The 288,358-nt window shown below is 36.6% G+C and overlaps 2 protein-coding genes across 2 annotated transcripts; one reads left to right on the top strand and one right to left on the bottom strand.

Annotated features, from left to right (window-relative positions):
- The first annotated feature begins 60,024 nt into the window (after window positions 1-60,024).
- On the top strand, window positions 60,025-61,671 carry LOC5577937 (angiopoietin-related protein 1). The gene is made up of 3 exons (XM_001663558.2): window positions 60,025-60,043; window positions 60,151-61,069; window positions 61,125-61,671. The coding sequence occupies exons 2-3, from the start codon at window positions 60,168-60,170 to the stop codon at window positions 61,231-61,233; spliced, it is 1,011 nt and encodes a 336-aa protein (XP_001663608.2). The 5' UTR covers window positions 60,025-60,043; window positions 60,151-60,167; the 3' UTR covers window positions 61,234-61,671.
- Window positions 61,672-105,270: 43,599 nt separating this feature from the next.
- LOC110677175 (protein sickie-like) lies at window positions 105,271-227,740 on the bottom strand. The gene is made up of 7 exons (XM_021848046.1): window positions 227,666-227,740; window positions 226,755-227,267; window positions 173,794-175,065; window positions 107,510-107,593; window positions 107,321-107,443; window positions 106,916-107,258; window positions 105,271-106,854 (listed from the first exon to the last, which is right to left on the bottom strand). Exons 3-7 carry the CDS (start codon window positions 174,973-174,975, stop codon window positions 105,848-105,850), a joined length of 2,739 nt encoding a protein of 912 aa, XP_021703738.1. The 5' UTR covers window positions 174,976-175,065; window positions 226,755-227,267; window positions 227,666-227,740; the 3' UTR covers window positions 105,271-105,847.
- Window positions 227,741-288,358: the final 60,618 nt, after the last annotated feature.

The raw sequence follows: 288,358 nt of genomic DNA, 5'->3' as shown, positions 1-288,358 counted from the left end.
GAGTTTCCGCTTACTCTCGAAGTGCAATTTTAGCAGATCTAATATTATTGATCAATAACGGCGCCGGCCAAGTCCTTACAGTCAGTTGGGATGGGGAAGGAATGTTAGGGTATAATGATTGTTGCTTCTAGAGACCGAGAATACCTCTGCATCTCCACAATCACCACGGGAAGGGTGTTTATTAGTGGAACAGGAAAAGATCGGGGAGTCACCTCTGGTCGGTGATGCGATCCATGGACATGGGGGAAATATACGACTTATATTTAAAGCTAGTTTTGTATTTTGGTCTCGAGAAGTTTTTGGTAGAAGCTTTAAAAAATACGTCAACATCTATAATGTCAAACAATACAAAAGACTTTTTTAATAATGACGAAAACTGAAAATTACATGTATATATTTTAAATTAAATGAAACAGGAATAATGCCGACACTTGTAGTGACGAACCATACATAGTTTGTTTGAAAATTCCATATGAGTATTACTGTGCATTTTGTCTCGATATGGTAGGTTTAAAAAAATACGTCAACATTCACAATGTCGAACAATTCAAAAGATAATTTTTAATAATGTCAAAAAGAGAAATATATATGTATATTGAAATTGTATGAGAAAAGAGCATAAAGTCAACACTTATAGTGACGAACCATACAAAGTTTGTTTTAATATTACATAAAAGTTACGCTTTCAAGAAAAAATGTGTTATCATAAGCATGAAACGAACTCACCAGTTGGTAATCCATCCTGGACTGAACACAAAACTGACACTGACAGCAAAACTTCTTGGCGTCCCGAAAACAAACTGTCTTGCTTGGGCCTTCCCAAATACCTACCCAGCAAGACGCTCCAAAACAGGAGAAAAAAAATTCTCCGGCGACGAAAACATGCGCGAACCCGGGAGCAAAATCTATCGGACGACGCAAAACCGAACTGTCCTGCTTGGGCTTCACGAAGCACTACCCAGCAAGACGCTCCAAAACAGGAGAAAAAAAAAAATTCTCCGGCGACGAAAACACGCGCGAATCCGGGAGCAAAATCTATCGGACGACGCAAAACCGAACTGTCCTGCTTGGGCTTCACGAAGCACTCAACATCCGGTGAACTAAGAGAGAAACACAAATAAAGTAAAACTGGACATGTGACTACTCAAACTTAAAGGAATTATCCTCATTGTTTCTGTAAGAACATGTTTCTTGCATGTAAACTTCAGCCAAATGTCCGGATTTTGAGATCCGTTCTGCTAAATCAGGCAACAAATATGAAAAAAAAAACGATTCTCTTTTATCAAAAAATATGGTACAAAATTCTTACAATTGCAAAAGCAGAGCTTAGACGATTCCATGAAGTGGAGATCCATGAAGCACCTCTTTTTATACTTTATTCATGTGTGTCTTCTGGTTCACCAAAAATTCACCTACAGGAAAAGATCATGTTCTAACAGCAATGCTGAGGTTATTTCATAAAGTTCAAGCAGTCGCAATCCTAGTTTTGAGCTTCATTCATGCTTGTTTCCTGATTCACCGGAAGTGGCCTCAGAATCCGGTCTTTGCCTGTCCGATTCGACGAAAAGTCAATCCAGACATGAAGCATGTCTCAGCAGCTACGCTGAGATTATTTCATAAAGTTTGAGCAGTCGCACGTCTGGTCTTACATATTATATATGTTTATCTTCTGGTTCACCAGAAGTGACCTCAAAATCCATTCATATTCTGTTTATCTGACCGAAGTATCGATTGAGGCAAGAAGTATGCTCTTACAACAACGTTGTGGTTATTTCATGAAGTTTCAGTAGTCGTATTTCTAGTTTTACCTATTATCAAACAAAAGCATGATCTTATAGCAACGCTGAGGTTATTTTATGAAATTTGAGCGGTCACATGCCTAGTTTTGCCAATTATATATGTTTGTTTCTGATTCAACGGAAGTGACTTCAAAATCCGGTAATTGTCTGATCATCTGACCGAAGTATCCATACAGGAGAGAAGCATGATCTTACAGCTATGCTAGGGTTATTTCATCAGGTCTGAGCGGTCGCATGTCTAGTTTTGCCTGTTATTTATTTTTGTCTTCAGATTCACAGGAAGTGACCTCAGAATCCGAACAACGTTTGACAATCTGGTCGAAGTGTCCATATAGGAAAGAAGTATGTTCTTACAGCAACGCGGAGGCTATTCCATGAAGTTTGAGCAGTCGTTTGCCTAGTTTTGAGCTTCATCCCTGTTTGTCTCCTGATTCACCGGAAGTGACCCTACAACCCAGCCATGGCCATATTGTAGAATTGACAATATTGAGAGTTGATGTCTTGCATTGGCTTTTTGAGTTGATTTCATGACGTTCAAGTAGACGCATATGTTGCTTCGGGTCAAATTTATATGGGTTCCTTGGCCTCGGCTTCTACCCGCAAAATACTTCCGGAACCTGGTTCCGGCTTTCGTCCCAAGCAAGAAAATAAATCAAATGGTGTATTCTAGCCTTGTTCCGTTACATAATGTCTAAAAATGACTCAAACTTATCGTTAAACATTAGTTTCGTGGTTAAAGTTGTAAAAAATGTGACTAGGGAACACTTATTTCTGGTTGAAAAACATGTCCAAACCTGAACTTCCGGTTTGAAAACCCCACTCGCAGTAAGCCTAACTCATCCCATCGATCATAGTGAAAACCGCATTTCGTTAAACTTATTTGTTTCTGAGCACCAGTCGATTGAAAATAAAAGGTCTGTCCCGGGGCTTTGAGGGTTAAACAGAAATTTTGTTACATTAGACTCATTAGAGGATTTTTTATAATTATTCGTGGTTAAGAAACAGATTTCTGTGAATATGATCCTCTTTCGCTGAATTACCGTGTGATTGAGAAAACTGAATGATAAGACAATTTCAAAACAAAAAATTCGGCGTGTCTGAAATTTTGACACAAGAAAGCAATGATTTTCCCCTTCCATTTGCGACCAACACGAAAATTATCGGTCGGGGGGTCTAGATCAATTTTTTTTTTTCATTATTTTACGGAGTTTGAGATATAACTTAACCTTAGTAAGGACCTTGGGTTGTTTTCGACCAATTTCAAAATTCAAATCATAATAACTTTTGATTAAAATAACCTAGCAATTTGACGTTTCCTGACAATTAGGTATTTTTTGTGGGAACATTTATTTTTTGCGGATACAAAAGTTTTCAATGGCCCCTTAGGGAGCTTCCATAAAATAAAAGTATCAAATTGTGACTTAGGGTCGACCCAAAAATTCAAACAGCACGAAAAAATCAGTGTGTTGACCGAATTTAGTTCTGTTGGGCTGAAATGGAAGGTACACATGTCGATTGAGAAACCCATCCGGAGATCCGGAATTGCGTCACTGTGGCCACCGGGAACCTGCTACATCTGATAAAAGTCCCTTTAGCGACCCTTACCCTGACGACCTGTAGTTTCGTAACTAAACAAGTAATCTGTACCGTCCTCATACTAAAGCCTGTCCACGATAAATTTCGGACACTGATGGCGGGTGTACCACAGAAAGTTCGAGAATTTTACAGAAAGAAGGATTAACATCCTTGTCAACTGTTTATTTTGTAGATATAACTCTTTTATTCTGAAATAAACAATTGTTTTTGTTGAATTATGAGTAACTTTTTTTTGCTGCCATTATTTGGGTGTCCGAAATTTAACGTGGACAGGCTTTATTGAATAGGTATTCACGTGGACTGTGAATATAGATTTTCAAATCATTTAGTTATTCATACCCGGTTCCCGTAACCCGGAATATCTGAAAAGTATGTTTCTATTGCAGTTTTGTGTATGTAATTCACATCGGTACTATTCGGTTGATGGATATTTTGTCATAAAATGTCTCTGTAATAAGGAACCAATTACCGGTGCACATCCCATGAAAAACTCGGTCCAGTATGGTCCATGCAGAACCGGTTCCTGGAGACGCGTAAGGTAGCCCATCTTGACAATTCGATGAAATTACTTGTGTCCAACTCATAACGATTTATTATGTTTGAATATATTTTGCCAGAAGAATGAATTGATGGTTATTCTGGTCATTTTTGGCACCAAAACTAGGCATGCGACGGCTCAAATCCCTGTGACTCTGCTAATTCAATTGGAGACTTTTATGATTCACCTGATATTTTTGTTAAAGCTTCGTATGATTACGTTATTAAGCTAACAAAATCGTAAAGCTACTGAGTAACATTTTCAAAGCTGATCGAATTTATTTGTTTTATGAACTACTATAGAATTCCGTACAACTCTAATAAAACTATGCTAAAACTGAACATTGCAGCACTTATTGAGATCTTTTAGCAAAATGTTACGATCACACGATCAATCTTTCACAGGTAGATTTGTTATGAATGAAACCTTTCGATGTTTGTATGAATTCATTTGCACTTTTTCTACCATCAATTTAAAAAGGAAGTGGATATTAATCAGCATTATTATTAATATTCTTATCTTTATTTAAGAGATGTTCAGCCCTAGACTGGCTGCTAATCTGAGAATATTTGTCAGCAATTCTGTTTGTTTTACCATCGCAAACAAAAACAATGTTCTGTCAATGCTCACAACAAACACATGGACAGTAGTGTAAACACTGCATTGCTATTGCAATTGGGTCTGTCATTGGCACAAATGTGAACTTGTCAATTTTCTAGAATCTATGACATAAGGTCGAAAGGGCAAAAGATCGAAGAGGAATAAAGAAGGGATAAAAGGTCAAAAATCTTCTTTCAAAAATGATTTAATTTCCCATAATGCAAATCACCTTCACCATTTGGTCCTTTTGATCTTTTGCATTTTCGACCATTTGTCTTGTATTCCTTTTGTATTTCGACTTATTGTCCTTTCAACCTTTTGCCTTTCGATCGCTTGTTCTTAAACCAAGTCAGATAGATAAATATTGCTGTTGAGTTACAAATAAAAATTGAAATAAGGTTGTTCGACATACTTAGTTTTAAAAGCAATGCAAATTTCAACAATGGATGAAAGCAAAGAGAGGCAACTAGAAAATTTAAATTTCGGCCTTATAAAAAAGTATTAATTTACGGTGCATATAAAATGATATTACAAACAACAAAATTAAAAAAAAAGTGCACTAGACCCCCCGTAGGATTATTTTCATTTAAGCAGCAAATGAAAGAGGAAGGTCTTGTCTTTCATTGGTCCAAATTTGAGACATGCCGAATTTTTTGTTATAAAGTTACATGAAAAAGACACCGTGTATCCAGGCTGTTCCATCAAGAGCATTGATATATCAAGACAAACCGATGAGTTGACTGATTGGAGATCTCCTGCAATATTGAACGCACTTAATCAATATTTTGTTTCACTAGAATAACGTTAATATTTGCCCAAATGAGCATATTGTATTTTTCTGAAGAATTAAAGCTTGAACAGAAAATATGAATAAAACTAAAACGGCTAATTTTATGTCTTGTAAGCAAAAGGAAAAACAATAATTTCCAAGTCGATAAGGCATTGATTTTTATTTAACTTATCAATCTTTTAATTTGGTCATTTATACATTAAATAGTTTAGACACGGCAAAAATATAATATTCACATAACTATTCGAAGCTTAATAATATTTGTTCAATTGTATTTATCCGGAAAATTTAAAATTTCTTAGAAAACTATTATTCTTATCATATTAACATTTTAAAGCTGAATTATTTTATAACCCAAGTTTAATAAGTCAGACAAAGAAGTTTGATAAAATACTATTTGTCGTTTTTTTCAGCGCAACTATTTTTTATCAAAATTATTCAAAATGCTACGACCACTAGGTGGGACCCCTCCCTCCCCCTCGTCAAACATTAGTATTAGCATTAAGCAACAAATTCGTAGGTGGTACAGTCCTAGACCATTGTATGAGGGTTGCTTCCTTCACGTCCTAATCTAATCTAATCTAATCTAAGCGCTTGCACAGCCAATGTTGAAAAGCATCCTGGAAATACCGAAATTTCTTCCAGTATTTTCTTGTCAGCATTAATGTTTGCAGCATATCAATGATTTGATACAAATAATAAAATGGCCAGGCCCACTGTGCAGACTTGGGGTTTGAAGAGAATTCAAAAATTAACGTCGATCAGGTTATTCACGAATGAATAACATGATCGACGAAAAAGTTTGAAGTATAGTGAAAGAAGAAACGGGGACAACCGTACCAACCGTTCCATTTAGGATGATAAGCCTCCTTCACGTCCGTTACCAAAGTCAGAAATTTAGGACTAACCTCTACTGCCCATAACTGCATATCTGTAACATTCGACAAAAGTAGGCATTGAGTAAATTGAATACCAAGTGTGCATTTTATGGCAGTTTGGGAGGAAACTCAAATTTCTAAAAATTACCAGGAACTCAAAAGTGCTTATTTAAGGCTGATATTTTGTACAACTCATATCGCATACTAGGTGAATTGACAGGAAATAATTCTGATAGAAATTTTATTGCTATCACATTATGAGGCTCATTTATAATCTCAATGTGACTGTTATGCGGTTATAATTACCAATGTGACAAAACAACTTGGTATTTTTTTCGAATTTTCTAGAACAATCTCACTGATTTCAGTTAGTAGATCGAAAGTATTGATCATTTGATGACTCTCCATGGTATTAACTCCAATTTGTCAAAAATGTCGAATGTGACTGTTATGCAGTTATGGGCAGTCTAACTCTTAGACAAGATTGACGCATCCTCCAACAGTCGAGAGCTGTCCTGGCCATGTCCTTGCGAAAGCTGGGGAATGGGAAAGGTTGATTAAGGCCGGAAACTCGAAATTTTACTTTTGTCACCCCTCCTCCAAAGTTTTCAAAAAGTCAGAGGGTGAAATAAATAAAATGTCTTATTTTTTGTGTTGGTTTTCATTGTTTTTTTTGTATTTTTAGATTCAGATGAGATAACAAGAGTTATTGGATTAAGAGTCCTAAATCTGTTCGTTAATGCTTATAGGTGCGGGATTTTTATTGAACATTTTTCTTTTAAAATCAAGTTTACGCCACTTTCACTGTGACAGTGTAGCCTTTGGAAAAAGAATATTTTAGTGATTTCGATGAATGATTATTTATAAAAACTTTCAATGAACAATCAGTTTGTAAAATCAATTCAGCAATTGGATCTTAAAATTTATTTTTATTTGAATACATGTTTTCCTAGTTTTTCTTCTGGATGTATAATTATTGATAGCGTGATCATCATCTTCAAGCTGCATATCAAATGTCCTTGTCCTTGTCTTCATTGTATTCGTGTAAACGTTATGATTCTATTTTTTCGTTAAAGAATATAAGCTCTATAAGTAAAAAGCCGTAAATAGAAAGAGTGCCAACAAAGCTGCTTTTCAGGGCACGTACAACTAGAGACAATAGAAATTCACGATTTCGCGGAAGCCGTGAAATTAGGCCTTCGACGCAAAATTCGTTTGTTTGTTTTAATTCATATGAAAAACGCAATAATTTTCAGTTTATTTCCTTTTAAAATGGTTTATTTATTTTAAAGTTAAGGTTCCTCCACCAATTTTCGTATCATTTAGTTTATCTTGGACTTCTTCTGATAGCTTGTTTCGTTTTAAATTTTCAATTGCTACTCTGAAAATAAACTTATTACCTTGATTTGTAAAATACAAATTACAATTATTAACACATTGCTGAGTTAACACATTTGAAATATATTTTCACTTGAGTGCAAAATTTGACCAAAAGTACCAAAAGTAATCTAGTGAAATATTTTTCCAAAAAAAATGTTATATATTAAATCAAATTAAAATAATCTAAATTTATTTTAAAGTTGCATCCAAGTGCAACATATCTGCAGTGTTCATAAAATTGTAAATAGCTTAAATACAATTTGAAAGCTTAATATTGTCTCTCATCAAAACTCAAAAAAAAGGAAGGAAAAAAACCCTCGTCACATATCGTCACAAATTTGCGAAAACCCCCCTCCCCTCTAAAATGCTACGTCATTTATGAACGACCCCTTACACCAAACAGGTGCATTCGTGTCAGTTGAAATGATTTGAAAACAAATTTGTTGGCGATAAAATCCTAACTGTCATGAGCCTTGATAGGGAATTTGCAGCGTGCGGTTTTACAATAAAAATGTTCCTGTTCAATCAAATAAAAGCGCATTTTTTTAAAGTCTGAAGAGATCGCACGAATAATTATGCTTTCTCTCAAGTTCATTTCTATAGATGTTCCAAACACTAGGTCACGACAAAAATTATCAACTGGTTCGGCACTGTGTCGGCATAAACTCTTATTCATAAATTATTCATGTTTTACATTTTTTCAAAACACCTTTTTCGTTTTACTTTATTTTAGTAATTTAAAAAAAGCTTTGAATGGTGACACTGTAAGTGTAGACTTACAAATGGTTCACTTTAGTCAATAAACTTTTAATGGTTCGCTACTGTAAGTTTCGGCATAAGAGTGTTTATGATAGTCCAGCCAATCGAGTTTTTTCTTTTCATAAAATATGATAACACATGCTTTTGTCCTGACAGCTGTAGGAATATTACGTTTAATATGTCTTTGGTTTAACTGTTTGTTCAATAAACTTTGAATGGCTCGTCCCTTTAAGTGTCGACATTATTGTCTTCTACTTGGAGATTCTTCATAACAATTGAAAATATTATATTTATAAGCATGTTTATATCTCACAAACAATTGTTTATTATGGTCTAATCGCTTATGAAAGTGAATCCTGTGTCCCAACGATCCTCCCCATTAACGAACATCTCTCCCAGTAATCTTTGTGGAGATGCAGAGGAGATCACGGTCTCCGAATAGAAAAAAAATACACAACATTCCTTCCTCCAATCCTACCTGACTACAAGAAAGTGGTGGCCGCCGTTATTGACCGTGTTTGAATAGAGGCACTGAAGAAGATTATGGCCAATCCCAGCCGAACTTTTAGTTGATTCTTTGTGCATCTTCACTGACTTCGGTCAATCACGGAATAGCAACCATTGATATGTGTAGTCAGCCTGAGCTATGTTAAACTACGCCAATAGTAGGTCACAGTAGGTTTGTCACTTACACTCCTTTGTTTCTAACCCCCTCAAGTATAAAAGTTTGGGCCGGTCTCATCGTGAATTACTCATATTCGACATTCCTCCCCTTTTCTCTGATGCAAGCGCCCACCCCTGATTCAGATAGAAGAAATGTTTCTTTCCGTTTATTTTTGTCTAACTGTTTTTGAATCATTACCCTAGAGCATAATTGTATGACATAAGCCTATTTTACAAATCGAGCAGATTCATGCTACTCTTCATCAAATGTCGATCAAATTAAGCATACCTTTTTTTCAAAAGTCACTCATCGACTGCCATAGTAATGATATCATATAGATAAGCAACTGTAAAAAAAAGTGACAGAGTCGTGTCGAGTGATTTTTTCAATCAACAGTGATTCCAATCGAGTCTTTTGGATCAACTTGACTTATAAAATAGGGCCTCAATTAATTAGATTATGATTATTTTTATTACATACACTCTGGTTATTGTTGAAGAATAATGACTGCAGTGGTTCGGTTCAGAATAGTTTTGATCACGGCATAAAAATTAACAAAACAGGCTCTTTACTGATGTAAATATCAAGTTTGATAGTAAACATGTGACGTCACTCCTATCGTACCATATACCTTCCGGACCACTACATCATTTTTTTCGCAAATTTGTTCGAGGTGGATAGGAATGGCGTCGTCAAGTAGCAACTGTAAAAAATATCACCTTCTTAATATAGTACACCGTGGTTTTGATTTTCCTAATTTCATAATCCCTACGCCTACTTTATTGAAAACGGAAATAAATTACATACTAGATCAATGAACATTCACGCTACTACATTATTATGTCTTCTTATTTATGCAGTCTCTTTATTCTATGAATTCATATAAGTTCAAACTATATAATACCTTTCAGAAAGAATATGCCAAGGGCGACGGTTCCGGTCTGATAGAGAATTATATTGGAAAATTTGTAGATTTATGTACCAAGAATATCCTTGTGCTTGGTACAGAATATATGCAAATAAAACATCTTTTGATACCAATGCATTAACTTAATAAATATGAATATCTATAGAAGTAAAAGATGAGAAGCTGGTTTTATTCCTGTAATGACGTGATGCCAGAATATAATAGATTATAAGGGCTATTAATTTTGTTTGTAGGATGAATCCAAACATTTATTATTCAAAGCTTTTGACAGGATTTGAATTTTAAATTTGATACTCAATTCAATTCGTTATTTAATGAAAACACTTTTTGTGATTTTGAGCTTCTCTTAAATAACATTGTCATGCTGAATGCCTTACATATGCTAATATAAATTGTTTTCAATTTTAAGCCCAAATTTAAAAACTGAACAATACATAAATCCCTTTGATGCACATTTAAAGTACATTGGAATTCGAACTGAACATATGTCAATGCATTAATAGTACTCTTGTATTGGAAAGTTTATTAAATTATTCGGAAACATATCTTCGAAGGCGCCCTCACAAACGCCTGGGTGTAGAAGCGCCCCTTGGACTAGTAACGCCCTCCTCCCCAAAAAGACGACTAAGTAGCTCAAACTTTACGACGACAGGGCTGGTTTCACCCGTTGTTACACCTGACTCGGAAGTTGCCGCCGCCGAAGAAAGGAACAACTTTTGCGCCTGGGTGTAAATAAATTAGAACCCAACATGCAAACTTACATCTACGGCGATGACGATCAGTGTAAGAAAAAGGGGGAAACACTTTTCCTGAAGGGGGTTTGGGACTCAAGTGTTGGAATGGATGCCGAGTTGGGTCGAGTGGTTTGTGGGCCTGGCAAACTGCCATTTCCGGACGAGAGTGTGTGTTTATATTTTTGTGGCTTTGCGGGTGTCGTCGGAGACCGGGAAGTAGGGGAAATTGGTGAAGCTGGATGCTTGATTGAGGGAGGAATCGTACGCAGAAGGCTCAAAGGGACGGGCAGTCAGTCAATGAAACGACGATTGTCTGCCTGGTGGTGCTAGATGAATTAGTAATTAGGCATGTGATCCGAATGAGGGATAATTTGTTAATGCCATTACCTCATCAATGATGTAACATATATATTTGTTTCGTTTGAGTGTATCGATAGTCTAATAATACAGAGTAGAAGTAGGAAAATAGGGGATGGCTTTCTGAATAGATGATTCATTGTTATGCACTTACCAAAATAATTATCACAAATGTTCTCTGTAAATAATCAAAGTTGACTCAAAAAATTTAATTTTATTTTGACAATAAAGATATTATTAATTTAGATAGGCACCATTGTTTTTAACCACAAACCTTACCTTGATATCTTGGTGGCTACAGAGTAACGTCATGCTATTGCCGGGCGTATTGTAGAGCTCCATTTTCGTCGGTCTTGGGCGATACTTCTCCAGCTGCCCCGAACTTCTAGGGTCGCCTGGTCCTCTACCATTGCGTACAGCCAGCGTATTATTTTATCTTCCACGAAATCGCCAATCTCTACCTGGTCCCCTACTGTATATTATTTGCGCAATTCTTTCTTCTGACATTCGCAATATGTGACCAGCCAACTGAAGTCTGCCGTATTTCACATGCTTGCACTTGATATAACTAGTGATTCATGCATCTGTGCCACACACTATTTTAGAGTTTCCCACCGAGTATTGTCCGCAACACTTTACGTTCGAAAACACCGAAAGCTTCCCGGTCTGGCTCTTTCAACGTCCACGCTTTGTGCCCGTAAAAAGACACAGGAAGAATCAATGTGTTCCAAGGTAAACAAATTCTTCAACAACCTCAAACATTTCCCCTTCAAACACTACCTCAACACCTACACCATCAAGTCTGCCTCCATCCCTACCTGCAACCATGTACTTCGTCTTGGCAGTATTAATAGTCAGGCCTATTCTCGCTGTCTCCCTCTTTAGAGGCACGAAGCCAATGTTCTGTGATCTTCTAAAAGCATGTTTCTGTGATCTTCTAAAAGCACCCTCGAGTACAATGTTGAACTGTAAATTCGAAAGTGCGTCTCCCTGCTTCAGCCCGTCTAACGTCACGAACGAAGTTGACACCTCGTCTGCGATCCGAATACTTGATTTCGAACCATCCAGCGTGTCAGCCTAATTGGTTTCGCCGGAAAACAATGTTCAGACATTATCTGCCATAGCCCATTTCTTTTCACTGAATCGTACCCAGACAACCAAATGTACGCATAACGAAATTACCTGGAGGCTTTGTACGTGCAAAATTTCACTTATAAGATGTCGCGAAAAGGCCTTCTACGTACAAAAGTGGAGGCGATATGCGTGCATATATCATGTGATGATTAATAACATGCAATGCGAGTGTATAAATATTCTCCCGAACTAACCTGTTATCTTATGCGACTTAACTTATGATAAAAAATGCTGATTTGACAGCTGCTACGAATTGATTCGACTTAATTTGTACAAGTCAGGACGGGACGAAACAGAATGTACAAATGAACTCAGAAAAAAAGTCTTTTATGCGAGGAAACTCATCAATTTGACGAGTTTATCTACGGTGCTATGCGGGTTTGATGTAATTAGTATGAATAAACGAGTTTTAACGTGAACTTTCATGCGATTCCGCCTTGAAATCAATGAACAGATGTTGAGTCTTCAAGTTATACTCCCGGAATATATTTATTTATTTGACACCGTCTTGGATTCCTTTAATGTCCCACAGACTGTTCTTATTATCTAATATTCTTAATTCTACGTTTAAAAATTGTCTTGGACACGTTGAAATCAAATTGATCGTTTACATCATTGAAGCACTGGATGCAACTAGTGAAGGGACTGTTTTGACCGTAACTGGTGCGGTGTGCACCCGTCGTTAAGAGATATCTTCCACGTAAATTTCGGCTCGGTGCAAAGAACATTACATCGTTGAGAAGAGCAGAGCAGTCAATGTTTCCGGTTATGAGGTCAAATACGAACATTTGTTTCAACTTAGTTCGTCTTCGTGATAGTGTTTCGAGATCGATCAGTTTGCAGCGGCTCTCATAATGAGGAAGATTTTGCGGATCATTCCATGGAAGCGATCTGAGGGCGTAACGAATAAAGCTTCGCTGTACTTTCTCAATGCGAATTTCCAGTGTTGTATGGTAAGGCGACCAAACACATGCAGCATGTTCCAGAATGCTCCGAACCAAAGAGCAATACAAAGTTTTCAACGTGTACACGTCGTGAAATAATTGTGAATTACGCCGTACAAAACCAAGAACTGACAACGCTATGGCTGTTATGATGTTGATATGTTCGTTGAATTTCAGCTTATTGTCAATGATGACACCCAAGTCGTTAATCGTATTGACACGGTCTAAGCAAATACCATTGATTTTGTATTCAAATGGAAAGCAGGATAGGCGACGTGTGAAAGTGATGGTTTTACATTTGCTAATGTTAAGCTGCATACCATTTTCCAAACACCAGAGATGAAGTTCGTCGATGTCAGCTTGGAGCTCGCAGCAGTCCAAGGTCGAGGAAATTATCCTATACATCTTAAGATCGTCAGCGTACAATAACATCGTTGATTTTAGACGAACGGACAGGTCGTTGATGAAAAGCACGAAAATCAACGGTCCTAGAACACTGCCCTGCGGGACTCCAGAGGTTGTGTCGAAAACGCGTGATTGTGAGTTGCCAAATTTGACGAAAGCTTTGCGATCAGATAAATACGAGCGAAGCCACTCGGTGATCCAGACAGGAAGCCCCATGTGCTCAAGTTTCTCGATTGCAAGACTATGCGGGACTTTGTCAAAAGCCTTTCTAAAGTCGAAATACACTGTGTCTACTTGTTTGCGGTTTTCGATTTCTCTTGAAAGGAAGTTGGTGTAACACATCAAGCTGGACACTGTTGAACGCTTCTTCATGAACCCGTGTTGTCGGTCCGAAATCAAGTGCCGGGTAGCGTTGTACAAAACGGAATGTATTATCTTCTCAAATACCTTGGCGACACAGCATATTATGGAGATACCGCGATAGTTTTCCACGGAGGTGTAGTTTCCAGATTTGTGGATGGGAGTTATCGATGAAGTTTTCCAAACAGTAGGGAATTTCTTCTCATTGAGAGATCGATTGAAGATTATGCTGATGGGTGTTTTCAGAGACTCTGCACATTCTTTCAAGACTATCGGAGGGAGACGGTCCGTCCCAGCGCCTTTGTCAGCATCAAGCTTTATGAGCTCCGCCCTGACATCTTGTTCCGTTACACTATGGAGAGGTAAGTTCACATCATGTGTACGAATACATTGTCGAGTCGCTGCAGAGAGTGTTCGGCAATTTGTACTGTATACGCTGCTGAAAAAGTTCGCGAAAAGGTCAGCCGATTCATTGCCATTTGCAGCGGACGATCCACAGTAACACATTTGTTCGGGTAGATGATTGCGCGATTTACGAGTTTTTACATAAGACCAAAAACTGGACGGGTTGTGTTTCAAATTTGATTCCACTCGATTTATGTAGTTTTGAAAATACAAGTTTTGACACTCGTTATAGCGCGCTTCAAGAAACTTGAGATTTTCACGATCTTCGTTGGACCTTGAACGGAAAAATCGCTTTCGGGCCTTACGCAAAACGTTTCGGAGATGCCGGAGCTCAGGTGACCACCACGGCAGTTTGGGTGCTAGATTAAGACGCTTGCGTTTGTATGGAAGAGCATCGCGAAAAACGTCAAACAGTTTGGTGTAGAAAAGTGCCACTGCTTCGTCAGATGATTCATTACTAAGCAAATCATACCAATTGATCGATGATAAAATTTGATTCAATGTTACGAAATCACAGCGGTTAAAATCAAAACTGAGTTCGCTGTTGCTCTCTGGACGCGTCAGGTGACGGTTGTTTGTAACTTCAATTCGAAGTAAGTGTGCATCCAGACGTAACAGATTCGTTGGAGGATCAAGCACTTCTACTTCGCCAGCATCACTTACAAAAGCCAAATCGAGGAGGCGATCGTTTGTATTGAGCAAGGAATTGACTTGATGGAGTCCCGTAGAAATCATCATTTCGGCAAATGTTGTCTCTGCTTCGGATGAAGCGTTGGAAGGTAGATAGCTATTCAGATCGTCGTCGAGAAACCAGGATAGCCCTGGCAGATTATAGTCTCCAACAACCACAATCGTGTCAGATACACAAGAAAGATCGCAAATTTTTTTAACAGCTGATGCGTGCGTTGTGTAAACTTCAGGAGGAGAAGTGGGTCGTATGTAAATACCACAGAGATGAATCGTTGTCTCCGGTAGTATTACAGAGACAGCGACTTGTTCCAAGGAATTACAGTCAGTTAAAGTAATAGATGAACAACGAAGAGCAGATTTCACTGCAATTAGCACGCCACCGCCACGTTGAAGAGAGCTGGTTTGCTTGTTGCGATCGCACCGGAAAATTGTATAATTTGAAGTCAGCTCGGAGTTTTGTATGTCGGGGTGCAGCCAGGTTTCCGTAAGTATAATAATGTCGTAGTCGCAAGTTGCCGTGATCAGGAAAAAGTCAGTGGTTTTTGTGCGCATGCCTCGAACATTTTGATAATAAACGGTCACGTGCTGTAGATATCTAAGATCATTCGTGAGGTAACCATCTGGTCCGTTGTCAAGCGGCCCTCACGAAAACCAGTTTGGTATTCACCGGCGAAGGACTCCTCGAGCGGTCTTAGTCTGTTAAACAGGATGCGCGGCAAAACTTTGTACGCCGAATTCAGCAGGGTAATTCCTCTGTAATTGACACACTCCAGGCCTTGAGGTTATCCAACCAGCTGGAGGATATTTCTTCGTCCTCCCATACGTTAATAAGTACTCGGTATATCGACTGGTAAAGCTGCTCACTTCCGTGCATGAGAAGCTCGCACGGGATCTCGACCTTTGCAACAGCCTTACAGTTCTTCAGTTCACTGTTAGCTTTTTAACTTCTCCTATGGTCGGTGGGTTCACAACTAGGCCGCCATCATTAATGTTCATCCTGTTTCCGGTCCATACTGTCTTGCGCTTCACCTACCACACTTTCTTCGTGCCTTTTCTTTCTGTGGTGGATTTGTTGTTCTTCGGCTCTCGCTGTCCTGTACCGCTCTCTGTTCTGTCCGGTACCGGACACAAGCATACGGCTTCTGGTGACATTCTTCATGCCTGTCACTCTCTGGCACTCTTCATCGAACCAGTTGTTTCGTCTTCGTCATTGACCAGTGAAAATCACTTCCCGCGCCGTTGCTGTCATAGCTTCGTAGATAGGTTCCCACAGGGTGTCGACATCTCCAGGAACGTTGATTTTTCCCAACTGCTCGTCTAGCTGCTGGCGGTACTGTGTAGCTACCTCATCAGTCGACAGGTGTTGGATATTGAACCCCAGCGTTTTGTTTGTTCTGGAACTCGGGACGCTGGATAACCGTGCCCGAATTTCAGCTACAATGAGATAATGATCCGAGTCGATATTAGGGCCTCGGAAAATCGCAATATCCATGACATTTGAGGAATGTCGCCCATCAACCAGCACGTTGTCTATTTGGGAGCAGGCGTCACCAGTCGAGTGTCACCAGGTGTGTTTGCGGATATTCTTTCGTGCAAGGTACTTACCAGGTCCGTCCCACTCGTCGCTCAGATTGAGTACCACTTCTAGTACTGCATTCGGTCCCTCGGTAGTGCAAAAGGTACCCAAGTTTGACAGATCGCAGTGCACTTTTCACGGCATACTAGATTACCTTATGAGCCATAAAATTTTGGGCAACTGCAAGGGACATGGGGGTCTTTAATTTGTCTTTGTACTTACTGCTGATTGTCATCCCTCTAGCAGAAGCGAATGTTTCTAGCCGCAGATAACGGAATGGAGGCTTTCAGTTCCAATGACGGTTTGTAAGATATCTTCTTTCGCTATCTGCGCATCTTGTTTTGAGTACTCTCCATAGGCCTTATTTGGGCTCTCATAGAATCCTTCATGCCATCGGGCTTAACCGGACAGTTAAAGATTTTGGACGGATTGTAAAAAAGTATATTGACTGCAGAGCTACTTGGGCACTTCCAAGATTCACTTTGGCATGGGGGGTTTTTCTCGGCCGAATTGTCTAAAACTTAGCAATAAGAAGCACTTTAACACAACGCATATTGTAGCCAAATGACAGCTCAGTACCTTTCAAAAAACCCCACTTCCGAAATGAATCAAAAGTGCCAAGAATAGGATCCGGCTCCCTATTTGATTGGCTAAGGCCACATTCAATGGATCGCCCAAAATTTCGATAAGGAAATCTGCAGAAGAAATTCATCTAGCGTTCAGTAATAACTACATAGCCTGAAGGCTGCTTGAGTACGTCAGGAGCTAATCACCAATATTAACCTCCTTTTCCCGAGGAAGAGAAGCGCAGTAGGCCGCGCTGCGAGCGGTTGTGTTTTCAACTGCCTGTCACGTATTTTTTTTTTTTGCGTTCTGCGTGATGGATATTTACGCGATTTCGCTGGTGATTCGGCCGGTGCTACACCATCCGAATAGTTTTTCATTCGTTTGTGATAAGTGTGATTCTGATGAGAAATTATAGCAGTATTATACAAAGTGTAGAGGCGATTTTTTTAATACAAAATCAATTGTACAGTGTTACTCATTTCGTCTATTTTCGATGACGGCAAAGATGAATACTGCAGCCATGCCGTTGAGTTTTAAGAAAACACGGAATCGAACACAAAACTATCTAAAGAAACTCGACTCCAACTCCCGATTCCAACAGCAACGATCAATCTTTTCAGACTAATGCAAAATGGTACAGCCCAAGTGGTGCTAGTTCGTTCTAGAACCTTACTTTAGTGAGGGAAACTTCTACCTAAATAACCTTGTGAATCCAGTTTTTGTTACTTTCAGTAAACATAAAATGGCGAACTCGCGTGTCATGCCTCGTCTATGCGAGCTTGTAATAAAACATTCGTTGCGACAATAATGTCTACAGGGTGATTATTATTCCCTGTCAGTAAAATAAGTAATAACAGAAAAAAGATGTTAATATGAATTTTAATTACCAGTGCATATCCAGTTTTGGACATCTATAACATTTATCATCACTATACATACACAGTTCGAACGAAACGTGTAAATTTCTGAGACATATACTGCCGTGAATCGCAAGTCAGTCCCATCTGCATTTTCGTCAAAATTGAGTTGAGTTCAGTTTCCAACATATTTTTCAATGCTCTTTTAGCTGCCCTATTGAGATAATGAGATTTGTTCGGAAAAAGTAGAAAAAAACAGCAAGTCAAATTGTCCCATAATGAAAAGTAATCGCATATCAGTCCCACTACAGATTTCCGTACCGTGTAACACAAAAATGAACCATGTTTTGATCATCTTTATATTTTTCTCAGAAAGATATCATAGTGAAAATCCAGCAAACCAGAGATTATATAAGGATGTTCATTTCAAATTGTATAAATGTACAATTTTCGTTAGAATTGGATATGATGCAAAATTTAATTGATTGAAATCGTTAATGGAGCCATAAATTTCATCTGACTTCAATTTGCATCTTATAGAATTCCGATTTAATCTGACCAAATATGTAACTTCATACTGCCATTCCATTACGATTTCTTTTTTACTTGGTATGACTCTATTATAATCATCAATGTGAGATTACATATGAGTTCATCTGATGTAGAAATAAAGTTATACAAGGCAAGAACCCAACGTAAACAGAAAAGGTTTAATTCATCAACATAGGTATTGACCGGTTAAAAGAACATCACTGTTCAACAGAAAAACGATGAAATCACTTTGCATCAGTATTTTCGTACGATGTCTATAACAAATTGCTGCACTTCGTTCCAATTGCAAACGTTAACATGAAACCTTCAGTGTTGCACTGATTTGGTCTTTGCCAAATGACAATTAAGATTGGTAACATTCACATACGATGCTCTACAGTGTTTCATTTATATTTGCTTAAAGACCAACTTCTGTAACAACAACTGTGCGGTATAGTGGTAGTGTATCAGGTTAGTAATCTAACGGTCAGTGGTTCGAGGCTTGTAACGTACTATTTTATTTGTTTTTATTTTATTTGTTTGTAAAAATTAAGTCATATAAACTGCAATACACAATCATAAATGAAATTATAGTGATCGCCAAACCAAATTGTCTGGAGTTGTGTTGACCATGATAAATTCTCTGAAATGTACGTATATGGCCTCCAAATTTGTGCAAATAGAAGGAATGTGTGCATTTTATACAATTTGTTTTTACCGAATAAGTGTTCACTTTATTCGCTTGAAGTCTCAGTTATGTGAACATATTTGTTGGCTGGGAAGCAAATAATGAAAGTTTCATTTAGATTGGAACATGTTACAATCCTCTAGAATTTTTTGAATATTCGTATGGAAAACGAGTTTGGAAACTTCACACCCCATTTTCTCAATGCCTACATTTACAGATGAGACTGACTTGCGGCAGTATAATGCACATAATTGAAGCGTGGAATATCATGGATATTTACATGATAAATCATGTAAATTTCAACTATCTGTTATGTAATCCAGCCGGATCCTGTGTGATTACATGACATATAACACATCTATACATGATTTCAGACTTAAATTTACATAACGTCATGTTAACATCGCATAAATGAAGTTTACATGACGTGTAGTCCTCATTATTTTTAACTGTGTAGATAACATATTCATTTTATTACCTTAATTTACAGCCACATACGTTGTTTCAAAAGTATTACAGTTAACACGCTCGTTATTCAAAAGCATATATTTTATAAAAAAAAATACAATTTTTTTTCGCTAAAATTTTCCATAATCAGTCGTATGGAATTTTCTAGTAAGTCTAAAAATAGTGGTAACATGCTGTTCGAATCAGGAAAATATTTCAGCGGAGTTAAGTTAAAAATGCATATCTGTGGGAAATGTGCGTGCCAGGTGTAATATCTTTAGAACAATACATATGGCTTTTTAAGGTAAATGTAAAAATATTTAATCTTTACTTTGTCAAAGCAAACGTTATAGATGTAATGTAATTAAAATTCATCCATAAATCTTTTATCTATGATTATTTACTTAACTGACAGGAAATAGTAATCACCCTGTAAGTTTACAACCGGAGATGTATGTGCTGTCACAGTTGATGTTGCTGTTGGATTCTGTCCCAATAGGAAATACGTCTATTGTTCGGTATATTTACCACATGATGAACCATCCCCAACGGATGATTTCAAACGAGTAGTCGTAAAATGTGTAGTGAAAGGCCTTCCGCTGATATTGAGCAGTGATGCAAATGAATTGGTTGTGATCAAATTCCATGGATACTCTCCGCCCATTGAAAAAAGCAGGATCAAAGTCATTCAAGTCGGGTCGCAAGGCTTACAAGAAGGCTAGAGAAATTTAGCTGTCCGAAATCGTTGACGTGCCTCTCCAATTAAAACGTCAAACGGTTTATAGCGCACATGAATATGAGCATGAGCATGAGCATGATTGACCGCCCGCAGTTGCTACTCCGTTATTGCAAGAACAGCTACTTACACAGGGAACCAACAGATGCTACTCAGGAGCAGTAGCATCTTCAATGTGTAAGTACTGGTGCTCTCATTATTATAACAAACAATACCGGCGCCAGCTGCGTCCGAATACAGGTCAATTTGGGGATGGGAGGGAAATGTTGACGTGTCACTTGCTTTCTGAGAGCTGAGGAGTCCTCTGCACTTCCACAAGAAAACACTGGGAGTTTGGAAATAGGATAGGATTAGTTTTGGTAAACGATAAAGATATAATTTGATATGAATACGTAAGCACGGCTGACCGATACCGATAGTGTGACTACTATGCGAACCGGACACGATCCTGATTTCATTGCACGCTTCCGCGCAACGAGAACCGGACACAATTGATCCGGATTCCATCGCTCGCCCACAGAGAAGCAAGCAACAGATTCAACAGATCTGACACTACTGACGCGTTTTGTTTTTTCTTCCGCACACTTTGTTTTTCTTCCGCGCAACGAGAACCGAACACAATTGATCCGGACTCCGTCGCTCGCCCACAGAGGAGCAAGCAACAGATTCAACAGATTTGACACTACTCGGTTTATAGCTACTAGACACTACTCGGTTTGGAGCCCGTAGAAATCCAGGACCCGGTGTGGAGCACTCGCTATTGCTTCCATTGTTACTCTAGAATCATGAATTGTATAAGGTGTATTAAGAAGCGAATGTTCTTAAAGGATCAAATACGGCAGACTTCAGTGGGCTGGTTACTTATTGGTGGAGGAAAGCATCAGCAGGCATACGCTGGCTGAATGCAGTGGAGGAGGTCCTGGGAACCTTAAAGGTTCAGGGAAACTAAAAAAGTATCGCCCGAAATCTACGAAGATGGAGCTCTAGAATACGTTTGGCACTGACTTGATGCTACGCTTTAGCTGTCCAGATCAAGGTAGGATGATCATCCAGTGGAATGTTTGCTTTGAAAGAGCCATGTCCTGCAACTTAATGCAGTCAAATTCACTTCTTTCCGGTGTGGAAATTTATAGCACAACTATGCAAACAAGCAGCGATTCCGCAACAGCCCGGTGTTGAAATGTCTGACGTATCTTTGGATAAGCCTTTACTGTAGTTCTCCTTATGTAGCAAATGTTTTCACACTCGTACGAAATAAAGGAATACCCACTGAAATTAATAACCATATATCATCCTTACATACCCTCGTGGCTTTCTTTCTGCGGTGGCAAAAGGCTGGCAGTGCGCATTGTGAACTTTGCTCGTAAAAAAAAAGTTGATGCGATAATAAAATAATTGTACAGGCGTGTAGAGTACCTATCTACGCCTTTACTCTATTTCACGCTTAGCTGATACACCCATACAACACCACCCACTCTCCTTCGCCGTACCAATTTTCCTGTTCAGTTTTTCCAACGCATCACTATGCCGGAAAACAACAGACCAGCAGAGAAAGTTAGGGGAATCAGGCTAGGTGTTTTCTCGCAACTGAGGGTTGACGTTGCGGTGGGTGTTCATTAGATGGATGGTAAATGCCTGTTGAGGCTTGTTCGTCCAAAGGGCCCCGGAAGTGAACGGATGATGCTGCCTGAGTTCCATTTATTTAGTGCCATCGAGTGGAAAAGAGTAAGCAGAGCATGGGTTTTTCCGTTATGGCGTTCCTCAGTGAACCACCGGTTTTTGCACTGCATCTGGCCTTCGTTTGCGGGTGGAAACTTGTCTCTGTGCAAAATTGTGTTTACACATTGTGATAAATTTAATTTCATAGACTTTACTCGCTTATTGAAAAGTTGTTGGTTTTCACTTTTCATCGCTTAAATCAGCAGACAGCAGCTGCACTTCATTTATTTCCAACGGCAATTACTGTAAGAGGCACAGCCCCACAATAAATTACCCTGATTAGCATTAATTTGTTTTCTTAATCAAAATCTTACTTACCTTCAGCATTTTTTTTTTTCTTTGCTCTCTTCTGTATCCTTTTCCTCGCTCCATTTCAGAAAGTCACTTTTCATCAGCACCAGCTGGTGACATCCTGCAGCACTTCCTGCTACTTTTTGCCACTTTGTGATCCTTTTTTTTTTTTGTTTCTTTTCCTACGCCCTCCAACTCCTAACTGAGCTGAAGTGTTGGGGAGATCTGTGGTCGTGTTTGACCAGGTTCCTTTTTTTTTCGCTTTCTCGCCTTGGGTTGCAAATGAAGGGGATGCTGCATAATTCATGCTTGGAAGGCAGTCTGACAACCTGGAGCTTGTAACTACAACAGCATGCGACAAAGAAACACTGTGGAAGAAAGTGGAAAACTTTTCTCATTTGCTCGGCTGGATGGCCGCTGGGAAAGTGGCGTTATCGATATGAAATACTGGCAATCGATTAGTGACAAATGTCAAGCTTTTGGAACTATGTACAATCAGTTAAAGAATCTTTGTTGTTAAGTGTGCCTAACCGACTAAAGCGATTGAACTTTCAAACAATTCGATTTCATTTTACGACCATCCAATGGTAATAGTTAAATGATTAAAGTTCGAGATTTGTTGTAAAAAGCTAGATACTAGCTAGATACGAGTTAGATACTGAACAATAGATTGCACAAAAATGGATATTTTTATCTGTATAACCTAAATTTTAAGCCTTGGGTTCTTCATCTCGAGAACAAGTGTTCTTTCCTTCCGCAGAAAGCAGTCATTTTTCGCTTCATAAGCGGAAGGTCATGGATTCAATTCCCAGCCCCTCCAAAAAACCCGTCCAGCCACCAGAAGACGCCGCACGGAGGACCGTGCCTAGGGGAACACATCCATCCTCCGTCAGTATCAGATGGTGACTGAGACAAACTGACCCACTTCGCAGGCAGCTAGCCTCAAACGACTCAGGAACACGGCAAAACGAACCACCGCAAGAGCAATGGATTATGGCTTATGGAAATCGATTGGACCAAAAGCAGAGCACTCTCCTACCTCCTCGGTGTGAGAGCAAAAGAGCAGAAGAGAGTGAATGCAGATGTAAATATAGATTAGCTAAAAATAGAACTGTATCGGTAAGGAAGATACAGATAAAACTGATTCCGGCACAGTAGTGGCCACGACCACGGAGTGCCTTAAAAAAAAATAAGGTTATAAGGTTATAAGGTTTCCCAGGGCCTCACATCCGGGTTAAATGGGATCTTTCGTCATAGCTCATTTAGGAAAAGTGTTTCAAAGGGGTATTCTTCTAGTACAAAAAATATTGTTGTTCATATTACCATGTGCTGCATGCAACAGTTGTCAATTTAGCGCCATTTGCAACTTGCATAATTTGTTACACGATTTACGTTTTGCATTGGCTCGCAAAAAATAATTGTTTTATTATTCTAATTGCCATCAGTAAGCTACAATTTAAGGATTTATTACAAGCTGCTTTCGATTAACAGTTAACAGTCAACGATTAACATGTTATAATTTCATTTCATATGAAATTATCTATGGTCTAACATACCCCAAAATATCTTTATAACCGGGGTAAGTAGAACCTATAAAATTAAACACAAGAATCAAAACTATGTCTATACGATTCGAACATTTTACTAAAATAACGTTATTGTGTAAGAGGGAGAGAATGTCTAACTTTTCTACATATATATATTTTTTAAATACGTATTCAAAATTGAACAGACAGAGACAAAATTTTAAATGCATCATGAGAACGATGACTTTTCTATTTTTATTGATATTTATATGCAATATTTACCAAATTCAGTAGTTTCGGAAAATAACTCCATCCCATTAAGCGGTTTTCTGCCATGCGTAACAATAAAAACAAAACATATTTACAATTTCATCAATAATTGAAAGTTTATGCGTTACTTGTTAATAAATAACCTATAAATGATATATTTTGAACATGTTTTATTACTCTTTACGCTTTTAGTGAGTAGTTTTCAGTTAATATTAAATGCGATGTGACATATTATTAAATGTACGTTTTCTTCCTAAAGCGTAACGTATTTTATGATTATCCCTTTATGTACATCAAATATAGCAGAGCATAGCATTAACGACTGTACAAATCGTGGGTGGCTGTACAATGCTCAGCAAATGTCGCAAAAAACCGTTTGGGATGAACTTTTTTTTCTACATAATAGAAATGAATAAAACAAGCATCCCATTGTACACCTGGCCACGTCCTTACAATCGTTAGGAGAAGGGAAGGAATGTTAGTTCAACGTTTACTTAAGAAGATACAGGGAACCCAAACTATCTTCATAGACGTCACGGGATACGGAGATTGTTCTAGTAGGGTAGGGTGTATAGGAGGATGAACTCAATTCGACAATTTAGAGCATTATTGGTAACATACGACAATGAGTACATAAATATAAATTTAGAATTTACCTGATATATCCGAACCATACATTACTACCTGTATTAACAGCGATAACACTCCCTCACTGCACTTCGCGGATAAGACGCGTAACACGATCGATCTCTTATGTACATCAAATATGTACCCAAAATCAAAAATCTATGATTTATCAATTCTATTATTGCAATGGTTGACTTAGTGATGTAAATTGACGCATGAAACTGGATGTCAAATGGCTTATTTTACGACTTTCATCTAAGATTTTCACAATTTCGAAATTATACAACCAAATTCAATAGCATGTACATCAGAAAGTATGTTGCTAAAATGTGATCGTGTTGTTGGATTTGCAATATATTGACATTTGAAAATTGTATTGAACAATTTGTTTGAACTTGCCCCGGGGTACATTAATCTTATGTCGTAATGGATATTGCTATGTAGGGAATGAGATTTGACCCCAGGTCCTGGGCGTATAAGGTATTATGTATTCAGAAGAGTTAACTGGTTCGAGATATCTTCAGAAATACTATGAACGACTTCTCATTCTAGATTGAAAAGGCAATTGGTCTATTACTAAAACTCTTGATTACCTTCATTGGCGTAGATGGGATTTTTTTCTGGAGAGAGCCAACCAAATTGTTTTACACAAGTAATGTTGGTCACAATAATCAATATTTTCACAAATTTCGTAGTTGAAATAAATTATATTGATTTTATTTGTTTGTGATTTTATCTCATATCGCTGCATTTTGGATGTAGTTGTAAATTTCAATTACTACGGAAAATATCCATTCTTTTAATTAATTAACTCATTACGCGGGGTAAAGATGGATAAATTATTGGTGAAGTTATGAAAAAATCAACATGCTTGGCTGGGATTTGAACCCAGGACTCTTGTATGCCAGATGAGCGCTTTACCAACTAAGCTACCGAGCCACTTGGTGGCCCAATAACTTAGATGGTTACAAGTTTCGAATTCAAATCCCCACAGATCACGCAGATCCCTTCCATATCCCATATCCATCCATCTCATGTATACTACACACGCGCGCAGAGCGAGTTCGATTTATTTTGTGTTGAAACTGTTTTTGTTTTCATAATTTCACCCATAATTTATCCATCTTTACCACGCGTATTGAGTTAATTAATTTAATAACCATACGGATTGGATTACCGAAAATGCTCAATATATGTGAAATATCCCTTGTGATTCTTCCACATATTCAACCATGTGCTTCCTTCTCTGATAATTCACACGAGATTTCTTTATGAATTATTTCCTTACTTTCCAGTGCTTTCTCTTAGACCACCTTTAGAAGCTTTCATTGAGTTGCATTTGAAATTCCCAGCGATCAATTTGTTCCTACAGTTGTTTAGACTTCCTAATTGAACCAGAAAATTTTACGGAGAATCTCTGTCAAATTGTAAAGAAATCTCCTGAAGAATTTTGCCAAAGAATGTTTAAGAAAGCCTTGAACATTTCTCCATAAAGGTCCTCTACGTACTTATTACACATAAATTCCATTTGTGAGATGAAATATCATCCAGTTGTTCCTTAATAATATGCCCAGGATGTTACGGAATCACTAAAGACTCCTCCAATAAATAAAACCAGAAATTCTAAGAGTCTCACCAAAATTGTCCTCAAGATAATCTAGCAAAGATTCTTTCTAAAAATTCTTCAAAGTTTACAGTTTTTCCAACTTTGTCTTTGAGCTTTTTCTCTAAAGTTTCTCTTCAAATCTTTATGAAAATCTCTCGGAACTTCTTCAAGGATTGCCTGAAAATATCTCAGCAAAAGCCTTACATGATTTTCCAGGTGTTACTCTTAAGATTCTTTCTAATATCCCACAAGAGTTTCATAGGCAATAAAGCCGGATTCAATCGGCAAAATTTTCTTAGCGGTTTCTCATAGAACTTCTTAGCAGATATATACTCTTTTATTCACGGAAAATTCCCTAAGTGTTTCTCTGGATTTCTCTAGAAATCAATAATGTTGCTTCCTGTATTTCTTCAAACCTATCTTAAAATGATATGTTAAAAATTAAATGTCCACCAAAGAGAATGTTTAAAAATTCTAACATTTTCATAAAGTTTCCAGCTAAAAAGTTTCAACTGCTCTTTCAAAAACTCTTCAACAAAAGTACTCAAACATTTCCTGAGCGATTTGTCAAGGATTTCTTCTAACAATTATATTATTGTTTCCCTTGGGATAGCCTAGGCTTCTAGGAATCTTCAGAAATATCACCACAGATTCATGCAAGTATTTTCCAGAGTTTTTTTTTCTTCAAACAGCACTAGCAATTTTTTTAGAGATTTCAAATGAAATTTTTCAACAGATTTACCAAATGAGCTAACAATTCATTCTAGAACTTCTAAAACAATCTCCAATAATTTCATCAGGTATTCTTCCAGTTTGTAGAAATAACTCCATGTTTTTTAAGGAAAACCTCAATAATGTTATGCTTTTCTTCACTAAATACTCCACAAGTCTCTCCATATCCATTTCTAGAGCAATAGGATAGTTATTAGCGAACTCCTTGAGACATTTGATAGTTAATTTTAGTTTAAATTGAATTCGGAAAATTGACTTAATTCCTGTCGGAAAATTCAAAAACTAAGCGAAAAATTTCTGAAATTTCTTGACGAAATTTATTACGGTATACCTGACAGAAAAGCTTAAGTTGTATTTATAAGATTTACTACGAAAAATCTTGTTTTTCTCTTCGTCTTTTGAAATGGACCATGATGTGTATTAAAAGAGTTGGGAATTTTACTGTATATGTTTGAATCTTACATCTTAGAAAATGTTTTGAATGAACTCTGATGTTTCATGATACTATTGCGAACAGAAACCATTTTTTTCTACTTTTCAGAGAGACTATTAACAACTTTTTTTTGTAGGAACTGTAGAAATTAAACGTGAGGATGCTAGCTGTATTTTTATTTTGAATATTTAACACGTGTTTTGTCGTGCACATGTAAATTTCAAAACGTTAAAACCTTATAATAGCAAGTTTCCTTAGGCAGGAATTGCCTACAATCTACATGCTCATTGATTAACTGTGCAGGTATTTTTAAGAATATTATCTAATCGTAACATTCGTTATGTAAGATTTTACTGATATAAAATCATGGTGGAACAGTTTGCATTACTTTGAAATTTTGTTGAGGAATTCCTGATAGAATTCAATAGGTATGAGAATTCTGCAATTTTTCAAAACTCTTTGAGTTCACCCTTTTTTCTCAGATTGTTTCAGAGATACAATATGGAAAGATTTTTGTACGAATTTTCCGATGAAACGAACGAAAAACGAAAGATAAATAATCACAATAATCTTTTCTCTAGATAATTCATCTAATAAATAAAAAAATACCCAAAAATCAGAATCTAAAAGAATCCTTGACTTCTGAATTTTTCAGTACTCTGCCAGAAATCCTCTAGGAATTTCACAAGTTTTCAATCCCGTAACATGGATTCTGCCAAAACATGATTAAACTATTTTTCAATAAATGCACACTGGTCCAGGAAGCTAATTTAGGCGGACATGAGGTTTTCGTCAAGATTTATTGATTTAAGAGCCATAGTTTCTTCTGAGAATATGTTCAGAATTTTCAGTACTACAAAATGTACGTATCAAAAAAAAAATTACAGTTTTAACGAATCGTAAGTTGGTATGTTCAAATTGTAGCAAATGATCATAGAAAAAACTTTGCCGAACAAACTTTTTCTCGGTTTTGCTTCAGAGCCAAGATAATTAAGTTTTTTTAATAAAAAAATATGTTTTGCTCTTAAGTGTTTTATCTTTTAGTTTTATTGGCCTACTATGTTCAACAAAGTTTTTATACTTATCATTTGCTGCAACTTTGCTGAACATACAAAAGATGTATTTCTTATGGTTTTCATGTTACTTGAGTTTTTCATCTTAAAATAAGCTATTTTGTTCCTGAACCAGTGTTAAATGTTTTAAGGAAGATCCTTACAAATATCTTAATGAATATCTTAAGAAAGCCCTTCCCAGTTATTTTGTTAAACGTTTCTTCGCAAATTCTTTCACTGCTATGCTAATTTCGAAAGTAGTTTTCCTGTGGTTTTTCAAAAAGTTTCTTCTGTAGATTCAAACGCAAGAGTCATCTTATATACACTTATCGTAGATAATTCTTGCATACTCCGTGCATTTAAATTTCTTTCAAAACAAACCATACAAGAAGAATTTCTGACGTAGTTATGTATTTTGGAAATATTTCTGAAGGACTTTGTTTGAATTTCGTAAAAGAATTTGTACCGTAAGGACGGCATTCACCGCCCATTGAATTCTTTTTCTTTTCAAATTTTTGCAATATAAGTTATCAGCATGTGTTAGTATACCAAAATGAATTGTATCAAAATGAGATTCGTATGATTCTATATTACATTTATAAAAACTCATTTTAGGCTGCTGAAGGCGGTAAACATGAATTAAGCAATGATATTACTATGGCAGATCGATAAAAGCTGCCACGGTTTTATTTTGGAATTTTGATAGAATTTAACATGCTGAAATGCTGTCCTTACGAAAGTAATTTATTTAGAAAAAAAAAACTATTTGAAGATTAATTTCTAATATTACTTTCAGTGAAATATCTTAGTGTAATTAGTTCGATTATTTTAGGCTTAAACGCGTTTAATGCTTTACTGAGCCGAAATTCATTTTTGCTAGAATCAGAGATTTTTTGGAGGAAATACAAGGGAAAACTTTGAATTTTTGAGAAGTATTTCTTAGTTGAATCCAGAATCTATTTGTGGATAAAAAGTAGACATTAAAGGAATGGTTGTCCTGGAGGAATTCATGGTGAAAGGATGAACTAATTTTACAATATTATTTGAGATATTTCCAAGAGCTCATGTAGCAAAAGTTCTAAAGCCACCATAATATATTCCTCGAGGAAATAGATTATAGTGAAATTCTCCATGGGATATCCAAAAATGGCTTCGAATCTGTTGAAAATTTTTCAAATTATTTTTGAAATTTCTCATTAGTTCTCAATTAGTTTTCTTGAAAATATGAAGTTTAGAGTTAAAGCAATATGTTTATTTATGCGAAGTTACTTTAAAAAATAGAAGCAAAATCATAGAAAGAATTAATTGCTAGAATGAAAATATACTTTAGTCGATTTTTCACACCAGGTTGAACTTCTGCCATCTATCTGGAGAAAACCCAGCTAGCTATGTTGAAATTCCTTGAAGAGATCTGTAGCCTTAGTTTTCTCCTGGAATTTTCGCTATCGATTGTATAAGTTATCTATTGTATTTTTTTCAATAAATTTTGTCGGATGATATACGAGTTGTAGATAATGTATAAATTTGTTTTCAGAATTGTTATAAGGGAAATCATCATCATCGGACACCTCGAGCATCCTTCAAAAACATAGGAAATCATAATGCAGTGTATATGCTACTTTATAATAACTCATTTAAAACGGCATTCTTTAGGAAAATATAACAATTTATCAACATCTCCGTTATAAAACGCACACAAAAGCAGGCTGGTTCTAGCGATTACCAACCTAGTGAAAGTCGGACAATTAATATTTTGGTAGTCGAGCGATATTCCGAAGTCAGAATCGCCACGCTGATGCTATGTACGACATTGAACATTCAACATTGAAAAAAGTCTTCCGAAGCACAACTATTTAGAGAGATGACAACAATTATTAAGTAGAATTCTTTTAAGCTAAATGCCTCAAATTAACATGAAAAATAGCAAAGTTGCCACATTGAAAGTGTATATTGTTTGATAGACACTAAGATATTTCATGCTCTCTGAATTCAAGGGGATTTTGATTACGGTCACTAGGGTCCAAGGTTCACTACGGGTTTCACTAAGAGTTTTGATGACCCGTGAGTGGAACACAAACATCTGCAGCATGGCTTTGTTAATAACCACGGGTTTTATCACATGACGATTTCAAGGAATTTCAAGAATATCTCAAAGAGGTTTCAAATTTTTTCATGAGATTCAGAGGGGTTTTAGGGTCTCCGGGAGATTTCAGCATACCTCAAACTTCTTGTAATGCTCTTGAAAACTCCTGACAACCTTTATAAGCTGCGTGGAATCTTAATAGCCGCAGCCATATACGTAGCAATATACGCGTAGCGATATATGAAGACCAGGCTGAATCGCATCGATCGAAAATTTTTTCGTAATGGCCATTTCTCGACTTCCCAGGACAAAGAGTTTCATCGTACCGGCCAAACCATATGCACCTGCAAAAATGGTCAATTGGTTTCATTTTATAACTGAGGAAATGCTCATAAGAACAATAAGCTCCAGAAGCAGAAGGGATCCTCCAAAAAAACCCTGGAAACTTATTGAGAAATGATTAATAGTTAGGAATATCTTAAAACTCATGTAAACAACTTCAAAGCACCCCTCAAAAACGCCTTGGGAACCATCAGGGTAAACATGGTAAAACCATTGGGGTAAACATAGTAAACCTCTTAAAAACGTCATCATGGAACATTTTGGAAGCATACCTAAAAGATAATTTCAGAATAAATTACTAAATAATTATTTAAATGGTCGTTAATTCGAATTTTGATCGTAAAATGTAGCGAAATCGATGTAAGAAGACGGTTGTAAAATGATTGAAATGTGAACTGACAGTGCAAAGGAACTTTTATTTTCAAATGCCCAGTCACTATAGAATTTAACTTTGAAAACTGCTTATACATCATCTGATGATTGTTAGTGCTATCTGTTGACATTCCTAAGCTAAGCATGCATAGAAATCGCTTCATCTTAATTGAGTTATAAATTCAAGTCCATTAACTTCAGCTTCAACTCATCTCCAGAAGAATCCTTCTTCCCCATTATCCAATCCTCTATCAATTCATGCCTTCATTCAAAATCCTCCCCCGTCAGCAAGTGTAACGGACAGATCGGAAAATCCTAATGACTAAAGCTCACAAGTAAATCTGACCGGTTTAAATAAACAAATGTGGCATAACACCATATTGACAGACACAAATTACTCATCTCCAGCAAACCGTTCCCTAAATACATACTCGAACCATGAAGGCAGCTAGAAACAGGCCCAAGGTTTGCGTTGGAGGTCGGAACCAGTAACTATCACAAGCAGCATTAGCAAGGGAACAACGTCACAATCAAACAACTAAACCCCATCCGAAGCACAACTTGAGTAGTGGTGAATAACAAAATAGTGCTTAAAAAGGAACAAATTTTGCAGTATTATTTAGTTAAGTCATTATAATGTAATTAAAGGAGGATATTCAATATTAAAAAAATAGCAAAACTTACCATCATTGCACAAATTGTTATTGATAAATTAACCTTGAAAACTTGTTAATAACAAAATATACTTTAATGGGCAAATTAATCGTTTAGGCAAACACACTAAAAGACATGAATTGTAATTATAATAACTTTGAAGAGAATTTCGATACTATTTTAATAGTACAATTTGATATTTATTTGCCACTTTCCTCAATCCGGGAACCCATCTGCAATGAAATTTAAAGCCACCACCATACCGTGTCGACGGTTTCAAGTGTTGGAAAACAAATATGTACAAACGATATACCTCTATCCGAGCAACCAACGTTTCGTCTCAATTTCCCCATATCAATACTCGCAAGTATGGGAATCCGGAAGAGAAAGGGATCCTTTGGGGATTTCCAGGAACGAAATAGAGAGTGTTGCCACAACAGCATCCGTATGTGGGCATCGAATGGTTGGAATCCAATCGGTTCGACTTGCCAGCTTTTCAACTGTACAACATGCAGCAGCACAATCTGAATTAATTGAATTTACAAACTTGAATGGATAATGTTTCCGAGTGGGAACGGAATGGTTCCGGGTTTGTAACTTATTTGGAGTACTCGAAATTGGTAGGGCAGGGTTGCAAAACTAATGTACGGTTACATCTATCGAACTTTTCGGGAATGTCTACCCCTCTAGCAAATATGTTGGTTTTTAACACACAAAAATAAATTGCGGCGGCTTATTTTGGTTTTCAAATTAAAATTGAAAATTTCAATATTTTTGAACCATTTTTTGTTAACCATCTGTTTTTAGAATCTGTGTCTATTTTGAAGATATTATGTTCTTTGAGAAACCGAAATTTTTCAAATAATATTTCTTTGACGGTCATTTTGTTTAAAGTCAAAATATCAACAAAAAAAGGTGGGTCAAATGTGTGCTTTTAGCTAGGTCTGTTAAATTTGTCTTGATGCAGTCAAAACCAATACAAGTAACGAAAGGTATTTATGAACATTTAAGAATACAGTGTAATGGTAATTTATTGAAGTTTGTAGCGTCGAAAAAACAACATGTGCGTGAGAAGATTTTGCAGAAAAACGTGGAGAATTCGTGCATGTAGCATCGAGACGTAGCAAAGTTGCTTAAAACTCCTTGTAGTAACCCGAGTAGAAGGGAATTGCTACTGAATATAAAACTGAGGTATTCCATACCAGATAATATCTAATACTCATATCCTGAATGAGGTATAAATAAACCCTGCATAAGAGGTAAACTACCTCAAGCTTATTCTACAAACACCTAACTGATAATTAGATCAGCCAGATAATACCTTAATATTACATGATCAATTTTTATATAAAAGTGTAGTTCAAATTGTAGCTCAATACCTCCAGCAGTCTCGAAAGCTATCGAATACCTAAATGAAGTATTTCTAATTGTTTTAAATAGAGGGGTTCAATACGACAAAAAATTACTGGAATTCAACCATGGCTGTGACCAGTAACGGCAATTTGTCGAACACAGGACTTTTCAATGCCCATGTCGTCTATGCAATCCAGTAGCTCCACTTCGGCCATCCAAAAGAGAGCACGTTACAATATAATCTGCTTAATGAATATCAATATTTTGGCGTTGTTGGTCGAATGCATGGCACAAACCACCCGAGGAGCAGGGACGCGATGGAATGTTTTCCACCCGGCAAATTAGATTTCCGTTTACGGGAAAAAAATTGTCGGCACTTTCATCAGCACAGGACCACCACATTTTTGGTAGCAGTAGAGGAGTGGATGAATCATCATCCGAATTGCTTCAAACGAATCTATCTTAATGAACTCTCATCACTAATTCATTCAATCAATCGTGACATTTACCGCTGGTAAGATGCTCGGCGGAGACCTGGGGAATTGTAATTCGGACTTTCATCATCGCAGAATTGATTTTGGAACTTTGTCGTCTGGTTGGGACTTTTGGTCTTCTTTTGCTTCATTTAGTTTTTCTTGTATATCCAATTTCCTGTTGACGGAATTTGGAACGGCATAGCTACCAATTCAAATGTGCAGCTATGATTCAGGTTTCAGAAGACCACAGTGATTGCGCTGAGTTGCCCCCCAAGAATTGATCTGAGCTTCAGCCAAAACTTCGAAATTATAATTGCTGGTTCATAACCAATGAACTCATACGATATTCCAGTACGAGTGAACTCATCAGCCATTTTTTTCCAGTGATGGAAGAATGGTAAGTATTGTCAGAATTAAGTACCTTAATTTGAGTTTGACATGCGATAAAAAAACCTCGATCTCAAGTAAAGCGAAGCAAAAGATTACATAGTAGCCTGACTATCAGAAAAGAAAAATATTGCTCAACACATTACGTGCTGGTGAAGTGCAGATTGAACTCAAATATTTCCGTCTGAAAAACAGTGCAGTGTCCACCATGTGAATGAAACTGATTCAGCCTTAGCAATCGAGAATGTACAACAGCACCAGCTCGGCCTTCAAAATGGGGCCATCTGTGTTACATACACATATGGACCTATGCACGGGTTCACTATTTGACGTTTTAGCGGTGCCGTGTTATTTATGTGACCATAGAAACCAGTGAATACGGCACCGCTCAAACGTAAAATTAGTGAACTCGTGCATCGGTCCATTGTTTTACAGTCAACACACCATAACTCGATATTGAAGGAACCATCGAGTTAGGGAGGTATCGAGTTATAGAATACAAAACCAGCACAAATGCGATCCAAGGGACCATCAAGATAGCCAGGAAAGTCAAGTTTTTATATGGTTCTCTAACTCTAACTCGAGATTAGAAAAATCAAGTTAGGAGGAGTTGCTGATAATGTAATACAGTGGGATTCCGTTTTTGCTATCAAAGTCGATATTTTCAGTCGTCAAAAACGAAAACTAGCCAAAATCAGAACCCATTTTTAAATTTTATTTTTCAATAATTGGTTTTGAAAACATCATTAGAATGTTATCACATCATCCTTATGGAACCATGTGACATCGAGACTTCGGTACGGTTCACTACGAAACAGATTTCCTAGGATTGGACTATGCTGTTCTATGAATCTATAATCCTGTAATGTATAATATGACAGACATTCGATATACTTTTTATCGCTTAAATGTCTAAAATGTTTTAAAAAAGTTTAATTTAAACTATTTGTATGTATGAGAGATGAAAAATCAATAATCGCATAAATGACCGACATTCGAGAACTGGACCTTTTTCTTAAAATTGTGTAAAAACAATAATATTTATAACTGTACAATTACACAGGCTCTGGGTATTACAAAACTGCATATTTTTTAATTTCATGAATATTCTTCAAATTTGACAAAGTCCCGTAAGTAAAGAATGATTCTATTGATTTACGTTGCAGTTAACAGGGCAAATATTAACAATTTCATCTCATAATTACGTAGAATGCACAAAAAAGCTTTTTTTCATTTTTTTTAATGAGTTTAAATTGAGCTTGATATAGGATAATTTACGGCTTCGACACCATTCGACTATTATCAAATTTGCATGCAATTTCTATTAGTCTATTTTTCTTAGGAAAGCACTTCCTCAATTCCTCTGGAAAACTTGTCAAAACCACCTAGATTTCGCCAGAAATACTAAAAAATTGCTATAAATTCGCATTATTTGGCTAGGAGTTCACAGGATGCCCAAGAAATCTTAAGAATTAATTCGAAATTGTCACAAGAAACCATGCCAAAAATGGAATCCCACTATATAAAGTGAATATGCTACATTCCAAATATCCAGATAATCAGTTTACCTATAAAGCAAATTGAGCCAAAAATATAATGTAAGAAAAGTGACAAGCAATTGTGGACCTAGGACAGTTTTATCCTAACTCATCAAATTTGGAAACAACGTAGTGTTTGTAAATCTCCCTTTGAGTCGTATTGTTCTCCTGTAAGTCCAGTATAGTTTAGATCTACTACGTCGTAAGCGCAAATACCGTCGTATAAAACTAAAAATGTTCCACAACGGTGGATAATCGAAGTTATCTACAATATATGTTCGGGGACGAACCTGGTGTAGTGCTTAGAGCACACGCCTCTCACGCCGAGGACCTGGGATCGAATCCCATCCCCGAGATAGTCACTAAAAATTTCAGTGACGACTTCCTTCGGAAGGGGAAGTAAAGCCGTTGGTCCCGAGATGAATTAGCCCAGGGCTAAATATCTCGTTAATAAAGAAAAAAAACAATATAGATTCGTTGGGCAGCAAAACGGTGAGTTGACAATCCGGAAAGAGCGACCAACACAGCTCTGGCCCTCACAAGTTCCTACCTCACGCTTCCACGGATCAAACGATGACAAAGACCGCCAGCTAAGGGTTGCGTAGGGTAAAATGGTCCAAAATGCCACTTTACGGATTTGTGTAGTTTTCTCCTAATGAGATGTACATTTTAACGCCATTCGAAGTGTTAACAGTAACTTTACAATATTTGCTAGCTACCATCATGAAAACATTTTCCAAATTTGAGCATTTTCAGGGTTTTAATCGTGTAGAAAAGTTGGTTGAAACATGGGGGTGGTTCAAAATGACCAAATGGTATGATGCCATTTAGTATTGAGAACGAAGAGTCAACAATCAAGTTTCCCCATGGGTTTGCTCCGTGGCATGGAAACGCTTATTTGTTAATTAATCATCGGAAAATCTTAGCATTTGGGCAAAAAGGTGAAAAATGTAGAATTTTACCGGAAAATGAAGGAAAAATCTATGAGTTTATGTCCAAGGGTAGTAGCGGTAACTCTTAAGTAAATATTTCCAAATACCGTTTGGCGAAGAATACAAATTGAAACGTTCTATGAACGATTTAATGAGGCGAGCCATTTTACGGTGGTGGGTCATTTGGCATAAAGTCGTTTGGCATAAGGCCGTTTGGCATAATGGTCATTTGGCATAAACTCGTCTGGCATAATGGTCGTTTGGCATAATAGTCGTTTGGCATAATGAGTCTGAAACCAAGAATTTCTCAATTTTTCGTTTTTACGTTTCTATTGAATCTCTCTGATGACATCTGGCTTGTTTTTCAAATATTAATTCTTCTTTTGAGTTTCGCTATTGGAACAAATTTTTGGACTGAAGATTCCCCGAGTTCCCCGAATGCCAATTCCCCTAATATCCCGTTTCCCCGACTAGTCCTCATCCCCGAAAAGTTTTTAGCACTCATAATTGTCGTAACTTTATACATTTCAGGGTGGTAAACGAACTGACCATATAATATGCACTCTTCTTTACTTAATTGGCGGTTCTTTCGAGTTTTACCATCGTCGGCATTTTTACCAACATGTGTATAGTCGAGAATGACAGAATACTTCCTTCTTCTGACTGTTTATCGTTCTTTCTCGTCACCACTTTTCGGGGAAACCAGTCATTTGGGGAAATGGCATTCGCTTCGATGATTCTGAACGCACTTTTTTATGTCTTTTCGTTTTATTATTCCGCAATATTTTTTGGCGTCCATTCTTCTATTGGTTTAAATATAAATTTTGCCTTCTTTTAAAAATAGTTTTTTTTATATATATATACTGTTTTAAATTCTATTATTTAGTAAAGCTAAATGTTAACCATTTTTATATTATGCTTTTTTATCAATTCTTGCCAGATGTGTTGTTAGAATGATAATTACTTGAATACCTGCCAATATTCAACAGATACTTTTTTGGGGCAAACGCGTGATCTCCTTCCGAGATATGTAGGAAAAATATTATTTCAATCACCAATTTTCGCTTCTCGTGATAATAGACAGTGTTTTCGATGTACACTTCCAAAATTAGAATTTATATTGAATCGTTGAAAAGATTTGCCATAAATATTTTCTTTTAAATTTCGAAAGGAAATCACTCAAAGGAGCTTTTCCCTCTTTCAAAATTATTGAGTTAATAAACAATAATAATAATAATAATAATAATAATAATAATAATTTTCTTTTAAAGATGTATGTTTCATTTGAGCTACGCTGTGAAAAGATTTTTTTGCGTTAGAGCTTTAAACATTTTAAACGAAAAATAATCTGCTCTCGTATATAGACTATTTTTGCATTGTCGCATTGATAGATCTTTGGATTAGATTTTTGATATTTTGCAAAAAAAAATCCATTCTTTTATCAAGTAATTTTCATTGAGTGTTACGTCCAAACTGAGACAGAGCTTGATCTGCAGCGAAATATTCTATGAGCGTTCCCTTGATGAATAACTGCGAACTTTCTTTGCCAATTTACTGTTTTCAAATATGTAATCGCAACAAGCTCAAAGATACTCTATGCTCTGAGATGTAAAGATTCGCCACGAGTTTTATTTAGTAATGCTCTCTAATGTCACAACAATTCTTTGCTTGGAAAATCTCTGAACGAACGCCATGGTTGTTTAGAACCCACCAACTTTTTTTGCTATGGGCTCGGTGGTGTTGATCTCGGTAAAAGCTTAAAAAATGCCGAAATTACTGTAGAAAAATGTTCTATTTCCCGCTGCATTTCCCGCATTTAGAGCCTTCAATGACACTCATGGTTTAGAAAATTCGTGCACCCAACAGAGGCTACTTGATGAGATTCACGTTTTTGAACTACTGTACTGGAAGAGCCACGTGATTTTCGCGATAAGTCAAGCCTACTACTATTACCATTCCCTGCACTGCTTCTTATACACTATAAGTGGTACGGAGAGCCTTCATTCCGTTGCTAACGACAACGGCCTACGTTTAGTGAACTTTGATGCCATCAGGGGGATGGCCACCAGTAGCACCTACTTTAATCGCATGGATATCCGTAAGTACACCTGGCGACACCCAAATGACGAACTTTTCAATCAAACCGACTAGGTTATGGAGGACGGCCGACATAGTTCCGACGTTATAAAATAAATGATAGAATTTTCAGGGGTGATAATAGGACTCAGATCACTATCTCGTTGTAAGACAAGTTCGAGTCCGGTTATCAACCGTTTCGAGTTCTAGAAAGCGGCTATCGTTACGTTTCAATATCCAACGCCTATCAGCAGACATAGTAGCGGACTACCATCAGAAGCTCGACGAGTGACGATTAGTGAAATCAACGAGGACATCAATCTCAGCGATCTGTGGGAATCAGTCCACGGACCGGTCAGCACAGTAGCGCGAGAACTGGTAGGTACTGCTCAATAATGATCAAGGAACGGATGGTTTGACGAGGAGTGCCAGAGAATGACGGAAAAGAAGAGAGTAGCTAGATGCCGGATGTTGGTGTCTGTTACCCGTCAGAGCTGAGAGCGGTACAACGAAGCAGAAAGAAAAAGGAGTATGAAGAGGCAGTAGGGTTACCCGGTATAATATGCCCCCTTAAGAAAACTTGAGATATCTGTCATAAGTACTACCACTGATGGAAAAACCACACCATAAGCTCATTAGCATACTAGCTGTTTAAAAATTGCAAGCTTTTCCGTAAAGTCTACTTAAGTAACTGAAAATAGCATTTTTTACAATCGTATGAATCTCGCACTTCGAAAAGAGCCTGGACAATATGCCCCACAACAAACGGATAGTTCGCCCCATGACAAATGGACAGTATGTCCCACAAGACAGAAGTTATATGCCCCAGTAATGTCAGCTGCTTATGCACGCAAAAAACGGATTAGGAGGTTACTCTAAAATAGATGGCATCAAGAGTGGCTGGCTCGTCTGGCTCGTGGGGCGGCATATTGCCCATAAATAAGAAGTTGTTGGAAAATGAATATTGTTGCTATTTAACTCAAAAAAATGCCTCAACAAACTGCGTGAATAATTAAATCGAACGAAATTTGACTCTTTAGAATTGTATTGGACGTAGAAATCTTTAGTATAGATGGAGCCATTTAGCATTGGGTTGCTTAATATCTAGGAGGAAAAGGTCCAATACAAGGGACCGAAACAAGCCGTTTTAATTTATAAGACTGAAAAAGCTATAAAATTGCAACTATCCTCCCAGTCGCAACACCATCACCAATCATTTTCAATTTTATGTTGAATCTGGTTCGTTAAATATCGAAGAGGGGCGAATTGCCAGAGTGGAGCATATAGCACCGAATTACCCTAACTGTTCAGGCGTAAGAAGCTATGAAACAAACGACATGCGACAGTTCTACAAATCAGTCAATGGTGTGCGGAGAAAAACAGCGCCATCTCCCGGCATGGGCAACGACCTTGCAGGTAAGTTGCTGATGGATAAAACAAATTGAGACCGCATGATTAGTTCTTTGTCGGCAAATACCAAGCTGGTTTTCGAGAGGGCCGATCAACAACGGATTAAATTTTCAAGCTGCGTCAAATCCTAGGTAAATTATGACTGCAAACTCATTATCAGTTTGTAGATTTCGAAACAGCGTATGATTCAGCGAAAAGAAACGAGTTGTGGCAATTTTTTCCGAACATGGCTTTCCGGCGAAGCTGATAAGACTGATTCGTGCGCCGCTCGAAGGGTCGTGGACGAAATTATGTCATCGTTCGTAATCTTAGATGGATTGAAACAGGGTGACGCGCTTTCTAACTTGCTGTTGAACATAGCGCTCGAAGGTGCTATCAGAAAATCCGGTGTGCATAGAACGAATGGTCAAAGTGGGTCCGGTCGTATTAGTGGTAGCCATATTGTACTAGGTGGTGAACATTTCAGTGCAGAGGTGAAATAATTCGTATATCTTGGAAGTCAAGTGACGTGCACATTAAGTGCTGCAAACAATACTCGGTGGCCAATTAGAAAACGGCATCTGGCGGCGTCGCATGAATCACGAGTTGTACCAAGTGTATAAAGAGGTGGATATTGTCAAGCGTATGAAACACGGCAGGTTTCGTTGGGTTGGTCACGTTGTCCGTATGCCGGAAGAACAACAAGCAAAAATAATATTCAACAGAGAACCCGGACGAAGCCACCGACTTCGTGGTTGGCCGCGCACTCAAGGTTTTTTTTGCAGTTAAAGAGGACTTGAGGTCACTACGTACAGGCCGACTGGAAGCGGTTTGCCCAGGAGCGAGCCCAGTGGAGAAGACTCATCCATTCGGCGTAGGTTCATCGTAGTGAATTGTAGCCCATCAAGTATCAAGTAAGTATAGATTCGTTATATATTTAGTGAAAGTTGTTATGGTTCGTCCACTTGTACATCACAAATGTAAAAAAAAAAACTACTGTATTTCGATGAATAACTTTAATTCAATTATCCACTTTGCACATTTTCATCGAAATCGCATTGACGAGGACGTACCTCGGGTGCTGTCAGTTCAATCGAAGACGGCATCGAAACAGCAAGCATGCAGCGAGCGTGTTGTACGGTTTTACGAAACGCCGTATGTGCCGAAAGAAAGCAACCCGACTAATATGCCCCAGTGCCGTCCATTGAGGATTTTTTCGGCTCCCTCAGTGCCCTACAAAATAATTAAGGATACGAAGCCGTTGACCACGAGGATCCGGAAGATGGACGTCAGTGCCGTCCATCGCTCTTGTGAGAGCGTCGTAAATCATGTACGGTTGATCAGAGCCCCGTCTCCAATAATCATTTACTTTTTTTATTGAAGAATAAAAATTTTGTTAAAAAATAATTGAGATTAAGATTCTTCGTTGAAAAAGTTTTTTTCAACTATATTACTGAAAAAAATCTCATTTTTATTGATCATCCGATTGTGAATCCTAAACTGTCAAGTTCTAGTTCTAGAATTTTACTGTTGTAAGGTTTCGAAGTTTACATGTACACGAAGAGCACTTTCTATTCGTTAGATGGGCGTTTCAACCTGTAAGCTGCGGAGCCCCTTGGGAGACCTTGACGCTCGGAGGCGGGTCGATTAAGTGTATTCCACGCTTCGTAAGTCGTTCACGATACGTCGATGATCAGACATAAGAAGTGACTGCAAACGAAAGCCGTTCGCAGTTCTTCTTCCCCTGCCATCTTGAACTGTCCTTAGAACAATGGTTTCTCTCTGCTTACAGAAACGTCAGTCTACTCATTTTGGTAATAAATCTTCGACCTTTTTAGTAAAATACCTATAAGCAAACGAAAAACCGAATATAGTACTTTACCATTTAATTCCGCTAGAGTTGCGGAATTAAAGGGTATAGTTCTAAATTTGGTTTTTCGTTTATTTACGCTTTTTGGATTTCTCTAATCTCCATGCTAGTGAAGGAATGTTGAAACTCTGCTTTCTACTACCCAACCACTACTTATTTAGCAATACTGGAGTAGCTTCCACGGGAGGTCAATCAAGCTCAAGCTTATTAAATGAAATTTGCATAGCTTCCAACTTGATGTATGTTTGCTAATAGTTTATTACCAATTTTATGCTCCGACTTTATTCTAAGATTCAATTAATTATTCTAACACGTAGGCAGACTCTGCTGTACCGTACTACTGATCAAATCCCCATTCCATTCGGTTAGTATGCCAATAACCTCCGCCCACTCAGCTTTCCTGGAAAAGGGACTATAAAGATTTATGACAGAAATAAGGCTAATTTAAATTCAATGAACAAACGAATCGGAAACACGACCGTAGAACAATCCCGGACATCCAACAAGGCCTTCTGCCTTCGAATATTTTACGGCCTACATTGTTGTTGTTGCTGTTGTTTTACGGTAGTGATGTGGAAATTTTGCCTTCTCAGCGCTTTTCCGTTTCCCAGGCGAATCGACTCGCGATTCTTCCCATTGTTTCCGTGAGTATACAAGTCAAAGCTTTGGGCACATTTCGCCACCACCATTTGTTACTTATGAATATTTAGCTCCCGATGGCGCGCTTGCTGGCATGGAAATGTTTTCAACCACTTGTATTGTTTGTATACGGCTCCACTCACCGGAAGTGGGTGACTGACATCTTTTTTTTATGCAGCTGTTGTTGTTTCTCGGTGAATTTGTAGCCCAGATATTTGTTCGGGAGGAAAATTCACGGTTGCATGCATTTTGCTCCGAAGAGGAAAGATGTCTTGGAAATGAGCACGCGGCGGATGATGAATAGTTTGGAGTTTGGGCGGGATAATGACAGTGCACTTACCTGGATGGTCTCCTGAGTGGAGTAGCGTTGCTTATCGGCCATAGTCATCAATCGTTCGTTTACCATCACTGATCATTCTGGAAAAGAAAATAAGTTAGACCTCAATTTAGTGGCTTTGAACTTTAACCAAATTCGTCAAAATATTCAATGCGAAATAGAAAATCAATAATTTCTCAGCAAATTTGGAGTGAACTCCAAACATTACTCTCAAAGGAAGTCGAATGATTTAACTTCAAAATTAACAAAAAGATAATTAAAATACTTTTTTACAAACATTTTGAAGAAACTACCCTTTTTAATTAATTTAAATCAAAATTTGTCATTTCAACTAAGCAACTTCTTCGATATCAAATAATCACGTTTTATTTCTTTTTTGCAAGAACCAAGAATCGAAGGAAGGCCAAGAAAAGTGAAACCACCCCGTGGTACAACAAGAAAGTTCCGAATCGATTGCGTACAACTTTCACGTACACTATTTCACTGTCGCTTTTCGTCACACATTTGCCGCCCAACCGAGGAAGGTGCTCAGCTGCATTCCCAAGCAGGCTCCGGAATCTGGGTCTGGTCCAATTTCCAAATCCCCATCTGATGAAATATGTATCGAGCGGAGAGGATTATTTGCGAAGGAAATGTTTATCCCACTACACCAACAGGAAGCGATGCAATAACAGAGTCTATCTTCAATGATTCACGTTTTTTCAAGGAGACGAGGAAAAATCTCAAATTCAATTCCACTTTTGGGGGGCTTCAAGTGCTAATAGAAATTATGCAAATCAGTATCGATTTTTCCGGTCTAGGATGAATGCGTGTTCAGAGAGCGTTGCATATAGGGGTTCCCTTTTGGGTCGAAATTGCTGACTCGCTGTCGACATTCATCGGTATCGACCCAAATTTAAGCAGGATCGGATGGTTCGAGCCCGGAAGAAAGATTTTTTAGGGAAACAACCAGCCACACTAATACTGTTCGAGAGAAGAATAACATCGTATTACGCCGGTTCTCTGGGGAATAATTTGACCGCTATAAACGCAGAGTAGTCTCGTTACAAGGGATGCTCTTCAAATTACTGCTCCCGGTTTGTCCCTTATCCCCTTTCCCACCGACGACAGTACAATGGGCAGAAACACCAAAAACCTTTTATTTTAGAGCCCAATCCCGAAACCGAATGACACGCCAATGTTGCATATCGGGCGGAAGAAAGTCGATCCTGTTCAAACACCAGTCACACCATGGGATCACAATACTCCCCTCGTCCACAGCGTGAAAGGTTTCAAACAATGACATGCTTCCTACGAACAGGAGTTAACCTTTCACATGGCACTGTACCGAGGGCGCAGAATGGCATTTCCTGGCGGTGCGTTTTGCTCCATCGCATCCGAACATAAGCGCACGTAAGGACTGTGACGAACTGAATTCGGAAAATTGAAACGATGATAACATTAGAATCAATGCACATGCACTTTACCCAACCCAATATGATTCCCATGACAACTGTGGAGATGCAGAGGTATACTCTTTCTCTAGTAAAAAGGTTAGCTCACTAATATTCCTATTTTTCCCAGATGGCAGTAAGGACGTGATAGACGCCGTTATTGACTTAGCTCTCGGTTTGTGAGCATTGAGAATGTGAGGCTAATCCCAAGTCCCATTCATTGAATCATGATCATTGCAATTGGAGCTTGATTGGAGAACGTAGATAAGATTTTGTTCATAAAGTAACAGAATTAAAAAAAAAAATCACATTCAAAAGTGAGAACGGAGTTTAGTACTTTACCATTTAATTCCACTTGAGTTCGAATTGTTTGAAAGATATGCATATTTTGACCTCAACTGTAAGATCGTCTTCAGTGCTGTGTACTACAATAACATATAAATAAAGCTATATGAAAAGAGTTTAGTTCACCACAGTTCTTAAACTACCCCTCATACCCCTGTTGGGGCCCAGATAGCCGTAGCGGTAAACGCGCAGCTATTCAGCAAGACCAAGCTGAGGGTCGTGGGTTCGAATCCCACCGGTCGAGGATCTTTTCGGGTTGGAAATTTTCTCGACTTCCCAGTGCATAAAGTATCATCGTACCTGCCACACGATATACGCATGCAAAAATGGTCATTGGCATAGTAAGCATCTCAGTTAATAACTGTGGAAGTGCTCATAAAAAGAACACTAAGCTGAGAAAGCAGGCTCTGTCCCAGTGGGGACGTAACGCCAGAAAGAAGAAGACCCCTACATAGGGAGCGAGGAGTTGGAAGCGGTGCCGATAACAATGGGTTGGATTGGAGGAGAGGCATGATGCTGCCACACATAATTCGTCCAACATCAACCCAATCAAGCAATCTCGTTGCCGTCGGTACGTCCTTGCAGCGTGCTTTCTAAAACAAACAACGACATCCCTTGAAAAGTTAGGGCACGGCATGGAAAAACTACACAAGGAAGTACAAACTGTTAAGTTAGTTCAGTTTTAAACTTATAGACGACAGAGTTTGGATGCTTACCCATCATTGCTTAAAATGAACGTATATTCCGTAATTTCGGGTGAAATTGATCATTTTTCACGGTTTTTCTTTTGTACTTTCTTTAATGTTGACAATGCCAAACAACTTAATACAGAAAAACAAGTACGACGGTGAGCCTCATTGGCTCATGTACCGACATTTCCTAACAAATGTAATTTTAGTCATAAAAATCAACTTTAAAATAACAAATCGGGGGATCCCTTTTCGGGGTGATATTGATCACTTTTCAATGCGGATATTACTGATTTTTGAAACAACTCTACATACTGAATCCGAATATGCTCGCTAAATTCTTAGCAATACAATATTTATGGCGATAATGAATTAGTTAAATTTCAAGAACTACGCGAAAAACGCCTAAATGTAGGCAATTTCCAAAGGAAGTTCCTGATATCTAACAGGAATTCAATTATTTCAATTCAAATGATCGAATTGTTAAGAGTTTTGATGATGAAACCTGGTAAAGGAATTTTTTAAGCATCCTCACAAATTTTCATGTTGATACCATGTTCAAATCCTTGTTAAGAACTAGAAGTTTATGAATGTTTGTTAAACCTACACCGTGCATGGTATTGCAATTTTACTTTATTTTCAAAGAAATACACATTCTTTAACGAAAAAAAACTTCAAAACACACAATTTGACAATAATTACAACAAACAACGTTCATTCACTGTAGGTTACATTGATATTTGTGCTCCATTAGGAAGAAATAAAATCGTGTGACGCGGTGATCAATTTCACCCTACTGATCAATTTGACCCGAATTTACGGTGCTAGAATAATCGATGGCACTACAAGGAAAATGAAACTATCGAAAGTAAAACAATCGCAGCACTTCGAATTACAAAAAAATAGTTGTACCATTTTGAAGTCGGAATAATGCGTGCTTGTGGGACACACCGCAGTTGCTACTCGGTTTTTACAATAAGAGCTGTACTTACACAGGGAGCCAACCAGAGGCGCGTCCACGTTTGAAATCATGGGTAGGACAAATGTTAGCAAATATTTGAAGCTAAGAGAAAAATTAACCTTGGACTGGAAATTAAAAGTTTGAGAAGCTCAAACGCAAAGGGATGTAAGCAGGCTTCAAATTTATTCCTATCATTTATCATTATCACGTCTATCTTTTGATACTATCAAATGATACTATCCCTATGGGTAGTGATAGGGATACTATCACTTCTTGAAAATGATGGATAGAAGATAGTCTATATTATCTCTATCAATTGATAGACGGATGGAGATACTATCAGCATTTTTCCATCACTGATGGATCAAGCATATCTTTATCATCTATCTTTGGGGAAAAAGATACTATCAGCAAATTTCCATAGCTATCCCTATCTATCCTATCATTGAAACAAACAGCGAAACCAAAATCTTGCGCATAATGGGAAAAAGCTAATAGAAATAACTCAAAGTATGTTCTCATGGGTATTTTCGGAACGGGCACGACGAGGGGATGACGAAAATCGATGTCCGACGCCATTTTGAAATCCAAGATGGCGGCCTCCGGATTAGTGAAATCATTGGAAACCCATGCAATATGGGTATTTTCGGAACGGGCACGACGAGGGGATGACGAAAATCGATGTCCGACGCCATTTTGAAATCCAAGATGGCGGCCTCCGGATTAGTGAAATCATTGCAAACCCATGCAATATGGGTATTTTCGGAACGGGCACGATGAGGGGATGACGAAAATCGATGTCCGGCGCCATTTTGAAATCCAAGATGGCGGCCTGCGGATTAGTGAAATCATTGGAAACCCATGCAATATGGGTATTTTCGGAACGGGCACGACGAGGGGATGACGAAAATCGATGTCCGACGCCATTTTGAAACCCAAGATGGCGGCCTCCGGATTAGTGAAATCATTGGAAACCCATGCAATATGGGTGTTTTCGGAACGGGCACGACGAGGGGATGACGAAAATCGATGTCCGACGCCATTTTGAAATCCAAGATGGCGGCCTCCGGATTAGTGAAATCATTGGAAACCCATGCAATATGGGTATTTTCGGAACGGGCACGATGAGGGGATGACGAAAATCGATGTCCGGCGCCATTTTGAAATCCAAGATGGCGGCCTGCGGATTAGTGAAATCATTGGAAACCCATGCAATATGGGTATTTTCGGAACGGGCACGACGAGGGGATGACGAAAATCGATGTCCGACGCCATTTTGAAATCCAAGATGGCGGCCTCCGGATTAGTGAAATCATTGGAAACCCATGCAATATGGGTATTTTCGGAACGGGCACGATGAGGGGATGACGAAAATCGATGTCCGGCGCCATTTTGAAATCCAAGATGGCGGCCTCCGGATTAGTCAAATCATTGCAAACCCATGCAATATGGGTATTTTCGGAACGGGCACTTTGAGGGGATGACGAAAATCGATGTCCGACGCCATTTTGAAATCCAAGATGGCGGCCTCCGGATTAGTGAAATCATTGGAAACCCATGCAATATGGGTATTTTCGGAACGGGAACGATGAGGGGATGACGAAAATCGATGTCCGGCGCCATTTTGAAATCCAAGATGGCGGCCTCCGGATAAGTAAAATCATCGGAAACCAATGCAATATGGGTATTTTCGGAACGAGCGACGAAAAGATGACGAAAATCGATGTCCGACGCCATTTTGAAATCCAAGATGGCGGCCTGCGGATTAGTGAAATCATTGGAAACCCATGCAATATGGGTATTTTCGGAACGGGCACGATGAGGGGATGACGAAAATCGATGTCCGGCGCCATTTTGAAACCCAAGATGGCGGCCTCCGGATTAGTGAAATCATTGGAAACCCATGCAATATGGGTGTTTTCGGAACGGGCACGACGAGGGGATGACGAAAATCGATGTCCGACGCCATTTTGAAATCCAAGATGGCGGCCTCCGGATTAGTGAAATCATTGGAAACCCATGCAATATGGGTATTTTCGGAACGGGCACGATGAGGGGATGACGAAAATCGATGTCCGGCGCCATTTTGAAATCCAAGATGGCGGCCTGCGGATTAGTGAAATCATTGGAAACCCATGCAATATGGGTATTTTCGGAACGGGCACGACGAGGGGATGACGAAAATCGATGTCCGACGCCATTTTGAAATCCAAGATGGCGGCCTCCGGATTAGTGAAATCATTGGAAACCCATGCAATATGGGTGTTTTCGGAACGGGCACGACGAGGGGATGACGAAAATCGATGTCCGACGCCATTTTGAAATCCAAGATGGCGGCCTCCGGATTAGTGAAATCATTGGAAACCCATGCAATATGGGTTTTTTCGGAACGGGCACGACGAGGGGATGACGAAAATCGATGTCCGGCGCCATTTTGAAATCCAAGATGGCGGCCTGCGGATTAGTGAAATCATTGGAAACCCATGCAATATGGGTGTTTTCGGAACGGGCACGACGAGGGGATGACGAAAATCGATGTCCGACGCCATTTTGAAATCCAAGATGGCGGCCTCCGGATTAGTGAAATCATTGGAAACCCATGCAATATGGGTGTTTTCGGAACGGGCACGACGAGGGGATGACGAAAATCGATGTCCGGCGCCATTTTGAAATCCAAGATGGCGGCCTGCGGATTAGTGAAATCATTGGAAACCCATGCAATATGGGTATTTTCGGAACGGGCACGACGAGGGGATGACGAAAATCGATGTCCTACGCCATTTTGAAATCCAAGATGGCGGCCTCCGGGTTAGTAAAATCATAAGATACCCATGCAATATGGTTATTTTCGGAACCCATGCAATATGGGTATTTTCGGAACGCGCGACGAGGGAATGACGAAAATCGATGTCCGACGATTTTCGTCATCCCTTCGTCGCGCCCGTTCCGAAAGTACAGTGGGATTCCGTTTTTGGCAACGAAGTCGAAATTTTTAGTTGCCTAAAAGGAAACCGTTCCAAAATCGGAACCCATTTTTTTATTTTAGTTTTTAGTTCTTAGTTTTGAAAACATCATTAAAGTGTTATTACATCATCCTTATGGAACCATACGGCATCGAGACTTCGGAACGGTTCACTTCGAAGCATATTTCCGTTGAGAAGGACTATGTAATGAATCCCTGTAATGTTAAATGTGACAAACGTCCTACATACTTTTTACCACGTAAATTTCTTCAATTATTATTTTAGTAGCTTTGTGCACACTATTTGTATGTGAGGGTCATGTAAAATCAATAATCGCATAAATGACCTTTATTCATTAACTGTACATTTCCTTAAAACTGTGTAAGAATACTATAAATGAAATGTATTTTAATATTTTTACAGAGACGTACTTATAAAACAATGGCGCTGACTATTACAAAACTGAATGATTTTTTTATTTAATGAACTTTGAAAAACTGTTCATTTTTTAGGCCCTAGCGTAAAATTTAACAAAATTAGGCATGTCATTTTGCAGAATACACAAACAAGCATATTATCATGTTTATTTGATATAAGTTTTGATTGAGCATGATATATGTTATGAAACTACCATATGAAATCAACGAGAATCCACAGAATCCTGCTATGAAACCTGAAGAGCCTGATAAGAATCTTCGGGTGCTCGTAAGGAATCTACAGGATCACGTTTGAACTCTGAAGCATCTTGCGAGGAATCCGCAAGATTCCGCCTAGAATTCTCAGGATCTCGCTTAAGATTTTAATGCTATATTGCTGAAAATTCTTAAATTCTCTGATTGAAAATTTTGAAAGCTTATAATTTTAGCAATTGCACTGTCCAAATTTCTCTGAAAACCTTTTAAAAATCCTCAAAATTTCGCAATAAATATTCAAAATGCCACTAGAAATCCACATTATCGTACTAGGAATTCACAGGAAGCTTTAGAAATCTTAAGAGTTTGTTAGGAATCACCATATTTTGGACATTATATCCAATAATCATTTATACAATCTACAGATCCTGCAAGAAACCCTCAGTTTCCGATAAGAATTTGCAGAAATCCTCAAGAATACGTTGAAATATCTGAGAAGTCCCCTAAAACCACGAATCTCCGGATTCTTCGGAGTATAGTTACGAAACTTATTGACCCAGCTCGTTAAAACATAATGATTATCTTATGAGGCCCATATCCTTGATCAAAAAAACTTGTATACAATGTTGGATCGTCTTTTAACCAATCTAACGTCTTACAGAATTCCTAACAAAGCGGGAAAGTAGTTCTAGATAGCTGACGCAGAAAGATCAATTTACACACTAATACCACAGACAAAGTTTAAACAATCTCAAGCGTATTTATCGCACGGTTTAGTGATAATACAGTGAAACCTCCATGATTCGATATCTGTAGGGACTATCGACTCATGGAAATATCGAGAAGTAGAAACAAATGCTTTGGAAAGCTGATTGAGGGGACCATCATAGTAACCATGAAATTTTGTTTTCAGTATGGTTCCATGAGTCGATATCGAGTCATGGAGCATCGACTCATGGAGGTTTCACTGTATTCAGAATAAAGTGTTGTTTGTACTGTGGTCGCATTTGTCATCATGGCAATGGTATTGCTGTTTGAATTTGAGATGCAAATCCTGACTAAACGTCCTCCAAATGCGGTAACACGAAACAATCAAAGGACACCCAGCAACGAATGTATAAATCACCACCGCCCAAGCAAGAAAAATATATCTTTGACATCGCATTTCTTGTGAAAAATCTTACCGCATTTGGTGTTCCCGCATTTGATATTTGCATTTCAAACGCACACAGCAATATTAAAAGGCACATTGTAATTCTTGAAAAATGAAATACAATTTAGTAAAATATGTAGACGGTTTTTTGGATTTTATGTTGACACTTTTGCAATTCTTTAGAATAACGCAATTTATTTCATGAAATTCCTTGAAACTTATGATACACGACATTTTGTTTTATTTGTTTCTCTTACAGTGGTGTTTTTATATACGCAATGTATGCAATTCCATAATAATAACAATAGTGAACTAGGAAGGTGAGACGAAATTTATAGCTCTGTATGAGTCATAGACTTTCTGTGGCTCTTTTGTCAGTGCTTGTGCTTTGTTCAAACAAGCTGATCCAAAACTGAAGCAAAGCGGTTTTAATAAGTGTATGACTTACTGGCAGACTCAAGTAGGCTGGTCACTCAGTATAAATGCCTAAGAAAAAATAACTGTTCTCTAGTTGAGATACTTGTGGAGATTTATGGCCTCATAAAACGCTGCGAATACATGACCAATGACCATCCCGAAGTAAATAGGCGCGTACGAGAGCCCTTAGTGGTTAGTAAGATTTGGGGGAATATCGAGAAAATTGAGCTCTGGAATGTAGTCAGTGAGTAGTTGACTTGCTTTTCAAATGACTAAAGCAACAGACACAATGATATTTACAAAAAAATACAAATTTCAGTGGTAATTAAAAATGTTGCCAAAAACGGATCCATTTTGTTGCACAAATCGGGGGGAGCATAAAATGGAGCATGCCAAAAACGGAATCCCACTGTACTCATATTGCATGGGTTTCCAATGATTTCACTTATCCAGAGGCCACCATCTTGGATTTCAAAATGGCGTCGGACATCGATTTTCGTCATCCCCGCGTCGTGCCCGTTCCGAAAATACCCATATTGCATGGGTTTCCAATGATTTCACTTATCCAGAGGCCACCATCTTGGATTTCAAAATGGCGTCGGACATCGATTTTCGTCATCCCCGCGTCGTGCCCGTTCCGAAAATACCCATATTGCATGGGTTTGCAATGATTTCACTAATCCGGAGGCCGCCATCTTGGATTTCAAAATGGCGTCGGACATCGATTTTCGTCATCCCCTCGTCGCGTCCGTTCCGAAAATACCCATATTGCATGGGTTTTCAATGATTTAACTTATCCGGAGGCCGCCATCTTGGATTTCAAAATGGCGTCGGACATCGGTTTTCGTCATCCCCTCGTCGTGTCCGTTCCGAAAATACCCATAATGCATGGGTTTCCAATGATTTCACTAATCCGGAGGCCGCCATCTTGGATTTCAAAATGGCGTCGGACATCGATTTTCGTCATCCCCTCGTCGCGCCCGTTCCGAAAATACCCATATTGCATGGGTTTCCAATGATTTCACTAATCCGCAGGCCGCCATCTTGGATTTCAAAATGGCGTCGGACATCGATTTTCGTCATCCCCTCGTCGTGCCCGTTCCAAAAATACCCATATTGCATGGGTTTCCAATGATTTCACTAATCCGGAGGCCGCCATCTTGTATTTCAAAATGGCGTCGGACATCGGTTTTCGTCATCCCCTCGTCGTGCCCGTTCCGAAAATACCCATATTGCATGGGTTTTCAATGATTTAACTTATCCGGAGGCCGCCATCTTGGATTTCAAAATGGCGTCGGACATCGGTTTTCGTCATCCCCTCGTCGTGTCCGTTCCGAAAATACCCATAATGCATGGGTTTCCAATGATTTCACTAATCCGGAGGCCGCCATCTTGGATTTCAAAATGGCGTCGGACATCGATTTTCGTCATCCCCTCGTCGCGCCCGTTCCGAAAATACCCATATTGCATGGGTTTCCAATGATTTCACTTATCCAGAGGCCACCATCTTGGATTTCAAAATGGCGTCGGACATCGATTTTCGTCATCCCCGCGTCGTGCCCGTTCCGAAAATACCCATATTGCATGGGTTTGCAATGATTTCACTAATCCGGAGGCCGCCATCTTGGATTTCAAAATGGCGTCGGACATCGATTTTCGTCATCCCCGCGTCGTGCCCGTTCCGAAAATACCCATATTGCATGGGTTTCCAATGATTTCACTTATCCAGAGGCCACCATCTTGGATTTCAAAATGGCGTCGGACATCGATTTTCGTCATCCCCGCGTCGTGCCCGTTCCGAAAATACCCATATTGCATGGGTTTGCAATGATTTCACTAATCCGGAGGCCGCCATCTTGGATTTCAAAATGGCGTCGGACATCGATTTTCGTCATCCCCTCGTCGCGTCCGTTCCGAAAATACCCATATTGCATGGGTTTTCAATGATTTAACTTATCCGGAGGCCGCCATCTTGGATTTCAAAATGGCGTCGGACATCGGTTTTCGTCATCCCCTCGTCGTGTCCGTTCCGAAAATACCCATAATGCATGGGTTTCCAATGATTTCACTAATCCGGAGGCCGCCATCTTGGATTTCAAAATGGCGTCGGACATCGATTTTCGTCATCCCCTCGTCGCGCCCGTTCCGAAAATACCCATATTGCATGGGTTTCCAATGATTTCACTAATCCGCAGGCCGCCATCTTGGATTTCAAAATGGCGTCGGACATCGATTTTCGTCATCCCCTCGTCGTGCCCGTTCCGAAAATACCCATATTGCATGGGTTTCCAATGATTTCACTAATCCGGAGGCCGCCATCTTGTATTTCAAAATGGCGTCGGACATCGATTTTCGTCATCCCCTCGTCGTGCCCGTTCCGAAAATACCCATATTGCATGGGTTTCCAATGATTTCACTAATCCGCAGGCCGCCATCTTGGATTTCAAAATGGCGTCGGACATCGATTTTCGTCATCCCCTCGTCGTGCCCGTTCCAAAAATACCCATATTGCATGGGTTTCCAATGATTTCACTAATCCGGAGGCCGCCATCTTGTATTTCAAAATGGCGTCGGACATCGATTTTCGTCATCCCCTCATCGTGCCCGTTCCGAAAATACCCATATTGCATGGGTTTCCAATGATTTCACTAATCCAGAGGCCGCCATCTTGTATTTCAAAATGGCGTCGGACATCGATTTTCGTCATCCCCTCGTCGTGCCCGTTCCGAAAATACCCATATTGCATGGGTTTCCAATGATTTCACTAATCCGGAGGCCGCCATCTTGTATTTCAAAATGGCGTCGGACATCGATTTTCGTCATCCCCTCGTCGTGCCCGTTCCGAAAATACCCATATTGCATGGGTTTCCAATGATTTCACTTATCCAGAGGCCACCATCTTGGATTTCAAAATGGCGTCGGACATCGATTTTCGTCATCCCCGCGTCGTGCCCGTTCCGAAAATACCCATATTGCATGGGTTTCCAATGATTTCACTAATCCGGAGGCCGCCATCTTGGATTTCAAAATGGCGTCGGACATCGGTTTTCGTCATCCCCTCGTCGTGCCCGTTCCAAAAATACCCATATTGCATGGGTTTCCAATGATTTCACTAATCCGCAGGCCGCCATCTTGGATTTCAAAATGGCGTCGGACATCGATTTTCGTCATCCCCTCGTCGTGCCCGTTCCGAAAATACCCATATTGCATGGGTTTCCAATGATTTCACTAATCCGCAGGCCGCCATCTTGGATTTCCAAATGGCGTCGGACATCGATTTTCGTCATCCTCTCGTCGCGCCTGTTCCGAAAATACTCATATTGCATGGGATTCCAACAATTCTTACACTCCTGAAGCCGCTAAATATGGAATTTAGTTAATTTTCTATGCCCATAGTCCAACAATTTTTATTCTATAATATTATCAATTGATAGAGATAGAACCTCTATCATTATTAATTGAGAGATGTTTTACTGATAGTATCATGATGAGAAATTTTTGGGATAGGGATACTATCTCTCTATCCTCTATCTCTGATAGAAACCGTTCTCTCAGTGATACTATCAGAGATAGACAAGAAGTGATAGTATCATCTGGCTGAACTGATAGTATCAGTTGTCTATCAGATAGATGATAGTATCATCGTCTATCTGATAATTTTGATGCCTGGATGTAAGTGGTATTTTGGTCCGTTCTGTGTTGAGTTGAGTTAGGTAAATTCTACTGATTCCAAGCACTCTAACAATATTATCAGGCGATTTTTCCGCTCGTGTTCCGCTTTTACTGACTCCCGAACAAATTGTATAGAATGAAAAATTGCTGAGAAAACTTCAAAATAGTTTTTGTCACGGACACCTATTTTTTTCTAACACCCTCATTTTCATGCTAATTGTTATCACAAGAAAGCTTTTCGTCTTTATAAAGCTAGTAGTGACTAGGAAATTGAAAACGTTGTTTTAGAAAACCCTAAAAAACGTGAAAGAAACCAAAATGAGGCCGAAAAGAGACCACACAGGAGCCAGGAAAACAAGGCGAAATCAAATAGGAGTCAGGAAATAAGAGTTCGACTCATCGTAGTAGCAGAACAGACATTTATCTAAGATCTAAGCCTTTTTCTTCGTGACATTATGACAAGTATTACTGTATATGTTTTTCATGATTTTCTCTAGGAATTACATCAGAAATTGATTCAAGTATTTGCCCAAATGTTCAGATATTTCAAAGATCATTTAGTGTTTATTTCCAAATGAATTTCTCCAAGAATTTTGTTTTGTTTGAATCTTGAGGTATCCAAGATCTTAACCTGGATTTTCCCAAGAAGAACCATAGAAATGGAATTTTTCCAAATATTATTTCAGAAATCATTTTTGAGATTTTCTCAAGTAAGTATTGAAAGTTTTTTTCGGGAATTATTCCACGGATATTGAACTGAAAAATAAATCCGTGAGGTATTTCTAAAAAATCCTAGAGAAACCTCTGGTAAAACCTAATTAACAAGTATCTCTAACATAGCGCCTGGGCTATTGAGGAAGTTTTAGAAGATTTTCTAGAAAATTTGCTTAGATAATCGAAAAAAAAATATCCATCGAATCTCAGGATAGTATTCCGCAGGGTTTACTAAAGAAACTTCTATAATGAAGATTGCATGGGACTTTTTTGCGATACTTTTTGAGAAATATTTGGTAAAACTGCAGGAGTAATAATTGGATTAAATGCTGAAAAAAATCATAGAAAAACTGATTTGTTCGAACCCTTTTCAAGGAATTTTGTATTTCTACGAGGAAACATGGATATTTTTTTGAAGAAACCCACATGAACAAGTGGGGGAATTTTTGCAGGTTCTTTTTGAGAAAAAAAATCCTTTAGATATAAATACTTTGGAATAAACCTTTTGGATTTTTCAGAAGAAATTCTGTAGAAATCTTTAGAAGATCTTCGAGAGTAACAACTGGAGAATTCGGGTAGAAGTAAAAATCTGGATGAGATTCAAGGATAGTCTTGAAAAAAATCAAAGAAATAACTGTGAAAATTACTGGAGGTACCAGCTTTGGAATTCTCAAGAGTTTTTTGGAGCTAATTCTGCAAAAAATCTTTTGAGTATCCTTTGAAAAACCATTGGAAGAATTTTTGGGAAAATTGGTAGAATTTATGAAGCGATCCGTGTAGGACTCTGAAAGTATCCTAAATAAAATACATATGATAAATCCTGAAGCTGATCGAGTTTGTGTGTATATCGATCAGATGATAAATAATTAAGTTTATTTTTCAAGTTTTCTGCTGATTTTATTTTTTGTTGAATCATGGGTAGGACAATCCTTTGACTGTCCTACCCAGGTGTTTTTGTGCGTAGTACATGTCCTACCTGTCCTACCCACTTCCCGCGCCACTGGAGCCAACAGACGCTACTCAGGGTCAGTAGAATGTGTGAGAACTGGTGTTTTCATTATTATAACAAACAATAAAGGCGCAGGATGTGTCCGAATGCAGGTTAATTTAGGGATGGAGGAAAAAAGTTGACGTATTACTTGCTTTATAGCAGCCGAGGAGCACTTCTACAAAAAAACACTGAGAATTTGGATATGGGGAAGGATTGTCGAAGCGATTCGTTTCGGTGAACAATAAAGATATAGATTGATATTTGAAATGAATACATGAGCAAACACATAGGTAACTCTTTTCATAGCCACACAACGCGAACCGAGCACGTTTGATCCGGATCCCGTCACTCGCATCACAGAAACATGCATCAGAATCAACGGATCCAACGATACGCAATATTCGTAAAAATGTTTCTTAAACCTGAAAGCGCTTGGAAAGATAGGATAGTTAGTTCACTTTATGATCACTTCACATCTCCTGTTAAAGAAGTATTAGACTGAGTAACTGACCATCGAATAAAAAGAGAGAAATATTTCCGACTACGATTCTTGTTCCTTATATAAGCATTATCGCTTTTAGTCGTACTGAATGATTATTACAGTTAACTCTCCCTTACTCAATATTGAAGGGATCATCGAGTTAGGGAGGTATCGGATACAGAACACAAAATCAGTGCTATTGCTATCCAAGGGACTATCGAGTTAGGAATGAAAACCAACTTTTACTATGGTTCTCTAACTCGATATCGTGATACCGAATATCGAATAAGGGAGAGATAACTGTATGTTCTAATTAAAATTAGCTGAGGAAATTCATATCGTGCATGCTAATTCTATCACATTTCTGCTAATATCGATGGACCTTTTCTTCAGATTACCACTATGCGGGGAAACTAATAAGCTAAAATAATGATAAAACTAACAACGAACAAAGTTTTCTTGTTAAATTTCTAAACACCATAAAATCTAAGTACAATTACGCAATGTATAAGCGCAGACAGACGTTCAAGTTAGACTCAGCAGCTTGTGTAAAAAACAAAAACAAAACACCACAAATCGCCAAGTGGCAATAAGCTAACAGATAACGAATACCATCCAGAAAGATCCGAAAAAAAAAATAAAAATCGTGCTTGATAATCTTCGATTTGGATTGGAAAAACAAAAACAAAACATCACAAATCGCCAAGTGGCAATAAGCTAACAGATAACGAATACCACCCAGAAAGATCCGAAAAAAAAAAAATAAAAATCGTGCTTGATAATCTTCGATTTGGATTTAATTTCGCACATGTTTCCATGCAACTGATTTGAAAAATTCTATCTCCAAAACTATAGTGAACCGTTTGGACTATAAGAAAAAAATACACTGAAAAAATATTTTTTTTATTTTCATTAAAAATTCAAAAATAAAACATAAATCTCTCGAAAAAGTATTGTTATTGATGGAGAATCGCAAATAACTTATACAAATGGCCTATTTTAATATTTAAATAATGTGTTTTTGCATTAAACTTGATACAATTTGAAAATGGCTATTTCTAGAGAAGTTATCTAGATAATCTTCATGGTTTAGAATCATTTCAAGAGGTTCTCCGACATAACCCGGAATGCAATTTACCGGAAGACCATTCACCAGAAAACTATTTCCGGAATGGATCGTTCGCCAGAAAACCATTACCCGGAAGGACCATTTACCGGAAAATTTTTTTTCTACAATGTTTTTATTTTTTGTTTTTTTCACTCAGGTCAGTATGTGGTCTGAAAAATATTTGGACGAGTAAATGAATGTAGCTTTATCATATGAATGTGATCTACTGAACACAGTAGGTTTCATTCATGTGATCTACTGAACACAGTAGGTTTCATGCAGATTGGCTATGTAAAACGGTGTATAATCCACTATGGCTATAACTGGCGTATGGCCAAAACCGGTGCTTCTACCCCAAATAAAATATCGAATTAAGCATTTGATATACCGTTTAATACCTACTTAGAATTTCAATCTTTTGACATAAACGCATACTTCGTCCTTGATTGTTAGGCCGGCTTCAGTGCCGTGTACTCGACTTGACTGTTATCTTTCAAAGATTACAAATTCTAGATGGTATTATATGGTGTATATGTAGCACTCAATATGATATTTTACATGTGGGCCACTAGTGTTTGGTCCTTTGATCGCGTTGCTTGCTCCTGCGGGGGCGGGTGATGCAGTAAGGATCAATCGTGCTGCGTGTCGGTGGCGTAGCACGGTGGAATAGTCTCGTTGATCGCAAATCGCGTTAGAAGTGTGAGATCATTTGATCGTATCGCTTGCTCTTGCGAGGGCGAACGATGAACACTTCGGCGTACAATGCACTTATCGAATAATATCGCGAATTCGGTTAGGCGTAAATATATTATGGATCGCATCACCAACCAAAAGTGACTCCCAGATTCTTACCTTATCCCACTAACCCAATGGAAAGGATCATGACAACTGTGGGGATGCAGATGATTCTTCGGTCTAAAGTAACATTGGTTGTCTAACTAACATTCCTTTCCTTCCGCGATGACCGTAAGGACGTGGCCGGCGCCGTAATTGACTTATAAAGTTTGAGCTCTTGATTTGTGCACATTGAGAGTGGTAAGCTAATCCTAAGCCCCATTCACTAAATATCTGTGCAACTTCGATTGCTCTGGTCAATCACGGAGTAGCAACTACGAATTGTACGGTCATCTATGCTCATGATCATGTTCATGCTCATTTTATTAACTTACATGTATTCTACCGAACAGCCCTAAAATTCATTATCATCATTTTAAGATTTTAGAATTTGACTTTAATACTGATCTGTGACGGATCGTTATAGCAAGTTCACATATTGTGATAATTAATGTGGAGTATCCTTTTCCTACTCGGGTTGTCCATGTCTTATCGCGTAACGCTTGATCATCAGTAGCTGTCTAACATAATAAACACTTTCTTATCAAGTGTGTTGGGAATGATAATATAGCATCTGTTTTCTGTGAGTTGGCTGTATGGTTTGCAACTAATTTCTCATAGTATTCATCAGACTGTTCCAATTGTGATCAGAAATGTCTTTTAAAATGATAATCTTTATTCCCTTGGCAGTGATATGTAATGCACAAATGTTCTATGGTGTAATCGTGGAAGCAGTCCCTGAAGTCAGCAGCAATGATTGTGGTGGCATTGGATGTAACTTATTGTTCCGGAAGCTCCAATTACTGGAGAACGAGTTCAGAGCAGTGAACGCAGACATGAAAAATCTCATAGAAAGAACAAACAAACAGATTTTGGAGCGTTTAGATAAACTCGAAACAACGATCACGCATCGCTTGGAAAGATTTGAAAATGAAAGGATCAATCAAGAGGACTTTCGCTGCAAAAAACAACCAAATCGAAATAAAGTGAGTGATGTAACACAGGAAATTGAAAAATCAATCAGTCAATTGCAGCAAACAGTAGAAATCAACTTCTCTACAATGAAAAGCGATCTTAAACTGATCAAGACCCTGGTTCCCGACAAATCTTGCAAGCATCTAGTGTCATCAAAATCCGGAAAATTTTGGCTAAGACCATTCAGCAACGAAAACACGATCGAAGTGTATTGCGAACAGGAAAAGTTCGGTGGAGGTTGGTTGGTGTTTCAGCGTCGCTTTGACGGATCGGTGGATTTCTTCCGCAACTGGACACATTACAAGAACGGATTCGGAACAGTGGACGGTGAATTTTGGCTTGGGTTGGAACTATTGCACCGACTAACCAGTGATAGAAGATTCGAGCTGATTGTGGAGCTGGAAGCGAACAATTCGACCGTCAAATTTGCGAGGTATGATGATTTTGCGATAGGCAGTGAGGAGGAAATGTTCGCTTTGAAAAAGCTTGGAAACTTTTACGGGACGGCTGTTGATGCATTGGGTTTCCATAGAGGAAAGAAATTTTCCACAATGGATAGAGAGAATGCGAACTGTCTTTATAGTTATGCAAAAGGCTGCATGAGTGCTTGGTGGTATGGCTGTGGCTATACAAGGTCAGTATATAATTTCAATTTCGTTTGAAAAATATTTATTTAATTCAATTTCTAGTGATCTGAACCAACCATACGTTTTGACGAAAAGAAACATTATACACTGGGAAGGATTTTCTTTGAAGGAAGGACTAAAATCAACTACAATGATGATACGAGAAATTTAGGCCTACATCTATCACAACGCGAATAAAACTAGAACTAGAAGTCGAGTCTAGTACACGACACTGAAGACGGCCTTACAGTTGAGGTCGATATACGCGAATTTATCAAAGGATACATATTATAGTGGAATTGAATGGTACAGTACTAAATTCGGTTTTTCATCTACTTATAGGTATTCCACTAAGAGTTTTAAAGGCTTGATAACGCATAGAAATTATTCATAATGATTTTCTTTGTATGATTTTTGATAAGTTATACTTCACTGAGTCCTAAAGTGTCCGTAGTATGAATCGAAACGGTATGTTGTTGATAAAATGGTCATAATTGTTTGATGATAGATTCACAAAATAATCATTCACATTTGTTGTCCAGAAAAAAACAACTAGATATTGTAAATGAATATTTTTAGTGAAACAAATTAAAGAATATAAAAACTATAATTTGGGAGCTGCTATTCAACATTCGATGCGTATCGCCCTAACTGTCGTCCTTTATTTTCGTCTAGATCGTACCAGGTTTGCACCTTCGGGCGTTCACCGTCATTGATGCTTGTTTTGGCCACATCAGCGGGGGCGTATGTTTTTGTTTACCTTGTACTTCCTCCCATAGCGTCGTCCATGCATGTTGTGTATCTTGTGAGAGTGAGCATTTACTGTGGGTTAACTCGAAAGGTCGATCATTCATACTAGACCCCGTACCGGCGGTAGTGGATGGGGGTGCGTGTCGTAAGGTGGGTCGCCCAACAGCCAAGAAGTCATGGTTCGAATTTTTCTTTTTACCGCTTCAATGCTCACTTCCGCCTTCGTTCGTTGTCGTCGTCGTTATCCTTGTTGCTCCTTTCGAACAGGATTCGGCTCGCCTGATTGGGTGGCAAGGACGAGCATGTTCCTTGTTCGAGAAGGTAAACGTCTATAATGAATGCGTTATTCAAATATTGGTGATGAAGTGTTTATTGAAAAAGGAATGTTTTATGTGTTTGATCGGGAATGCGTGAGTGGTTCGGTTCGGTTATTGCGATGTATGATTTATGGTTTTTCTTCGTCAAACGAACGTGGAGATGGGTCTACTGTGACAATTTTGAAGCAGTTTTTTTTTAAACACGCTAGGTAAGATGAAGGAAAAATAGGATATAAAAATAGTTAGATCCCGTTTATTCTATTAAAATAAATGAGAACAAATTATTTATTTTATATTACATTAAAAGTATATTAAACTATTATGGCCATGTGGATGTTCTTGAAATATGATATACTGTTGGAAATAATTCAATGAAACGGCATTTCTCGTAATAGCAAAACATATTGAATGCAACTTGTTTCAAAACTCGATTTTCCCAGCACTCGTTGTATTTATCCAACGCGGCGAGCCTCGTTGAATAAATGTACAACTCGAGCTGAAAAAATCTTAATTTTGCACCTTGTTGTATAAATAAGTATCTCAACATATTTCAATGAATAAATGAGAAAACAAACAAATTTAGTACTATACCTTTTATTATCCACTAGAATTTGTATCCTTTGATAAATACGCGTATTGCAAACTCTATTGGAATTAAATGGTATAGTACTAAATTCGTAGTTTTTCATTCATTTTAAGGCATTCCGCAAAACAGCTCTTAGGTTTGTTATCATAGTTTTGTTATCATGGTTTTCAACTTTTTTCAACACGGGTAAAAATCAGAATCCAAAAACAAGATTATGACTCATGATATCATGATTCCAGCGTGTTTTCGTCTTATGAAAATACCCCATGATTTGGACTCATGATATCATGAGTCAGATTGCCATTACGCAACACACGCGTTAGATTTTTGTAGCTGATTGCTCGGAATCATGATTCAAATTCCAAAAATGCTGAGTCGCGCATCCGTTTATGATCAACAAAATAAAAAAAAGCTAAAAATAGCATACATTGAGTTTCGAGCCAAGAACCTTTCGATTGTGAGCCACGTACTCTACCACTCAACCGCTTCGTCATCTTGAATTAAGAGTGATCGATACGAATGAGATGAAGCAAAGTCAGTAGCGTAGCTAGGGGGGTGCGGTGGGTGCGGTCCGCACCGGGCCCCAAGTTCATGAGGGCCCCCAAATTGTGGCAAGAATTTAATTTCATATTATGTTATTGATTTTTAGAAAAGTAACAAGTAAACAAGCAGATACTAATTCAGTTCAGAAGAAGACCTTGATCAGCAATGTGTAGGGGCCCCATGATCAATGATATTAGTGATTAGAATAGCCTTAGGTATTATTCAAAATTCATTCTCGATAACTCGGTTAAATTTAGTAATTCAGACAAATCTACCTAAATGTGCGGCATATTTGTATCTGAAACTGATTTGGAGGTATGTTATAGACCATATTCTTAAACTAGCTGATTTTCATTTCAATTTATAGTTGGAAAAATAAATCAGTTACCATCTTCAGGCCATAGTGTGCTCAAATAGACTGGTAGTAGGTCTTATTTTAAAAGCTTAGTCTCTAATTTAATGCAATGTAGATCATGAAAGTCTCTATTGTAGGCGAAATTGTCTTTAAAGTCTCTTATTTTCTTTATTATGCTAGCAGTGAATCTTGCTTCAAGAGGTTCCAAAGAAACCTTCAGAGACTATTACACGGTTTTTTTCACAGGCTCTTCAGGAGTTTTCTTTCAGATTCCTTCAGGAAAACCATAGGAATTCTCCTAGTGATCTATACAAAGATCTACTCAGGTATACTTCTGGGATCTCCTTCAGAAATGTCTCTATTGATTCCACCACCAAGTCTTCCAAAAAAAATTCCATTGTTGTTTCAAGGGATGGTTAAGGGATATTTTTCGTAATTTGCTTCAGGAAATACATAAGCAGTCCAACGCTTTTCTCGGCTATATTAATTTTCCCAGTTGGCACTGTAGAAGATCTTCCAAAGTTCCCTATAGGAGGTACGTTAAAAAAAAACAGTCTACAATTTTTTAAGAAATTCATATGAAGATTTTTTCAGGAAGATCTACGAGAATTCCCAAGTAGCACGCGAAACATCTTTCAAAGAAATGCTTCCCAAAAATGGTTTCAAAGATGTATCAATAAAAGCATCTGTAACTTACCTAGTTCTAGTTCCGTTGCATATTAATCAAAAGCTCATAAGGTTTCATTGTCGTTCCAATGAACTTGCATTTCAATCCCGTGTTTGACGTCTAACATTCTTGAAACGGAGAGATTTGTTACAAATGTCCTCTGCAAGCATCAATGAAGTCAAGTTTATCAAGATGTGTTCTGTAACTTTAAAAACAAACTCTTGCAACTTCTCCAAAAATGCCAATTTGAATGTTATGTTTCAATAAACTTTCATTGAGAGCGTCCGCAACATAACTTCATTCCATGCAAGTTACGTTTTAATATCCACAACTCAAAAAGATTCATCCCAGTTGCGTGAAAGTTGCACTAAACTACGTGTTTGACAGCTAAAAGTTTGTTTGTTTCAATCAAGTTGTAGTATAGTTGAGTTGCACTTTAAGTATGATGTAACAACGAAAACATGTTCTAGCAACAGTTTGTTTGTTTACTTATATGGTGTTTCTCATATGATGCGCGAATGTTTTTACAAGAACTTTAGCTCTGTGGGGCGTGTCCATATTTTGCCAGTAAGTATTCCGAAGGGTGCAGTAAAGTAATAAGCAACAACCCAATGTAGACGCTTATTTTTCGAACAGCTGGTGGACAGTCGGGAGTTCGATTCTCGTTTATATTTTTGTCTGAATTTTTTTTTAAGTATTTTGCAACAAATATGCATTTTCTCTAAAACAAAAACATGTTGCAAACAGGCTTCGCCTTTTGCGCTTTTTGCGTTGCTATTCAGTGCAATTGAAAGTCATTTTTTCATCTTTTTTCAATTCTGATTAGTTTCAAGATATATGTTTATTCTTGAGTTGAAACAAACTGTGTTGCTTGAGTTCCTATCCCTCTCGGGCCGAAGGATCACAATAGTGCTGGGAAAATTGATAAACTCATTGCGCGTGGTAAAGATGGAAAAATTATAGGTGAAATTATGAAAAAAAATCCACGTGCTCGGCTGGGATTTGAACCCAGGATTCTTGTATGCTAGACGAGCGCTTTACCAAACAAGTAAGTTGGTTACTAGTTTCGTTGGTTACAAGTTTCGAATACAAATCCCCACAGATCACGCGGACCCTTTTCATAACCCACATCCATCCATCTCATGTATATTACACACGCGTGCAGATCGAGTGCGATTTAGCATACAAGAGTCCTGGGTTCAAATCCCAGCCGAGGACGTGGATTTTTTTCATAATTTCAACCATAATTTATCCATCTTTACCACGCGCAATGAGTTAATTAATTTAATAACCATGCGGATCTGTTTTTGAAATGGAACGTACGGAGTCAAATTCACATATAATTTCTTTCCGTCTTCAATTATCCATAGCCAATGAGTTACATTAACACCTTATGAAGTGCACAATTCATTCTAAAGCGTTACCACTTAGCAAGAGAAAAATGATTCGAAAAGTGAAAAATCGTCCGTCCCAAAAAGGCTATGCCAGTTCCTCTAGTTATCATTTCAGGAATTATCTGCATTCTATCAAGTATTCATCCACATTTTCCCTAGGAGGTGCTCCTAAAATTCCTCCAGGGATTATTCGAGAATATATACTTAATAATCTTCCAGGAATTCCTCTTCATTGAAGAGTCTTCAATGACCTCAAATTTGACCTGGGATGCCTCATAAAGCACCTTCAGAAATAACTCTAACGATTTCTCCCACATGTCATGCGAAATTAATCCTGCAGTTCCTCCAAAAACTTCTCGTGTATTTTTTATAGTAAAACCTTCATGGCTTATTCAATAGTTGATCTTAGCAATTCACTTACGAAATCCTTCGAAACTTCCTCAAGAGCTCTTTCAGAGAACTTTGTGGTAGTTCATCATGAAGTACTTTAAAAATAAAATAAGTTTCATCAGATGTTACTTTGACATTTCTTTCTGAAATATCTCCCGGATTTTTGAAAAAAAAAACACCAGTAATTTCTGAAAAAAAAAATCCTTGATCACATTCGGGAGATATTCCAGAAAAATGACTGGGGAAATTCTTTGAAGACATCTTTGGGATTTTTTCCTATAATTTCTAGAATCATTCCTGAAGGAGTCTAAGTAACAATCACTGGAGTAATTCCTGAAGGAATTCTCAGGTTGACATCTGAACGATAATTTTGAAGAAAATTCTAGAACATATCAGGAAAAATAATAGTTGAAATCTCGAAGAGGTTGCAAACGAGAATCTTGAAGGAAGTTTTAAGAAAGTGATGGTAAAATCATTGAATACATTCCTTGAACATTTATGATTTTCTTGAAAAATCTCTGTTGGAATCTCTGAGGTACCTTCTATGATTACTCATAGAAAAATTCTACGTTGAGTTTTAGATGGTCTAAAATGAAATCCTTCGGAAGTCCGTGAAAATCAGAAAATGAGCTGCTGAAGAAAACATTGGAGTTCATATGGTAATTTATTTTAAGCAAATGTATCGATCTGAAAGGCATTTTTTTTATCAGGAACAACAAAATCAATCCTGACTCAAAAACACAAAATTGAGGAAACGTCCAAATTTTCTTAGAATAGTTAATTAATCATGAATGAATCATTGCTTTCCAGCGTTACTTCGCCAGCTAAAATTTCCACTTCCATGTCAATTAAATTTTATGTTCCTGAACAAGAATTTAGAAAAAAATAACTGTATGCCCATTAATTGACATTTTTTCCATTAAACTATTACAACAACATATCAACATTAGTTCAATCACTTTAGTCATAATTCTACAAAAGCTTTTTGTTCAATGTTTATTTCAACAGTCGGTTTCACATTAGTGTCTTACATTTAGACGGCGCCGATCCTAATTTTGAGGGCCCCTAAATCGAACTCCGTACCGGGCCCCCAAAAACCCTAGTTACGTCACTGAGCTAAGTGCACCGCTTAGTATTTTCACACTGGATGTTACGCTTATGAGGATTCATGATTATGACTCCAGGAACCATGATTTGTGATCCTGATACTATGACCTAACCAATTTATGAATTTCATGATTTGTAAATCATGGTGTACGGATCAGATTTTTATCCGTGAATGGTTCGCAACAATGGTGACAATTTGAATAATTTTTGAATATGTTCCTATGGAAGCTTACTCGCGTCAGTGGTACAATAAAATAAATACAATTGTAATCAATTTCAGTTGCATTGAAGGTTCAATGCTAGCCTATTTGTTTTCTTTTTGATTTCCCTAGTATAAATATTGATCCATCTTGTTTACGTTTACTCCAAACCATCCATGTCCCTTTTCCAACAACCCACCGAACCTCAAATCCAATTTCGCCCGCTACAAACATCTGCATGATTCACCTCTGTTTACAAATCCAAAGCTTCGTGGATGAAAGAAAAAAAAAATGAAAATGCTTCGCTTTCCTTTGCACTCACTTTCTTTATCGCACCCATAAATTATCCTAAATGATGTAATAAAGTCTATGAGATGACTTTGGACTACGCTCCTTGTGGACCGAAACTATGGTCGAAACAGGCTCCGTTCTCTCAGCGAAGCGCATGTATTCAAATTGGGGAAAACGAAAATTTGCGGCGGCAAGCTTAAAAGGTAGAGAAACAGCGAAATTGCATTCGCCTTACCATCTTTTTTTTCGAGATGTGCTTCTCCTGTCTGGAGGGGTTTCTGATAGGGGACAGTTCCCGCTTTCTTTTGCAACTTTCTCTTTGGTCAAAGTTTTCTAGTTTGCTGCTTTTTCTTCGATAATAAACACAGTGGAAAGTTTTGGTAAAAAATATTTACGATAGTGATAAAGGGTGATCTTGCGCCGAATTTGAACGGCCAAAGGTATTCAGGGGCGCATGTACACTACCCGTCATAGATACGGACTCACTAAAATATGTACCGTAATTTCGGGTGAAATTGATCATTTTTCAGTCTGTTTTCTATAATATTAACAATGCCAAACAACTAAATGCAGGAAAACAAGTATGAAGGTGAGCCTCATCGACTTATGTACCGAAATTGTCTAACAAATATAATTTTAGTGTTAACAAACATCTCTAAAATAAAAAAAATCAGAGGATCTCATTTCGGGGTGAAATTGATTACTTGTCAATACCATTATTATTAATTTTCCAAACAACTCTACATGATAAATTTGAACTCCCTGAATCCGAATATGCTTGTCAAATGCTTAATAATGCAATATTTATATAAATAACAAATAGTTAAATTTCAAGAATTACGCGGAAAACGCCTAAATGTATGCAATTTCCTAAGGAATTCAATGATATCTAGCAGAAATTTAATTATTTCAACCATATGAGCTAATTGGTACGAGTTTTGGTGATGAAATCTGGTTTGGGGATATATCTCAAGCATCCTCACAAACTTTCAGGTTTATACCATGTTCAAATCCTTGCTTATAAATAGAATTTTATAGGTGTTTGTCAATACTGCACCGTGCATGATTTTGAAATTTTACATTATTTTCATAGTAACAAACATTCTTTAACGCAAAAAACTTCACAACACACAATTCGACAATAGTTACGACAAACAACGTTCATTTACCGCAGCTTACATTGATATTTGTGCTCCATTACGAATGAATGAAATCGTGTGATACGATGATCAATTTCACCCTTCACCGGCATTGCAACACTCAGCTGAATAATGAATCACCCCCAAAAAGTTTAGCATCACCTCAAAAAAGGTTAATTCACATTGTCACAGCGATCTTCAGCAAAGTTGTTCAGGGGATCAAGGACATCCGGAAAGCAAACAGTTTGGTTCGCGATTTTGTCGTTAGGTAGCGCTAGTGAGCATGTAAAGCTGAGCATTTTAAACTAGTTATAGCTTGTGATCCATAAGAGATAGAAAGTTCGAGTCTTCGACGAAGTTGTTCAGAAGGTCAAGGACATCCGGAGGACGAACATTTTGGTTGTAGATTTTGCCGCTGGGTGGGGCTAGTGAGCATGCAAAATTGAGCATTTCAAACTAGTTCTAGCTTATGATCCACAATAGATAGAAAGTTTGAGTCTTCGGCAAAGTTGTTCAGAACGTCAAGGGCATCCGGAAGACGAACAGGTTGGTTGTAGATTTCGCCGCTAGGTGGCGCTAGTGAGTATGTAATTTTGAACATTTTAAACAAGTTCTAGCTTGTGATCCACAAGAGATAGAAAGTTCGAGTCTTCGGCAAAGTTGTTCAGAAGGTCAAGGACATCCGGAAGACGAACAGTTTGGTTGTAGATTTCGCCGCTAGGTTGCTCTAGTACGCATATTAATTTAAATATATTAAACAAATTCTATCTTTTGAGCAAGATGAGATAGAAAGTTTGAGTCTTCGGCAAAGTTGTTCGGAAAGTCAAGGACATTCAGGAAACAGTTTACTCTGGAGCAGTGGTTCTCAACCTTTTCGGAGCCGCGACCCCCTTTGAACCTTTACAAACATCTCGGGGACCCCTAACGATGGATGTTCTTAAAACCAATGTTTATGGAAATATCGAATCTCTCAAAAAATATCTTTCCGGTCGTCACATGGTTGATCATCGCCAAAAGCACCACGTTGTCGCTGAGAACAAAGAGAGAAATTTTCTCAACTGTGTTGTACGAAATACACAATATGATTATTGAAGTGTTATCAGGCACTCCTACAAATCATGCCTGTAATCCACAACAGATCTTAAGAAATCGTCAATGCAAGAATCCTGCTGTGATCCTTCGGAGGAGTCCACAAAGAATTGAGCTAAGAATCTACCTAGTATTTTTCCAATAATACGACAATTAACTTCCACAAAAGGTTCTTGATCACATTCAACAATTCATGCAGGGCAAAAAGGATCAACAGAAAGCCGCATTTATGTACGGTTCAGAATAAAGTAAAGAACTTTTGCATTTCCCGGGTCCACTTTGAAGGGAGGAATTGTCTCGGCCGAATCGTATGAGACTTGGAAAAAAGAAGCGCTTGAAAACAACGAATTTGTGACCAATATGAGCTCAACAGTTAAAAAAATCCCTGTCGAAGTGAATCAGAAATGCAAAGAATAAAATACTTCACATGCAAACATTTCTAATTCCACTAATAAATCGTCGAAAATATTCTCAGGAGTTAATTGCAGATTTCGTGGGTTCCTTAGAAGCCAACTATCTGTCGTTGGGAGGATTATTAAAAAAAAAATGTCGGAAAATATCCGAAAACCTTGGATCCCGTCAGTAAGCTGCCAAATCTACCAAGCATTATTCCACAATAATTCCAGAATTTATCTATGGATATCTCTAGGAATTATCATTGATTCAAATTTTCAAGATCTCACTGGATAAAATTTGAATGGATGTTGAGTAATTATAGCTGACGTTCAATTTTTAACTGACAGGATCACATTGAAGATATTTCTCAGTATATTCATAGTTGAAAGAAACAAAATAGATTTAAATCTGAAAATACTCCACAGATCAACAATTTGAAACTCGGTTGTTTTCTTAAAAGTAAATCGGATTTAATATTTCTCACATTTATTCACCAGTCAGGAGAAACGACACTTGCGGTTAATGGCTTCGCGGACCCCCTGAAGACTCTTCACGGCCCCCCAGGGGTCCGCGGACCACCGGTTGAGAACCCCTGCTCTGGAGGGATGACTGTACCTAAACATTATGAATTCCACAGTTGCTGTTGTGCGCTCGTCAACGCCAGACGCGTCTGATATAGCAGTGGACATTGGATAGCTGAAAAGTGCTATCGTAGGTAGTTTTTTTCGGTTCGATCTGGTAGTACGTATTGTTTGATTTCTCGTACCATCAAGCACAAACGGTAAATTGAGATGAGTGGAGAAATGATATCCAACACGGTGAAATTCGATTTCCCATTTGAATCACCGAGACCATCCTGGGTCGAAATTGCTGGTTTCCTTAAGGTCTTGAACACGGACTTAATGAACATGGAAACCGTGTACAAAATGGGAACAGACCGAAGCTTGTGCATCAAATTCAACTCGGAAGCTGCAATGCAGGAAGCACTACGACGGAATCAAGATGCAGTCAAATTCCGTTATGCCAGTGGACAATCAGTGGAGCTACGCATGTTTACTGCGGGAATTGTAATTGATTACGTTCGTGTTTTTGATGTGCCCCCGGAGGTATCGGACAATGACACCATTCTGGCGCTTGGAAAATATGGGAAAATACAACGGATAGAGCGAGAAAAATTTCCAGCAAATCTCGGACTGGACCACCTATATACTGGTGTGCGAGGGGTATATATGGAGATTGAAAAAGATATCCCCCCAGCACTGGACATTGGTAAATGGAGAGCAAAGGTGTATTACGATGGACTCAAGGAAAAGTGCTTCGTATGCCAATTGGAAGGTCATCGCAGGAGCTCTTGTCCAACGAGGAGAAAAGCGGGAAAGCAAAATCAGGCTAAATCTCAGTCAACCTATGCAATCAGAAGGCCTGCTCCAAAGGCACGTTCCCCACCACCGAACGAAACGGACACGATGACGGAAGAAATTATCGAAATTTTGGAAGAAGAAATCACTGGAAGCACAGAAATTGAAGAAGAAGCAGAAAATGAATCAGTGGCAGCAAGAGTGATTGAAGCGGGAACCGAAGTAACCATGGACGAGAATCAATTAAAGCAGTTTGACGAAACTATGGAACAAGTTGGTCTACCCAACTTCAGAGAAAACATAGCGAAAATGTCGGAGTTGGTCGATCAAATTCCTAGTAGCAGCAAAGATCAGGCGAGTCACAGGCGTGCACAATTTGCGACATCAGGATCGATGGTGCGAATGACTCAGTCAGGACTCATATTCATCATATTCAAATTCTTCAAGTCAGATTCTCTTCATAGTTCAAGTTTGATTGACTTCATATCCAAGTTATTGATGTCTGATTCTCTTTATATTCATGTCTTTCGGGTTTGATTCACTCTATATTTAAGAAATTCAGGTTTGACTTGAATATGGAGTAAACAAAAATCATGTCAAATTCAATCCATGTTCAAGTGACTCAAGATTGATTCATTTTATATTCAATAGATTCAAGTTTAGTTTGCTCCATATCCTAGTGATTCTTATCGGATTCACTCATATTCGATTGTTTTAGGTTTGATTCATTGATGTTCAAATGATTTCAAGTGATTTGCTTCATTTACAAATGTTTCAAGTTTGATTTACTTTATATGTACAAGTGATTCCGGTTCTTATTGATTTCATATTCAAGAAATTTAGGATTTATTTCCAGTGATTTATGTTTGATTCGCTTCATATCCAAGTGATTCATGTCCGAATCGGTCCATATTCAAGTGTATCAGGTTTGATTCGCTTTATATTCAATTACTGCAGGTCTGAAGCATTTCATTTCACCTATTTCACGAATAACTTGATATTCAAGTAGTTCAGGTTTGATTCATCTAGAATTTCCCACTTTAACAGGTATGAATTGATGTTCAAGCAGGTAAGGGCTGATTCATTTCATTTTCAAGTGATTCATGCTTGAATCATTTTATGTACGTGTTTCAGGTTTGATTAGTTCAATATCCAAGTGATTGATGCTTGATTTTTGAAGTAAATTTAAGTCATTCAGGTCTCATTCACTTTATATTAAAGTGTTTCAGATTTGATCAGCTCCATATCCAAGAGACTCATATCCAATTCACTTCATATTCAAGTGTTGCAGGTGAGAATCACTTCATGTGATTCATGTCTGATTCACTTCATAGTCAAGTGTTTAAGGTAATATTTACTTCATATACAAGTAATTCAGGACCGATTAACTTCTTGTTCAATTTATGCAGATATGATTCGCTTTTTATTCAAATGATTCATGTCATGTGACACTTCATTTTTGAATAATGCAGTACTGATTCATTTTATATTCAAATGATTCAGGTCCGATTCACTTCTACTTCGGCTTTTGTGGAACTATGTTCAACCCACTGCATCCTGGATTTTGTGATGCTGTGTCTTCTGTCGTTGCTGCTACAGCTGTTATTGTACTTACTCCTGTTGCTACTGTTGCAGCCATTGCGACTGGTTCTACCCTCAGTAAACTACTTCTTGTGAACGGATTCACCACATTCACTACGTTGTTTTGTTGTCTCCTGTCATGCTGTAAGTTCCCCTCTCCAAACCGCTATCTCTACCCGTGATAAGTAGTCGCCTTCGTGATCCCATGGTTGTCTATGCAAGCAGCGAGGCCATGCTACTCAGACAACCAGAAGTCGCATAACAGTTTACCAACAAAGTCGTTTATTTACACACATTTCATCACACTCGCACTACATGGTGGATGATATCGTTTGATCGATGAGTTTCCTCGCATAAAACGCTATTTTATGAGTTCATATGTACATTCGTTTCGTCCCGTATACTCGTACAAAGTAACTCGGATTAATCCTTAGTAGCTGTAAAATCAATTTTGTTATGCTACATTAAGTCGGATAAGAGTACAGACTTATTCGCAAGAAAATTTACAAACTCGCATTGCATGATATTTTTCATCATATAAAATATGCACGTACATCGCCTCCAATTTGGTACGTAATAGGCCTTTTCGAATCATCTTATACGTGAAACTTTGCGCATATAAGCATCGCATACCGCAAAAGGTAATTTCGCTATACGCACATTCTGGTTGTCTGGGTAGGGTTGTCAAGGTCCTTTATGGGGTACCATGTTCAGAGCCGGATCGGTGCTAGTTAGGAGTTTGCATCTGAGCCTACTTCCACCGTCTAAAGTGGCGAGTTTTAAATATGTTTGGAGGCCTGCCAAAGTTTTACCTCATCCATTCTTACTAGGGTAGTGGAATAGCACGGCTGTCAGCTCTGTTTCGCCAAGTTACAATATAGTATCCCGAGATTCAGTCCGAGTACGTATGCAGCTAGTATACCATAATTGAGACCTCACTGGACATCTCTTGTTAAACTACCATTACAATGTTGATTTTTTTTCTTTCTTTATTAACGAGATTTTTGGCCCTGGGCTAGTTCATCTCGGGACCAACGGCTTTACTTCCATTCCGAAGGAAGTCGTCACTATAACCTTTAAGTCGTATATGACTATCACGGGGATGAGATTTGATTCCAGCTCCTCGGCGTGCAGCGTTATACCGATACAACAACTTCAGGTCTGATAGCGACTAAGTGTCTAAAAAAAGAAACTTAACTCATGCCTGAAAAATTAAAACAAAATAAGACTGAACAAGAATTACATTTCGATAAGGATTCCTCAACTAATCCGACCAGACAACTCCCATAGCGTCTTTCTAAAAGATTCTGTGAGATTTATTGATTCACTCAGAAAATTTCCTAAAGGGTTCCTCAAAGAATACGGTAACGACTGTTTACATCGTTCGAGCCAGCTACAAAAGTACAGACAACAACCTCGCGAGCATTCAGTTTCTTTCACTGGCCGCCGAGTGGCGACACTGATGATTGTATTCAACTCACTGATTGTGCTACGCTGAATTCTCAAATTTCTCAAACTCGAGCGTATTGAACAATGGTAGTCGAGAACTGTCAAAACGTATGGAAAATAATGAAAAACGTGAATTACTTGGAAACTGGATCTAAAATGTAATGATTAGTAATCAAGCGTAATGTGAATACATGACATTTTGTGTTTAGTTTATCTTCCGTGGTGCTTTCTTTGCTTCAGGATTTCGTTTTTACTACCACTGAAAAAGAGCCATCTATTGCCTTTCCAGTTTTAATATCGCCCTTTTAATGAATTATTTCTATAGGAAGATGCTAAGGATTTTTTATTAGATTTTATTGGAGGGGATTCTTTCGAAAAACCTAGATACATTTCCTAACGAAATCGTATATATATCACTGATGAAAAATTGGGGTGGGTAATGTCTATTACATTACCGCGGGGTTGACGTAGAACTACGATGATTAATAATTTGATTTGTCATGTGTATGAATTTGTAAGTGTACTAGTTTTGTGTTGTTATTGATCGGATGAAGTTTTCAGAAGTTAACTCTTTTTGGACTCATTTTGGTAGTCCTGAAAAGAACCATTTGTCGTTCTGTGGTTTCGAGAACCAGTGTATGGTGTTCCAGGAATAATGCCAGATGATTGAATTTGTTTGTTTGGTCGTGGCTTCCTTGTGTTGCTTGGTTGGGTGATCGGTTTCTGGCTCCAGCTGTAGTTCGCCAAACTCCTCCAGTAGATTAGATGTTTGATGGCTCTGTACATTGATACTCATCAATATGCAGGTTGGGCCACTATGATCCAGTATTTCACGTCTCAAAGCGTCACTAATCGATGATTGCCTAAGCGCTGCAGCTCATTCCTCAAGTCAACCCTTGGAATTGCTGCGTGATGGAACTGGGAAGAATTGGTAGAGTTTGTCAAAAATAGTCCTTGCAGTGAAGTAACCCGCGACAAACCAACATATACCAATTGCTGATCCAGACTTTTGTCATAGTCATCCAGACTTTTGTTGCTTTCAATTCTCCGCTTCGATCGCATCTCAGCAGGCAACAGATCGTCTTGCTCTGACCGGGCGTGCTTCTCAGGCACAGACATCGATAGCGAGGGACCTCCCCGTTTGTCTTGCTTCGCTCAAATCAAACTGTCGAGCGAGCTAGAGAAGATGCCGTCCGAAGCCAAAGTCATCACCGCTGCCGCCGCCAAGAAGAAGAAGAGGAAGCAGTCCACAGGAGAATTTGCGGTCGAACTGTGAACATGGTCGGGCAAGTCATTCTCGCTTTGTGGTTCACCGCTTGTTTGCGTTCACCCAGCCATCGTCATCGCCGCCATCATCAGATTTTGACTTAAGCCCGGTGATCCACTACCTGTTACTGTTGTGCGCCATCCACGTCACGAAACTTTCGGTTCGTCGTTTAAGCAAATAACTTGCTCAAATTTATACATTTGAGTTGAGGATTCCCCGTTTGACCATGGCAATCAACTGATAACATCCCGCAGTGTTATTTATCTGTAAGAGCATCAAAGCTAACAAAGCCATCGGCCCTTTTCAAGGCCATCAAATTAGTGGAAAAGAGTTAAAAGAGAAATATATCCGACTTTATACATGACTTCTTATATTCCTAAATCAATTTCACAGCTTCATACAAAATTTCATTTGTCATAAATAATTTATGACTCAACAATTTGTGACTGTATTCGCGGGCGCTGCTGCAGTGCCGTCGGGGTGAGTGCTCAACATTTCACAACAATTGTAAAATAGAGTGGCATTTCCAACAGCGTCTTTGATGTTCCATATTTTGTGGGAACACTTTGATTAGCAAAATTATCACATGTAACAAAATTGCGACATATTAAGAATGCTTTTGAAAAGACATTCTCATTGAACAATTATAATAATTCTGGCACCCATGGATCAGAAATTTACCGTCATAATAAAGAAAACTATTGATTATCATTATCTCGTATTGAATATTTAGTTAATGTCAACCCTTCCAGCAATTCATGTTCGACCAATTTCTCACGCATTAGCATTCTCCGCAATTTTCAAGTAATTCTAAGCCCAACACATTATTGGCACATACCCATTTCCCAGATTGGTTGATCAGCGAAGAGCACAAAAGGGAGGAGCATCATCTGCTATTCTGAGGTTATAAAACATGCTTCCTTCGTCGGATTCAGTTTCATTCTAATTCCGCTTTCGAGCTGGTAAGAGCTCCTCTGAACTTGCTCAGCGAGAAGTACCTCGCTGCTAGTTTATTGGATGATATTCACTGATTTATCTATAATGATCTAAATATCGCGGTATACTACAATTTGGTTCACATAATTTACCCCACATAATTACATGAATTTGAGAATTTACCACTGCAGCGCCGTCGGACCGTAATAACATCATGCTACTCAGCATTGTATGGTATTTCTAACAGCATCGTTGATTTATCATATAATGGGGGAACACTTCCTAAATTCTCGAGTATTAAATTGGAAAATGTATTAAAATTGCGACAGATTTTAAATACTGTTCAATAAACTGTTTCCTGACCAATTGTAATAAGCAACTATTGATCTGAAATTTTTCTACATGTTAGTCTATTGCGTTAATCTGAAAAATAGGCTATATGAAATTGATGTCTTGGCAAGGGATGTACAAGATGAGCATTATGTATTAATTTTCCAATTTCCGTACTCGAGAATTTTGGAAGCGGGGGCCGTGATGCTCGGGATGGATTGTCCTCCATGACTGGTCCTGGCTGGAAATATACGTGGGGAGAAACTCGACCCTTTGCTGCAGGAATTTCATTAATAACTCTTTGGTAAAGCAGAAATTTCTGATAAAAGTGAACTTTTTCAAAACAACTCTTATTGATTGGAATATTTACCAACAACTCTTTGTTAAGTAAAATCATCCTTAATAACTCTTTGCTCCATCGCCAAACCAAACCATTTCATTGAATTCATCAAGTACAAGAATATGAATGGTAAGGAGAGGCAGATGGTGTATATTTTGCTAACGTTACTTTCCAACAGGTCGCCGGTTGGCGCTGACTACTAATCCGTCCACTGAATGATTTTCAGTTGTTGCTTTCGCTCTCTGGTTCCGTTCGCTACTCGCACACTGCTGTGGCTTTCACGCACTCTTCTTTGCTGCTCCGCTGCTTGATCCGTTCGTTATGCCGTTCGATTTGTGAATGAGCTGGGAGCAGAACAACCAGTGGTTTTATTTGCTCGAGCTCCGTTCACCGATGGCGAGTGGTGGGGTTCTCGCTTGGTTGTTTCGTCACTCCGTTCGCTACTCGCACGCGATTGGTTATTGCTTTCGCGCTATTTTCGTTGATGGTGTGATTCTTCGCTGAGAAATAAAAACTGAAACTCTTTTGATTTTTCATGCAAAATGACCAACTTTGATAAACTATATCTCAGTTATTTATGGACAGATTTGAATGAAATTAGACAGAATATCAGACATAACTTAAATTTTAACATATGTTTTTGAGTGATTTTTCCAATCACACGTTGAAAAGCAGTAACGGTTTGACTTAAGTGATTTTTTGACGATTTTTTATGATTGACATAACTAAACAGCTTCATGGTATCTTCAGAAAAGTTGTAGATTTTGACGAGATGAATAAGTTTGCTGAAGACAGTTTTTGTGTAAGGCTATCAGATTTTAAGATAAAAAGTTTTGAATTTTTCGTCGAAAATTACAGTTTAGTCAAACCGTTATTACTTATAAACTTGTGATTGGAAAAATTTTCAAAAATATATGTTAAAATTCGAGTTACATCTGATGTTCTGTGAATGTTTCATTCGAAAATATTTCCATAAATAACTGAGATCTAACTTACCAAAGTTGGTCATTTTGTATGGAAAATCGAAAAAGTTGCAAATGCATGCGAATAAGTTGGGGCCTTCCTTAGCCGAGTGGTTAGAGTCCGCGGCTACAAAGCAAAGCCATGCTGAAGGTGTCTGGGTTCGATTCCCGGTCGGTCCAGGATCTTTTCGTAATGGAAATTTTCTTGACTTCCCTGGGCATAGAGTATAATCGTACCTGCCACACGATATACGAATGCAAAAATGGAAACTTTGGCAACAAAAGCTCTCAGTTAATAACTGTGGAAGTGTCATAAGAACACTAAGCTGAGAAGCAGGCTCTGTCCCAGTGAGGACGTTAATGCCAAGAAGAAGAAGAATAAGAAGATGTGAATAAGTTCTCTGTTTATTCGACAAACAAGCTTAATATTGGGTACACAACAGCAACAGAGTAGCGTACACAGGGATTTAGTTGAAATCTGGAAACGTACCTCAATCTTGAAATCTTGAGCGATTTCACAAACCAGATTCTGGATTAACAGCTCAGCAGGCTCCTAGCAGCGAGGTACTTCTTGCTAAGCAAGTTCGGAGGAGCTCTTACCAGCTCGAAAGCGGAAATGGAATGAAACTGAATCCAACGAAGGCAGCATGTTTTATAACATTGGAATAGCAGATGATGCTCCTCCCTTTTGTGCTCTTCGCTTTCTGATCGACCAATGGGAAATGGGTATGTGCCAATAATGTGTTTTGCTTGGAATTACTTGAAAATTGCGGAGAATACTAATACGTGAGAAATTGGTCGAACATGAATTGTTGGAATTATTGGCATTCCCTAAATATTCAATACGAGCTATTGATAATTAATAGTTTTCTTTATTATGAAAATTCCTGATCCATGGGTGCCAAAATTATTACAATTGTTCAATGAGAATGTCTTTTCAAAAGCATTCTAAATATGTCGCAATTTTGTCACATGGGATAATTTTCCTAATCAAAGTGTTCCCATAAAATATGGAACATAAAAAGCGCTGTTGGAAAAGCCACTCTATTTTGCAATCGTTTTGAAATGTTGAGCACTCACCCGACGGCACTGCAGCAGCGTCCGCGAGTACAATCCCAAATGGTTGATTTATGATTCACGACAAATGAAATTTTGTATGAGGCCGTGAAATTGATTTAGGAATACTAGAAGTTATAAATAAAGTCGGAAATATTTCTCTTTTAACTCTTTTCCACAAATTTGATGGCTCTGAAAAGAACCGATGGCTTTGTTAGCTTCGATGTTGTTACGGATAAATAACACTGCTCGGACCAGCAAAACTCAGGGGGCTTCTGGTATTTGCTCCTAACGGGATTGCTTCTTGACCACCAATGATGATTTCATCACGAGTCGAAATTTTGAAGCGCGGGTCAACAGCTCCTCGGCCGATGAAATTTGCGGCGGCGATGACGATGGCTGGGTGAACGCAAACAAGCGGTGAACCACAAAGCGAGAAAGACTCGCCCGACCGTGTTCACAGTTCGACCGCAATTTCTCCTGTGGACTGCTTCTCTTCTTCTTCTAGGCGGCGGCAGCGGTGATGGCTTTAGCTTCGGACGGCATCTTCTCTCGCTCGCTCGACAGTTTGATTTGAGCGAAGCAAGACAAACGGGGGCGTCCTTCACTATCGATGTCTGTGCCTGAGAAGCACGCCCGGTCAGAACAAGCCGATCTGTCGCCTGCTGAGATGCGAGCCAATCGGAGAGTGAAAAGCAAATGACGTCAAATTTTCTCTAGTCACCCCTATTTATAGATTTGCTTGAAATCAACGTTCTCTTTTAAAACAGTTATTAAACTATTTGGACAGGTATGTGGGATTCAGTAAGTAAACGACATGAAGCTTTGATGTCTTGGCTTTCGATTGAGATGCTAATAAAGAAATTTCGTTAAGCCAGCGAAAAGTTATAAACGTTTAAAATATTTCATGCCAACGTAACGCTCTTGGTTTTGAAATTCCAATTTCACTCCTGTATAGAGAAGAGAGACGTACTTCTACGTCAATACATGATAAACTCCTACAAGAGAGAAGTCTTTCAAAGGTCTCCGGATCTCTTCTGGACTCTTGAGAAAGTCTTGGATGAGCCTTCAGAGAGACTTATAATGAAATAACTGGAAACTTACCCAACCATACTTTTCTAGAGGACAATCCTAGAAAATCTCAAATGGAAGAGGATGTGGTGTTTAACACTGAATGTTTCCACAAATCTTTGAATGGAATCTTCATTTATAGAGAAATTGATGTGGAATCCTTGGTTGAATTTATTGTGAATTTTTTGGAAAAATTCCATTAAGATTTTATGGAATAATCCCTGGAAGAATTGATGGAGCATTTTCTAGCATAATCAGTGGGATAATTATTGAAAAATTGTTTATGAAAATGGATGGAAGTATTTCTTGAAAATTGCCATGAGATATTTTCGAGCAATTCTTGTATGATTTTTTAAAATATTTTTTTTGCACGAATCACCTGAATCGGAAAATAAATCGTTGTTATTTTCCTGGATAAATATCTATAGGAGCAGTTTTAAGGTGTTTTAGTATAATACCTGGAGAAGTCGTTACACGAAATTCTGATGGTATGTTGGTTGTGATTCCGTCGTTGGACTGCTGAAGGCTTTTCTGGAACAAATTTCTAAGGCATTCATCTTAGCATATCTTAAGACATCATTCAAGAAATTTCAAGACAAATTCCTAGGAGAATTGCTAGAGGAATCTCAATAATTGGAGGGATCCCTTAAGTCTTTGTACGTATACATGAAGAAAGCTCTGACTGAAACTCTAGAAGAATTCATGAAGATGAAAATATATGAACCAATGGACTGCCCACAGCTGCATATTTGTCACATTCGAAATTTTTGTCAATTTCGAATTTATTCCGAGGAGAGTCATCGAATGATAAACACTTTCGATCAACTTAGTTTGCAGAATAGTTCAGAATTTGTGAGATTGTTCTAGAAAGTTGATCTGTCAATTCACCTACTCATTGTCAATTCAGGGCCCCTCCAAACCTGATTACCCTTGCCCCGATACTTTCCAGTTTGGTAAAAACTCAATTTCTAATACTATGAGACATTTTCACCATGATTGCGGGAGAATAAGAACCTGGGCCCGGTGCGGACTGCACCCACCACATCCCCCTAGCTACTCTACTGTGGGCTTGCTCTACGAATAACATAATGGTGAAAGTATTTTTCTATACTGAAGTGTAAGTATAAGTAGCCTACGGAAGGCGTTCTGAGGATTTTCATCGCACTACAATTTGGCAGGGTTCCTTTTCCATTTAGTTCTGTCTGTACATAGATCTGTACGGACTATAGACGCGTCTAGAAGTGCACGAAATTGAAACCATAGATTTAAAGTTCTTCTCCACAAGACGCAGCGAAGAAAGTTGCAAAAGTAGCAGATTGTTTCTTTTCGTTTTCACCTCCTGGCCAAGGTTCCTACTGAACAGCGGACCACGCGAACGAGGCAAGAATTTATATCCAACCGAACTTAATTTGTTTCGAATAATTTCTCATCCTCAGAGTGGCCGACTGACTGATTGCCAAAAGATTTGCCCTAATACAATAAGTTGCCCCCCGGAGTAAGTAGATTTTAATGCGGATTTTCGTTTTCTCAGCATTTGGCCACGGGAGCGGAAAATTTACCCTCCGGGTTGGTCCGTCGTCTCGACATAGTCTCGGACACGACAAACCGACTCTGGGTTGCACGATAAATTAAACGATTCTCGGTGAAAAGCTTATTTAAGTGACGGAACGCATCAGCAGAAGGGTCCCCCTACCCATAGCCTTCGCAAGTCGTGAATAATTTCCATAGTTTAAATCGTGTTCCGCTTCGACTCGAAAGCAGCCACGGATGTGGACAAAGATGGACGACGTGGACGAGTGCCAAAAAAATCAGCAATGCGGAACGAAGAATTTTGATCATTTTAGAAAGATCAGCACACAGCTGCTGCTGCTGCCTACATCCAGGCGTTGAGGAAGAGAAAACGTTGAGAAAGCGGCGGAAAGTGGCTTGTTGTTGTTCGTCCCCAAAATGGCTTACCCGTTCTCCCCAGTTCGCTCAATTGCCATCATTTTTATTTCTTGAGACTGAGAATCCGGGGTCTTCTTTTATTCCGGTTTCCAAAATGTGAGACGATAAAAGGACAACGACGGCACTTGCTGGAAGGTTGCACGAGTCGGGTGCAGTTTAGAAGAAGAACTGACATCCTGATAATGTGGAGGACTCTTGGGAGATATCTTTGTAAACAGTCAGTGCACGGCATGATAGTGACAACGACTAAGGGATTACTTTGAACATGAAAAAAAAAACAAATTGATGGAATGATGGTACGTGCTTTGGATGACTGGTTGGCACATTATTGCAGAGTAAACCGTTGAACAAAATGAGAAGTCTAAAACATTGGGATCCTTCTTAGTTGTGTATTGAACACTATGTGTTTATCACAAGCGTTAAATAATTTTGATTCAATGCTCATAAAATCGATGTTGTCATTTCGATTAATCGATTTTAGAATCTCTTGACGATGAAACGAATTAGTAATAAGTTATTTGAACACGGAGTCAATTAGGCCTGAATCATTAGAAAATTTAATGATTCAGTCCTAAACTATTTGGAAATGAAGGGATTCAGCCATGAAACACTGAAAAATTCAGTGAAATAAAAATAAACAATTCAAACTCGAAATGAATCAGACCCGAATTACTTTAATGTGAAGTAATTAACAAATGAATCACGTGAATATGAAGTTATTCAGACCTCATTACTTGAATATAAAGTGTATCAGGCTTTAATTGCTTGTATATGGAATGAATCAGAAATTATAAACGCAAATATGAAGCGTTTCATTTTCGGTTATGAATAGATTACAACCTAAAACATTTGAAAAATAAAAGCATCAGACCTGAGTCACTTGCACAAAAATTAAAACATAACTGAATTACTTGAAAATGAAGTAAATCAGTGCTGAATTCCTTAAATAGAAGGACTGTTCATTTTACAAAATGAACACCTGGTTTTTATTTATAGAATCGTAATTTGTTCTCTGTGCATTGTTCAACTATTATTCTACAATTGTAGACGTCAACGTTATGAAAATATAAAATCTTACAAAATGCTCATGGTTGAAGAACTGAATAGTTTTTTTTTTTCAAAAACTCCTATGAAAATCTGTTTCTCAAAGTTAAGCATAATTTTTCGCATAACAAAAATCCTAATTTTTGTGAACAAATTGTTTGTTGGTATCCTTTACTATTCTACTATAGGTAGAGCTTAAGAAAACTAAATAATATTTCACCATTCTCTGACACTAGGTCACTCTAGTGATTTATCCTGTATTGCCAAATTTGCTGATACACCATCCTTTTACTCTCGTCAAACGAAAAAATCATCGCTGGGCTACTGCGTGTTTCATGTTGTCCGTTGCCTAATGTTAGTAATCGTTTAGTCTGTGCAGCCTATGTGCTGAAGACGGTGTAAATTGTCTTTAATTGTCTATAGTGAAAAGCGTGTTAAAAATGGGTTTAGATTACAAAGGAAACTATATTTGTATAAAAAAAGAACTAAATCTTGAGTGTTAACCGGATTCTTTGGTGTTAATTTGACACTTTATTCGATTTATGAAAAAATCTCATACTATCAAAATCATGTACGCATATTTATCGATCTATAGCAAATTGTAAGCGTTTTTATCCGAATATTTTGATGAATAATCTCAGAACAACGCATTATGAAAATGATGCATGGAAAATAAATTCGATTTCGTTACAGCAGTGTTGCCAATTTGGATTATTGTGATTATGTTTTGAGAGGTCTTCTGAAATTGTTTTTCTATTGTGCTTAAAATATGACGTGGGTACTTAATAAGCAACACTTTGAAGGCGTAGAATATTTTTTTTATTATTACATTCTTAGTACTTCCATCAGGACCTATAATCCTATAAAAAATGCTCATATCAGTTCCATTTAAATTTAAAATATGTTTCTCATAAAAAAACGATGACAAATTATTTCATGCTATCTGCAAAATTGTTGCTCCAATAATAACTGGATATTTCCTAGCATGCTTCTGATTGACGATGCTTTCGAAGAACAATCCCTTTTTGAAAATAAAAAAAAAAGATTGTCGAATTTTCCAGCCAATGTCTAATAATCATTGATTTTAATAACCTCCAAAAATCGACCGTTCTGAAAGTTGTGGCTTATTGGTATGAAATTTATTTTGGTGGCTTTTTATTTATCACAACATTGTACAATATCAGCCGAACGATGTACAGAAAACCGATTGCGATTAAATTGATAAATTAAAAAGAAATTGAATGAACAAGGTGTCCACTTCTCTATTCAGAACGTAGCAAATCAAACTTGAAACCTGAATCAAACCTTAAAGATGAAGTGAATCAGTAATGAGTTCATCAAATATGAAGTAAATCTTTCATGAATTTCTAGAAAACGAAGTCCATCGAACCTGAAACTTATCAAACACTTAAATATGATGTGAATCAGATATGAATCACCTAAAAATGAAGTGAATCTGACATGAATAAATTGGATATGGAGCGAAACAAATCTGAATGACTTGCATATGAAATGAATCAGTCCTGAGTCACTTGAACATAGAGTGAATCTGACATTATTTTTTTGGACATGGAGACAATCATACCTGAATCACTTGAAAATTTAGTTAATCAATCCTGAAACACATGAATATAAAGTAATCAGACATGAATCACTTGAATATAAGTCAATCAATCCTTAATCACATGAGTGTTACAATACTTTTTCAAGCGAGTCCGTTTTTCATGACGGGTAGGGTATGTACCGGTGCCTTGATCAACTTGTGACTCTTCATTATTGATAATGGCATCCCACTAAGGGATGTACGTTGTAACTGTAGATCCTAATTTGTGGCTTATGCAGTTTTCATATAAACAGACGGTCAAAAATATATTTGCCATCTCATGTAATGCTTATGAGTTTTATGATTCAAGTTTTATATTTTGTTTTCAAAAAAAAAGTTTGCGATACATATTTTTGAAATGTTCAAGTCTTATTTAATGTAATTTTATTTGGCTGTTTATGTAGGCTTGAGCTCGATTGGCCGCTCATAGTTGCTTACCCAGTATTGCCAGATCAGCTGTACTTACACAAGAAACCAACTAGATGCCTTTTTTTTCATGCGACTAGGAGTTTAAAAATCTTCATAGACTGGCCTGTATATGTTCATGCTCATGCCAGTGTAATTTTTGGCGCGGTGTGGGATCCACAAAGTGCTTTCCCCACTAAAAACACTCTCCTAGGTTTAGTACCATAAACCCTCCGGAACCACCTTCCGGTATTACTTTGGAGGGGAGGCTAACGTGCTGAGCGCACCTCTTCAATTTGTTACTCTACATGCTGAGCCCTTCGGCTCCTGAGCCCTTCAGCTCCTGAGCCCTTCGGCTCCTGTTAGCAGTTTTAAAACCGTTCAACGTTGTGCCTCATGCTGAGCCCTTCGGCTCCTCACGTTAGTAATTCGTTAGTACATATTTTCGCCCATTGGCGACCCGTCTGTTAGGGGTGCACGACGTTAGGCATAAATACGTTAGGCATAAGGACGTTAGGCATAAGTACGATAGGCAAAAATACGATAGGCATAATGGACGTTTGGCATAATGGATGTTTGGCATAATAGACATTAGGCATAATGGACGATAGGCATAATTCTCAAAATACAAAAAAATGAAATTATTTGTGTGAAAAGTGAGCTGACTTTTTTGGTAATTATAGAGGGCTTCAAAGATCGAAATTGTGTCCTTTGAAATACGATTGCCTTGCAGTCGTCCCATAGTTGTGAATACTTTGAGGTCAATTTCTAGGACAAAACTTGATAAGATGATTAGCATGAAAATGCTGTTAATTACCTTCATTAGCTTTGTGGTAACTTCTGTGACCATAGAGTAAAGCCATGCTGAAGGTATTTTAGTTCGGTTTCAAGTCGATCCAGGATCCTTGGCCATGAAGTGGAAACGTGTTCATGTGTCGTGCACAAATAAGAATGCAAAATGGCTACTTTGGCAAACAAAACATTTGGTTGTTAACTGTGGAAGTGCTCCTAGAACACAAAGTAATGCCAAGAATATGAACGACGCTGTAACTGCTACTCATCTTTTGAGTTAGGTCATATACACATTATTGACAATTTTTTCATCAGAGATTATCCCTTCTTTAAATTGGAAGCAGTTCTTTATAGTTATACTGTCGACAAAATTATTGGAATTAGTGCTGCTAATGTTAAAATCAGAATTTTCTCTTCTTTTTCAGTTAAACTGTTCTTTTGAGACTTACTTATTAAAAAAGTAATATCACTATTGCTCTTAATACTTCCATCATACATTTTCCCTTCTTTGAATCATAGGCTGTTCTTTTTACTTTTTAGATCATGATTCTTCCAATAATATGCTGTTTTGTGGATTATTTCTTTTCCAATAGTTATTGGAATTGTAGATGTAAATATTTTCATTAAAAAATGAACGCCATGCTTAATGCTGAATGCTACGTTATGTTAAATTTGTGCTTGACTGTTAAATTGACTTGAAATCAAGTTTTACTATTCAAACGCGACGAATTTCAAATATTTTCGAGGGGCTTTTGGCAATGCTTTCATATGTGGCTGATCAAAATTGTTTGAAAACCATCGAAAATTGTTGACATAAGAGGCAAAAGAACTGTTTTCACCACATTAAATTGACGAGCAGACTCGGAGTAGGAAAGTAACGCTCTTATTGGCGTCACACTACCAGAATATTGTTGAAGATAGTATCACCTATCATAACTTGAATTTTTGGCTTGACTCTAGATTACTGTCTTCAAAGTAATTATTTTCATTATAAGTACTAATAATTATATGGAAGATTTCCCTTCCTTAGAATTACACAAATGTGTAAGAGAAATGTAAAAAATGGCATATATTCACCAATCTAAACATCTCTAGAAATAAATAACACTTGCACATTGCAAATAAAAATGGATACTTTCAAAAATGGGTTGAACTGAACTTTAGAATGATAATAATGACCATAGTAACAATCTTCTTCCATATCATGCGATAATCGATTCATTGTCAAATTTCATAACACCGGAAATTGCAATTTAAAACCAACCAGTTAACCTACCCCCTCGTAACGCTTTTTGTGAGAATTTTCCACTATTTTTATGAGCTGCTACATCTTAAAGACACCCACTCACCTCCATCAATGTAATGGGATTTGTAAATGGATCCGAACAATTTTCGATAGGAGAAGATTTTTTGAATGAAACATACGCAAGTTATTTTATGCCAATCGTCCATTATGCCTAACGTATGTTATGCCTAACGTCCATTATGCCTAATGTCTTTATGCCTGACGTCCATTATGCCCAACATACTTATGCCTAACGTCCTTATGCCTAACGTCTTTATGCCTAATGGGGTATACTCGTCTGTTAGTACCTACATGCAACATTCTGAGCCCTTCGGCTCCAGTTTGTACACTACTTTGCACTCATTCAGAGCGCGTACTCACACAGTTACGACGACCTTCTCCTTTTCTTTGTTCAGCTGGTAGGATGCCGAGGTCGGTCCAACGATTCCGGTTGAGCATAACTTCCGGTTCGACTACCCATTACCAGCGTTCTGACGTACTCTACTCGACTAGTCCCCGACGGTGGACCTAGTCTACACCGACGAAGAATTCCCCGGCGGTGAAAATTCTCCCGAGACCGATTCTTCTTTTTCTACGTTTCGAGCCGACCGGAAGGGTGCCGAAGTCAGTCCAGCGATTCCGGTGAAGCCTAGCTTTCGGTTCACTGGTGCCCCGACGACCCTAAAACCGGCGCTATGACACGTCTACTCAACTAGTCCCCGGCGGTGGATCTAGCCTACTCCGTCAGAGAGTTCCCCGGCAAAGGAATATCTCCCGAAACCGAGCAGCCATTCTTCCTTTTCATGCGTTCACTCTAACTAGCAGATCGTTGGTCGCTACGCCACTTCCTCTGAAGCTCGGACATTATTCTCGATACCGTGCTATCGACAGCGTTCCAGATGCCTTCTTCTCGGCACATCTCTTCGACAACGTTATCGACAGTGACTCCTCGCATGTCCCTCCTCACATCTTCGAACCTAGGACATTCGAAGACTACATGCTCCGGTGTTTCCTCCACATTCTCGCACTCCGGGCAACAAGGTGAAGAAGCATGTCCGAACCGATGCAGATACTTCCGGAAACAGCCGTGTCCGGACAGGAACTGCGTCAGATGAAAGTTTACTTCTCCATGCTTCCTATTAACCCACAGTGATACATTTGGAATTAGACGGTAAGTCCACCTTCCCTTCTCCGCGTTGTTCCACTCTTGCTGCCACTTAGCCAACGAGTCCGTTCTGACGATCCTTCTCACATTTCTGGTGCCTCTTCGCTCATAACACTCCACGTCCTCGGCCAGGGTGATGCAAATGGGCATCATGCCAGCGATAACGCATACTGCCTCCGATGAAATCGTCCTATAGGCGCTCGCTACTCGTATGGCCATGAGTCGGAATGTGCTGTTCAACATCCTCCGATTACGCTTGGTTTTTACCGCTGCGGCCCAGACTGGGACTCCATACCTGAGAATAGAGACCGCTACACTCGCTAGGAGACGCCTTTTACTACTTCTCGGTCCTCCGACGTTCGGCATGATCCTCGCTATCGTGTTGACCGCCTTCGACGCCTTTTCGCAGGCGTAGTCCACGTGAGCGTTGAAGTTTAGACGGTCATCTACCATCACCCCCAGATGCTTTAACGCACGTTTTGATGAAATGTCTTGGTTACCGATGTTGATTTCAACCCTCTGAACAACTTTGAGGTTGCTAACCAGCACTAGCTCCGTCTTATGATGAGCCAGCTGCAGTTTTGCTCCAGTCATTCACGCTTCAACCGTGTCAATCGCTTCCATCGTCAGCATTTTGACCTCTTCCAACGTCTCGCCAGTCACCGTTAGAACGACATCATCTGCGAATCCAACGATTTCCACTCCGTTAGCTAGCTCCAGCATTAATACTTCATCGTACATCGCGTTCCAAAGCGTTGGACCAAGGATTGAGCCTTGTGGCACTCCTGCCGTGATCCTGATCGACTTTTGACCCAACTCCGTTTCATATACCAGGACTCTGTTTTGGAAATAGCTTTTAGCATACTGCACAAGTAGTCAGGAACTCGCATTCTATGCAGTGCTAAGGCTATAGCCTCCCAGCTGGCGCTGTTGAAAGCATTTTTGACGTCAATCGTCACTACGGCGCAGAACCGATTGCCTCTCCTCTTCTGTTTGGATGCCTTCTCCGCATTCTGCACAACTGTCCGGATTGCATACACCGTCGAGACCCCTTTCCGGAACCCGAATTGTCTCTTCGATAAGCCACTCTCGCTCTCTGTGCATTGTGTCAGCCTGTTAAGGATGATCCTTTCCAGGAGCTTACCAAGTGTGTCCAGCAAACATATAGGTCTATACGATGCTGGGTCCCCTGGTGGCTTCTCTGGTTTTTGGCACCAACACCAGCTTCTGAACCTTCCAACTGTCTGGGAAACTGCCTTCATTCAAGAGTTTCTGCAGCGTCGTCCTGAACAAATCCGGGAACGCCAATATCGCGGTTTTTAGTGCTACATTGGGGATCCCATCCGGACCAGGAGCTTTCTTCACCTTCAGACCCTTCGCCACTGCTAGTAACTCTTCATTAGAGATTCGCACACCTCCGGGTTCTTCTTCCACGTCTTCGTATGGCGTAGGCGGCCACACTGTTGGGTCATGATGCGGAAACAGACCGTCCACGATAATCCTCAACTTGTCTGGACATGTTTCGACTGGTGTCGCCGGACCCTTAAACTTCGCCATCACAATACGGTAGGCGTTGCCCCAAGGGTTTTCTTCGGCTTCTCGACATAGCTCCTTGTAACAGCTGGACTTGCTCCGCATAATCTCTTGTTTGAAAGCAGCTCTAGCTTCACGGAAAGCGATTCTCCGTTCCTCTCTCTCTACTTCGGTTCTTGCTCTCTGGACGCGTCTTCTGGCTCGGAAGCATGCAGCACGGAGGGTACTGAGCGTCTCGTTCCACCAGTACGCTGGGCGCCTTCGGTTCCTAGGCTCCAACTTTCTCGGCATCGATGCATCACAAGCCGTTGCTACCACTTCTGTCAACTCTTCTGCGTCAAGGTTCGCCCTGCTGTATGTTCGAAGCGCCTCAATAAACACCTCCTTGTCGAAGTCCTTTGTCTTCCACTTCCGCTCGTAAGTCCTCATTCTCATCGGCGCTGGGGAGATTCGCCGGCCGATGCTGTAGAGAATCGCCTGGTGATCACTGTGGGAATATTCCTCGCTCACCCTCCAATTCATGTCAACCAACAACAATGGGCTACAGAACGTAACATCGATGATGGACTCCCGACCGTCTTTACGGAATGTATTGACAGCCCCTTCGTTGCACAGCCTCACATCTAGCTTCGCCAGAGCTTCGAGTAAGCTGTACCCCCTGGCGTTGGTCAATCTGCTGCCCCACTCTACGGCCTAGGCGTTGAAATCTCCTCCTATGACTACCGGCGTTCTTCCCACCAGCGTATCTGTGAGCAAATCCAACATACTATGTATTGTACTCTTCGTCTGTCCATCTCGGAGGCGCATAACAGCTGCATACGAAGACTCCGTTGACTTTGGCAATAACAAAGCCGTCGTGTGAGCTATCGACTACTTCTTGAATGGGGAACCTGCCCATCACCTGTATTGCCACCATACCAACTAGATGCCTGCTTGAGACTAACAGACACCCTCTTGGTGTATAAGTGCTGGTGATTTTCTATTTTTAGGCAACAATGGACGGATTTCAACTCGACACGCGATTGGCAGCACCCTTTCAGAATTCAATAAAACTTTCTGGATGTCAAAAGTATGTGAAACTAAGATACTTTGCATATTTTGTTTTTTCAAAATCGATCTAAACTAACATTTGGAAAGTGTCAAAGTTTTCTTTACTTTTTTTTATAAACCCGTATAACTCAAAAACGGTAAGACCTACAAAAAAGTCTTGTATGGGGGACTGTCGTGAAATTTCCTGACGTTTTAGAAAAAAAATTGAAAAAATAAAAAACATTTTCTACACTGAAGAAAAAAATGATTCAAAACTTTAAAGTCGATTTAAAAAATCGGCCATTGATCATTCTTAAGCAAAAAGTTTCGTAATTAAATTTACTAAAAGTCGTCCATACATTGCAAATTGGGCATATTTTAGAGAAAAAAGTTTTTCTAACATCAATTTTTTTAAGTCCAAAATGATTTTTTTATTTTATTTTTATTATGCTTTAAATTGGTTAGTATGATCATATTTTCAAGTGATAAATGAGTTTTAATCACAAAATAAATAAAACGGAATTATACAGAGTTTTTTTTTAATTAAATTCAATTGATCTCGCACCAAACCGCCTATGAGAAAATCAACTCCGTCTAACAATCCGATGGGTTTTTTTATGGTTGGAAAGATATCACATTAATATTTAATTTTTATTTGGTCAAAGCCAATCTTAACTGGTGTCTGGAAAGGGTCAATATTATACTTATGAAAAAAGTCGTGATTTGTTTTTATTTTTATTATTGCTATATATCTTAATACGTAGTATCTGCACATGAATATTTACATTATTTTTGGACTTTACTGAATAAATTGAATATTTTTGGTTCATCCTCTGAATTGGTATACCGTTTGGCTGCAATTTGTGTATCACTAATAGGCATAAAACAATGATATTTTTGGGTACCAGGGACAGTTTTAACCTTATCAAAAAAAAATCCACCAATTCCTCTGACATTTTAACATATTGTTCATTAGATATATAACAGAAATTTAATTTGATGATACATGTATCAGTTTGTTTCACTGCCCAGTCGAATAGTTCTCGCGGAGTTGCGATTGTGTTGCCATAGTATTTTGCAAGACTTGCTCTTTTTGCCATTCGCTTGAGAGTGCCACCAATAGCGTCACAGGGGCCTTTGCCGTGGGATGTGGCAAAAAAGTGCCACTCTGCTTCCAATCCATGTATTTTCTTGAAATTACATAAGCTGACAATTTTTTTTGGAGCTGCAGCTCCATCTGTCTTAAAAATAACTTTTGATTTGTTTAACAAAATTTATCAATTTTGAAATGGATAGCATTTTCCAATTCATTATCATTTTTATGATAAATCTAGAATTGGTGTATTGTTGCTTTGGAATTATTCCAGTGATATCCTTGAGCAGCGTTATAATTTTCAGAAAAGTCGTTAATTACCAGTATTTAACCTTGTTTTAAGGAGTCTATTTTGTTTCGTAGAAAAGCAGACTGTTAATTGCAAATAAAATCATGAGTTATGAGCATATCAACTTTTTTAGGTAGATAACAATACAAACATATTCATTATTTCTTATTCATCTGGCGTTTAACGCAGGTACGTTTAGTAAGTTTTTTTTTTTCACAAAACTTTTTCTGGAATAGAATTTAATGGGGTATGGATAAGGTTGTTACTTCTCAATGTTTGCAATACTGTTGTGATACCTTTCAAACCACAAAAATCCGTCGGATTGTTAGACAAAGTTTATTTTCTCATAGGCAGAGGCGAATTCCATTGATTGCCTGCATTTAAAAAAAACATAATCACTGTATAATTCTGTTTTTTAACTGTTCTCAATAAAAAATACAATCTATTTTCTGATTCAAACTCATTTGTCACTTGAAAACACAATCATATTAGACGGTTTAAAACAAAATCTTTGAAAAAATAAATTTCAGTTTGGGACTTAAAAAATTGAAGTTAGAAAAACTTGTTTCCCTAAAATATGCCCAATTTGCAATGTATGGACGACTTTTAATAAATTTAATTACGAAACTTTTTGCTTAAAGCTGATCAAAATTTGAAATGGCCGTTTTTTTTTTAAATCGACTTTAAAGTTTTGAATAATTTTTTTTCAGTGTAAAAGAGGTGTTTTTATTTTTTCAATATTTTTTTTCTAAAACTTCAGGAAATTTCACGACAGTCCCCCATACAACCCTTTTTTGTAGGTCTTACCGTTTTTGAGTTATACGGGTTTATAAAATTAAGTAAAAAAAAAAACTTTGACCCTTTTCAAATGTTAGTCTAGATCGATTTTGAAAAAAACAAAGTATGTAAAGTATCTTAGTTTCACATAGTCTTCACATCCAGAAAGTTTCATTGAATTCTGAAGGGGTACTGTCAATCCCTTTGTCGAGTTGGCGTGAAATCCGTCACCAATATCCCCAGATCACCCAGAAAATTCTCCTTTAATACTGCCGATGGAGTTCTCTAGTGATTTCTTCATGAAATCTTTTATACACTATAAAAATAAATCTTGGGAAATTTATTTTGTAATTCTGTCAAAGGATTTTTTTAAAGAATTTTACTACGAGTTCTTTATAATAACATTTTTGAAGTTTCATAATTGCCTGATAGAATGTTCATGGACTGCTCAACATTATCTTTTTTGAAGAATACAGAAAGATTTCATTTTTGAATTTCATTAAGAGTTACTGTGTGTTCAAGGATTCCTCTAAAGATTTCTCCGGAATACATTTCTGTAAGGATCACTGCAATCAAGATATAAAAATTAAAATAAAAATAAATAAAAAGAAAGATAAAGATACGTAAGAAAGACTGAAAATAGCTACAAGGTCAATAATATCAATTTTAGATCCATTTTCTCATCAAACAATACATTTTGAATGAAATTTGGAATAAAAATATTTTGCTTCTATTTAATGTAACCTCGATATAGCGTAACGAAAATAAAAATCGAGTAACGTTATATCGTGGTATTACTGTAGTCAGAATCCTGAGATATTCACAAAACAAATGTTTCATGTTTACTAGCGCTGCCTGGTGGCAAAATTTTGAATATCTTTTATAATGATAGTCCTTGAGCTACTGAACAACTTTGCCGAAGACGCCATCTTTCTAAGTGGTCAGGATCCTGAGATATCCGCAAAACAAAATTTCAATACTCACTAGCGCCACCTAGTGGCAGAATTCCGCAATTCAATGACCACCACCTTGAACTACTGAACAATTTTGCTTAACATCATGATCCTCTATTTTGAATACTTTTTAAGATATTAATCATTTATAAAAACGATCGTTAATCTGAATTTCGGCCGTAAAAAAGTGGTCGTAAAACGAACCGTCGGTAAAAAACGGTCGTAAAAAGAGGTTGGAGTGTATTTTATCAGGTCCTGAAATTTCGGGTAAAATTGATCATTCGTTACGCTTTTTCAGGTCTGGGTTCTAAAATGTTGTCAAAACAAAGTACGACGGTGAAGCTCATTGGCTCATATACCAAAATTTTGTATCAAATGTGATTTTCCGATTGGCAAAAATGTTAAATATTAAACAATACAATATTTATGGAAATAATCAAATTTCAATAATGTCATAGAAAACATTTAAATGTAGACAGTAGAGTGGTTCAAAAAAATGGTTTTTGCTCCACACCGCTCATTCGATTCTAGATCAAATGCTGAGTGTCCTCCCAAAATTTGAGCTCATTCGGATGTAAACTGAGACTGCACAAGCCCTTCAAAGTTTATATGGGAATTACTATGGGAAAAGCAAGCAATTCATTCAACCGGTCATAGTGTTTGTCCATGTGCTCTTAGGGATTAGAACTACGTTAATACTGTGAAATACATTCATCAGCTACAACTTTGTCGAAGACCGTTTTCAAATCGGACTCCTCAGTAATTAGTTATTGATTTATATCCAGCCACAAATTCTTCAGCAGTGCTCATTTAACTCCTCAACAGGCAACATTGCTGCACCTGGCGCGAAATATAGCACGTACAAATCATGGCCACTATGTTTTACTGCATATATCCAGTGATGCCTGCAGAATAGTCCAATAATTAAAGCCAAAGTTTTACAACTCATTCAAAAATCAATAATTAATTACTGGGGCGTCCGATTTGAAAACGGTTTTCGGCAAAGTTGTAGCTGATGAATGTATCTAACAGTATCAACGTAGTTCTCATCCCCAAGAGCACATGGGCAAACACTATGACCGATTGAATGAATTGCTTTTCCCATAGTAATTCTCATATAAACTTTGAAGGGCTTGTGCAGTCTCAGTTTTCATCGGAATAAGCTCAAATTTTGGGAGGACACTCAGAATTTGATCTAGAATCGAATGAGCGGTGTGGAGCAAAAACGATTTTTTGAACCACTCTAGTAGACAGTGTTAACATGAAATAAATGGTAAGTAATTCTAACCTCCTCATACTTCTAGTTGATGGATAGTATTTATAGACCGATGTACATAGGTCTTATAGCAGAACCTGACAGATAAATGCTTAGTGCAATGGATATGAGCAAATTAAGTACAAGAACAGTTTGTTGGTTTTAGACCAGGTTAATGCAGGATATATAACCTTTAAAATATAATAGTATCACATTTCAAAAAACTTACAGAATCTGCTTTGAGTTATGTATAGAGTTAACTGACACTTACCTATTTCAGAACATACAATAAAGCAGCATCAATTGCACAAGTCACCAGAGCCTTAATAATAACCAGCTGGTAACACTCGTATGAAACACAGGAATATGTTGCTACACACATCAAATCACAAATCTTCCGAAATAACTTCACTTGTTTACACTATCGATCGAAGTGCAATCACATAAATTTCTTCGATTCCATTTCAACGATGAACACATGCTTCCCCAAACAGCATTCCTCTTCTCAACTCACTGCACTGTAGAGCACAAGAACCGCGCGTAATCCAATGTTGAGGCAGGTTAAGATTCTCCTTCTTTTCTTTCGCTGTTGTTTATAGTATTGCACAGAACCACTGATGCTAATAACAAATCATCCTTCTTTATTTGTTTTCATTTGGCTTGTTTCGTTGTGTAGCTGCAAGATGAAGCCAAATGCGCTAAAGTTGCATCGTCTTACTTCGTATTCTCCGCTTGAATAGACTAAAGAACATATAACTCTGTGGCCAGAATTCTTCCACAAGCAACACTTCAATTCGCGCCAATCACACAGGGCGACATCACATTTAATTTGCTTCACCGGGACCAACCTCTTCATTCTCGAATTTCACAAAGCCACAAGAATCTTCAACGAGTGCTTCGAGAAAAAAAAACACGAAATAAGCACTTTCCACTCTTTTATTCGCTCGCACTGGTAATCCAATTCCACACACCAGAGCAATGTTGTCGCTCTGTCACCTCTTCACATCAGGCTACCACGCTGCTGCTCATATGAACGTGTTGTTGGTTTGGTGCGGATCCTCACAGCATCCCAAGCTTCCTGCACTCCTCAAATCGGCTCCTCGTCCTAGTTCACCTGCTGTCGTCGCATCCTCGCAGCCACTAACGGCATAATCATCATCTCCCTGGCCCAGTTGAACCCCTTCACAGCAACAATTCATTAGCCACTCGAAACACGTTCGCTGCTGTTCGGCATTCCAGCCCCATCCTCGCCACAGCAAAGCCACCCACCCAACGATACCGCCCGAACTCCGCCCGCCGCCGTTGAACATCCCCAGCGAGACACGACGCGCGCCTTCCACGAAAAAAAAACCGAGAGATGCTGCAACACTTTCTCACTCCGGTCTAGAGGTGCGACGCACTGACAAAACCTTCAATCGAGCGTGGAACCGAAATGGTGCGTGGAGCAATGGTAAGCCACCACCGTTCCAGGGAAAAATCGCATCCTGTGCGACCGACCGACGATTCGCTACTGGGGGAGCGCTCCACATGTTCGGCCAGGATAACCCATCGACGGCGACCAGCAGAAAGTGACGTTATTTTCGTGTCCCCGAGGCTGTGAGTTCACCAACAGGATGAGCGAATTTCCTTCCGGAAAGCGGGTTGCTCACAAGGCGATTGCATGCATCCTGAAAGTCCTGGGAAAATTCGAAGGGGGTGGATAGCTTGTAAACAGAGAGTGAGTGGTTGAAATGTGTTGAGAGAAGCTGCGTTGTTTTGGAGAGAGGGGTACGTTCGCTGAATTGTGTTACGGGCGTTATACCGTAGGGTACAGCGAAATTCGAAGATAGGCTGTTTCGAGAGAATGGGAACTCAAGAGAAAGATATTTTATAGAAAAACATTTGTTCCGCTACTGCCTCATAGAGGGCTAAAAGTGCAACGAAAAGATATGCTGTCAAGTTACAGAGCTTTGACACTTTTTGTTTTAAATTTATAATTGAAAACAATTACAATTATATCGGAGTCAACTTTGTTGGATACTATATAAATGTTCTATGATTAAAAGAGGGAAACAATATAAGCGGTATTATGAACCTTTAATTTTTAATTTAGAAAGCTGTTGCATTTTGTGTACAAATATGAATTAATTTTAAGATGTAGCGTCAATCATGTATTTTGGATAGCCTAAGAATAAGTCTGAAAACGGTACCGTAAAACGGGGTAACTTTGATAGTTTTTTCGAAGAAAACTTGAATATTTATGCATGCTATTTTAAAGAATTATAATTTATATTTTTAAAACAAGTACTGGCATCCTACTTATCGATTGCTGTTGATAGATTGCCAAAATATTTATTTTGAATGGATATATAATTTTTCATATAATCGAAAGTCGGTTTTCTGTTTTGGGGTAACTTTGATAATGGAGTAGGGTAACGGTCTTATTTTGGACCCCCTAAGGAAGTGATTTTAGTTTTGTGTCCCAATTAATTAATTGCACAGCGTAACCAAGTCAAAGAACATGTCAAAATGTAAAGAAAAACTTTCTCTATGAGATAAAAATGCCCAAACGGTCATGTAGGATCCAAAAAACGTCGAAAATAATTGAATTGTGAAGCACTGTTTTTCATTATTTTGGACACACCAATACATTTTGGACCCTCAAAGTATATGTTTTGGACCCCCGGCATTTTTTTATCGTTTGGCGACAAAGTCCATGACACTGGATGTATAATATGCTTGCCCATAGTCTAATCAATCGATCGACAATGGAAAATCGAAGAAATTCTACGCTTTTTGTCCAGAAATTTGAAAAAAGTTTTTGTTTACTTTTGAAAAATTTCTGACGGCTCCAATTTCTGTGTGTAACGTGTTGTAACGGTTGCATGGATGCACCGATTAAATTAAATTAATTTCAGATAAAATAAACACATTTTCTTTATACAAACGGTTGATGCAAGTGCGGAATAGTCCTATCTTTCCAAATGGCATGCAATTTGATTTGGTCTTTCGATTTAAACTGGGAAATTTGCAGGAAAATGGCCAAGGGCGTCCAAAATATATAGGGGCCAAAATATATTGATTACCCTATGCATCGAACAAAATTGAATGAATTACGAGCATTTGTAGGGCATTGCATACCTATACGCGTTTAACGTTATATGGAAATTTCTGACTTAGATTACAAAAATGGTCCCAGTTTGTGAAAATGCTTTTCGCCAAGCGATTTGAGACCGTATTCAAGTTCTATGATAACTAGGCTGCCAAATATAAGTGGCCAACTATTCAAAAGTACATCAAATAGTGATCGTAGAACAGATTGTTTGTAAGCGTTTCAAAAATGCTAAAATTGTGTCAATTTTTATTATTCGTGTAAAAAGCCTCAAATGGTCTCGATTCAAATGAAAACAGCTTTTATATGGAGTGTAATACTAATATTCTTCAGTTTTGCATTCGTTTTGCTTAACCGATTAACAGAAATTATGATATTTCGTTTAGTATGTGGCGGGTTACGCACTATCAAGGTTACCCGCATTATTAAAACGGGATATTTACGGTAGGCGTTTTTCTGCACAAGAAACTAATTAGAAAGGCGCGCCAACATTCAAAACCTTGGGTAGGACAAACGTTGACAAAAATGGTCAAAAATGTGTTTTAACAAAAATGGTCTCTAATTAGTCATGATTTCATTTGCCATTGATAATGTATAGCATTGATTCCAAAAAAATTCTATCAAGTTTGAATTTCAACACACCCGATTATTGATAGAAATCGAAGTTTGTTTGCATCGAACAATCATCAAACTAAATATGAAAAATTTGGCCCAATAAATTGAATGAAGTCTCTTTATAATCAGCATTGCATATAAATTGATTTGACCATGTCGCAAACAAAGCTATGAAAATATTGTAACTCCTTAAAATATAATACAACACAGAATCAAACGAACATGTAGTCTACAATGATTGTCGATATAAATAAAAAAGTCACTTTTTCTTTATTCTGCTTGAAATTTTTGAAGAACCTGTGGAACAGATGCGTAATAATCTTTAAAGCTTAGAAGAACCTTTTGAAATTTGGCAACAAGATTCACTGTTGTTGCTAATTTTAGAAGGTTCTTCTAAGCTGTAAAAACTATTACGCATCTGTTCCACAGGTTCTTCAAAAATTTAAAAGACACGGACACCGTCTTCAGTCATTTAGCTGCACAGACTGTAACTTAACACTAGACAACGGACAAGCATGCTCCAGTGGCACAGCCGAGAAATATTCCTGACGAGAGTTTCAATGGCTGAAGCGGGAATCGAACCCACACCCAATGACATGATGCGCTTAAATGTTTGACAACAATAACCTCACGGCCACGAGGCCCACATTCATCGAGATGAAGCATCAGGTATTCTTCTGGTGTTTTTTTTACATAGATTTTCTCTTGCATACTTTCAGACGCAGATTCCGACGCTCCTGTAATTTCTACAAGGACTATAGTGAAAGTAATTCTCAGTTCTTTCTCCAAATATTTGTTTACTGACTCTTTCAAGAATTACCGCAGTTGTTAATTTAGGATATTTTTGAAAGATTTTTGCAGGAGTTTTTCCAACATAATCCAGAATAATTACTTCCAGAGTTTTTGTATTATTTTATTCAGAGATTTTTTTCCGGAAAATCTACAAGAATTCCTACGCCAGTTTCTCCAGTTATCCTTGCTGGCATTTTCGTATGAATTTCTACCAGAATTTGTACACATTTACCGAGAAATTGAGGTAGTTTATTTTAGGTTTAATGCTGAAATTCTACCAAATAATTTCTTGAGTAATTTATAAAGTAAAATCTTACTGGATATTTCGATAAGGAGTTCCTGTAGGATAGCATTTAGCAATTTGTTTAGGAAATCTTCCGAGGTTTCCTCGAGATTCCAGAAGTTTTTACACAGAACCTTGTGAGAGCAACCCTTAGCTGGCGGTCTTTGTCATCGTTAGACCCGTGGGAGCGTGAGGTAGGGGCTTGTGAGGACCAGAGCTATGTTGGTCGCTCCTTCCTAGTGGTCGACTCACCATTTTGCACCAATTTCAGCGCGACGACTGAAGTGTTAAACCATTCAGTTCCTTTGTTTTTGTGAGAGCGGAGAACTACCGTTCCTTCAAAACAAACGATAGTTCACAAATTCTCTTGAAAGAACTAGTTCTTTTGAACAGTTCGCGAACGGATCGCCCATCTCTAGTAGAATCATTGGGTAAATTTTTGGATGACTAAAGACTTTGTTGAAAAAATCAAAAACAATCTCTAAAGAAATTCCTTATGAAACCTCCTGATTTCTTAAAACGAATCCTTTGGAAGAGGTTCTTAAGAAGTTCGTAAAAATCACGAAATGAACTCATGAAGGAATCGTTGGAGGAAACTCTATGAACAAATACCTGAATCAATTCCTAGAGGAAATAATGTAGAAATTCGTACAGAAATACGAGCAGTAATACAGCAGTAAGTTTATATTTATATTTTGATATGCATTTTTGCAAACGTCGATAATGTTGTTATTTTACTAGAATATGTAACAAGATCAGATAAAACCTACAATTTCGGAGATATTGATTTTGCGGCTTTGGTATCCGGTACTGGGGAGTCTTCCCCTATCGAGAAAATTTTGACGGTTGTACCAGTTGAAAATGAGCAAATTAAAATCCTGACAGAATTATCATGAGAATCTGATAACTCTTGTGATGAAAATCTTGAGTGTATTCTGAAGAAAATCCTGAGAGCATTCCGGTGAGAATTCTAAGAAAATTCTTTTGAGAATCTTGAGAGGATTCAAATCAAAATTAGGAAAAGATTTTGATGTAAATGCTCAAAGGGGTCCGATAGTCCGATGAGAATTCTGGAATGATTTTGAAGAGAATCTTGAGAGGATTGTGATGAGAATATGGAGAGGGTTCTGATGCGATTAGCGATTCCAAAGATTCAACGAAAAACGTTTATTTAAGGATAGACATAACGGTCAATTATGGTGATAGGTCATTTGGCATAAAGTCGTTTAGCAAAAAGGCCGTTTGGCATGATAAGTCTGAAACCAAGTATTTCTTAATGTGACATTCATTTTTACGCTTCTATTGAAGCCCTCTGACGACATCAGCCTTAGTTTGATACAAAAATGACACTCTATTCAACAATCATATGCTCTTGAATAAACTAAAGTATATTAGCAAAGTTATTGCCAATAGTATTGTATTATTTATCTAGAAATTATCTTAATTTCAACTATTAATTCATCTTTTGAGTTTTGCTATTGGAGTACATTTTTGCACTGAAGATTTAGATATATTTAGCACACATTTATTTTTCTTTCAAACGTTGGATATTCTTTCTAAATATGATGTAACCATAAAAATGGGTATAAAAACTAACAAAAAATATTTTTTTGCGTGTTTCAAGGATCAAATTTTGTTATTTAATCAATTTTTTTCTACATACTTGCAGTTTCCATATAAAATTCTTCGTTTATCTTATATGGGAAAATACAATACTTTTCTAAACCACCACAAAATGACTTTTGAGCATAGAAAGTAAAATAAACTTTGTTGATATGAATTGTTGTACACATTAAGTTTACATTCTGTGACAAATTAAGCAATTAAATTGTCATACAAGCTGGCCAACTCACATGCAAGTTGACTGAAGTAGTAATTTTTACATTTTCAACAGCAAATATGATATTCATGAAAACGGTAAAGTATTCAGCAACCCTTAATTAAGTAAATAGCGGTATTGAAACAAAAACGTGTTCTGCAGTGCATCTTTCTTTGCTAATTTACAACAAATATTTTGTTGCTTGTTGAGTACCTACCAAAAATCCGATCTTCTTCTTCTTGGAATAAAAATCCCCACTGGGACAAAGCCGGCTTCTCAGCGTAGTGTTCTAAGAGCACTTCCACAGTTATCAACTGAGAGCTTTCTTTGCCTAAGTTGCCATTTTCGCATTCGTATATCTTGTGGCAAGTACGATGATACTCTATGCCCAGGGAAGTCAAGAAATTTCCATTACGAAAAGATCCAGGACCCACCGGGTATCGAACCCAGAGACCTTCAGCATGGCTTTGCTTTGTAGCGGCGAACGCTAACCACTCGGAAGCTCACACACAAAATGCCGATATTATTTCTAAATCACTCATTATGCCAAACGAATTTAGGTCAAACGACTTTATGAAAAACGGCTTTATGCCAAACGGGGTACTGTCGTCAATTATACCCCTCTGATGAATCAGTTCCTGGTCATTTGACCAAATGCTTTTCGGCCGAATTCCGTTTGCCGAGAGTATCATTTCGCCGAACAAACAAAAAATAATCTTGATAATCTCTGCGCACGTGGTGATCGATCATTGTCATATTCTGTTCAAGTGGTGATCAACTGTTGTTGCGGAAAAGAATTGTTGCAACAAGAATATGAGAGGACAATGTCTTCATTGCTGCGTGTTGGTTGACAGTTGATTCACTGGTCAAAATTAATACCCATTTGTAGTTTTAAAGTTAATGCAGAAAAACACACTAAATTTCCATGAAAAATTGCTCAAAACTGGGTTAATTGAAATATACCCAAACATAGCAGATTTTTCGCAAAACTTAGTAAAAACGTAATGATGATGACTTTTATTTCGCACGATCAGACATATTTCGCTTTAACTAAACTACCCATAACTGCATATTTGTCACATCCGACATTTTTGACAATTCCGAGTTAATACCATGGAGAGTCATCAAATTATAAATACTTTCGGTCAACTTACTGAAATCAGTGAAATTATTCTAGAAAATTCGAAAAAAAAATATCAAGTTGTTTTGTCACACTGGTAATTGTAACGGCATAACAGTTACATTGAGATTATACATAAGTCTTGTAATGTAGTACTAATGATTTTTTTATCAGATTTATTTTCTGTATATTCACCCAGTATGTGATATGAGTTGTACAAAATTTCAGCCTCAAATAAGCACTTTTAAGTTCTTGATAATTTTCAGAAATTTTAGTTTCCTTTCGTACTGCTATAAAATGCACACTTGGTATTCAATGCCTACTTTTGTCAAATGTTACAAATGGGTAGTGAAGAGATTATGTGAATTTCAAGCAATTTGCAAATTTTTCCGCGCATGATAACATTTGACTCGAACTTTTGCTCAACTATGGGCCAAAAATGGATTCGAAGCATTTATGCAAAAACTTATACACCTCAAAGTATCCTCATAATAGGCCTAGCTACGCCCTTGTATAGAAAATAAAATAAACTTGGATGGAAGTTAGACCGAAAATTACAATTTTCAAGGCTAGAAATAAAAAAAGCCATAACTGTTTCGAACCTTAATCGACTTCTATGATATTTGGAGTGAAAGTCCCTTACTTGAATAGCTTTCGAACCATCATGACATTTGTAACGTTAGCTTTGAATTGAACCAGAAATCTTAAAAGATACTCATGTCCCACTTTAATCTATCCTAAATGTAAGCATTTGACAGTGATAAAAAATGGTTTACGACTTATGCGTTCCACTGCAGGATCGCTTTGCTTCCATCAGATGGCTTTCGTATAGATGGTGTTCGGCCAAATGGCTGATGACTGTTTTCCTGTTTTATGGTATTGCTGTGTGCACTTGAGGTGCAAATCTTCACTAAATGACCTTCAAATGCGATAAGACAAAACAATCAAAGGACACCCAGCAACGATTTCACACATCACCGCCAACCTAGCATAGAAAAGCTTACTTTGACATCGGATTGCCTGTAGAAAATCTTACCGCGTTTGGTGTTCCCGCATTTGATATTTGCGTTTCAAACGCACACAGCAATACATGTGATATCATATGTCACAGCATAGAAATCCACATTTGAATTGTTTCTCCAAAACCTCAAACTTTGAGTTGAGGTATCCTATAGGGTCAAGCGGGGCAATAAAGGCCACCTTTGATTTAAGCTTGAAAAACGAATTTTAAGCCCGATTACCTTAGGTCCACATAAAGGATGCTTCAACTAGCCATCAAAGTCAAAACCGTGCAAAAATCTGTTTTTATACTTTATATATCCACGAAAATATGACCAATTTTTGCTACTACGAAAATCTTATAAGATTGTGGATGTAAAAATAAGCTTGGCATAAAATAGTGTGTATTTTATTGCGATTCTTCTTACAGCAGTTCGTTCTTCTACTATCGATGGTCATCAAAATCTGAACTTATATATAACATGTAAGAACAAGGCAATATGGTCGTTAGGTGGACAGATCTACCTTTATGACGAAAACAGACACTAAATTCATTCATTTTTTTTGCAGTTCATTCCAATAGTCGCCACGTATAATTCTGAGCGATACCAGAACTATTTAACTGGTCAAAGACTATTGAATGTCAATGTTCGAAAAGTGAAGGCTATAGTGTCTCACTGAACGCTTTCGAGAATGAAATACTTTCAACTATTGGGAATTTTCTTTCGTCTGAAGAACAACTACCATTCGTGGAATATAGCTACCTTTATTTCAGCACAAAACATTCATGGCTTCGATGACTAAAACGCAGTCAATTTCAACTATAACGTGAATTACACCATTTCTCAGGATTACAATGGAACCGTTACGGGGAAACGAAAACTATGTAAGTTAATTGATACGAACGTTAGTGCTAACACACAAAAAACTAGTAAGCTCGACTCTAGGATCACCATTATTGCAGAATGAAATAAACGTTTTTGAATATTCTAGATTAGCTACCTTGAAGAATTACGATCGCTACTAAGGCTACCATGTTAATACATTACTATCAGTCTTCAGTTGATCGAAGACACTCGTAATTGTTGAATATCATGCGTTGGATGTTTCTAGATGGATTTCGGTTGATTTTCGTTATGTAGTGGTTCATATGCTGGAAGGATCGCCTGCGATCCTTTTCACTGTTACTAATAGATTCAAGAGTTGGAGCAAATATCAAGTAGGTTCAACTATTGCAACTTGTGAGGGAAAAGTGTGAACTTCAACGGAACAACAACTGTTTAAGCTACTATCCTAATTCTAACAATTTTGATTTCGGTTTTCCTAATTCGCAATCGACTCCATCGATCCCCGGGCAGCCATTCGTTTGGGATCGACGACAGCCGACGATTTGTATCGTAGCACCATGTTTTTGATGATAAGATTATCTAAGGCTATATTGCTAACGCCTCGCAGGCAAATGTACAACGTATCGACGTTCCCGATGATGTAACCGTAGGGGAGAAGTTCCGGGAGGCGCACGTCGTAGGCTCGCTTCGCCTCACCTACGTGATAGCTGGCGATCGAGTCCGTGCTGAGTCCCAGGTTGCCGCTGGGATCTACACGTTCGAGGAAATCTTTGAAGCTCCGATGGATGATGTAGTCCAAGCTCTGCCAACTGGTCTTGCCGGAGACGTAGGTGAACGCAATCGTGAACTCGTTCTGGCGAATCTTCCCGTTCTCTTGATGGCCGTTTTCATTCATTTCATCGAGGTATTTGAGGAATTGGTCCATCTGGCCGAGGTAGACTGCGATCGCGATCTTCTTGCCGTCAATGTGATCGACCATGGATTCGTTGGCGATCGAGATGATCTCCGAGTCGGGGATCATGGGTCGCTCTACCGTTGGGGACATGTCGGCGATGAAGGCAGGGCTCAAAGGTTCCGGAGGCGGTTCTGGTGCTGGAGCCGGTGGGATATTGTCCTCTTCGCCTTCGTCGAAATCTAATGGAAGATCGAGCATGGGACGACCGTGGTTGATGTAGTCAACGGCAGCACTGTAACGTCGGGATTCACCTACGGAGCTGGTCGGGCTGGTGGATCCTAGGGAAAGCTCACTGCCTGTTATCGATCGCCGAGTGACGATCTGCTGCAGACGATCGTTGTTATGCTTGAGGGACATCATCTCCTGGCGCATTTTCATGACCGTTTCTTTGAGACTTTCTACTTGAGAGGCGGTCGTGAGAGCCTCCAATCGGATATCGGTCAGGACGAGGTCCTTTTCGCGCAGTTGTTTCACAAGGTGGGTGACTACCGGATTGCCGTCCCGGTCGAACGTGATCTGTTGCTCGCCTAAAAATGGGAATGGATGTTTCTTGAAAAAGTTCGGATGTTATTGGTATGTTACAATTACCGTTCTGAATGGGACTGGCTGAATTTGGTGGACTGATCTTGGTCGGCGACAGCGGAGGAACGTACGGCTGCGGACTGATGCAGACATCTTCGTGACTTGGATAGTTCATCAGCATAAAGTCCGGATCCGGGTTGGAGCTTTGACTGACCGGACGGCTCGCTTTGGGGCCTTTTTGGCTGCGAGAGAACGCTCGCTGAAGAGAATGCCGGAAGCCGCTCTTCTTCTTCGTTAGCTTATCCTGATTGGAGCAGCTAGTGCTCGTTGAACTCACGGAATACATCGAGTCCGTACTGTGGTGGCGTTTCATCTCCCCATTTGTTGGCGGTTGGGCTGATTGCGATTGCTGAAAGTGATCAATGAGCATTGAATAATCTTATTCGAATGAACTTATGTGAATTAACTTACCGCAGTCCCACTGGCCGTCGTTCCATGGGAAGAAGTCAACGCAAGTAGTTGAGTCGCGGCTATCCCTGCAGACTGCTGTCGTAGAAGCTCGATCGTTTGTTTCATCTCTAGAATTTCGCTGTCCTGTAGAATTTAAAAGCGTACGTTATGCCTAGCGGTTAAAAATGGTATTATACGCTTTGATCATACCTTTTCATCCGTTGAAGTCGTCATTTTCTGCAACTTTTGCGAAACATTGACCAGATTCTGCTCAAACGCGGTTACAGCGTTAGACTGAAATGAAACGAGAAAATTATCAAAATTAGATAACATGATTGATGTTCTTGAAATGAGTAAGATTTATTGATTTGAGCCTCTACCGGTACTTCTGTCGATGCGATCACCCAAATTGAACTCTACATCATATCGTTCTCCACCGAAAACTGATCCGAGTAGGCGTTGGTAGCCCAAAACGTCAAAGCCTACTGTATCGCACGATCAGGTTAATTTACGACCTTTCGATGTTTCTCTCCGAATATCCCAAGCATCGTATGCCATGTGTTGTCAACATTTAACGAAGAAATGTCATACGAGCCCCGGCGAGTAATTTATGCTAGACAACTGATTTATTGCGCCGATCGAACAACAATGGACCACCTCGAGGATCACCAACGATCGTAACAGTTCAAAATCATTACCGTCGATTCATTGGAAACGCTATTAAGTGGAGTAGCTGCGTGAACTTGAAGCTAATAATCACGCTTGTAGACGCAGCCAGGTAGTTGAGCATTCACGCCTAGCAAGGCTTTGTGGCGGTGTTTTACTCTCGTTAGTGCATCGATACCGTAGATGCTCATAAAGATAGGAAATTGATTCGCACGATCAAGCTTCGCTGTCGTTATAATCACTGTGAACATCGCTGACCTGCCTTAGGGCTGCTTTTCAGCGCATAGTGTTGCTCACTGTGAAACAAGCAGTGATCAGATGATTGCTCTAGCGCGCTATAATTCATGCCCTATCAAGAAGGAATGCCAGAGTTTGCTAGGTAAAGATGCGTTAAACAGCTCTGAGAAAAGTACGATTCGTTTGAAATAATGTAATTGGGATAACTATTATATGTTTTATATTATATTAAAGTTTACCTGAAAATGTTTATAATTATAATTACAATCACTAAAAAACTCACAATCCATTTTTTTTTAATATTATTATTTATTTACTTCATATTTCCATACATTCTTACAGTTTTCTTTCTTTCCAAAACTAACCGCTTACATCTATTTTTGTCTACAGAAAATTACAATACTTTCCAAAGTGTTTTTTAAATGTCGTTTTATGATTCCATCTCATTTCTCTTATTTGTTTTTTGAAGTTATGCAAACTACCTTCTTTATTTAGGTTAAAAGAAATCGCCCTACTGACAAGGAATAAGGCTGCTTTTTGTCTTTCATTTTTTGGGTTTATTTTCCAAGACAGAATATTCTCCGCGTTGACAAATTTTAGTTTTAAATGCTTTGTTAAAATAATATTCGTAAACTCCCATACTTGCTGTGCACCCGAAGTACATCCCATGATACGGTGCTTATTGTCATCAGGTAATGAGCAGACCTCGCAGTTTGAATTTTGGAGCCGGCCTATACCATATCTAAACAGTTTTTCCCTATTTGGAATTAGATCATTTACAAACAAGTAAAGCTGTGATTTATCCTCCATAGGCAAGAAATTTGAATTGATATTCTCCCAAACATTTTCCCACTGTACAAGAGGAAAGGATTGTTCTATTTTCGGCACTGTGTTTCTTTTATCAATGAAGTACCAATACAATAGTTTAACTGTTGTAAGATCAAAGTTATCCTTCAAATATTTAGCTTCGGTTACCCACTCCTTTCCATTTCTCGATAATTTACTCAAACAGTCTAACGTTAACAAATATTCTTCATCACGATTTGCGTTTCCATACGTATCGTAGAGAATGTTTGTTATAAATAAAGCTTTACATTTACTCTCAACATCGACAAGGCCGATACCACCGTCTTCGCATCTCAAGTATAATTGATTACGATCCGCTTTAAAAATATTATTACCCCACAAAAATTGTCCAACCATCGATTTGATTTTTCCTATGTGGAGATTACTTGGAGGAATCACCTGTGCGACGTACCAAAGCTTTGAAAGTACGAAAGTATTTAAATAAAGTCCTTTTTCATATAAACTCATATTACGAAATTTACTGTTTTTCAATTGAAATTGGATGTTTTTTATGATATCATTGTATGTCAAATTGGCCATCTCAGTCCATTTGTTCGTCACATGTACCCCTAAAATTTTTTGATGGGCTACTTCCTTAATAAGGAATGGTCCTCCTTTGCACGAATTAATTCTAACAAAAGAAGATTTGTCTATGTTTAATTTTATTTTTGAATCCATGCCATACGAATGAATAATTTGAAGCATCAAATCAAACTCTTCTTCACTCTTGACGAAGAGGGTAAGATCGTCGGCATAAGCAGTAACAACTAAAAACCTATCATATATAAGAATGCCGTTGATACTGCTTTGCAATTTTCGTATCAGAGGCTCGATATAAATTACAAACAGTACCATGCTCAAAGGGCACCCTTGTCTTACAGATGATTTGATTGGAAACTGTTTCGTTAAAAATCCGTTGAATAAGACACATGACGATGCTGACGCGTATAATTGCTTTAAGCAAGTAACAAATTTTTCTGGAAAACCGAATTTAAACAGGACTTTCCAAAGAAATTCGTGACTGACACTATCAAAAGCCTTTTGTAGGTCAAGGCTTACCAGAAAACCCTTAACTCTCTTATTTTCAAGGGATCTTGTAATCAAACGACGAATATTTTGAATGTTATTAATACAAGACTTATTTACCATGCACGCCACCTGACCAGGACCAACTATTTTTTGCAAAACGGTTGTAACTCTGTTATAATTGTTTTACAAAACAATTTATAGTCAGTGTTGAGCAAACTTATGGGCCTAAGGTTATCCAAATCAAAATAATCCCCTCTTTTAGGTATCAAAGTTATTATTCCTGAAGTAAATTCTTTTGGAGGTGTAACTGAATTTACTAAATATGCATTAAAAATGTTAAATAACTCATCTTTAACCCGTATAGGCCTGAGTAAAAGCAAAAATATAGAAACCTTCACCGCTCAGCGAATTCTTAACGGATTCAAATGATTTTTTGTCAGTTCACTGGCCCACATATCTAGTTTCTAAAAGTGGCCAGAGGAACTCGGAAATATTCCTGTGGCCGGAGTTATTCCGGTGGGTCAAGTCGGGTGAAAAAGGGCTTTTTTTTGGGACATACCAAGATACCTTTCTTTATTTGCAATGACAATAATTTTAATTTGCATAAATTATTAAGATCTGATATTCAACATTATAAATGAAGTGTTTTGCACCGTTTAAAATATATCGGATGTGACCATTAGGACGTTATGCCCGGAAGAACCGGCTGTAGATTTATTGGATACTAACCCGTTTCAATTTTCGAAAAGTAGAAATCAAACACAATTTTGCACTAAAATGCGTTCCCATTAGCTTGGCACAGATGTTCAGATATAAATTGGCCACTTTATCATAAGTTTGAGGCGTCCCGGGACCCGAAAATGATCTTTTGTAGGATTAATCAAATGCAAAACTCATAGTTATCCAATTCAATTGTTTCTCAAAAGGTTTACACTGATGCAATTTTTTTAAAATTCCGTCATGTAGTGGCCACATTAAAGCCAATTCTGAAAATTATCTGTGACTTGAAATTTGCCTACCTTGAGGGGCACAAACGCACAGTACTCTTCTCACCCGACCTGACCCAGTGATCCACCGGAATAACTCCGGTCACAATAATATTTCCGCGTTACTCTGTCCACTTCTAGAAACTAGATATGTGTGCCAGTATACTGACAAAAAATCATTTGAATCCATTAAGGATTCGCTGAGCGGTGAGGGTTTTAGATTTTTTGCTTTCACTCAGGCCTATACGGGTTAACAGTGTCAAAATGTTTTAGATAAAACTCATAAGTCAGGCCATTAGGGTCTGGCGACTTTTTAGATGAACACATTTTTAAAGTAGAATGTATTTCATCAACTGAAATTGCATTTGCACCTATAATAAGCATGTTCTGATCGTTCAGATCTAAAGCAGCATTCACATTGCACAAAGCGTCTACGTCGTTTGAATCTTCTGTTGAATCTTTATCGAATAATTTCGAAAAATGGTCGAAAATAATATTCCCTAATTGAGCAGGATCTGCTACCAACGTTCCGTTATTTTTCAAACGAATATAGGAACAAGTTCGTTTTAGCTGGGCAGCAACTTGATAAATACTTATTTTTTCTTCCGAGGATAACGTCTGAGGACCTAACTTGAAAACGAAGTGTTTCATACGATCCATTTCGATTTCCATAATTTTTGATGTCGTTATTTGTAACTCATCATTAACATCTTCTCCCAATATAAGCCTATCAGTTAGTTTCTGCATTTTATCATTTAAAATTTGTTTGCTCTGATATATACTCTTATAAAGGTTCCAGCTTTCATTCTTAAAAAAACTTCCACATTTTCTTTTGAAGACAAAATTCCACCAAGAACTTCGATCTGTGGAATAAATATGTCTGTTTTTTAAATTATCATACTCATCGATAAATCTAGAGTTGATTGTATCACTTTCGATCAACTGTGGATTTATCTTCCAATATCCTTTACCACGCATAGCTAAATCATTTTTTTGAACTTTTGCTTTGAAAATAACTGCTCTGTGATCAGAAAAGGCAACGGTTACGGTTCGTGTTTCAGTAATGTTCTGAACTACTGTTGAATTAGCATAGAAACGGTCAATTCTTGAGGCCGAATCACCACGAAGGAACGTAAATTCATTAGTTTTCTTCTGCAGAAGAATATCTTTCAACTTGAGAGAATCAATCACGCTTTTGAGACTAGTGGAATAATTTTTACAAGAATTTTTTGTATCACCTGGCTCCAATATACAATTGAAGTCGCCACCCAGTACTGTTGACATAGCAGAGTACTTGCCCAAGTGCACAGCAAGATCTGTTTGAAACATAATATCGCGCTCTTTTTTCTTATTAGTTCCTGAAAACGCGTAGACATTGACCAAATTCATGTTTGCTACCGTGAAGGATAATATTCTGCCGTTTGGATGATAAAGAACGTCTTTATACTCCAACCCATTCCGTATCAGTATGGCTGTACCTAACGCTTTGGATGGCCTATTTACAATTGCTTGATGCGAATGTATGAAATTGAAATTTTCGAATATAACCTCTTGGAGGAAAACTATATCAAGTTTATAATCTCTTACAAAATCCTTTAACAAATTTTTGTTCAAATCTGAATTGGAGCTATTCAAATTTACTGTACTAATGGTTGAAATGTAGTTCATTCTGGATTAAGAATCACTGTAATTTCAAAGGTCACCTTGAATGGTTTTCAATTGCTTATTTTTTGATCTTGTCTTCACACCTTGTAATTCACTTAAGACCGGTGTCGCAGGTACTTGTAATGCCTGGTCACTATTGTTATGATCTGCTTCCGTGCTAGATTGATCAGAGTCTGTATCCTTTTGTCCTTCGCCTTTACCAGTACGCCCCCGCTTGCGATTGACGACTGTTGTGAACTCGGGACCATTTTTTTCGGACTCCGGTACTTGTTTACCTTCTTCATGAAGCTTGTCCTGTTGAGCATCATCTAAGATAGCTTCGTTCGGTTTTGCCACCGTGAAGCTCTTCTTAGTTAACACCACCATTCCACTGGTATTTTCGGCCGACTTAACTCCAACCAGTCCAATGTCTCTTGGTTTGATTCCCAAGAGAGTGTCTTTGTAGCTGTTGACCACAGCAGAATCCCCAGTATCAGCACAATCAGCACCACCAGAAACACCAGTAGCACCATCACAACCTACAGCAGCAGCAACAACAACCCCATCACCTCCACTCACTCCAGCAGCACCAGCACCAACTCGCACATCAACAGCAGCAGCCTTTCTTAAGCGGTCATTCACCGTAGTAGACCTTTTCGGGCAACCCGCTTTCATATGATCCGTGGATCCACAGATGAAACATTTCGCTTGTAAACCATCGTAATAAATTCTAGCCTGCATGTGACCAACATGCATACTAGCCGGAATATCACGAAGAATCTCCATGTGTACGCCACGGACTCCTGACCAGATAGGGTATCCTGTTTCGGCGCCATACTTCTCGCGAACCATGTGATGGATTACACCGTATTTCTGGAACTCTTTGGCAATGTCCCTGTCTTCAACCTCTGGTGGGAGGCCGAAAATTCTAACGTACCGGAATTGCTTCCCGGCAACCGAAACCGCAATGGACGCCTTATTACCATTGTCAGATTCGAAATCGACTGTAGCTGGTAGTCTCATTACTGTTTCCATCAGATCCTTTTCGTCACGGAATTTGGCAAAGACAGAGAATTCTTTGCCTTCTCGGTACATCGACAAAAGCATGTCACTTGTGATACCATTTTTACGGAAAAAATTGAAAACTTCCTTATCTTTCGGATTGGATTGCTCACGACCTAAGTACATACGCATTGTGTTTTCGCGATAATTGTTGTTCGCCATTGTTCGTGTCTTTTGTTATCTCTTTGAATAGATCCACAACTGCAGTGCAAAGCACTCTTAAACACCGTAGGTATGAAACGCCTCTGTTTAATTTATTAGTTCACCACTGCTTTGGAAACACGTCCTATACGGTCGACTACTCGAAGAGAACTGTCCATCCCGAAAACGATTCAGAACTAAGTGTGTGCAACGCCATAGCTTACCAAGCCAATTTAATGTCAAACCGCGAACAATAGAAAGTGTTCAAATAATAGAAATATTAGATTTGGAACGCTAGAGGCGCTGTTACCTCCATACATTAGTTGTGATGGAGATAAATCGACCACAGTAGCCTTGATTTCTATTAACGATTTCCTCCGGTACTCAAAGTGTCAAGGAAAATTATTTTGGTTTTATTTTCTTTTTCACTCTTTACAAAGTGCTATAAGGGAAACAAGTCAAGCCTATTTTCAATTTCTGGAACAACCGATGCGATAAAAAATTTCCAATCAATGCTTGGAATGCCTTTCATTTGGAATTCGCAATATTTAAAAGGATTGGTGTGACTCAATACGTGTTTCAATTTGTCAGTGAACTTGTGTGCTTCTAAGGTAGTTCCAATAGCAATATATCTACAAGTATTGAAAGACAGAATCCAACTTAAAAACTACAGTTGCGTGATGGGATAATTGTATGGAGTGTCAAAAACTACATTTCCTTTGAGCAACACAATATATAATTTTCTGCAAAATTAATCACATTCTGGTGGGCAAAAAAATGTGCCCTTTTTATCAATCAACGATCCACAAGCTTTCGTTATCGGCTGCGGTTTAGTTAAACTACATGAGTAGATGAAAAAACCGAATTTAGTACTAGAGGTTTTTTCATCTACTTATGGGTATTCTACTCAGCTTGAAGATTTATTATAAACTACATGTCTGAATCCACTATCGTTGCTTTACTTCTCATTTTCCTCTCTGTTAGGTTGTTAAAATCCGTGGATACAAGAGGCATTTTAAACTCCTTATATTCGACGCCATCCAAAACACCATTATTGTGGGGAAACTAGGTTGAAAATTTCGATTAGCTGTTTTTCTGGAAATTATTGAAGGTTGCATTCCTAAACTGATTTAAAAAAATATCCAGTGCCCAGACAACCACAAATCGCATAAAAGTTCACGTAAAAACTCGTTTATTCATACAAAGTACATTAAAATCGAACAACACGGTGGATAAAATCGTCTGATTGAGGAGTTTCCTCGAATAAAACGCTTTTATTCTGAGTTCATTTGTAGATTGTGTTTCGTCCCGTACACTCGTACAAAGTAAGTTGGATCAATCCATAGCAGCTAGTCAAATCAATATTCGTTATCATACGTTAAGTCGCATAAGATCACAGGTTAGTTCGGTAGAAGATTTATACACTCGCACAGTATGCTATTGTTCATCACATAATATATGCACGTATATCGCCTCCACTTTTGTACGTAGAAGGCCTTTTCGCGACATCTTATAAGTGAAATTTTGCACATAGAAAGCCTCCAGGTGATTTAGTTATACGCACATTTTGGTTGTCTGGGTATAAGGCTGATGGGTAGGACGAGATCCCGGTCGAGATTCTCAAGCACGGAAGTGAGCAGCTTTACCAGTCGATCCACCGACTGCTTCGAAAGGTATGGAAGTATATAGAAATGCCCACCGGCTGGTTTGATGGCCTCATACGATCAACTACAAGAAAGGGCAAAGATTGGAGTGTGCTAATAACAGAGGAGTTACTTTACTGAGTTCGGCATACTGTTGCGCATCCTGTTTAACAGGCTGAGACTTCCAAGGAGTCCTTCGTCGACGAATACCAAGCTGGTTTTCGCGAGGGCCGTTCAACAACGGACTAGATGTTTATTCTTGATAAACTCCGGAAGTATAACTGGCAGACTCACAACCTATTTATTGATTTTAAGGCCGCGAGGCATACGATTCAAAGAAAGAAATGAAAAGAAATGAGCTGTGGCAGATAATGTCTGAACTTGGTTTTCCAACGAAACTAATGAGGCTGATCAGGCATTGCAGAATTAGCTCTCATTTGAGTATGAAGCACGATCAAAGCAAGCAAAGAAAAACATTCCATCTGTTGCGATCCACGATCGTCATTGTATCGCAAGGTGTAACAAGTCTGATAAATGGAAGCAGCGAGCTAGAGCCCCAAAGAGAGAGCGATGATAAAATCCATTTTTCTCGCTTGTTTACCGTTGGGGGTAGGTGTTTTTCTTTACTGGTACGATAAACAATCCACAAACTTCCAATAGCAATAGTGTCCCCCAGGCTTGGAGCATGTTTAGATGGGTTTTATCATGTACTACTATCCCCCCAATCTGATCAAAGTTGTAGCAGTATACGATAAACAGTCTCTCATAATGTGCAGCATGTTATGATAGTTACAGAGAGCGATACGTGAGAGATTCTCTCAATTTTCTCAGGATTCAATCCCTGAGGCTGATACATGCTACGCGGGATGGTTCGACATCAAGTGTTCGGATTGCAGACGAGGTGTCAACCTCGTTTGTGAAGTTAAACGGATTGAAGAAGGGAGACGCATTTTCGAGTTTACCGTTCAACATTGCACTCGAGGGTGCTATTAGGAGATCCGGCGTGCAGAAAAACGGCACCATCATCACATGGTCGTGATCTCGACCTTATTGGAATCGATCGCAGGTCAATGGCGGAGGCCTTCGTGCTTCTGAAGAGAGAGACAGCGAGGGTAGGCCTGGCCATTAATTCTACCAAAACGAAGTACATGGTTTCTGGTAGATGATAGAGATAGGCCTATTGGTGTTGGTGCTGAGGTAATGTTTGATAGGGTTGTGTTTGATGTTACTGAAGAGTTTGTTTACCTTGAAACACTTGTGACATGTAACAATGACGTGTCCTGCGAAGTCAAAAGACGTATTGGAGCTGCGAATAGGGCCTTTTACGTGAATTACGAGTTTTATTTATCAAGTGTACAAAGATGCGAATATCATCAAACGTGTGCAATACGGCAGACTTCAGTGGGCCAATCACTTAGTGCGCATATCGGAAGAAAGAATTGCGAAAATAATATTCAGCAGAGAACCAGGTAGAGATCGACGGCTTCGGAGAAGACTACGAATACGCTGGCTGTACGCAGTGGAAGAGGACCTGGCGATCCTAAACGTTCGGGGCAACTGGAGAAGTTTCGCCCAAGACTGACGAAGATGGAGCTCTACAATACGCACGGCAATGGCATGACGCTACGCTGTAACCATCAAGGTCTCACAGTAGGTACTTAGAGAAAAAAAAACATTAGTGACCATTGCCCAAGCAACCGAACGTTCAGATAAAAGGGCATGTTTTGGCTTAAGCAGCTCGCTTCTTAAATACTTAACCGAACTTCAGTTCACATAAAGTTCGTTTAAGTAGCTTAAATAGAATGGTGTTTAGAGTAGAGAAAAAGTTAGACTCGAACTTGTTCGGAACTTTGTTGTTGTTAATATATGCATGAGATACTTTTTAAGAATCATGTTCTGTTAGTACTCAATATGTTCTCTTATTCAGCGATAAAGTTTAATTGGAACCCAAAATGTACTAGAAGTTATCTTTTGAGTTCACTGTTTAAGTAAAATCCGAACCTTTAGTTGCTAGGGTGACCCACGAGCCATAATTTTAACCCTTGTATGCGTTCGCATTCATACAACAGCTATGCTATCGTTCGAGGAAGATAAAGATTTTCGATAGAGAAAAAAAGACACACACCATCCTCTGATTGATGCCGATCACTGTGTATCACCACGTGTTACATTCGCTGTCATTTTCTCATTCATAGCATAGCATAGCATAGACTGACTGTGCATGTCAATGTTTGCTACTCCGTGATTGATCAGACCTGGTAAGGATTGCACTACAATCCAAATGAATAAGGGATGGGAGTTTCCGCTTATTCTCGAAGTGCAATTTTAGCAGATCTAATATTATTGATCAATAACGGCGCCGGCCAAGTCCTTACAGTCAGTTGGGATGGGGAAGGTATGTTAGAGAGTAATGATTGTTGCTTCTAGGGACTGAGAATACCTCAGCATCTCCACAATCATCACGGGAAGGGTGTTTATTAGTGAGGGAGGAAAAGATCTGGGAGTCACAATTGGTCAGTGATGCGATCCATGAATAAGGAGGAAAAATACGTCCTAAACTTAAAGCTAGTTTTGCATTTAATCTCGATAAGTTTTTGGTAGAAGGTTTAAAAAATAATTCAACATCCAATTTGTCGAACCATTCAAAAGATGTTTTTTGTAATGACGTATATATTTTAAATAATATGAAACAGGAATGATGCCGACACTTGTAGTGACGAATCATACATAATTTGTTTGAAAATTACAGAAGAGTAACGCTGTACATTTTTGTCTCGAGATGAAAAGTTTTTGGTAGGAGTTTTAAAATATAAGTGAACATCCATAATGTTGAACCATGCAAAAGATGTTTTTTAGTAACGTTAAAAAGAGAGAATATATGTATATATAAATTATATAAAACAGGCATAATGCCGACACTTGTAGTGACGAACCATACAAAGTTTGTTTGAATATTACATAAAATTAACGCTGTCATGAAAAAATGTGTCATTATAAGCATGAAACGAGCTCACTAGTTAGTAATCCATCCTCGACTGAACATGTATATCTTTTCGCACTCACACAACGCAAACCGTAAAACTACTCGGCGTCCCGAAAACAAATTGTCTTGTTTGGGCTCTCCGAAGCACTCGATATCCATTCGCTGTCATTCTCTCATTCTGATAAAAAAAACATTACATATGTCACATTTTCTTTACAATGTTTGCCATCAAAGGCGTGCTATATCAACCAATAGATCATAATTAAGTTGCTTAGGGCAAAATATTTGGTATGAATGTACAAATAATCATTCCAGCAAATCTTTAAATAATTTAAACTAAAAAATGTTAAAATCCCAAAAAATAATATAATTATGTATTTTCCATACATCTCCAGAAATATGATTCTGATAAAAAAAAAGCTAACAATAATTAGACTTCAATATAACGTTGGCACAAGAATCTCCCGAATGGCTAGATATGGGTGGTATGAATAAAAAGCGTTAAACTTTACTACATGTAGCATTTACTCAAAAACAAAATCCACAAAGTGCACTACACTTTTGGTATGAATAAAAAATCTTTCGAACATGTAGTACCTACTATTTTCGAACTAAGAAGCTTTTCTCAGATTTTTTCTTACCGCCCTGTAGGAATTCAATTGAAAATTCAAGCTGTATCATCGACAGAAAGTAATTTGACTTTGCTTAATGTAGATCAGATGCAACCTAACGCCCTGTAGGGCATTATTTAATAATTCCAAGCTGTATAAACGCCCTAAGGTAGTTTGTAGATCAGATGCATCTCAACACCCTGTATGAAATCAATAGTTAATTTCAAGCTTAATCAACGCCCTGGAAAAATTTGACTTTATTTCATGTAGATCAGGTGCACCTTAACGCCCTGTAAACGTCAGATGCAAATTACAAGCTTTATCAACACCCTGAAGTATTTTGACCTTATTCCACGTGGATCAGATGCATCTTAACGCCCTGTATGACATCAATCTATTAAGATTTTTCAACGCCCTGGAGTAATTTGAGTTTATTCCACATAGATCTTTGCGAGACCTGAAGCATCGTTTCGCTCTGGAGATAATCTATCGAAATTTTTGAGCTGTATCAACGCCAAACACCCTGGCGTTTTTTTTTTTACTTTATCCTATGTAGATCAAATGCATCTCAACGCCCTGTCAGACATCAATTGAAAAATCCGAGCGTTATTAACGCACTGGAGTATTTTGACATTATTTCACGTAGATCCGATGCATCTTAACGCCCTGTATGACATCAACCGATCCAGCTGTATAAACGCCCTGGAGTAACTATATTTCGCATATATCTTTGCGGTACTTGGGGCATCTCCGAGCTGTATTATCACCGTTGAGTATTTGACTTTATCCTATGTAGGTTAAGTGTATCTTACGCCCTATAGGGTATCAATTAAAAATTACAAGCTGTATCAACGCCCTGGAGTATTTTGACCTTATCTTATATAGATGAAGTCTATCTCAACGCCCTGGAGGACATCATTGAAAACTCGAAGCTTTATCAGCGCACTGTAATATTTAGATTTTTCACGTAGATCAGATGCATCTTAAGGCCCAAAATGACATCGATCGATCAAGCTGTATCAACATGGAGTAATTTGAGTTTATCTCACACAGATCTTTGCGAGATCTGGAAGAAACTTACGCCCTGTAGAAAATCTATCGTAATTTCCGAGTTGTATCAACGCCGTGTAGTATTTTGGCTTTCCCGTATGTATATCAGGTGCATCTTAATACCCTGTAGGACATCAGTTGAAAATACCAAGCTTTATAAACGCCAGGGAGTAATTTGACATTATTCCACGAAGTTCAGGTCCATCCTAACGCCCTGTAAAACATCAATTAATCCAGCTGTATCAACGCACTTATTCCACATAGATCTTAGCGATATGGATCATCTCCTAACTTTATAATCGCACTTAAGTAATTCGACTTATACTTTGTAGATCAAGTGCATCTTAACGCCCTGCAACGCGAGCTGTTTCAACATCCTGGAGTAATTCGACCTTATTTTATGTAGATCGTATGAATCTTAACGCCCTATATGTCATCATTCGATCAAGCAATATCAATGCCCTAGAGAATTTTAACTTTATTCCACACAGATCTTTGCGAAATGTAAGTGTGTGTAATTTGACTTTATGCTATGTATATCAGGTGTATCACAATGCTCTGTGTGCCATCAGTTGCAAATTCTAAACGTACATAGCGTAGATACGCCCTGGAGTAATTTGACCGTATCATACGTAGATCAGCTGCATCTTAACGCCCTGTATGATATCAACCGAAATTGTCGAGTTGTATTCACTTCCTGGAGCAACTTGATCTTGTTTCATGTATTCATCATACATGCCTTAATGCCTTGTAAAAGGCCCTTGACCTTAGTTCACATAGATCAGGTGCATCCCAACGTTCTGTTGGACATCAATCGACATTTTTGAGCAGTATAAACACCATGGAGCATCTTAACGCCCTGTACCAATACGTTCTGATATTCTGGTATCCCTCTGGTATCAATTACCTTTTCTACGTGGAAAGCAAAATTATGTTGAAATCGTTACGTTAACTCTAGCATGACTGAAACAATATCGATCAAATCATCTCAAGCGACTCCTGAAGTTTGATAGGATATATGAAAGTTTAAAGCTGAAAAAAACATCAACAGATAAAATACATTGTGAACAGTTTACGGATTTTAAATTAAATATCTCAAAATTAAGTTTCGACCATATGTTAGTTAAGGACTGTTCATTTTATAAAGTGGGCACCTTGTGCATGCTGTATCTTTCTTATTAATCAATGAAATTTCAATAAGTTTTTTGCACATCGTTCGACTAGTATTGTACAATGATGTGATAATAAAAATTCTCCAAAATAATTAAATTTCACACGAATATGGAACAACGATTAGATCGGTCGATTTTTTGAGGTTATCAAAATCAATGATTGTAAGAAATTGGCTGGAAAATTCGATAATTTATATTTTCTATTTTCAAAAAAGGCTTGTTCTTCGAAAGCATCATCAATCAGAAGCCTGATGTAAAAAATCAAGTTATTTTTGGAGCAACAATTTTACAGATATAATAAGATCAATTTTCCCGTATATTTTTAAAGTTTTTTTTTTTAATTTGATGGGAATTGATATGAGTAGAATTTTTTGTGTAAAAGTACGTCCTGACGGAAGTCCTAATATAGTATTAATATGAAAAATAACTTACGCCTTCATAGAATTACTTAGTAAGTCCCCATGTCACATTCAAAGCACAACAGAAACACAATTGTTTTATTCTTAGAAGACCTATCAAAGTACATTGACAATCATCAAAATTGGCAACACTGCTGTAATAAAATCGATTTTATTTTCCACATATTATTTTCATAATATGTTATTCTGAGATCACCAATTGAAAAATTCGGAGAAAACTGTTTACAATTTGCTGTACAGGGTGATTACTATTTCCTGTCAGTAAAATAAGTAATCAAAGAAAAAAAATGGTTGTATGAATTTTAATTACCAGTGCATATCCAGTTTTGGACATCTATAACATTTGTCTTCACTGTACATAGATAACATATTTATTTTTTAACCTTAATTTTCAAGCACATGCGTTGTTTCAGAAGCATTACAGTTAACACGCACGTTATTCAGAAGCATACATTTTAACCAAAAAAAAAACATATTTTTTTCGCTCAAATTTTCCATATTCAGTCTTATGCTATTCCCTAGTAAGTCTGAAAGATTGTGGTAACGTATTGTTTCAATCAGGAAAATATTTCAGCGGAGTTTAGTCAAAAATACATATCTGTGGAAAACGTGCGTGCCAGGTGTAATGCCTTTAAAACAACACATATGACTAAAAACTAAGGTAAATGAAAAAAGATTTAATCTTTACTTTTTTAAAACAAACTTTATAGATGTACAAAACAAGATGTACACTGGAAATTAAAATTCATACATACATCTTTTATCTACGATCAATTACTTTACTGACAGGAGTTAGTAATCACCCTGTAGATCGATAAATATGCGTACATGATTTCAAAAGTATGAGACTTTTTAGTAAAACTACCATAAACAGTAAAATTTATACTTAATACTGTAGATCTCACGATTTAGCTTTCGTTTATACTAATATAGTTTCTTTAGTAATCCAAACTGGTTTTGAACACGCTTTTTACTTTTCTCTTTTGCTGGGAGTGAAAGGATGGTGTATCAGCAAATTTGGCCATAAATGGGTAAATCACTAAAGTTACCTAATGTCATAGAATGGTGGAATATAATTGATATTTTTAAAGCTTTACCATTAGTAGAATAGTAAAGGATACAAACATACAATTTGTTCATAAAAATAAGGATTTTTGTTTTGCGAAAAATAATGTTAAACTTTGACGGACAGCTTTTTTTAAGAGTTTTTGGAAAAACTTTTTAGCTCTTCAACCAAAAGCATTTTCAAAGATTTTATATTTTCATAGCATTTTAGAATAATAGGTCAACGATACACAGAAAACCGATTACGATTTTATCAATAAATAAAAAAGATATAGCATAAACAGAGTGTCCACTTTATAAAATGAACAGTCCTTAATATCATTATTCATTAAGGGCCAATAATTTGCAGATAATAGTGACGAAAGCATCAAATGCATCAAAACCAGAATTTTTGTTTTTTATTTGATGAAATTAGTTTGAAAGACACCTGTAAAAGATTCTACCCCATTACCCCGAATGCCATTTCCCGAATGCCATCACCCCGAATTCCATTACTCTGAAAGTACAATTACCCCGAGGTCCATCACCCCGAATGCCATTTCCCCGTATTTACAATAATCTTGACATGATGATATCGATAACATTTCCCCATGATATTGGAATTCGGGGTAATGTCATTCGGGGTGATGGGTCGTTTGGGGTTTTGTAATTCTGGGTAATGGCGTTCGCGTAAATGGAATTCGGGGTAATGGATTCGGGATAATAGGGTAGAATCTAAAATCCAAAGCAATGGTCAATTATTTTGCACTTTGATATCTTTCAAGAACAACAATTGACTTTAAAATTAATCCATATATTTGGCTGAAGTTTGAAAACCACTACCAAAAAACTTTCAAACTTTTTAGATGCCTTGCTTTAAGAAACCTCAAATTTTGTTTTTGAGCAAAAGTTCCCGATTTTTTTTTAATCATATAGTTCTTCAAAGTCTGCTTTATATATTACTTAACGTTCAAACACAATCAAACATTCTAAAAACCAAATCTCAAAAATCTCTTAAAATATATTTTAATATGTTCTTTATAACTTGTCTTTGCACCCTATTTTGTAAAAAAAAGTTGCGTCTATTATGGTTGAGAAACCCGGCTGCCATCGGCACATATCGTTAGAATTCCATTTTTTTTAGTTCGCTAGAGTAGGCCAAAACTAGAGGAGATCCGTCATATTGGTAGAACCGTCGTACGCTAGCTAGCAAAAATTTTGCAGGAAAGCTAATTTTTCGATTTTTACTTTAAAGTTATTTGCTCTAGAGGTCCCTTGATTTTCATGAAAAAAATTTAGAGTTTTAAATTGAGTTGAAGGTATGATTGACAAAATAAAAAACCGGGACAAAAGCGCGAATTTCAAAATGTATATTTGTTGGCCACCCTGGCTAAGCAATAAGGTTATAAGGTTTTCGCAAAAAAATAGTTCTCTTTCATCCCCATCGTGTTCCAGTAGTGGATCAACCAATAGAAGCAATATTAAAAATAGATATATAAAAATGAAGAAAAGTCCTAGAGATGACTTTTATACTACGAGGGAAAATTATTGAAACATGCGTACCAATTGTAGCTCAAGTGATTTTATGTACAAAATAGTAGTTTACGTTTAACGTAAACAATGCCCATGTATTTGGTCTCTTCGTTTCACATTTTAGTTGAAATTGAGCTTGAGCTTGAGCTTGATTGGCCGCCCGTGGATGCTACTCTAGTATCGCCAGATCAGCTGCACTTACACAAGGAACCAACCGAATGACTGCTTGGGACTAACAGACACCCTCAGTGTATAAGTGCTGGTGATCTTCTATTTTTAGGCAACAAAGGCGCCTGCCACGTCAGAATGCACACCAATGTTGGGAAGGGGGAGGAATTGATGTTGCACTAATACTGGCCCACTGTAGACCGTAGAGTCCGACTGCATCTACGCCAGTTCATGCAGGAGTGTATCATTAACGCCTGAGGCTATAGCAACGCTAAGACGACTAAGAAGCTCAAATGTTACGACGACAGGGTTGGCAGTGACTGATGCTGCACGGTAATGAAAATCCATTCAGAGTGACGCTTAAAATCATGCATATAAAGGGAATGCCAAATTTTTCGCTTATTCACATGACAAATCATGTGAAAATATGAATATTACTACATTCTTGCTATACATCGTGTTATCAAGTATGGGTACAAATTCATGTAAGTTATGTAATTTTACATGATTTGAAGTATAAGTTTGCGATAAATCTGGCATTCCCTTTATGTGCATGTGAATTTTATGATGATTTGACAACAAAGATTTTTCTGAGAATTTTAGAATTTGAGTAGCAACCTCTGAAGCTAACCACCAGTATCTTTGTAGTAAATGCTACTTTTATTCATACCAACGCGTTGTTTATAGCATGTTCGAAAGGTGTAGTGATGTAAAATGACACAAACATGTTTCATTCGTGTTCCACATGTAGATCCTCTCCAATAACTCGATATTGAAGGGAACTTCAGGAGTTGGGGAGATATCGAGTTATAGAACACAAAACCAGTGCAAATGTAACCATCGAAATAGTCATGAAAGCCGACTTTTTTTTTACTGATTCTCTAACTCGATATCTATATACGAAATATCGAGTGGTGGAGAAGTGACTGTAGTTATATTTAGAACATATTCCGTTTTCGAACTCAAACCGCTACATTTGAAACTCAAATTCAATAAATTATTAATCGAACCCATTTTATGGTTCCTTACAGATCCAATGAGACAAAAGCCTAACTGCCTAACCTATTTCCTTTCTAGACCCCACCTCAAGCCAGAATCCGGATCATTTGAGTAACCTACATCGGAACAAAAGCACCAATCTGCCAGAAACCCAAACACAGATGTCACACGCGATGCAGATGTGATGCCTAGATGCTGGAAACTCTGTGCGCGGCAAATTGAAATGAAAGGCCACAAATTGCAACCCGAGATTATGGTTCAGAAAGAGCTCTAAAACAAACACTGCATGGAACAGAGCAGACGAAGAAATAAAAGGGAGTGCCACCACAATCTACAGAGGCTAGGTTCTGGATTTGCATGTACCAACCGAGCTGGAGGTTATTCAATAGCCGTGTTTTCGTTTCACTTTCCGCTCCGCACCCTGCTCTGTAGATGTTTAAAGGGAACGACCCAATTCGCAGCAACTCTGGTACAGATTCTTGTGCCTCTAATGACGATGGAAACGAGAACCAATGAATTCTTAACTGCGATATTCCGAGAAGCAAAAGAAGCAGTCGAACGAGGGGAACATCTGAGATCATTCGATCACTGGGAAGGCCCGTAGACGGCGAGTCTCCGCGATTGTTACCGATGAAATGCCAATCGCTTGCGTCACTGTTTTGGCAAGTACTTAGAAATCGCACAAAAATGGCAAATGTTTGAAAAAACAAACTGTCAATCATGAGGATGCTACCACAGGGAGCCGACTTACGCGCGGCTTTATTGCATTTTAAATTGATAACGCACAAGACGAGACGCGTGATGTAAGGGAATTGAAATGAAAAATGTTTTTGTGATCATCGAACATAATTTATTCGGCAGAATTGATAAGTTTCCAGTTGAAGCGCAAGAAACTCAGGAGCTGTCGAAGCCTCCTCTCCTGAGATTACGAACAAAGTATGAATCGCGTGTGCCATGCGTGTGCAACGGGATACGTTTAATCCGCTATCGTCGTCGTCGTCGTCTTCGTCGCCTGCTGCGCTTGCTTGGGCTTTGACGCGGATGACTAGATTTGATGTGCGGGTGCCATATTTTTACGAGTTTCTTCAGCAGAAAATTTATGTCCCCTTGTCCGTGTTGTGACACTTGAGAAGGCCAAAAAAATTTACTGTTGTCTTTTGTTTCCTCTGCTGATGAATACTCGAGGATTGAATTACAAAACCATGGCTTGAATAATACAATTTCCACAGTGAAAGTGATGATACAAGAATAATGCTTTGAAAAATTGTTCGTTATCATCGATGTCATAAGAAACAAATGTGGCTATCCACCCAAACTAATGGAATCGTTTCGTCGAGTATTGGTACACTTGTTTTCAATATTGTAATACAGGTCGGACTCGATTATCCGGAGACTCGATTATCCGGGGACTCGATTATCCGGGATTTGATTATCCGGAATTTTAGACTCGATTATCCGGAATTTTATTTTTGATGTTCTTGTTTTTCAATTTTTATGCATACATCTGAGATAATTTGGTATTGCAATATTCAACATTAATGGTTTTGCAGTTTTAAACGTATTTAAGAACAGGGGGGGGGTTTGAAAAAGTGATTTTTGTGTATGCTGGTCAAAAAAATTGTTTTCTTGTAAAGACCCCTACTGTTCCTAGAAATAATTTCTGGCTACGCCACCGCATCATATAAATAAAACAACAAAAAAAGATAATATTTATATTCTTTTATCGAAGATTTCAATTTTTTTCTAAGTGATTCGATTATCCGGAGGATTCGATTATCCGGAGTGAAAAAAAAATCGATACTCCGGATAATCGAGTCCGACCTGTATCCCAAAAAGTTTAGAATCATCGGGGATCATAAGTTGCTATTGTAGTGCATATAAGCTTTGTAACTCCTCCAGAATTTGATCCATAATAATCATCGAACGTGATATTATAAAACTGATTCAACCCAAGTTCTTTTTTGAAGCAAAAAAAAAAACATGAGATAATTTAAGGCATTGATGCAAATTATCAAGATTGTCGCGGAGCCCGATATGAAAAATAACTGTGAAAAACGTTAAGCTGAAAAGCAAACTCGGTTCCAGTGGAAACGTTACGTCTTAAAGATAGAAGACGAAATTTCATGATTCATCACAATTTCGGCCTTTAAATTTTAGTTTTTACTTTACCTCTAGTCGTTAACTAAAGTTACCATGAAATTTACTTGCAAGCTATATTTGCTCATAATTGATGCAAATTATCGGAGAAGCGTATCACGTCGCCTAAATCTCGCGTCTTTATGCATCTCAAGTAATCGAATTTCTCTCATACTGTCGCCTTAACATCATACACCTCTTAACGGTCTCCCAGAAGTCACGCCGTGTCGATCTTCGCTTTCGGGAAATAAGCACCCAATTTGCGAACGAAATTGACGATTTCTTGGCCATCCATTTCAGCTGCCTTACTCGCAATTGTGCCATCGATACGTTTGACAAGCAACGGCTTTCAGCCATTTATCGATAGTTTGGGGCTCGCTTTTTTTGGCGATTTCCTGTTTGCACAGTTTGTTTTGCCTTTCGTTAAGCGTTTTGGTTCTTTACTGCCATGCCAAATTGCCGTTACGAACATGGGAATCTCAAGTGGGAAAGAAACTCTTGCAGAGTACACTTTGCTCGGCGGAATATTGATGACGCCTGTATTTACTTACCTTTGCGGAACGCTTTTTCTTATCGATCTGATCCAATGCATGACGACGGCCGTGTTTTCGGCTCATTGAAATGTGGTTCGAGTCCCATCTGGTGAACGATCGATCGGATGGGCGCTTTTTGGAGTTTCGAAAATTTGCATCCCCAGGCTAATTAGGTTGACAAATTCGTTCCCATCCGTCTCTTGGACGGCGGCCATCAGAAAAGGCCCTAAGTGGCGTGAACAGTTTATTTAAATAATTACAGCACTTAATCCAACAACTGTGCGGCAGCGTCATGATTCGCATAAATAAGCTCGTGACCAAAAGGTGAGTGCCTTAACTTGACACACGCTGGTTTTATTATGAGAGCTTTTCCAGCTCAAAACGCAAATAAAAATGACTTTTTCAGACCGACTCACAGTGCGTTGCTCCATAGACAAAAATCAAATTTCAAGTTATTCGGTGATAATAAGTGTTTATAGATAGCATTCATAATCGAAACAATTATTGATAAGCTATACAAAACACTAAAACTACTACAACAAGCGTCAAAAATGACAACTTTCGGAGTAGCAGAAAAACTTAATTCTGTCACATGTTTTTAGCATTCCTTTCAACTAGTACGGAGAGTGTTAGACAATCTTTTCAATCAAAATCTAAAAGAGAACATGGCTGAAGGTTTGTTAAAGTATATTTGATGGGATAAGAACACCAATTTTAACTTTGAATATGAGAAATCGGCACGTTGAATTGGCTATGAAATCAAACTTATAAATAACTAACATGTAACTTTGATTATTGATCCAAAAAAAGTTCCACCGAGTTCGATCACGCACAGACATGTTTATTGGACTGTCCTCTAATAGGTCTGAAAAATACAGCTGCAACTCCCTGCAATTCGTCAAGATTTAATACTTTTTTTCGGTATACTCCTAAACCAGCAGCATAAGTATGAAAATCAGTTGCTTGTGATAAAAAATACGAAAATCTTGGGTGGCTACGTGGTCTTGACTCAGCCAGACATTCACCAGAGCAAGTTAATGCTTAAAATAATATAAGTTTTTATTGTAGTTTACAAGATTTCATTTAAATTTAATACTAAAAACTGGAAAATAAAAAATGCATTTTTCACATAAAGGCCTATAAGCCACTCTTGCAGCTACGAGTAAGAAGAGACATATTTGCAAATCACTTCTTACATCATTATGAGCAATAAAAGTACAAATTTCAAGGTTTTTCTTGGAAGGTGCTTTCCAAGGTGCTCAAATGGCTTGATCTTCCAGTTTTGATTTTTGTTTCGCATCTCCATACATTCAACACACTGTGCAACGTTTTTCAAACTAAATTAGACATTGCGCATGTGTTAAAAACTATCTGGTATGACATTTCCCATCAAAATTTTGCCAAATTTCCTAGAATATGATTTGAGAAAGGCCTAACAAATAAATGGAAATTAATAGTTTGCAAATGTATAACCCAAAAAATGATCATGCATTATTAAGTTACACACTCCAAAATTTGTTTACTTGGACCCTCAGAAGCAACTTTGGACTGAATGAACTCTAAGTTTGTATGGAGAAAATCGACCAAATATATGATTTAAATTGCATTTTCGACCAGAGATGACGCTTTATTTCCCTAGGTATAACTTTTGTGTTATTCAAACGAAAATATTTCCGGTTTATTGCAGCCTCTTCTATATTGATTGAAGATTCTTTAATTGACAATGCTTATAATTCAGCATACAATGCAATCTTTGGTCGATAATATAATTCAGACCGTTTTCCTAATGAATTTGATCGATTTTTCTACAATACATAGCTATTGAAATTATATTATATGCTTCATTTGCGTTTGATTTTGTTACATTTTTTTCCTATTTCTATCCATTGTTATATCACTGCGAATTTTAAAGGTACATTCACATTTTCAATATTTTGGCCGAGTTGTTTTTCAATCTTTGGCAGTCGTTTTCCCACTTTTGCTTATTTGAGGCTCAACCGCATAAAACAATACGAAGCCGATTTTTATTTTCTATCAATAAAGTCAACTCTCGACATTCACTGACTTGATATTTTCTATGACTCGATGGATTTTTCAATCCCTATAATTTTCCATACATCGCACGCTCCATAGTTCGATATCTCCATAACTTTAAGTAGGGGCCCTAGTAGCAAATTTTCTCTCCTCCCAAGGGCATAGTGTATCTTCGAACCCGATGATACTTTCAACAAAAGAGGGATGGAAGGTACCTAAAAGCTAATAAATTTTAAGTTATAAAAAAAATAAAAATGGGTAGGGATATACGTTTATACCTAGTGTTAATATATAATGTGTGCATACGATGGTTTTCTTCAAGTCGAGTCTAGTACACGTCACTGAAGACGGCCTTACAGTTGAGGTCGAAATACGCGTATCTGTCAAAGGATACAAACTCTAGTGGAATTAAATGGTATAGTACTAAATTCGGTTTTTTATCTACTTATAGGTATTCTACTAAACAGCTCGAAGATTTATTATCAGTGTATGAATGATCGGAGGATTTCTTGGAAAAAATCCTGTAGTGGTAACTGGTGTGGAACCTGGGATGAAGTTTTGAAGATTCTATGGGAATTTTTTTGAAAAATTTATTAAGAAATGTTTGGAAGAACTTCAATATGTTTTGAATAAAATGCTGGCGAAATTCCAGAAAAAAAAACTGAAGAAACTGAATCACTTAACGAAGGTCTGATTATTTGGAATGTTCTCTATAGATTTACTCGAATAATTCTTGGAGCGATTCTTTGGAGTGACTGTGGATGAAATGGGGGGTCAAACCTGGTGTAGTTAGAACACACGCCTGTAAGGCTGAGGATTGGTGATCAAATCCCATCCCCGAGATAGTCACTTATGACAAACATGTTATAGTGACGACTTCCTTCGGAAGGGAAATAAAACCGTTGGTCCCGAGATGATCTAACCTAGGGCTAAAAATCTCATTAATAAAGAAATATAGATATATAGTGGATGAAATGGCGTATAAATTCTTGTCACGAATTTCGTTAAAAACTTATAAATTAACCTCTGTGAGATTTTTGGAAGAAATTCTGTGAGACTATTTGGAAGATCCCTTAGAGTAACAGCTGGAGAATTTGGTTGAAAAGTTAGTCAAAAAATATCTGGAGGAAGTCCAACGACTCTCTTTGAAGAAAATTTTAAAGTAGTCCATGAGAAAATTACTGGAGGTAGTAGCGTTGAAATGCTCAAGGATTTATTCAAGCAAATGCTGGAGATATTCCTTTGAACATTCTTTGAAAAACTGCGAGAAGAATTGCTAGAGGAATCTTCTGAAGAATTTCTGAAAAGAACCCTGTATTAGTCCCCGAAAGTATTTCAGATGAAATTTATGGAGAAACCACTAGGATAATTCATGAAGTTATTTCTCGAAAAAATATGAGAAGAAATTCTTGAAGAATCAGTTGAATAGGCTCATAACAATATCTGGAAGCTTCGCCTCTAGAATTTTACATCAGAATTCACTGCAAGCAAGATAAGGTTTTCCTTTCCTTTCCTTTCCAAGATAAGATACTTTAGAAACCATTTTGGTTGAAATGGAGACCTTAGACTGTTGATCAAAAATAGAGACTTTTTAGAGATTCGCATAAAAACAAGAGACAAATTCTCTAAAAAGAAACCAGCTATTAGCCCTAGATATGTGTATCCTTTATGATCAAATATACCTAGAGATATTAAAAATAAAAGTTTCGATTAAAGAGAGTTTTTTTGGCAAATAATGATTATCCCTGGATTTGGTCTCAAAAATCCTTTGTCGTGAACATATTATACCATGAACTACTGCCTCAAAATAAGTTCCCTGATTGTAATCGTAATTCATTGAGAATTACAGGTTTTTTCAGGTTTTCCTGGTAGTAGACACCCTGTATAAACATCTTTTCGTCTTCCTAGAGTGCTTTATGAATCACTGAGAAGCGGACACTGTCTCAATTACAACGTAACGCTAGTCCATTTTCTCAAAATATTTTCTATTTTAGAAAGCTATAGTTCTTGCCTATATTTTGGCATACAACCAAGGATGGTTGATCAGTGCTTCTATTGCGCAGAAACTGGATTTGATATCATCAACAATTTGCTATTTCGACGTGTTTTGCATATCATCAAAGATTGAAAAATCGCATACAATATTTCCAAGCGTTATTACATGGCAAAATTACATGGCAAAATTAAGGACTAGGCTTGATCTTTCTCAAGAAACAATATTTAAAATTGAAGGGAATAGTTTTGAGAAAATTTGCTTTATGTTTATTGTTACTTAAATTCTTAATGATCTTCTCTCAGTTTATGTTTTTTGAGAGCTCTTATTATTTTGTAAAGCTTCTTGGATGACATCATATTAATGAAATGCATCTTTTTTAAGTTATGTATTATTTTTCAAATCATTATAGGGGTTGTCCTTTCACAACGTGTTAATTTTTTTCGGACTTTTTCTCACGCAACAAGTTGCTGAATGATAATTTTTACAGCACGAGTCGTAAAGTACGACGAGTGCTGTAAAACTCTAGTTCTGCTACGAGTTACATACAACTTTTTTTTTCTTGCAATTTGGTAGGGGACCACTTGAGAGCTTTTGAAATCATGTCATTTCCCATTGTCTTGAAATTTCTGAAAATGGTGTGTTATGATTCATTACGCAGCTCAAAACACTTGCGTAATGCGTTATAATCGTAACTGATTTTAGTTGTGCATTGACTATTACACTATTGCATAATTCAGTGAAAGCAAATAGGTCGTTACACGACAGATTGACATGTTGTAGGCATATTATGATTTAAAATGGCAAAATATCTTTTTAGAAATTTCTCATGTAATAGGCTGTTTTTCATCACGCCAATCTGTGGCCTACACTCCCGTGCATAAGTTTGGGTTCACCCCCTTAAAAACATGCAAAAGTGTTCAGTCCATATCTCTGTGACTACACGTCCAATTGAAACTCTCTTAGCCGCATTCGAAAGGCAAAGAGTTATTCTTACATCGTATGTGTTTCTCCAAAAACATTCTTTGAACTTTGTATACTAAATTTTTACTTAAAGTTGTGACATTTTTCAAAAAACACACAGAAAAATCATATCTAATTTCCTCAGCATTGGATCGACCAAAATTTCAAATCAAAGTGTCATTAGAATCGTAATCTTATATTCTTTGAAGAGACCCCTCGAAACTTTGGCGGAAAAATCTGGAAAGTATTCAAAATCAATGAAACAGTCAGTCAAGTCATCGTGCAAAAGTTTGGGTTCACCTAAACTTACTCAAATCTGTGAAATCTCAAACCAATCATGTACGCGCCATTATTTGCGCACAAAAAAGCTTTAAACTATTAAAATCGGTTCAAAAATGGCAGAGATATTGACAAAAATGATGTGCGTGCGGCTCAGGTGAACCCAAACTTTTGCACGATTTGCATCATACTGAGGGATGAACCCAAACTTTTGCACGATGACTTGACTGACTGTTTCATTTATTTTGAATACTTTCCAGATTTTTCTGCCAAAATTTCGTGGGGTCTCTTCAAAGAATATAGGATTACGATTCTAATGACACTTTAATTTAAAATTTTGGTCGACCCAATGCTGAGGAAATTAAATATGATTTTTCAGTGTGTTTTTTGAAAAATGTAACAACTTTAAGTAAAAATTTAGTATACAAAATTCAAAAAATGTTTTTGGAAAAATACATACGAAGTAAGAATAACTCTTTGCCTTTCGAATGCGGCTTAAAGAGTTTCAATTGGGCATGTAATCACAGAGATATGGACAGAACACTTTTGTATGTTTTTTAGGGGGTGAACCCAAACTTTTGCACGGGAGTGTACATTCCTGCACTGAATTATGCAGTGTGGTAATAGTCATTATGCAACTGAAACAAGTTGCGTTATGAATATTACGTTTTGAGTTGCAAAATAAATCGTTACACGATTTTCAAAAATTGCAAAATTATCGTGAATGCATCTCGTTATGAATTATCTTACGCTCAAGTGGTCTTCTACGAAATTTCAAAAAAAGTTGTACGCAATTCGTTGCAGAACTCGATTTTTACAGCACTCGTCGTCATTATACATCTCGGCAAACCACGTTGGATAAATGTACGACTCGTGCTGTAAAAATCAAAATTCTGCAACTTGTTGCGTAAACTACTATTTTATATGATCTTTCGTAAAAACGAAGTCCACGACATTTTTCAAAATTATAATCAGAAATGCCATATCGGATAGCAACATATACATGCGTTAAGCATTATTCTAATCGGAAATTGTAGCGTCTACGCGATTTGCGTTTCGAGCTGGAACTGCCTATTATTTAAAGCTCACTATTAATTGTCGTTTCACACTATCATTTTCCCATTTCGTTTCGCAAACTGCCAGGTAAGTCCTCTATTATGATTTATTGCAGTGCCATAAATCCGCTTACATCGAGCCGTTTCCATATTGGCCGTCCGGTGACTTGTAGGTATTTGTTTTAAAGTTAGTTGCTCGGAGGCAGCCTAGTAGAGCTTAGATGGGTTTATTGGGCGCCAATGAGGAGAGATCGTGCTCTGGGTTCCGTTTCAAGGTGGGTGGCAAACTGGAAAGTGGGGAGACTTTAATTAGCCGATCGTATTTCTTTCGGATTGAAAATAGTTGTATTTCCGGCTTTCTAGCACAGTTAATCGACATTTTTTTGAATCACAACGGCGTTCGCCGTAGCTTTAAACTATTTAGACACTTCTTTTCGGAGGTGAAATAAGATAAACATCCAAAGTCAGGCACTTGGCGCTCGTAAATAGGAGGTGTTAAATGTTGCTCGCGATACACGAGCGCAAATAGAGCTGAGCAAATAGTGAACTATTTGCTTACCGGACCGGTTCGTAGCCCGGCTCAGCTCCCCATTTTCGCAGAACTGTCCCATATACATAAGAGATCCCATGGGACATGGGACAGTTATATGAACATGGCCAGTCAGGGTACCTTGGAGAGTGTTGCCATGGTGGCAGCAAGAGCAATCGAAGCGCCAAGCAACGATAAGACCGACTCGGAGATGGAGATATAAGTACTTGAGAGTGCGTTTGACCGTAATTGCGGCCGCCCATAATTGTCACTGTCAAGAGGGTCTCTCGATCACGACGACGATGACGTTGGAGCCGTTGGTTTTATGGTTTATCTCTCGCGGCCGTCTGAAGCCTATCTTTGGCGATTGTTTCTGTGGAATGACTCCAACTTTGACTAGACTGAGTGTGACAATTTAACTAGCGGAGCCTGAGCGGCAATTATCGTGAATGATTGACTCGTTGCAGATGTAATTAACAGTCGCGTTAATTTTCAAACAGAGGTTACAGCTCTCATTGACATTATGTTAGTTTTGTCAAGGTTAAAAAAGTGCTTGGGAATTTATGTGAGAGATACTTATACAGATCTATGAAGTTTGTTTCCACTTTCAGTATACATATGTTTGCTTTCGCATAATCCATCCATATCCTCCCTCTTCCTATATAATTTAAGTTCGTGATACAGCATTGCCGCTCCTTTGGGTTTGTTCTATTCACCCTTTGATTGACTGGAACAGTTCAACACAATTGCATTCATTGGATTAGTTACATCTGTTCCGCCTACGTGAAATTTTGAATGTAAATGGACGAAATCGCGAAACCGGGAATAAATCCATTAACATTATACAATTTTTCCAACAAGAAACACGAAACGCACTCAGCTGCACCTTACCAAGCCTTGGGTAATGCCAATCACACGAGTTTGATGTTGATCATGAGGGTGAAATTAATTTCATCGATAGCTTCGAATTGCATTCACTCACTCGATTGTGACCGCAAGAAAATGACCTTTTCCAGTGTGGGCTCACTGATTTATAGCCGAACGGAGCAAAACCCTCTTGTCCGGAGTCAAAGCTCACCATTTGTGGTCGCTGCAATCCTGAGATCGTAGAGTAATACCATCTGTGCATCGGGGAGAAAACTCAGTCCCAAACGTGGAGGGGGCGTACCTAATATTCCAATATCGTCACCATGAAATTAGCTATCGCTTTCAACCGCTGCCAATCGGTTACAAGATTCAATTTTCTCTTTCTCAGATCACCGTCTGAACGTCTCTCACTCCGGTCCGTGTGGCTTATCGAAAAGGCGTACATTTTAATTTGTTTAGTACATTTTTTTCAGTCGCACATACTTCAGGACTGACTTGGGTGCGTTCGTAATTTATGGTATCACTGCGGCGTGATCTTGTTCTCGGAGTCCGGTTATTTGTTGAGAAGTGTCTTTTCCCCGCACCGGCTGTCGATAGTTCAATTTTAGCACCAGTAAACTGGATTTAATGCACTTTCCGATGTGAACACAGCCTCCAATCGTTGTTGGCAATCTTGTCCTGCTTACACCAAACGCAGTTGACGTCGTCGTTCGTGAGATAAATGGCCAACTGTTCGGATTGGACCAACGTTTCCAAAGGTGAGATTTCAATTAGCTCTCTTGGCTCGGGATGAGATCGAGGTGGATGCCATTTGGGTGCGCGATGCTATCTCTTATAAGGTGCATTCCTTGAAACGTCAATCGAGCCCCGCCCACAGTAAAACTCCCTTCGGGTAGTAAACTAACAATTGAATTATACCAATTTGAAGGTTTGAGTTACTTTCAAGCGTAATTTGATACTAATGCGGGTGGGAAGAATGGATTTGTGGAAATGTGTCTTCAAAAAAGCATAGAGCTCACGCAACCGTATCAAATTGCATCACATGGGTTCCCGGCGCGGTTTTGTCTTCGATACCGTTAACGTGCCTTTCGTGGAAGAAAAAATAAGCAGTCGCATTAGTGGGTGAACAACGTCGTGTATCGATAACAGTTAAAACGTTGAAACATTACTGCAGTTATGATTACGAATGAGCTCGGGAGGTCCTACAATGGTGAAACGAGTGCATCCATTTCGGGGCAGTAGTCAAGATATCCTAAAAGCACTCGAAGGTTGTTGGGCATGAGGCGAGATACTGATGGAGCCATTTAAGCGGATTGTGACTTTTTTGGTGTTTATCACTGAATATTGTGTGAAAATGGTGCGTATTATTCTCACCTTCACTTGAATGGGATCAGGTTTGTAGCTATGAGTTGAGACCAAGGATTACTCTACTGCAAAGTGGGGAATTATTCCTGCTTTATCTTGTAAGCTTATTTGAACAAAGTTTTCGACTGAATTATATAGACCTAAGGCTAAAGTATGTTTTTATGCTCAACATATTTTCTAGTTTCTTCTGTTTTTATCAGCACAGAAAACCTGATTTCACCATTTTAAGGAACAAATAACAGGATTTCCAATGCTCCTTGACCTTCTTCTTCTTGGCATTACGTCCTCACTGGGACAGAGCGTGCTTTTCAGCTTACAGTTCAATGAGCACTTCCACAGTTATTAACTGAGAGATTTCTTTGCTAAAGCTGCCATTTTCGCATTTGTATATCGTGTGACAGGTACGATGATACTCTATACCCAGGGAAGTCAAGGAAATGTCCACTTCGAAAAGATCCTGGACCGACCGGGAATCGAACCCATACACCTTCAGCATGGCTTTGCTTTGTAGCCGCGGACTCTAACCACTCAGCTAAGGAAGTTGAGGTAAGTCTTCATTAATTGACATATTTTCTCTTCAAATAACGGAAATGTCATAAAATAGGCCTTTCTGGAACTTGTGCGAGGTGCTCAGAAGTGGCAACACAGGGTCTATTCTTCATTTATTAACATGTTATATCGAATTCACGAAGATTGAGACGTCGCATGGTATGTTTTGGACATGAAACAGAAATATCCCCAAACGGGCCCTGGAGAAACCGGCTACGAAGTTCCGGAACGGTCTACTTATTCGAATTATGTTTAAGGCGAAGTAGACCGTCATTGAAATTTGTAAGCGTCGTTGATGATTGTTGCTAATACATCTCACAATTTCGAATCAAAAAAAAAATCAGTTGGTTTTGCACTGACACAGCTGAAAAAGTATCACCATATTTTATGCATGTAAGCGCGTACAGTGATACTTTTTTAAGTCAATATAAACTATCAAGACTGAGTTTTATCACTTTTAAATGCAAGCTGAAAAGCAATCATTATTGCCAAAATGAATGACGGGCTACTTAGCCTTATATGATGACAATCGAACACTATCTTAAGTTATGCCTTAAAGCTTCAGTGTTGCCACTGCAATAAATAGAAAAATAATCACATTTCTCTAATATGGCATCCTCGTGACCCCAGTACAACCCGGAATATCTCCGGCATGAACTGAGCGTGGTTTCAAAACAATCGGAAGAGAATTGATGAAATGGCAGCTATTTGAAATTGTCTTGTCGAAGGTCGGGAACGTAAAGGTTAGAAACTGTTCTTTAATTTTATCCTATAAATAAGTTTAAGGTGACACGGGAGACCGTGTTATTTTCCCTATCTTTTGTCTAACAATTTGTCATCAAAACTTTGTCGAAGCAAATCTCGAGTTGTAGTGAACGGATGAAGCTGAATTTATTGAGTTGTGCACTACATACATACAATCATAGTGATACATTTTTCGCATCAATATATGAAGTGGTTCTTGAGATTTGCTTCTTGAAATGGATAGGGTGATTATGATGACGTCCCGTGCGGCCTTAATACAATAACAGTTTTAAATTTTATCTAGACTTATAAGTCATTCGGCCTTGGAACTATCAATCGTTTTAGTCCTAATGGGCCTTCCTTAGCCGAGAATTTAGGGACCGCGGCTGCAAAGCAAAGTCATGCTGAAGGCGTCTAAGTTTTATTCCCGGTCGGTCCAGGATCTTTTCGTGCTGGAAATTTCCCTGACTTCCCTGGGCATAGAGTATCATCATACCTGCCACACAATATACGATTGCGAAAATGGTAACTTTGACAAAGAAAGCTCTCAGTTAATAACTGTAGAAGTGCTCATAAGAACACTAAGCTGAGAAGCAGGCTCTGTCCCAGTGAGGACATTAATGCCAAAAAGAAGAAGACCCTTTCAGCTCAACGACCAGTGCATATTAGAATTTTTGTTTTTTAATTTATAAACGTGTTTTTTTTTATTGAAATAAATTCTAAAATAGTAAATAATCATCAATATGATCACATAAGACGCGACGCGAGACGGAACACAACACTTATTGTTCTAACAAATAAAAAGGATATTGAAACATTACCTTTTTATGTCGACCGGTTTCGGGCTCGATGTTGCCCATCTACGGGACGATGTCCGACTGATCATTCAGATTCACAAACACATATTCATACTGTTTGCAGCATACGTCGAGTGGGGGGAGGGGGGAGTTTATTGCTAGGTCATGCTATTAGCGAAATTAAATCAAGTGGAATTTTTGTGTATCACAATTGAACACAAAAGTTGGAAATTTAATAATTGTTTTAGTGAGAAAAATCATACCTCGCTATATAGGGTGCAGAACCACTTGGGCACCTCCATGGTTCACTTTAGCATGGGGAGTTTTTCTCGGCCGAATTGTCTGAAACTTTGCAATAAGGAGCACTTCACTACGACGCATATTGTGGTCAAATATGAGCTTTGTAGCTTTCAAAAAAACCCCACTGCCGAAGTGAATCAAAAGTGCCAAGAATTGGGTCCGGCTCCCTATCGAAAGTAATCAGGAGTTCGCCCGTTTTATCTTAATTAGAATACCAGTTTATTTAGGCATAACTTTTTTTGTTTCTTTGTTGCATTCTCATCCCAATTAATTAACCCATATCCGCCCAGCGTCCTAAAAATAGGACAGAAGCCCCGAACGCCCAGCGTTCTATAAATAGGACAGTACTTGTAGTGCAAATATCTTGAAAATAAAGAGGTTTAGGAGAAAACTGTCTTCTGCAAAGTTGATCACAGGACTGCTGACTTCCAGTTGGTAACTATTTTAATTCAGAATTAACTCACCAGGTGGCGCACAGACGCCAACAAATGTCGCATTTATAAGCAACATATGAACCAACTTTCCAGCGTACAAATATTTGCTTCGTTCATATCTCAGTCCAGAGATGAGATACAAAATTGGTGTCTTCGACATAGTTGAACAACTAAATAATACCTATTCGCATAGAACCTTTTAAATTCGAAAAACACTCCCAAGATGGCACTAGTGAGCCAAAATTTTATTTGCTTATATCTTAGCCCAGTTATGAGATACAAATATGGTGCCTTCGATAAAGTTGATCAACTAAATGAGAACTTTTCACCTAAAACCTTATTTGTTCGGAAAACACTCAAAAGATGGCGCTAATGGTCGAACATTTTGATTGTTTATATCTCAGTTCAGTGATGATATACAACGTTGTGGTCTTCGACAAATGTGTTTAACTGAATGAGATCTAGTCACCCGAAAACTTATTAGTTGGGAAAACACTCACTAGATGGCGCTAGTGAGCAGAGATTTTATTTGCTTGTATCTCAGTCCAGTTATTAGATACAAAATTGATGTCTTCGACAAAGTTGATCAACTAAATGAGACATATTCGCCTAAAACCTTTTTAGTTCGAAATACACTCAAAAGATGACGTTAGCGATCGAACATTTTGATTGTTTATACCTCAGTTCAGTGATGAGATACAACATTGGTGTCTTCGACAAATGTGTTCAACTGAATGAGATCTATTCGCCCGAAAACTTATTAGTTGGGAAAACATTCACTAGATTGCGCAATTGGACAAATATTGTATTTTCTTGTATCTAAGTTCTGTTATGAGATACAAAATTGTTGTCTTCGACAATGTTGAACAACTAAATGATACTTAGTCACATTAAACCTTATAACACTCACAAGATGGCGCTAGTGAGCAAAGATTTTATTTGCTAATATCTCAGTCAAGTGATTAGATACAAAGTTTGTGTCATGGACAATGTTGAACAACTAAATGAATCCTATTCGTCTAAAACCATATTAGTTCGGAAAAAAACACTCACACGTATCACACGATTTTATTTATTCGTAATGGAGCACAAATATCAATGTAAGCTGCAGTAAATGAACGTTGTTTGTCGTAACCATTGTCGAATTGTGTGTTGTGAAGTTTTTTGCGTTAAAGAATGTTTATTACTATGAAAATAACGTAAAATTTTAAAATCATGCACGGGGCAGACAAACACCTATGAACTTCTATTTCTAAGCAAGGATTTGAACATGGTATAAACCTGAAATTTTGTGAGGATGCTTGAGATATATCCCCAAACCAGATTTCATCACCAAAACTCATACCAATTAGCTCATATGGTTGAACTAATAGAATTTCTGTTAGATATCATTAAATTACTTAGGAAAATGCATACATTTAGACGTTTTCCGCGTAATTCTTGAAATTTAACTATTCGTTATTTATATAAATATTGCATTGTTAAGAATTTGACAAGCATATTCGGATTCAGGGAGCTCAAATTTATCTTGTAGAGTTTTTTTTTTAAAACTAACAATAATGGCATTGAAAAGTGATCAATTTCACCCCGAAATGAGATCCCCTGATTTTTTATTTTAGAGATATTTGTTAACACTAAAATGACATTTATTAGAAAATTTCGGTACATGAGTCGATGAGACTCACCTTCGTACTTGTTTTCCTGCATTTTGTTGTTTGGCTTTGTTAACATTATAGAAAACAGACTAGAAAAAACGTGAAAAATGATCAATTTCACCCGAATTTACGGTAGTTTTCAAAAGCTGTGAATAATAAATGTTTAACGGTTTTGGAATGTTTTTGAATCCAATTAAAATTCATGAATAAATATATAAAAATCCAAAATGTTTTCAACTTATTTTTTCAAAGCAATGAATAAAACAGGTATTTTATCAAACACTAAGGAAAGCTCAGATTTGTTTGTGTTGTCCAAGGTTTAAGCCCGACGTAAATCTAATATTTCCTCAGATCTATTTTAAAACACAGTATTTTACGATTTCGGCATTAAAGGTTTTTTTTTTATTGAAACCTGAATTTTGTCAGCAAAATTTACTGAAATTTGTTCAATAAATGATTTGAACCAGAAGAACTAAATGCGTAAATGCTTAAATCTGAAATTCAAAAATAAGAACTACAGATTTTTCCGTCTAAAGGGGTCGTCCATAAATGACGTAGCTTTTTAGGGGGGAGGGGGTATTTACGAATTTGTGACGAAGTGTGACGAGAGGGAGGGAGGGGTCCTCGCTAGTGGACGTAGCATTTTGAATCAAGTCCATAAAAAGAAAGGCGCTGAAAAAAATGCATACAATTATTTTTATCAAACTTCTTTTTTTACTTATAAACTTGGGTTATAAAATTATGATTAATAAATTTATAAATAAACAAAATAAAAGTTTAATAAATTGATTGAAAATCAATGCTCTAACTACTTGGAGTACATTTTTTTGCATTTGTGAACATGACATAAAGTCAGCCGTTTTAGTATTATCCATATTTTCTGTTGGGGCTTTATTTCTTCAAGAAAATAAAACATGCTATTCTTGGCAAATATTACAAAGATATTTATTCCGTGAATTATGCCTTCAATGTTGCAGGAGATCTCCACCAAATCAACTCATCATTTGTTTTGATATATCAATGCTCTTGCTGGAATAGAATATCGATAAGGATAATAAATTCGAATATTATCAAAAATGCCCTATCATTAAATTTTCTTAATAACTCGGTAATTTGAAGAATTTTTATTATTTAACTGTTTAATTATAGGTTGTGTAAGATTATTTCAGTATGGAAACGATAATGAAATTCAACTGAGATATAAATTGAGATTATCATTTTTGTATAATAATCGCTAAAATTTTCTAAACATTCCAAATATTTCAAGTGTACTCTTTTATGTATCTGGCCACTGTTTGCTAAAGTGATTTGAAACTGGATAATATTAACGATGATTCTTTCTAAATTAATATATTTTCTTGATCATCTTTATTGAAATTTCTTTCCTAACAACGAATAATTAGAAAAACAATCCTCTGATATAACGAAATTTTTGTTCAATATATTTTAAAATATATTGGACCCTAACTCGACAGTAATGAACTTCATCAATCCAATCAAAAAAAATTTTTTTCACATATTTTATAGTAAACTTGTTTTTCATAGTAAGAACAGCAAAAGTAATATAATTTAGACTATATGAAACTGGAAACCAAAACCAAGGAAAATAATTATTTAAAACTATCCCAAATTACTTTTGAGCGCTACTGTATATCAAACTGTTAGATTAGATTATCCTTACATTTCAGTCAGTAATTAATATCAAACTTTGTATTGAACTTCTCAATTCCAATTTTTTGTTTCAACCCAGTCACTAAGGGAAACAAATTAAAAATATAGGGGGGGTTGCTTTATATGCTACGTATTTTCCAGGTGGGAGTACCAGCATTTGTGTAAAAAATCAGTGAAAAAATGCTACGTCATTTATGGACGGCCCCAAACCGGATACCAATAATATAAATGCTTTCAACACAATCTCTAATAATAAATATTGAATACTTTTATCTTTTGTTTTTTTGAAAATACTCAGTTGCGTGTTTTGTACTTCCAAAACATGTTATCTGTGTTTTCAATATTTTCTGTGACTTATCATTTTGATCTTGAGAAAATCTCAAATACCAATAATTCACAAAACTCCCTTGGTATGAAAAACCTTTTATGCTTAACACAAATATTTTGTTTTTGACAATCATCATATACTGTTCATCCTAATTTTGAAATGACTATACTTGGAGGTATAAATGATAAAATAGTTCTGGAAATAGTCAAGCTTTGATAGTTATTCAGATGCATTAATATTAGATTCTTTCAACTTATGTCTGCGTCCTTCTAACGTTCTGAGTAAATATTTTTAATAGCTCTCATGTTTTTTCGCCCCCCTTTTTGGATTTTTCGCCCCCCATATTCCGTTTTACAAATTTTCGCCCCCTTGGACCTGAAAATCGCCCCCTGGGGGGCGAATTCGCCCACTTTGGGAATCACTGGCCTAAAACCTTCTTAGCTCGGAAATCATTCTCATGATTGAAGTATAGTGATAAAAAATTTGGTATCTTCGAAAACGATGACCAACTAAAGGAGATATTTTCGCAAACAAACATATTAGCTGAGAATTGCTATTATGTGCGAAACATCAAGGAAAAAAACAATAAGAAATTGGTCTGCCTAGATCAAAACAATGGATACTTACTGTCGATTCGAGCAACAATCGCTTATTTTTGATGTAATGCTCCTTACATTTTTAGATGAACCTTAACACCATTTAGATCTTTTGATCTTTTGAAGGGAGTGAAGAACGAAAAAACCGACAAATTGACTAATCCATCCATGAACTGAACTCCAAGGGTGAAGGACGGTTGTCAAATGAGAGTAAAATTAAATAGCCGCCAACCTAAGTCCAGAACCAGTTTTATGACTTAAACGTGGAAAAGTAAAAATTATTATTCGCAAAATAACAGGTAATAAATGCGCTTAAAAGATATTGTTTACAAGCAGTTATTTACTACGCGCTACTGCAGTGCGTTGTTGCCAGTTTAATCAGAAAATTCTACTTAATTCCCAAAATGAATGTTTTCGAGAAAATTGATTACGCCTTCACCATTGTTTGGTCGTAGTTTTGAATGGTTGTTTACTTTGTAGAACCAGCGACGCGTTGAGGTAGCAGTAAAGAGCCTTCCTTGCTGAACTCACTCGGATCAAGAATTGTGACATTTGAGCGGGCACGCTTCAGTATGCTCCCCAGGTATTCTGGCCAGCTCTACACTCTTAAAAATAATGAAAATTACTCTGGACGTAATTCTGGTTATGACTGAATGACACATGATGTAAGTGATGGAACGACACAAAAACGTGTCTTTGAAGATGTATTGAACAAAAAATGTAATTTTACATGTTAAAGGACACGAAAACTATGGAACTGTGATCGACATTTCCCGAATCAGACACTAACGTATTTGAAATTGGACACAAATTTACGTCATTCGGCTCGCTTCTTTTATGTGCATCCCAAAAGACGTAAATCACATTATTTTTTGGTACTGTGTAGTGTCAAAAATCTTGGGCCGAGTGGATTCGGTTCTATCGGTGAATAAGATTATATGCATCAGTGATGCAGTAACTTAAACGTTATAGCCGAATAATGTTGGCTTCAAATATTCACATCTGTAAAGCATGTAATAATTGGAGTCCAATATTTGACTGTCATTGGACTGAAGGACTAACTTTCGATCAGCACTAACGAAATTCTGATATTGCCAAATATATATTTCGATCACTGTCAGATCAGAGTCACATTGTATACTAATAACTTGAACCAGAAAAAATATTTCGATAGTTATGTTTCCATTATCAGCTGGCAAGTTTTATATAATCTTTTTGAAGACTATTTTGAAACATCTGTAGGTTTTTTTCTAAATCAAAATATTTGATGTAAGATTTTATTTTGTTTTTGGTATAAATGGCTTAAGTGTGCATTATTGTACATGTACATGTATGGAAATGTATGTATTTCTGTATCTTACTTACGTGGTAGAGCTGAAAATTGAATTGAAGTCACTAAATGATTTAGTTCTGGCATGCACCTTTCGCCTCTGAAATTTTTATTCTTTATGTTGCAATTTCTTTATCAGGGTACGTCCATAAATTACGTCACGTAAAGTTTTGCCATATTCATCCTCCTCAATTTTCCTCTGTATCACACTTTTTGTATGGATTCCAATTTTTATATGAGTAGGCACGTTTCATTGTAACCCCCTCCTTCCTCTTCTGTACGTGACGTATTTTATGAGTTACCCCTCACCAGCAGTTTTTTCCAACTTGTTTACATTGTAATGGGTCGAACTGCATGAAAATATATTTGATTAATCTCGAAAATAAACTTATAGAACAGCTAGATATGGACGACACACTTTCAAGATTTTTTTTGGATCCTCACCATAGACTTGAAATGTTTTGGTGAAATAAGGTTTAATTTATGGGAATACGACTATGAGTAACAAAAACGGAGCTGAATTCCAATTGTGAGATACCTTGGGCGTTAACGGGTTAAGCATAAGCATAAGCATTTATGACCGTACAATTCGTAGTTGCTACTCCGTGATTGACCGGAATAATCAAAATTGTACAGGGAACCAACAGATGTAGCTTAGGATTAGCATAACATCCTCAATGTACAATTTCGAGAACTCCAGACTTAGTAATGTCAATTACGACGCCGGCCACGTCCTTACGGTCATCGGGGAAGGGAAGGAATATTAGTGTGACATCCATTGTTACTAGAGACCGAGATCACCTCTGCATCTTCATGGTTGGCATAGGAAGGAGTTTTGTTAGAGGAGAGGGATCATAGCTGCATGATCAGGATTCACCTTGGTAAGTGATGCGATTCATGTAACCTCAGTTTAAAAAATCAGCTATCCTTACTTCAAAGACAACGTGAACATACGGTACACACTTAGATTTTTTCTCGTTGTTCGGTAAATTATCTTACCGGAAACGTACTGCAAATAAATATTTAACTGAGGTTTCGGTAATGCAGACGATATTTACCGAAAAACCTTAAATTATAAAAAATATCAAAACAATGTTCCACTATTTTTACCGAAATCGTCGTTTCATTACCGAAAAAACTGTAAATCGTTTAGATTCGCCGTAGACTGATAGTTTTTACCGTACTTCAGTTCAATATGCTCAATGCTTTACCGAACAACTCTGGACAAACATTTCAAAAGGGCACATCGACATTGGTAAACATTGGCTTTGCAAGCCGCTGCTGAGCCCAATTCAACTCAATCTCGCTCACCAATACCACTTTCTGGAAGAGCTAACACCAATCATTCTGATAGTGGGGTTATTTTGCATGGGCGGGCTAAAAAGGGCTCAACAGAAACGTTTCAGAAAAAAGGCTCAAGACCTCTTGGGCCCTTTTCAAATGTTTGTCCAGAACTGGTAATTTGAAAATTCTGAGGCCACCATGTTTGTCTCTAAGTGCTAATCAACAAGATCGGATAGCATCTGTTTTTTTTTAATTACAGCAGCGCGATTAGCGTCCGGTATGTATTTTACGTAAGTATAACCAGAGTGTTTATATGACAAAGCTTATTTTTAAGATGGAAATAAATGTTTTCGTTGTAGTATACAATTGCCAATTTACGTTCCCGGATTGCAGCATCGCATTACGAGCACAACTACCTATGACGGAATCGCACCGCCAGGATTGTTGTCCAATGTCCCACCTGATCCCGCTGACGGTGTTCAATGGCCTACCTTCATCTAAAGAAAACAGCAGAATTCGCGAAATAAATCAATTCATTACATTTGATTCCAATATAAATTTCTTTGTTTTTTTATGATTCTATTCTATTCCAGCTGCTGTTACGAACAAAGCGTTCGGTAATTTATTTAACATTTCGTTCGGAAATATTCTACGAACATACTGTAAATGTTTGACAGCTGTGTGTCGATTAAAGTTACAGATTATTCGGTAATTCTTAACTTTACCGAAAGCATTACTGAGCGCTCAGCAATTTATGTTTCGGTAAAAAAAATTACCGAAGTCGGTGATATTTTCAAAGTGTGAGAGTCGACACTTTTAGCGTCGAACCATTCAGGTTGTATAAGGATAAAAATAAGGTAAAAGGAAAGGTATGGGGTTTCTGCTGTTATGTAAAACATGTACAAGAGTTCATGTCGATACTCACAATGACGAATCGTTCATATTTTGTTAAATCAATTCATATAAGCAACATTCCTACCGTTGTCAAGCCAAAAATACGTTTCGAAATATATTATACGTTCAAAATAAAAGCATGAAACGAGCTCACCAAATTTATCACCCATCCTTGACTGATAAGCCGTAATCCAATTTAATCAGCATGCTCATTGCACAAAAAATCACTCCGGCTATGCGAAAACCCGAACTCAATTGCTGGGGTCATCAAGAAGCATTAAATCTCGAAAAAAAAAGAGCTTTCGGCAAACAAACTGAATCGAAAAAAAACGGCTTCATCGCGAAAACTGAACTTTCTGCCTGAGCTTCACGAATCACTATGTTGCATTCTCATCTCAATTGGAAAAAAAGTCGTCAAGTCACTAACGAAATAAAATCATCGAATATAGCGATACATATCGAAAAAGTTTCTAAATGTTTAGAAGTATAGTTGCTCAGTTAGTGAAATACACGTATGGCGCGTATAGAAATAATACAGTACCATTAATTGACTCAATATGACGTGTCTTAGGTACTCTGTATTCTATTTCCTTGATCAGCTCTCCAGGAAATTGACCTAATTGCTTCGATAATTGTTGCATCCTGTTTAGATCGTTATCGCACACGCGTTCGTAGACGGTACACATTCATTTTACCCGCAGCTCATAAGTTTGCGTGCAGTAATTTAGCGCTTTTTCATCAACGGTAGATAATTGATCAATTTCAATTATCCGACCAGAAGCGGTCACTTGACTGAAGGGATAAACATACCGCTGAGCCACTCGATAAAGCAAACATCTAGCGGCTTCTGGGTCACTACTGCAAAGCTCTCGACACAGTCCTGAATATCATCATCATCATCGTTCGCTCAACTTTCAGAATTCGCGCGCTCGCTCACTTCAAAAGAATGAACGCGATCACCGCTCGCTGATGCCGAGGCTGACTGTCGGTTGGTCGTCGCCTTCAACCGGGTGGTGGCGGATTAGCGCGCTTTTGAACAGTTGAGTCCCGCCGATCGACCATCTCCTTGGAGTTCGAGCTCCCTTTCGGTCATTTGTCATTGCAAAAGCGCATAATGTTTCGAAAATATATTCAAACGTCGCCGGTGTCTTCGGAGCCCATTAATTTCCATTCAATGCACCGAACACACCGTGCTCCCAAGACGGATATTATCAGAAAAAAATCATCAAATTTGTGCCCACCAGTCGTTTTGAAGCTATGCCCTTTATTGGCATAAGTATACAAATTGAAAGGAAATCAGTGGTATCTACTTAAAAGGATTTCATTCAAGTATATTCATATCTAGGACAGGACGTGACAGCTCAACTAAGACTGCCCTGTTGTTTTTCCGTCGATAACCTTGACGATACAAAAGCCAGTGTTATCAGTATCCTTTTTCTGCAAATCTTGTGAACAAATTCAAATATCAAAGCTCATAATCTGATTGTTTGTTGCACGCTTCAATGATTTAGCGCAATAGAGGATGCTATACTTTCACACAATTAGTTTGAAATTTAAAACCGGTGATATTTTTAGAGAAAATTGACACAATTTCCACTATTTTGGTCTCAATTTGGTATTTTATATTTATTTTAGCATTGTAGGAGCACATGTTTTGAAATTAACATCGAATATAAATAGATTTGCAACAAAAAGATTTAACGAAAAATTTTCAATTTTTTGATGAAAAGTCTAATTTATGGACTGGCAACACGGTCGAGCTAGTAGCAAAGTGCCATGTTGCAATCCAACTCAACGATATGAAAGTAGGCCTTCGCCAAAACGACCAATGAGAAGTGGTCTTTTTTGACAGGCAATTGATTTCATTTTTGTACTTTGACCTGTCACGTCTTGTTTTAGATTCATATCAGAAGAAATATAATATCAAAACTTGGTAAAAAAATTATTCGTTCAGTTATTTATAAACTATGGGTGGAGGTGCGACAAAACACCACATAGAAGAAAAATAAGAAGAATTTCTTATAAATCTATTTAAACAATTAAATTTTCAATAGTTACGCCGCAAACATGACGGATGTCTTACTTAAAACTAAGATGAAGTCTTCATCAAGAAGATACAAATAACTAAGTGAAACGACTTTCAGCCAAATTTAAATGCTATGCTTTTTCAGATATTCACGGTAAATGAAAATCTGTTAAATTTTTCATTTTTCTTTGAAATTTTGGACTTAATTCAATAAAAAGGCGTAACTGCAAAACGGGTCCCACGATTTTTTTTTATTTTGCTCAGATGTACGTCTTAAGCCATCGAAAATGGCAGATCCTATGAAGATATTTTTCTTATAATACCTGTCTTAAGAGCACCGTGTAACATATGCATGTGCAATGCCGCCACGATCGAAGTGAGCGGTGATCAAGACTGACTTTCGAGCGGCAGCTTTACGCGGAAATCGAAGAAAAGAAAAGATTTGCGCAAATCGCACCGCCGTTGCCTGGTGGCGGGCCACGTTTCGGCGAACAGTTTATCACCAGCTTTGGACCGCACACCGTGCGGCAAAGCGTGGGCATTTTTCTTCCGAGAAAGGAAATTCTCCCAAATTCGATTTCCTGGCAACTGGCTTTTTTTTCTCTTCCGTCGAGGCAACCGTGTTAATAAGGTGCCAACTGTGACTAGATTAGTCCCATCCATCGGATCCGGAACCATCTGCTCTCGCATTGACAACCACGCTCTAAATCGATCTAGTTGGCTTTTTTTCCCGAGCAACATCTTGCTTGCCGTTGTTAATCGTGAGAAAGGAAACGATAAAAATAATAACATCTTTTTTCGAAGGTTTCTCACTCATTTTCTCCGTCCCTGACATTGCGATCCGGCTGCTGGCTAACTGATACGGTACGGATGGATGGAAGCCGCACGATGCGTTGAGCTCCGCTCTACGGTATGGTACACTGAAAGCTTCATTTACGTAAATTCTATTCACGTAATTCACATAGGTATTGAATTCGAAGAGAATTGAGAATAGCTCTCACTTATCGCTATCTGAAACAAACATGATCCGCAACGCATCATGAGAGCCTGTTTATTATCTTCTGCTACAACTCTGATTAGATCGGGGGGATAACAGTGCATTATGAAATCCATCTAAACAAGTTCCAAACCCGGTGACAGTATTGCTATCGGAAATTGTTCATCATGTCGGTAAAATAAACACCTACTCCCAGCGGCAAATAAGCGAGAAAAACGGGCTTTATCATCCCTATCTCCTTTGGGCTCTCGTTCGCTGCTTTTTTTTATCAAGCTTGTTACAACTTGCGAAACATTGCCGATCATGGACCGATACAAATGGGATGTTTTTCTTTGCTTGCATTGATCGTTGAACCAACTATCGTTGAACGGATTAACTACCGCACTTCTTAGAGTATATGAAATTCAGATTCATAACGGTAAACAGAGATTTAAATCACTGCGCTTAATAGTCATGCAGGATCAAACATATGTTTTTTTCGTTTAACGCCTATTCAAGCACTCATTTGAATACAGGTATGTTCCGTTTTTATCAACACAATCGGCAATTTTCAGTTGATAAAAACGGAACCGTGACAAAAACGGAATAATTTTCTTAGACAAAATATTTTACAAATCTGAAAATAAAATAGCAGTTTTGTCAGGATAATACACATTTGCATCATATAAATGCACAGTATTAATGTTTAGGAGCTATTAGATTTTTATTCATATAGATTCGTAATAAAAGTTAATTGTAGACTCCTATCAATCAATATAATTTTGTAATAAATCATTAGTAGTTTTAGTTTTCTTGGATTCTAACCAATAAATGTATATAGAATATTAAAACGCTAATCACATAAATGTCCTTGGTATCATAATGTGCGTCATATTTGTAAAAATAACTAAAACGAGGTGGGTTAAGTTGATCACTTTTTTTTTCAAAAAATATTATACAAGGAACAACTTCTCTTTCCACTGCTCATCCTCATCCTTCTGCTTCTTCTTCTTTTTGTGTTCTAATAAACACTTCCGCAGTTATTTTGTATGTACAAAATATGACGGGGTCGACAGTCTTATCAAAATAAAATGAACTCGATCATGTCCCTTGCCATTGCTAAAATATTCTTGAGTTCATTCTCAGGTACTGTAAAACGGGGTAACTTTGATAGTTTTTTTTTTCAAAGAAAACTTGAATATTTATGCATGTTGTTTCAAAGATTCTAATATTTTTTTCAAAACAAGTTCTGGCTTCCTAGCTATCGATTGCAGTTGATGGACTGCCGTAAGATTTATTGTGAATGGATATATAATTTTAATATAATCGAAAGTCGGTTTTCTGTTTTGAAGTAACTTTGATAATGGAGCATAAGTCAAACAAAATTGAATGAATTACGAACATTTATAGGGCATTGCATATCTCTAGGCGTTTATCGTTATATGGAAATTTATGACTTTGAGAACTCCCTGATAAAGCTTCTGGAGTTATTCCTGAGAAAATCCCAATTCCTAAAAGAATTCATGGAGGGATTTCTAGAAAAATTACAGAAATTATGGCTGAAGGAATTTCCGAACGAATGTTTGTTTAAAAGTTTTAAATTTACTGGGTAATTATTTGATCGACTAACTTGGGATTCGAATTCAGAAACTTTTGTAAAAATCCACTAAAGTATGGATCGTGCTGGTTAAAACATTACTTGGTATACAAAATTTTCCCGGTGCTAATTGAAATTCCCGTATATTTCCCGGTTTTCTCCCGGTGATTCGAAAATCCCGGCTTTATCCCGGTTTTCCCGATTTCCCGGTGCGCTGGTCACTCTGACAAGTATTCTCTGGAGGAAATCTGGGTGGGTTTTGTTGAAATTAATTCTTGGTAAATTCTTGAAGGAATTGAAGAAAGTCTTGAAGGAATTTCTAGAATGCCCGGAGAAGTTCTCAAAAAAATCTCTTATATCCTGGCAAAATGATCTTAGAAAAAATCTTCGAGATTTCTTTGAGGTAATTTTTGAGAAATTCCTAAGGGAATCACTGAAAACAAAAATAGGAAAAATGGCTGGAATATCCTTTTTGGGAATCCCTGTAAAATTGAAGAAGTAAATCTTGGAAGAGTCTCTGCGGGAATCCTATGTGAAATTGTATAGGAATTCTAGGGGGACTTCTCGAAAGAATCCTTTGAGAAAATTCGGGAAAATATCTAAATTATGTCGAGGTTATATCTATGTAGGTATTATCTATCTAATAAAGGAAATCACTGGAGGAGTTTACGAAAAAACTCGCTAAATTACAAAGCGGCGAAATTTGTCATTTGTGAAAAATCGCTGCAGGAGTTTCTTGGCGAATTCCAGAGGGAATCTGTGGAGAAATCGCTCGAGAAATTACACGACTCCCTGATGGAACTCTGGAGGAGTTCTTTGGGTATTTTTTGGGAGAATCTTTGAATTATTATTATTATATCTTTATTATAGAGACTTTCAGCCCTTGGCTGGTTCGTCTCTCGAATCTTTGAAGAAATCTGTGCAAGAATTCTGAAAGGAGTCTCTGGATTTATCCTAGGAAGAATTTCTGGAAAGTATCTGAACTATGTCAAGGTAAAATCTTTGAAAGGAATACTGAAACCCCAGAAGGAGTTTTCAGAAGAATCTCTGAATTATTTGGCGGCGCAATACCCTAGAAAAGTTTTTTGGGAAGTCCTGGAAGGATTTTAAGAGCAAATCCTGGAGAAATTTTAGAAGGAATTCCTGTAGGAATTCTTGGTAGAACCCTGGAGAATCATCGGAAGAATTTCTGGACGAATATGTGGAGAAATTCCTGGAGAAGTTTCTGCATGTATCCATGAAGGAATTTGTGGAAAATATCGGAATTATTTCTTGGTGAATTCATTGAAGAAATCCTTCAAGGAAACACTGAAGTACCTGGAGAAGTTTTCAAAAATATCTCTGAATTATTTCCTAACAATATGTCCCAACAGAAAATCCTTGAAAAAATCCTGAAGAAACTTCTGGAGAAACTGAGAAAATCGATGGACAATTCCCTTAATAAATCTCAGCGGAATTCTCACGAGGAATCCCTAGTAATGTTCTATGTAGAAGGAGTTCCTGGAGGAATCCCTGGTAGAACTCTGGCGGAATTCCAGGTGGAGTGCTTGGAGAGATCCCTGTAGGATCCCGTAGGGAAATTTCTGGAAAATGTCTGAACTATGTCTAGGTGAAATCTTTGAAGGAAATATTGATATCCTTGGAAAAGTTTTCGAAAAGAAACCTCGGAATTATATCGTGGTGGAATATTTCAACACACATTCCATGAGAAATACCCATGTTGAAATAATTGAAGGAGTTTCTGGGGGAAAAAATAGGCATTTTTTGGAGAAAAACCAGGAGGAATCCATGGTGGAATCCTGGAAGAGTCCCTTTGAAAATTTTCATAAGAATCTCTCGAGAAATCTGTGGAAGAATTCCTAGAGAAGTCATTGGGAGATTTTCTGAAAATATCTGCCATATTTCTTGGTGAAAGTTTTGAAGGAATGACTGCATTCTCTTAACTAGTTTTCGAAAATAAAATTCTGAACTATTGCCTCTTGAGAAATTCCCTGCCAAAAGCGAGGACAAAGCGTTTTTACTTTGTTATGGTTATTATTTACTTTTCCCAGTTATTGTTAAAACATTCCACTTTATTAATTTTCATCTAGAATATGCAAGTTGTCCAACTTTGGAAGTTGAGATTATGAATGCACATCAGAATACGAGAAAAAAAACTTCGAGATAATCCATTCTTGGGCATTAATCGTCGTATTCACTATCAAAGATCGTCACAAAAATAGTTTTGATTTGCTTCACTATCAGGCAGGAGATCTGATGTTAAATAATTGACAAATTTATTTGAAACTGAATTTACATCAAACTGCGGTGGCAGCGGATGAAATCTATTTTTTGTGGTCTATTTTTTTAGAACTGTTACACAATTGAACCAAAAAACGGAAACGGGTGAAAACGACTTTTGGATTGCAAAAATGATCCCAGTTTGTGAAAAAGGGTCATCGCTAAGATATATGAGACCATATTCAAGTTCTATTATAACTAGGCTGTCAAATATAAGTGACGAATTATTCAAAACTACAACAAATAGTGTTTGCCCGGGTAGAGGTGAATAACAAAATAATGGTAAAATAAGAACAAATTTTGCAATCATATCTAGTTTAACCATTATTATGTTATTAATATATGACATTAAATATCTCATCAATAGCAAAACATACTATCATAGCAAAATTTGTCATTGATATGTTATTCTTGAAAGTCATGTAATAAATAATCAATAACAAAATATACTATCATGGTAAAATTTGCTATTTGTGCAAAAATACTAAAAACATTAAATATCTAAAGAATAACAAATATCGCCATCATTGTAAAATATGTTATCATTTTGATATTTGAAAACTTTATTCAAATAATTCATGAGAACAAACCAATATCAAGTTTTGCCATTATAGCTCATTTTACTATTTGTATGATATTCATTAAAGATTCAAAAAGCAAAAGTTGTTTAGCAGGAAAGCTATAAGTTCATTTTTTAATCATGCTAAATTTAGATATTAAAGTCAAAGAACTCAAATTACCTTTATTTTGATCTACTCGGGAATAGCTTTTTTAGTTATTATTTTGTTATCAATATCAAAATAATAACATATTTTGTTATTTACGGTTGCCTATATTTTTGCTATTATTTTGTTATTACAATAGCAAAATATGTTATGATTTAGTTTTTATGCCATACAAACTCAGTTATTATTTTTGTTATTTTATCTCTTATCTCAAACAAACAAAGAACAAATTTTGCTATTCAAACATTCTATTTTAACGGTAAATTTTGTTATTCTTTTGCTATTTTCCTCTACCCGGGTGTAGAACAGGTTGTTCGTAAACGTTTAGAATTTTCTAAAGTAGCATCGATTTTTAATATTCGTATATTAAGTCTTAAATGTTCTCGATTCAAATGAAAATAGCTGTGACATGAAGTGTCATACTAAGATTCTTTAGTTTTGCATTCGTTTTGCTTAACTGATTACCAGAAATTATGATATTTCGTTTTGTATGTGGTGGGTCCCGCACTATCAAAGTTACCCCGTTTTACGGTAAATCCCTTATTTCAAAGAACTGAATATTCTCATTGATATATATCTATCACATTCACATAGAAAATTCTATGATGCCATGTTATAGAAGAAAAAGGAGAGGTCTCTGTAATTCTATTAAGTACGTATTCAACTAATTACAAACTCCAGTTGTTGCTAGCGGGCTTGATACTATTCCTGAACATCATCAGAGTTCGGTGACTCTAGAAAAGCGTGCCGCCTTTGCCTCTTTGTGAGGGAGCGACAAAAATATAAGCAGAGAAACAACGGAAAATGAGCGAGGAAGATGCAGAACAGAGCAAAATTCCATAAAAAAAAAGAGTGCCGCACTCTAAAAGGACTCTTGAGTGGCGAGACACTCAAGAGTTTTTTTAGAGTGTGAGTAAATGTGAGCATAGCAACAAGAGAAAAAGAGTACCAGAAAAAATCTTCGTATTTTTTTTGCGCTTTCACTCGAATCGTTTGAGGATCTGTGTGGTATCATCAAGATCTGTAGTAAAACATCAAAATCGCCTCATTTTTGTATCGCAGTTGAGTTCTGTCCAGCCTGGTTGCTAGGACGTGTCCAGTGCGACTCTCGACTGTCGAAAGATGCGAAGGAAGGAGTCAAACCTTATTAAATCGTATATGACTTGACACCTACCATGGGTGATCACGATCATGAGGTGATCAACACTAACATAATGTCAAAAATTCAGCACTGAGGATATTGGAAAACAATTAAATAGCTTCAAAATAAGTTTTTAAGTTTATATTTCAAGCATTTAAAAATACAAAAAATTAACATTTTTTTGTGTTGATAAAAACGGAATCATTTGTTGACGAAATCGGAACGTGACAAAATCGGAGCGTGACAAAATCGGAACGTGATAAAAACGGAACATACCTGTACATCACATTAGCCAACATAATATGTTTCTACCAAGTTCTGATTTCAACGATTACGTTCACGATTCTTTCATCAAAAACCTTTTTTGATAAAGCGTCTTCAATCTACAAGCGTAAGCAGAGATCACTCGGAGGTTTTAAGAAGGTTCATATGTAAGCAAAGATAATCTACTAACGATTTCTAGGAATTTAACCAGTTAAGATTATACCCAATAGGCTTGATCAAATATGTGCATTTCATATTTGAGTCAAATGATTGTTTATTTAAGGTTAATCAAGAACTGAATAGAGAACAGGACTTCAGATCTGAACTGTGGAATTGATATTTATGAACACAAGTGCTCAAAATAACATCAAACACATTTGAATCCGATTTTGGAGCACCTTCAATTCGATCAATTTTCAAATTTAAAAAAGTGAGAAAAACACTTAAAAAATAGAGGGACACGTTATTGCTTCCAGGACTAGCAATGCAACGCTCAGTGGCACAGTATAAATACGTTCCTGACGAAAAGTTTTTCGGACTGAAGCGGGAATCGAATCCACACTCCTAACTTGATGTTCCATATCCCAACAAAGAGTTGAAGAATCAGAGTTGGTTTTCGTGGCTACCTCGGACCGCAGTAACACTGACCATGTGTGTTATAACAGGATTTCAAGTTCAGGATGCTCAATTTCACATGCACACGCAACCAAGCGGTAAAACAACGAATCAATCTGTTTGCCGTCCGGATTTCTTTGACTGTCAGAACAGTTTTGCCGAATACTCGAACTTGCAATTTCATTAGGATCACAATACAAAACTACCTTAAAATTTTCAATTCAACATATTCACTACCACCTAGTGGCAAAATTACGAACTAAACTGTTTGCCTTTTGGATTTTCTTGATCTTCTGAACAACTTTGCCAAAAACTGGAACATACTTTCTTATCAAAATTATGAGATAGAACTTGTATGAAGTTAAAAACAAATAAATCCGGATGTTCTTGGCTTTCTGAAAAACTTTGCCCTAGACTTGAACTTGCAATCTCACCCGGTTCACAAAATAGAATTTGTTTGATTTCAAAGTGCTACCTAGTAGAGATGGTCGGGTCTCGGGTTTTGAAACCCGAAACTCGAACTTCGGGTTTGAACATTTTTATTTTTTCGGATCGAGTTTGAAGACTAAAAAATTATCGGGTACGGGTCGGGTTCGGGCTTTGAAAAAAGTCGGGTTTGGGTCGGGTTTGGTGAGAATTGTTCACAAAGTAACAACCTGAAAGCTTCCCTATGCATCAGAGACGATGAGTTTATCATCTTTTCGAACTCGGGTTCTATTCGGGTTTTTTCTTAGAAAACTTTTTCGGGTTTCGGGTCGGGTTCGGGTTTGAACAGCAAAAATTTTTCGGGTACGGGTCGGGTCCGGGTTTGCTTTTCAAATTTTGTCTCGGGTTCGGGTCGGTTCCGAGTTTGAAGGAATAAAATAAGTCGGGTACGGGTCGGGTTCGGGTTTAAAAAATGTGAAACCCGACCATCTCTACTACCTAGCGGCAAAATTAATAATCAAACGGTTTGCTTTTCGGATGTCCTTGACATTCCGAAGAATTTTGCCGAAAACTCGAGCTGTTTTATCTCATATGGATTACAAGATAGAAATTGCTTAAAATGTTCAATTTTACATGTATACTACCTCCACCTAGACTCCAAACTGCTTGCTTTCCGAATGTCCTTGATCTGCTGAACAACTTTGGTGAAGACCGCACCATTATAGATCATCAGCATCTCGAGATATAGCATTATGAATGTTCCTGTTTTGAGGTGATGCTAAATTTCTCAGGGTGATTTAATATTCAGCTGAGTGTTGCAGTACTTTTTCAAGCGAGTCCGTATTAATGACGTACACTACATAAACATCTCCATGAATTGATTCAGGTATTTTCCCAAAGTTTCCTTCAGATATAACTCCCAAAATTTTTCGGGTTTCAGTGATATACATGGATTTCCTAAGAAATCCCTCTAGGAATTCCGTCTTAGGTTCCTTCGGAAATATTTGTAAGGATAACCACAGAAGTCAACTTGACCTCAGAGATTCAATCAGAAATCCCTCCAAATATTCTTTCAGAGATTTTTCTTCAAAATCCCAAGTTCTCTAGGAATATACCCAATGAGTCTATCATCGTTTTCTCTACGACTTCCTCCGAGATTTTTGTTTAAAACGGATTTAAGAATCTAACCAGTATATTCCTATGAATATTCTAGAATTTTCTACAAAATGACTTTCATTAAGGTTTCAATCAAAAATTTTTCCATGCATGCCTTACGAAATTATTTCAGAGAATTTTTTGTTAGAATCCAGCAGAAGATCTTTCGGAAATTATTTAAGAAAATCCCCAAGGAAGTTTCCCATGGATATCTCCAAGGAAATGCCAAGGATTTCGTTTTCAAAAATTATTGGAGACATATTTTAAAATCAAGGAAGTATTTAAGAAAGGCATCATGGAGTAAGTTCTGGTAAATTTTAATTGAATTTGAAAGTAACCCATGATTAACTCTCATAAGATTTTCTGTGTAAAGAGTTCCGGACTCATGAGGAAAAATGGGGTGTTGAGAATTCGTGGGGTTTTAAGGGATTGAACTTCTCCATCAAGTTTGACAAGTCACAAAAACGTCGAAAGTCGATATATCAGTCATCTGAAATGCTTGATTTGTTCAGCGGATTGTGAGCAACATTATGTGATAGGGAATGTGTATTAAAATAAAGTATTGTGGAGTCTAGCTATTGAAAACGATTTGAACCATTTTTGTTCGAATTTTATAGGCTAAATACATTTAACTACAAAACTATGAAACAATATCAAGAAAAATATGTGAGTAACTTAGAAGGTAAATATATTTAATTTGGATCACAACGCAGACAAAAACTTTTGAAAATTTTATCTAGGTTTCGACTTTAAATATTTTTTATGGAAAAAGTCTCTTTTTGAAAATAAGTGGGGTGTTAGGGGATTATATTTTCTACTTTTTCCAAGTTAATAAACTCATTCGACTTATGCCACAATATATTGCAATATACTTTTTACTTGTTCCGTGCAATAAACTGCTTTGTAAAAGTAAAGGATTCTATTTTGTTTGTTACTGAATATCACCTAGTCTCGAAAATCGGTAAAACTGGTATGAAAATCTGGATAACATCGTATTAAAGTAAATATGGGATTTTTCTTGATACTATTTTCTAAACTTGTTCGATCACACGGGTAAAATGTTTGGTGAGTTTGAATGATTCTTTTATTTGAAAATTGTTTTGAAGCCATTAATCCTTTTATTGGTAATCCTATGAAGTGGTAAACAATAATAATATTTTGTCATTTCTCAGAGTCTATAAATGAAGATTTGCACGGGGAGTGAAACTAAATCTACCTAACGAACTGTCAAAACTTCTACCTATCGAGCAGACCAGCAAAACAAATAGGGCCTTTTTTCGAAGACGAAGGAGAACAATCATTCAAAGAAGCCTCTTCGCGCAATTCTCTGTATATAATTTCTGCCATTTCTGAGCTCTTTTTGAGAAACTTCGCGGCCTCGTCGGGCACTCAACGCATTGTGCTATCAAGTGAGCGTTAGCTTTCCGCTCCATACTGGAACACTTTTCTTCTTCAGTGTTTTTTCGACCATGCCACTGGGTGTTGCATGCAAATACTTTGCTTAGTTAGTGTTTTATTTCTTGGAGGTACGACTGTTATGTTGATGTTTGAGGTTATGGCTTTCAGTCTTAAATAAAACTCAAAAACGGATTTTTGCTTACATCCGACGTTTCGGACACATGTATTGTGCCTTTTTCAAGGATCTGTGGACAATGATACATTATGTCGTGTTATGTGTTGATTATGTTGGATGTACTCACTAGATGTGTTCCGTTTTATCGTTTGCCCACAGCATAAGCAACATTTGTCCAACAGCATGAAACGCTACAACAAGAGTATCGGTCACCAGGCGATCAAAATTTTTGCAGGCGGACTTCCTCATCGTCCGGATACTTACAATTCCCCGTTCGGGTACTATACGGGGGTAGAAATCCGAAAACGATCCGGGTCGCAGAACTGAAAAACGCAGTTGCCTGTTTTGGCGCCACTTTTACTCTTGTTGTGTCGATTCTGTTTGTATTGTTTGTTGCTGAACAGCATTTCTACACCTATTGTGCTTGAATGTGTGTAGTACGCCAGCGTACGTGTTGCTTAATATACTGGGAAAACTTATGAAGGAGCTTCAAGAAGAATCCCAGATTGAATTTATAGAGGAACTCCTAAGAATAGGAAGAATTAGGAAGAATAATTGAAATAATCCATCGATTCCAAGGAATATTTTTGTAGCATTTCCTGGGAGTAAGTGTAGGTGAATTCTCATAAAATTTCCTATGAAAGTGCCTTGAATGGAAAACAGATCTTCTTAGAAAAATCCATACAAGATATTTTTTTTTTTCAAAAACTTTCTTCGATTAGCTTCTGTAGGAATCTTTGGAAGATTCACACTATGACCAACTAGTGGAATCGGTGGAAGAATAATCAAATATCAACATATATCTGGAGTGAATCCTGAAGTAGTCTCTAGGAAATTGCTTGAGGTAGCAGCGTTAGAGTGCTCAAGTACTTTCTGGCGTAAACTTTGAAGAAAAAAAATCCTCTAAATATCCCTTGAATCATAACTGGAAAAAAATCTTGTGAGTCCCTGAAAGAATACTAGAAGAAATCTATGAACAAATCAATAGCAGAATCCCTTAAGCCTTTTCTCATAAAAATCTTGGAGAACCTGTGTGATAAACGAATAGTAGTCTCAGGAACCCATAAACCCCCGAGAAAGTCCTTCGATTGGCGGGACTCGAGTTCGATCTAACCTGATAGCTGCGCTTTTTCAGCTATGACTGTTTGAGTCTTTTATCATTTTAAGGTAAAGAAGAATTCACTGCCCGCAGGATAAGGAAAAAGATGACTTAGGGGACCATTTTGGTTAATATTGACACTTTAGAGACTTGCAATCATGTTATAATCAAGTCTCCAAAAGAGACCGGTTACTAATCCTGAGATGGGTTCCAAACTTGTTCATAAGCCTCCGAACCTTTGAAGATTTTTTTTTTCGAGAAATTCCTGTAGGAATATTTGGAAGATACACTATACTAATAACTAGTGAAATCAGTGAAAAAAATAGTCAAAAATATTGGGAGGAAGTCCTGAGCTTCGAGAGCACAAAGATTTCATGGTGTGAGTTCAGAAGAAATTCATCCAAGCCTCGCTAGAAGAACTCCTGGGGATCCTAAAAATAATTTTCCAAACAAATCAATTGCAGGAATTCCTGAAGAACCTATGTAATTGTCTCTTAAGGTTTTCTGTGGAACCTCTAAAATTTGGCAGAAGGATTTACTGCACGCAGGGTAAGAAAAAAAATGTCTTTAGAGACTATTTTGTTAAAAATTGAGACTTTAGAGACTTGCATTAAAAGAGAGACCACATTAATGTACATTTATCGCTATATGTTGATCATAAACTGTTTACGCTTGTTGATCTGAAGGCATGTACTCAAAGTTGTTATTGCATAATTTGAAAAAGTCTTTGAGCTAAAAGCTTGATTGAACTTAAACTATATAAGCTTGTTTGAGTTTAATATGTTTTCACAAGGAATATACAGTTGTGTTCAGAATAATAGTAGGCGATTTTCATACAAAATGCCCAACTTTGGTGTGCTGTAACTTTAAGGTGATTATAGAACGAAGCCACACCTCAAATTTTCAAGAGCACAAGACTTGAGAACCAAATAGCGCTCCTCGTTGAAAGTTTATCCCATGGGTCACAACCAGCAAGGAAGTAGTTTGATTGATTTTCAACGCGAACTGTTGTCCGATTCTCCAGTCTTGTGCATTTGAAAATTCAGAGTTTGGCTTCGTTTTATAATCACCTTAATTCTCTATGAGCAATCGGTATGAAATTTTGTCAAAGAACTACAAATATCCTCTATTTTATTATCACAAAATTGAAAATTTGTTTACGGTGCCGGCTAAAAAGTTGAGCACCAGATGAAAATTGTTGAAACGAGGAGTCAAGAAAAATTTTAAAACTCAAAATACAGCAGATATTCGAAATATTAAAACTACTATTATTTTGAGCAAATGCACCTGGTGTTTAACTTTTAAACCGGTACTGTAAAAAAAAATTGTGATAATGAAACTGAGGATATATGTAGTTCTCTACACAAATTAAAGTCTGATTACTCATAGGAAAACAAAGTTACAGCATGTCAAAATTGAGCATTTTGTATGTAAATCAGCTTTCACTACTACTATTCTGAACACAACTTTACGACTTCATGAACCTAATATAATAGGATATATAATTTTCAACGAATATAATTTTCTCAACAAGTCGCAACATACTTATTGAGAAAAATTTATTGTTAGAATTATAGAAAATATGTATATCTTGATACATTACTTTATTGAAACTCAAGAAGCGCAACACATTGGAAACTTGATATGAACAAACAAACCAAATCTTAGTTCAAACCATTATTTTGGACATAGAATTTTGAAATGTGCTGTCGATGCTACTATTTTGCATGGAATTGATATAACTTTACACTAACTTTGTAAAACAAATCTTGTTTTAAGTCTATTTGATATTAATTCACAAAACTTCATAAAAAATTAAATTAGAGGGCAAGAATTCCATTTACGTAACACGAATAATATTTACGTTATGAATGCATTTACGAAAAATTATATTACGCGTTGCAAGAAAAATTTTGATTCCGGGAAAATCCGGGGTTATTGATTGCTAAATTTTCCATCAAAATCATCATAGTCACCGTTGACTACGGAAGGTACAATTTGTTTAAGAGGAATCTGCTGTCATAACGAATTTTATGACTTCAACGGGTTTTGAGCGAATCGTATTCAAAAAAATGCAGTCTGAATCTTATTAATGCTATATATGGGAAGATAATTAGTATCACAAAGAGGGAAAGCAAGTCTCCATTTGACTTGTAGTATCTGGAAACTAAAAAAAACTACTACATACTTGTAGCGTATTGCACTATTTGGTTCCAACATGACGCTTTATGACAATAATGATGTGGATGCTAGCAGCTTCACAATTTTTGAAACGGAACCACCATTCAGTTCTAATCCCATAAGCTACGGGAAACTTTCAGGACAGTCTTACATAGAAATGGCAGGACTTTGGCGGATGATTGTGTCAGATATGTGTGGAGGCCCGTTGCTTAAGAAATTTGAGATACATGAATTTGAGTAGCTCGAGCAATGGCTAGTCTTTATGGATAGTTGCAATTTTGATTACTGCGTCGTAGCGGGAATATACTGACCGAAATAATGTACTGCATTCCAACTATCGTTTCATTGCAAATCAGCAATGTCAACGAATTGAATCATGTTTAAAACTGCAATGCTTACTGTGGTTCATTTGCTCTATGCGGAGATTGCTCACTGCGCGTTATTTCCGCGAGGCAATCCAAATTTTTAAATTTCCCCGCATTACTTACGTACCCGCTTAATCACGCAAATGGAGCTTTCAGTGTTTTTTTTAGACAAGCATCGTAAATCTGATTATGGTGTAATGTTCGTTTCGCCCTTGTCTAGCCTGTTGCATCGCCTGAGCATTGCGGAGGGCCGCAAAAAAGGAAAACAAAAACATCTGGCAGCATATATTTCGCTCCGTAGCGGAGTTTCCGAGCCCTGCTGTACAGTTGCGTCGACTGTAATGTTGGCAGTAGGTAGTATAGTGGAAACAGTTGCGTTGGTTAGCTGGGAAGTGCTTCTCGTTGTAACCAAATATGGGTGAGCGACAAAAGTGTTGTTTTTGTTTGATCAGAACATGTCCCATGTTTTTCTTGGCGTGAAGCGAACGAACGTGACATCTACTGACTTCCAAGTTAAGGGTCGTAAGATCCGGGGCGTTGAATGTTATGGTTTACTTAATTTAACAAGTGTTGATCATGTCGTGGAAGCATTCTGGCCTACAACGGTCAATGTTGATATGGCTGACTACACGTGCAATATATGGGTTGATGTTATCAAATTTGGGCAGGATATGCCGTTTATTATTTAACGACGTAGGAAGTAATTGTTAAAATTGAACAACAGTTACTACTGACACCTCTATCTGGTTTGGCTACTATGATTTCAACAGTTTAAAAAACGAACGAAAAAAAACAGCAAAGGTAACACACTAATATCCTCAAATGTCATCGGACTGCATGGACATGGCCAACGCCGTTATTGTCCCTGTATAAATAGAGGCACTGAATTTCGCTCATTGAAGAAGACTTCGGTCAATCACGGGATAGCAACTATTGATAAGTGTAGTCAGTTTAAACTAAGCTAAGCAGGTTCTAACACATACTCCCTAGAAAACATGATGTTCGATTTGTTGAAGTCAAAAACTCAAAATTCGATCAAAACCTCAAAGAAACTAAACATCACTGAAATATTTAAATTGGAAATCTTTGCATTTTCGAGATCAACAGTGAAAACGCAGCCAGAAACATTCAAAGCCATAAACTGAAATAACATAAACAAATAAGCTTAATTGGTCATGTTCCATTCCCTTTGGGCCTCCCTTCTGAACCGCTGACCGCCGACTCCGTCATCAGTGAAGGGCCTTCTACTGCAGCCCCAATCCCAAGGGCACCGCTTCCACATATGTTGACTGAGCGCGCACCATGCTTGGCCACAATAACAATCATCTCTTTATTCCATATGCGCGCCCTCGCCATGGTCGTCTTCGAATCCCATTTCTGGAGAAGGAGAAAAGTCAGTCTTGCGTGTTTAATTTATTGTTATTCCATTCGTCCGTCCGTCAGCGCGTTTTCGTTCGTTCGAGGGGGGCGTCTTGTTTACATGGGTGTTTTGAGAGTCGGGGTCGTTGTCAAAATCGAACGCTTTCCCGATCTGATCGCCCTGATCCTTTGCTCCCTCGCTTCAACGCCAGCTGCGATCTTCGCTTGCAACCGAAGGGGAGCGACAGTGATCGACATTGAAGACAATCGACGTCGTAGAAGGCGGATCATGTTGGGAAAACAAACCTAAATTATCGGAATTGAGATAAAAAGCCTCCCAAATGACAGGTCTAGGCTGGGGCTTTGTTTGTTGATTGTCGCTGGGGAGGGTAATTGATGCCCAGGTTCGTGACTTTTGCTGTTTATTCGTGGAACTCCAAATGTTTTGCTTCGTTCGGGAGGTTTCTCGGGAATTGGTTGTTCAAATTTCAACCATTGTTATGACAACGGAAGAAAAAACGCTGACACAGAAATCAATTTTTACGGCTAATTTGGACGGCTCGTAGTCATTCAAGGTATCCGATTACCACGGCTTCCTAGCTGTTTCCATTGCTGGGTACTTGTACAATTAAGTAACGGTTTTATGGCCCTCGAAATGATCCCATTTTCACTGCATTTATAAATACACTTGATCGCATGTAGCATTAATTAACCATCATGTTTATTTACATTTTGCACTTGCAGATTGTCGCCAACTTTCGCGCGGGACCGTCGCTACTGGCGACCGTTGCTCGCAGCAATAAAAATGTTTGAAGCTCCCCTTTGCCTTCACCATGCAACCACTTCCAGGGCTGGTAGTGAAAAGTTGTCCCAAAAAGTGTTATTCCTGATTGAGCTGCATTCTGACCATTAACCTGAAGTGTACGATTTGATAGATAACTTTGGATTATTCGAACAGTGTATGTTGTAAAATTAGAGATTTTTTTATTTTTCAATCGAGCCTTCATGCCAAACACTGTCGGATGCTTTTTCTATGTCTAGAGAAATTAGTTCCAATGATTCCATCATGAATTATTCAGGAATCACATCACGAATTCTTTCAGATAGTTCTTAAGAAATTCATCACCAGAAATTCCATGAAGCATTGCACCAGGGCTTTTTTCAGGGCTTCCTCCGAGGACTCCTCCCTAAATTCCACCAGGAGTTGCTGCAGAAATTTCAAGTGGGTTCACCTTTGACAATACTGTAGAAACTCCTCCAGGGATTGCTTCAAAAATTCTTCCAGAGATATATTGTGGAATTTCTTAAGGGATTCTCTGAGAATTTCTCCAGTGATTTCTTTGATGATTCTTCCAAGGATTGCACAATAATTGTTTCCTTGAATCCCGAAAATCCTTCCAGGGATTCAACCTGAAGACATTCAAAGAAATGATTTATGTATTCCTATGAGTAAATATCAGTGGAATCCCTAGAGGAATAATCTGATAGAATTTCGTAGGTGCATTCCTGATAGAACACCTTAATATTGATGATTTTCAGAAAAAAAAAACTTTTGAAATCATGCAATTTTTTGGAGAATTCCCGGGAGGATTTTTTTATAAACCTGGAAAATTCGAAGAAGGGAAAGCCTAATAAAATCATTTAAGTTTTTTCTGGTAAACCTTCCGGTGAAACTCTAGTAGATTTTTCTGGGCAAAACTCTGATGATATTCCCAGTGTTAATCCTGGAAGAACCCCTGGTTAAATTCCTGAAAAAAACTCTTCTCGCGAAAATTTATTGGTGAAATAGTAAGAAACTCGTTATGGAATCTTTGGAGATCATCTTGGCGAAACCCTTGTGGGATTTTTTCCAGAATGTTTTGGAAGAACCTCAACTAGAATACTCAACTAGGGTTGTCATATCTATTACGGCTTAAACCAGCCGACAGTGTTTTGAAAATACCTGAAGATCGCAGACACAAAAGTCAATTTGTCCAAATTGACTTTTGTGTCTATGACCTTCCTCTACAGGATTTTTTGAATTCCCAGTAAAATCTTCGGAAAATATTGGTGGAGTTTCTGAAACAAATTCTAGTGGAATCCCAAAAAATATTTCAGTTGAAATCCTTGAAGGTTTTCTTGATGGAAATCACGAAAAATTACCTGGGTGAATTCCAGATGCAATCCATGGGGGACCCTCCGGTGGAATCTCTATGAAGGATTTTCGGTTGGAATCCTTTGAGGAAATTCTAGCGGTGTTTTCGAAGGAACTCCTGGTGGAAATGCTGAAGGAATTCTAAGAGGAATAACTGAAAGAATTCCTTTTTTGAATCAATGAAGGGATATCTTTTTTGAGGGTCTCCTCATAGAGTCACTGGTGAAAATACTGATGGATTCCTAAATTACTTGTGAAATCCTTTTAAGAAACTGTTGATAAAATTGCTGGAGCAATACCCGAAAACTCCCAAGAATCCCTGGAGATATTCTGCAAGATATTCATTGAGAAATTCCGAAAGAAATCTCCTGGGTTATTCCGGTGATTAAAACCGTATAAGAAATATCTGGTAATAAGTATGCCAGAAGGAATTCCTGGTAACCCTTGAGGATCTTTGGAGAGAGCGGCATCCCTTGTTTTATTCCGAAAGAACTCCCTTAAAAAATTCCTTAGAAAAACCCCTGGAAATAAATTTTGGTAGAAAACCTTAACAAATTCCGGTAGGAATCCGTAGTAAATATCCTGATGGATTCCAGAATAACTCCAGAGAAACTCCTAAAGAAACCTTTAGAAAAAATTTCTTGAAAGAATTTCTGTATGAATTCCAGGTAGAATCTCTGAAGAAACTCCTGATGGAATTCCTACAGATACTTTGGATATTCTTGAAGAAACCTCAGATGGAATCTTTGAAGGAATTCCGGATAAAATCTCTTGAAGGGCTCCCAATGGAATGCCTAGTGGAACTCCTGCAGTGATCCCTGGAAGAACTACTGATGTAATCCTTAAACGAACTCCTAATGGAATCTCTGTAGAAACTTCTAACGGGATCCTTGTGGAAATTCCTGATGAAATCCCTGAAGGGAACTCCTTATAAAATCCCAAGAATATATCCTGATGGAATTCCTTGAGGAGTCACTGATAGAATCTACAAAAGAAACTCCTAATGGAATCCCTAGAAAAACTTCTGGAAGAACCCCTGTAGGAATTCCAGGTGGAATCGCTGATGGAATTCATGCAGAAACTTTCGATAGAATCCCTTGGGGAATTCTAGGTGGAATATCAAAAGGGACTTCTAATGAAATCCTTGAAGGAACTCCAGCTGGAATCGCTAAAAGAATTCCTGATGTTATCCCTAGAAGAACTTGTAATGTAATGCCAGGAGGAGTTCCAGGAGGAATCTCTGAAGAAACTTCTGGTGCAATCTCTAGAGGAATTGATAATATTCTCGAAGGATGATGAAATCCCTGGGAGAACTCTATATGCAATCCCTATTAGAAATCCTGATGCATTTCCTTGAGGAACTGCTGATACATTCTCTGGAAGCATTCCAGGTGAAATCTCTGAAGGAATCTATAGAAAAACTCCTGATGAAATCCATGGACGAATTATTGATGGAACTCCTGATAGAATCCTTGGAGGAACTCCTTATGATATCCCTAGAAGAAATCCCGATTTAATTTTTGGAGAAGCGCCTGATATAATCTCTGGAAGATTTCCTGATAGAATCTCTGGAAGAATTCCAGGTTGAATCTCTGAAGGAACTATTGATGGAATCCCTGGAGGAACCCCTGATGAAATCCCCAGGAGAATTCTGATGGAAGCCCAAAAGGTACACTTGATAGAATCCCTATAGGAACTCCTGATGGAATCCTTGGAGGAATTCATAAAGTTATTTTTGTAGGAACTTCTGATGAATTCCCTGGAGAAATTCCACATGATGAAATTCCTATTGGAACTCCCGATGAAATCCCTGGAGAAATTCCACATAAGATTCCTGAAAGAATCCTAAGAGCAACTCCTTATGATATCCCTAGAAAAAATCCTGATGGAATTCCTCGAGTAACTCTCGATGTAATCTCCGGAAGAACTTCTGATAGAATTCCAGGTGAAATCTCTGAAGGAACTTTTGATGGAATCCCTGGAGGAACTCCAGATGAAATCCTCAGAACAACTCTGATAGACGCTCTAAAGGTATTCTTGGTAGAATCCTTATATGAACTCCTGATGCAATCCTTGGAGGAATCCCTTAAGATTCATGGATTTATTGGAGAAACTCCTGATGAAATCCCTGGAGAAATTTCTGATAAGATTCCTGTTGGAGCTCCTGATAGAATCTCTAGAATCATTCCTTATGATATGCCAAGAAGAATTGCTGATACAATTCCTTGAAGAACTCAATACAATCTCAAGTGGACCTCCAGTTGTAATCCTTGGAGGAACTCCTGATGAAATCCTTGGAAGAATCCCTATAGGTATTATTGAAGGAACTCCAAATGGAATTGTTGGAGGAACTCCTGATGAAATCCCTTGAAGAGCTCCTGATGGAATTCCTGATAAGATTCTTGTTGGAAATCCTGATAGAATCTCTAGGGCACATCCTTATGATATGCCTAGAAGAATTCCTGATTGAAGTCCTCGAGGAAATGCTGTTATAATCTCTGGAGGAGCTCCTGATGGAATCTTTGGAGGAAGTTCAGGTGTACTCTCTAAAGGAACTTATGATGGAATCCCTGGAGGTACTCCTGATGCAATCCTCAGAAGAACTCTCAGAGGTACTCCTGGTAACAACCCTATAGGAACTCCTGATGGAATCCTTTGAGGAATTCCAAAAGATATTCTTGAAGGAACTCCTGATGAAACCATTGTTGGAACTCCTTGTGAGTTTTATAGAAGAACTCCTGATAGAATTCCTATAGGAATTCCTGATATAATGTCTAGAGGAACTCCTGAAAAAATCTCTTGAGGAATTGCAGTTGAAATTTCAGAAGGAACTCTTGTTGGAATCCCTGGAGGAACTCCTGCTGAAATCCCCGGAAGGACTCTGATGGAAGCCCCAAAGATATTCCTAATAGAATAACTTTAGGAACTCCTGATGGAATCCCTGGAGTCCTAAAGATTAACTTGATGATGTCCTGCTGGAATCATTATAGGTACTCCTGATGGAATCTCTGGAAGAACTTCTGATAGAATCCTTGGAGGAAATTTAGGTGGAAGCTCTGAAGGAAGTTCTGGAGGAAATTCTCAAAGAAAAATTCCAGGTGGAATCCCTGAAGGATTGGAGAAACTCCTGATGGAATTCTGGAGGAATTCCAGTAGGAATCGCTGAAGGAACTTCTGATGGAGTCCCTCAAAGAACATCTGAAGAAATCTCCAGAAGAACTCATGATGGAATCCCTACAGAAACTTCCGGTGGAATCCCTGTGGGCTGCAAAATGATTACTCGGACTGGAGACAATAAAAAAACATTTGTTTAATTTCTGACCTAAGTCTGAGCAGGACTTTAAAATTTTTCGTTTTATTCTTACTTGTTATTTGAGAATTGCATTTCCAACTCTTTAGATCCGTGCGGCCTTAATTTTAAATGACTGTACATACAGTTATTTCGGTTGTTCAAGCAAATATATCTTTTTTCGGTTTCTCTATCATATAAATTTCGGTTTATGGTAAGTATACCTTGAAGCGTTGGTTTTTTTATGAATACTTTGTATCAAACTCTTTCAATTTTGTACATTTCTGCCGAAGCCACCGAATAGCTATCTCGATTATTTTTCAAGTTATTTTCGTTTAAATACATGTTATTTTCAAAATTTTGTTAATGTCTTCAAACACAAAACGTTCTCACAGTTTTTTCACCATAAACAGAGAGAAGATTATCTTTCTAATGGCAACAAAAGATTGAGAATTTGTTTATGTTTTTTTCAGAGATATTTAGAAAACCCTTCTATCATGTGTAAACCATCACTTACATCATGTGTCATTCAGTCATAATGTGAATTACGTCCGGAGTGATTTTCATTGTTTTAAAGAGTGTAGTTTCTCGGCAAAGTTGCTCCAAATCAGTTGTTCTTAAACATTGTAGAACATTGTATAGGCCTAAATGCGTCAGCAAAAAAGTTTATATTCTGATCTCGTAAACCATGTGGGCCACCGTAATTTCACATCACTAAAAAAATGTCTGAAAAATTTGGAGAAACTTCGTCGAAGATACCATTTATCTAAAACTGATGGTTTAGGCGCAAACATTTTTGTATTCCTAGATATGGCTTTGGGACCAATGTGCAATGGAAATTCGCGAAATCGGCTTTCACTACTATAATTTTAAGAGGAAAATAACCATCATCGTTTTACAAATTTTCAAAACCAGTTTTTTTGCTCAAAATTTTAGCAATGTTCAAGCAAGTTTATCATTGCATTACACTTGCTATGTAGATTGCGATGAAAGATTTTTATGAGGATTTCTTTGAAATTGAACGAAAAAACTGTTTTTTTTTTGTTTTTGATGAATGCTGATTTGTACGCGTCGTTGATGATTGTTGCTAATTCATCTCAAGACTTTAAATCAAAGAAAATCGATTGGTTTTGCACTGACACAGCTGAAAAAGTATCAGCATACTTTATGCATGTTAGGGCGAACAGTGATACTTTTTCAAGTCAATATAAACTATGAAGATTGAGTTTTATCACTTTGAAATGCAAGCTGAAAAGTCATCATTGTTGCCAAAACGAATGACGGGCTACTTAGCCTTAAACACAACTGTATATAGCTTGAAATTTCGCAAAATTAACACATAAAGGCTGAAAATTGTTATTTTGGGTATGTATGTATGAGACAAAGCCGCAAAATTATGGATTTATCGCTTTGGTCACACGCGAAACTTCAAAAATTTTGCCGCAAATTTCCATTGCCCCTAATTATTGATTATTGCCGGAAAAGCGACATTTGTTACCTCCAAAAGGAATGTTTCAATAATTGCCCTCAAAATAGGTGACCAGATCACTAAATGTGACTCGCTACCATCCCTGCGCTCCGCATCGGCATGGCCTTCTTCTCGTTAACGTGAACGTGACACTCTCGGTAGTCGGTGCCGGAGGGCTTAACACCGAAGGATTCGCAAATGTGCGCTCGCGTAACACCAGATGCTTTTCATCAGAGCGCCAACCAAGCGGATCAGCCCCAGAGCTCTTCAAACATGCCATGATCGCAATGTCGGATTTCAGCGCCAACTGGGGCACGCAAGCTTCCCGAAATAGATCCCTCTCCCTCGACATATTTCTCAATTTTAATGAGATCCCTTTGTGGCCATGCCGCAAAACATCAAATTCGTGTTGATTCAATAATCCTCAACATATATACTAAACAAATTGCCTGCCGATCGCTGCGATCGCTAAGCTGCTGGAGACTATTTTGCACCACCACTTCGGCGGCGATGTCGGCGAGTCATTAGCATTTTGACGCCTACCCGAACATGGACCAGATTCAAATACAGCTCCACCGATGATCGGTCGATTCTTTGCCTGCAATAACTGAATGTGTGATCGCTAGATGGCGTGACTTGGATGTCGCTATAATACGCACACCTGACGTTAATACCCCGCGCACTTAATTATGCTTCATTAGAGTTGTTTGCACGCCGACTGACGACGACGAGGGTCGCTTCTCACGAGAGCTGCAGGTAGCTAGATGGCTAAACATGGAATCGCAGATTAAGTCGATCCTGTCATTTGCTAATATAATTTGTTTGAATGGTAGTCATTATCGCAGTAGGTCGTGACTGACGAGTTACGGCGGACTTAAGGTTAGGCTGAAGATGACGAATGATGATGATTACTATGTCTTTTGGGACATGATAAATATTTGCAAGGTTTATCCGGAAAAAAAAATCAAGTAGGGGTTCGATCTACTTCGTCGCAAGCGCTAATATTCGTCGTATCGAACCTAAAATGTTTCACTACTGCAAATATTCAAAATTTCCTATAATATAGATTCATTTTCTAAGAGTTACTATTTGAAATAAACAACTTTAGTTCAATTATCCACTTTGCACTTTCTCACCGAAATCGCATGGACGAAGATGTACCAAGTGAAATCTGATTAGCGATGGACTGAACGAATCAAATCAGTTGCAAAACTCTAAAAATCCCATCTGCATGGCCCCATCGGAAACCTACCTGCAACGGCGGACAGCTCTGGCGGTGATCCTTCCGGAGGGCCAACTCGTACCACGGAATAATGGGCTTACTCCGGAGAGTGGTCTGGCTGCCGACCTTCTGGTTCAGCAGCTGCTGTTCCGGCTTGGCGGACGACGCAAGATGAGCTTCGTTCAGCGACGAGGTCGATTTACTCTCGCCGACTGCCGTCTTCGGGGGATAACCTCCGGACGATACGGCACCAACACCCCGCGGATGTCCCATGGTGGAGTAGCCTCGGGTCAATGAAGGCCGTCCCGAGTCCAGCACGTTAAGCAGTTCAGCGCTTTTGTGGATCTTCGGGTAGCTGCCTGGGCCACCGTCGTAGCCGGAGTCCGTATCGCTGGACTGGCTACCCATGGCCACGAACTTCTTTGGCTCTTCGTAGATGATTTCCGAGCGGGAGCTGGAGTAGGACTTCCTATACTGGATGGTCGTTGATTTGCTGTTCAGCAGAGGCTTGCTGGATTCGTCCGGGCCGAGAAATCCACTTAAGCTAGTGCTTTTTCCGCTGTTGATGGGGTTGGAGTACGTGGACGATCCTGAAGAGCAGTTATCAACGCTTTCCGGAGTAGATGAGCGATAGCTGTTTCGAATTTTTCCATACGGAGGACTTTCTGGTCGGGTGAAAAGATTACCGCTCTCGATAGCCTTCGATTGAATGAGTTTGAGCTCGGTGATGTACTGGGGACTCTTCAGGGGAGGCAGTTCGAAATCGTAGTTCAATCGGTCGATGCATTCCGACGATTGCATCAAGCTTATGTAGTCGCTGGTATCTTCCTCCTTCAGAGTGGGACTCTTCAGAGGTTTAAACGTTTCGTATGTCAAAGTAGACGTACAGAACACGTCGTCGTCATTTCGATAGGGATTGTTCGAGTTCTCTTTATCGTCTGCCTCTTTCTGATCGTTCTTTGCCGACGAAAGCTCCGAAGTGGTTCTCGGCGGAACCGGCGGAGGAACACAAATCAGCGTTGCCGACGTGCTTTTATACGCCAAGCTGTTGCCATTGTTTTCGTACAGTGGTCCCGAGCTGGACGGTTTCATGGCCGAACTGGAGCTTCTGCGTGAGGGTGCCATCTGTTCAGCTCGGCTGGTGCTTCGGGTGAGTCCCCGCGTTCGGATGGTGGCAAAACCCTCCGGGACGTTCGGTTTTACTAGGCTCATCGCGCGGTGTCTTTGTATCTATCAAGAGTGTCTATAAAACTATGGTCCGATTGCGACTGTCATGCTGGAGGCTTGGCCATTGTTCGTTGCCTGTGAGGAAGACAGTAGAATACGAGGAAATCAATTTAGTTAATTGAGTTCAATCAAGTAATAGATGTGATGGCGCTGTATACTTCTATGCACGGTCAAGCAGTTACACTTTTACTTGAAAGTAGAAATGGGAAGATGAATAAATTGTGTAAAATTAATTGTATTGAAATATCTTAAAATGATAAAAAGGTTTTTAAAGATTAAGTTAAGGCGCAAGTGAAAATGGCACAAAAGTCAAACTGGAAAAGCAGTTTTCTCCATTAAAACAACAAATCTAAGAAAATAAAAACACACAGCCTTTCTATTTGGTAAATAAAAAAGTTATGTGATAATAAATCTTCGAGCTGTTTAGTAGAATACCAATAAGTAGATGAAAAAACGAATTTAGTACTATACCATTTAATTCCACTAGAGTTTGTATCCTTTGACAGATACGCGTATTTCGACCTCAACTGTAAGGCCGTCTTCAGTGTCGTGTACTAGACTAGACTGCAGTGCTTTCTGCAGAAATTAATCCAAGCATACTTGCAAAAATTTCTCCGGGTAAATCTCTCAAGTCTCCTACAGAAATTATTCTGGACATTTGTTCAAGGATTTCTCCAACAGTTTTACCAGGAATTTCTTTAAAGTTTCTGCTAGGGATTCTACATGGGCTAAAATATTAACGTCCCATAAAAAAATATAAAATTTCCATAAAAAATGCAAAATTTTCCAGTAAAGAAACAAGGGTAAAATCAACAGAAAAGTTAAAAATTTCCATAAAAAAATAAAGAAGTGCATAGAAAAAACAAAATTTTCCATAAATAAACAAATTTTGAGCAATAAATAGATTCAAAAGTGCAGTAGAATCGACAAAAATCTCACTAAAATATATCGAATTTTACATTTAAAAACCTCAAAATGTCCCTATTTTCTTCACAAAAAGCAAGAAATAATTATAAACTTTCCACAAAAAAAGCCAAAATTTGCAATAAATAAATAATTATTCGCCCACAATAAATAAAAAATTTCCATTCAAAAAATCAAAAAGAGCAATAGCAGTAAATGCAAAGTTGCATTAAACAAACCCAACTGAGCAATTCAAAATGACAATCAATACATAAAAATGTTGTAGAAAATTCCAATATTTAAGTACAACTTTCCATAAAAATAACGTAATTTTCCAATAATGAGTAATAATGTGTGTAATGGATTTCATAAATTTTCAGTCAAACTGAAGCATTATTTTCACAATTGGAGCTAATTAGTCGTCGTATGTAGATGTAGTAATTGCATTTTAGAGTTCGATAATTAATTACGTAAGAATTTAGGGGAGGGGAGAGCGGGGAGATTGGCCGGGTTTGAAAAAATATTTCGTGCCATATAGAAAAAATGAATGTTTCATACAAAAAATCATACATGGAGGAGAGGCGAGGTGTCGAAAAATCACAAAAAAAAGTTTTTTAATACACTCCATCGTTAGGCGCTACAATTTTAATTATTTCGGCAAAGTTGAAATGAAACATGGAACATGGGTTATCTAATCTTTCAATATTAGGAACACTTATGTCACTGCTTGGGTTATGTCCAACTACATTGATGGTAGAAGCTTATGCTCTCATGCCCCACCAGCCAGGAAACTGGTGTTTACAAACCAAGCATCAGTAAAGTAACTGCCCACAACAGTTGCAGAAATGTGTATACTTCGATTGATGAGTTTTTTCCTAAATATTTTTTTTTGCATACGAACATAACGCTTTTTAAAGTATCTTCTAATAGGTTCATTTTTAGATCTAATGGGTTGTCTCAGTACTACAAATATGGTTAAGCATGCTGTAACGCTTTTTTTGAACCTCATCACCCACTTCATATAACTACGTCAGTGGTCTAACAACACTTAGCGCGCTCGGCAAAGTTCCATCATGCAGCATAAAGTGTTGCCACAAATGATGCTTAGTTTGTAAACACCAGTTCCCTGGCTGGTGGGGCGTGAGAGCATAAGCTTCTACCATCAATGTAGTTGGACATAACCCAAGCAGTGACATAAGTGTTCCTAATATTGGAAGATTAGATATCCCATGTTCCATGTTTCATTTCAACTTTGCCGAAATCATTAAAATTGTAGCGCCAAACAATGGGGTGTATAAAAAATATTTTTTTGTGATTTTTCGAAACCTCGCCCCTCCATGTATGATTTTTTGTATGAAACATTCATTTTTTTCAATATGGCAAGAAATATTTTTTCAAACTCGGCCAATCTCCCCGCTCTCCCCTCCCCTAAATTCTTACGTAATTAATTATCGAACTCTAAAATGCAATTACTACATCTACATACGACGACTAATTAGCTCCGATTGTGAAAACAATGCTTCAGTTTGACTGAAAATTTATGAAATCCATTACACACATTATTACTCATTATGGGAAAATTACGTTATTTTTATGGAAAGTTTTACTTAAATATTGATATTTTCTACAACATTTTCATGTATTGATTGTCATTTTGAATTGCTCAGTTGGGTTTGTTTAATGCAACTTTGCATTTACTGCTATTGCTCTTTTTGATTTTTTGAATGGAAATTTTTTATTTATTGTGGGCGAATAATTATTTATTTATTGCAAATTTTGGCTTTTTTTGTGGAAAATTTATAATTATTTCTTGCTTTTTGTGAAGAAAATAGGGACATTTTGAGGTTTTTAAATGTAAAAATCGATATTTTTTAGTGAGATTTTTGTCGATTCTACTGCACTTTTGAATCTATTTATTGCTCAAAATTTGTTTATTTATGGAAAATTTTGTTTTTTCTATGCACTTCTTTATTTTTTATGGAAATTTTTAACTTTTCTGTTGATTTTACCCTTGTTTCTTTACTGGCAAATTTTGCATTTTTTATGGAAATTTTATATTTTTTTATGGAACGATTAATTGTCTGCCATTCTACATGACATAACTTCAAGAATTCCGCTAGGGATATCTTTAAGAAAATCGCTGCATGAATCACACCAAATATTTTTCCAAGTAATCCTCCAGAAATTCTAATACAAATTCTTACAGAGATTCATAATTGGCTTCCGAAAATTGCTATACAAATTTCTCTTGAGTTTCCCTCATAAGTTCTTCTAAGGATTAATTCAGAAATCACCCAAAGAGTGCCTTCAGGGTATCCTCTAAGAATTTTTCCAACTCCTTTACTGAAGAAATTTTTTGAAAAGCCTCTGGATAAATTCCAGGAGGAATCGCTGGATAAATTCTTTGAGCCATCCCTGTAGAACCCTTAAGAAAGATATCATGAAGAAATTCTTAGAGTAATCCCTAGAGATCCCTGGATGATCCCCTCTAGAAAAAGTATGGAGAAAACTCTGTAGTATTACAAATCTCTGGAACAATTTTTGAAGGAACTCATGTAGAGATTTTTCTGGAGTAATTCTTGGAGAAATTCTTTGAGGGATCCGTTGTGGAATTTCGCCAGTTTGTCTAAAAAAAATTCAACAAATTTCTACAGAAAAAAAAATTAACTCTTTTAGTGTTAGTTCATAAATCTTCTCAAAATATTCCCTATCTATCATATTTGTTTTAGCACCCAATCAAAGGGGAAGGTCCTAGCCAGGCCTGCCCAACCTTTTAATAGCGTGGGCCGAATCGCGGAACCAATATTGTGTGGGTGGCCTTTCTTTCCAAATGCACAAATATTCGCATAAAATATGTCTATGAAGCAGTCTATGAAGTAAATTTGTTTAGGAGAAACTCTAAATTAAATAAACAATACTAAACACCCTGATAGATATTGAGAGAGTCCATTTCTAAATCATGCATAAGATTGCTTAAGGCTCACTCAAAAATCTTTGTCACGATATTTTGAAGAGTCTACGCAAAAAAATTTGGACGTTTGATAAATAATTTCATAGGAATTATACTCAGAATCTGCCAGAATTCCACCTAGTGTGATTCAAAATCATGCATAAGATTGCTTAAGGCTCATGAATATCTGGGAAAATCTTGGTCAGAACGAGGATTCTCATCAGGATATCACAAGAACTTTGGAGTCTCGTCCAACATTTATTTCGAAATCCTACTGTGAAATAATTGAGAATGCGAGAATTTTAATATAATCTTAGCCAGGATTTTTGAAAATTACGTATTTTTTATGCTAATCTTGGCTGGTCTAAGGAATTCTGTTTAAGGTTCTTTGAGAAACCTGTCTGATTCCTTCGTGACGGGAGAAACCTGTCTACGTTATCCGTGAAAATCGTGTACAGAATAAATGACGAATCCCGTCTAAGATTTTGCGAAAAGCCTGTCTATTTCTTATAATTTATTTTATTTATTTATTTATCACCGTCTTGAATTAAAAATAAATTCCCCAGACTGTATCTTACTCTAAGTTCCTTATTCTATTTTTAAAAACAAACTTTGAAATATTGAAGTCGAACACAACACTCACATTATTGAACGCACGAAAACATTTATCCAGAGGGTTATGTAAACCGTATGAAGTCCTATGACGTCTAACAAAAAGCAGGTTACGTTCACGTAGTTGACGAGACGGGGCATACAGGGACACATTTTCCAACAGTGATGGACAATTGACATTTCCTACAATCAGATCGAACACAAGCAGTCTCTGTAGTTTTGTACGTCTGGCAGAGAGCGTTTCCAAAGCGATGAGGTTACACCGGCTTCTGTAATCTGGCAGATCAGTTGGATTTGCCCAAGGCAACTGGCGAAGAGCGTACCGAACGAAGCTACGTTGAACTCTTTCCATTCGGATGATCTGCGTAGTATGATGTGGAGACCACACACAGACGGCATATTCCAGAACGCTTCGAACTAGAGCACAGTACAACGACTTCAAAGCGTAGATATCCTGAAAATGTTTTGTACTACGTCGAATAAATCCGAGGGCAGCGAATCCTTTGGCAGTGGCGATGCTGATATGTTCGTTGAATTGCAGTTTATAATCGATTATGACACCAAGGTCGCGGATGGATTCAACGCGCTCCAAGATATCTGGGCCCACCAAATATTCAAAGTCGATTCGGGACTGGCGTCGGGTGAAAGAAATTTGTTTGCACTTCTTAGTGTTCAGCTCCATTCCATTTTCAACGCACCACAGTTGAATCTCGTTAATATCGGATTGAATAGCACAGCAGTCGAGAAGGGACGAAATAGTTCTGTAAATTTTCAGATCGTCGGCAAACAGCACTTTGGGTGATTTAAGCCGGAAGCAGAGATCATTCACGAACAGCACGAAAATCAGTGGCCCGAGGACGCTACCTTGAGGCACACCAGATGTAATAGCGAAATTTCGAGATTTTGCTCCGTTTACTTTGACGAACGCCTCACGGTTTGTCAGATATGAATGGAGCCAATCAGTAATCCAGCGCGGAAATCCCAGATGGTTCAGCTTCGCAACAGCGAGATCATGTGGAACTCTGTCGAAAGCTTTGGAGAAGTCGAAATAGATGGCATCAACTTGTTGTCTGTTCTCGAGGGCCGTCGATACGAAATCAGTGAACAACATCAGATTCGTAGTGGTTGATCGCTTTTTAACAAACCCGTGTAGCGAATCTGAAATTAACGGTTGAGCAGCTGCATACAACGCGTTATGAACTAAGCTTTCGAAGACTTTAGCCACGCAGCAAAGAATGGAAACGCCGCGGTAGTTCTCGGCAATCTGATTGGAACCAGATTTGAAAATCGGACTTATTGAAGCTACTTTCCACGGCTGCGGAAAAGTACCGTCACGGAGCGATCTGTTGAAAATAATGCAAAGAGGCAATTGCAGAGATGCGGAGCATTCTTTTAGGAACACTGGAGGAAGATTGTCGGTTCCTGGTCCTTTGGAAATATCAAGTTCATTCAAGGCTGATGAAACATCGTGTTGATTAAATTCTAACAGCGGGAAGTTTATATCAAACACAGGAGACTGCCTGAGGTTATCGGGAATAAACGGTGGCGAGCTGTTACGGTAAACGTTTTCGAAGCAATCTGCAAACATGTCAGCTAATGTTTCAGGAGAGTTAGCGGTACAATTATTGTGTGTCATCTCAGCTGGTATCCGATTTGAGCTTTTGCGGTTACGAATAAAGTTCCAGAACGAAGAGGGGTCTTGTTTAGCAGTCGTCTCCAGTCGTGAAATATAGGCCCGAAATGTTTCCGTTTGGCATTCGTTATACCGATTTTCTATTGAACGGAGATTGTCATAATCAACAACCGTTCTTGTCCGAAAATAACGCCTACGAGACTTCCGGAGGACATTCCGTAAGCTCTGTAACTCGGAAGTCCACCAAGGGTGCTTAAATGGTTGGCATCTACGACGTCTTCGCGGTACATTTTCGCTGAGAATTCCATTCAAAGTATCATAGAACATACGTACCGTCTCATCTGTAGTCTTACCGTGAAACAGCGTAGTCCAATCGATGGAGGAAATGGCGGTGTCGAGATCCGCGAAGTTGCAGTGACGAAAATCGTAGTCATATGTTTGATTCGAATCCATAACGTACTGCAATTGATAATCTTCTGCGTTGATTCGAAGAAGGAACGGCATATGGTGGTTGTCAATCCCGAGGAGAGGTGCTGGCGGTTTGATTAACTCTACATCACCTGGTTCGTTGACGAATGCCAAATCGAGTATTCGGCCGTTCGTGTTTTGCAAGCTATTGATTTGGTGCAATCCCGAAGCTACCATCGTTTCAACTAGGACGACTTCTTGTTCGGATGATGCGTTAGAGGGCAGCAATGCGTTAATATCGTCATCGATTTCCCAGCTTAGACGAGGAAGATTATAATCGCCCACGACGACGATCGTATCTGCTTCCGACATGCCTTCACATATGCACTGGATCACTGAGAAGTGTGCAGAGTAGAGAGTGACTTGCGAGTTGGGACGTAGATAAATGCAACATACATAGATCGACGACTTCTGGAGTTTAATGCATATAACAGCCTGTTCGAGGTTCTCGCAGTTTTGCAATGCCACAGACTTGCAGTTGAGAGAGGCTTTAACCGCAATTAAAACTCCGCCACCACGTTGAAGGTCACTGCTGGCCGAGCTCCGATCACAACGAAATATGCAATAGCCTGTAGCGAGTTCCGAATTGGATATATTTGAGTGCAGCCATGTTTCTGTGAGGACCACGATATCATAGTCGCATGACGAAAGCCTCAAGAACAACTCGTTTGTTTTAGTACGTATGCCTCTGACGTTCTGATAATACAACGTCAGATAATTCGGAGATGAGTTTGCCGAGCAAGATGGACGACTTCGGAGTGCGGAATGATGTTCTTCTACGTAGACATCTGAAGAGCGATTTGTGGCTGCATTACTATCGAAGAAGTTGCTCCCGGATCTAAGCGCAGTGCTGGTCTCCAAAAATTACGAACATTACTATCGTGGTCGATAAACTCACGGAATTGTATCCCTTCAGGCCAGGTAGCAGGATCCATAGCCTTTGATTTGAGATCCTTGTGTACACCAACCTTGAAGGATACAAACGACAACATCGAAAGCGGTTTTCCTCTAGGTACCAACGATTTCACAACAACGTCGGCAGTCTGTAGTCGATCCTGAGCAAGACACTGAACATCACTTTCAGACACTTCGGGTGATATTTTTGTCAAATACACCCAGAACTTATCGTCAGCATTCGCTGCCAGTCCTTCTGATGTACTCCCAGCTGATTGGCCGGTGCCGCAGAATATTTTCGATGGTTGCTCCGAAGATTGTGCGGATTCTTCATCACGAATTCGCTTGGGTGTGTTACGATCCCTGAACTGGAAACGACGTGGAACTGGTGAAAGAATAGCAGGAGACAATTTGTTGAATCCTCCTTGTATCTCTTGTTTCAACTCGGCCAAAAGGCTATTTTTAATCTCCGCTTTCAAATCTTCAACCACCTTCTGGTATGCATCTCGAAGTTCTAGAGAAGCTGCATGCGTTGATGTCATAGCATTCTTGAAACGAGCACTTTTCATAATTTCATATAATCTTGCAAAGGATTCCGTGTTCATCACTTCCTTATGTTAGTTAATCTTATTTTCAGGATTCTGGGAGAAAATTATTCTGTGGCTTAGTAAAATTATATTTCAAAAATTCAGCATTTTAGCGATAACTTTTGTGCTGGCTTCATTTTTCGAATGTTGAAGAAAGTTACAAATTATTTTTTTAATAAATCGAACTTCTCACGTCAATTTCAATCGTTTTTTTTAATAAATTCGATAGAGTCGACTAAATTAAAATTAACTGAATTAAATGTAAGACAAAGATTTTGAATGATTACAATAATAAGAAAATTCGAAGAGAAAAAAAACCTAGCTAAATATTTGTTCCAATCTAAATTGAACAGTAGAACAGTTATTCTTATTACGTTCTAACTTCAAGTTGGTAAGAGCTCGCCATTTTCCATCACTTGTGGTAATGAGATTTTTTTCTGTTTTCCTATTTTTTAGATATTGTTTTTCTACCAGTTGCGGATTATTCCTAGTGTTTCTCAAGGTAATCCTTCATGAATTTTGGAAATTCTTCCCTGAATTCCAGATAAAATAGAGATTTCTTGAAAAATCTTGACAGGAATACATGTGGGAAATTTCTCTAATAACCGCACTTTCCCGAAAGGATACGCGTTTATGGATGAAAACTTCGGATATCGAATTCTTTGCAACGCGTTATTTTAATTTCACATTTATATTCACGTAATCTAAATGCAACCGTTCTTTACAACTCTCGATTATGAACTGCGTTCAGACGCTCTTTTACCTTCTCATTCACATAACGATCCTGTGGCCGTACACCAAAGAGAAAGCATGTAGCTATGTTTAGGGATGTGCAAGATATAATCCCAACATACATTCTGGAACTTCTATATTTTTAAATCACGCGAGGCATACTTCCAAAAATTACGAAAATTATTTATCATTTCAGATATAAATCCAGGATGCCAGAGGTCACAGTTAATATTTGGATCAGGGAGACAAGATTCGATGTTTTTTAAGCAGAACACTATTTAAGCCAAAATTTTAGTTTAAATTTTGTTTTTTTTTTTTTAATAAAATTAAAATGTCATCTTACTCTTCCCTAACATGAAAATTTCGAAATCATGGAATACAAAGTTTAGGTGAAAATCAAATGAAAAATAATCAGTAGAACTTGAAGCAGTTGAAAAGTTGGGATTGCAAAAGCTTCGACAAAAAGAAGATGGCACACGAATCCACATGGATGCGACGCCTTGAAAGTCGGATCGCTACACTGAGGTCAAATATTGGTCGATAACGCAGTACAAGTAGGGGCTAGTTCGTCATGTTACTGAAATTGTTAGGCCCGCAGAGCTCTGCACGGGTAAAAATGCGGCACCCAAAACAAGGAGAAAAGGTCATGATTTTGGGAGGAATGTGTATTTTCATGTTATGAAAATACACCATGACCAAAAGTCATGAAATCATGAATCTTTTTACCGTAACGCCAGCTGTACGTTACGTTTCCAAAGTGTTAATTCAAATCATCAAATCATAAACTATGTATGCTGGAACCATGAATAAAATTCATGAAAACATGAAAACTATTCATGGATTTAGATACCTGTCATTTATGATTCCAGTTTTGGTGTTGAAAAGTGGAAATTTGAGTCATGAAATCATGAAGCAGGATCATGAAATCATGAACTAACTTCATGAAAACATACAAACGTCAATTATGATCCCAGTATATTTGTCATAGGTAAACAAATAACATGAAGATGGATTTTGTGCCGGTAGTTTCGGAATAAACTGTGAGAAGAGTCAACTTAACGAGTGCCACATCTTTGGCAGGAACGCGAACATCCGGTGGTTAGGTTTGCACGAAAAATGTCATTCCAAACATCAGTTGAATTGGCACATCGTCCCTGGGCTGCAAAATGCTGGTGGATTGTATTGGCGATGGAAAAATAAACGATCCTGCGGTCGTGGAAAGTGGTAAAGATCATCCGGCTGCCGAAGGTTTGTGTGAGCTGCTCTATTGTAAGATGTGGAGAATGTATCACAACGAAAATTTAAAATCGCCGACGAATTTGTCAAGCAAAACCTTCGTCAATCATTGCCCGGTACGGCATAATCAGTGTGAAATCTTGCAAGTACATTTTCGCACATCTAATAGCAATGGCAGTCATTGGGTCATCGAGGATGTCATCGATATGATGGCAAAGTTCCGACGAGCATGGTATTCAAATTAACCTTTTCCGCAAACAAAACTTATTTATAATTTCACTGAAAAAAAAACACTATCGATCGCAAAAGACGTGTTGACTTAAATGAAAAAAGTGACAGTTGGATTTATGTAACGCCCTGAGCACACAAATTCTTGAATAATAGCCATGGTTTCATGACTTGTAGTCATGATATTATGAAACATAAAATTTTATGATTTCATGACTTTTTGTTCATGATTCCGGCAACGGATTTTTTTCCGTGTGAGATCCCAGAAAAGTCGACATTTCTGAGATCCTCGACACCCATATACCCATAAGTGCATTTGCTAAATGATTACGACGTTATGAAGAATGTTCAAAGCAGAAGAAACAAAACCGGATGGGATGAAAAATAAGAGGGAGTTCTACAACTGCATCCGAAATGACAGGGTCGACTTAGGTAAGGGACTTCCAGAGATTAGCGACGTTACACAATTTTGAGCCAATTTATGGGAGAACCCTACCGAACACAACGGCGATGGGATGCAGTTAGCAGAAGAAGAGAGACAGTGTGATGGAATTGGAGACATGGCCGCGGTCATGATAACCACTCAGGACATACGTGAGGCTATCCGGTATACCAGGAATTGGGCTACACCAGGACCTTATTTTGTGCACAATTCATGGTATCAAAAGCTCACAACGATCCATGGGCGGATGGCGGAATGCTTCAATACGGTACTAGGAGACCCCATGTAGCTACCGGAATTCATTACCAGGGGTGTCGCATTTCTTCTGCCAAAGGACCAAACTGACCCAGCCAAGTATAGTACAGATCAATAACGTGCCTTTCTAGTTTGTACAAAGTGCCATCGTCAGTAATAGCGAGGAGGGTGTAAGACCATTGCGACGCCATCAACGTGATGACCGAGGAACAAAAAGGGTGTCGCAGAAACACGCAAGGCTGCCAAGATCAAGTCATCGTAGACGCAGTCATTCTAGGGCAAGCTACTCAAGAGCAAAGAAACCTACACAGCGTACATCTACTACAAAAATACTACTACAAAAATTCAGTAGCCTGCGGCTTGAATAGTTTAGTTTTGTAGTTTTATTTCAACAGGTTATGGGCCCAGGACGTCGCTAAGGCGGCTTCAATGAAGCACCTGGACGACGAGGCAGAATCTCGCTGAGGAAGTAGAGCCTGGACGAGAGGTGGCTTGGACGAAATGCAAGAGTTGGAGGCTTAGAGGACGGTGCGGTTGACCAAAAGGATGATGGTGCAACTGACCAGGGGAGCTCAAGGCTAGGGGGAGTTCAGAAGATAGAAGGAGCTTCGAGGACAGGAAGAGCTCTGTGGCTGATATGCGGCTCGGAGGTTGTGCGATGAGGAGGAGTGTTGGAGAGCAGGTACATCGCATACCCTGCAATGGAGATGTCTTTGGGTAAGACAAATGCCGGTCAATCAATCTACGTCGGTGTTAAGTTATGGATGCCAGCAGTTTTTGCGTCAACGAGCAGGAGGAGATTCGGAATATAGTTGAAGGCGAAATGTATAAATACCTTGGATTCCTGCAACTTAGAGGTTCACCACACGATGATAAATAAGAAGTTGGTGGAATAGTTCTTGTCTCATATGTTATCTAAAGCAGCGACACGAATTCAGACTAAAATAGCTAAATTTTCACATATTTTTATCGCTAGCAAAAAACGATGCAAATGTTGGTGGTAAAATGAACATCACGCAAAATACGCGAGCAAAACAAATATTTTTGAAAATTTTCATTACATTTCCGAAAATATTTCAACAAATGATTGTAACCTTTTTAAAAATAAATCTAAAGATATCATATCATAACAAAAACTCTCCTCACTGAAAAACCTCAAGACCTCCATGCCAAAAGTTACGTCAGCTCGTACTTTCAAACGTGGTTTTCTAACATTTTAGTTTTCGAAGATATATTCGCTTCAATTGACATCCGTATCAACCCAAACACTTCAATTTATGATCTAAATCGTCGCCTGAAAAAAAAAAAAAATATTGGAATTTGTTTTTTCTTGGCAAAAGGCATTCAACCACCCCTGTTCATTTTGCCTCCACTTCCCCTACTGGTATCGCGACATCATAACGGACGTCCTCATCCGTGCCAAGCGCCCCGACATTGTAGTCTACGACAAAAGAATGAAACGAGTTACACTCATCGGTCATCGCTGTACCGCTGGACCACAATGTTCAATCAACGTTCTCTAATAAGATAGCGCAGTACCACGACTTGGCGGAGGAGTTGAAGCAGATGTGGTACCTAGAGGTAGTCCTCTCAGCGACCGGAATTGTCCCGAAATCTCTCCTAAGGTCCCCAGACAAGCTGGAATTGAATAGGACTTACACAGCATCCAAAAAGCGGTGATTCTTGGAACCTGCAGTATAGTGAGACGGTTCCTGAATCACCACAACTGAGAAGCTCATTCAGCAGACTCATTAGGATGACAAAAACCGATGAATGAGAACAACAGAGCCTAATCCCCTATGTCATACAGATTGCACGGGGTAAGTGAAAGTTTCCAGCATTTTTTTGCTGAGAAGTGCCAGAACTCTATAATAATAATATTAATCACCCCTATTCTTGTTTACGTGCGAATGCTTTTTCGATTGAAAACCGTTTTGCATTCCTGTTCAAGCCGGCAAAATCAACTGGGTCGTGGATTAGAACGAATAGGATCGATCGAAAGTTGGATCCGCCGTTAACTAGAATGAGGGTCCTTCCGAGATGAGCTAGCCCAGGGCTAAAAATCTCGGTAATAAAGATAGAAAAATAAAAATAAAATGAGGGTGAATATGTTATTGACTCCTCTCAGCGTTGTTTTGAAATTTGTTCTGTGGAAGAAATGACAGTCAGAACATGGAAAATTTCCATGTTCTGAAATATTTTAAAGGGCTTACTCTTGTCGTGAAAAAGTTCGAAAGTATAGGATAATTCATTTTGCATAAGTCCTCAAAAAAAATCTCAAAGCTGAAATTAATACGAATATGGAGCAGTAATCCGAGTAAATAAAAACGGTGTATTGTTTTTTTTTAGTTTTTTAGTTTAAATCTATAAACCAGGTTGCTATAACAGTGACCTGGTGTTTCCGTTAATTAACCCATATAATCGTTCATCAGCTTTACTGATTGGTTGGAAAAACTGATGCGAGTATAACTAAAGTTATACCAACCAAAATGTTGATTGAGAAGTCGAAGAAGTTGAAAATTTCCACGACATCCTTGGGTTTCCAAACGTCACAACTTTCATTTTTTTTCTCGCAACTCTAAGCTGGGAGCAGATTCTGTCCCTCATGGGATATAATCATAAAAAAAAGAAAAGAAAAAAAGAAGCAATATTGTTGACAATTTCGCATGCCAAAACGAGGCCAATTCGAAACCAGAGAAGTGCGGGTCAAAACGGTTAAGTGATATACGCAGTTGGTTGACCATCGCTTAAAGTATTAAAGGCAGATAATCGTTATCAAGCGCAATAACCATAATTGACTTTGGTGATCACACGCAATCCAATCATCTGATCCGTTTGGCGGCACTTGCTTTCAAGTGTAGCCTCCTTTCGATTGATTTGAACCGCACAACAACGACACCATCTCATTTCTCCTTCCACACTTTTTATTGCGCGTACGATACTGCGGCTCTGTGTGATCTTCATCGTCGTCATCACCAGAATCCCAGAATGATGATCAAGGGACCCAAGTAGCCTTAGCGGTACACGCGCAGCTATTCATATGTTCAAATCCCGCCGGTCGAGGATTTTTCCTCGACCTTCTAGGGCATAGAGTATCTTTGCACTTTCCAAACGATATAGGCATACATAACGGTCAATTGGCAAAAAAGCTCTTAGTAAGTAACTGTGGAAGTACTCATAAGAACACTGAAGCTGAAAATCATGCTTTGTACCAACCGGGACGTAACACCAGAAAAAAGAAGAACACATTATCAAGGAACCGCTCAACATGTAAATCAGTCGCAAGAGTAGTCAGGTATACGAGATGGTGATCAATTAAACTGATAGTGCGTCGACGACCGACCGTTGGATGAGAGAACCGGTTTCAGAAGCTTACTTTTCCAGAGGCGACCAATATGGATGCCACCACGATGAAGGTCAGCAGTAACAGCTCGGCAGGTGGCAGACTACCTTCACAAGGTGAAATCACCCGATGGCTGATGATGATCACACTCTTCGCGAATTCGTCTCCAGGGTGCGGTTCTTCTGAGATAGTGGAAGCCAGGAATGGGAATTTGCTATTTGTAGAAATTTACGATCATGACAACATCGAAATAAATTAACATCCATCTTTGTTCGGAAAGCGATTTGCAACTGGATGACAGTTTAATCGGCAACAATTTTTGGCCATGGCTTGTTCGATCAGCTTCCTTATTGGGCGCCAGCACCGCACTGTCTGCCCCGGTGTACTTTTGCCGATATCGAAAATGTTACCAAGCGATAACCACCATTTCTGCGATACGATGAAGGTGAGTAGTCACGTAGGTTCTACTACCGAGGACTATGAAATGCATCGGGCGATAGCCCGACAGAAAGGCACGTTGTATAAATTACAAACCGATGTTTCACATCGACTACAAATGGTGTCCGACCGAAATGCAACGATTTTTTGGGTAGCTTGGTTACTTGTTTTTTTTTTTTGTGTGTTATCTTGTGCGCGTGATGTGAATTGGCATCGACTCCGATTGGCTTCAGATACCTGAGAAGATCCACCTGAATGTTTGGGAAGCCCAAAGAGGTGATAATGTATCAGTCTGGATTTGATTAGCTTCTTGAATCCAAGTCGAATGTTCGTGAACGGAACATAAAAATTCCAGTTGAAATTTTAAATTGTTTTCTGTTACTCAATTTACGACTTTGAAGTCAAAAAAAATCGAATAATAAATTGACTTCAAATTGCAAAAGTTTTTATATTAATCAAACAATTGATTGAAATATGCTTTTCCTTTGCTTGTTTTTTCTAGCGTTTGATCCCAACTAGGAAAGATCCTGCTTCTCAGTTAAGTGTTCTTATGAGAGATTTTTTGCCAATTGACCAGGTTTGCATGTGTTTTCGTGTAGCACGCACGAAGATACTCTATGCCCTGGGAAGTCATAAAATTGAACTCACGATCCTCAGCTTGGTCTTGCTGAACAGTTATGTTTTTATTGCTTGTGTTTCATCGAGATTATCGGCAGTTCCCAAAGCTAAAAAGGTTGGGATTATGACTATGTTGTCAGATCGGTTAAAGTACAACATATATGTTTGCGCATGGTGCGTCTTACACAGTGTTTGCTGTGCTTTTTCGCTTTCTGCGTCTTTAAATGGATGATGATCTTTTTTAACTGTGCTCTAGATATTTCCCAGTATCCAGGTTATGGATAAAACGAGATCAGCAATTAGAGATGCTTACTTCCGTGAAAACCAATTTATTTCTGGTTAATCTCGTGTATCATGCGTACGTTCTTGTCAATAACGAAAACGATCATTCTCAATTTCAAAACTAACTAACCGAGATTTGTGTGTTGTCACAATTTATGTTCCTCCTTATGATTTCAATTTGATAATAGTCTTTGTGGGCCTCGTGGCCGTGTGGTTAGTGTCACCAGGCATTTAAGCGCATCGTGTCATGGGGTGTGGGTTTGATTCCCGCTGCAGTCATTGAATCTTTTCGTTAGGAATGTTTCTCTGCTGTGCCACTGGAGCATGCTTGTCCGTTGTCTAGTGTTAAGTTACAGTCTGTGCAGCTAAATGGCTGAAGACGGTGTCCGTGTCTTTTATAATAGTCTTTATTCAATAAATTTGTAACAAAATTATCAATTCTCTACAGATTGTTTCAAACGAGTTGTCGTATACTGCGTTTTGAAAGCCCTTCTGATAGTTGGCGGTGCTAATGCTTATTTCATTATCGAGGGCAGGTCAGTCATAAATGTGTGAGATTCGAATACGTTGAACGCTTATGAAGATCTTGATATATTTCTACTAGGAATTACTACCCATTATGACCAATCCTGCTTTTCAGCTTAGTGTTCTAATAGCACGTTTTTGTAGTTATTAACTGAGAGCTTTATTTACCAAATTTTCCATTATCGCATTCGCATATGATGCATGCACGATGATGCTTTATGCCCTTTGAAGTCAATGAACAATACGAAAATTTCCATTTTGAAAAGATCCTGGATCGATCAGGAATTCTTCATATTACAGCTTGCTTGGATCATACTATAAAATCTGTAGGCAAGAAACGTCAAATCCGAAATCACCCCCGTCAGTTTTATAGCTACCGTAAAAAGCTGTTATGTATCTGATAGAACACAATTGTTCGCGAATTGACAAATTGTCATAAGTCAGATGAAGAATCATTATCTGATCACTGCTATGTACATCTACTCTGAATACTTAAATGTAACATCGCAGACCTAGCGTTTTAGTGATTTTAGATCAACGACACGTCGTTGTCAACACGCCGTTGACACTAATCTACATTTTGGAAACTTTGGAATAAGATTGCCCTATGTGGTCTGAGAAGGCAATAAGAGGCAATTTAATTGAATTCAGCCACTCTGTTGAACAAAATCTTTGCGAGTATTTTTTTATGATTTTTAAATGAACGAAATTCCATTTCCTATTTATGAACTAAACTTCTGATGAAGCAGTTTAAGAAGGTTTACTCGATACAGACTTCCTCTGATGTGTGAAAATAGCACCTGCTGTAGAACCAAACGTCATTTCATATAGTAATGAGTTTCTGGCTTTCTTATCCCAAGGATCACAAGAAATTTACCATGAAATAAGAAAGGAATAATTGTTAGCAGGTATGTACCCAAGTTCTGGGGTATTACTATATTACCTCCGATATTACTGTTAAATATATCTCGAAAGTTTGGACCTGTCAATCTGACCTCTTTTCCTCTGAAATGTCTGGAACGCATTTATTGATCACCACACTCGTGATGTCTGTCTGGAAAAACATGTAATTCAACATGCTTGCCAATCTGGAAAGACAACTGTGTCTCCCTGATATATTCAGGTTTTAAAAAAACCAAGTTCATGTTTATACCCCAGACAACCAGAATGAATCACAAAGTTTCACGTATAAGATGTTGCGAAAAGTCCTTATACGTACAAAAGTGAAGGCGATATACATGCATATTTTATATGATGAAAAATAACATACAATGCGAGTGTGTAAATTTTATTGCGAACTAGTCTGTACTCTTATGCGACTTAATTTATGATAACAAAGTTGATTTGACAGCTGCTACGGCTTGGTCCGACTTACTTTGTACGAGTATACGGAACCAAACGAAATATACGTATGAACTCATAAAATAGCGTTTTATGCACGGAAACTCATCGATCAAACGATATAACCACCATCTAGTGTGGGTGTGACGAAATTTATGTAAATAAACGACTTTGTTCGTAAACTGTTATGCGACTTCTGGTTGTCTGGGACTCTTATCTCAGATATATAAATGAATAATGGCAAAATAATGTTGATTCAATAGTGTTTCAAGCCACCAGATTTTTTTAAATGCATGTTAGAGCAATTTCAAAATGGAAAAATATCAAAGGTTAAGTTTTATTTAATATTGAATAATATTTGTTAGGGAGACTTCTTTTGAAGTTCACTAAGTGATTATTTTCCAAGGAGTTCATTTCGATAACTTTCCTGAGGAGTTAATAAAATAATTTTGTTTTGGATATCCCAAAAAAATTACCTGGTTTTTGCCATGTTTAATCACAGAAACTAACTCAGAGATCATCAGGAATTTCTTTAAAGATTCTTTCAGATATTTTTTTTTTTTTTTTTTTGAAAAAAAGCTCCAAGTCCTCCAGGATTTTTTTTCGGTGATTCTACATCGATTTATATCCTCCAAGACTTCCGTCAAGAATTTCGTCGAAAATTCAACCAGAAGTTTGTCCGAATATGCCTCCAGGGATTTCTTACAATTTGTCCTTCAGAATTTCTTTATGATTTTAAATCCAATTTTCTCTAAGAATATCTCCAGGAATCACTCAGAGATTGTTTAAGACTTCTCAAAGAAATCTTTAAAGATTTGTCCATGTATTCTTCCAAGAATTTTTCCAGGCACTTCTACATGAGAATGGGAATGAATTTCTTCAGACATTAGAGAATATTAAAAAAAAATCGTGATGTTTTTCTTGAGCAAATTATGAAGAAAGCTTGATTAATTAGAGGTAATAGAAGAACTCATAGACCCTTGAGGAAATATACGAAGATTTTCTGGGTAAACTTTAAGGATGATTGAGAAAAAAACGATCAATAAAAACTCTGGACAATCTTGCAGCATTTTCTGAAGGAACTCCTTGAAAAACATCAGGCAGAATCCTTTAAAAATGTGTAGGAGGATTTTCTGAAAAAATGCTGCAAAAATGAGCCTTGAATAAACTTTTGTAGATTCCATGGGATTTTTTTATGTTAGGAAGAACTGCTGTTGTAGTTCTTCGAGGAGGAGAAGTCCTAGAAAAAAATCTAGAGGTATTCAAAGATGAAAAACAGGGTCAAATTTGAGGAATTCTTTGAAATGTTTATGATATATTTTCTCGAATAACCCATCATGATTTTGTGGAGAAATTCTTTTGAGTTTCATCTACGAAATGACGTAGAAATTCGTGTTTCTAAAAAATTCTGCACATTGTTTTTCAAAAACTCCGGAATTACCCTTTGCGGATTTTCTTGAAAACTTATATATAAAAACAGTAATCCCTGAGAAAATTACGGATACTAAGATAACAACTTTGAAGTGCTGGATAATTTCACGGAGCAAATTCATGGAGCATTTCCCAAGATATTTTTTAAAAATCGCTGGATGAATCTGGAAGAACTGGTAGAAGAATCTGATGATTCTCTGGAGACATCCCTGTATGAGTCTCTGAAAGTATTTCAGATGAAATCTCTGGAGAAACCACAAGCATAAGTCCTGAAGCTTTTCCTCGGGAAAACTGAGACGATTTTTTTTTAAATTAGTTGAAAAGTTTCGTGACAGATACTGTGTAGGTTTCTCTGGAGCCTGCATAGTTTTACATCAGAGTTAACTGTATGCAAGATATGGAACTATTTTGGCTTAAACAATATTAAGACTGCAGAAACCTATCATTAAAACTGAAGACTTGCATCAAAATCGAGACCAAATCTCTAAAAAGAGGCCTGCCATCAGCCCTAAAATTGATACATTGAGTGTTTCGACGTCAGATTAGTTTCCCAAAATCTAGTCTTTTAAATTTCGAGCAATTTCAGAAATAGTGCATGAAGATATGTGAATCCATTATTGATCAAATATGATTCATGAAATTAAATCCTGTCTTGGGAAGTCGATAATATTTATAACCCGAAAAGATCCTCATTGAACAGCTTAATAAACATTTTAATAGCGATGCAGCTGAAATTTTTTGAGGGGAGTTGACGCGAAAATACTTTGCCATGAATATATTTGTCAATTAAGGTGAAGGTAAATCCAAGCCATATCTCTAATTTTCCAGAGCACAAATCTAGAGAACCAAACAACCGTTCAAGCTGAAAACTTTATCGACACCAGCTAGTGACCAATCGATTATGTAATTCTGTAATGGCAGTAATTCTAAAAGATGTTTCCCTGATTTTTATCGAAATTCCCTGAGATTTTTAGGTTTATTCCAGGTTCAATAAAATTCCCTGATAATTCCCTGTTGGATCCACATCTTCAGATAAATAAAAATATATATAAATAAAAATGGAATGGTGTTTGTATGACACGAAATGGCTTGAGAACTAGATAATAGATTGGAGCCATTCTTCCATTGTTCATTAGTCCTGGGTTCCGACGTGTTCGTGTCACGAATCGTGTGGAGATAAAGTTTAGGAAAGTGAATCGATCATTTAGTATGGGGGGTTTCATGACATTTTTCAACAACTTACTTGATTGGAAGACAAAGTTTGCCGGGACCACTAGTGTATAATAAATCCCTCAAAACAGAACTGCAGTACCCTGTTCAAAGCATTGAGTGGTCACTGCCAACTCAACTTCGTATCATCTGATACGTAACTGCCCAGTTTCTGCCCAACTGCGATTTCAAGCACTTGGTAAAAACTTATTAAGTGAACTGAGCAAGGACACCTTCACACTTCCCTCCCAAATGGCAGAGAACATGCCTCTGAAGTCGGTATTCTAATACCTTTTACTGATGTCTGTTCATGAGGCTCTGAAAATCGTTTTTTAATCTTGTATATCTTGTTGCTTAACAAGTCGTACAACTTAAAACATACTAGAACATAAATGAATAAGTCTTGGTGGATATTAACCTGTGCAATAACATCCAACAGATAACTGTTTATACTAACTCATTGATCTTATGACCCGTCATTTCAGGGAGTGAAGTAATTGATCCAGATGAGGTCGTCAAAATAGTATGTAAATTACGGTGCTTCATTCATTCATTCAGTAAGTGTCATAGATTGTGTTTTATAGAAAATGAAATCATAAGGTGAGAATCCGATTTGCGTAAAATTAATAGCATTACGGTTTGCGAATCTCCATGGGTCAAGAAAACGCAACGTAATTAACAAAATCTTAAATAAACTCACGATAAACGTTGCAGTAACCCTTATGCATTTCACTGCACTAAGCAAAGTGTCGCAACACTATTCCCTACAACATTGCATTTTTAGACATCGAAACATCATAAACAAGCTTCCTGACTAGCGTAAGAACGCTATACATACTGGACAAACTAGTCCTCGTCCAAGAAAGCGATATTGCAAGACTCCTTTCCTACCACTTTGGTTTTTGCAACAACAAAAAAAACTAGCCCTGCAGCACCTTTGCCCATCGGTCATTGCGCCTGTCGCGCCGCATTCAACAAATTATTCCAACGACTTTTATTCCATTGGCAGTTTATTTATTTGTTTCGCTTTATTCGACAAACTATAGTAGTGCAACGGCATTGACTACGGAGCAGCAACGGCCGAACAATGGTCGATAACAGATAAAGTTTGGCCAAAAATTAGGCTTATCACGTTTGATACTTTATTTTGGTTTCAAAAGGGAATATTTGCATAACCCGTAACCTACGTAAGAGTCTAGTACACGACACTGAAGACGGCCTTTCAGTTGAGGTTGAAATACACGTATCTGTCAAAGGATACAAACTCTAGTGGAATTAAATGGTATAGTTCTAAATTCGGATTTCATTTATATATAGGTATTCCACTGAACAGCTCGAAGAATTATTATTCATGTTTATGCCCTAGAATGTGTCAATTCTAGTACTATTTGAATCAAGAATCATAAACATATTTTTTATTAGGCATATATAAAAAATAATATCTGAAAGTAATTTCTGATAGTTTTGGTCGCGTTTTTATATGGATCCCACCCATAGTGCACCGTATGATATTGTTCTTGTTAACAGGGTGGTGGTCATTCTGACTCGTCGTCGTCGTCGGTGCAATGCTAAAACAAAGCAAACCGGTTGTCCCTTCGTTGTTGTTTTTTGCTGAAACGGAAGGTTGTTTGTAGTGTCGAAGCCTACTATGCTAGTTGTTCATTATGCCTGACGTCAAATGGATGAGATACGATGCGCGCGTCGCCGTCGTTGTCATGGTTGCATCGCTGCGCAGCGATGTCTTTTTTCTCTTATTGAATATTAATTATGTGGTTCCTTACATCAGAGTGATGACACAGTGCAGCCGGAGTTGAGTATACAACATCTTCTTTCTGGCATACAGGATGAGCAGAATCCACTTCAGATGAGAAGCCACAGACAAAGAGACGATTACAACAATTTCCACTGATTTCCATTCAAAGAATCGTTCTTTGTATCATATTTATAAGTATTTTTGTATCATATTTAGTTCACCTCAGTAGAAGCTTGTTTTTTTTTTCTGTGAAATTAAATGGAATGTTATATACACATTTCATATATTTATTACATTTGGCTTGAACATCCTCAATGTGATTTTTGAAAGTTAAATTTTTATCTAGCCCTAGATACTTAACTATATATCTTGAATTTATTGAAGGTTTTAAATAAAGAGCTTTTGGTTTATGGGGGAATTTCATATTTTTGCATGTATGATGGAAAAATATAAGTAAACCTTTTTGCAATCTTCTACAGATGTCACGCAGGCTTCGTCCTTTGGCGGAAAAGCCTGTGTCATCCGCAAACCAAATTTTTTGAGATCTCCGAGGTAACAAAAATTCTTGTTTGTGGATGATACAGGCCTCAGGTAACTCAGATGTAAAAAAGTAGTATATTATTGGTCCAAGAATGCTACCTTGAGGAATATCAGCTCTTCGAGGAAATCTTTCAGGCTTAGAATTTTGATAATTAACCTGAAGAGTAAGATTGGACAAATTATTTTGAAAAATAAACCTTAAGTTCGTAGACATAAAAGTCAATTTCTACAAATTGAGATGTAAAATTGTGAGAAATAATGAAATCGTTCCTGGTGGGCTCCGATGCCACGACTCCCAGTACGCTAGACTGGGCGCGTTAACCAACTACGCCACAGATCGGGTAAAGATTCTGCAGCGCAGTCGGCCAATTATTTTGGATTATTATACTGCCATTCTACGAATATTTGTCCCGCAATCCATATAATTTACATAGAACACGGGACAAATATGCGTAGAAGGGCATTATAACAATGTACAAAATTATTATTTTTCTAAATTATACACAAATATTAAGTTATAGACAGTTTAACACTAGCTGCTTCTGAAGTTCTTGTTGCACATAACATGGCTACCAGATGTGAGGACAATATGTTTTCAAGCTTAACGTCTGTTTGTCTGAGAAAAAAACAATGCGAACGGCGTTCAAAAATCTTCTATTGGAGAAGTTCTATGAATTTCTGTTCAGAATTGATGATCACCCCTAAAACTTCTCGATCCAACTTGGCCACGAGCTCAACTTCCAAGAACAAAAACACATCGCGCGATCATTTGCAGAAAATGAGTTATAATTGTGCAAACGTTACAGCAATGGATCTTCTACCGCCGCAAAATGCGAGAAGACCCAGGGGGCTATAAATAATTCAACTGAGGGCGAATGCGCGTCCCTTCTTCTTGGTCGAGGTGCATTTGAGGTAAGATCTTGCGGCAATGGTGACAGTTTATGTCACGTTTCATGCGCTTCTGACGTGTGGTTTACTCGATGCAACTGTACAGTCAGTGTTTCCTCTTTTAGAACCGCTGATGGATTAATTGGAATTCATAATGCGCTGCCGCGAGGAAAACACATCGTGACCATTCAGTAAATGGGGATGACACTTGTAATTTGGCTTTTTAGTAATGTAAACGATGCTAAATTGTCAAGGTATCGATTTCACAGATTTATAAGGAAATCCTTTCAAATTTTTTTTCTGAAACTATTTCAAAGGTTTTCTAATAAATCACAATAGGAATTAATAATGACATTTTCTCAGATTTTGTTTAAGTAAACAAATTTTACAAAATTTTGCAAACAAATGTAGAGCAGAGCAGAGCAGAGCAGTCTAAGAAGAAATTCATGATTTTTTTTTTTTTCGTAGAAACACGGAACAGGATCCTTGTGAAAGGATTGGAGGAACTGTTAAAGCAATCCATGTTGAAAATGGAATTTTTAGCAGATCAGTTTTAACTTTATTCACATTACAAGCCTCCGATCAAAAGCAAACAAGACATTGGTACAATTTCAATGACAATCTCAATAACAGTGACATCCAACAACAAAAAAATTACCCTGCCTGGAAGCCAACAATTAAAATTAATTCCCAGCGCATCGTTCCGACGACCAACTCTCACAGTTAGCGAGCGCAATGTTTACTCAGCAAAGTGCTTCTGCAGGGGAACCCTTTCCAACCTTTCAAAAGCCCATAACTTATCGGCAGAGAATCGGTAATTTCGATTCATTTTTTACGACGCCATGTAGCCTGCTTCGACTGGTATCAAATAAATAAAGATCACGGCGATAAAAAAAAGTCAAAACTGAAAAATTAATAACTTTTCGTGCAGTCATTCATTATTCGATTCCTCCGTCCGCCTTTCTTCAGGCCTTGTTTTCTGTCCGGACGTCTTACTTCTCCTTCTCGACTCCCGTCTTTTGCATGTTTGCCTTCTCACCGGCTTTCATGAGCTGAGTTCGTGTTTACGCACTCATTTTTTACGACTTTTGCTTGTTCTTGTCTCAAATTTGAAACCTTCAAACACTCAGGTAGTAGCCATCGCTTTATTTTCAAGACACTTGGACAGTTCAAGAAATTTCCTTCTTTTACTATCATCGGTAATCACCGTCGATAAATCATCTACCTTTGACAAACACCCCAACCCAGCGATCATCGTAAAATAGGGCCAAACACTTCATTGAACCCGAAGAGAGTCGTAAAACACCATAAAATACTCCCCGGTTTTGGAAAGTGGAAAATTTTGCACTTCCAGCTGCGAAGTTGCCATTTCCGGGAACAATGAACTTTTAAAACCGTTCTTCCCCCAGTCTGTTACAGTATAGTTTCCTGCTCGATGGAGAGATCAATCGCTCTAATCCACAAAAGGTGCGATCGACAACCGAGTTTGACAGCTGCATCCGAAACGCCTAAGTGCCTGACTGCGTTTCTGCTTCACAGTTGGCCTGGCTACCGAAAACCGAAAAGAGATTTGTGAAACCGTCACGCGGTTCACCGCAGTAGGCTTGGCTCCCTCGTCAACCGTGGAGTTGGCGATGGCAGCGAGCGTATCATAGCAGGCGGCGGTGGCCCCTATCGATGACGGTTGCCGGAGCCACGGTGCTTCATTTACTGTTATTATCGATAAAAAAAGTATATCAGGACTTTCAAATCCATTTGGTTCATAAAGTTATTCTATACCCTTAAACCGATCTAGAAAAATAGCGTCTAAAATTTTGACTTTCGCTTTTTTGTACCGTTTTGTCTCAAATTCCGAACAGACTCATATTCCGAACACTCGGTTTTTGTATGGCGATGTGGTTGAAATGTTTCGCTGAAATATGTCATCAAATTACAGGGAAATGGCAGTTAATTGCAATTCTTTTTTAACGTCTTCCAATCTATTTTATACCTTTGGAGTAGTGATGATTCTCTAGTTCAAGACCAGTAAAACTAGCTCAGATAAATTTATTTGCAAAATTATTCCCTTGAATACGATTTATTCATGCTGTTCGGAATTTGAGTCAAGGTGTTCGGAATATGAGACAGAATGAACACAGTGTTCGGCATTTGAATCGAAATGTTGTTTCATACTTTTACGTAAAAACAATACTAAACAAGGTAAAATAAACAATTTTATTGGCACACCCAACAGCTGACAGTTAGACTTTGCGTAGAAATTGAAATTTGTACACATATCAGCAAATTTATGCCTATCAGATGCGTTTGAAATCACTGTTAAGTGTTCGGAATATGAGTCAAAACGGTAGGTGTATCCGTCAAAATCGTTGATTTAAGGCTCTAGTAAGAATCGATCATTTGTCAAAATGAAAAGAGCGTTTTTTTTTTCAATTCACCAACAAATCGCGAAAAATGAGAACGTCAGTTTATCATAACTTATAAAATGCAGAAAAGGACGTTTTTATTTTTCTACATTTATTAGCCGTTCGGAAGAAAACTGCTTTTCTAGTGTTGGAAAATGACCGATTCTAAATAAAGCTTCAAGTACAAGTTTCATGTTAACCTTTGCATCCCTGAAATATTTTTCACAGCCAAATTTTCGTGATCTTCAGGTTATGATTTCCACAATTTTCATCCGATTTCAATGAAATTCTGATACAACACCACCATACTTTTCCAATTTCGTGACCTGTACTGGGATGTTAGACGATCGAGTTTCAGACGGATGTCCCCTGGGGTCTGTCAGAAGGTTATTTGAAACATTTCCATTTATTTTGCACGGATAAAAAGCAGGCTTGATAATTCTCCTCAACATCATCAGAGTTCGGTGACATACTCTAGAGCAGCGTGCTGCCAGTGCCTCTTTGCGAGGGAGCCAAAAAATGCTAAGCAGCGAGGCAACGAAAAATGAGCGAGGAAGAAGCAGCACAAAAAAAAACCGAGTTAAATTCCATCAAAAAAGGGTGCTCTCACAACTCCCCGAGGACTGTCTGTTCGGGCGGCAGACTCGAGAGTTCGTTTGAAGTGTGAGTGATGGTGAGCATCGCAACGAGAGAGAGAGAGTGTCTGAAAAATTCCACACGCTTAACTTCATCCGCTCAGAAATGAGTGCCGAGTACACAAAATCGGCCTCTCTTCATGCAGCACAGATTCTGTGCAAAGGGGGCTGTACACAGTTTTGTGCAAACGGTGGTAAACAAACCGAATGAGTGAAATGCGCACAGAGGAGGAACGCTTGGAATGCGAAATTCGCTTCCATGTTTGTGTTGCTTCTGAAAACATTGAAAAAACATTCCGATTTTAAAGTTTTTCAGAGATTTTTTCATTCGAATAGCCGAAGCGGAAGCAAATGGGGGAAAAACTTTCTCATTTGCGACCATCTTCCGGCTTTTCGCTGGAAAAAATACCTGAAAACTCCCCAACTTACCAACGGCCAACTGTTTGCTGCCGCGCGGGAGATGACTGACAGTTCCATTTCCATCGATCCGCGCACAGCCAATGGCCAACACATCGGTTACACATAGCATGAGTGCGACTTACACAGAATTTTCACTCAGCCAGAGAGTCCTGCATTGTTTGCCTCATTCTGTGTAGTTTTAACACATGCGCTGCGTTGAGCAGGCTTAGCGTGCACGCATTTTTCTGCACTCTCACTCGAATCGCTTGAGGATCTGTGTTGAAAATTTTGAGTTTATTTTTTTCTCCTCAGAAAAACGGCAAAATCGCCTCCTCTTTGCCTCGCAGAGGAGTTTCTATCAAGCCTGATAAAAAGTACATTGTCCGTAACTGAATCATTTACAATCAGTATATTCTGACTCTTTCAACTCATTTGGAATCATTCTTGCCGGTGCTGGGTTTCCTGGAACCGTGTCTTGGGGCATCAACCAATGTTATGCGACACATCAATCTTCAAGATTTTACAACAGAAGTCTAGTACAATGCATATTGAGAAACTGTATGCAACATAGGCACATCTACAAGATCTTCTAGAATATCCTATAATTGATTCCGGAATCCTAGAAAAGGACGTCAATCCGATGATTGCAATCCATATTATGCGACACATTGATCTTCAAGTTTTTTTTTCACTGGGGATGTGACACAACGAAAAGTGAATAATTTCTTGCAATACAGGGTCTATTACAAATACTTCCGGTATGTTCTGAAGTCGATTCCGGAACCTGGAGAAGGACATCAGTCCGCTGATAGCTATCCCAGATGACCTTCTGACAAACCCCCGAGATATCTGTATAAATCTTGAGCCATTCGTTCGATTTTGATTCCTAGTACAGGTCAAGTGCTAAAGAAATGTGTCAGAATTGCCAAAAGTTCACCAAAATTTGGTTTTTAAAAATAGATCAGGGACGCAAAGGTTAATGAACTAAGAATTAAAATATAAATCGTAAAAAAATTCTCATTAAATTACCAGTGTTTATAAGTTGTTTTGGAGATAGCTTGAAATATTGTAGATTTTTTAAAATAACTATTGTGGACTTCGTGGCTGTGCGGTTAGTGCCGTCAGGCATTTGGTGGTGAAAATGGCCATTTTTGGCGTTATGAAATTTGCGATTAAAGCCTTGTTTCTTACACTGGTTTAATTTTCTTTAACTCTATTCTATATTTACGAATTTCATGCAAAACGATCATTATACCCTTTATGCATGAAATGTTCATCTTTGAAGGTCATCCACATACTTTTCCTTTCACTGTTAGCAAAGTGGTGTTCGAAACGTGTCCTGGTTCATTTGTCTGAGTAATGGGTTAATTAACGCCTTAAAAAATACCTGAATGAAAATGCCTGAAAATTCGATTAGTTAAAGTCCCATTGAACGGCAGTCAAGCCACGATATATAAGGATTTCATATAGTTCATCCAAGAATTCTCAAAATAATAGATTTTTCAGGCATTTTTTTATAGGGCATCTCTTCTCCAGGCATCTCGCAGGTATTCCTCCGAAGAATCAGACAGAAATTCTCCGGAAATTGTGTGCGGATTCATGTAAAGATTTCTTCCTTCAGGTAATTTGTAGTCTTAATAAAGTTTTTCCAAAAATTCCTTAAGGAAAACCGATTACTTTAAAAACAGAAGGTATGGGCTCATAAGTTGTATCCAAACTATTTAACGCTTCAGTAGTTGTATTTTGTACAACAGGGGTAAAAGAACCTCGCTTTTGGTACACAGCATCAGCGAGATGGTATTGACGGCAGTAAACCACGCGATGACTGAAATGTTAAAAAATTACTTTGAATAATTAATTTCTGGAAGAATCTTTGGAAGAGTTAAGTAGATGAAAAAACCGAATTTAGTACTATATCATTTAATTCCACTAGAGTTTGTATCCTTTGACAGATACGCGTATTTCGACCTCAACTGTTAGGCCGTCTCGACTCGACTCGACTAGTACACGACACTGAAGACGGCCTTACAGTTGAGGTCAAAATACATACGCGTATCTGTCAGAGGATACAAACTCTAGTGGAATTAAATGATATAGTACTAAATTCGGTTTTTTCATCTACTTACAGGTATTCTACTAAACAGCTCGAAGATTTATTATCATTTGGAAGAGTTATTGGAGAATTTCTAAGAGGTATTGCTGAGCAATTTTTTTAACCTAAGGTTAAATTTCATCAAGAAATAATAAGAAATTCGACGAATTGATACTGTTTGAGGAATCCTTGAAGGAGTTCATGAAGTTGTTCATAAATCTCAAGCAATGTCTAACGAAATATTTACATAGGAATAAAATAAAAATAATACTAAAGTCATTCCTTAAAAAATATCATTTCTAAAGCGGAACTGCGGGTTTATCTTCTGATCGGGTTCGAGAGGAAACACATGAGGAGGAATTATTGGAGGAATCCATTTAAACTTCCCTGTGAGTTCTTAGGTAGAACTCTTGAAACAATTAATGAATTCTTGTGTTTTGAAGAAAGTTCTAGTAGCACTACAAAGATCCATTCCCAAACAAAAACCTTGAGGTTGCGGTTAAAAAGACTTGAATTTGGATGCTAAAGATTCATTGAAAAAAATTGAGTTATTCCGAAAAATGCATTCTGGGATAAACCTTAAAGAGATTATTTATGAAATCTTTGACGAATCGAAAAAAGAAATGTCTAGAACAATCTGAGGAGGAATTCCTTAGGAATATGTGGAGCTATTTGGATTCCGTAAAATATTGTTTACAGATTACACTCAAAATATATTCAAGGTTGTTAAGATCTCAGAAGTCTAATTTTTCGGTAAAGTTGAAAAATTCTTCATGAGGTCCATCAGAACGCAATTATATTTGAAATATGAATGCTGAAGGCAACTTTTGGGAAATTCAAACATAAGCTCAATTTCCGTGGCAATTTTTTTTTCCATCGACCAGGCAAAACACAGCCAAATTCTTCAAATGATTTCGGGAAAGATCTTTGACGGTCTGATTTTGAGAAGTACTCATAGATTCATTACTTATTATTTTACAGGTACGCAATTTATAATAGATATGAATGCTGAAAACAATCTGTGGAAAATTAAACTAGGGTAGGTGTACCAGTTATGGACATAATGGTTCCCTATTTCGCCATACGTGATAATTTGATTATTTTCAAATATTTAATCATTCTGTGCGTTTCAGTAGTTTGAAATCAAATAAATCTTGATGTTAAAACATTAAAAATATTCAAAATGTGAAAGTTTTCGAGAAAACTCATATGGCCAAATAGGGAACCACTATAGCCATAACTGGTACACTTTCCCTAATATATTATCCTTCATAGCAAGCTAGTTGATTTTGTTTTTTTTTTTCGTCGGCCATGGGGTGGGCAACGGCCTTCCCCTACTCCCATCGGGCTACATCCATGCGTAGAAGTTATTGTAAGAACTACTAAAATCATTGATTTAGTATTTGCTGGTGTGAAACCTTAAACTATCTTATGAGGAATTCATTGAGATTTTGAAAATAACTCGATAAATGTTTGCAGAAAACAAAGCACTACTGTAGTAATTCCTGGGTAAAAAGCATGGACAAATTTCAGGATAATCTGCATTACTAATTTTTGATCGAATTGATGACTCCTGGATCCATGGAAATCATTTTTATGTAAGTCAAACCTCCATGAGTCGATGATGAAGGGTTCATCGACGCATGGAAATATTAAGTCATGGAACAGATATTATTTGCAATGCTGTTTAAAGGGACTATCTTAGCAACCATGATCCTTCGTTATTAATTCGATTCCATGAGTCAATATCGAGTAATGGAACATCGACTCATAGAGGTTGGACTGTATTTCTGGAATAATTTTTCTTAATGTTATTGTAGGAGAAACCGTGGATGAATGGTTAAAGCAAACCATATCAAAATTGATGGAAGAATAACCAAAAAACTTGGATATCTTTAAGGAATCTGGCTAGGTTGCCTGAAAACCCTTCAACGAATTTCAAATCTAATTGAAAGAAGTCCTGGAGGACTCAACAGGAGCGGTAAAACGAAAGTACGAAAGAAAAAATGTCAAATGAATGCAGCTGACTACGATGGCTTCGCTAGAAAACGGTACGGGTTTGTTTGTTTCATTTTTTCGAAATCAGAGCAGTTTTCACTCTTTGTGTGTCGAATTCGACGTAACAAGCAAGATTTAATTATTATTGTTGTGAATGTATGGACATTTATGAAATCTCTCGTGTTACCTGTGAGAGGTGACGGTAGCGGATGGGTGTAGTAAAATCAATTGACTACTGACTATGGAAGCGAAACGAACATCGTGAGAAATTTCGAATATTTCCATCACTGGTTCTTACCGTACACCACTTAGGTTTAATTCGCAATTTTAACCTAGTTTAATTTCAAAGTAAACCAGAGTGAAGTGCCCACTCATAAAATTATAAAATTCGACAGTTTTCCGACGAAAAACATGACCTAACAAAAAAATAAACAAAAAAAGGCAGTTTGACAATCAACAACAATCAGGAGAATAGAATAAACTATTATGCCGTCTAAAACGTCTTCAATGAAACTAAATAACATTGGATTCAGGCGCACAATTTCTATCAATCCAACTGACTTGCAAGAATTTTTGAAGCATTGAAATATAACGAGCATCCATGTATGAAACTATGAGAATTGGACCAAAGACAGAACGTTGAAACGATATTGACGGAGTGTTTGATCTGTTCATTCTGTTGTATGCTCCTTTGGTAGGAGCAACGGTATCCGGATCGACTATGGCCGGTTTGCGTTGTGCGGTTACGAAAAGAGTGTCATCCATGTTTATGCTCACGTATTCATTCTGAATAATGTCTTTAATGTTTACCAGAACGAATCCGAAACATCCCTTTCCCATATCTAAGCTCCCTGTGGTTCCTTGTGGAAGTGAAGAGGACTCCTCGGCTACCATAAAGCAAGTAACACGTCAACATTTCCTTCCCATCGCCAAATTGACCTGCATTCGGATGCAGCTGACGCCATTATTGTTTGTTATAATAATGAAAGCACCAGTACTTAAACATTGAGGATGCTACTGATCCTGACAACATTTTTTTATATTATCGGTAAATGAAGCACCGTGCAACGCTCGATAGGGCGCGGGTGTGGAGAGCCTACAGCTCATAATCATCAGGGACCGTTTATATGCGAGCAAACGAAATCCGAACGTGTGTTCGGTGCGTTTGTTTATTTAACTGCTTCGGCTGCTGCTCTTTTACAATAATTTCCCTTCGGATAGCATCGGGCTCGGGTCTAGGTATTGATTGGCTTGGGATATGGGAGGGTCGCGGTAGGTTTATCTATTTGCACGCTGAAAAGTGTTTCCCCTCCCGAAGCCATTCGGATGGATGCACGACTACGAAGCCGTTTTATTTTATATGCATATCGTGCGGTTGTAACGAATGCTGGTGGTAAACTTCAGGTTTTCTGTGGAATATGGCCCGGATGATAGTATGGTAAGCAATTTCGTATCTACTTGTGAATTGTTTTTTACGCTCATTTAAACTGTAAAACAAGACTAGATTTAGACCACGGAGATGAGGTTGGAACGGCTATGAAATAGTTTTACGACATATAATGGTTAGAGGATTTTAATTGTTTCCATTTCACAAGTTATGATTGTAAAATTTACATCATGAAGAAGCTAGTTTATGTTCATAAGCCATTGCTGCCTGATCAGTGAGATTCTTGTTTTCCCAACGAATTATTTCATATTGTCGCAAGTGCAGTGGCACAATTTTTAGAGATTTTTTTGGAAAAAAAAATGAAAATTGGCTTAGGAATCCCGACAAAAGTGCTTAAGGATTAAGAAAAAATTCTGCTATAATCCCTGAACAGATGGAAACCTAAAAGAATTCCTGAAGCAAATCATAGAGTAATGACCTATGAAAAAAAAGTTCTTTAAGGAAACCTAGTTGGTTTTCTAAGAAAACCTAGTTGGAATTCTTTAAGAAAACCTAGTTGGAATTCTTCTTTAAATTCTTGCTCTTAATATGTCTCTGCAGAAATTCTTTAATTTTTTTTTGGAGAAACCCGTAGACGTTTCCATAGCAGAAATCTTAGCATTTGTATATTAAATGCTGATATAATTTCAGAAGACAATACTTAAGAAAATCCTGGGAAAGTTCGCCGAAGAAATTTTTGAAAAAAATTAGAGGGAAAAAATCTATGAAAAAGAAAAATGACTACAAAAATACCTGGAAGAATTTGGTATGTGAAATTTGTTTTGCATAACGAATGGTTCCAAAACGAAAATTTGGATTTGAAAATGCAAGAAAAGGTTGTATTTTGGATAAAGCATATGGTTCTTATTATACTAAATGTTACGCGAAACATCCATGTGGAACATTAGGCGAAACTTTTTTATATAAAATGGCAAACAACGCTTGGAAAAGTTATTCTAATTTTCCTGGTCCAGTGGGACTCTTGTAGCGATAATCAACTGGAATAAAAGATATTTTGTTTGCATCACATAAAGTTCAATATCATGCCCAATGTCCCATGTCTGTCACAACAAATATACTTATGAGTAACCAGTGACCTCAATCGGTACCTTTCATCATTCTTTACACAGTTGTGATAGTGTCTCGGCAGCTCAGTAATTAACTTTCACCGTGATTTTAAGAAATCTGATATCATGTACATAGGTAAGCATTCGCATTATGTCGCCTGGTTTTTCAACATCGTGATTCAGATCGTAGTCAGTTAGTTTACAGACACGTGATGAAGTCTGTACAACTCATGACTTTTCTGTTTTGAACTTCAAGCCTACTTGGATTGGTCACACTAAGATGCCGCTCATGTTGAGTAAATTGGTCTTGTTCAATGTTTTGGTGACAATGTAATACAATACAAGTGAAACCATACAGCTTTTCCAAGATGAGTCAACGTTCCGCGTCCTTTGTAATAAGTAATCAGTCACCCTGCAATAACTCTTTCCTATTCGCCCTAAGAAATCTCTCACGTAATCAGGGCATTTATACTATACATTGGTGCGTTTGTTTACAACAGTCCCGATGCGATGGATTAAGTCATCTTTATTATAGTAGCAGCCACGCAAGCTGCTGCGCTATTGCACTTAACCCTAACGGTCCGATGTTGTTTACCAACCGTGGTAAATATTTTCGTATTTGCTCTGAGCGTACGCATCTTTTCCTCCATGAGTTGAGTACCACTACAGTTAGCGTAGTCTTCGTCGTAGCTTATCAGTAAGGACAGGTTCACGCGGTTCGACTCTTATCAGGTGATATGGTCCGGAGCTGGACTGAATTTGGTCGCCATTGGGGCTTTTTTTTTTCGAAACCCTAAGCCTACTTTATCAGTTCGATTGTAATTCGAAGGTTGGGCCCAAATAAGCGAGCGATCGCAGTAAGGTGCCTAGCCTACTTTGTGGGTCAACAGTTGAAACATTAGACATCCAAGTGGTAAAAAAGGTGGGAAAAGCAAGCTTGCCAAATCGCATGTTTGCGGTGAGTCGAAATGATCGATGTCGACGTAGTCAAAGACTAATGAACTGTCTCCGATTACCGTTTTGCGACGTTCGAGCCACGCTAGCAGGGGAAGTTGTTATTAAATGAACACCTTGACTATTTCAGAAGAAAACATACAGTCAAATCCCCATAACTCGATATTGAAGGGGCCATCGAGTAAGGGAGGTATCGAGTTATAGATCACAAAACTAGTGCAACTGCGATTCAAAGGACCATCGATATATTACATAAAAACCAACCTTTACTAACTCGATATCGAGGTACGGAATATAGAGTAAGGGAGAGTTGACTTTACTTTAATGATTTTAAATTTATTATTGTATTCATGTTGATATGGAGATCAATTGGTCGGTGTTAACTTAGATCGGACCAAGTGTTTTTTAAAAGTTCCACGAAAACTTACTCCAAACAATCGAAATATCAATATATTTGCATTATTTGCTGTTATATTGGATCTAATCTATGTGATAAAACTTCTGTATCAAATAAGCATTGAAAAGCCACAATTGATAGAGTTCTTGACTGATTTCAATATGGTCAAAATACTGTCTGGCCCGGTCTGTCTGAACACCGATCAATTGAACCAAAAACATTGACGAAAAACAAAACTAGGGAACTTGAGTGATTATGAGCTAGGATGATTTACGATTATCTAATGAGGTACACATTGAATCAATTTGGTTTCCATCAGATATCGTTAGAAAAAGTTTAATGTAGTTACAAGATGCAAATTAAAGATTATTTCAACATTCAACTTCCATTGGCGTAGGAACAGGGGGGGGGGGGCAGGGGGGCCTGCCCCCCCCCAGAATTTTTGATGATAATAAAATTAAAAAATTAAAAAGCAAACAAATAATTTAACTTGCAGCAAAATCTTCTGAATCAATCTAGGTACATGACCAGGGTTGGGAAAAAATCTGAAACTCATTCTACAGTAGCCAAACAAAGCCAATCACAGTCAGCGACGTCAGTGAAACTCACGCCCATCGCTGCTGTAGGCACAAAGCCTTGAAAATTGCAAAACACCCGTTGCTAAGGGCAACTCAAAATTACTGTAAAAAAATGTTCTACTTCCCGCTGCATTTCCCGCATTAAGAGCCTTCAATGACACTAACGATTTAGAAAATTCATGCCCCCAACATAGGCTACTTGATGAGATTCAACGTTTATGAACTACTGTAGTCAGAGGGCCACGTGACTTTCTCGAAATTCAAGCCTACTACTATTACCATTCCCAGCACTGTACATGACTCTTGTTATTGACAAAAATTTCTTCAGTAGTTACGTTATTTTATGTTGTAGAACACTATAGCGAGAAAACCTCGCTTGTCTTATACAGCATCAGCGTGATAGTTCTGACTTTGGTGAATCACGCGACAACTGAAAGCTTATCCGTCCGGCTGTCGATCGATTGGTTACTGTTAGAACTAGCTTCATGTTGTATGCGGTAAGCACAATTTTTCTGACATATCCATTACCAAAAATATTGTGGTATGAAAAAGTGGAAGTTTGATCCCAAAAATTAGTTTTTTTTTCTGAACAATCCAATAAATTCTGTTTCAGCATAGAGCAGCACTGCAGTCTGATTTCTCATGTTTTTGGAGGATACCCTGCTCGAGGTGTGTGGCGATGATAATTACCCTTATGAGAATCCACTAAAGAAATCCATTTAACTTCAACTCGTATGATGTCCGAAAAAAATAAATGAAAAAATAGACAAAGTTACTAAAGGAATTTCTCAGACATAGCGGGAATTCTTGTCGAAAAATAAGAATTTTTCAAGGAATTTCGGCATGGCCAAGTTTTCTTCAAATGAATGGTAGAAATTTAACATGGCGTGAACAAGAAATTTAACAAAATCGACCATAGTGACCTTAGCTCTCTTTGATTTTGATTCAATTTTTTAAGTAGTTTTGCATGAATCAATTTATTGCTTGAATAATATTTTTTCAAAAAAGATTATTAATTCCAAAATTATTTGATTAATATTCAACAAATTTGTAGCACCATTTTTCAAAAAGCTTTTCGATATGCATTATAAAATTTTAGTTTAATCAAATACCTCAAGGAATATTTAAGTGGGGCTTCAGAACTTTTGCAAATCTTTTCGCAATAAGTCAAATAATATTGTTGGACTTGTTCATACTTTCAAAGCGAATTCATCCTGGTGGACATCCACTCCTATGTCAACTTTTTATTATCAAATTGGTTTCGGAAAATGTTCCCAGATTTACCTTAAAAATGTTACTTTATCTTTCAAAAAGTTTTCGCTCGCAATTCCTCCAAAAAATCATTAATTCTGTTAAATCTAATTCAGAGGTATTTTGCTGAAAGTTCTATTAGAAATTCCTCTTTGAATTGCTTTAAATAGTTTTCCCAAAAATTTTATTACAAATTCTTCCGCAAATTTCATCAAAAGTCGTTAAGAAATATTTCACAAATTGCGTCAAAAAGTTTTCTATGTTTTCTTTTTTAGAAATTTTGGTTCAAATCCCGGGATCATTCAAGAATTGTAAAAAAAAAATGTTTTCAAAATGTCTCTTATCCTCGAATCTTTGGAGGAAATTTGTTGAAAACCCCCAGGAAAATTTTGCTTTCGAAATAAGCATAGCGGTAGAGGAGTCTGTAGCAAAATAACTGGGAAGGAGAAAATTTATTAAGATATTCATAAAGAAATTTTTATTGATTTTCCTTAAAACACTTCGTTAGAAATTGGTTCTTGGTTTGAATTTTTGTGCGATACGAAAGCGTAATTTCTAGAGGCTTTTCTGGCAGAATTCTGGAAAACCAAAAATCAAGGAAGGATAGCTTTTAAGGATAAAAAAGATTCTGATGGACCTTGAGAAATTTGTTTTATTTGTTAATTCATTAGAGAATATTTTACTATCCTGTAATTTACCTGTAGAGAAGATATTATAAATTATCTTTCATTGTACCATTGCCCACCTATTGTTCGACTTGCTTCAACATTTTAATGTTTCTTCTTCCTTCGCAAACCGCTTTGAGGAACCTCGTACAAATCTTTCCATACTCCAAAAAGCATCGTTTTAAAGAATCTAAATCTAATTATACAAATTGTGAAAAATTACAGAATTCTTATGCGTATGGTTTCTAATTCCTCAAAATCCATGAGGAATTCCTCAACAAAATTTCAAAGTAATGCAAAAGTTTCCACTAAGATTTAACCCTCTCTTTCCCATGGTAGCACAGGTGCCACCGATTTTCAACGAACGGTAGCTAAACCGAATTGGTACGAGTAGCTCAATAATGATTGGAATAAATTTATTCGCTCATTTGTCTTATCAAACATCGAAATAAGTGACCTTAGGGTCAAACTATTGGAAAACAATCAACTAACTATTGAAAAACAATAAAACAATAATTGTGATTTTGAATAATATAGCTTATTTGTAAAAATTTTTTGTTTTTTGAAACGCCATTTTGATAGTTAAATTGTCAAACAAAGCTGTGGGAAAGAAACGGTTTGATTAGAATCTTACATTTTCACGTTAAACTTCTACAGTACTACAAAATAGTCGATAATAAAACCTTCAAAAAAGGTTGTTTGGAATTTCTAGAGGTAGGAAAAAATGGGTTCTACATCAATATGTTCACCATAGTATCATGAATCTTCAGAGTTCATACTAAATATTATATAAGACTCTAGTTACAAATACTTTCAGTAAAAATTTCATACATTTTAACATGGATAATTTTCTATTATAAAAGACGTCGAAAAAGAATACGATTTTGTGTAGTAAATTCTACAAGAACCACTTAAGCTTTTCTGTGAGGTACATTGTTAACATGTTTCAGAAATTCTTAAATTTTACGACAGGAATTCAGTGATATTTTCCGAAGTATGTTTCAGCTGCAATTATTCAATAACTTATCAACAAGGTTATGTCAAACCTTTCGTTACTTTAGAAATCTGATATGGAGTGATTCATAGAGGAATTTATAAAGCAATCCCTAAAAATATTAAGTTTTTCCAGGAGTAGTTTTAGACCCAAAAAATGGAGAGTGTTTAAATTTTTATATGTATTTTTTATGGAAGATTCCTGAGATTTATATTCGCAAAAAAATGAGTTATTTCTAGAACCTGAAAGAATACTTGATGGAACTTCTGGAGATTTTTTTCTAAGATTAAGAATGAATTGCAAGTGTTTAGTGAATCTGGTGAAAAAAATGTTTAATTAAAATCCCAAAAGAATCGTTAGTGCGGTTTTATGAAAAAAGCTCTGGTAAATGTTAAAATGAATCTTTGGTAATTTTTCAGTAGAATCTACAAGAAAGAATAATATAATTCTCTAATAAATCTCTGTACAAATTACTCGGGAATTTTTGATTATTTTCACGGAAGAGATGTTGCACCTTGATTTTAGATAAATCAAAAAAATAATTATCTGTGAAAAAATACAGATTTCTTGCAGAGAGCTTCTCTGAGCAATCATGAATAAAATTTCCCAATTGAATTCTTTTAAATTGCTCAGGAAATTTTTGTGGAATATTGCTAGGAATCCTTAAAGTAACACCTGGAAGAGCCAATTAATATTTTTGCAGGATGTCTGGATAATTTTGCTACGATTTCTTCAAACAATTCTATAGAGGAACCTTAGAAAGAAATTCAAAAGCAAAGTTGGAAAAACTGTTGGTGAACTCTCTGAAGATTTCGTGGAATGAATCCTTGCTTGTTGATTGTGAAGTCATTTTGGTGAGAATCCTATATATTTTTGTTCTATATTTTGGAGAAATCCTTAGAAATCCTAAACAAATTATTTATGAATACAGGGGGATACTTTAAACTAACAATTGGAATTTATATGTAATGTGTACCTAGAGGACCTTCGAGGAGAAAGTATCAAAAGAATTTGTAATGCGGAATTCTTCAAACGATTTTTTAAGCAGTTCGATAGAGATTCTTCGAGAATTTTTCTGATGAAATCAAAAAGTCTGAGAATGATTCTCTTGGGGAATCCCAGGACTAACTCAATGAAAACTTGTAAAGGAGTTCTTGAAAAAAGCACTGAAAAGTGCGAACATAATTCATGAATAAATTCCGGTAGGGATTCTCAGAGGAAACTCTTCAAAGCACATGATTTAATTCCTGAAATAATCAAAGGAGAAACACAAAAGACAATCCTTGTGAGCTTTTTGCTAAAATTCTTTAAAGATTTTTGACTGGTTACAACATAAATGAATCTGTTTCGTAGCGATGATTGAAATTTACAAATATCACTGATATGCCACGAAATGAGACAAAATTATTAATGAATGAAATCGATACAAATCAGTAAAAACTACCAAATTTGTGAAAATCGTGATTATTGCGACCGACATTCTTCTGTAAAACAAGTATTTGCTAGGCCCCCCCTAGGCCCCCTCCAGAAAAAAATCCTAGCTACGCCAATGTCAACTTCAAGTTTGAACTCTGCACGAAAGCCAGGGTTGGTAATTTGAATCCCTAGCTCAAATCATCATAAAACAATTGAAGTAATAAGTAAATACAGTCAACTATCCACTCGATATTGAAGGGACCATCCAGTAAGCAAGATATCGAGTTTAAGAACGCATAATCAGTACAACCGCGGTTGAGTGGACCATTACATGGCTGAGGCTGATAGCGACTCAAAAACAGGGACTATAGATACCATTTGCTTGGGAAAAAAAATCTTCAGAAGTTTATTTAGCGATTTTTATTTTTATTTTCTAATGAATCCCTCCAGAAGTTCTATTTTAAATGCCTTCAAGAATTTCACCTGGATTTTTCTAAGTATTAGAAGATACCTCAGAGATAACATTAGAATGTTTTTTTGAGATACTGTCAGAAAATTTTCAAGAAAGTTCTAAATTCTTCAGGAATTTATTCAATGGTTCTAGCACAATTCTATCATCGTTTTCTCAAGGACTTTACAAGATTTCCAGGAATTTTTCCAATGTCTTCACATCAAAACGAAGTTTATTAGTTCTTCCAGAATTTCGTGTATTTTTTTCGATTTTTTTAAAAAAGTCTTAAATGGATTTCTCCAGTCATTTTTGCAAGCATGTTGCCAGCAAAAAGTCTAGCTTTTTTTACTTAGAAACTACCGATCGAGCAAATCGATATAAAAATGACTTAAAGGATTACTGGAAAAATATGTTTAGGAATTCTTGCAAATCTTTCATGAAGAATTCCTAAGCAAATTTCATCCAAAACTGTGGAATGAATCTTTGGGAAGTTCCTTGAAACAATTCCTTTAGGAATTTTTGACATAGCAGTTGTTCCTAACTTTTGTCAAGCTGCGACCCTCTTTGAAGTTCTACAAACATCTCGCGGACCCCTGTGAATGGATGTTCTTGAAATGAAAGTTTATGGAAAATTACCAGTGATCTCATTATGAATCAATAGATATCCTTGGCAAGCAATCCCAAAAATCACATATGTGAACCACCACAGATAAAGCACGAATGTTGTCAAGATCATTAGATCAGACTACTTGTAGTTCACTAAAAATTTTACTAGGAGTCCAACACACACCTCTCCAAGAGTCCGATAAGAAATATAATTTTGCCAGAATTCAGAAAAAAGTAGCTGAGAAGCTTCCAGCAGAAATATCCTCAATCAATTTATCAAAGAAATTCCCAGGAGTACTATGAATATTTCTGCGAGCACCAGAATCCAAGAAATTCTTGCCAATGCTTCTTTAAAAAAAGGTATGGTAGACATCCTCCGAGCATCACTTCTACAAGCTGTTTTGAATATTATAAAAAAAACTTGCCAATGGGCTTTGTGGGAGGTGTTGGAAAAAATATTTTAACAAATTTTTAGGGTCATTCCAAAGATGATTAGAAGGAAAAAGATATCCGACTCTCGTCTTTTCAAGGTAACATGAATAGTGCCGCTCTGGTGAGTCAAAAGTCAACTAATATGTTAAGTTCTCCAAGTGGCCACCAGATTTCGAGGTGTTCGTTCATGACATTCACATTAAAAGAAAAGTTACACAGCTCATACGAGGTTGCTCGATATTTCCAATTGTGCAGTGCTGTAAACATTCGACACTTTGCGTGATGTTCGTTCCGTTGCCATGGTCAGCAGTCACAGCACGAGCTTTATAATGAACGCCAACAAACACCAAAAAGTGTCGATTGAATGTCGTCTGACACGGTGACATTTGCATAAATCATAAGTTTTGCACAGAATTCAGACATCGGATCATAAGCAACATGAGTAGTTTGATTTTGCTTCTTATGTCGAATGTGACACTCATACAGTGAAAGCAGAACAGAAACAAAAAAAACCGTAACATATCCTAGCGAAGCTATCGTGGTCAGTGGCACTCAATTGACATTTTCATTTTCGTTTGATCGCTCGTGCTGTGAATGTTAAAAGGAAGCGCTGCCGAATGTCAGCGAAAACGTGTCGACTACCGTGATTGCTTACAACACTGCTCCTGTGTGAGCCGTACTCAATTCTAGATAGCTTTTTTTGAGCGTATTTGTTTTGATTTCTTTCTCTTTATCATTGTTTTTCATTTGCAAGATGATTTGAATTTAGCCCGAAAATAATGTTTACGTGCTTTCGACTCAACAGATGGCAGCAGTGTTACTTGAATAGCGTGTCTTCGGCCAAATATATGGCAAAATAAAAAGTCGTTCATTTTTTTCTATTTAATCCTCTTTGGTCATTCCAAAATCTTGACAGTTGTCCGTTAAGATGTTATGCTAACATTTTTCGATGATCACTACTACAGATATCAGTCGTAAATATCGTAAAAAATCCTGCTAATGGATTCAAAAAGATTCCACCATAAGTGAAAACAGTGAACAATTTCAAATTTCACCAACCCTTCGAACCAAAGAACTTTCAAGAATTTTTCCGATAATCTTGTCAGCTGCTAAAATCTGACATCTATATAGCCGAAATAGGCCAGGAATTTCCTATAGATGCTTCTAGGAATGATATTAGTATCAGGAATAATATTAGTATCGAGTGCATTGGAAAACAAAATCCAACAAAACCATTGAAGTACAATTAAGCTTGATTACTCTTATTGACAGAACGGCATTGCAAGTATTTTATTAGACCACAAACTTGAAATAGAATATCTTGGTGCATGTATGGCAGCAAACACGTCAATAGTTTTCTAAAATGTAAGAGGTTCGATATTTGCATTAATATACTCAACAGTCAACAAGACTTGGCCGATAAAAACTCTCATGGAAAACAGAACACAATCGAACAATGAATTAGTTCATACATCAAAAATCTGAACCCCACATAAAATGACTGCTTGCAAAACGAACGAAGTAAGATTTTTCCGACATTTATTCATCAAACAAGAAATACGATACTTATTTACACTGGCATCGCGGACCCTCTGAGAAGCCTTCACGGCCCCTAGGGGTCCGCGAACCATTGTTGGGAAACCCTGTCCGCTAGTAATAACTAAAATTAAGGTGGAAGGATTAGTGAAAAATATCTGGAGGAAATGCTGAGTTAGCCTCTAGGATTTTTTTACAGTAATCCTTGTGTTAATTATAGGAGGTAGAAGCGTTAAGCTCAAGGATTTCCTGGAGTGAATTCTAAAGAAATTCCTCCTAGCATACCATTGAACACTGCTGGGAGAATTGGTGGAGGAATCACAAGAAGATTTGATGGAAAAATCTCTGGAGGAATACCTGAAAGTTTACGAAATGAATTTTCTGTGAAAATCCTGAAGCTTTTTTCCAAAGAATATGAGAAGATATTTCTGAACCTGTAAAAAGTCGCGAAGAATCTCTAAAGTTTCTCTTCACAATTTTGGAAAAATGGCGAAATTAAAGAAAAATCATGTGAGAAACTAGTTCATGAACTTTAAATTATTTCATTTCAAATATAAAACCTGTTTTATACCATAACCTTATTGTAATCCCTTTTGAAAAGTTGACCTTTTTTTGCTTATATCACCATTAAGTTTACACATACAGCGGCGACTTGCTGACTGGAACACGACTGCCTTAGAAGTTTTCAACTAGTGAATCCGACCCGTTAGTTGGGACGACTGATAACTGATAAAAATGCTCTAGATTCATGCATCTGGAGAGCAAATCACGAATCGCACACATGTGTTCTAGACTTCGAGCGGTGCTCAGACGTTGAAGTGAATTTGACATCTAGCTTTTTAGTTTGATTTTTTTTTCAACCAGGGAACATCGAACCATCGAGTCATTCCATGTAGCGGAGCCGCAACGAGCGAATCTCCACTGTATTCTCGTCAATGCAATCCATGTTTCCAAAAATTTCTCGCGAAAAGTATCACACAGGCGTATCTGTAATGATCGATCTCTCTTCGTCGATTTATTTCTTTTACTTAGTACACAAAACTTATCCGATTTTGGGAACATTTTACGGTGCTGCATTATTTTTGGAGCAACAATTTCACAGATATAATATAATCAATTTTCCCGTATATTTTTAAAGAAATTTTTTTAAATTTGATGGGAATTGATATGAGTAGTTTTTTTTGTGTAAAAGTACGTCCTGACGGAAGTCCTAATATAGTATTAATATGAAAAATAACTTACGCCTTCATAGAGTTACTTAGTAAGTCCCCACGTCACATTCAAAGCACAACAGAAACACAATTGTTTTATTCTTAGAAGACCTATCAAAGTACAATGACAATCATCAAAATTGGCAGCACTGCTGTAATAAAATCGATTTTATTTTCCACATATTATTTTCATAATATGTTATTCTGAGATTACCAATTGAAAAATTCGGAGAAAACTGTTTACAATTTGCTGTAGATCGATAAATATGCGTACATGATTTTAAAAGTATGAGACTTTTTAGTAAAACTACCATAAACAGTAAAATTTATACTTAAGACTGTAGTTTAATCTCACGATTTAGCTTTCGTTTATACTAATATAGTTTCTTTAGTAATCCAAACTAGTTTTGAACACGCTTTTTACTTTTCTCTTTTGCTGGGAGTGAAAGGATGGTGTATCAGCAAATTTGGCCATAAATGGGTAAATCACTAAAGTTATCTAATGTCATAGAATGGTGGAATATAATTGATATTTTTAAAGCTTTACCTTTAGTAGAATAGTAAAGGATACAAACATACAATTTGTTCATAAAAATAAGGATTTTTGTTTTGCGAAAAATAATGTTAAACTTTGACGGACAGCTTTTTATAAGAGTTTTTGGAAAAACTATTTAGCTCTTCAACCAAAAGCATTTTCAAGGATTTTATATTTTCATAGCATTTTAGAATAATAGGTCAACGATACACAGAAAACCGATTACGATTTTATCAATAAATAAAAATGATATATAGCATAAACAAAGTGTCCACTTTATAAAATGAACAGTCCTTATATCTCCGCAGTTCCTCAACCGATACTTCTCATTTTTTCTGTGACGAACTACAAATTACCTCAATTTTTGATACCTATTGAAAAAATTGTGTGAAAACTATTGATCCAAAAATTACAGATAGGTTGAATTTTGTCATACATTTTGATATATCAGACAAACTATGCATCGTAGCCTTTCGGTGTCTAAAGCGCATTTGGTCTTGAAACGTAGTTTTTCTGCTACATCCCTTTGTCTCTTTGTGCATTTTTTATGTCAAAGTTCAACCTATATGTAATTTTTGAATCAATAGCTTTCACACAATTTTTACAATAGTCTTGGAAAATTGAGGAAATTTGTAGTTCGTCACAGAAAAAAATGAAAAGAATCGGTTGAGAAACAGCGGAGGTATACCCATCTGAAGTTGACTATTTTGTATGCGAAAACGGCTTTGGTGCATTTTATATGTCCGATACTGTTGGTTTAAATTCCTAAGGCGTTCATTTTACTATCACTTCCCCTAAACTAAAGATCCGTAAGGTTAACGAGCGAAACTGAAACCGCTGAATCGGTTTGGAATCGATTTTCCACCCATTCATTGCAGGGTTTCCTGACACCTAGATGATTCACGTTCCAATCAGATACGACCAAACCTGCGCGCCAATCGACCCCACCAACGCGCGATAAATTTACGACAAATAAACTGTTTCCATTCTCCAAATGACCCATTTGGGAAATTCATTACTTCATTAGCCGCGCTTCCCGCTGCGTGCAAAGAAAGTATCAGTACTATTTCACCTCTCCTCGTTAGGCTGCAGCAACGCGTAAATCTTTCATTCCCGCGCTAATTAATAATTCACGTGCAGGCATTGCAATGCATTGGCACTGGCCGAAGCAACTTGCGCCAAAGCTTGCGCGAACGGCCAGATTTGACGTTTATTAAATTGATAATGATACGCCTCACAGCTCATCCCATTTTTTTTCCTCGTAGTACAACTTTGGGTACTCAACGCAAGCGCACAAGGCGGCCAACGCTGGTTTGATATAACGATTGGGATAAGAAGGAGAGTTTTGCCACAGACATACAGAACTTGCACTTGGAACAATTATTTTTTAAGGTGAAGCCTTCCTTAGTCGAGTAGTTAGAGTTCGCGGCTACAAAGCAAAGCCATGCTGAAGGTGTCTGGGTTCGAACCCCGGTCGATCCAGAATCATTTCGTAATGGAAATCTCTTGACTTCCCTGGGCGTAGAGTATCATCGTACTTGCCACACGATAACACGAATGCGAAAAATTACATCTTTGCTCTCAGTTAATAACTGTGGAAGTGCTCATATGAACACTAAACTCACTGTCCCAGTGAGGACGTAATGCCAAGGAAAAGAAGAAGAATGACCTTCAAAGCCAGGTCGATAGAAAAGTTGTAAGTGTAACACCTTTTTGTCTGTGATGTTACGGTCTGAGAATTTGCGATTCGAGGCCTCTTGAATGCAACCTAATCACGGCCAACTTTGATGGCGTTGAGCCGGCAGCTCGTTGAGCTCGTCGTCGGGTTCGACTACTTGGATATGCCATGGCTCCGTTTCGTCCGTTCGTCCGCTTTCCATTCATTCGTATTCCGTCAGGAGGCTGGGTCTTTGCCCAGATCGTAATGGTATAGCCATAGAGGGATCGATCCCGTGATTGTATAGCTTATGACTAAAATACACGCGAAGAGCCCACCTGGATGCTGGATGAATTTGTAATTCATTTGGAATAAATAACTTTTATGCAATTTGTAATCAGTGTTCGTTAAATTTATCTTGTTCTTCTGCTTCTACTTGACATTACGTCCTCACTCGGACGGAACACGCTTCTTGTCTAAATGTTTTATGAGCACTTCCACAGTCATTGACTAACAGCTTTTCTTACCAATTGACCATTTTTTAATTTGTATGGCACGTACGAAAATACTATATGTCCTGTTAATATTTTTAACACCTAAAGCTGGTGAGATTCGAACCCGTGACTCTCACCATGCTCTTGCGTTTATTGCTACGGCTATTTGGACATTTACCATGTTAAGTTATGTATATGTCACGTAATCTAAAGGATTCCAGTTCAATACACAGAACTTCAAATTACCATCTACTGTTTGTGTTTATATTTCATCAAATTAAAAAAATAAATAAATACTGGCACCATGGTTCTTAGTGATAGTTTTATTATGTAACTCGGTATCAAGCTATGGGATTTCGAGCTCTGGAGAGTTAATTTTAAACTGCATTATTTTACAAATTTGTGTGAGGCATGAATCTCCAAAACACGATTCATAATAGGGGAACTTACGTTTTGTCGGCAGCCTAAGCAGCTGAACTTTTAAGAGGGCAATTTTACGCAACAATAGAGCACACAAATTAGCAGCTGACACCTTAACTACACTTGAGCACTCTTCATTTGTTAATAATAATACACAAAACACTATTTTATTCTCTTAATCTTCTATGTTTCCTCACCAAAGTCACGAGGCACTTGTTCTTTTATCGGCAATGCAATTACTATTGTCGGCAACAAAAATGTTCACTTCGGCAATCCAAAACTGCGCAAAAACTAGTTTATGTATTGGTAACATTTCGTATTTGTTGACAAATCCTGAAATTAAACGTCACTCATTATGTTCTACTCGTTGAAAGGGCCAATGCAGAAAAATACAGACTACACTGAGAATAGAATTGCAGTTGTAAATAGAATAGCAGACAGTTAAATTGAATACACAACGCCACTAAATTTATGCAGACTAAGGCACCGTCCACAAATTGCGTAACGCTCTAGGGAGAGGGGGAGTAGGCTCAAACGTTGCGGCTCAAACAAAAAAAAATATTTTTTTCGTGCAAAGAACGTTGCGGAGGGGGGAATGGTCGAAAATTGTACATTTTAACGTTATGTCATAAATGTACGCTTCCTAATTCAAAAAGTTTCCATTTATTTTATCGAATATTTTTTGTATGTATTCAATCTCACTATGGCAGCATTTCGGCTGTAAAAATTGCCATGTGATGGTCTTGCAGCAAGTACGAATCCAGCCTAGAAGTTGCAGCGTGACGTCATAGTTAATTGATTCATAATATTGTGCTCTGCAAGAAAAATCCCCGGAACACGATTATCGGATTACTTGAATTTCAGAGTTGCGTTTGAATGGGTTACATGCATGCCCCTATTCGCTACTCACACTGCTGTTTATTAGGGTGCGGCTTATTTTTCAAAAGCTAACAAAACCAAAAATTCTTGTACTCTTATGAATTCGAATCATATTAGAAGAGAAACCTTAAAGTTTGAGCCAAAAATATTAAGATTTAGAGAGGGGGCAAGTGTCTTGAAGGTAAATTTTCAAGTTATAATAAATTGCCTTCAGTGAAGTCACCATAACTTCCATAATTTCGAACCAATTTTGAAACTTTCAGCACCATTATCTTAAAAACTAAATTTATGAAAACTTTGTAGAATATCAAATTTGTGTAAAATCAAAACTAGTTTCAATAAAAAGTAGATTATTTCAAATGTTTCCTCATTTTACTAAAATAATATCTTTGTTTGATCATAACTTCATGAATACTCAACCGATTCCAAATCTTTTTGCATGGTTTAGAAGCTTACTTAATTGTTTTCATACTTTTCATACGCTACAATTCACTAAAAAAAATAATTTGACCAAGTTATACAACAAAAACTGCACAAAACCATATTTTTTTAACGAAAACGCCAGTTTTTTTTTATTTAATTTTTGTCAGTTAAACAATATTTTTAAAGATGAAACTGGTTTCCCTCATTTGTTGAACCTTTGGAAAGGGCTTGTCAACAATTTTTAAATAATTTTGAAACAATAAAACTTTTTGCTCATGTTAAAATATGTATGCACTATTCAACTCGTAATTAAAACAAAATGCTTTACAAACACAAGTTTTATAGGAAAAATGTAATTTTTGGCGAAAAAACATTAATAATCCAGGGAAATTTGATTTTTCTTTAAAAAAAAATGTGTTTGGGTAGTTTTCGTTACAAAACTCAGCCAAAACCATTTTATAGAAAAATGTGTTGTATGAACAGGATGGTTTTTTGCTTCAAAAACAAATACAGTCGAAGTTCGTTATAACGACCACTTTTATAGTGACAAAAGCTCTCTATAGCGATATTTTTCGGTCCCTTGAATAAGATTTTAATCTTATCACTATTCTCTATAACGACATTTCTCTATTACGACGGTCTCTTGCCATTTCGCTATATTAAGCTTCAACTGTACTAATATTTGAAATAGGTTGAGTATTTATAAAGTTATGGTCAAACAAGTATGAATTTTCCAGTAAAATGAAGAAAAATTTCTAGAAAACTACTTTTAACAAAGACTTGTTTCGATTTAAGACTAATTTGATGTTGTACAAAGTTTTCATAAATTTAATTTTGAAAATAATGATGCTAAAAGTTTTAAAATTGGTAAGAAATAACCGAAGTTATGGTGAATTCACTGAAGGCCATTTTTTATAACTTGAAAATTCACCGTCAAGACGCATACGCCACCCCTAAATTGTTAATAGGTTAAGAGATAGAATTTAAGTAAAGTACATAATATTAAGTTTTCAGTCTGTGTGACCTGTAGTCAAAGACGGTGGATAAATAAATAAATAAATTTTAATATTTTTGGCTCAAACTTTGAGGTTTCTCTTCTAATATGATTTGAATTCATAAGAGCACACGAATTTTCGGTTTCGAGAAATTTTGGAAAATAAGCCGCACCCTAGTTCAATCGCTAAAAGGTAACGCGAAATTGAAAATTATATAGGCTATTTTTACATTTTTTTACGTTCATATTTTTCTCAGTGTATGAAAAAATCAGAATAGGCCCTTTGTAAATCAATGCACTTATGACTTGACACAAAAACATCATCCTCTGATTGCCTGTAGAACTACAGGAGTGTTGCCATAATAGTTAACCTATTGAAAGACGTATATTTTATAAGTTTCTCAGTATATTAAAGATTATGCACTACAATCTTCAAATAAGAAAGTATTAAAAGGCTCAATTGTTACCAATGCATGCTTTGTTGCCTAATTGCAATAAATTAATTAGTCATGTTCGTTTTTTTCTGTCAATTTAAATCGTGAATAATAAATACACCGCAATTGAACATGGTTTTCTGGCAACCTGTTCCCGTAATAAAAAGTGATTGCCGAGGAAATCAAAGTGCATTAATTTTAATTTGTGATTTAAAGCATAAAAATTAAGTATTTTCGAGTGCTTTATATACAAATCAAAAGTTCAATAGTGCATAAAGTGATCGGTGTGTAGTTTTTGTGAAAAAATTGGCATTGGAGCGAAGAATTGGACCTCTTAAAGTGGTGAATTTTTGTAAGCTGTTCTTGTGTTGTTTTATTCGGCAGCTCACGAATGACGATAATTTCGTAAGCATTTATTTCATTTAATGATAAAACCCATGTTATATAATATTTTTGTGAAAGATGTGATTTACATGGAAGATTATAGTTCAAGGAATATGTTGAGTACACTGAAGTTAACTTTTGTTCCGTAGATAAATTTAAACAAGGACGATGAGTTAGTGCTACCGAAAATACCCTCAGGGTGCCGAAGCCATCATTTACCCTATGTTATTGAGAAGCAATATTCATGCATTGAAACAGTATGAAAATGTTCGTAGGAGCTTTTACAATAAGGGTGCTACTCCGTTTCATGGTACTTAAGCAATTTGGAGAACATATGAAAAGTACCTCAAACTTATATTAAATGATTTCTACAGAATGTCTATTAGAAACTGAATTAGTTATTTCTTCAATAAATTCAATCGTGAATTTATAAATAAAATCTCTTATCGAACTTGGGACGTTCTCGAAGCTCACGTTTAAAGACATATACTTCAAAGCGACTTTCTGCAACGATCTACAGGACTGTAAAAGAATTTATTTCGATTTAATCTTACCTTTAGGGTGATTCAAATCTCAAGTTCGATGCCTCTGACGATAATTTAGACTATAGGAGTAGTGATCTGAATCTCTCAAAATATAAACATTTCACTAAATTGGCATCAACAAAAAAAAGTGTGTACCTTGTTTCAACGTTGATTGATTCATTCAAAATACCTGTCAAAAAAAGGACAATAACAATCCTCTCGCAAGATGTGACAGCTTCGCCGATTGTTTTCCACATATGATGCTTTCCCAGCCCCAAACACCCATATATCATCGCTGCAGCCTGCAATCTGACCCATTAATCAACCCCGTGTCAAACCCCACGTCAAAAATTCGACCAACACGAAACAACACATCCCCAAAGTTGAGAACAATTACAAACCGGCGGCGATCAGATCGCCCCCATTTGACGTCAGGCTCTCCGATATTGTTCATTAAAATTATGACGCTTAGCACTTGGCGGGCAACTTGTGAAAAATCGTTAATTTTTTGGCAAACTGACAATCAAAAAAGTCTGTCCGATGGCCGCCGTCTCCGCCGATGGATCCGATCGCGCCCATGAAGGTAAAGTGTGACGATCGAGGAATTAAAAATAACCATTTCTTCCCCTTGGTGGCCCCCCATTTGGAGGTCACGGTGAGTCAGGAATCGTTTTAACGAAAAGAAAAAGCCAGCAATTCTGCACCTATCATTCGAAAGATGTGGTATCTTAGCATTCTTTCCGAAAATTTGAGAATGTTCTACAGAGAAAAATTTAAGTAATTTCACGCGCCTTTTCCCAGTCAGGAAAAATAGAGTTGGTAAAACCCACAAACCTTACTGGGATTTGCAGTCAACTTTTTAGTTAATTATAAATTACCTCCGTTTAGAAATTTGGATCTGCGCTTGTATAAAGGACTCCAACTGCAAATTATTAGTTCCGAATTTTCACGTTTAATGTAACAAAAAACGACAGATTTCATTCTGAAGCTAATAAATATTCCCCTTTTTTCGCTAATAACGTTTTAAAACACACTGTGGACGTCTCTTGCTGCAAACTCCTTCAAGTTCAACCGAAGAAACAGTGAGTGGAATAAAGCCCGAAAGAAGAACTGGGAGATTAGCGCTGTCCGATCCAACCGGATGAGCGGTATCATAACAACATTTCAGTGTCAATTTCTCATTGACTTTTTTTTCGACTCACCTTCCTTTCAAACGAGTTTGATGATTCTTCTTTCTGGTTCTCCTGGTTGACTTCTGAGCTCCTTGGGTTAGAATTTAAATCCATTAATTAGAGAAGGAGCCACTTGAGTTTCACTTAAGGTTTCTTTATTATCCGCCGTTTCACTTGGGACCTCAATCTATCTCTTCAAACTCACTTCTATTTTCTCTGCTTGTTATCTTCCAGCTTTGGAGTAATCAGTGACTTTTGTTAGATCATTTTCGTTTCCCCTTTGGGTGGCACGAACCAACTAACGATTCTTCTTCTTTCTCCGGAATCAACGCAGCACAAAACTCAATCAATTTTATATTTTCCTCAACTTGGCTTGATCACTCGCACTAACTCTTCTTCTCTCACTCACCCACCGAGCAGCTCGATCAATATTTCCTGTCGATTATTGCTCTTTTCGATCTTCATTGACTGCCCCAAACCGAAGCCAACTTAATCCCAAGAGTCATCGCCATCGCTCCGTTCCTTGGCCCGGAAATTCGTCGTCTGGCGAAAACATGATCCGTCATTATTAGACGATGGCTTGTTCACAATTCGATTCGCCAATTAAGCCATCTCCCCGAAATGGTACGTCTCTTAGGATGTCATGACTTGAACAACGATAAGCGGTAAACGAATGCGATGAATCCAAGTGTGCCAAGTGACGATCGCGTATGATCGAAAGAAATTTAGTCAGATGAATGAAATCTCAAGAAGCAGAAAAAAAAAACTCGCGAATCTATCAGAGTGAGCAACAATAAGGCCACAAATTACGCCCGGAGTCCAAGCGAGGGACGCCACCGCAAAACTACCAAAAACAGCACCACCACCGTCGGACATAAGCTAAGCGCGATCTACAACACTTCAACACTACACACTTGAGACGCTAAGAAGAAGTAAGAAACCGTTTCTCGATAAACGAACGGAACGACAACACGACACGCGGGAAGATTCGAACGACCGAACGCGTCGCTATCTATGCTTGAACTAAGCTCGTCTGGTTGGTACGACCGCCTAACGAACGAAGGGCGCGCGATTCATTCATATGATTGTGTGGAAGGTAGGTGGAACGCACACTGAAGTGCAACGATGAATTTCAATTGGGAGGGTGGTAGTGAATGAACGGTTTTATGCTGCAGAGAGCTTTTTCCAGGTGAATAGGCCTTTTCATTTAACAGGTCCGTCTATGCATTTGTTTACATCGGTGGAGGACCGGTGCTAACACGGGCCTGTCATTTTCATAGAAGAAATGTCAAAGTGCTTCCCGATCAGCTGATTTGAGACGTCATTTGAATAGGCCTATGAGCGGTGATGCAGTTTCTTGGTGATGTTGATGCCGGTGTGGGACGAACATTTTCATAAACAAATGTGTTCATTTCGAATGAGAATGAGTTTCATGTTGTTTGCAGTTCGGGCAATAAATCGCAACTTTAGAGCTTTACAGTTCATTTGGTTGATTTGGAGAATGAAGAGTTTGCTTTGAAATATACATTCGTCTCAATGATTGATTTATTTGTTTACAGGATAACGTAGTTCAAGTGCAATGAAAAATAATATTAGATGCAAGTAATTGATGTCTCAAATTTGAACAACATTTTACTAAAAAAGCAATAGTGGACTTAATAAAAATCAAGTTGAAAAACAGCTACAGTACTCAACTTTAGGGACATAGTGTTGGGACAAGGGAATCAAAAAACTATGTTTCACACAGTAGCGTAGCTAGGGGGGTGCGGTGGGTGCGGTCCGCACCGGGCCCCGAGCTTCTAGGGGCCCCAAAATCGCAGTACGGATATCTCATAGCATTAAAAGATCGACATAGCTTGTGAGAAACTGGCAATTTGTAAGATCCAAAAAAAAAATGAGCATGATAAGCAGACTTGGATCTGCGATGTTCAGGGGCCCCTTGATTATCCCTTATTTTTAATATTTTAGAGTGGGTTGAGGGCTCCGGGAGGACCGTGACTGGGGGCCCCTAAAATGTGGGGCCCACAGCCACGGTCCTACCGGGGCCCACAGCCCAACCTTAATCTACCCACATTTTACACATTTTAGGGACCTCCTCCTGTATAGTTATTTTTCTTGTTGTTGTTCAATCGATAGCACGCATGAGAAATCCGAGTCTTCTAATAGCTAAACGGGGCCCTGATGTAGATACTTAAGTAGGCTGAACTACCTATGTTGAAGATGTTGAGTCTAATTATGGCTTTGGATTCATAATTATTTATATATATATATAATACTTCATGAATTCTGATTTCCAATCAAATCTAACCAAGTTTGTAGGCCTCCAGAATTTTGGAGCATTGCTGAAATTTTAACCTGTATATATTTTCTTACGATATTAGCTATTCTCATTGTCACTCATTTTAGAAATTTGACAGAAATGTTTGAGATATTCTCAAAAGCATGAATTTTGTAGAATGAGTAAGCCAACGACTTTAGGTCGTCTATTTATTTTCATTTAAATCCGAGACCACAACGGAGGGCGAGAAAACATATTAACGTTCAACGCTCTGTCAACGTAATCATCGTGATCATCGAAACTTCAAAAGCAGTTTTTCTGTTCAAAACACGAAATTAATCGATAAAAATGTGTTCACTGTGGTCGGTTGTAGAAAAGAATACAGTAAACACATTTACCTGATAATTTTGTTGATTTTGAACGAAAAAACTGCTTTTGAAAATTCCGAAATCAATGACGGATCCTGCCCCCTTAGGGTAGGCTTACCAGACGGTATCCTTTGGGAGGACATGCCCTCCTTTTTGATCATATATCCTCCCGTCCTCCTTTGCGCTGAAAATGTCCTCCTCTGAATTGAATAAATAATTTGATATCAATTAGTTTTCTAATTATTTATTTGTTAGAATCTTTAGGTATTTATTCACTTCGAATAAGGATGAAAGATCTTTCACTTCTAAATCCAATGGTAAAATTAACGAGTTTAGAATTGAATGTGAAATAGTATTTTGGTGTCTTATCTAAATAATGTTCGATTATTCCTTTAAAAGTATACCTTTGAAAACTCTATATTGTCCCCTCGCTGTGCATGTTGAGCGACCTTTTCCATGCTGTTTGAGGACTTATTAATGGGTTGAAATGCTTTTGGATTTTTCAATACACATTTTTTGCACTCAAATTTTAAGTATATTACAATTATCTTTATTGTAACGACACGACAGTCCGAATCGCGAATGGGGACAAGCAATTGAAATCTACCGGTTAAACGAATAAACTTATTTATTTTATGTGTTTTAATAGAGAGTCAATAATGGCGATGTTGCTCTCGTGGTTGCACTACTTATTCTGGCACGTTCGCCGAGTGAACGCATCGTCGGCGGAAGTGTTCTCGTTGCGGTTGGTAGCGTCCAGTGCTGCCAGGTTATAACAGCTCTCCCTCGGGTAAGAAGTTTCTCCACAACGTTAGAGGTCAAGCCGAGTAGGTGGACGAATAGTCCTCCCCGAGCGTCGCAAACCTTGATCCACCAACAAACCACCTGAACCCGCTGGTCTCTGGGTCTCAGCATGATCCGCCGCAATGGATACCGGTGCAGTTGAAGATCGGAAAGGAGTAGCAGGTTTCGCGGTAACGTTGGGTGAGGATAATGGAACGTTTTCGTCATGTATATTGTCAGAGTCATGCTGAGCACTTCCAGTTCCAGAAACTGTAGGCTCAATCGGAGTTATTGCGACAGTATGGTCTTGCACATGTTCAGACCGGTCACCGCGTGCGGAAAATTCGGACGTTGAAGAGCTCGCAATCCCTTGGCCAATGCTTCGTAACTGGTTAATATGGCGTTTCCAAACACGACCGTCATCTAGTAAGATTAGGTAATGCAATTTACCTAGACGTTTCTGAACAATACCGAACTACCATTTGTTGTCATGGACATACTCACGTGCGGATACCCTAGTACCTAGTTCTAGCTCACGGAATCGACCTAGGGCTTCGCGAACATTCGAATTGCTGGACGGAATCATCAGATCTATACGGGAGCGGATTTGACGACCGTACACCATAATTGAAGGGGAAAGTCCTGTAGCAGGATGAATCATTTTTCTGTACGACATCAGTATGGAACACAACTCGCCATGAATTTGGGATCGATCACAGTCGATGGCCTTCGGCTTTAATTTCATTGTTTGAATGAATCTTTCTGCCTGGCCATTTGTGGCTGGATGGTAGGGTGCGCTAAGCTTATGAACGACACCATTCATTTTTAGAAACTTCGCAAATTCACACGATGTGAATTGTGGACCATTATCACTAACAAACACAGAGGGAAGACCGTATGTACTGAAGAATTGTCGACAGGCTCGAATCGTAGTTTCTGTTGTCATGTTCTTGACAATATGGACTTCAGGCCACTTAGAGTAAGCGTCTATGATGATAAGATAGTAGTACCCCATGAAAGGGCCTGCGTAATCCGCGTGTACGCGTTGGAATGGTTCAGACGGAGACTCCCAACAGTGATACGAGATTTTAGGAGGATTTGATCTAGTAGCCTGACATGAAGCACAATTGTAGACAAGATTTTCAACATCTCTGTCGATGCCTTCCCACCAACAATAGCCTCGTGCTAAGGATTTGATCCTGGAAACACCAAAGTGTGTCGAATGTAATTCATTGAGCACTTTCTGCCTGAGGGACGGGGGAACGTATACTCGAATACCTCTCATAATACAGTCTCTTTGCAGATTAAACTCTTCCTGATTGATGCCGAAGCGAAACCTGGCGTCAACCGTTCTACCGGATCTCAAACCGCGAATCAACTCTCGTACACTACTATCAGCAAGAGTAGCAGATCCTAAATCTTCCACAGTTAAGGGCAATGTTTGAATGGAGTTGATCTCGATAGCATCAGGCTCCTCAATTTCGTTTTCGGGATCAGTTGTAGCAACTGGCAGACGTGACATGGCATCAGCATTGCAATGGTCAGATGAACGGCGGTATCGAATACAATAATCGAAGTTTTGAAGAAAAGCAGCGTAATGTTGCATACGCATAGCCGTCATCGTCGGAAGACCTTTACTTTCAGAAAATATCTGGCTAACTGGCTTGTTGTCGGTCACCAAAGTGAACCTACGTCCGAAAAGATATTGATAAAACTTGCGAATGCCAAATACAATGGCATAGGCTTCTTTATCAATCTGCGAGTATTTTTGCTGAGTGCGAGTCAACGTTTGAGAAGCGTACTGCAGTGGTCGCTCAGTTCCATCCGGGAACCGGTGACTCAGTACGGCACCGACGCCGTAGGGGGAAGCATCGGTCGCAAGCACAAGAGGGAGCGTCGTATCAAAATGGACCAGAAACCGATCAGACTGCATTTCCTTCTTTACGAAATTGAAAGATTTATTGCACTCTTTTGACCATGCAAAAGGGACATCATCTTTGAGGAGATTATTCAGTGGATACAAAATGGTACTCAGATTGGGGAAGAATCGACCATAGTAACTAACGAGTCCGACAAACGAGCGCACTTGCTCTTTGTCGGTTGGAACCGGCATGCTTTGAATAGCATCTACCTTCGATTGCAGCTTATGGATACCACATTTATCCACCGAGTATCCACAGTATTCGATATTACTCGCGAAAAACTCACACTTATCACGATTGGCACGCATTCCATGTGCCTCCAATCGTCTCAGCACTTCCTCCAATCTACGCAAATGAGATTCATCATCAGGCCCTGTAATACGAATGTCATCTATGAATACCGTGACCCCAGGAATGCCCTGCAAGATCTGCTCCATCAGCCTTTGAAACACAGCAGGAGCGGAAGCCACACCATACATCAATCTGGTTGGCCGATAAAGCCCCTTATGTGTGCTGAGAGTAAGTAGCTTTCTGTCCTCATTCCGGACTTCAAGCTGTAAATAAGCCTGCGATAAATCAATTTTGGAGAATTTATCTCCCCCCGCAACAGTTGCGAATAATTCCTCAACAGTTGGTAGTGGATGCTCGTCTACGAGCAAATGGGGATTGATGGTAACCTTATAATCACCACACAACCTCACCTTGCCAGCAGCTTTCCGAACTGGGACAACTGGCGTAGCCCAATCAGAATGATCAACTTTCTCCCAAACACCATCCTTAACGAACTTATCAATTTCGGTTTCAACTGCATTGCGCACAGCAAAAGCAACTGGTCTATGCTTAATGTACACTGGCTGTGTACCAGCACGCAGGTTGAGTGAAGCCTGAACCCCAATAATTTTACCAGTATTTCCGTTGAAAACACGAGAGTATTTGTCCAACAAGCATTTCAAAGTACTGGGAGTCGGTTTGCAAGAAAGATCAGTATGGGAAACAGAATGTACACCGGGTTTGAAAACGCTATTGAAATCGATATTCAATCGAAGCAACCAATCACGACCCATTATTGGATGTCTGTTAGAATCCGCCACATGTAAGGGTAATGTGAGCTCATCACCGTTCGACATTACTTTAACAAAAATTTTACCGGGAACGTTAATATCAGTATCGCAATAACTCACCAGTTTTGTCGCAGTCGTGTGGATAGGGAAGTCCTTAAAGTACCGTCGTTGGTCGTGGGAACTGATGAGGGAAACTGGTGAACCGGTATCCACCTCGAAGGTCAGCGTCCTCCCATCAACCTTGAGATCCAGCATGAATTTATCAGCAAACCCCGGCGTGCTTCGCAAGTGGAAAACATCCTTAATCACGGTCGAGTCTTCAATATGGTGCGTAACAGCCTTCTCCGACGACTTCTCCTTGTTGCTACGCAGCTTGGATTGGCAAACTTTCTCCAGGTGCCCCTTCCGTTTGCAGAAATTGCACACTGTTGATTGATGCCTGCACTTGTTGGCAAAATGGTCTGCGTCACCACATCGATAGCAAGCCCGCTCCTGGCTCGCAGCCACCGGCTTTGGTTTCGTCTTCGGTGTAAATGGCTTCGCACCGGATTTCTTCTTCTTCAGCCTTCCGTGTTCCAGATACTGGATCTCCGTTTTCGTTGAGCCGTGCATTTCATCCGTTCCTCTATGAGACATTTCCATGCCGAACGCAATTTCCTTCGCCTTGACTAGTGTCAAGTCGCGTACCTCCAGTAAGCGGGATTGGATGGTACGATTCCGCAAACCAAACACAAATTGGTTTCGGATGGCAGTATCCAGGTGTGCACCAAAATTACAGGTCTGTGCAAGTTTTTCCAGATCCGTAATGTAGTCACACAGCGCTTCGTGGTCCAGCTGCTTCCGGCAGATGAATTTGTAATTCTCCAAAATCTCCAGTGGAGCCGGACTGTAATGCGACTTCAGCAGGGTAACGATGTCGTCGTACGTTTTGGTGTCCGGCGACTCGTTCTTCAATTTGTTGCACAAAACATCGTACGTTGAACCACCCATGTAGTGCAAGAGGTAGTCCCGCTTGTCCTCCGGAGCAACCTTGTAGATCCGGAACGACATTTCCAAGCGCTCCAACCAGCGATCAAACTTGGCGGTTGCCGCATTGAAGGGCTCGAAAGTGAACGATGCCGGCATTGCATTGCCAGCAACAGCAGCAGCATTAGCAGCAGTCGATGCAGCTCGCGGATCGGGAGGCGCCATGTTGGCAAAACGAAAATTCCTTGCACGCCGAAAATGGTCCTTTCCTCCTTCTCGTCGCCAAAATATTGTAACGACACGACAGTCCGAATCGCGAATGGGGACAAGCAATTGAAATCTACCGGTTAAACGAATAAACTTATTTATTTTATGTGTTTTAATAGAGAGTCAATAATGGCGATGTTGCTCTCGTGGTTGCACTACTTATTCTGGCACGTTCGCCGAGTGAACGCATCGTCGGCGGAAGTGTTCTCGTTGCGGTTGGTAGCGTCCAGTGCTGCCAGGTTATAACAATCTTATATTGGGGTTGAATTCAAAAACAAACTTATCAATCACATAACCAACCTTTATTTTATCTTAAAAAGTGATATTCAAAAATGCATACCACGAGTCCAATTATTTATATTCTAAGGAGAAAAATAATTTTGAGTCATATTATATGAATATCTATTCAACAGAGGCACAAACCCTCTTCATCTTTTAAAAAAATATATATAATGTAACAAATAAACTTTAACTCTCGTATGGAAAACAATTTAATTTATTTTTTCAGAATTATTCACCAAAATTATATTTTTTGGAAAAAAATGCTCTATTAAATGAAATCAAATTAAATTCGGTAAAAAACAGACCAAAATTCTTTGCTTTTCTAAGCCCAATACAAAATATTTTTCTTTAAGGTTGTTGTTGCCTTAGGTTTTGTATCAGAGAAAATAGAACACTAAGGTTTGTTGCTAAGGATTTTCGTCATAAATGAGTCCACTGCTAAGATTTTTTTCGGTGCAGACACACGGTTTTTCACAGTTTCAAGGAACAACTTTTTAGTTTATTGCTTTTCGAACAAATGACAAAAATGTCAATCAAAAAAAAGTTCTGGTATGACACGTTTTTGAAATGTCGTCCTTTTTCAGAGTCAGTGAAGCAAAATGTCCTCCTTTCTGAAATATTCTTCTGGTAAGCCTACCTTAAGGGCACAAACTTGAGTAAAAACAGATTAAATACAAAAAGTTTACAAATTTTAATATAATTTATTATTTTAAACATTGAATGTATATTGAAATTTTTCAGATTTAATTTTTAAATCATCCAAAAATACCTACCAAAAATCATCCAAACTTATTCTCAAATGACCGTGAATAACTCAACTGAACGGATTTTCTCAAGGATCGTTCAAGAACTCCTACAGAAATCATTCTAGGAATTTATCAAGGTTTTAATCACAAACTCCACTGAGAAGGCCTCTGAAAACCACTAGAGGGATTTCTTGGCGTACCGTTGGCTTCAGGGATTCTTTGTTTTTTTTTTATTTCAAATATACTTTCTGAAATTTATTTGAAAATTTTTCATCTGGTATGAGTAACTTTCAATTCCTCGGATAATTGGAAATCCTTTAAGATACGTCCCTCATTTTTTCCAGGGATCTCTTCATGGATTCATCCATTACTACAATAAGTCCTTCAAGTGATGAAAGCAGTAATATTCCCAGAAACTTCTAAGCGATTCAACCAGTTTCTTCAAGATTATATTTATATATTCTTACAAGAATTCTGTTATAAGAAGTTTATCAAAAATAAAAAAAAGAATCCAAAAATTTCAGGAATTTTGACAGAGTTTCAGGAAAATATTTTTACTTCAGCAGAATTCCTGCATGTTTTTTTAAGCCATATTCCAAAATTTTATCTCAAGATACCTCTATGAGTTTCGCTGGGATTCTTCATAAAATAATATCAATAATTACATCAAATATTTCATCTTGATTGCCTCCTAGATCTGCATAAAAAACCACAGAAAAATTCAATGATTTTCACAATACTAAAATAGAGCCGTTTCATCAGCTATTTTCCTATGAATTGATATATTTTTCCACGGGCCTTTAAAGCGTTCATCTAGGTATAACCGTAAGCAAACTACTAAATACCGTACATCATACAGAAAGTTATCCAAGAATTCCTTCAAAGATCGAAAGAGATGATCCAGCCTCGGGCTGCAAATCTCTTAAATAAAGACGTCTATCCTTCAAAGATCCTTTAAAACAGAAATGTATAGGAACTTCAGCAGCAATTGCTTCATATATTTTTTTTTATTCCTACATCCTCGTACGGGTTAATTTTTACTAGCAGAAAATATTTTGACCTTTAAATCACGTTTTTTTAATAATCAACGTTGTTGACAAACATTTGTAGGTATGTGTAAGCTAATAAGACATATTTTGCAAACCTCTATTTGAGGGGCCCCCAAATCTACCTCCGCACCGGGCCCCCAAAGCCCTAGCTACGCCACTGGTTTCACACCTTCTACCGTAACCTCGTGACAGATCGCAACAGTGTCTTCTTGGAAGCCATATCTTCCGTGTAAGTCTGGTGAACTGCTTCAGAAGGATTACGTTCTCTTTTCTATTCGAAGTCAAGTTTAAAGCTTAAGGCACTATTCAGTATACGACTAGCACCATAGAAAACAGTTCCCTTAAATTACATCTTTTTCATACTGTTTTTCCCAATATTCTAGGGCAACTTCACCTGTGGTCCATTTTTTGTGCCAAAAATGGACCTTTTAAAATTAAATATACCAGTAAAAATAAACCAAACCGCGCTAGCACCGGTTGTTGTATTATTTATTTCGGATGAACTTTAATGGAAATTCCGGAGGAATTCCGAAGGAGTTCGCGGCAGAGCTCCAAAGACTTTTCAGGAAAAACTGCTGACAAATTTCCGGTGGATCTCCAGAGGATCTTCGGCAGAATTGCTGGAGGAACTGTGAAGAAATTCCTGGAGGAACTCCCAGATCAACTCTGGAGGATTTGCCGGAGGAATTCTGGAGTATTCTACCGGAGGAAAACTGAAGGAATTCTTAGAGAAACTCCTGCAGGAATTCTGGAAGAATTTCTTGAGGAACCCTGGAAGAATTGTAGGAGGAACTCCCTAAGAATTACTAGAAGAATCATGAAAAAAATTGAGGGAATTATCTTAAGGTTGAGCTCCGAAGGACTTCCCAGAGGAACTCGGAAGGAATTTCTGGAAGATTACTATAGAAATTCTTAGAAAAACACAGAAGAATTTATTGGAGGAACGGGGCAATATTTTTCAGTGAAACTCCGAGAAAATTCCTATAGCAACTATGGAGGAAATCCCGAAGGAACTCTGAATTTTTTTCGGAGAAACTCTGAAAGAATTCTGAAGGGTCCATGGAGGAAATTCTACAGAATTTCAAGCAAAAATTTTGAAAGAATTCATGGAGGAATTTCTAGAGGAACTCCGAAATAAGGTCTGGAGAAATCCCGAAAGAATTCGTAAAAAAAAAATCCTTGAGGAACTTCGGATGGTTCGGTGGGGGAACTTCGGAGCGGTTATTAGATGAGCTCCAGAAGCGTTCCTGTAGGAACTCCAAGGTAATTGCTTGAGGAACCCCGGAGAAATTATAGAGGAAATCAGAAGGAATTTTCGGTGGAGCTCCAAAAGAAGAACCGAGGGATTGCGGGATCAAATTCAGAAAGATTGCTGGAGGAACTCCGGAAGAATTTATGGAAAAACTTTGATGCAGTTTCCGGTGGACCTTCGTTCCTGGATGAAATCTAGAGGGATTTTATTTTTTTTTATCTTTATTAACGAGATTTTTAGCCCTGGGCTAGTTCATCTCGGGACCAACGGCTTTACTTCCCTTCCGAAGGAAGTCGTCACTGAATTTTTTTAGGGACTATCTCGGGGATGGGATTCGATCCCAGGTCCTCGGCGTGAGAGGCGTGTGTTCTTACCATTACAACAGACCCGTCCCCATACTAGAGGGATTGCTGGAGGAACTCCAAAATAATTTCTGAACGAAAGAAATTCATGGAGGAACAACGGAGGGATTACAGGAGGAAATCTGGAAATCCCCAGAACAATTTCTAGAGGAAATTGCCGGAAGAATTGCTATTGGATATTCCCTGAGGAATAACTAGAGAATATCCCTGGAAGAGCTCTTGGGGGACACACCCGGAAGAGTTCTTGGTAGAATTACTGGAGCGAATCGCCAGAAGAGTTTCTGAAGGAATTGCTCAATCAAATCCCCGGAGGAATTTTTGGAGGAAATCACCGGAGCAATTCCTGGAGAAAAGCCCCGGAACAAATTCTAGATGAAAATCCGAGAGAAATTTCTGGAAGCAATCTCCGAAGAAGAAGGAATCTTTGAAATTCCCGAAGAGATCCCTGGAAATTTTCTGTGGTAAATCTCCGGAGAAATTCATAAAGAAAATCCCCGAAGGCATTCTTAGGGGAAATATTCGAATGGATTCTATGAAAATTTCTGGTGCAAATCCGCGGAAATATGTTTGGAGGTAGTCTCCGGAGCAATTTCTGGAGGAATTACTGGAGGAAAGCCCCGGAATAATTTCTGGAGAAAACCCCCGCAGGAGTTCTTGGGGTTGTCTCCGGAAGAATCGTTGAAATCCGCGGAAGTAATCTCCTGAGGAATTTCTGGAAAAAATCTCGGAGCAGTTCTTGAGGGATAGCCTTGAGGGAATCCTTGAAATTCCTGGAGGAAATTCCTTGAGGAATTCCTGGAGGAAATTTTTGGAGAAATTCCTGGAGGGAACTTCCACAGGAATTCCTAAAGGAAATTCCTAGAGTAAATCTCCGGGGAAATTCTTGGTGCAAATTCCAAAGAAATTTCTAGAGGAAATCTCCGGATAAATTCTCTGAAAAAAAATCCGGTGGAAACTCTCCTTCGAGGAATTCCCCGGAAGCATTTCTGGATGAAATCCCCGCAGGAATTGCTTTTGGAAATTGCAGGAGAATAACTCTGAAGGGATTCTTGGGAATAATTTTCAGAGGAATTTCTATAGAAAATCCCCGGAGAAATTCCCGGTGGGAATTTCCAGAGAAACTCCTGGACTAAATTCCGGAAGGAATTCCACTAGGAAATCTCCGAAAGATCTTGGGGGATATCCCCGGATGAATCCTTGAAATCTCCGGAGGAATCCTTTGAGAAAATCATATGCAAATTCCCAGCGTAATGTGGATATATGGTCTAAAAAACTTCCCGAAAGAATTGATGGAGAAGTGTTCTAGGTTATGTCTTTCAGTCTATTATGCTCAAAAACGGATTTTACGTTTTCATCCGACGTTTCGGACACATTTATTATGCCTTTTTCAAGGAATTAACTGTGTTCCGTTTTATCGTTAACAGGCCTAGGCAGCATAAGGCTAACAACATACGAGGCTTTGCCCGTTTGGTATCTCGCCCGTGTTAGAATCCGAAAAAAAAACGATTCGGGTCGCAGAACTTGCCTGTTTGGCGTCACTTTCACTTTGCTTGTGTGAGCATAATAGACTGAAAGCCATAACCTAGAACATAATCATCACAGTCGTATCCCCGAGAAGGTTTATGGAGAAGATCCGCTAAGGAACTTCGTAATGAATTTCTGGACGAAATCCTCAGGAGAATTCCTGGACGGAATTTCTAGAGAATTTTTTGGAAATCCCCTGAAGAACTCCTCGATAGAATCCCCGGAGAAGTGTTTGGGGAAATCTCCGGAGAAATTCTTGGAAAGAAACTCTCCGGAAGAATTTCTGGAGAAAATCCCTGAATTACTAAAGCAAATTTCCAAGCGGAATTCCTGGGGCAAATCTCTAGAGGAATTCCACGGACGACGAAATCCCCGCTGAAATTGCTAGTGAAAATCCAAAGAGAAATTCCTGGATGAAATTCCCGAATAAATTCACTGAAAATATTCCCGAAGGAATTTCTGTCGGTAGAAACTTCAAAATTAAATTCCCAGAGGAATTCCTGGTGGTAATGTCCAACGAAATTCAAGGACGAAACTCTCAGGGGAACTCCTGGAGGAAAATCCCGAAAGAAATTCCTGGAGGGAATCCCTAGAGAAATTCTTGGAGCAAATCCCTGGAATAATTTCTGGACGAAATCCACGGAGAAATTTGTGATGGAAATACCTGTAGGGTTTCCGGGAGGGATTCCTGGAGAAAATTTTTAGAGCAATTCCTGCAGCAAATCCCAGAATGAATTCCTGGAAAAAAAAATCTTTGGAGGAATTCCTGGAGTGATTAAGGAGGAATTCTTGTTGGAAATCCTGTTAGATGCATATGATTAACCTCGGTGGAATTCCTGGAAGAGTTTCTAAAAATTTCTATAGGTAGGTTTCGATGAGGAATCTTCAAATTTATTCCCATATAAATTTGTGGTGGAATACTTGGACGAATTCCTGCATTAATTTCTAAAAGAATCATCGGAAAAATAACCTGATGATCGCTCTCATTCTTGAATTATCTTTAACTTTTGCACCTTCACTTCCTAGACTACCAAGCTCAGAGTGAAAACTCCTGTTCCAAAAAAATAGACCAGAAAACTGGTATCAAATAAAATTGGAACATCATTTGCAACACCTGTGCAAGCTCCAATTTTGAACATGGTCGAAAAAATTGGACCAAACCAGTGATTTTGACCACGGGTGTTGTTGTCCTAATAGTTGTTCTTGCAACAAATTGTTAAATGATGATTTCTTCTACTTTCTCAGTCTGGAAGTCGAAAAACGATGTTTTTTACATTCCCGACGTTTCGACCGATGGGTTTTGGCCTTTTTCCAGGGGTGTAAGGTCAATCGTCTTCCGTTTTAAATTGATTGTCGTCTGATTGGCGACAGAGACCGCTTTATCATGCCTGCGTTTTAATTTTTAGGTTTGACAACGGATTTTATATTACAACACAACACAACACAACACAACACTACAACGACTTTTTCAAAAATTTGAAAAAGTCGTTGCAGTGTTATGTTGTAATATAAAATCCGTTGTCAAACCTAAAAATTAAAACGCAGGCATGATAAAGCGCTCTCTGTCGCCAATCAGACGACAATCCATTTATAACGGGAGACGATTGACCTTACACCCCTTGAAACAGGCCAAAACCCATCGGCCGAAACGTCGGGAATGTAAAAAACATCGTTTTTCGACTTCCAGACTGAGGAAGCCATCCGAAAGTACTACCAGTCAAAATTGCCATTACCGATGATTTCTTTAGTACGAATCGAACATTTACCCAACGAGCCTAGTCGTATAGTCATAAATGATATTATCAACTGTCAGAACAGTGGTGAGAAATTTCACTTGTTGATACCTTTATTAATGCTGAAAGCAGCACTTTTCAGCACAGTTTCCTTTGGTAGGAAAAATAGGCCGTTATGATGATTAATTTCTTGTTAAAAAGTAGGATACTTGGGTACTTCCATGATTCACTTTATCATTGGGGAAGGGGGGTTGTTTATCGGCAGAATCATATGAAGTTTTGCAATAAGAAGCACTTCAATACGACGCATATTGTAACCAAACGTTACCTCAGCAGCTTTCAAAAAACCTCACTGCCCAAGTGAATATAAAATGCTAAGAATAGGATTCGGTTTACAACGGAATTTCAAAATAGTTATTTATGCAACAAGTTGCAAAATGATGATTTTTTCAGCACAAGTCGTACATTTATCCAACGAGGCTCGCCGAGTTGGATAAATACGACGAGTGCTGAAAAAATCGAGTTTTGCAACGAGTTGCATACAACATTTTTTGCAATAACGAAAAATGCCGGCAAAGTTGGATTTTTGGGGATATTTCAAGAAAGTCCACATGGCGATCCATGCGTTGTAGCAACTCAGTATTTCTCAATCAGGTAGGCTGTGGAATGACTGTCACAAATTTTCACACTTTCATTGCTGATTCTACTTTTAAAGACAGACCAGGTAAGGACGCCCCGCTTAGAATTTTCAACCATATTGTATATGCTGAATTGCCAAGATTACAAGAACCGCTCCATAACGCTCCCGTCCTTTTATATAGTGAACCCATAAATCCTCTACTTCTGCAAGACTCAGAATCCCCACGGTCAACCCAGCTTCTGAATCTAGAATCCGAATCCGATTTAATTCGGTTCGTCAAATGGATGAAGAAGCAACTTAAGTTCTGATTCTACATGCATTTGACGAACCGAATTGAATCGGATTCGGATCCTAGAATCAGAAACTGGGTTGAGAAAATCACAGCATTTCAATAAATGGCGTATGGAGGTGATCCGACGCCGATTCGGTAACTTCCAAAACAGAACTGAAAAGTACTACTTTTCGATACTGTTATCAGTGCTGAAAAGTAACACTTTTCAGCACTGTTTGTATCGGTAGGAAAAGTAGGCTGTTATGTAGGTCATTTCCTTGATAAAAAGTAAGCCGATACGCAATCGAATTGCAAAAATGTATTTTCAAGACTCTGCCACAAAGGTTAGTTTTCCCCTCTTTGAGGCAAAGCTCCAATGGCAAATATAATATTTGTAAAATTCAATTTAGGATTTATGATAATTAATAATTTTTAAGAAGATGAAAAACCAGTGTTTGGATTTTGATCTGAATAAGCCAATCGAACCATATTCGGAGAGTGTAACAGTTCACGAACCATAACAGTTCGTGGCACATCGCATTCGGAGAGCCCTACGAATGTAAACATTCACTCTCTCGTTTGGTACGTGGCACGAGAGCGTTCAAGAGCAGCAACTCTCACAGACTGCAACAGTATCGAGCCATTATGTTTTGCATAAAATTGGTAATAACTTTCATACTTTCTGGTAACGCAGCCTTTACCAACTGTTGCAAACGCAAATTTCTGCTTTTGTTTCTGCGATGAAATTCCTACACCCATTTCAATCAGGATTCAGACAACATCATGGTACAAATACATCCCTAATGAAAGTTCATGATAATATTGTCAAAGTTATAGATAAAAAAGGAATCGCTATTTTGCTGCTGATTGATTCTGTGAAAGCATTCGCAAGCTGTTATTGAAATTAGGAGAAGTGTGCCAGTTCTCTCATGCGGCAACTAAGTTAATCCATTCATATCCAACTGATCGACCTCAGGTTTTTTCTGCAATGACGAGTTATCTCGCTTTGAGAGTATTGTATCTGGAGTTCCCCAAGGATCAGTACTAGGACCATTGCTTTTTTCATTATTTATTGATGATTTGCCCTCCACCATACGCTACTGTTCAGTTCATCTCTTTGCTGATGATGTGCAAATGTATTTGTGTGAATTGGAGCCAAGCAATTATAGTTCCTTGTGAGAAAAGGTTAATTATGATCTACCAAGAATTTTAGATTGGACAAAGCAAAATTTGTTACCAATCAATCCAGCAAAAACTAAAGCAATGCTGATAAATAGAGTGTCCGGATTTGATATTGGATGGAGAAAACATAGAATTTGTTGATCGTGTAGAGAGTCTAGAAATAATCATAATGTCTCATCTTAATTGGGATGATCAGATAAACTCTCAATATATGGTTGCCTAAAAAGATTAAATTTAGTTAACAGACATTTCAAACTATTTAACTTAATCTTTTTAAAACTTTACTTCTCCCTAATTTCATTTATGGTGATGTTATTAATTGGGATGCGTCGGTTGCCTCGCTAGATAAGTTGAGGCTTGCCCTAAATTCTTGTGTAAGATACGTTTATAATTTGTCGATATTTTCAAGAGTGTCTCATCTCATGACACACAGTGATCGGCGCCAAACAGTGGGTGGTGTGTGTCTGGCTCGTTATCTTCCACGAACCATAAATGTCATGCGTGTTGCATGAATGCAGGTGGATAAATGGAATATGACTCGTGTGTCTTTTTACCGTATGAGCCGTCAGTTTTAATGTTTATGTTATAACGTTATATGAAAAGATAAAGAGGTTTTGTGCCTCTTTGAGGAAGATTTCAAAAGGAAATCACTCAAAGGGGTTTTTCCCTCTTTCAAAATTTTGGTTAAATAAATAAATGACTAGTGGATCGTAGTGTGCTGTGCTCAACAAAGGACGTGAAAAAAATTCCGTCCGTCAAATTCAAGTTTTTTTTATGTTTTTGTAATGTTTAATATTTGATTATTTGCTACATTTATTACGTTGTCAAGTCCAATTTTGAAGTGTGTGCATCAAGCAAATTTATCAAGCGCTGCTGTTTTTCCTGCTGCCGAACTTCCTTCAATGTGCGAGCCGATTCAGTTGGAGGAAGTTGCGTTGGCTTTGTGGATCAACAAGAAGCAAAATTTAGTATGAATCTTAGCGTCCGAGTACATACGTAGCAGACGGAAAAATGCACCAATAGACCAATGCTCCTAGAAGTGAAAAATGCTGTTTTTGCTGACCACTACAAAGCTACTGTTGAGTGCCGCAATACAGAGTCATTGGTGGTAACAGCGGGATCCACAATCCAGGAGTACAAACACACCAGACAACTGAAATTTGGTGAGATCGTTTTTAATACTCAGTGTTACAATTTATGATCAAATTGCACACATATTTGGTAAAATGAATCAAGTATTCATATCCTAATCTATTTTTGTATCTACATTTTGAACTAATATTCTTGGTATCATGTTTATTATTTTGCACAAATGTTTTTATGATTTTTGGGAAACAGTTTTGCTTCCTTTATTGCGGGAAAGGGTCAATAAGTTTCCATCTCGTTTCAGAGAGCGAGCAAAGGCGCTTAAACCAAGGCTCTTGAGCCAGGACATGAGAAAGAAATACCTATGTCCCAACCCAGGAGAACAACAATGGAGTGTGCATTAACTTCCCAACTCCCAACGATATTACCTATAACCCTGAATCGAAACGGTTGGTACGGTTGTCCCCGTTTCTTCTTTCTTTGACTTGAAATTTTTTGTCTATTAGTTTATTCATGCGTGAATAACCTAATCGTCATGATTTTTTCAATTGTCTTGAACCCCAAAGTCTGCACAGTGGGCCTGGCCATTTTAATATTTGCATCATATTGCTGATATTCTGCAAATATTAATACTGACAAGAAAATATCTCAAAAAATAGGTATTTCCAGGATGCTTTTCAATATTAGCTGTGCAAGCGCTTAGAATAGAATAGAATAGAATAGAATAGAATAGAATAGAAATAAATAAATGACTCGTGTGTCAATGATCGCTAAATTTTCCAAAGCCTGTGAAAACCGAATTTAGTACTATACCATGGATTTCCACAAGAGTTTGTATCCTTTGACAGATACGCGTACTTCGACCTCAACTGTAAGACCGTCTTCAGTGTCGTGTACTAGACAAGTCGAGTCTGTACTAGACAACTGCGAAACTTGGGATCTCCAGTAAAGTTGTTCTGAAGATGGAGCACTATCTGATGGTAGGGAAAGACGGGGTAAAACCACCCACTAAGTAATTTAATTAATATGTTTAAATCGATAAATACGATTCCGTTGTCAAAATTTTCATAAGTATTTACAATTCAGCAAAATTGACGAAGTACTATGAAGAATGTAGAATATCCGAGGGAAATTGCCTAGCCTTAGGCGTATTCTGCGGTACAAGGTTCTTTTAGTTTTCAAATAACTTAAAACGTAAATGACTTGTAAGAGATTCGACTTCAGGGGCACTGATTTTAGTAAGTGAAGACATTTTCAATATTACCGATCATTGTTTTCATACATGATCAATGTTACCCCATATCAGTAGAATAAAAAAAAACAACATAATTTTTTTTTAAATGCCTTAAACTTTTAATGAACCAAATACGGTGTATAATTCAAAGCGATGTGTCCCAGTACTTGTTTAAAAAAAACTTCAACTGAAAATATCAATAAATATCGAAAATACTGATCAATGTTATCCCGGATTACGATACCATTTAGTTATTAATAATTTCCTTAGGGCCTTCCTTAGCCGAGTGATTAGAGTCCGCGGCTACAAAGCAAAGCTATGCTGAAGGTGTCTGGGTTCGATTCCCGGTCGATCCAGGATCTTTTCGTAAAGGAAATTTCCTTGACTTCCCTGGGCATAGAGTATCATCGTACCTGCCACACGATATACGAATGCGAAAATGGCAACTTTGGCAGAGAAAGCTCTCATTTAATAATTGTGGAAGTGCTCATAAGAACACTAAGCTGAGAAGCAGGCTCTGTTCCAGTGAGGACGTAAATGCCAAGAAGAAGAAGAATTTCAATCTTTTGGAGCAGGATTATAACTATTTTCGTTTAAAAACTTTTGTTTCAGCAATGATTCTTCCCTTTCAATGCATCAATGCGCACCAGAAATATGAAACTATCTTCCCGTATTGCACATATCCCGGAGATGTGCAATGGGTGAACTTGTGGCACACATCACAAACAATCTTCAATCTGTTCGCTTTTTTTTTGCAGCCATTTATACTTCTCGGTTGGTCCAAGTGGCTGCAGACGGGTTATGGCGGAGTTGTCGTCGTAAGATTTCTATCTTTTAGTTCTCGTTCGTTTTCTTTCCCTTTCACACTCTTGACCCGTGTTTCTGTGATGTTTTGTTTGTTTATGAAATTTCTTCTTTTTTCCCTTTGGATGGATTGAAGTGTTCTTCATTCGCATAACGTGCCCAAGTGTTCCTTGCTTTTGCTGAGGCTTGTTCCTTGTTCTCGCATAGCAGCCGTCGTGAATTATTGATGCAGCATAAACGCCTGCAGCATAATAAAATCGTGTCAATTCTTTCTGAGGCGTTGATGGATGAGAAGGGAAGTAGGTTTAGGATGGGAGCTCTGGACGAGTGGATAACAAACAAAAACAAAAGGCTTACAATATGCTAATAGAGAGGAGATCGAGTGGTTTCGTATTTCAAGTATGACGATTACACGTGTTCAGTAACGCGACAGACTGAGGAACGCCAATGGAATAAAATGAGCGCTTAATTAATTTAAACTGCAGTTTGGAATGGATTTTTAAAATACAAACTAAGAGAAAGCAAACCAATCGTGTGATAATCGTCTGCCAGTCAACGGAGTCTGACGCCAAAAGGCGGAAAGCAATTAATGGTTTTTATTGTCCTCATTTTGACTGTTTCTACTGACTCGGAAATCAGCCGTCATCATCGGATTTTGACGGGTTCAGCCTCTCCGTTGTGGTCAAAATACGGGCCCTCAATTAGCACCCTCGGAGCATCGCAACGATCGCCCGCCACCTCGGAATCGGATATCTTCTTATCTCACCCCAAAAGCCGTCCAGCGCAAACTTTCGCCGGATTCAGTCACTTCAAACGAATAGGTGATTAATCAGCATTTCAATCAGCTAATTGAGTTTATCAAAAACAATCCGCTGACGAGCGAGCAAGAGTGCGTGAGGGAAACAACGCGCTCCAAGGTCGTTAGGCACGCGAATGCCCAGATATGCTCAGCTTCTCAAGCTCGTCGAGAGGCGAGCGAGTTGCGTGGCGAGGTGATTCCTAGTAATTCAGCAGCAAACCGTTAATGAAATGCATTCACTCAAGGGGGTAAAATAGGAGTAATTCACCTTCGAGCTGGAGTAGTATGTTTTTTTCGATGAGGGGCGAGGACTCATCGGCTTCTATAAAGCAAGTCAACTTTCTCAACTCTCCTGAATATAATCCTAGATGGATATGTGAAAGATTTTTGGCCAGTGCTCTAATAATATTTGCGATACAGATTCGCAGAGATTCCAAGATTTTCAAAATGATGTTGGGCTTGATTCTTATGGAATCATATAAACAATTCTCATAGAATCCTGCGCCGGATTCTTGCATAATCTTGAGAAATATTCTCAAATAATCTAGTACATGTGTCTCACTGACTACTGTACAGGATTTTTTTAAATAATTCATAATAATTTAATAAAAGTTTCGCTATTCCAATACTTTTCTAGCGTACAAGTAAATTAAAAATGCGTGCCCGACGAAACAGCTGCTGCTACTCGTATCAAGAGAGAAACAATAACCACCCTGCCTACCTCCGAGGTGCTAATTTACACCGGATGACGGCCAATCAGTTGATTACGAACCTTTGTGGGCATCCAGCAGCGAAGAACCTCGTAACAGATTCCGGAAATGTTACACGCATTGCCGAGATGTCGCTGTTTGGTGACCAGTGGTCAAAGTATATCTTATACCCAACCCCTCATACATGTTGAAAGTAAAAATTGTCGAATCGATTACATGAAAACCCATCGTTAATCACAGCGGAAATTTTAACGATGAACATCTCCTTCGAAGTTGCACAAGCAGGTGACCTAACCCTTTCACTGCTTATAATTTCCTCTGATTTGAAATTAAATCGAACTATCCTCGAGACGGAATACATGAAAATGGAATACTCTTCAGCTGACATTTCTCGACACAAATCGATCAGACATGCGTCGTCGAGCGGTTCGTGTCGAGTATCTCTTCTACGAGCTGTGAAATGAATAATTAATGATTTCATCGTTGTCATCTCCCCTCTTACGACACTCGTATCCATTCAATCATGGCTCTAACGCCTCGAGGGGACATCATATACCTACATGATGGAGAACACAAGTTGTCGATCATCATCAACCCGTGATCATCGGCATCTCCACTCAACTATGAATGGCCGCACCGACCCGTCACTATTAGCACCATTAAGCGGCTTCAATTAAATCACGGTGCCAATAATGATAAATGCGCTGAGTACTTCGAATGGACTGTGTTCCCTTGGACGCTCCAGATCGCCTAACAAAATGAGGTCAATGAGATGTCATTCCAGCATGATTCAATTGCAGTTCTGTTTCTCTCGTTCCCAGACTTCCAGGAAACTATGGGACGGGTTTCACCTTGAATCGCTTCGCAGGCGATGCACAGTGGTCGGACCCTGCACAAAAAGGTGGCAAAAAGTACCAAAACTGATTTATCATATCATATTTTTCATTATTTCAGAATGCAATGTCCCAAGTAACCATATGGGGATCAATCCTATATATATAACCTATACTGTGCTACTTAACGGCTTCTTGGTATTATAGCAGCCATAAATCAACATTATTGGATACTAGTGATATATTTGATATCTTTGATTCTTGAATGTAATTGTAATAAAATTTAAATTACTTTGACTTTTATGTCATCTAAGGCAGATCAGTTTTTGATCTTTTGATCGCGTTGCTTGCTCTTCGGAGGCGACTGATGAAAATTTGTTCATCGTTGTTAACCTAACATGCCTTCCATTCCCTTATAACCGTGAGGACGAGGTCAGCGCCATTATTGACATTTTAATTTTTAGCTGTCAATTTGTGCACATTGAGAATTATAAGCTAATCCCATTAATTGAATATCTGTGCCACTTTGACTGTGCTGATCAATCACGGAGTAGTAACTACGAATCGTACGGTCATCTACGCTCAATTGCCAAGCTGACGATATCTTATCAGCATGAGCATTAGTGTGATTAAAAATATCAGTTTTGCTCCATGCCATTCGAATCCAGTCTAGATTCTGAGTGTCATCCTAAAATTTGAGATCATTCGGAAGCGAACTGAGACTGCACAACTCTTCAAAGATTTTATGAGGAAGCCAAACAGATCGTTTAATCGATTATGGCTTTTGACCATGTCATATTTCAACTTTTTCGAATACCATTTCCAAATCGGACGTCTCTATCTCAATCTCAGTTTTGATTTAAATAATGTCAAATTTTGGGAGAGCTCTAAGAATCTGAAATAGATTTCAGTGAGCGGTGTGTGGCTCTTCTCTATTTGGCATAACGCCATTTGAAATAACGTAATTGGGCATAATTTCTCATATGATTTTTCTTAGATTAGGACTTTTCAACAATCTGCCTCGACATACATTTATGTCAAGTTCCACTCCAGATAGTAAAATTGAATCATTTCCCAATAGGCGAAAAGCATTAATTTTCGACCTACACTTAAACTATTTCACCAACCTCAGTAAAATTTTGACCGAGAACCCAACAGCTGAGAATTCGGTAAATTCCAATGCCGAATCACGGTACTTATTTTACCGAGATTTCGGCAATCCAATTTTTTTTTTCCGAGATCTCGGCAAACGTTACCGAGATTCGGTAAACGTTTACCGAGATCTCGGTAAAAGGTTTACCGAGAATCGTCAAATTATTACCAGCTGTTGGGTTCTCGGCAAATCCGTTTAAGTGTGTAGCACTAATTTTCGACCCATTCATACGATTTTGGCCTACTTTGTATGAAAATCCGAAAATTGACACAGATTTCTTGTAGGTCGAAAATTAGTGCTTTTCCCCTACTGACCATTGACGTAGCTAGGATTTTTTTCTGGAGGGGGCCCAGGAGGGGCCTAGCTAATTCTAGTTTCAAAGAAGTAATGCCGCAATATTCACGATCTTCATACATTTCGAAGTTTGCATGGATTTGTATTGATTTTATTTGTTTGCGAATTTTCCGTATACCATTGCACTTCAGTGATGATAAGAAATTTCATTTTTTACTACGGAATATATTCCTTCTTGTTTAATCCAGTAAAATAAATCCTTCACGAATTCTTCCAAAGAACTTACGAGGAATATCCCTTGTGATGTTTCCACGAACTTTTCAGGTATTCAACCATGTTCGGTGATTTCTTCATGAATTATTTTCGTAGTTTTTCAACATTCTCCAAGAACTCCTATACAAGTTTTCATTGGATTCCTCCTTATTCAATTTATTTTTCCTGTAGTTTCGTAGGATTGCTGATCTCACCAGATTTTTTTTCGTAGAGTCTCAGTCATATTGTATAAAAACACTCTTTAAGAATTCCGCCAGAGAATTTAGAGAATTAAAAAATACTCCAAAAAGGCCTTCCATGTTCACAAAACATAATAAATCCTAATGTTGGTTCTTCCTCAATAATTTGTTTAGGGTTTTCCGGAATTACTGGGGATTTCTCCGAGAAATAGTGCAAAAATTTAGGAGTCTCGCCGAAATTGTCTTTCAAATAACCAAGCATGGATTCTTTCCATAAATTATTCAATAAGTTCACCAACAGTTTTTCCAACTTTTCTGTTGAGGTTTATCCTAAAGATTATCATCAGATTCCATCAACAAAACTTTCAGAAAATCTCTCGGAACTTTTAAAATACTGCTTAAAAAATAGCAGCAAAATCTACCCTGGACTTTATGCAAAAAAATAAATAAAAATAAATTATTTTTACAGGTGTTACTCTAAGGATGCCTCCTAATATTTTCCATCAGGTTCATTCAGGTTCCAGATTTTTTTCTCTAGGAATATTTCAATATTTTTTAGAGATTTCTTTACAAATAACTCTACAAAGCAATCCATATCTATTAGAGTGGTTCAAAAAATCGTTTTTGCTCCACATCGCTCATTTGATTCTAGATCAAATCCTGAGTGCCCTTCCAAAATTTGAGCTCCTTTGGATGAAAACAGAGACTGCACAATCCCTTTAAAGTTTATATGGGAATTACTATGAGAAAAGCCACCAATTTATTCAGTCGGTCATAGTGTTTGCCCATGTGCTCTTGAGGATTTGAGTTACGTTGATACTGTGGGATACATTCATCAGCTTCAACTTTGCCGAAGACCGTTTTTAAATCGGACGCCCCAGTAATTAATTAATGATTCTTGAATGAGATGTTAACCTTTTGCTATAATTATTGGGCTGTTCTGCAGGCATCACTGGATATATGCAGTAAAACACAGTAGCCATGATTTGTGCGTGCTATCTTTCGCGCCAGGTGAAGCAATGTTACCTGTTCAGAAGTTAAATGAGCACTGCTGAAGAATTTGTGACTGGTTATAAATCAATAACTAATTACTGAGGCGTCCGATTTGAAAACGGTCTTCGGCAAAGTTGTAGCTGATTAATGTATCTCACAGTATCAACGTAGTTCTAATCCCCAATATCACATGGGCAAACACCGATTGAATGAATTGGTTGCTTTTCTCATAGTAATTCCCATATAAACTTTAAAGGGCTTGTGCAGTTTCAGTTTTGATCCAAATGAGCTCAAATTTTGGGAGGACACTTAGAATTTGATCTAGAATCGTATGAGCGGTGTGGAGCAAAAACGATTTGTTGAACCACTCTAATATCTATACAATTTCCAATTTTTGTCAGATTTCTAGAGTAACACGTACAAAAAAATATTGGAATTTTTTTAAGAAATTGATAGATTATTTCATAAATTGAATACGAAAAAAAACTTAATTCATTTCTGAAAATTCAAGAATTCAATGAAATTATTTCTTTATCAGAAACTACAAACTATCTTGTTCATTTTTCTTATCTTTTTTGTAATGGATAATTATGGGCATTAAAACGAAATTTTAACTGAATGTATTTTTGAAAACGTATTGCATGAACTTTGAAATTTCATTACACTATGGTGAAACGTAGAAACATATTTCTTCCTACCTGCAGAAATTCCAAACAAACCTTTATGGAGTGACTATTTATTTTTATTATTGTGGTTAAAATTTTAGAAAATTAACGCGAAACTATTAAGGTGATTATAAAACGAAGCCAAACTTTGAATTTTCAAGTGCACAAGACTGGAGAATCTGACAACAGTTCACGTTGAAAATCAATCAAATTGCTTGCTTGCTGGTGGTGACTAATGGGATAAATTTTCAACGCGGAGCGCTGTTCGGTTCTCTCGTCTTGTGCTCTTGAAAATTTGAGGTATGGCTTCGTTCTATAATCACCTTAACGGTATTTTTTAGAAACATTGCTAAAGATATCTTACGGTATTATTTGTTATGTAAAATTTTACTGAATATTGGAGTTCCTGATGAAATTCCAGAAATCAGGAACCATTCGTATAAGAATTCTGCAATTTTCAAAACAAAATCCAAGAATTAACTTTTTTTCTTTAGATTCGTTAAAGAGTTTCTATTAAGAGTATGAAGAGATTTTTGCATGAAGTTCCTCAAGAAAGTTTCGAAACAATGAAAGATAAGTAAATGTTTATAATCTTTTTTTCTTTCGGTGTACCATTTTAGGATAATTAACACCTCTAATGAATAAAAAAGTAGTTCCTTAAGTATTTTTAGTTTGATAAATACTTTTGGATTCACCAGAGCTTTGCCAGAAAGCCTCTAGAAATTCCGCAATGGAATTGAAAATGAATTGAAGAATTGTGCCAATAATTGATAAAACTATTTCTGAAGAAAAGTTTTGGAGAACATCCTTATAAAATTCTTTATGAATATCTTAATACATGGGGACGGGCCTGGTGTAGTGGTTAGAACACACGCCTCTCACGCCAAGGACCTGAGATCGATTCCCATTCCCCAGATAGTCTCTTATGACGCAAAAGTTATAGTGACGATTTCCTTCGAGCGGAAGTAAAGCCATTGGTCCCGAGATGAACAACAAGCTCAGGGCTAAAAATCTCGTTAATAAAGACATAAAAAACATCTTCGTACATCCATTCCCAGATAGTATGCTAATTGTTTCTACACAGTTTCCTTTACCGGATTCCAGAAAAAAAATAGAAAAATTTCTGACGCATTATTTTGGAAATATTTCAGAAGACTTTGGATGAACTTCCCAGAAGAATTTGGAATTAAGTTTGTGGGAAAACTAGTTGAAAGAATTTACAGAAATTGTGCACAGAAAGTAGAACTTTCAGCGAAATGTCTCAGTATAAGATTTGACAGAATCAATGATTTTTTTTTCTGAACGAGATACAATGAAAACTATGATATTTTGAAAGGTTATGTTTTATTTAGTTGAATTCAGGAACATATTCCGGAATCTATTTGTTGATATAAATAATACATTAAAGGAAAGGCAGCCCTCCAGGAATCTCACAATAATAGTTGACTAATTTCCAAGAGATTCTTCATATCACAAGAGTGGCTTCAAAAATTTGCTACATATGTTGGAAATTATTCAAATAATTTCTGAAATGTCTTAAGAACCTTAAATATAAGTTTTCTTGAAAAAATGTTGTTTAGAGTCGATGCAATTAGTTTATTCATGGGAAATTTCTTTTAAAAATGAAGGCAAATCTTAAAAAGAGGTTATTGCCGGAATGAAACAAACTATGGCCGAATTTGTAGGACATTTCCACAACAAGTTAAACTTCTTCCATCCATCCAAAGAAAATTAAGCCAGGTTGAAAATTCTTTAAAATATTTGTTATGCATTAAGCCATATTTTTCGCTTGAAATTCCCGCTAACCATTGTCCAAATGCCTTCAGCATTTTTTGTCCATTTTACAATAAATTTTGTCGACTATTATATTATTTAAGTTAATGTATGGATTTCTTTAGTGCATTCTTAGAAGGAAAATCTTATTACCATCAGGAAATCCTACAAAAACATGGGAAATCATTATGCAGTGAATATGGTGCTCTATGATAAAACATTCAAAACAGCATATTTTGCATTCTTCAGAAAATACGAATTTAAGGAATCGGATTTCCAGATGATTGATACTATTTTGTACCACGGTATTTTTTGCAACGGAGATGTCAGAAATTTGTGCGTATCGCACATAACGACATGCTAGTTCCACCGATAACCAATCGAGCGACAGCCGGATGGCCAATCTTTCGGTTGTCGCGCGATTCACCAAAGTCAGAACAACCACGCCGATGCTGTGTATGACAAGTGATATTTTTCTACTATTGTTGAACAAAATAAAATAAAACGTAATTACTGAAGATGTCTCGTCAAGAATAAGAGTTATGAAATTGATTCCGAAGATTTTGCTTTACTTTTGTATCCTATATTTTTAATTGTCATCCAAAATTCTGGGGGGAGGGGGGGTTGATGATTCTGAAGGGGGCCAGGTCCCTTTGCCCTCCCCACCCTGTTCCTACGCCAATGAGAGGCTCACGTTTACGGCTAATCAGCCGAGTGAAAGTTAAACAACTACCGTAAAACTGAACATTATCAATAATGCGCTTTAATTCTTTCAAAGGAGGTGTGCTTTGCGAAAAAGGATCCCGTGATAATTAAGTTGACATCGATATCAGGTTAACTTCTGCGTCCATGGGTTCTCTTGTGGTGTAGGGTTAACGCGCCCTATCTAGTGAACAGGGAGTTTTGAGTTCGATCCTCACCGAGAAGACGTGTAGCTTTTTCACAAATTTCGCATCATTTTGTCCATTTAATCCAATTGCAAAAGTATATGTCATGTTAAGTTTAACGGTAGTTGTTCTACCAAATTTGTATAACACAGCAGGAGAGTCGGTAATAATAATCACGATTTTCATAAATTTCATAGCTTGCATAGACTTATATGGGGGCCCAGATAGCCGTAGCGGTAAACGCGCAGCTATACAGCAAGACCAAGCTGAGGTTCGTGGGTTCGAATCCCACCGGTCGAGGATCTTTTCGGGTTGGAAATTTTCTCGACTTCCTAGGGCATAGAGTATATTCGTACCTGCCACACGATATATACGAATACAAAAATGGTCAATCGGCAAAGAAAGCTCTCAGTTAATAACTGTGGAAGTGCTCATTGTACACTAAGCTAAGAAGCAGGCTTTGTCCCAGTTGGGACGTAACGCCAGGAAGAAGAAGACTTATATGGTTTTAATTTGTTTGTGATTTTAACTCATATCGTTGCACATTAGTGATAATTGTAAACTTTCGTAGTAATGGAACATATTATTTCATTTTTAATCCAGCAAGAAAAAAATCTTCAGGAATTCCTTCAAGAACTCAAGACAAATATCCCTTGTGATTCTTCCATAAACATCTAAGGAATTCAATCATGTACTTTCAAGAGATTTCTCCTTTGAGAGTTCCCACGGGGATTTCTTGATAAATTATTAACGTACTTTACCAGTGCTTCCTCCAAGAACTCCTCTACAAGTTTTCACCGAGTTGCTCCTGGGAATCTCACGGAAAATCATTACTGGGATTAGTAGCTACTGTTCCACAAATTGTTCCAGCAGTTTTTTAGATTTCCTGAGTTGAACAGAATTTTGCTGTTGCTCTTCGGAAACATGTTATCATATCGATGCCATTCTTGGCGAAATTTTCTCTAGTTAGGGCGCGCTACCTCTACGCCATGAGAGGACTCATGAACGCAGAAGTTAACCTGAATAACGTTAAAGCGCCCTAACTAGAGATCAGGGTATCGTGAGTTCGATTCTCACTGAGAAGATGTGTAACTTTTTCGCAAAACTTCACATCAATTCGTCCATTTAATCCAATTGCAAAATATATGTAATGTTTAGTTTTCGGTAGTTGTTAAACTTCCACTCGGCTGGTTAGCCGAAAACCACGATTCATAATTTAAAAACAAGAATAATGTTTGTTTTCATGAAATAAGTTCATGATTCGAGGATCCTGCCTCATGATTTCATGACTCAACTTGTCGCTTTTCAGCACCAAAATCGGCAGGCTTCTAAATACATGAAAAGTGCTTATGATTTCATGAACTGTGTTCATAACAGCAGATCCTGCTTCATGATTTCATGACCGAGATTGCCACTTTTCGTATCAAAAATAGGAATCATAAATGACAGATGACTAAATCCATGAATAGTGCTTATGTTTCCACGAATTTTATTCATGGTTCCAGCATACATGTTCCATGATTTGAGGATACAAATTGACATTTTCTTCGCTAAAAGTTGAAAACGTAACGTACAGCCGACGTTACGGTAAAATGCGTTATGATTTCATTACTTTTGGTCATGGTATATTTTCATAACATGAAAACACACCTTCCTCCCGAAATCATGACTCTTTCTCCTTTCTTGGAGTGCCGTACTTTAACCCATGTAAGTACACATTAATTACATTTGTTAGTTTAAAACTGGATGATAAGTTGTTTCTAAATATTTTGTTCGGGATTTTATGGCATAACTGAGAATTTCCGCAATAAATTCTAGGAGCAGTGTTTTGGATTTTGATCCGAATAAGTCGATCGAACCATATTCGGAGAGTGTAAGAGTTCGCGATCCAAAACAGTTCGTGGCACATCGCAATTGGAGAGCCCTATGAATGTAAACATTCACACTCTCGTTTAATACGTGACACGAGAGCGTTCAAGAGCAGCAACTCTCACAGACTACAGCAGTATCGGGATTTATGTTTTGCATACAATTGGTAATAACTTTCATATTTTCTGGTAATGCAGCCTTCAACAACCTAATTATAATCTATTGGATCATTGAACACCCCTTTGGTTGCAAACATAGCACATAAAAATGGAAAATATTCGCCTCTGTTCCTTGATCAGAATGAGAGTGGGTCAGCGAATGCTACAAGTGTTGACACATTGTGATCGGCGCCAAAAATTGGGTGGTTTGTGTCTGTCTTGTTTTCGTTTATGGCTAGTTATCTTCCACGAACGATAAATGTCATGCGTGTTGTATGAATGCAGGCGGATAAATTGGATAAAATTATGGCTCGTGTGTCAATGATCGTTAAATCTACCAAAGTCTGTCTAGAAGTCTCACCAAATGATCTTCAAGATCATCAAGTATGGATTCTTTCCAAAAAAATCTTTACAAAGTTCACCCACAGTTTTTCAAACTTTGCCTTTGAGGTTTTTCATAATGTTTCACTTTAAATCTTCATGAAAATCTATTGAAACTTCTTTTAGGATTGCTTGAAAAATTCGCTGCAATACACAATAGATTTTTCTTCCAGGTGTTACTCTAAAGAATACTCCTAGTATTTCACAAGATTTTCTTGAGCAAATAAACAAGATTCAATTGGAAAAATGTTTAATGCGATTTCTTTCAGTGTTTCTCCAGAATTCTCTAAAAATCAATTATGCTGCTCTCCGCATTCATTCACAACTCTCTTAAAAATAATATTTTGTAAATTCTTCAAAAATGTCCACCTGAACAATTCTACCATTCTTTAAGGGGTTCCAGTGGAATACGTTCAACGGTTCTTTCAAAAACTCTTCCGCGAAAATTCTCAAACATCGAACACGTGTATCTGTCGAAGGATACAAACTCTAGTGGAATTAAATGGTATAGTACTAAATTCGTGTTTTTTTCATTTATTTATAGGTATTCCACCAAACAGCTCGAGGATTCATTTGCAATAGCTATTCTTCTGCGATGTTTCGATGATTTTTTTTACAAATTTTCTTAGTTATTATTTCATTTTATTCTAGGTTTCTCAAAAAAATTCTCCAGAGATTCCATTTGGTGTTCTTTTAGGTTCTAGAAATTTCGCCATAATTTTTACTCCAGGAACACCTCAAAAATTTGGTAGCGGTTTATTTACATATAACTCTACAAGTCGCTCTTTATCCATAACTAATTAATATCAAATTTCTAAAGTAACATATATAAAAAATAGTTTTGGAAGAATTTCTTACGGAATTACAGTTTCAGCTTAAATTGAATTCGGAAAATTTTCTAAATTCCTGTCTAAGGATTCAATAATGAGTTTCTGACACTTTTTTACCGAAATTCCTTACGATAAACCTGAGAAAAAGCTAAAGTCTCGCATGTTTTATGATCTGCTCCTAGAAGCTATTGGCAACCGAGTGTGTAGCTCATTGTTAATGATAGGACCAAGATAAAAACTAGGGTGATGTGCTAGTATCCATCGTATTAAGCATTGGTCAGTGAGAACTGCAATTTTTTCAGCATTGCAGTTAATGATGCTGATAAAAACCGATGCTAAACAATTCTTTCTCAAAACGGCTTTAGCATTGTACAATAAGATTATGATGAATCTTGGCCTCTTTTTGGAAATAATGCAAAGAAAATGCATCTTGCCGTATTCTCAATCCGTCGTATCGTTTTCATTTCTGTCGCAATGGACCTATGCACGGGTTCACTATTTGACGTTTTAGCGGTGCCGAATTCACTCGTTGCCATGGTGACATAAATAACACGGCACCGCTAAACCGTCAAGGAATGAATGCGTACATTGGTCCATAAGTTTCTAGATTCGTCTCACAACTTGCGGCTCACTGTGATAAAGTGAGTGGTCAAAATACATCATATTAACGCTATTACAAAATGTTTTACTAGAATTTATAGATCTACGGGCATTTCCCTCCATTCCTTCAGCATGATAGGATATACTAATTTCCTTTAAAATTCATTGTTCGTCATCAAAATTCAGCCCAAACATATGAACACAATTCCTTTTGACCGTACAATTGTGGCATTTGCTCACAGTGCATCGAAAACAACACAATCAAAGGAACACATTGATGCGCACAAGCTTTTTTTTCTCAGTACGACGGATTGAACTTTGTTGATTGTAAATTATTGTTAAAAGGTAAAAAACATTAAATATAAGGATACGTTAAAATATAATCAGATAAATGTGAATTTACATCGATTAATTAATGACTACTAATGGAGTGTCCGGATAGTGGTGCCGTCTGGATTTTGATTCATCACGGTATCATTTGACGATTCTATGAACAGCTTTTAACATATCTTGAGTGTAATCTGTCAACAATATTGTACGGAATTCAGAAAGATATTCCAAGTTATCGTAATACAAATTATTTTAGGAACTCATCGAAGAATATGTCAAAAAATTGGATAAGGAAGAGCTTCAAATTCTCCTCATATTTCTCTAGTTGTTTTTCTTTAAAGATTCCATAAATAATCACTTTTTATTCCAATGCCTCGAAATGCCTCGAATTTTATCAATGAGTATTTACCAATAACTCAAGGTTTTTGTTTGATTCGCCCAAGAATTATCCTGTAGTTTCCCTAGAAAAAAATCAATGATTTTTCTAAGGATTTTTCCAAATATTAAAACAAGCATTATTTCACAAATGCTATAGAAATTGTTTCAAAGATTTTACAGGACTTAATCTTGTGCCTCCTTCAGAACTGAATATCATATATTTATGAAAGAAATTATGATGTATGAGTTTCATTAAGAATCTCTAGACAAACTCCCCATGGAAGAACTAGGTGAAAGACTTTTTTTTGGACTTCATAGAACATTTTTGGAAGAGTCCCAGCAAAATTACCAAGAGTAATGTTTTGGGAAACATATTGAGTATATTAAAAAAATGTTAGTAGAAATTTGAAATAGTTCCATGGAAAATCTTGAATCTTGGAATATTTTTGAGAGAAATTTCGAGTGCAATTCCTGAATGAATTCAAGAGGAATTATTTGATGCCATTTCTTAGATCTATTAGTTGAACTCTCAAAGCAATAGGGAAGATTCAAATATGACGTCCATAGTTTTTCTGGATTTCTAGACCCCCCTCCTCCCTCTGTCGCGCTTTTTCCAATACCTAATACATACACTGTCACGCCATCATAGACGCCCCCCATCTTCCAAACGATGGACATCATTTTTGAATGACCTCATATTAGATGGAATTCAGAAAAAAAAATCATTGGAATAGATTACGGAGGAATCTTTATATTTTTTTTGAGCTAGTGAACTCATGCCTTCTGTTTCAAAGGAATCAATTTGATAAATTCCCTTGGAAAAACTTCTTGAAGAAGGCAGTTTTCCTAAAGAAAAAATCAAAACAAAATCCTGGGGATATTTCTACATGAACAATACTGAGGTAATTTCTGTCTGATTCCTTGGAGGAATACTTACGAGATGCCTGAAGAAATTTGGGAGAAAGAAATTCCAGAGAGAAATGCATCTGGAATCAATTTTTGTTGTGTTTTTGAGGTCACATTTTTTTGCACTTTTTTGTACGACGCTTTTTTTTGTTATGGAGATGTCGAAAAATTGCGATCATCGTTCATCGTGTATGACAAGTGAGGGAACGTAACTACTGAAGTTGATTCAGAAGATTTTTCATCACATTTCAATCATTACACGTGATAAAGATGGATAAATTATGGGTGGAAACATGAAAAAATCCACATGCTCAGCAGGGATTAGAACCTAGGACTCTTGTATGCTAGACGAGTTCTTTACCAATTAAACTACCGAGCCACACAGAAACAACATCCATCAATCTAATACATGTACTGTGCAATCATTACCATTTTTTATTGTCTAAAAAAATACCTACTGAACCACTTTGTTGAAATTCTGCAAGTATTTTGTTGTTCTCATTTTCATAAAAAAAATGTCAATTTGAAAGTGGGCCATTTTGATTGTTGTTACGTATTAAGTAAGAATGCTTTCTTAAACAATGAAAACACAAAAAAAATCGTATAAAGATTAGATATTTCTCCGATAAAAGTTCAAGGCAAAATAACTAGTTATGATCAAAATTATCTTGTCTGACCACTGTCCGATGTGGAAAGGAAGAGTGCAAAATTCTTACCCATCATCCACGTTCCTGGTAAAGCGAAGGACGACGGTCACTGAGTTCCATCTCACACGAACATTTTCGAAAACCACACAGCTGCAATGCCCCAATATTGGAGTTATTCCATCCTGAAGGCACGCCTCGAGCCAAAAGAACATTGTCGCGACAGGTGGAAATCCCACTGCACTGACTGAGGGCAGCATGAGGACAGACAGAACGCGTTTCTTATGTTTGCGGTACTGCACTGCAGGGGATCGCTGGCTGTTGTTGCAATAATCCTTCCTTTCTTGAAGTTAGTTGCGTGGAGCATTTTTATTTCGCTTTTCGGAAGATGATGAATGGGCATTGCATTGGAAGTATTTGTACAAACATGTGTGAATCAAGAGTTCGAAAGAATGATCACTTGCGGAGCGAATTCGGCCCAGCGAGCTGCCAACAAACATGATGAAGCAATTTAATTGTTTATGGGATACTTTGACATCTTGATTGAGCTCGTAAACTTGAAGACGATTTAATCAAATTCGAATTGAATCAGGGTTATTTGTAAACTTGCCAAATGTCAAAATGAAAAATAAAACTTGGTCTAGATTTAATATTTTATCCAAAACTTATTGCCTTCAATGTAAACTCTGGAAGCATGTCGGGATAAAATTTTAAATATATCTCTCAAGAGCAATATTTTGACGAAATCATGCTTAATATCATGGCAGAATCATTAAAAAAATACTTCGAGAAAGTTTTGCAAGAGTCGCAAGTTTGCTATAATTCCCATACAGAACTGAGTGGAAGTCTGAAATTAATGAATAAAGTTCAAGGTGGAATATCTGGAAAAGTTCTAACAGGAATCATTGTAGAAATACGGAAGAAGTTATTATTGATGACTCACAAATAAATGTTCGGAAGGAAACATCAGAAACTATGAACAAAATAATGAAAGAAGTAATTTTTTTCACATCAGTCGAAAACTTTTCTATTATTCATGGAAAAAAAATATGAAGGTTTTGTAAAACTACGATCTTGATTTGTGCTTTACCAGCACCGTGAAATCAGTGCTAGCTGATCCTAGCTAATCAGCTATTGGTACTTCGACCCTAAATGATTTCCGCATTGTTTGCAATGGAAAATATTTTGCCGCAAAACCTTGACTAAACATACCGAAGGCCTCCTTACGAGCAAAAGAAAAGGCACGAAACAAGAAATACCCACCGTTGACAATGCCAACAATGCCATCTGACAGGCTTTTCCTCCGATCGTTTAGTGGACGTCGCGTTTTGGCCGATTAAATACCTGCGTACCTGACCGCCATTTATGGTAAATGGGGAATGCTGCCCATTCACTTACTTCCACAGAGACGATAGCCGATCGGTAATGCGGTCCATCTTCGATCTGCACTTTTTCTGATGCCTCCGGAATGGGGATGGGGATATGATGCGAAGAGCATTAGGGCTGTTCAAATTACAAAAAAATATTAAAAATCCAATCCATCATATCCTGCTTACAATCATTTTGATAAAAATAGTGTTCTGTAAAATGTTCATAATTTTCGATTTAAAGATGACCCAAATAAAGTTTGATAATGGACTTTTGACCATCACCAGAATGGCAGAAAATTTGATAAAGTTCTAGTTATGCCACAAATATTGTGAAAAAATTATGGGAGATTTCAAACCTTTTTCTAAATTTGAACTGTCCTATTGTGCACACGCTCAGATGCCACAGTTCCCCGTTTGATAATGCAAACAGCAGCTGACGTTTTAAACAGATGTCTTTCTCCGGGATGGATGGACTGAACATAAGGCTGAAGACTGCATCCACACGCTTGACCCAGTTGTCTCCTGTTGCTGCTGGGAACTCGAGATGCGATTGTTTGAAAAAGCATCGTGGAATATGGCGAAAGATGTGATTTATGGGATAACTCATTCGCTTCAGTAGCTGGTTACAGATATGGGCAGAAGTCGTGCCTCTGAATCCGAAATAGACAAACGGGTGGGTCTTCTTGGAAATAGGTAATTTGTTCCGAATTAACACTCGCCGTCGTTGCTGCAAATACGTACGAAATCCGGTTGTCACGTTCGATCTAGCTACCAGTATCTACCAATTCCTACGAGGAAGACAAGAACTTCGCAATATCAAGTTTCCTCCAATCTTTACAGCCGCATTAAAAGTGTCATAAAGTCATTCTTCTTCAGATGCGGCTGAAATCTGAACAAACGATTGCGCCTTTGCTTGGATGTAGTCAGAGGGAAGCAGTGTGGGGCGCCCCTACGATGGTAGAAGAAAGTTAACTGTTGTAGAAAGAAAATTTGAATTTATTATTTTAACCCTAGATCGGTCGCATGCGTGTACTGAGTACACGCACCTTGAAAAAAGCTCGTTTCGCATACACAGCTCAAGCGAGGTGGCGCTGGCGGTGGTTGAATGCGCGACCGCTCTTGAGTTAATACAGTGATACCTCCATGAGTCGATGTTCCATGACTCGATATCGACTCATGGAACCATACTAGAAACAAAATTTCATGGTTACTATGATGGTCCCTAAAAACAGCTTTCCAAAGGATTGCTGTTCCATGACTCGATATTTCCATGAGTCGATGGTATCGACTCATGGAGGTTTCACTGTAATTTCAAATTTCAAAAAAGACTTAAAATTGCTCAAAATTGTATTAAAAAAGAGGCTTATAATGGGTTCAAATAGCTAAATTAGGTTTAAAATTGTTAAGAAAGGCTTATAACGGCTTAAAACTGCCTAAAACGGCTCAGAATCGTCTAAACTGTATAAAAAAAAGCTGAAAACGGCTTTGAATGTTTAAAACGGCTCAAAACAGTCTAGTACGGCTTTCAACGGTTTAAAAGTCAAAAAAAAATAAAATAAGCACATTTTAAGCCATTTTGAATCATTATAGCCGTTTTAAGCCGTTTTGGGCCGTTTTTAGCCAATTCAATACCATATTTAAAGTCGTGGGATTGAAGCTCACAACAATTCTATTATTTTTAAGCCGATTTTTTCAAAATTCAAAATTCAAAATTCAAAATTCAAAATTCAAAATTCAAAATTCAAAATTCAAAATTCAAAATTCAAAATTCAAAATTCAAAATTCAAAATTCAAAATTCAAAATTCCAAAATTCAAATTCAAAATTCAAAATTCAAAATTCAAAATTCAAAATTCAAAATTCAAAATTCAAAATTCAAAATTCAAAATTCAAAATTCAAAATTCAAAATTCAAAATTCAAAATTCAAAATTCAAAATTCAAAATTCAAAATTCAAAATTCAAAATTCAAAATTCAAAAAATTCAAAATTCAAAATCAATTCAAAATTCAAAATTCAAAATTCAAAATTCAAAATTCAAAATTCAAAATTCAAAATTCAAAATTCAAAATTCAAAAATTCAAAATTCAAAATTCAAAATTCAAAATTCAAAATTCAAAATTCAAAATTCAAAATTCAAAATTCAAAATTCAAAATTCAAAATTCAAAAATTCAAATTCAAAATTCAAAATTCAAAATTCAAAATTCAAAATTCAAAATTCAAAATTCAAAATTCAAAATTCAAAATTCAAATTCAAAATTCAAAATTCAAAATTCAAAAATTCAAAATTCAAAATTCAAAATCAAAATTCAAAATTCAAAATCAAAATTCAAAATTCAAAATTCAAAATTCAAAATTCAAAATTCAAAATTCAAATTCAAAATTCAAAATTCAAAATTCAAAATTCAAAATTCAAAATTCAAAATTCAAAATTCAAAATTCAAAATTCAAAATTCAAAATTCAAAATTCAAAATTCAAAATTCAAAATTCAAAATTCAAAATTCCAAAAATTCAAAATTCAAATTCAAAATTCAAAATTCAAAATTCAAATTCAAAATTCAAAATTCAAATTCAAATTCAAAATTCAAAATTCAAAATTCAAAATTCAAAATTCAAAATTCAAAATTCAAAATTCAAATTCAAAATTCAAAATTCAAAATTCAAAATTCAAAATTCAAAATTCAAAATTCAAAATTCAAAATTCAAAATTCAAAATTCAAAATTCAAAATTCAAATTCAAAATTCAAAAATTCAAATTCAAAATCAAAATTCAAAAATTCAAAATTCAAAATTCAAAATTCAAAATTCAAAATTCAAATTCAAATTCAAAATTCAAAATTCAAAAAATTCAAAATTCAAATTCAAAATTCAAAATTCAAAATTCAAAATTCAAAAATTCAAAAATTCAAAATTCAAAATTCAAAATTCAAAATTCAAAATTCAAAATTCAAAATTCAAAATTCAAAATTCAAATTCAAAATTCAAAATTCAAAATTCAAAATTCAAAATTCAAAATTCAAAATTCAAAATTCAAATTCAAAATTCAAAATTCAAATTCAAAATTCAAAATTCAAAATTCAAAAATTCAAAATTCAAAATTCAAAATTCAAAATTCAAAATTCAAAATTTCAAAATTCAAAATTCAAAATTCAAAATTCAAAATTCAAAATTCAAAATTCAAAAATTCAAATTCAAAATTCAAAATTCAAAATTCAAATCAAAATTCAAAATTCAAAATTCAAAATTCAAAAAATTCAAAATTCAAATTCAAAATTCAAAAATTCAAAATTCAAAATTCAAAATTCAAATTCAAAATTCAAATTCAAATTCAAAATTCAAAAAAATTCAAAAATTAAAATTCAAAATTCAAAATTCAAAATTCAAAATTCAAAAATTCAAAATTCAAAATTCAAAATTCAAAAATTCAAAATTCAAAAATTCAAAAATCAAATTCAAAAATTCAAAATTCAAAAAATTCAAAATTCAAATCAAATTCAAAAATTCAAAATTCACAAATTCAAAATTCAAAATTCAAAATTCAAAATTCAAAAATTCAAAATTCAAAAATTCAAAAAATTCAAAATTCAAAATTCAAAATTCAAAATTCAAAATCAAAAATTCAAAAATTCAAAATTCAAATTCAAAATTCAAAATTCAAAATTCAAAATTCAAAAATTCAAATTCAAAATTCAAATTCAAAATTCAAAATTCAAAAATTCAAGAATTCAAAATTCAAAAATTCAAAATTCAAAATTCAAAATTCAAAATTCAAAATTCAAAATTCAAAATTCAAAATTCAAAATTCAAAATTCAAAATTCAAAATTCAAAATTCAAAATTCAAAATTCAAAATTCAAAATTCAAAATTCAAAATTCAAAATTCAAAATTCAAAATTCAAAATTCAAAATTCAAAATTCAAAATTCAAAATTCAAAATTCAAAATTCAAAATTCAAAATTCAAAATTCAAAATTCAAAATTCAAAATTCAAAATTCAAAATTCAAAATTCAAAATTCAAATTCAAAATTCAAAATTCAAAATTCAAAATTCAAAATTCAAAATTCAAAATTCAAAATTCAAAATTCAAAATTCAAAATTCAAAATTCAAAATTCAAAATTCAAAATTCAAAATTCAAAATTCAAAATTCAAAATTCAAAATTCAAAATTCAAAATTCAAAATTCAAAATTCAAAATTCAAAATTCAAAATTCAAAATTCAAAATTCAAAATTCAAAATTCAAAATTCAAAATTCAAAATTCAAAATTCAAAATTCAAAATTCAAAATTCAAAATTCAAAATTCAAAATTCAAAATTCAAAATTCAAAATTCAAAATTCAAAATTCAAAATTCAAAATTCAAAATTCAAAATTCAAAATTCAAAATTCAAAATTCAAAATTCAAAATTCAAAATTCAAAATTCAAAATTCAAAATTCAAAATTCAAAATTCAAAATTCAAAATTCAAAATTCAAAATTCAAAATTCAAAATTCAAAATTCAAAATTCAAAATTCAAAAAAAATTCAAAATTCAAAATTCAAAATTCAAAATTCAAAATTCAAAATTCAAAATTCAAAATTCAAAATTCAAAATTCAAAATTCAAAATTCAAAATTCAAAATTCAAAATTCAAAATTCAAAATTCAAAATTCAAAATTCAAAATTCAAAATTCAAAATTCAAATTCAAAATTCAAAATTCAAATTCAAAATTCAAAATTCAAAATTCAAAATTCAAATTCAAAATTCAAAATTCAAAATTCAAAATTCAAAATTCAAAATTCAAAATTCAAAATTCAAAATTCAAAATTCAAAATTCAAAATTCAAAATTCAAAATTCAAAATTCAAAATTCAAAATTCAAAATTCAAAATTCAAAATTCAAAATTCAAAATTCAAAATTCAAAATTCAAAATTCAAATTCAAAATTCAAAATTCAAAATTCAAAATTCAAAATTCAAAATTCAAAATTCAAAATTCAAAATTCAAAATTCAAAATTCAAAATTCAAAATTCAAAATTCAAAATTCAAAATTCAAAATTCAAAATTCAAAATTCAAAATTCAAAATTCAAAATTCAAAATTCAAAATTCAAAATTCAAAATTCAAAATTCAAAATTCAAAATTCAAAATTCAAAATTCAAAATTCAAAATTCAAAATTCAAAATTCAAAATTCAAAATTCAAAATTCAAAATTCAAAATTCAAAATTCAAAATTCAAAATTCAAAATTCAAAATTCAAAATTCAAATTCAAAATTCAAAATTCAAAATTCAAAATTCAAAATTCAAAATTCAAATTCAAATTCAAAATTCAAAATTCAAAATTCAAAATTCAAAATTCAAAATTCAAAATTCAAAATTCAAAATTCAAAATTCAAAATTCAAAATTCAAAATTCAAAATTCAAAATTCAAAATTCAAAATTCAAAATTCAAAATTCAAAATTCAAAATTCAAAATTCAAAATTCAAAATTCAAAATTCAAAATTCAAAATTCAAAATTCAAAATTCAAAATTCAAAATTCAAAATTCAAAATTCAAAATTCAAAATTCAAAATTCAAAATTCAAAATTCAAAATTCAAAATTCAAAATTCAAAATTCAAAATTCAAAATTCAAAATTCAAAATTCAAAATTCAAAATTCAAAATTCAAAATTCAAAATTCAAAATTCAAAATTCAAAATTCAAAATTCAAAATTCAAAATTCAAAATTCAAAATTCAAAATTCAAAATTCAAAATTCAAAATTCAAAATTCAAAATTCAAAATTCAAAATTCAAAATTCAAAATTCAAAATTCAAAATTCAAAATTCAAAATTCAAAATTCAAAATTCAAAATTCAAAATTCAAAATTCAAAATTCAAAATTCAAAATTCAAAATTCAAAATTCAAAATTCAAAATTCAAAATTCAAAATTTCAAAATTCAAAATTCAAAATTCAAAATTCAAAATTCAAAATTCAAAATTCAAAATTCAAAATTCAAAATTCAAAATTCAAAATTCAAAATTCAAAATTCAAAATTCAAAATTCAAAATTCAAAAATTCAAAATTCAAAATTCAAAATTCAAATTCAAAATTCAAAATTCAAAATTCAAAATTCAAAATTCAAAATTCAAATTCAAAATTCAAAATTCAAAATTCAAAATTCAAAATTCAAAATTCAAAATTCAAAATTCAAAATTCAAAATTCAAAATTCAAAATTCAAAATTCAAAATTCAAAATTCAAAATTCAAAATTCAAAATTCAAAATTCAAAATTCAAAATTCAAAATTCAAAATTCAAAATTCAAAATTCAAAATTCAAAATTCAAAATTCAAAATTCAAAATTCAAAATTCAAAATTCAAAATTCAAAATTCAAAATTCATTCAAAATTCAAAAATTCAAAATTAAATTCAAAATTCAATTCAAATTCAAAATTCAAAATCAAAAATTTCAAATTCAAAATTCAAAATTCAAATTCAAAATTCAAAATTCAAAATTCAAAATTCAAAATTCAAAATTCAAAATTTCAATTCAATTCAAAAATTCAAAATTCAAAATTCAAAATCAAAATTCAAAATTCAAAATTCAAATTCAAAATTCAAAATTCAAAATTCAAAATTTCAAAATTCAAAATTCAAAATTCAAAATTCAAAATTCAAAATTCAAAATTCAAAATTCAAAATTCAAAATTCAAAAATTCAAAATTCAAATTCAAAATTCAAAATTCAAAATTCAAAATTCAAAATTCAAAATTCAAAATTCAATCAAAATTCAAATTCAAAATTCAAAATTCAAAATTCAAAATTCAAAATTCAAAATTCAAATAAAATTCAAAATTCAAAATTCAAAATTCAAAATTCAAAATTCAAAAATTCAAAATTCAAAATTCAAAATTCAAAATTCAAAATTCAAAATTCAAAATTCAAAATTCAATTCAAATTCAAAATTCAAATTCAAAATTCAAAATTCAAAATTCAAAATTCAAAATTCAAAATTCAAAATTCAAAATTCAAAATTCAATTCAAAATTCAAATTCAAAATTCAAAATTCAAAATTCAAAATTCAAAATTCAAAATTCAAATCAAATTCAAAATTCAAAATTCAAATTCAAATTCAAAATTCAAAATTCAAAATTCAAAAATTCAAAATTCAAAATTCAAAATTCAAAAATTCAAAATTCAAATTCAAATTCAAAATTCAAAATTCAAAAATTCAAAATAAATTCAAAATTCAAAATTCAAAATTCAAAATTCAAAATTCAAAATTCAAAAATTCAAAATTCAAAATTCAAAATTCAAAATTTCAAAATTCAAAATTCAAAATTCAAATTCAAATTCAAAATTCAAAATTCAAAATTCAAATTCAAAATTCAAAATTCAAAATTCAAAATTCAAAATTCAAAATTCAAAATTCAAAATTCAAAATTCAAAATTCAAAATTCAAAATTCAAAATTCAAAATTCAAATTCAAAATTCAAAATTCAAAATTCAAAATTCAAAATTCAAAATTCAAAATTCAAAATTCAAATTCAAAATTCAAAATTCAATCAAAATTCAAAATTCAAAATTCAAAATTCAAAATTCAAAATTCAAAATTCAAAAATTCAAAATTCAAATTCAAAATTCAAAATTCAAAATTCAAAATTCAAAATTCAAAATTCAAAATTCAAAATTCAAAATTCAAATTCAAAATTCAAAATTTCAAAATTCAAAAATTCAAATTCAAAATTCAAAATTCAAAATTCAAAATTCAAAATTCAAAATCAAAATTTCAAAATTCAAATTCAAATCAAATTCAAAATTTCAAAATTCAAAATTCAAAATTCAAAATTCAAAATTCAAAATTCAAAATTCAAAATTCAAAATTCAAAATTCCAAATTCAAAATTCAAAATTCAAAATTCAAAATTCAAAATTCAAAATTCAAAATTCAAAATTCAAAATTCAAAATTCAAAATTCAAAATTCAAAATTCAAATTCAAAATTCAAAATTCAAAATTCAAAATTCAAATTCAAAATTCAAAATTCAAAATTCAAATTCAAAATTTCAAAATTCAAAATTCAAAATTCAAAATTCAAAATTCAAAATTCCAAAAATTCAAAATTCAAATTCAAAATTCAAATTCAAAATTCAAAATTTCAAAATTCAAAATTTCAAAATTCAAAATTCAAATCAAATTCAAAATTCAAAAATTCAAAATTCAAATTCAAAATTCAAAATTCAAAAATTCAAATTCAAAATTCAAAATTCAAAATTCAAAATTCAAAATTTCAAAATTCAAAATTTCAAATTCAAAAATTCAAAATTCAAAATTCAAATTCAAAATTCAAAATTCAAAATTCAAAATTCAAAATTCAAAATTCAAAATTCAAAATTCAAAATTCAAAATTCAAAATTCAAAAATTCAAAATTCAAAATTCAAAATTCAAAATTCAAAATTCAAAATTCAAAATTCAAATTCAAATTCAAAATTCAACAAAATTCAAATTCAAAAATTCAAAATTCAAATTCAAATTCAAAATTCAAAATTCAAAATTCAAAATTCAAAATTCAAATCAAATTCAAAATTCAAAATTCAAAATTCAAAATTCAAATTCAAATAATTCAAAATTCAAAATTCAAAATTCAAAATCAAATTCAAAATTCAAAATTCAAAATTCAAAATTCAAAATTCAAAATTCAAAATTCAAAATTCAAAAATTCAAAATTCAAAATTCAAAATTCAAATTCAAAATTCAAAATTCAAAATTCAAAATTCAAAATTCAAAATTCAAATTCAAAATTCAAAATTCAAAATTCAAAATTCAAATTCAAAATTCAAAATTCAAAATTCAAAATTCAAAATTCAAAATTCAAAATTCAAAATTCAAAATTCAAATTCAAAATTCAAAATTCAAAATTCAAAATTCAAAAATTCAAAATTCAAAATTCAAAATTCAAATTCAAAATTCAAAATTCAAAATTCAAAATTCAAAATTCAAAATTCAAAATTCAAAATTCAAAATTTCAAAATTCAAAATTCAAAATTCAAAATTCAAAATTTCAAAATTCAAAATTCAAAATTCAAAATTCAAAATTCAAAATTCAAAATTCAAAATTCAAAATTCAAAATTCAAAATTCAAAATTCAAAATTCAAAAATTCAAAATTCAAAATTCAAAATTCAAAATTCAAAATTCAAAATTCAAAATTCAAAATTCAAAATTCAAAATTCAAAATTCAAAATTCAAATTCAAAATTCAAATTCAAAATTCAAAAATTCAAATTCAAAATTCAAAATTCAAAATTCAAATTCAAAATTCAAAATTCAAATTCAAAATTCAAATTCAAAATTCAAAATTCAAAATTCAAATTCAAAATTCAAAATTCAAAATTCAAAATTCAAAATTCAAAAATTCAAAATTCAAAATTCAAAATCAATTCAAATTCAAATTCAAAATTCAAAATTCAAAATTCAAAATTCAAAATTCAAAATTCAAAATTCAAAATTCAAAATTCAAATTCAAAATTCAAAAATTCAAAATTCAAAATTCAAAATTCAAAATTCAAAATTTCAAAATTCAAAATTCAAAATTCAAAATTCAAAATTCAAAATTCAAAATTCAAATTCAAAATTCAAATTCAAAATTCAAATTCAAAATTCAAAATTCAAAATTCAAAATTCAAAATTCAAAATTCAAATTCAAAATTCAAAATTCAAAATTCAAAATTCAAAATTCAAAATTCAAAATTCAAAATTCAAAATTCAAAATTCAAAATTCAAAATTCAAAATTCAAAATCAAATTCAAAATTCAAAATTCAAAATTCAAAATTCAAAATTCAAAATTCAAAATTCAAAATTCAAAATTCAAATTCAAAATTCAAAATTCAAAATTCAAAATTCAAAAATTCAAAATTCAAAATTCAAAATTCAAAATTCAAATTCAAAATTCAAAATTCAAATTCAAAATTCAAATTCAAAATTCAAAATTCAAAATTCAAAATTCAAAATTCAAAATCAAAATTCAAAATTCAAAATTCAAAATTCAAAATTCAAAATTCAAAATTCAAAATTCAAAATTCAAAATTCAAAATTCAAAATTCAAAATTCAAATTCAAAATTCAAAATTCAAAATTCAAAATTCAAAATTCAAAATTCAAAATTCAAAATTCAAAATTCAAATTCAAAATTCAAAATTCAAAATTCAAAATTCAAATTCAAAATTCAAAATTCAAAATTCAAAATTCAAAATTCAAAATTCAAAATTCAAAATTCAAAATTCAAAATTCAAATTCAAAATTCAAAATTCAAAATTCAAAATTCAAAATTCAAAATTCAAAATTCAAAATTCAAAATTCAAAATTCAAAATTCAAAATTCAAAATTCAAAATTCAAAATTCAAAATTCAAAATTCAAAATTCAAAATTCAAAATTCAAAATTCAAAATTCAAAATTCAAAATTCAAAATTCAAAATTCAAAATTCAAAATTCAAAATTCAAAATTCAAAATTCAAAATTCAAAATTCAAATTCAAAATTCAAAATTCAAAATTCAAAATTCAAAATTCAAAATTCAAAATTCAAAATTCAAAATTCAAATTCAAAATTCAAAATTCAAAATTCAAAATTCAAAATTCAAAATTCAAAATTCAAAATTCAAAATTCAAATTCAAAATTCAAAATTCAAAATTCAAAATTTCAAAATTCAAAATTCAAAATTCAAAATTCAAAATTCAAAATTCAAAATTCAAAATTCAAATTCAAAATTCAAAATTCAAAATTCAAAATTCAAAATTCAAATTCAAAATTCAAAATTCAAAATTCAAAATTCAAAATTCAAAATTCAAAATTCAAAATTCAAAATTCAAAATTCAAATTCAAAATTCAAAATTCAAAATTCAAAATTCAAAATTCAAAATTCAAAATCAAATTCAAAATTCAAATTCAAAATTCAAAATTCAAATTCAAAATTCAAAATTCAAAATTCAAAATTCAAAATTCAAAATTCAAAATTCAAAATTCAAAATTCAAAATTCAAAATTCAAAATTCAAAATTCAAAATTCAAAATTCAAAATTTCAAAATTCAAAATTCAAAATTCAAAATTCAAAATTCAAAATTCAAAATTCAAAATTCAAAATTCAAAATTCAAAATTCAAAATTCAAAATTCAAAATTCAAAATTCAAAATTCAAAATTCAAAATTCAAAATTCAAAATTCAAAATTCAAATTCAAAATTCAAAATTCAAAATTCAAAATTCAAAATTCAAAATCAAAATTCAAAATTCAAATTCAAAATTCAAAATTCAAAATTCAAAATTCAAAATTCAAAATTTCAAAATTCAAAATTCAAAATTCAAAATTCAAAATTCAAAATTCAAAATTCAAAATTTCAAAATTCAAAAGTTCAAAATTCAAAATTCAAAATTCAAATTCAAAATTCAAAATTCAAAATTCAAAATTCAAAATTCAAAATTCAAAATTCAAAATTCAAATTCAAAATTCAAATTCAAAATTCAAAATTCAAAATTCAAAATCAAAATTCAAAATTCAAAATTCAAAATTCAAATTCAAATTCAAATTCAAAATTCAAAATTCAAAATTCAAAATTCAAAATTTCAAAATTCAAATTCAAATTTCAAAATTCAAAATTCAAAATTCAAATTCAAATTCAAAATTCAAAATTCAAAATTCAAAATTCAAAATTCAAATTCAAAATTCAAATTCAAAATTCAAATTCAAAAATTCAAAATTCAAAATTCAAAATTCAAAATTCAAAATTCAAAATTCAAAATTCAAATTCAAAATTCAAAATTCAAAATTCAAAATTCAAAATTCAAAATTCAAAATTCAAAATTCAAAATTCAAAATTCAAAATTCAAAATTCAAAATTCAAAATTCAAAATTCAAAATTCAAAATTCAAAATTCAAAATTCAAAATTCAAAATTCAAAATTCAAAATTCAAAATTCAAAATTCAAAATTCAAAATTCAAAATTCAAAATTCAAAATTCAAAATTCAAAATTCAAAATTCAAAATTCAAAATTCAAAATTCAAATCAAATTCAAAATTCAAAATTCAAATTCAAAATTCAAAATTCAAAATTCAAAATTCAAAATTCAAAATTCAAATTCAAAATTCAAAATTCAAAATTCAAATTCAAATTCAAAATTCAAAATTCAAAATTCAAAATTCAAAATTCAAAATTCAAATTCAAAATTCAAATTCAAAATTCAAAATTCAAAATTCAAAATTCAAAATTTCAAAATTCAAAATTCAAAATTCAAAATTCAAAATTCAAAATTCAAAATTCAAAATTCAAAATTCAAAATTCAAAATTCAAAATTCAAATTCAAATTCAAAATTCAAAATTCAAAATTCAAAATTCAAAATTCAAAATTCAAAATTCAAAATTCAAAATTCAAAATTCAAAATTCAAAATTCAAAATTCAAAATTCAAAATTCAAAATTCAAAATTCAAAATTCAAAATTCAAAATTCAAAATTCAAAATTCAAAATTCAAAATTCAAAATTCAAAATTCAAAATTCAAAATTCAAAATTCAAAATTCAAAATTCAAATTCAAAATTCAAAATTCAAAATTCAAAATTCAAAATTCAAAATTCAAAATTCAAATTCAAAATTCAAAATTCAAAATTCAAAATTCAAAATTCAAAATTCAAAATTCAAAATTCAAAATTCAAAATTCAAAATTCAAAATTCAAAATTCAAAATTCAAAATTCAAAATTCAAATTCAAAATTCAAAATTCAAAATTCAAATTCAAAATTCAAAATTCAAAATTCAAAATTCAAAATTCAAAATTCAAAATTCAAAATTCAAAATTCAAAATTCAAAATTCAAAATTCAAAATTCAAATTCAAAATTCAAAATTCAAAATTCAAAATTCAAAATTCAAAATTCAAAATTCAAAATTCAAAATTCAAAATTCAAAATTCAAATTCAAAATTCAAAATTCAAAATTCAAAATTCAAAATTCAAAATTCAAAATTCAAAATTCAAAATTCAAAATTCAAAATTCAAAATTCAAAATTCAAAATTCAAAATTCAAAATTCAAAATTCAAAATTCAAAATTCAAAATTCAAAATTCAAAATTCAAAATTCAAAATTCAAAATTCAAAATTCAAAATTCAAAATTCAAAATTCAAAATTCAAAATTCAAAATTCAAATTCAAAATTCAAAATTCAAAATTCAAAATTCAAAATTCAAAATTCAAAATTCAAAATTCAAAATTCAAAATTCAAAATTCAAAATTCAAAATTCAAAATTCAAAATTCAAAATTCAAAATTCAAAATTCAAAATTCAAAATTCAAAATTCAAAATTCAAAATTCAAAATTCAAAATTCAAAATTCAAAATTCAAAATTCAAAAATTCAAAATTCAAAATTCAAAATTCAAAATTCAAAATTCAAAATTCAAAATTCAAAATTCAAAATTCAAAATTCAAAATTCAAAATTCAAAATTCAAAAATTCAAAATTCAAAATTCAAAATTCAAAATTCAAAATTCAAAATTCAAAATTCAAAATTCAAAATTCAAAATTCAAAATTCAAAATTCAAAATTCAAAATTCAAAATTCAAAATTCAAAATTCAAAATTCAAAATTCAAAATTCAAAATTCAAAATTCAAAATTCAAAATTCAAAATTCAAAATTCAAAATTCAAAATTCAAAATTCAAAATTCAAAATTCAAAATTCAAAATTCAAAATTCAAAATTCAAAATTCAAAAATTCAAAATTCAAAATTCAAAATTCAAAATTCAAAATTCAAAATTCAAAATTCAAAATTCAAAATTCAAAATTCAAAATTCAAAATTCAAAATTCAAAATTCAAAATTCAAAATTCAAAATTCAAAATTCAAAATTCAAAATTCAAAATTCAAAATTCAAATTCAAAATTCAAAATTCAAAATTCAAAATTCAAATTCAAAATTCAAAATTCAAAATTCAAAATTCAAAATTCAAAATTCAAAATTCAAAATTCAAAATTCAAAATTCAAAATTCAAAATTCAAAATTCAAAATTCAAAATTCAAAATTCAAAATTCAAAATTCAAAATTCAAAATTCAAAATTCAAAATTCAAAATTCAAAATTCAAAATTCAAAATTCAAAATTCAAAATTCAAAATTCAAAATTCAAAATTCAAAATTCAAAATTCAAAATTCAAAATTCAAAATTCAAAATTCAAAATTCAAAATTCAAAATTCAAAATTCAAAATTCAAAATTCAAATTCAAAATTCAAAATTCAAAATTCAAAATTCAAAATTCAAAATTCAAAATTCAAAATTCAAAATTCAAAATTCAAAATTCAAATTCAAAATTCAAAATTCAAAATTCAAAATTCAAAATTCAAAATTCAAAATTCAAAATTCAAAATTCAAAATTCAAAATTCAAAATTCAAAATCAAAATTCAAAATTCAAATTCAAAATTCAAAATTCAAAATTCAAAATTCAAAATTCAAAATTCAAAATTCAAAATTCAAAATTCAAAATTCAAAATTCAAAATTCAAAATTCAAAATTCAAAATTCAAAATTCAAATTCAAAATTCAAATTCAAAATTCAAAATTCAAAATTCAAATTCAAATTCAAAATTCAAAATTCAAAATTCAAAATTCAAAATTCAAAATTCAAAATTCAAATTCAAAATTCAAAATTCAAAATTCAAAATTCAAAATTCAAAATTCAAAATTCAAATTCAAATTCAAAATTCAAAATTCAAAATTCAATTCAAAATTCAAAATTCAAAATTCAAAATTCAAAATTCAAAATTCAAAATTCAAAATTCAAAATTCAAAATTCAAAATTCAAAATTCAAAATTCAAATTCAAAATTCAAAATTCAAAATTCAAAATTCAAAATTCAAAATTCAAAATTCAAAATTCAAAATTCAAATCAAAATTCAAAATTCAAAATTCAAAATTCAAAATTCAAAATTCAAAATTCAAAATTCAAAATTCAAAATTCAAATTCAAAATTCAAAATTCAAAATTCAAAATTCAAAATTCAAAATTCAAAATTCAAAATTCAAAATTCAAAATTCAAAATTCAAAATTCAAAATTCAAAATTCAAAATTCAAAATTCAAAATTCAAAATTCAAAATTCAAAATTCAAAATTCAAAAATTCAAAATTCAAAATTCAAAATTCAAAATTCAAAATTCAAAATTCAAAATTCAAAATTCAAAATTCAAAATTCAAAATTCAAAATTCAAAATTCAAAATTCAAAATTCAAAATTCAAAATTCAAATTCAAAATTCAAAATTCAAAATTCAAAATTCAAAATTCAAAATTCAAAATTCAAAATTCAAAATTCAAATCAAATTCAAAATTCAAAATTCAAAATTCAAAATTCAAAATTCAAAATTCAAAATTCAAAATTCAAAATTCAAAATTCAAAATTCAAAATTCAAAATTCAAAATTCAAAATTCAAAATTCAAAATTCAAAATTCAAAATTCAAATTCAAAATTCAAAATTCAAAATTCAAATTCAAAATTCAAAATTCAAAATTCAAAATTCAAAATTCAAAATTCAAAATTCAAAATTCAAATTCAAAATTCAAAATTCAAAATTCAAAATTCAAAATTCAAAATTCAAAATTCAAAATTCAAAATTCAAAATTCAAAATTCAAAATTCAAATTCAAAATTCAAATTCAAAATTCAAAATTCAAAATTCAAAATTCAAAATTCAAATTCAAAATTCAAAATTCAAAATTCAAAATTCAAAATTCAAAATTCAAAATTCAAAATTCAAAATTCAAAATTCAAAATTCAAAATTCAAATCAAATTCAAAATTCAAAATTCAAAATTCAAAATTCAAAATTCAAAATTCAAAATTCAAAATTCAAAATTCAAAATTCAAAATTCAAATCAAATTCAAAATTCAAAATTCAAAATTCAAAATTCAAAATTCAAATTCAAATTCAAAATTCAAAATTCAAATTCAAAATTCAAATAATTCAAAATTCAAAATTCAAATTCAAAATTCAAATTTCAAAATTCAAAATTCAAAATTCAAATTCAAAATTCAAAATTCAAAATTCAAAATTCAAAATTCAAAATTCAAAATTCAAAATTCAAATTCAAAATTCAAAATTCAAAATTCAAAATTCAAAATTCAAAATTCAAAATTCAAAATTCAAAATTCAAAATTCAAAATTCAAAATTCAAAATTCAAAATTCAAAATTCAAAATTCAAAAATTCAAAATTCAAAATTCAAAATTCAAAATTCAAAATTCAAAATTCAAAATTCAAATTCAAAATTCAAAATTCAAAATTCAAAATTCAAAATTCAAAATTCAAAATTCAAAATTCAAAATTCAAAATTCAAAATTCAAAATTCAAAATTCAATCAAAATTCAAAATTCAAATTCAAAATTCAAAATTCAAAATTCAAAGTTCAAATTCAAATTCAAAATTCAAAATTCAAAATTCAAAATTCAATGGCTTAAAATGGCTTAAAATGGCTTAAAATGGCTTAAAATGGCTTTAAAATGGCTTAAAATGGCTTAAAATGGCTTAAAATGGCTTAAAATGGCTTAAAATGGCTTAAAATGGCTTAAAATGGCTTAAAATGGCTTAAAATGGCTTAAAATGGCTTAAAATGGCTTAAAATGGCTTAAAATGGCTTAAAATGGCTTAAATGGCTTAAAATTACTTAAAATGGCTTAAAATTGTTTAAAATGGCTTAAGTTGCCCAAAATGACTCAAAGCGGTTTAAAATGGCTTTGAATTGCTTAAAATTGCTTAAGATGGTTGAAAATGACTGGAAACGACTTAAAATGGCTTAAAATTACTTAAAATGGCTTAAAAATGGCTAAAATGGCTTCAGATGGCATACATTGGATTGAAATGGCTTAAAATGGCTTCATATGGCTATAAATGGCCTAAAATTGCCCAATATGGCTTAAATTGGTCCAAAGTGACTTAATTGACTTGAAAATGGCTTAAAATGGCTCGAAATCGCCTAATATGGCTTACATTAGCTTAAGGCTAAGTAGCCCGTCATTCGTTTTGGCATCAATGATGACTTTTCAACTTGCATTTCAAAGTGATAAAACTCAGTCTTGATAGTTTATATTTTTGAAGAAGTATCACTGTACACGCTCTCATGCATAAAGTATGCTGATACTTTTCCAGGTGTGTCAGTGTAAAACCAACTGATTTTCTTTGATTCGAAATCGTGAGATGAATTAGCAACAATCATCATCGACGCGTACAAATTTCAATGACGGCCTACTTCGCCTTAAAATGACCAGAAATGGCTTCGTGGTCGTGCGGTTAGCGACGTCAGTCGTTTAGGCGTATTGTGCCATGAAGCGTGGGTTCGATTCCCACTTCAGTTTGTGGAAACTTTTCACAAACGAAAAATTCATCACTGGGCTACTGGGTGTTCCGTGTTGTCCGTTCCCTAATGTTGAAGACAGTGTAAATTGTCTTTGTCTTTGTAAATGGCTAAAGATGGCTTAAGATTGCCTTAATGGCTTAAATTTGCTCAAAGTGGCTTAAGGTGAAGATGAATCGAAGTCAAACCTCAAATTTTCAAGAGCACGGATCTGGAGAACCCAACATCCTTTTTAGCTAAAAACTGAAATGATTGGTCACTCGCTGCTGGTGACCTATCGATTAAATTTTCAGCTCAAATTCAAAATTCAAAATTCAAAATTCAAAATTCAAAATTCAAAATTCAAAATTCAAATCAAAATTCAAATTCAAAATTCAAAATTCAAAATTCAAAAATTCAAAATTCAAATTCAAAATTCAAAATTCAAAATTCAAAATTCAAAATTCAAAATTCAAAATTCAAAATTCAAAATTCAAAATTCAAAATTCAAAATTCAAAATTCAAAAATTCAAAATTCAAAATTCAAAATTCAAATTCAAAATTCAAAATTCAAAATTCAAATTCAAAATTCAAAATTCAAAATTCAAAATTCAAATTCAAATTCAAAATTCAAAATTCAAATTCAAAATTCAAAATTCAAAATTCAAAATTCAAAATTCAAATTCAAAATTCAAAATTCAAAATTCAAAATTCAAAATTCAAAATTCAAAATTCAAAATTCAAAATTCAAAATTCAAAATTCAAAATTCAAAATTCAAAATTCAAAATTCAAAATTCAAAATTCAAAATTCAAAATTCAAAATTCAAAATTCAAAATTCAAAATTCAAAATTCAAAATTCAAAATTCAAAATTCAAAATTCAAATTCAAAATTCAAAATTCAAAATTCAAAATTCAAAATTCAAAATTCAAAATTCAAAATTCAAAATTCAAAATTCAAAATTCAAAATTCAAAATTCAAAATTCAAAATTCAAAATTCAAAATTCAAAATTCAAAATTCAAAATTCAAAATTCAAAATTCAAAATTCAAAATTCAAATTCAAAATTCAAAATTCAAAATTCAAAATTCAAAATTCAAAATTCAAAATTCAAAATTCAAAATTCAAAATTCAAAATTCAAATTCAAAATTCAAAATTCAAATTCAAAATTCAAAATTCAAAATTCAAAATTCAAAATTCAAAATTCAAAATTCAAAATTCAAAATTCAAAATTCAAAATTCAAAATTCAAAATTCAAAATTCAAAATTCAAATTCAAAATTCAAAATTCAAAATTCAAAATTCAAAATTCAAAATTCAAAATTCAAAATTCAAAATTCAAAATTCAAAATTCAAAATTCAAAATTCAAAATTCAAAATTCAAATTCAAATTCAAAATTCAAAATTCAAAATTCAAAATTCAAAATTCAAAATTCAAAATTCAAAATTCAAAATTCAAAATTCAAAATTCAAAATTCAAAATTCAAAATTCAAAATTCAAAATTCAAAATTCAAATTCAAAATTCAAAGTTCAAAATTCAAAATTCAAAATTCAAAATTCAAAATTCAAAATTCAAAATTCAATGGCTTAAAATGGCTTAAAATGGCTTAAAATGGCTTAAAATGGCTTAAAATGGCTTAAAATGGCTTAAAATGGCTTAAAATGGCTTAAAATGGCTTAAAATGGCTTAAAATGGCTTAAAATGGCTTAAAATGGCTTAAAATGGCTTAAAATGGCTTAAAATGGCTTAAAATGGCTTAAAATGGCTTAAAATGGCTTAAATGGCTTAAAATTACTTAAAATGGCTTAAAATTGTTTAAAATGGCTTAAGTTGCCCAAAATGACTCAAAGCGGTTTAAAATGGCTTTGAATTGCTTAAAATTGCTTAAGATGGTTGAAAATGACTGGAAACGACTTAAAATGGCTTAAAATTACTTAAAATGGCTTAAAAATGGCTAAAATGGCTTCAGATGGCATACATTGGATTGAAATGGCTTAAAATGGCTTCATATGGCTATAAATGGCCTAAAATTGCCCAATATGGCTTAAATTGGTCCAAAGTGACTTAATTGACTTGAAAATGGCTTAAAATGGCTTAAAATGGCTCGAAATCGCCTAATATGGCTTACATTAGCTTAAGGCTAAGTAGCCCGTCATTCGTTTTGGCATCAATGATGACTTTTCAACTTGCATTTCAAAGTGATAAAACTCAGTCTTGATAGTTTATATTTACTTGAAGAAGTATCACTGTACACGCTCTCATGCATAAAGTATGCTGATACTTTTCCAGGTGTGTCAGTGTAAAACCAACTGATTTTCTTTGATTCGAAATCGTGAGATGAATTAGCAACAATCATCATCGACGCGTACAAATTTCAATGACGGCCTACTTCGCCTTAAAATGACCAGAAATGGCTTCGTGGTCGTGCGGTTAGCGACGTCAGTCGTTTAGGCGTATTGTGCCATGAAGCGTGGGTTCGATTCCCACTTCAGTTTGTGGAAACTTTTCACCAACGAAAAATTCATCACTGGGCTACTGGGTGTTCCGTGTTGTCCGTTCCCTAATGTTGAAGACAGTGTAAATTGTCTTTGTCTTTGTAAATGGCTAAAGATGGCTTAAGATTGCCTTAATGGCTTAAATTTGCTCAAAGTGGCTTAAGGTGAAGATGAATCGAAGTCAAACCTCAAATTTTCAAGAGCACGGATCTGGAGAACCCAACATCCTTTTTAGCTAAAAACTGAAATGATTGGTCACTCGCTGCTGGTGACCTATCGATTAAATTTTCAGCTCAAACGGGTGTTCGATTCTCCAGATCCGTGCTCTTGAAAATTTGAGGTTTGGCTTCGATTCACCTTCACCTTAAAATGGCTTGAAATGGCTTAAAATGCCTTAAAATGTCTAAAAAATGATAAAAATGGCCTTAAATTTCCCAAAATGGCTCAAAGTGGCTTAAAATTGTTTAAAATGGCTAAATATGGCTTAAAATGGCTTAAAATGACTTGAAATGTCCAGAAATGGCTTAAAATGACTAAAAAAGGCTAAAAATTTCTTAAAATGGCTTTTAATCTATGAAGGTCTGTTACCCTCTCGACGTAAATCCTAGCTAAGCCCATGTGCTTTAGTGAATCAATGCATGATTTTTTCATGCATACCCAAGAAGTCATAATCTTTTCCACACCATGTGGTATTCTCATTATTTTGCGTCATAAATGCATCGTTTTGCGTGGTCTTTCTCTCAACAAGCATCTTTCCCACAGTTTGGTGGCGGTCCCCGCGAAGGCAGGAAGCTAAATATATGCATATCTCTTCGCAGTAATCACGAATATTCATGTAACTTATGCAAACCGTCGCGAGCTAGGGCTTTGCAGTTCTTCAGTTTGGGCCCAAGGAAAATTTCAGCTCCTATCCACCGGAGCCTGGCCATGTGTTCGTGTTTGCGAATCAATGATTTCCATTCAGGTTTGTCCCTTTTATGGACGATTGACTTTAATTAGATAGAACGGCTCATTTCAATACGCGTTGATCTCCAGCATCTGGGCCGTTTGACCATTTCTAGCCAACCGAAGACGTCAATCAAATTTTCCAACGTTGCGGTTCGTCAAGGTCCCAACTAAGTTGCGATTTTATGCGCGATTTTTTAGGTCACATCAAGAGTCAGTCTTGCTGCTATATGCATAATTTCACCTGGGTTCGTAAAAATGCACCGAAATTAAACTTTTATTGCAACTGGAAGTGCCCATCAGCGAGATTCGGTTAGTCGTCCGTCGCACAGTGGGCAAAAACGGATGCAAACCGCAATTCTTGGAAGCTTCTGATTTGAAACGTTGTCATATAACTATTTCACTGTACTGTATTCGTGTTCAATGAGCAGTATCATAGTTATTAACTGAGAGCTTTCTTTGCCAAACTTTACATTTTCGCATTCGTATATCGTGTGGCAGGTACAATGATACTCTATGCCCAGGGAATTCAAGGAAATTCCCTTTACGAAAAGATCCTGGACCGACCGGGAATCGAATCCAAACACCTTCAGCATGGCTTTGCTTTGTAGCCGCAGACTCTAACCACTTGGCTAAGAAAGGCCCCCATGAAGATCTAATTATCATTTTTAAAAAGTGAGTTTTTACAAGGAAGTTGGTATGTAACAAAGTTTCAAACCAGTGGACTCTAAAAGTTACGGTTTTGGGTCCTTTTTCGCCCACTGTGCGTAGCCTCAAGGCTGTCACACAGAGCAGTTTCAGCATAAGCACCTTGCTCGGCGAAGGGCCCAAACATAAATTACCCGTCATTACGGCATTCCTTCAGGACCGGCTCTCCGGGATCGGTTCTTGAATTTTCCCATACGCAATGCAATAATGTCGTTGCGTTTCGATGGGGGAAACAAGGTCCGGTTTGACTTGGCGGGAAAACGTGCTTTTCTCCAATCGAAGTCGCGACCTCGAAAGATTCCGGCAGCTATTGGCTGCTGAAGCGAAAAAACGTTTTATGATCGGTTCGGTCAATCGATGGCTATTGAGCTGCGTTAACGAATTTATACGGTTGTTAAACAATAAAGAAGACTGTAGTGTTTGCTGTTGTTGTTCCAATAAAATCACAATTCATCTCTACGGTAGTTTAATAGTCTAGAAATGAACTATGTCGGTACATTTGAGTTAGTAAAATTTCACTAGCATCTGAAGTTACATATGTACGTGAGGTAGATTCAAAAGAAATTTCTCTTATAAGGGCGGAACATTGGATATTGTACGTAACTCATTAGTTGGGCATTGGGCTAAACGTTGTTATAGTTCCGGTGGAGTAAAACGTAAAATGAACCATCCTGTATCGTATCCTAAGGCAAAGCGAATCCGTGCGGTAGCTGAAGAAATCGAGAAGGAGCAATCGAAGGATTACGTATTCTATGCGATGGGAGGCAACGTGTTTACGTTTAAAGTTGGAGGAATTCAAATACCTATGACCATCGATTCAGGATCGGATGCGAACATCATCACCAAGAAGGTATGGAAGGAATTGAAGGAAGCTAAGGTGGAAGCAATGGAAATGACAACACAGGCAGACCGATCGCTTGTTGGATATGCCAGTAAGCAGCCAATGCAGATTGCTGGAACATTCAATGCACAAATCGAGGCCGGAGAGAACAAGACCGTTGCAAAGTTCTATGTGGTCGAGGATGGTCAGCGCTGTTTACTTGGCGACCGAACAGCAAAAGAACTAAACGTTCTAAAAGTCGGATTTGACATAAATGCAGTTGACACAAACAAAAACAAACCGTTTCCGAAAATTCGTGGAGTTGTCGTCGAAATACCGATTGACCCTGATGTTCAACCAGTTCAACAAGCCTACAGGAGGCCACCAATCGCGTGGGAAGCAAAAATAGAAGCAAAACTGAAAACTCTATTGGATCTGGACATCATCGAACCAGTTTCAGGGCCATCTCCATGGGTATCACCAGTGGTTCCAGTTATGAAAGATTCAGGTGAAGTTCGTTTGTGCATCGACATGCGCAGAGCCAACCAAGCAGTGTTGCGTGAATCGCATCCTTTGCCTCTAGTTGACGAGTTGCTTGGATCGGTTTGCGGAGCCGTGCGATTTTCGAAAATCGATATTAAAGATGCCTATCATCAGGTCGAAATTTCGGAACGCTCGCGGCCAATTACCACATTCATAACCAAACAGGGTCTATTCAGGTAGAGAGAAGTTTTTAATAAAACGGGGTTTTCTTGTTATTAGTAATTGATTTCAGGAAAAAAAATAAATACTGTAAAAACAAGTTTATTTTCAAATACGTTTTTCCTAACTTTTATAATTTTAGATACAAACGACTCATGTTTGGAGTAAGTTGTGCACCCGAGCTATTCCAAAAGGTAATGGAGTCAGTTGTTGCGGGGTTGGATGGAGTCATTGTATATTTGGATGATGCAGTCGTTTACGGAACTACAGTTGATGAACATGACCGTAGACTGGCAGCGGTTCTCGAAAGGTTTGCTGAGTACGAGATTCTGCTTAACGAGAAAAAGTGCGTGTATAACACTGACACTTTAGAATTTCTGGGTCATCAGCTATCCGTTGAAGGTGTTAAACCAACGGAAAGTAGAATTCTAGCCATACAGAGTTTCCGAGAGCCTCACAATTTATCAGAATTAAGAAGTTTCCTGGGTTTGGTTTGCTACGTGGGAAGATTTGTCCCAAACCTGGCGTCATTGACAGATCCTCTGAGACAACTGCTGCGTTCGAAAGATCAATTTGAATGGACATTGAAGCACAATTCTGCATTTCAACGGATTAAAGATGAAATCTCTCAAATTCATCATCTCGGGTTTTTCAACCCAAAAGATCAAACCAAATTAATGACCGATGCCAGTCCTACCGGACTAGGAGCCGTGCTTATGCAAGTAGACTGTAAAGGAAGATGTCGGGTGATTGCATACGCGAGTAAGGCCTTAACGGAGTTGGAGAGGAAATATTTTCAAACAGAGCGAGAAGCTTTGTCGTTAGTCTGGGGAGTCGAAAAGTTCCGGTTGTACCTTCTAGGCATCCGGTTCACTTTAGTAACTGACTGCAAAGCTCTAAAGTTTCTTTTTAACCCTAGATCGAGGCCCTGTGCCCGCATTGAGCGCTGGGTTCTAAGGCTTCAGGGATATACATTCAAGGTAGAACACGTCCCAGGGTCTGAAAACATAGCAGATGCACTATCGAGATTAAGTTTGCCAGTAAACGAGACGTTTGATGAACCGACTGAAGGATATATACGGAATATCGTTACAGAATCAATACCAATGGCAGTAACGTTTGAGAAGGTCATTGAAGATTCTAAAAATGATGCAAGTATTCAAAAAGCCATTGAAGCATTACAGGAGGGAATCCGAGAGAATATGCCCAAAGAATTCAAACCGTATGTTGATGAATTATGCTCGGTTGATGGCGTACTCTTGAGAGGTAATCGCCTAGTCATCCCTACACAGCTACAAGAACGAATAGTTACTTTGGCCCATGAAGCTCACCCAGGAATGGCAGCTATGAAACGGCGGCTTCGCCAGAAGGTATGGTGGCCACAAATGGACAAACAGGTGGAGTCGTTTGTTAAACGGTGTAAAGAATGTACTATAGTTTCCTGTCTAGGAGCTCCAGAACCATTGAAACGCACCAGAATGCCGGAAAAGCCCTGGAAAGATATCGCAGTAGATTTTATGGGTCCACTGCCCTCAGGTCACTCGCTGTTTGTAATAGTTGACTATTTTAGTCGTTTTACGGAAGCAGTTGTTATGAGAACGATTACCGCAAGGCGTACAATCGAGGCACTGCATGAAACCTTCAGTAGATTCGGTGTTCCCGAGTCTATTAGATCAGACAATGGACCACAGTTCATTAGCGAGGAATTTAAAACATACTGTGAAGAATATGGGATCACATTGCTGAGGACGACACCGTATTGGCCACAGGCCAACGGAGAAGTAGAGCGGGCAAACAAAACAATTTTGAAGCACCTTAAAATAAGTCAAGAGACAGGAAGTGATGATTGGATGTGGGATCTAAGATCATTCCTATTGATGTACAATTCAACCCCTCATGCATCAACTGGAGTGGCTCCATCAACTTTAATGTTTGGACGCATATTACGTGACAAACTTCCTGCTTTCGGAGATGTATCATTACGAATGGATCAAGAAGCAATACGTGATAGAGATTGGGAGCGGAAATTGAAGGATGCGGAATACTCGAATGAACGCCGGCAAGCAAAGCATTCTGACCTAAAGGAGGGCGATGTAGTAGTGTGCAAGCGAATGGTGAAGGAGAATAAGCTGTCGAGCACATTTGCACCGGAGGAGTATGAAGTCATTAGATTGGAAGGTTCAGATGCCTCATTGCGGTCAATCAACTCGGGTCGGGAAGTGCATCGAAATGTGGCTCATCTCAGACGGCTGACAAGTGACAAATCGGATGAACGTAAACAAACGGAAGAACCAACGTCAACGGGAATGAACGAGAATAAATCCATAATTGACGACAACGTTGCTGGTGAATCCAACACCACACGACCGAAAAGGCTTCATCGTATTCCAGCTTATCTTAATGAATACGAAACGGATGCAGTGTAAGACTTTAAAGAAAAGGGGGGATGTCGGGACTAACTAGGCCCTTTGTAATACTGGGTTATAAAATAGGTAAGTCTGGCAACACAGGACGTTGTGTAGAGGAAAGAGAAAAGGCAGTTGAGGATCGGACGGTAGCGTGAACGGATAGTCGCAAATAAAGGTCTTTGTAAAAGTTCAAGAAGTGCGTTGTTAATAAGTGAATCCGACAATTAGTACTATACTGTTAATAAGTGGATACAGACATTTTTTTCCTTTTCGAACAGTGCCAGATTGGGTTCTCCTTTTCATAATGATGTCTTGAACTGGGAAAAATGCAAGAACGACATTTATTCTATTTTTGACCTCTTTCGGTGACTTAAACTAACTTGAGAGACCTTTCAAGACGACTTTGAACAAACGTTC

The sequence above is a fragment of the Aedes aegypti genome, chromosome 2 (genome assembly GCF_002204515.2).
Source record: "Aedes aegypti strain LVP_AGWG chromosome 2, AaegL5.0 Primary Assembly, whole genome shotgun sequence".
Classification (NCBI taxonomy): domain Eukaryota; kingdom Metazoa; phylum Arthropoda; class Insecta; order Diptera; family Culicidae; genus Aedes; species Aedes aegypti.
Note: the sequence above shows the minus strand (reverse complement) of the source record. Positions and strands in the feature narration are given on the sequence as shown.

Coding starts and splice junctions, on each gene's coding strand:
- LOC5577937 (XM_001663558.2), top strand. CDS start 60,168: ATGTTCTATGGTGTAATCGTGGAAGCAGTCCCTGAAGTCAGCAGCAAT. Junction 61,070..61,124: donor TATGGCTGTGGCTATACAAG/GTCAGTATATAA, acceptor TTCAATTTCTAG/TGATCTGAACCAACCATACG.
- LOC110677175 (XM_021848046.1), bottom strand. CDS start 174,975: ATGAGCCTAGTAAAACCGAACGTCCCGGAGGGTTTTGCCACCATCCGA. Junction 107,259..107,320: donor CGACGGCCAGTGGGACTGCG/GTAAGTTAATTC, acceptor GATCACTTTCAG/CAATCGCAATCAGCCCAACC. Junction 106,855..106,915: donor AGCCAGTCCCATTCAGAACG/GTAATTGTAACA, acceptor TCCCATTTTTAG/GCGAGCAACAGATCACGTTC.